This window comes from Amaranthus tricolor, chromosome 2, assembly GCF_026212465.1.
Source record: "Amaranthus tricolor cultivar Red isolate AtriRed21 chromosome 2, ASM2621246v1, whole genome shotgun sequence".
In the NCBI taxonomy this organism is placed as follows: domain Eukaryota; kingdom Viridiplantae; phylum Streptophyta; class Magnoliopsida; order Caryophyllales; family Amaranthaceae; genus Amaranthus; species Amaranthus tricolor.
In genome coordinates this window covers 40,877,486-41,111,374 of record NC_080048.1, presented here as the reverse complement: position 1 = coordinate 41,111,374, position 233,889 = coordinate 40,877,486, and the positions used below count along the sequence as shown (strand labels likewise).

General features: G+C 34.0%; 20 protein-coding genes across 32 annotated transcripts in view; 10 read left to right on the top strand and 10 right to left on the bottom strand.

The window, feature by feature from the left end:
* Positions 1-25,364, top strand: part of LOC130806604 (uncharacterized) — a 26,872-nt gene extending 1,508 nt beyond the window's left edge. The window contains exons 4-25 of one of the 2 annotated variants that reach the window (XM_057671747.1): positions 55-149; positions 247-471; positions 4,078-4,174; positions 6,180-6,231; positions 11,035-11,165; positions 12,953-13,023; positions 13,165-13,359; positions 15,454-15,492; positions 15,805-15,912; positions 16,730-16,819; positions 17,186-17,261; positions 17,818-17,914; positions 18,025-18,094; positions 18,182-18,358; positions 18,444-18,566; positions 20,053-20,136; positions 20,466-20,650; positions 22,589-22,727; positions 22,817-22,876; positions 24,315-24,386; positions 24,708-24,859; positions 24,946-25,364. In XM_057671747.1, the coding sequence (XP_057527730.1) occupies positions 55-149; positions 247-471; positions 4,078-4,174; positions 6,180-6,231; positions 11,035-11,165; positions 12,953-13,023; positions 13,165-13,359; positions 15,454-15,492; positions 15,805-15,912; positions 16,730-16,819; positions 17,186-17,261; positions 17,818-17,914; positions 18,025-18,094; positions 18,182-18,358; positions 18,444-18,566; positions 20,053-20,136; positions 20,466-20,650; positions 22,589-22,727; positions 22,817-22,876; positions 24,315-24,386; positions 24,708-24,815 (2,294 nt within the window). In that variant the 3' untranslated portion in view covers positions 24,816-24,859; positions 24,946-25,364. Of the gene's footprint in view, positions 1-54; positions 150-246; positions 472-4,077; positions 4,175-6,179; positions 6,232-11,034; positions 11,166-12,952; positions 13,024-13,164; positions 13,360-15,453; positions 15,493-15,804; positions 15,913-16,729; positions 16,820-17,185; positions 17,262-17,817; positions 17,915-18,024; positions 18,095-18,181; positions 18,359-18,443; positions 18,567-20,052; positions 20,137-20,465; positions 20,651-22,588; positions 22,728-22,816; positions 22,877-24,314; positions 24,387-24,707 lie in introns of both variants that reach the window. The other variant, XM_057671746.1, reaches the window with a different exon arrangement.
* A 4,765-nt stretch (positions 25,365-30,129) lies between these two features.
* On the top strand, positions 30,130-37,032 carry LOC130806674 (uncharacterized). Its single transcript, XM_057671839.1, has 4 exons — positions 30,130-30,237; positions 31,319-31,413; positions 32,375-32,649; positions 35,903-37,032. Exons 1-4 carry the CDS (start codon positions 30,208-30,210, stop codon positions 36,715-36,717), a joined length of 1,215 nt encoding a protein of 404 aa, XP_057527822.1. The 5' UTR covers positions 30,130-30,207; the 3' UTR covers positions 36,718-37,032.
* A 1,472-nt stretch (positions 37,033-38,504) lies between these two features.
* On the top strand, positions 38,505-40,628 carry LOC130805967 (thioredoxin-like protein YLS8). Its single transcript, XM_057670830.1, has 2 exons — positions 38,505-38,684; positions 40,106-40,628. Exons 1-2 carry the CDS (start codon positions 38,565-38,567, stop codon positions 40,412-40,414), a joined length of 429 nt encoding a protein of 142 aa, XP_057526813.1. The 5' UTR covers positions 38,505-38,564; the 3' UTR covers positions 40,415-40,628.
* Positions 40,629-40,723: 95 nt separating this feature from the next.
* LOC130805965 (chaperone protein dnaJ C76, chloroplastic) lies at positions 40,724-42,848 on the bottom strand. The gene is made up of 4 exons (XM_057670828.1): positions 42,334-42,848; positions 41,971-42,227; positions 41,628-41,811; positions 40,724-41,523 (listed from the first exon to the last, which is right to left on the bottom strand). The coding sequence occupies exons 1-4, from the start codon at positions 42,691-42,693 to the stop codon at positions 40,900-40,902; spliced, it is 1,425 nt and encodes a 474-aa protein (XP_057526811.1). The 5' UTR covers positions 42,694-42,848; the 3' UTR covers positions 40,724-40,899.
* Positions 42,849-50,791: 7,943 nt separating this feature from the next.
* Positions 50,792-59,283, top strand: LOC130805825 (succinate--CoA ligase [ADP-forming] subunit alpha-1, mitochondrial). The gene is made up of 7 exons (XM_057670611.1): positions 50,792-51,182; positions 52,982-53,191; positions 54,380-54,550; positions 55,503-55,626; positions 57,028-57,089; positions 58,415-58,496; positions 58,838-59,283. The coding sequence occupies exons 1-7, from the start codon at positions 50,961-50,963 to the stop codon at positions 58,975-58,977; spliced, it is 1,011 nt and encodes a 336-aa protein (XP_057526594.1). The 5' UTR covers positions 50,792-50,960; the 3' UTR covers positions 58,978-59,283.
* Positions 59,284-60,204: 921 nt separating this feature from the next.
* LOC130806747 (phosphoribosylformylglycinamidine cyclo-ligase, chloroplastic) lies at positions 60,205-63,511 on the top strand. Its single transcript, XM_057671945.1, has 8 exons — positions 60,205-60,751; positions 61,786-61,880; positions 61,954-62,055; positions 62,197-62,256; positions 62,381-62,553; positions 62,698-62,800; positions 62,888-63,046; positions 63,214-63,511. The coding sequence occupies exons 1-8, from the start codon at positions 60,400-60,402 to the stop codon at positions 63,382-63,384; spliced, it is 1,215 nt and encodes a 404-aa protein (XP_057527928.1). The 5' UTR covers positions 60,205-60,399; the 3' UTR covers positions 63,385-63,511.
* A 2,653-nt stretch (positions 63,512-66,164) lies between these two features.
* On the bottom strand, positions 66,165-71,975 carry LOC130806308 (uncharacterized). The gene is made up of 7 exons (XM_057671327.1): positions 71,663-71,975; positions 70,744-70,774; positions 70,506-70,524; positions 69,323-69,420; positions 67,229-67,327; positions 66,780-66,952; positions 66,165-66,509 (listed from the first exon to the last, which is right to left on the bottom strand). Exons 1-7 carry the CDS (start codon positions 71,828-71,830, stop codon positions 66,423-66,425), a joined length of 675 nt encoding a protein of 224 aa, XP_057527310.1. The 5' UTR covers positions 71,831-71,975; the 3' UTR covers positions 66,165-66,422.
* Positions 71,976-73,024: 1,049 nt separating this feature from the next.
* LOC130806701 (ATP-dependent Clp protease proteolytic subunit 2, mitochondrial) lies at positions 73,025-77,916 on the bottom strand. Its single transcript, XM_057671878.1, has 3 exons — positions 77,505-77,916; positions 76,008-76,452; positions 73,025-73,362 (listed from the first exon to the last, which is right to left on the bottom strand). The coding sequence occupies exons 1-2, from the start codon at positions 77,809-77,811 to the stop codon at positions 76,022-76,024; spliced, it is 738 nt and encodes a 245-aa protein (XP_057527861.1). The 5' UTR covers positions 77,812-77,916; the 3' UTR covers positions 73,025-73,362; positions 76,008-76,021.
* Positions 77,917-81,646: 3,730 nt separating this feature from the next.
* LOC130806708 (ENHANCER OF AG-4 protein 2) lies at positions 81,647-98,500 on the top strand. Of its 7 annotated transcripts, none has more exons than XR_009040362.1 (13): positions 81,647-82,070; positions 83,252-83,328; positions 86,818-88,587; positions 88,676-89,189; positions 89,457-89,565; positions 89,828-89,940; positions 90,017-90,204; positions 92,145-92,877; positions 92,958-93,399; positions 94,343-94,429; positions 94,526-94,628; positions 96,772-96,952; positions 97,130-98,500. XR_009040362.1 is itself a non-coding variant. In XM_057671895.1 (12 exons), the coding sequence occupies exons 1-11, from the start codon at positions 81,960-81,962 to the stop codon at positions 94,594-94,596; spliced, it is 4,149 nt and encodes a 1,382-aa protein (XP_057527878.1). In that variant the 5' UTR covers positions 81,647-81,959; the 3' UTR covers positions 94,597-94,628; positions 96,772-98,500. The 7 variants fall into 7 exon arrangements, 3 of the variants coding, with proteins under 3 accessions (XP_057527878.1, XP_057527876.1, XP_057527877.1); XR_009040360.1 differs by having other exon boundaries at positions 97,123-98,500; XR_009040361.1 differs by having other exon boundaries at positions 97,117-98,500.
* A 187-nt stretch (positions 98,501-98,687) lies between these two features.
* LOC130806709 (uncharacterized) lies at positions 98,688-104,412 on the bottom strand. Its single transcript, XM_057671896.1, has 3 exons — positions 103,579-104,412; positions 102,374-102,504; positions 98,688-99,894 (listed from the first exon to the last, which is right to left on the bottom strand). Exons 1-3 carry the CDS (start codon positions 103,873-103,875, stop codon positions 99,138-99,140), a joined length of 1,185 nt encoding a protein of 394 aa, XP_057527879.1. The 5' UTR covers positions 103,876-104,412; the 3' UTR covers positions 98,688-99,137.
* A 7,757-nt stretch (positions 104,413-112,169) lies between these two features.
* On the top strand, positions 112,170-122,249 carry LOC130805851 (photosystem II stability/assembly factor HCF136, chloroplastic). Its single transcript, XM_057670651.1, has 9 exons — positions 112,170-112,637; positions 114,810-115,045; positions 115,492-115,622; positions 116,237-116,369; positions 117,061-117,183; positions 118,128-118,202; positions 120,950-121,065; positions 121,514-121,601; positions 121,987-122,249. The coding sequence occupies exons 1-8, from the start codon at positions 112,289-112,291 to the stop codon at positions 121,578-121,580; spliced, it is 1,230 nt and encodes a 409-aa protein (XP_057526634.1). The 5' UTR covers positions 112,170-112,288; the 3' UTR covers positions 121,581-121,601; positions 121,987-122,249.
* Positions 122,250-126,434: 4,185 nt separating this feature from the next.
* On the top strand, positions 126,435-132,637 carry LOC130806214 (nucleolin 1-like). Its single transcript, XM_057671210.1, has 15 exons — positions 126,435-126,592; positions 126,675-126,717; positions 126,808-126,977; positions 127,423-127,518; positions 127,618-127,698; positions 127,907-128,014; positions 128,100-128,207; positions 128,603-128,659; positions 129,051-129,142; positions 129,222-129,339; positions 129,871-129,959; positions 130,070-130,151; positions 130,255-130,346; positions 131,477-131,794; positions 132,380-132,637. Exons 1-14 carry the CDS (start codon positions 126,560-126,562, stop codon positions 131,769-131,771), a joined length of 1,464 nt encoding a protein of 487 aa, XP_057527193.1. The 5' UTR covers positions 126,435-126,559; the 3' UTR covers positions 131,772-131,794; positions 132,380-132,637.
* Positions 132,638-132,950: 313 nt separating this feature from the next.
* On the bottom strand, positions 132,951-135,080 carry LOC130806215 (uncharacterized). Its single transcript, XM_057671211.1, has 3 exons — positions 134,859-135,080; positions 134,042-134,242; positions 132,951-133,341 (listed from the first exon to the last, which is right to left on the bottom strand). The coding sequence occupies exons 1-3, from the start codon at positions 134,929-134,931 to the stop codon at positions 133,160-133,162; spliced, it is 456 nt and encodes a 151-aa protein (XP_057527194.1). The 5' UTR covers positions 134,932-135,080; the 3' UTR covers positions 132,951-133,159.
* A 3,414-nt stretch (positions 135,081-138,494) lies between these two features.
* Positions 138,495-186,481, top strand: LOC130806128 (MAP3K epsilon protein kinase 1-like). Of its 3 annotated transcripts, none has more exons than XM_057671073.1 (25): positions 138,495-138,735; positions 141,510-141,644; positions 149,011-149,031; positions 149,631-149,704; positions 149,802-149,892; positions 149,967-150,050; positions 152,161-152,262; positions 152,922-153,053; positions 153,758-153,829; positions 156,817-156,920; positions 157,476-157,560; positions 157,992-158,390; positions 159,539-159,859; positions 159,936-159,980; positions 160,538-160,717; positions 160,814-160,897; positions 162,340-162,431; positions 166,970-167,053; positions 169,598-169,926; positions 170,009-170,419; positions 172,254-172,639; positions 172,799-172,933; positions 173,558-173,964; positions 184,941-185,055; positions 186,094-186,481. In XM_057671073.1, the coding sequence occupies exons 1-25, from the start codon at positions 138,676-138,678 to the stop codon at positions 186,274-186,276; spliced, it is 4,131 nt and encodes a 1,376-aa protein (XP_057527056.1). In that variant the 5' UTR covers positions 138,495-138,675; the 3' UTR covers positions 186,277-186,481. The 3 variants fall into 3 exon arrangements, with proteins under 3 accessions (XP_057527056.1, XP_057527057.1, XP_057527058.1); XM_057671074.1 differs by having other exon boundaries at positions 138,504-138,735; positions 158,184-158,390; XM_057671075.1 differs by lacking the exons at positions 173,558-173,964; positions 184,941-185,055; positions 186,094-186,481 and having other exon boundaries at positions 138,504-138,735; positions 172,720-172,854.
* A 504-nt stretch (positions 186,482-186,985) lies between these two features.
* Positions 186,986-192,407, bottom strand: LOC130806131 (monooxygenase 1-like). Its single transcript, XM_057671080.1, has 6 exons — positions 191,692-192,407; positions 189,637-189,807; positions 189,494-189,544; positions 189,144-189,312; positions 188,360-188,588; positions 186,986-188,035 (listed from the first exon to the last, which is right to left on the bottom strand). Coding segments are annotated over exons 2-6 (882 nt in total). The 5' UTR covers positions 189,639-189,807; positions 191,692-192,407; the 3' UTR covers positions 186,986-187,604.
* Positions 192,408-192,519: 112 nt separating this feature from the next.
* On the bottom strand, positions 192,520-197,945 carry LOC130806130 (monooxygenase 1-like). Its single transcript, XM_057671079.1, has 6 exons — positions 197,235-197,945; positions 195,180-195,350; positions 195,037-195,087; positions 194,687-194,855; positions 193,903-194,131; positions 192,520-193,578 (listed from the first exon to the last, which is right to left on the bottom strand). Coding segments are annotated over exons 2-6 (984 nt in total). The 5' UTR covers positions 195,182-195,350; positions 197,235-197,945; the 3' UTR covers positions 192,520-193,045.
* A 117-nt stretch (positions 197,946-198,062) lies between these two features.
* On the bottom strand, positions 198,063-207,340 carry LOC130806129 (monooxygenase 1-like). Of its 2 annotated transcripts, XM_057671076.1 has the most exons (9): positions 207,122-207,340; positions 206,456-206,602; positions 206,287-206,337; positions 205,771-205,939; positions 204,987-205,215; positions 204,126-204,662; positions 200,750-200,893; positions 200,580-200,630; positions 200,329-200,398 (listed from the first exon to the last, which is right to left on the bottom strand). In XM_057671076.1, exons 1-6 carry the CDS (start codon positions 207,190-207,192, stop codon positions 204,130-204,132), a joined length of 1,200 nt encoding a protein of 399 aa, XP_057527059.1. In that variant the 5' UTR covers positions 207,193-207,340; the 3' UTR covers positions 200,329-200,398; positions 200,580-200,630; positions 200,750-200,893; positions 204,126-204,129. The 2 variants fall into 2 exon arrangements, with proteins under 2 accessions (XP_057527061.1, XP_057527059.1); XM_057671078.1 differs by lacking the exons at positions 204,126-204,662; positions 204,987-205,215; positions 205,771-205,939; ... (1 more) ...; positions 206,456-206,602; positions 207,122-207,340 and adding exons at positions 198,063-199,121; positions 199,446-199,674; positions 202,776-203,486 and having other exon boundaries at positions 200,230-200,398; positions 200,723-200,893.
* A 1,497-nt stretch (positions 207,341-208,837) lies between these two features.
* On the bottom strand, positions 208,838-215,050 carry LOC130806647 (anamorsin homolog). Of its 2 annotated transcripts, none has more exons than XM_057671805.1 (8): positions 214,790-215,050; positions 214,058-214,192; positions 213,475-213,641; positions 213,260-213,361; positions 209,945-210,101; positions 209,727-209,863; positions 209,480-209,554; positions 208,838-209,219 (listed from the first exon to the last, which is right to left on the bottom strand). In XM_057671805.1, exons 2-8 carry the CDS (start codon positions 214,185-214,187, stop codon positions 209,181-209,183), a joined length of 807 nt encoding a protein of 268 aa, XP_057527788.1. In that variant the 5' UTR covers positions 214,188-214,192; positions 214,790-215,050; the 3' UTR covers positions 208,838-209,180. The 2 variants fall into 2 exon arrangements, with proteins under 2 accessions (XP_057527788.1, XP_057527787.1); XM_057671804.1 differs by lacking the exon at positions 214,790-215,050 and adding an exon at positions 214,488-214,702.
* A 10,411-nt stretch (positions 215,051-225,461) lies between these two features.
* On the top strand, positions 225,462-229,421 carry LOC130805834 (protein IWS1 homolog 1-like). The gene is made up of 11 exons (XM_057670621.1): positions 225,462-225,685; positions 225,791-226,265; positions 226,953-227,069; positions 227,348-227,568; positions 227,662-227,791; positions 227,882-227,944; positions 228,034-228,111; positions 228,484-228,572; positions 228,690-228,755; positions 228,854-229,007; positions 229,174-229,421. Exons 1-11 carry the CDS (start codon positions 225,666-225,668, stop codon positions 229,270-229,272), a joined length of 1,512 nt encoding a protein of 503 aa, XP_057526604.1. The 5' UTR covers positions 225,462-225,665; the 3' UTR covers positions 229,273-229,421.
* Positions 229,422-229,533: 112 nt separating this feature from the next.
* LOC130805835 (large ribosomal RNA subunit accumulation protein YCED homolog 1, chloroplastic) lies at positions 229,534-233,055 on the bottom strand. Of its 2 annotated transcripts, none has more exons than XM_057670623.1 (3): positions 232,850-233,055; positions 231,029-231,718; positions 229,534-230,322 (listed from the first exon to the last, which is right to left on the bottom strand). In XM_057670623.1, exons 2-3 carry the CDS (start codon positions 231,589-231,591, stop codon positions 229,911-229,913), a joined length of 975 nt encoding a protein of 324 aa, XP_057526606.1. In that variant the 5' UTR covers positions 231,592-231,718; positions 232,850-233,055; the 3' UTR covers positions 229,534-229,910. The 2 variants fall into 2 exon arrangements, with proteins under 2 accessions (XP_057526606.1, XP_057526607.1); XM_057670624.1 differs by having other exon boundaries at positions 231,029-231,682.
* Positions 233,056-233,889: the final 834 nt, after the last annotated feature.

Sequence of the window (233,889 nt, the reverse complement as noted above, 5' to 3'; positions counted from 1 at the left end):
TTTTCTGCATTCCTTAAAATTTTCTTTTAAGTGCTGTCTTGTTCATATTTTTAGGCACGGAACTCTATCGAGAGAGATTGGTTAGAGCACTTGCTCGTGAATTAAAAGTTCCCCTATTAGTTCTTGACAGCAGTGTTCTTGCTCCTTATGTAAGTTCTTAGTTAACTAATGATCTTCTGTGGGCAGGATAACCTTAATGTAGTGGTTGGTATAATCCAGCTTTGTTTCTGATGTGTCCTGGTGCAGGACTTTGGAGATGACGGTGTGTCTGAAAATGATTCAGATGATGAGCATGAAGATTCTGGTGAAGAAGAGGGCACTTCCAAATCAGAAGATGAGGATGAAAATGAGGAGTGGGCTAGCAATGTTGACACAAAATCAGATGCTTCCGAGGATGAGGAAACTGATGTGCAATCTACAGCAGAAGCCCTTATGAAGCTTATACCATTCAATCTTGAGGAGTTTGAGAAGGTATTGTCTGTTTCCAAGTCCATAAATTTTCATGTGATGTTATTCATTGATGATTATTAGAAATGCACCATAAGCTTAATTTTTTAAACTTTTTTCCGTCCCATTTGACAACCAGCTTTTGGGAATATATCTTTACAATGTTCATGAAACTTAAGAAAGGAATTTGGGCTTAAGTTTGTATCATATTGAAACTTATTGAAGTTAGTAATACCTATAATTGTGCGAACATTTAAAATTTCTCTCTCGAAGATTTAGCATTTTCGAACATGGATATTAAGGTTTAATTTAAATGTCATTTCTAGCTAATGTCATTTAAATTAGAGCTACCATTGGCTTGTTTATAATATTCTTTGTCATCACTTGCTCTGGATGTTCATACACTTGTGAGTTGTTTATTGAAACAGATGAAATACAAGGAATCATATAACTTATATGTCTTTATACATTAGTATTCAATGTAGCTTGGATGTTGTGAATTTTATAAACTAATGTTAACACTTTCTCAATTATGAGAATAAACAAACACTTCTTCTTCTCCTCTTTACATTGATTTTTCCCTTTATGTGTTTTTTTTCTCTTCATCTATTTCACAAGTACTCCCCCCTTCATTTTTTTCACAAGCTTTAATGGTGAAAGTAAGAATAAAAACTGTGTTTATGAAACTGCCGTACCCTTGTGCAATCTACCGTATCGAGTACGTATCCGGCACAGGTATCAGTAGCGACAATACCGGACACCGGTGAGCCGGCGAAAACGGAGAGTCTGAGTAACTTAGCTTTTTACCAATGATTGACATTGAATAGCATTTTCATTGTCAGCTATAACATTCCCAATGCCATTAAGGAGCTCTCAACTAAATTGAGATTTTGAGGGTCTGATGTAAGTAGTGATAAGACTAACAATAGGTTTTTATTACGATTGACCCTTGGTAGCAAACGTCATGTGCAACTTCATATGAATTAGAAGTGTTCATGATTTAATGAACTGTTCTATTATAGTCTATTTTGATGTAAAATTATGGAGTTATAAATCTTTGGCGCCATCAGAAAACGGACATCCATTGCCCACAATTTAATACAAATGTTGTTGTAATTAGGATCATATATCTCTTGTCAGCATTAGTTTGAAGGACAGGTCCTTTAATAGAATATATGATAGACTGTTGAACATATATGTTTTTATATAATAGATTGAATATGAGAGTTTTTAAATTCTTTTTAAGTTTGAACGTTGGAGGAACAACATCTATTTTTCAAGCCTTTATCTAAGTACGTCTAAAATAATAGACTAAACATAATGTTTATCAATACTGTCCTTCATTTCTTATAATATATTCTCTATTTTGAATCAACCATGATGTCAACACTAAGTTCAATTTGCATAATAGAAAATTCTAATAAAACATTGTATTAAATTCTGATTGCCGTGTGACATATCCTTCTTTTTGAGGTTAATACTTTATTAAAGTACTAAAGTGAACTTACTAAATACAAAGTGGTAGTTCATGATATTTATTAATTGAAGCTAGACATTGCAAATTGAGAATCATTGAAAAATCTTCTAAACTATGAACTTGTAATGCAGGAAGAATGTACGAATAGAATTCTCTAAATGTTATACTGTTCACTTGTTTAATTTCCATGATTTTCAAAAGCAACAACAATACTTGGGTTATGATATACATGGAATGTAGATATGTGTTTCTCTGATGTTGGAGTTGGGTGCATGTTCTACTGAAATGCAATTACATCAACATTGCTAAATATCAAAATGTAGGACTTTGAGAAAGTGATCATTGTAAGAAAATGTAGGTAGCTAACATGTGTATGTGAAGATGGATGGGTGTAAACTACATACACTAAAGGATATAATTCATAACAAAGATGTATGACAGAGCTTTGGCGTCACAATCACAGATATTGGAAAAACATTGAGAGAAAATTGTGTATCTTTGTTTTGTCATGTGAAAAAGCGATCAAAAAATGCACCAGCCACAAGGTTGGGTTTTGAGAAGCTTAAAAGAGGAAAACGTACAACGAAGATGAACAAGATAGTAGAATAGAAAAGTGATATGAAAAATTGAGACGTATAGGAGCATATGACTATAGTTAGGGATGAATGTAAAAGAAGAATATATATAGATGATCATTGGAATTGATTTTGTTTGTTATAGATTAGTATTAGATATTATTGGTATTTGTTCGAATGACCCCTAAGCTAACAGTTTTCCAGTTCTCATGCTGATTTGTATTGCTTTTGGGATTAAGGCTTTGACGTTGTCGTTGTTATAAAAAAGTCATATTCTCAAGACAATATAGGTGCTTGTGATCCGCTTTACATTTCTACCTTTTTAGTATTGTATTGAGTAGCTGCTAGCTGTCTTTGTTTTCTTACACTCTACTCTTATCAACACATTTCTTTTGAAGACTTGGGGAAGGATAAAGGCGTATTCATAGGAAAAAGAGATCAGATTTAAGGCTCCATGGCAAGGAAGAAATTTCATTCCATTGCTTTTACTGCAGTGTTACTTTTCTTTTTGCCCTTATGTTTGATCTTATATGTGATCTAGGACCATCTCCTTTGCAACGTTAGAGTTTGCTAATTTTGTTTGGTTTGAGTTGGAGTCTTGTACATTTGGGTATAGGAAAGAAGGAATTTTTGGAGGATTTTTAAGCATTCTTACATGTACAAATCTTTTTTTTTTCCTTTTACCATCTTCCTTTTGTAATCTAAGGCTTAATAAAAGGTTGAAGCCTTTGTGTGGATCACTGATTTGGGCATCAACAGTGGTAGCATTTTGGCTTAAAGTACGTTTGGTTGTATATTATGTGAGCTGGATATTAACTCGCGATCTTCTCTTGTATTATATTGGGTTGCTTTTGGCTTTGAAACTTTGGATTTCTGAGATTAAGGCCGAGTTTTTTTGCTCGTAAAAATACCTTTAAATACATATCTTGTAGAGAAGTATCTTTTATTTTATTTTATTTTATTTTCTTAAGTACTTTTTGTCTTTTTTATTTAACTTTTTGGTAAAATCTGTATATAGAAAGGGTGCCTTTTATGTTTTTTTTTTTTTTTTTTTTTTTTTTTTTACCTAATTTTATAGCTTTGCAATGACTGAAACTTTATTTTTCATCAGAATCCAATGGAAAGGTACATTTAAAAATGACAAGCATAGAAGGTAATTTTTACATAAGGAAGTATAAACAATACTTTGTTTTGAAAAAAAATTGTGTTAAAAGAAAGTACTTTTTGACAAATAAATCATAACATCTCTAGTTTCCTTTTAATCTCATAATATTCACGGAATATGGGTAAGGTAGCAGGGGACATTCGAAGGATTTTTTTAGGTACTTTCTCCATTGGGTTTGTAGCTAGAAAGAAATGACAAATAATTGTAATGATGTTTATTTTGTTTTATTTTTTATTTATTTATTTTCAAATGGAGACACGTTGACATTCCAACAAATCTGAGTCAGTTGACAACCAATGCTGCTTCCAATTGAAATCTGATTTTAATGTTGTCCTTGTTAGATTTTTCATAGATAGTGGCATATCTTAAAAAACGTCATTATTTTATTAGCTATTTATTCTATGACTTTTCAGAGAGTATCTGGAGAATGTGAAAGTTCTTCCGAAACCAGCAATTCTGAGCCTGTTGACAATCAGACTGCTGATGCATCACAACGACCTTTGAGGAAAGGTATTCAATTGTAATTTTTGTAGTTTTTTTTCTTCAATAGTCTTGTATTTCTGCTCTCAGATTGTTGAACTCAACAGAATATGATTTTTATAGAGGGTTTTAGTCAGATGTTGAGCGTATAATGTTTTGATTGAGTCGACTGTAAGCATTAATACCATCTGGGGTTCATGTGGTGTTTTTAAATCATTGGGAATTGGAATGTTCATTATCCATATCCTTTTATATTAGACAATTTCACACATTTTCGTAATGTATGGACTATAAAAATACCATATGCATCTTGCACTCAATGATCTGAGTCTGGAATAAGTGTAAATGTTTTGGGTGTAGACTGTGGAGCTTGTTTTTTTTGGAGCATTATTAATGATGATATCCCTTTGGAGTAGCTTAAGACAGGCCTTTATCTTTCTTTGCCTTTTTAGGTTTTTCTGTATATTTAGAATGCTCGAGTCATACATCCTTGTATTCTTCTTTTTTAGTTGCAAGACCTTGACTTTCACACTTGCCAAAGCACAGCTTCACCAAGACTGCCGCCCTGGGATGTCTGTCCAAATTGTCAAGAAAAATGCGACCCAAATCGCTCAAGGTGTCATCCCAGCAACATACCCAAATAGCTTTAACGATTTCCTGCCTTGATAATTGAAAATGTCTTCTTAAGAACAGATTTTCAAAGCACCAAAATCAATTTCATCTCGTTTTTATTATTAAGTTTATTTTATATACATAATCTATTCCTTATCAGTCGTTCTTTAAGTCAAGTGTTCCGTGTTCTCGTTCCCACTCTCGTACTAAACGGATTACGTTTAGGGTAATTATGTTTTAATCATCTTTCATTGGCAATTTCGAAAAGTTGGATCAACAACAACTACAACAATGACAAAACCTTAATCCCAAAAGATTGGGGTTGCCCACATATAGTCCTACATGAATTATCTTTCTTCATTCATTTTCAATTTTCTACCCTCTCAACGTGTAAATCTAAATCCTTCATAATCCTTTTCCACGCCAAATCTACAGGTTATTTTCGGTCTTCCTCGCTTAATATGGATTTTTTAAATATATATTCATCGAGATGAGTCTAGCAACAGTCATACTTAAGCGTAACACGCTACCTAATAACTTAGTAAAATTATGGTTGGAGTAAGGTATTGGAAAAGTGCGATGCTCAAAGTCTGATTCATAAAAATGATTAAGTTAGTTTGTGAATATTGTGGTTTTATTTTCCTTTTTATTTTAACACTCCTAGTCCTATTGCGTTTCCTAATTGGGTCTGTTCACCGCAAGTGTCCCGCTCTCCTATTTAGGAAGCTTTTTGTGGTTCACATTTGTTTGAGCACGATAAGATTCCCCAACTTAAATCTCTATCCATTAAACTTATATTTCTAAAAGTTTATACAAAAGTAAAGAGCATGTGTGTTGATATGGATGGAGTAACATTGTGGGTCTTACATATGAGATAATTTTATTTTGTAAGATTTGGCGATTTGTGTTTATTTGTTTTTTTGGGAGCTGTAAGGGCTGGAATGATTTGTAGAACATTGTTCCATGTTTCCTTTTGAAATTTCTGTGTGGGAGGTTTTTGTAGAATGTCTTTTGGGGTTGACATGATTGATTAGCTACTTATCCATTTATTATCTTATGAGGTCTTCTATTTTATTTCTTCTTGTACTACCTTTTCCTTTACCACTGGCGAACTTTTTTCAATCTGTTGATGAAAAATATCGATAGATCAATACAGAGATGTAGAACTGACCGCTGTTATCCTTTTTGGTTGATTAGTATTTTAACTGACCTGTCTTGAATTGTAGGCTGTTGGCTGGATGGGTGAATTTCATGTATTATTGTACAACATTGTATTTTTTGGTGGCTTTTAGTTAGGGAATCGTGTGTCACATAGTTCATGGACGAACATGTAATGGCAATTTTCTGCTATTCTGACCTTTTAGCTATTGGATTGCTTTTGAGTTTACATGTATAATCAGTGATCTGTTTTGTTTACGCACAGGTGACCGTATCAAGTACATTGGGCCGTCGGTGCAAGTTGAAGCGGATAACAGGTCAAAATCTGTTTTCTTTCATGATTCGTGTTGAAAGGAATATTCTATGTTGTTTCATATCATTACTTTTATCATCGTAGAGCTACCTTCAGATATAATCTTGATCATTGCTTCGGCATTAGTACTGTTCTGAAAGGGTGGCACTGTGGTAGGGGCTATTAAGTTTCTGCTTTGGATCTATGCATGCATGGATAGTTGGATTCATATTTCTTTTCTTAATGGGGACTAAGAAAATAATGCTTGTTCTGCAGGTCTTTTCGTTGTATTGTATAGATTTCTCTTTTTGTATCTGTAGAAAGATTTAGTGCTTGTCCTGGTACTTAACTTTTTTGTTTTCAAGTGTTCGATTTTGTATCCTATAGTGCAAAAATACGGCAATGGTCACGGTTGTGGAAATTGACATTGTTTTCGTCAAATAAATATCGCTTGGCATGACCTAAAACACAGTCTCTTTTACACCTTTATGATGTGGGTAATACCAGCTCTATTAATTTGGAAACCTTTACGATACGAATGATACAGTGGCGGAGAGAAAGGGGTGTCACGGTAGTCAAGTGACATTACTAAATTTTGGAAAACAAATAGTAGAAGTATTAAAGTGTAAGTGCGCTGAGTTGGTTGAGTAGTTATCTTTTAACCATTTGGTCTGTGGTTCAAGCCCCAACAAGTACCTTTATTTTTTTCTTTCTCCCTTACTTTATTCACACTACTTTTACTCTACGAAATCCGAAGAAACAATTAACCCATTTTTCCATTCACCTATTTTCATCCTTTCAAGTGACATCACTTATTTTTTTTAAGATCCGCCCCTGGAATGATATGATATGAAGCGATCATGTTTTTGCATTACGGTGTTGCCTGGTTCATCTTTTGGGATCAAAGTTTTCATACTATTATTGTTGATGTCAGTTTTATGTGAAAAAAGGGGGTACCTTTTTTTGTTGAAGAAGAATGCAAGATTACATTTATTTCATATTTTGAGGGTCAGAAGCTAATAGGGTGTCAATTCAAACTCATCCCAAAAATGCATATTGGGCTGGATTTCATATGTTATTGATAGTATGTTGCATGTTTTCTTTTTGCTATCAATAGATACTACATAGCTGCATGTGGTAGCAGAAGAAAAGCACCAATATTGTTTTGGATTGGTAGTAATAATATTGAAAAATATGTAGTAGTGGAGGAAGAGGATGTATATTTTTCCTTTTTCATTTCTTCTGTTGAGAAACCTTTAACAGTATCTACTTCTACCAAGAATATTGCGCTCTGGTAATCATTGATAATGTACAATGCATCTCATGAGATTATCTGGCAAAATTCCAAGATATGGGACAATGAATGCTTGTATTGTTATTTGTAGCAAGTGGTTGGTAAGTTGCCATAATGTGTAGGGATAACCTGAAAATACACGACTTCCTCTTATCTACAATAAAAATTACTTTAGCTACTTAAAAAAGTATTAAGAATTTGTTTGGTCCAGTTGAAGTTGCATTCATAATTAAAAATGATTTTTTATATTGCATTGATGATATCAAATAACTTAAGCTACTTTGATATTGTACATTAGTATTTATATGTTGCAGAGTACATACATATCTGAGCGTGAATAATCTGTGATTTCTGTTATTTTGAATCATTATTGTCCCGCTTTCATCGTTGTATGTGTGTGTTGTTGATGGTGGGGAAAGGTATATATACATTTGCTAGCCTCTACATTTGAGCAATTTTTTTAATGGTTCTTTGGGCATTACATGTTAGGCCTATAATTGAGTATCCTTTTCTAGTGGAACACATATGCTCTTGTTAAGTTGGTAATGTGTTGATTAATTATATGAAATATGAAAATGAAAGTGCTTTGTGCTTGTGCTGCCTCTTTGATAGTCTCTCCATTTGTTTTATCATTGTCTTAAAGATCAATGTTTATGTTTCTGTCTTCAGTTTATAGTGTCTGTAAATATATTGCTTGGCCTGACTATACAGATGTTTTGTAAATATATTGAGGTGGATAACTTCACATTTATGCTTGCAGCTCTGTTTCTAAAACATTAAAACCAAATGAGTAATATTTATTATCTTGCTTTATTGTGTGGTGTGCTCCAACTCATTGTGTTTTGTAAAAGAAAATGGTTGTAAATCTATGTGATTGCGAAATACTAGATTCAGTTCCTATGGTGTAGATTGGTTTTAGTGTTAATTTGTTTTTAAGTCTAAGAATTGAGCTATCATTCTGGAAGTTTCTGGGTTAGATAAGGACAGAAGTGGTTGCTTGTTAAATGGGTAAGTCAAGGTCAATTTATGGTCTCAAGTAATTTGATGATTTGAGGCTTAATCAGAGTAGAAGTGTGCATCCAAAGATGAATTGTTGTGATCTAGAGAAGATAGCAAGATTTAAAGCTGTTCTGTAAGGCTTGTACATGGAGGACATATAAGCAGCTTAAGGGTGTGGACCATGTTGTTTTTAGAGAGCAAGATACTATCGTTGAGTATATTTCCTTATAATTTGGACTTTGGGGTTCGGAGCACACTAATAGAGTGAGGTTATCCGTTATCTTTTGTATGAAGTCAAATAAGTTTCTACCTTGATGGTGTTAATGGAGGCATTCTACCAAGTTTGTTGGGATGTCATTTAGTATAGCCTTTTTAAGTATATCTAGACCTTCTTGTCATTGTGACTTTGACTTTATCCCTAGACTAGGAGTTTATCTCTTTTAGCTTCAATACCAGAATTAGAGTAGGTTAAGCCAATTGAAGTCAGGCTGTCAGGGATTATTGATAATATGAATTAGGCTAAAGGTATAGCTAATTTTTTTGCCGATAGACCAAGTTGGTTCTTCCCAGCACAATGGCTTTGATCCATAGTGTTTTTCATAGACTTACAAATCACGGCTGTTGTGATTTTGGTTTTTATAATGTTTTTGATACTTAAGAGATGGGAGGGAGCCGTTTTGTTAATTTTCCTTTAAGTTGGAGGCTGGGAACGCGTATGTTAGGGTGTCTGTGAGTTTCCCAAGTGATACTGGAGAGGTTTGGGCAGAGGTGGGGATGTTTGGAGGTGTTTAATTTTTAAGCTAATTGATGGCCGCCTTTCCAGATTACTTGTGGCTATCTGTGTTATTGGAAAGGGATATCTAATGACAGAGGTGCTTGGGGGCTTGAAAATGAATTCCCTTTTCGAGCTGGTTTAGGGGCTCAAATTTCACTTTGCCAGTGCTTATATCCTTTTTTCATTAGCTGCAATCATCTCAGATCAACAGAGGAGTTGGAAAGCAATCCATCTTCTATTGATTTTGAATTCCCCTGTTGCTTTTTTTGACTCCACTAAATAGTACAAATATAGAAGAAATAGCTTACTGCCTAGTGCATGGCTGATGTTTAGCATGCAACGCATTGTCCTGGTCTTAATGTGATTGTGTGTATTTTGGTGCTTGATGTATTGAATCTTGAGTACATGGTAGATTTGAGTAGGAATTCAGGTTTTGTTGATGGTTTGGTTGTCTGTAAGGAGCGGTAGGTTCGAGAAGAGGATTTAAATTTTACTGATAGTGTCTTAACTCTCACCTATGTTTTCTGTTACGTCCTGTTGATTCAAGACTACTATATTTCTTTTTTTTTTTTGAGTTATTGAATCGTAAGATTTACTTTTGTGTCAGCAAGGTTTGTGTTGACCTGATTGTTTTGGATTTTTTTTCTGCTTAAGATTTTTGCTATACATAGTTTACTCCATCTTACCTTGGCTTCCGCTTGGTAATTGAAGTGTTACCTAATTCGTATGTTTGCCTTTTAAATCTGCAATGCTCTTAAAAAGGGCAAATAATGAACCAAAATCGATTCACTTGTTGCAGTTCAAAATACGTAGGGGTTTTGGCATCTTTCCCAGCTTGTGTTACTACATCATTGGCATGGATTTGTTTGACTGAAATAGTTGTTTTGCCTGCACTTGCATAAAAGTGGACCTTTGGTCTTTGATGTTTCCACACTTTCAGTTCCATTAATAAAGTTTCTTATTTGAAAAAAACAATAAAAAGGTCCTGATTTGAACATGTATGTGTCACATCCCTTTCTCACTTTAGCGATAATTCTTTAAGGATTATTATGCCCTCGTCTTGAATGGCATCCTATGGTGATCCATATTTAAACATGAATGTCGAAGGCATGGTATTTGCACTGTGCTTAACCTGGATTGTAAGAGTAATAGACTGTGCACTTACATAGCTCCTATGAATGGTTTTTCTCATTCTAATTAGAATATCAAATGCTTGTGGATGTTTCTGTACCACTGGCATCAGTCAATGAAGTGTAAGAGGTGCATGGCTAACTCAAAGATATATTGCTGCTTTACATTAGAAATTTCACTTCTATTAAGACTGAAGAGATGTTTAAAAAGATAAGATGTGTTATTTCTGTAGTATGCCTATTGGACTTAGGATTCCATGTCCTTGAGTTCAGGTTTTACTAGCATAATTGCGCTTGATATGTTTAATTGGACTGTAGGCTTTGGGTACTTTGTTTCTTTGTGCATGACTTTATTATAGTCTGATGTTCTCATGCCATCTAATAGCTTCATGACCACAGAGCAATCGTTTGCTAATTTTTAGTTGTTCCAGTTGGTAGTGCCTTGCAATCATGTTGCTCGTTAAACCATGTTAGCATGTTCTATTTGTTTTTTTTCTTTTTTATGTATTTTATTTACCTTTGTGCGAGTGGTGGAGGGGGAGAGGGTTGGGCTTTACTAGTTTGTTTGTGTTTAGAGCATTTCTATAAAAACAAATCTATTATTGTAACTGAATTGGACATTTTATACAGAGAGATACCAACTGGGCAGCGTGGTGAAGTTTATGAGGTTGAGAAAGGACGTGTAGCTGTCATTTTAGACAAGGGGGAAAAGGATGATAGTACAGAGCAAGATGCAAAACCTCCCATATACTGGATTCAAGGTACGCTGATCCTTAATCCTCCGCTTCAGTATAATTGTGTAGTCCATTGCTTGTAGAAGAATCATCCTAACTTCCAATAAAAATGCTGAGAAAGAAGATTATGTTGTTTCTGTGGACTTTCATATTTTAAACAGAAAAATTTCAGGAACAGACGGACTTTGCATGTACTCTGATTTGGTTCTTTCTGGAACTCTTCGTTGGACTCAAGCCTTTTGATTGTTATTTTGATTATTTTTTGAAACTTGGAATCAGAATCTGGATGGACTCTAGTAACAACAATTCACTTTTTTAATGCTGGACTTCTTTGGAGGAATATATGGCTCTCTGTGTTAAATTCTAAAATAGATTATCTTATGTTATTCTTCTATCGGGTGAAGAATCAATCCGCAGAAGAATAGTATAGAGGAGAATTGGCTCGTTGCTGTAAAGTTTGCTATGTTCAATATTATTAGTGTCAAAAAAAATGTAGAATTACACTCCGTGGTGTATAGAGTTTTATGGAAAGTCACTGTATCTGATCAGATTTTTTGAAAAAAGGTGCTGAAGTTGTGTAGTAGAGAGAGAGAGAGGGAGGGAGGGAAGAGTGAGGGAGGGAGCATGCTCGTGTATATCTCAACCTTTGACAAGTCTTTCGCAAATTGGTGGCTTTTGGTTTCATGCTTTATTAGAGGTCCTCTGATTGTTGTTACTTAAAAGAGTTGTTCCCTAAAAGAGATGTTATATTATGTTTGACAATTTATTGTGGTAGTCAGGTACCATATTTTGGGGTCGTATCTTGTGTATGAACCATGAGAGAATGGTGTGCCACTAGGTCCAAGTGTGTGTTTTCCAACAAGAATGTCAAAACCTAAATTCCAACATGTGGGGTCGGCTATATGAACCAAATCAACTCAACATAAGAAATCATTTGTAACAAAGATTATGATTTGTTTGTCGTACTTGATGGTAATCTACAAGTAAGAAAATTAAATGCAATGGTTATCCACGTAATTCTCCTCCTCCATCTTTTTTTTATGCCTTTGATACTACAATTTACATATTTTTTTTTCTATTCTGATTTGTTGGCCTCTCCAATAACTCCTTGTCTTCTACACGACAAAAATGTTAATTTTAAGTTTTTTTATAACATCTACTAACTCTTAAGTACTTTCATGAAAGAGTTCTAACATTCCAACATGTTAATCTTAGGTTGGATCCAATTATTTCCCTTAGTCTTTTATATCTAAAACCTAATAATTTTTGGTCATTTGATACCACATTCGGGAGATGTAGCGCATTGTTTGTGAGTGCCAATTCAGCAACCCTTGCGACCACTACACCTGACCTGAGTCTAGGAGATTAAGTGTTAAACCCTTGCTCATTTGACACGATATTTGAGCAATGTAGTACCCTGCTGTTGTTTGACGACCTAGAAATCCTTGCATACTTATCACTACATCCGAGCTAGTATAACGCGTCGCTGAGTAGGGTACATTCCTACATTAGTTTGAATTCGGCTCATGGCATTTGATGTGATGATATTTTACGCTAGTTGTGACTAAAACCCTGCCTTGGCATGAGCCACTTGACATTAGGGTAATGGCAATGTTTCATGCTCCTGTTGTATACTTGTATCATATTTACATTACGATTGTTGTCTCTTTTCTTTCTCTTATGCCTTTTTCTTTTCTCTTGTATACATGGGAATATGATATTATTATTTTAGTAACTCGTTTTTTAAAAAATTGTTGATTGCACAGTGTATCTCTGATCTTAAATATTTATACTCCCTTTTGCTTTTCGTGTAGTAAAGGATATTGAGTGTGATCATGATGCTCAGGCTGAGGACTGTTACATTGCCGTGGAAGCTTTGTGTAAAGTATGTTATGGTTTTTGGACTAGGATCTATTTTCGTATGATAAAATATGTTCTTGAAAATGTTTTATGACATTACTTTCTGAGGTTCTTAATCTGTAGCATGGCCCTTCATTTAGTCTGATTTTCCTTAATGTCTTTCCAGGTTTTACAGTCACAGCAACCTCTCATTGTGTACTTTCCAGATTCCTCATTGTGGTTATCACGTGCAGCTCCAAAATCCAACCGTGCAGAGTTTGTTAGCAAGGTTGGAGAAATGTTTGACCAATTATCAGGTCCATTGGTCTTAATTTCTGGGCAAAACAAAGTTGAAACTGGTTCAAAGGAGAAGGAGAGTTTTGTAAGTCTCTTATCCACTGGTTCAATATTGATATTGGCATGTATGTATTGTTGGATTTAGTCATAAGAACGAGAACCTTCGGTTTATAATCAACTGATATGTCTACAAGTGTTTGTGAGATCTGTGATGAAATTGAGCCTATGGCAAGTAATGGGACTTGCCCCACATTCGTTCGTTGTGTAGTTAAACTAATGAGGGGTTGATAGATCAATGGGTCCCCCCCCCCCAAGTCTTCTGGTTACTGTTTGATATATAGCAATGGCATCAGATGTAGGGGGCCAACCCAGATGCTGACGTACAAAATGGTGGTCTGGGTTAAACCACCTGCGACCCAAGTGGCTGTGCCCAACAAGGACAGTGGGATTCATGGGGTGTTGATTGCAATAGATTTGAGCTCATGGCATTTTATGGGACTTGTCAATGTTGGTTGTGAGACAAACTAATTTGATGTTTAAAGATCAAATAGACTCTCTCACCTAATAGGTTAGTCTTTTTGGATGAACTTTCCCATTTCATCTATAACAATCTCACATGTGAAGCAATGTTGTCCTAATGTATGGTATATTCATCATTTTATATAACATAATGATGACAAGCTACTCTGAATTCCACCAATGATCTTAATTCCATAAGAGATGGTTGTGTAAAGTAAACTATGTTGAAGCCGGATTGTACTATTTCCTTCATTTTATGTGAGTTCAAAACATGGCCAGCTTGACATTAGTGTTCTTGTGAGCTAGGACCTATGTTTATGATTAGAATCAAGCCTTAACATAGATTCTGAAAGTGGTACAGTTAGGAATATCTATTGTAATTACTCCGTGTATGTGGGGGTGAGAGTAACATATTGAGTTATGGTTAGATTTAGAGTTGGAGCGGGAACATTTCAAGACTGTACTTCCATAATCTTGCTTGGACGCTAAAATTATCTTTTATTGTGTCCTCAAGCTGTTATTAATCAGATCACAGAGCTGTTGGAAATGTGAAATTTTTTTTATCCTGGAGGATGCTGGATGATTTTCTAGGTTGCTTGCTTGTGAGTTGTTCTTTGGATGGCTTGAAAATGAACTCCTCTTTTGAGCTGAGTTTGGGGGCTCAAATTTCACTCTGAAAGTGCTTATATCCTTTTTCTTTAGCTGCAATCTTCTCAGATCAACAGACGAGTTTGGCAGTTATACATCCTCTATTGATTTTGAAATCCTTTGTTGCTTTTTGACTCTACTAGATAGTATAAATGTAGAAACAATAGCTTACTGCCTAGTGCATGGCATTCAAACGAGTTGTCCGGGTCCTGGGGTTAGGGCCTTAATGGCTTGCTGCTGAAATAGTGAGTTACATAACACGGGTGGGACATGAGCCGTTCAAACATCTACCTAATTGGGTACCCTGGTTTTCGGATGCTGGGTGCCAGGTGCCAGGTGCCTGATTATGAGCACCCCTAATTGTATGACTATGTTAGTGTCTCCACTAATAAAAGATAATACAATGATGTCTATCAATATAGGAAAAATGTCCAGAAATCTTTCATTGATTTCTTTACGATAATCTCAACTTTTGATTAACTATAATTAATCCCAACTTAATGTCACCTACCCAAAAATGTTGTTGCCCAAGAGATCATTGGTTTTTGTAGGTTAATTACCACAAAAAATAAAAAATATTCAAATTTAAAAGGTAAAGAAAAACAATTCAAAAAAAATGATCTGTTTTTTATATATATATATTTGGAATTTCGTTCTAGTTTGATTTTATTTTTTCTTCTTTTTTTTTCAAAATGACTAGTGAAACAAAGTCATAGGTTACGAACTTACATGGGCGCACTCTTAGCAAACAACACTTAATGTTGGGTTTGTTGTTTGAAAATTAGTGAAAGGTTTGATTATTCTGGACAAATGTTTCATCCGTTTATGTTTGATTGTTTGTATAAACTTGTGATGACTTCAATTGATAGGATCTATTGCTTAAGTTATTGTATGAATGTGCTGAAGTTCCACTTTGACTTATTAGAATCTTTAATCCCCAACAGATCTTTTGTAGTATACATGTGGAATTTATCATTGCTTACTAAAATGATCTATCTTTGTTATTTGACAGAAAATGGTACTCCCAAATTTTGGACGCCTTGCCAAGCTGGTAATACTTCACAATCTATTTTCATGGTTAATAATACCACATTATAGTAGAGTCAGAACTGTATACATATAGTACATTTAAAGTTAAAAATACCACAGTATAGTAAAATTAGAATTGTAGGCTTATTTTAAAATTATTCATTTGTTTCATGCTCCTTATTATTTGTTTAATAAATTACCTAGAAGCGTTTTATGAATGTATGTTTCAATGTTTCTGGATTGCTGCTGTTAATAATGTAGAATTATTATCCTTTTTAATCATTGATGGTTTCTCCTTTAACTGCTCATTTTTTTTCTTTCTTTTGTTTGCCAGCCTCTTACATTAAGAAGACTGACAGAAGGTTTTAAAGCAACTAAGAGATCTGACGAAACAGATTTAAATAAGCTTTTTACTAATGTAGTGTGCATACATCCTCCAAAGGTAAGTTCATTAGGCTGTATATGGAAATGTTTTGCATTGTGGCCAGAATGTTGTGTCTTCGTTTCCTTCTTTATAATTTTCAAAGTTTTCCTTTAAATATTTGCAATCCTTTGCTGTGCGATAAATAAAAAATGTGTAGAACTTGAATGAATGGATTACGATAGTGTCTTTTCTTTAGTCATGAAGGCTCTCATTGTATAAGTCATTTTTGGTAGTTATTTCTGCAATGAATTGTCTTTTATCCCCCTGTCTACTCTCAAACATAAGCAAAGTTTAGTTCTGGCTAAATTTAATTAGATTAGATATTAGATGCAAAGCTTGCCAAATTTTAATTTATGATTCAAATCCAAAAGTTTTGGTGTACACTTTTCAACATATGTTCGTGTTCTTTTTTTATGCAAAAATTAAATGCTATAAATAGATTGTAGTGACAAGTATTTATGGCATGTGCTCTACATTCTCTTGTAAGTGGATTTTGATTGTATAAATATATAATGGTTTATAACGAATGTTATGGTGTGATCTAAAAAACAAATGCTATATTGTGTGCAATGTAGGGTTGAACATTGTTTAAAAACATCTTTATGTAAAATTGGAACTGAGTGGCCTTAATTAAATTCCATACCTTGGCGTTGTTCATATCATCTTTTGCCGTTATCTCAGTCCTCTACCTCTAGAATTTATTTTGAAGAAACATAGGAATTTTTTTCCGCATTTATCTGTTCACAAGCTTAAATTCTTCATTGCTTGTATCGTAAAGGTCTTGAAGATTTGTTTTCTATTGTTTTGAATCTCTTCACTCCACTGTTGCTATCAGGAGGAAGAGCAACTTGTTACTTTCAATAAACAGCTTGAAGAAGATCGTAGAATAGTAATCTCACGCAGCAATCTGAATGAACTTCACAAGGTATAGGAAAACTTGTGTAACTTATGTTTTTTGATATTAAAATAGCGTCTCAGGCTCTCAGAAAATCAGGTGTAAGGCTGCATTTTGTGGACCTGTTGGCCTGACGTACTCTAGTCATTGTTGTTTTGAGCTAGTAGTTAACTCTATATGTTTGCATATTCCTTCTTCAACTGCGCTTTGATATAAGTTTATGTGTAACACCATTAAGAGGAGAGAAATTTTGCAGAGCTTAATCTCAAGCTGATACTGGCATTAGTTTAAGCTCTGAGCTGCAGAACATTATTGTCAATGGACTTCTCGCATATATGCATCTAAAGTGACCAAGCTGTTCAAGTTTTTTTTCCTCATTTTCATCGTGTACTGCAGGTCCTTGAAGAGCATGAACTGGCTTGTTTAGAGTTACTGCAGGTTGACACAGATGGTGTGGTCCTGACAAAACAAAGTAAGAACGCACAAGTATTTAGTATTGGTATATTAGTGCTGGTCTCTGCATCCTGAGTTTTCCTTGCTCACTTAGGCTACAAATTGTCTAAAATAATTGCACGATAAAAAAGCTATGGCTTTCTCTTATGACTTTGCAAAACATTCTTCTTCAAATTACCAGGATTTTTAGAGAGGAAGAGAGATCATATGTATAAATCTAGTACTTGGTACAGGGGTGGTCTTTTTAGAGCATCATATATCTTGTTCATTTTTGCTTCCACAAGATTGATTTGATTGTGCTTTTTAGCCTTCCCTATGGCCCACATCAGAAGTTCCCTAATCTTTGTCTTTTTTTTTTTTTTTTTTTTTTTTTTTTTTTTTTTTCCCTAAAAACATGCATTCATGCAGAGTACATACACACATTTCTAAACAAATAACGAGTCACACATGCAAGAAAAATACCTGTTTTAAAGATTTCTCTATCTTTTCTATTCCGACTGTCCAGTAATGTGTTGTTATTTTATTTTGAACTCTGTTGCTTTTTGACCAATTGCTTCCTCTACTTAATGTAACAGAGGCTGAAAAAGTTGTTGGTTGGGCCAAAAATCATTACTTGGCTTCATGTGTTCTTCCCTCTATTAGAGGGGATAGACTCAACCTACCTTATGATAGGTATGTATTATGTAAGGTGTCGTTTATGCATATTAGTTGATCATTCTGATATGGTCACTTCAAGTGCTTTTGTCTAACTTTCCTTTTTCTTGTCTTTATTATTCGGTAAGCCTGGAGGTTGCAATTTCGAGGTTAAAGGAGCAGGAAACGTTAACAAAAAAGCCTTCACAAAAGTTGAAGGTATGTTTTTGTCTTATGTGTTTTTAACAATTCTCCCTGTTTTCTTTGATGTGTATCTTCTTATATGTTAATTTTATAATCTGACAGAATCTTGCAAAGGATGAGTACGAGAATAACTTTGTTTCCGCTGTAGTTCCTTCTGGAGAAATCGGTGTCCGGTTTGACGATGTTGGTGCTCTTGAAGATGTGAAGAAGACATTAAATGAACTGGTTATTCTTCCAATGAGAAGGCCAGAGCTTTTCTCTCATGGCAATTTGCTTCGGGTACTAGTTTTTGACGGATAGGCATTGATCTTATTTAATGATTAAATGTGTTATATATTTGTTGATACACTTAAGTTGTTATCAGCCTTGCAAAGGGATTTTGCTTTTTGGGCCCCCTGGAACTGGAAAAACTCTTCTTGCCAAAGCGCTTGCAACTGAGGCAGGAGCGAATTTTATTAGCATTACTGGTTCGAATCTGACTTCAAAGGTATGAACAGCTCATTCATGAGAACTAGAATATTGTATGCTTGAGTTTTACCTGCTTCATATTCATGTTACCTTGAGTAATTTTCTTGATCTGCATGTTTTCAGCCTCTATCTTTTTCTTTATCTTGCTCGTCAGTTTTATTCTACTTCGTTCTTCCCTCTCCCAGTATAAGGTTATGTTTCCTCTGATATGAAAAGATACATAAAAATTAGAATGCAATAAGAGGAGGCATTCCCAAAACGGCCACAAACTAAGGATAAGGAGCATAAATCAAACCTTAAATAAAAAAATTATTATACAAACCACCACATCATGCTGGTGGGTGATTTGAAAATTTTGAGCTCCCTATATAAATTATAAACTTTCAAGTCTTCTCTTACAGGATAATTAAGGTTCCACCCACCTTGTCAAGAAGGTTGTTTGCTCTATCATTAATGATCAAACTCATTACTACCAACTTGCAGGAGTTGGTCTGTTGAGTTATATACTGGGGATGGTCGCTCTAGTCAATTGCTGATCACCATTGGCCTCATCACTATCCTCATTGTCTATATCATCTCTTTTGATTATAGGCTCATCACTATTTTGTGGTCAATTGCATCATTGAAAGCACCTCAGAACCCTAGAGTATCTAGCTATGAATGTGAGGAATATTCAGGTAGTTAGTTAATTACTAAAATCACCCGCTAATTGAAAGCTGAATGTGATTGGAAATCTTTATAAAACACTTGCCAACGTCTTGGTCTCTACCTCGAGCTAGGTGTTCCACAAAAGTGCCACAAAACATGGCCTCTTGACTCCCTGATCTTATTGTTTGTCACTACAACGGAGGCTACCTACTTAAAATCGACCAGGAGGTTGGATTGTATGGGTAGGTCGTAGGATCATATCGTTGGATCAAACGATCCTACAAATTGACTTAAATATGCATCTTTCCATCATCTTTTCTTTTAAGATCTTTTCAAGACCCATTTGAAGCACATATTTGACACAAATTTGTGTACCGTGGATTATCTTGGTAGGTGGCAGTGGCGCAGTGCCCTTAAATATGGACATGCAAGTCCTTCTTTGCATGCTCATGAAAAAGCAGGGACGAAAGGGGTGGTTTTAGGCATTTTATACTAGGCCTGTGCTGTGAGTGGCTACCGTTTACCTTATAGCATACATATATATCGCTTGATAGAGTGCTTGCTATGGACACTTTGATGTATAAAAATTCATGAACTGCATGCTGGAAGCTTGGAAACTAAAAATATAATTGATATTAGGTCGTGCTTTTTAGGGGAAATTTTATTTTCATTTTCATAAGTATTTCATCTCATCCTTGATGTTGTGCTTTCTAGAAAAGTATGCACGGTGTCTTTGCTTGTGCGGTTTGAGAGTGTTTGCTTTTGTTTAACTCATATCCAAATTGGAAGTAATTTTTCATTTTCTGTTTATAGTGCTGATTCTGTTTGCATATTTATTTTTTCTTCTTTTATGGCAGTGGTTTGGAGATGCTGAAAAGCTGACAAAGGCTCTTTTTTCTTTTGCTAGTAAACTGGCACCAGTCATTATATTTGTTGATGAGGTAAAATGTTAAGTTCTTGATGATTTTCAGTGCTCCGTATGACTCTACTCTTAAATAAACAGAGTGTTAATATCTTTTGAGGATAATTGTGGGCCAAACTGGAAGTCTAGTTTTTAAAGTTCCTTGACAAAAGCTTATTTTCTCTTCCATCGTCTCAGAATCATTATGGCTGTGTATTAGCTGTTTGAAATGTAGGTTATGGTGGTGAGAGTTTTGAATGACTGAAAATGTTACAGGGACAAATTACTTAAGGGTGTTGCTTTCTGCTTGCAGTTGGCTTTGGGACCTGTGTTCTGTGTAATTATGAGGCCTCTTTTGCTTGGTTGTAGGTTGACAGTTTGCTTGGTGCTCGTGGTGGTGCCGTGGAACATGAGGCAACTAGAAGAATGCGTAATGAATTTATGGCAGCCTGGGATGGGTTAAGGACAAAGGATAGCCAAAGAATCTTAATCCTTGGTGCAACAAATCGCCCATTTGACCTGGATGATGCTGTTATTCGTCGTCTGCCAAGACGGTAAGATCATTATTATGCTCATAAGTCTGACTTGGCTGCTTTCTTGGCTTACAAAATCGACGCCCTTAATTTTTTTAACATCTCTATGCTTGAGGCTGCAAGGTCATTTTTTGCTGTGGGATTTGCATGTGACTTAATCTTGTTTCCCTGGAGGTTGAAAAGCATGTCGTTTTGCAATGCTGATATGAAAGATCAAATTGTGTCCAATGTCTATTCAATGTGTATCATATATATTACTCCCTCCTATTGACCTTTATTTTTCCATTTACTTTTTTGATACTATACATCAATCACTCTTAATTGTATTATCATAAATCTATAATTTATTATATAGTCAAGTAAGATCTTGTTTGATTTGTTTCAAAGTAAATTTTATTATATCAACTTTTTATAATTTTCAATCATACACAATTAGAGATACGTAGGACTAAAATAGTGCATTGGATACAACGTTAAAAGTAAATGAGACAATCATAGTGAATAAGAGGGAGTAATTATTATAGAAACTTTATGTTAATCTAGGACTCTCGAATTATTAGATATTTTCTCTTTTATATCCTAACCTGTGTTGTTTTCATGTATGTAATTTGTTATTTGAGTGCCAGCAGTTTATTGATCCTTCGCAAACAACAAAGTTTGGGGAAAGGTTTAGAAGAAAATTCCCAATACTAACACAATTGAAGAAAATAGGAAAATTTGCCCAGAGTAATCCCCACTCCCACCTTTAACCATTTTCTAAAATAAGGCCATGTATTGATTTATCCTTAATAACGAACTTTGGGTGTGTCTGCTCATAAATAACCTATAAACTTAGGTAATTTACCTTCTAAAAAAGGAAGATTTAAAGAAAACTGGAAAAAAACGAAAAAAAAAGTTGAAATAAAACCCGCCTTTGTGGATTTGACCATTAATTTTCCCTAATGATCAAGTGTATACCGGAGGGCGGTGTTTATTGGTGGCCAAGTGCCTTCTTAGTATGCTGAGGAGGTGATGTGGGAGACAATGTAGACACTTGTGGTAATGCCGCGAAGCAGTGTGTTGGCTAAGTAGCTGATAACTATAAGTATTAGAACACAGTATTGAAGAAGTCAAAGGCTTAACATCAATACGTCAGTGGTTATGTGGGAGACAATATTAGACATTGAGCATTGTAGTTAGTAAGTTTTAGAACACAGTGATAGACCTTTAGTTGGACAATGCCTTCACATGTGGGAAGAGCTTAGAAGAATGGTGAAAGACTGGTGTGCTAAGTTTCACATTGCTAAAGAGCTTATAAACAAGATGATTGGACTACAGCTCAGGTTAAGCTATCATCCTGCTTTTCACAAAAGAACAAGAAACTAAAGATGGCAAATAATAAACCACATGAAAGAAAATCAAAGTAACATTTGAGCTTAAATGTGAATGATTACAAGAGTAACATAAGTAGTGTACAAAATCTAGTTTTTCACCATAATTGAAGCAGAAAAACTCTTGAATCAAAAGAGGAAACAAACATATAGACAAATTATATTGGAAAATTTGGTGCAATATTCAATAGTGAACATTTTTGTACATAATGACCAAAAAGAAAGTTGCAAACTAGAATCAATAATACATACATAAAATGATGAAATGCAATAAGAAGAATGCAAACACATACTTCATGTTGACCACATTATTAGATGAAACCATGATAATAGATTATTAAATTATCAATAATAATAATAATAATAATAATAATAATAATAACAATAATTGAATATTGATCTAGCAGTTTATTTGGTTTCTTTGGAATTGTCAGTTTTATACATCTGCTTCTGTGTTAGCCATTTGATGGCGTTGGGGTAATTGAATGGTGATTTTTTTGTAAAGATTTGTTAGCTTAGAAGGATGCTACGGAGAGTATTCTATTCAATTTGGTCACTATAGGATCATGATATTATGACTTCTGTACAGGATATATGTAGACTTGCCAGATGTAGAAAATCGAATGAAAATTTTGAAAATATTTCTTGCTCAAGAGAACCTTGAGCCAAATTTTCGATTTGATGAGCTAGCAAATGTGACAGAAGGATATTCTGGAAGTGATTTGAAGGTATGTTAACTTTGCTTGATATCATGTTCTGAGACTGCCATCATCCTACATATTGTGAGCCTCTAATGAAATCCTCCTCTGTTCCATAGAACCTTTGCATTGCTGCAGCTTATAGACCTGTCCAGGAACTTTTGGAAGAAGAGAATAAGGTATTGTCAATTACTGATTTTTAATGGCAATAACGTAACTTAGGGGCGTTTGTGTGTGTTTGGATATGGGGTATGCATTAAGAAGTAAAGCTTCTTTTTACTTATTATGTTACTGAGCTTTATTCCAGGGCCCAGGTATGAAGTAGTTATCTTGGTCTGTAATTTAATCTTACAAATATTCCTGGAGATTGCCAGTCTTGGATGCTTGTGCTTCCATGAACTAAGAGCCAGCTCATTGGTTAACTACATTAGGTGGTTGATTGTGTTTTCTGCCTATTTGGCATCATAATATAACTATTATGGGAAGCTATATATGCCCGTTTAACGTGAAACGTAGTGCAAAAATGCGGTATGGAACACGTTGATATGGTAACTTGGGTGATGTGGTGTCATACTGCCATAAATCGACAAAAACCCTGAAATATTTCTGGAAGCGGACTGAACTGAAACCCAGATTTTTTGTGTTATGGTGAAAATCTTTATTTTATTTTTATCAACTGAACTTTTTGGTCTTTTATCGAGTGTTTTCTGAACTTAGCTAAGTTCTAAATTGGACCAGGGTAGCTCTTCTCTGTATTTAATGGCTTATAGCTGGACTTATTTTCCTTCTCTGAACTTCTTTGCCACTTTGAAATTACATGAGCTGATGAGCAATACTTTCCTGAAACCTTGTTTTTGTTTGAAAAGCACAATGCCTAATCGTTTTAATAATTTTTGCTTTAGTCAAATTGCAATTGTCAAAAATTATAAGAATAAATCAAATGTCTTGTTTTTTTTTTTTGGGATTATGAACTCATTATCAATCAGCAATGGGTGTCAGGTTGTGATCTATGTTATACCTTGGCTATCTAGAGCGGAATTGCAAGAATCAAATGCAGCAAATGAAACAGAAAGTAATAAGATTAGTAGAAAGAAAAGAGAGAATAGAGAGAATAGAATGCTTGTCTTATGTAATTAGGGCAGTGTATCCCCTAAGTTCTTAGAGTGACCCAGTAACTCCCATTGTGTATTATTACACTCAGATTGTACTACAAGCATAAAAATGATCTATTCACTATTACAGCATATATAGTAGTGTACTTCTTCTAGGAGCCTCCATACAGCTTAGCACCAAAAACAGAAAGATTGCCATACCGAATTTGCCATACTCCTTACTGCTTCGTTCCTCTTCTAGAATACACATGTATAATGTTGAGTTTGTGTGGGCCGTGATCCATCACAATCTACAAAACCTTAGTTATATTGTGATTTTGTTTTCGAATTGGATGACAGCTTGTTTTCAATCTCTGTATCGACTTCTTGACTGTTTATAATTTTTTCTTTGAAAAAAAGCAAAACAAAAACAGAGGGACCTTGTGTGGCTTTCTTAGGGTTTGCTTGTTCTCATATGTGCTCATTTATATACCTTTTTTATGTGTTTGTTTGCTTGTCCTGACAGGCTGGTAAGAATGATACATCATCTATACTACGACCACTTGGTTTGGATGATTTTGTTCAGTCGAAGTCTAAGGTATGTTTACCTCTGCTTTTCAGCGTTGTGGGAAAGGGCTTTTTGGTTTCTTCGAGTCGGATTTTAAACATTGTTTTGCTTTGTGGAATGCCGCATATATGGGGGAATTCTTGTTGGTGTCCTATTCTGTACTTGTGGATGGAGTGCTATTTAGCTTTATAAACATAATCTGTTGATGTATTGGCGTAATTTTGGTGGCGTTAAACGATTTTCTTGAACCTTTTGATGGATTTGTACGCGTAACATAACTGTCGACTGTCATTGGAATCGGGTAAAATTCCTATCCGAATTTGTCATCACATGCCATCTATGATTTTTCAGGTAGGACCTTCAGTTGCCTATGATGCAGCCAGCATGAATGAGCTTCGAAAGTGGAATGAACAGTATGGGGAAGGTGGAAGCCGGAAAAAGTCACCATTTGGTTTCTAATAAAGCTTTAAAACAATTGCAGTGGAATGAACAGTATAGATCAGGTGGAAGCCCTTGTTGACCTTTTTGGAGACGAATTTACAGCAGCCCTGTGATTTTGAAAATTGATTAACATGCATCAATCTCGTAGATGTGAAAGGGCAGAGAAGGATTTCAAGAATACGTTGTGCAAAAGATGACCAGGATTTCTGTGCCCTCTAAACAAGACAAGCCTGAGCGTTTCTCCTCGTCTGGAGAGCATGCTATTTGATTTACGGGCAAAACGTTTGACATAAGCCTTGTAACTTAGAAATAGGTTTAATTAAAATTTCAGTTCAGTTTTACAGAAAAGGAGAAAAAAAGGAACGTCTATTGTTAAGGGGTTGAGATTTAAAAGGCGGTTTACTCGTGTGTTGAGGGCAGGAGGTGTCTTGAAGGGATGTTGCACACAGGCATTACTCTATGTATATCTTATAAGTCTTGATGCTTGTAATATTTTTTGATCCTTTATAATGTGTATTCTTCTTGAAACAATACTTGTGTTATGTAACGGAAACATGGAAATATCTTCATGATGTGTAGCTGGTAGGTGTATCCTTCGTTAGCCCATAATTGGATGAAAATTAGTGAGAATAGGGTCGGTTTTGAGTGATAGATTGTTAGTTCATTGCTACGTGTGTTATCTGTGGCAACTATATATTAGCATTTTTTTAAGAGTATGAAAAATATAAATAAATAAATTCTACAAAATTATATCAATATCTATTTTAAATTATGTTAAATATAGTTGTATGTATTGGTTATAGTTCCGATGAATATACTGGGTACGATGATGATGTGCGTAAGTACTTAGTAATATCCTATTATTTTATGCTAACCCAGAAGTCATATTTGTTCTAAAAAATTCAATAGGCCGTCCGTGTTCATGTTGGACATGGAAAAAGGCATGCAAGATCTATGGCTTGGGCATGTACAATTCCTTCATTGTCTTGTGTTCTATACTTGTATTGAAAGTGTAGTGATCTTCGTCCTTTTTGATCAATTTGCCGTGTTGTCACAATTTATAATTAATAGCTCCAATTATAAATCCATAGATGATAATTTAATCCCTTATGGTCACTTGAGGTTAGGTCCAAGGAGAGGGGGTCAGGGTAATGTAAGCAGGATCTAAAACTAAGAGTGGGGATTTGGAACACAGGTACCTTAGAAGCCAAGTCTTTGGAGATGGCCAATTAGCTTTCTAAATATAGGATTCATGTAGCATGTGTTCAAGAGACTAGGTGGAAGGGACAAAAAACAAAAGGTATAAAGGGATATAAGTCGTGGTATGCAGGTTTAGACGGCAGACGTAACGGGTTTGGCATCCTAGTACCTAATGATATCCTAAAGTAATTGGTTGAAGTAAGGAGGTGTAATGACAGGATTATGCTAGTTAGGATAGTGGTGGGGGAAGAGATCATATCCATTGTCAATACATACGGGCCCCAAGTTGGGCTCGATGAGCAGGTAAAGTGCGAGTTCTGGGATAACCTATGATAGCTCATGAGAACTATCTCGGAAGATGAGAAAGTTTTCATAGGAGGAGACTTTAACGGATATGTAAGCAGAGATTCAGGCTACTATAACTTGGTACATGGAGGGTTTGGTTTGGGGGCAAAGAATGAGAGTGGGGAGAATTCGCTGGAGTTTGCGCTAACAAAAAAATTGGTTATAGCAAATTCGATCTTTACAAAAGAAAGATGAGCATTTGATCACATATAAAAACGGCGGGCACGCAACCCAATTTGACTATTTCTTAATGTGCAAGGGAGATCGGGCCTCATGCTTGCATTGTAAGGTGGTGTTGGGTACAAAGACGCCCACCCAACACAGGCTTTTAGTACTGGTTTTCAGGATGAGGAAGAAAATCGTAGAGAAAAAGGTCGAGTCCAGGGGAAAGATCATGTGGGGGAGACTCAAAGGGAATATGGTCACAACCCTGTCAAGCAAGATAAGTTTATTGGGCTTCCCAAGCCAGTTAGAGGATACGAATGAAATGTGGGTAAACATGGCAAAAACCATTAGAAAAGTGGCAAAAGAGACATTGGAGGTGTCGTCGAGTAAACCAAAAATGTTCAAAGAGTCGTGGTGGTGGAAAGATGAGGTGGAAAAGAAGATAAAAGATAAAAACAAGAGATTTAAGGAACTTATGACATGCACGGAAGAGGAGGATATGATAGAAAAGAGAGTGAGCTATAAAGTAGCAAAGCGGACGGCAAAGAAAGGGGTAACGGAGGCAAAAAACCGTGGTTATGAGGACTTGTATCAGCAGTTTGATACCAAACAGAAGGATAAGCAAATTTTTAAGTTGGCAAGGACTAGGCCCAAGCAGCAGCAAGACTTAGAGGCAGTGAAATACATCAAGGATGAGAGAGGACGAGTTCTCCTGAGACAAGAGGACATCAAAACCAAATGACTCTAGTATTTCTCTTAGCTATTGAATGAGTCTAGGGGGCCAAAGGAGGCGGATAATCAAATTTCTAACGTCTAAAGACAACTGGAATATGGGTTAACGAGGGATATTAGCACAGAAGAGGTAGGAGAAGCGCTCAAAAAGATAGGAAGAACAAAGGCAGTTGGGCAAGATAACATCCCGATTGAGGTGTGGAGGGGTTTAGGAAAAGAGGGCATTCGTTAGCTGACTAATCTCTTTAATATTATTTTGAAGACACATAAGATGCCAGAAGAATGGAGGAATAGCACACTAATACTTCTATTTAAAAACAAAAGTGATGCGCAAGTATGCGGGAACTATAGTGGTATCAAACTTCTAAGCCATACAATGAAATTGTGGGAAAGAGTGATAGAGAGGTGAATTAGACAGGAAACGGTGATTAGAGAGAACCAATTTGGTTTTATGTCAAGAAGGTCAAGCATTGAGACAATTCATTTTTTGAGGAGACTGATAGAGAAATATAGGGAGCAAAAGAAAGATCTGCATATGGTGTTCATTGACTTGGAGAAAGCGTATGATAGCATACCACGATGTGTCATCTGGGATAGTCTCAAGGCTAGAGGTATTTTCTCATTGTACATTGAGGCTATACGGGATATGTATGACAGAGTTTCGACTAGGGATAGGAGTCGAGGGTAAGAGGAGTCGAGGAAGACCCAGGAAAACTTGGGATGAGCAAATAAAAGTTGACTTGTATGAGTTAAACCTCTCTGAGGGCCTGACTAGGGATGGGAGTAGTTGGAGGCACCATATCCATGTGTTTAGACTACTGATGTTCTCTTAGATTAGCTTTTGGTGTTCTTGCCCTCCTGCTTATCTAGTTTCTTTTATTATTAGTTTTTTTTTTGTTTTCTTTTATTTTGTAGTTGGTTATACTTATTTATTTTATTTATAGGCATTTGATTTATCTTTCCTGTATAGTTACGTCTCTTTATCTTTCTCGAGTCGGGGAACTCCTTTGGCCGCGTTCTCCTTTATGGGTATGAGTTGCCGCCGTCCTTCCCTCCCTAGGCCCTGTCCATAGTTTTTCTATAAGTAGGATACATTGGATAAGATGATGATGATGATAATCTAATCCCTTGTATTTGAAAAAAAAAATTATTTAAGGATTATTATTATTATTATTATTATTATTATTATTATTATTATTATTATTATTATTATTATTATTATTATTACCCAAACCACTGTAATTCTAACTCCTTTAAACATATCCTGTTCTCCTCCAACTTGCTAATTTATTTGAAAAATGAATGTGTGAAATAGATAGTTGAGTAGTTGAGTTAATGTATTAAATAACGTAGTTAATTCATGGTGAAAGCGTAAAGTTAAAGGTGAGTTAAGGTATAAACTGGCAAAATTAGGTCAAAATGTACGGATCCGGTCATGTGGCCTGAACACTGTCAACATTCAATATTTGGTGACACTAATTCGCAAAAAAAAAAAAATTACGATTATAATTCGCAAAACACTCAAACTTTATGACAGTTATTTGCAATTTTCTCTAACCTCAAAACAAACAATGAAAGCTAAGGTTTTTTTTTGAGCGGAAAAGGAAAGAGAAGGATCAGAGAGGACCCAGCCTCATAATCTATAAATTAAAACATCGGATATTTCATGATATACCACTGAGTTTCTTCGAAATTCACCATATACCACACAAAATGTTTTAGTTCACCATATAACATTGAGTTTTTGTCCGTTAGCACAAAATACCATTAATGACAACTGCCATTAGTGTGCCGTTTGTGGTAAATTATTAATTCACCATATACCATTATTATTTTTTTTTGCGTCAAATTCCATTTTTTTAACAATATAGCCGTTGGAATTGTGATAAACAAAATAAGTGTCATACAAATCAAATAGTTAACATTTTGTTCAAAAACAACTTGACACTAAATACTGTTCACCAAAAAAATACCAATATAAACAATGTTTCTGATCAATTTTTTAACTACAATACCATACAATTGTCTTCCAAATTTCAGTGTCTTTTCTTCTCCACACGCCTTCAAAACACTACATATAGTATGTTCATTCAGAAAATATCTGTTGACCAGCATTCGTGATAGTAGTGAGAGTGCTTTCTCACTGTAACCCTGTTGCGAGCAAGAAGTGATCATCATAGTCCAAGCAACTATATCCCGCTTGTTTATCCTATTAAAGATTCGCAAAGCACTTTGAAATTGTATTGCTCCATCTACCTTTGATAATACAAGCATAAACTTGCTTGCCTAGCTCATAATTTAGCCTCTTTCCACACAAAATCAACATACACACGCACATACATCGTCCCATTTTCTTCAATACCCGACTTCATACTCTTAAAAAACTAAATTCCAAATACCCATTTTGCATTGCAGTCCAAAAAGCAACACTTCGTTCAAAGATTTCATCAAACACCTTACGGGCTTCCTCTAACTTTCCAAATCTCAAATACCCATTAATCAAATTATTATCTACAAACACATATACTTTCATTTCACTCTTCAAAATGAAATCATGTACCACCTTAATTTCTTTCGATTTAGAATGTGATTGAAGGCAAGAAATCAACCAAAATGGATCACGCTCAACCCCATCACAGACTCGTGTTCCGAAAATTTAGCAACTGAGTTTTCAGCTATCGTCAGATTTGACGCAAAAAAAAAAAAGAATGGTATATTAGTGAATTAATAATTTACCACAAACGGCAGTTGTCATTTATGGTATTTTGTGCTAACGGACGAAAACTCAATAATATATAATAAATTAAAACATTTCGTGTAATATATGGTGAACTTCGAAGAAACTCAGTGATATTAAAATATTAATAAAAGTAGGTTAACTCGGTTAAACAGAGTGGAGGTCTAACATGGTCAAGAGTCAAGAGTAGAGACTGGAGAGTCGAGGCCCCCAAAACAGCGCATTCTAAAAATGGCGTTTTTGTTTCGGAAATTTCAAGAGGTTCGTTGTCCTTTCATTTTCATTTACCCTTTTTGATGAATCTATTCCAGTTTGTGTCTGTGAAATTTCCTTTTATTTCATGTTTTGGCTGCCAAATAGTTATTCAGATTCTATCCAATGAAACTTTCTATAGTTTTTTTACATTTTTAATGTGATTTTATGAGGATCGATTTCAAATCATGTTGTGGCTTATGATTACGATTAGAATTCCTCCTTTCACTTCCGATTTCCATATTTAGATTTTGGTTTACCCTAAAACAAATTAATTTTAAGGTTTATGTATTGCTGGCAGAAATTTATTTGTGTCAGAAAGTATATTTTTTTAATTGTTAGCTATTCTACAACTACATTCCATTACAAATTGGTATTAAGTGGGTTTCACCTAGGCGGGGTTTGGGGGTTATATGTATGAAACGATACCTATTTCTATTTAACAATCAGGAGAAGAGACTGTTTCCGTAAGAGATGCCTCCCAGGAGCCCAACCCATGCCAGTTTATAAATTTACATAAAAAAATTCAATAACTCCTGCTGCAATTTCGAAAATTCATGTGCGCCTACCAAAAAACGTTTGGTATTCTTATACCCACGTTCATGGCAACCTCGAAAATGAACAAACTCTTGTTCATTTTCGAGGTTGCTATAAACATGGATATGAGAATACCAAACGGTTTTTAGTATACGCGCATGAATTTTCGAAATTGCAGCAGCAATTATTGAATTTTGTTTCATAAATTGGCATGGGCTGGGCTCCTAGGAGGCGTCTCTTATAGGGACGGTAACTCAGGAGACTTCCTGATTTCTATTTGTGATAGCAAGGATATTGTCTCTTATTTACTCTTGTAGCAATTAGCAAATATCATTGCAACTTCACATAAATAAATAAATAAATAAATAAATAAGAAGTGTATATGATTTAATGAGTTATTTTAATATAATTAATTAATCTGAAACCCAAAGAAATATACTCTGGCTCCATTGGAGTAAAACAAATTGCTAGATACTCTAGTGTAATTTATATGGTTTTTATGCATTATTGCTTTCTTGATTATGCAATGATATTTGATAATTTTAATTTCCAGGCAGTAAAAACTCTTGCTAAAAGTCCTACATTTTCAAAGAACCCAAGAGATCTCCAATTTGAGGCTGACATAAACCGCCTTTTCCTCTTTACGAGGTTTGTCTGATTGTTTGAGGTCTTCTATTTGCGCAATGTAATTTGGTTGCTTTTCTGTCTGTTTATCTATATTTTTGTTTTCATTGATAATTACTACTAAGGATGAAGTAAGTTTACTGATTTCTTTCTGTTTATCGACATTTCTGTCTGTTTCATCTTTCAAAGGCGTTACTCTTGTGATTAACTACGTTGTACTTTTCTTTCTGGTCAGTGTCAAAGGAATGGTCTGGATATATCAAATATGGCTATTATATTTAATTATTGGGTGATATAAAAGTTGTTCCATGTCATTTAAGCGGGTGTTTAGGTGAGCATATTGTATTTTGTCTCACCCAACGAAGATGGAGGCAAAAAAAGATTTTTTGGTTGGCTTAAACTAGAACTAGGTATACTTAGTCCTTCGTTAGGCTTGCGGAGCTCTTTCCATGTGATACTCTATCTGTATTGTCGTTGAAAACAATGTCTTCTCACATTTTGCAATAGAGCTTTTTTCCATATCTAGCTTCCCATCCCCGCTTGCCAGGAAAATTTCAATGGTACTTATTATGTCTATGGTGTTAAAATTTATGCTAGCTTCATGGTGAAGGATCCATGATGCAATCTTATTATATCTATGTTGTTAATATTACTCTATGTTTGAAAGCCAAGATCATCAGCAAAGAAGAAACAGTGGCTTCAATCCATGAAGGTATCAGACTATTAGTGACTTGTCTGAAATGCGTGCTATGTTGGCTTGTCACGTAAGCGATTGAATTAATTAGTGGTGTATTGTCATCTTTTTGTAGACTTTTAGTATTCCCATGATTAGGTTTGTTTATGTGGAAGTATTGTGGTTATGTGTATACTATAGTAGTAGTACTCTTCATGGTTTGGGTTTTATGTATGTACTTCTACAAGGTACATCCTCTATTTAAGGAAAATGTATTAGATGATGCACTCATGAATGGTTTTCTAATTGCAGCTATAATCGTTTAGGAAGCAATGCTGATGATGCTGATGCGGAGGAAATTATTGACATGGCTAGCAAAGCTTCCTTGTCTGACCAACAAAAGCAAGTTCAAGAGAATATTCATTCTCAAATCAAAACTTTCTGCATGCTTATGGACGACATTCTTCTTGCAAACAAAACAATTGAAGAACAAGCTGATTTCGCTGCACAAATGATTAAGGATTCACGGCAGAGTGGACTGGTTTTTGCTCTTGGTTGTGCTGCCAGCTCTCCCAGTAGTCAATCTGGTATTTTTCTTCAAATCTTGAATTCAAGCTGCTCTTAATGAAGAAACATGTTGTTTTAGTTATCATCCTAGGAATATTGCATTAAAGCAATTGTTTAATAGCATTTCAATTCCTGTTTTTGCTCTTGTTTTTTGATTAAAAAAATTCAAGTGTTTTTTTGTTCTTGCAACTACTCTGATTGTTGGAGCCATCTTTGACCGTGTCAAGGAACTGAGAGTGGGGGGAGGGGGATTGGGACCTATAAAATATTGGAAAAATTACCGTGATTAATATGAACTTTAATTGATTTCCCTACAATAATACGAACTTTTGATTAACCTTAAATAATACCAACTTTGGGGTATGTTTTCCCATAGCATCCAAATTCACATGCAACCTGTAAAACAGGTGATTCTACCCTAGAAAAAGATAATTTTATTCAAAGAAAAATAATTCTAACTCCCCTCTTTAATCTCCACTCGTGAACCAACCCCTCCCTTGCGACGACGCCCCCCACCCAACGAGGCTCAGCACCCCATATCTGCTACACCAATTTAATAGTGGTGGTCAATTTTGATGGTCGAATTTGGTGGTGGAAAGGTAGATTAAAGATTATGCTGGTTTGAATTTGGGATGGTTATGGTGATGGTTCACATTTGGGGTGGGTGGTTATGGTGGTTGTTTGTGGAGATCGCGTTAGGGGAAGGGAGGTGAGGGAGGCCGCACAGTGCGCTGTTTATGGGAGGCCGAATGGTGGTGGTGGAGTGGAGGGAAGGGTTTGATGGTGGTTGAGAATAGAGGGGGATGGGGGGCTTCGCAAAGGATGGGGGAGTTGGTTTTTGGTGGTGGATTTTGATGAAGATGATGGTGGCTGGAAGTGGGTGGGGAATGGGAGTGACAGTGAGTGGGAAACGGTGGTAGTTGTGGCCTGTGGTGGATTGGGGCTGGAGGTTGGGTTGGGGATAGGGAAGGGGTACGGTGAGCATTAGGAATTCATGTTCTTTACTTATTTTTTTCCCTTTTTTTTTGTACTTTTTATTTTATTTTTTGTATTTCCTTTTTTTTGGGCAATAGGTTAAGGATGCTCTAGGAAAATTCATATTAAAGTTGGTATTATTCAGGGTTGATCGAAAGTTCGTATTATTGTAGGAAAATCAGTAAAAAGTTCCTATTATTCACAGTAATTTTTCCTAAAATATTTCAGTTCTTATTATATCTATATTTATGATTTCCAAAAGACATTTGTTGGTAATTCGAATGCCATGGATATAGAGTGAAAATGAGTTATGTATGTTCGAGTTTGTAGGAGCATTGTACCAAGAGAGAGGGACATGCGCAATCATAGCAAGTTAGCAACGACTTGAAGAGAGAAAATAAGGAGGTTGGTGAGAAAAGGAAACAAAGTTTATGGAAATGAAACAAATAGGCAAACCCCTTCTGAGCTAACCTGCTAACCTGCTACTTGTAGTTCCACATGGGAAACCGTTGTTGCATTTTGGTTTGTATAGTTGTGGTAAAGCTGATTCTTCTTATGACAAGGGTACGGCGAGATTTTTGAAATGTCCGAGTAACAAAAAAAAAAGAGTGAGATGCAGATGGTATGTGCCAACAAGGGAGGAGTGGAGGTTGTGGATACTTGAATATATCATAGCTTATGGACCCAAAGTGGTTTATGAAGTTCTAAGAGGGGAGGGGTTGGGGCCTTGGAGGATCAGGATTAAACAAACTGAGGAAGGAACATGGGGAAAGAGATTTCGAGAATTCACCAAAGACAGGAACTAAGAGTACTCTCTGCTTCCGCCCTTCAACATAATAGCTTCTAATCTACTAACAAATTGTAGCTCACAAATTGAACTTTTAGAAATAAAGAAGAATTGACAAAATCCTGAAGGCTTTCTTGCTAAGAATTGCATACATTCTAGTTTCCTTTTATGTTTTGTACTTGCTACTTAAGAATATCCTCCTCTCTGGGCATGCTTGGAGTGGGGGAAATCAATAAAGGGGCTATAGGAGTTTAAGCTTGTGACAGGGTAGAGGTAATGGTGGGCCAGTGATTGTTTTTATGTGGTGAAGTGAGGGATGGAAGAGGGAGAGAAAATATCAGATTCGTTCCTCACTACTTTTTGAATTTTCGCTCATTTAAGCATTGCATTCTGAATTGTAAATGTCAATCTTCCATTTTGTGCCTTAGTTACTCCCTTGTATGTTGTATTTCAAGATTTATTTAATGATCTAATTTTTTATTTTAAAAAAATTATGTATTCTTTTTAACCCTGTTGTTCTTCCTCTTGCCTATAACTTCCCTCCCTCTGCGCCAAAGCTTCCCTCCCTTCTTTCCCTCTCTCCCTGCCCCCTGAAGATGATTTTACTGTAAGTAGACATTTAAGATATTAAAAGTAGGCATTAAGGATACGGTAAGTAAGCATTAAAGACAATGCAAGTAGGCATTAAAAATAAGGTAAGTAGACATTAATCTTTAATGGGCTAGCTTGAGATACGTCTCTCAAGAGACTAGCTGTTTACTTAAATGATAATTGCTCAATGGAATTACCTAACATGATTCTTTCTACCAGACAAATTAACAAAATGTCGAGGCTGTATAGTTGATTGTAGGTATGCTCATGTTCGTAGTTGAATTCAGAAAAGAAAATGAGAGAATGATGTAAACCCCTCTGTGAAACTTAATAGTAGGATAGCATTGATTCCAGTTATCAATTCTTGTGAACCAATAAATTTTACATATGATGTGATTGAAATTTTGATGCTCTCTTCTTGTTCATTTGTCTAGATAAAATTACAGACTGAGGAACTAGGTTTAGTTTTATACTTGTATCTGTTCTGCACTTAGCTTTTGACCCCGTTTGGTCCGGAAACGCTTAAGGTGAATACTGCCGGTGTCACCATCTTCTTCTGGATAAACCTGATGTGTTTTCTATGGGCTTTTGTGGAATATACAGATTTTTTTCGGTGTCATTGTTTGCTTATGTGGTGAATATCTTGTTCAAAGAAATCGATTCTTGCGGTTTTTCCCTTCATATATTGTTTCTTCAAATACGTCAGACTAGTCTACTTAGATTTTTTTGCCCATTGTTTACATAGAAATTATTTACTTTGGCAGCCAATTATAATCTCCTTCCTCTGATATACTTGTTTGGTTGGCGATGTTTTCTGAGTATAGGGGTTGCTTTTCCGCTTTCATTTTATCGGATGAATGTCAAACTATTCTACAACGCCTTTTTAAAGTTAATTAGTTACTGGATCATTTTCAGTGCAGCTGTACCCGATACAAAACCGTTAAGGTTGGCTGAAGTTAGTCAGGCCATCAAGGATCATCTAGGCTATTCACTTGCTATTCGACCTTCTCAAATCCCGCACAAGGATGCTGGCCAAGGACTGTTCCTGGAAGGCAAAGCTGAGGTTGGTTCTGTGATTGCAATTTATCCTGGTGTAGTATACTCCCCAGCATTCTACCGTTATATTCCAGGATACCCTAGAGTAGATGCACAAAATTCTTATCTGATCACGAGATATGATGGTTCAGTGATAAATGCACAGCCTTGGGGTGTTGGAAATGATATCCGTGAATTTTGGGACGGAACGAGCTCTCCTCAAGCTGCAAACTTCCCTAAACAAAGTGCTGAAACAGGTTCTGATCGGATGTGGAAAATGCTGAGCACGCGTCTGAATAGCCCCAGGAGTGGGATGCGTGGTGAGATTTTGGAGCGGCGCAATCCCCTGGCCTTTGCTCATTTTGCGAACCATCCACCAAAAGGTGAGATCCCTAATGTCATGGTTTGCCCATATGATTTTGTGCTAGATGAGAAAGATATGAGAGCATACATTCCGAATATTACATTTGGAAGTGAAGAGGGGGTAAAGATGAGAAGGTTCGGTAGTTTTTGGTTCAAGACAGGAAGTTCTGTTCACGGTACATCTGATTCTCCCATTCTTAAATCGCTTGTACTTGTGGCCAACCGGTCAATACACAATGAAGAGATCCTCCTGAATTACAGGTTAAGCAACTTAAAGCGTCGACCATCTTGGTACACTCCAGTTGACGAAGAAGAGGATCGAAGGAGATGGGGTTGATTCGCATACAATATCCGCTATAACATTCAGAACAATGAGAGACAGGTGCATTTGTCATTTGTTTAACAGCTATAGAAACCTCCTAAGATTATTTTTGCTTTGGGAATATTATTGATGAGGTCAATAGATACCAATAAGAGTTTTGCATTCGGCATTTTCCAATATAGTAGTTAGCTTGTGATTTCAATAGCAGTGTTACGAATCGATGTTGATTTCTACCTTTCTGATTTTGATGTGAAACGCTTGATAAACCTGACCGTGTTGCTTTTGTTCTTTCCAAGCCAATGAATTGATACAATCCATGTTTTGATCTTTTGTTTTTCGACTCTTTGATAATTTATGTCCATGTTTGGACTTGATGAACTGAAAGATTTCAACTACACAACTTCATAACATTGCTTAATAAATTAGTTCACAACTTAAAGATTTCTATTGCTAAGCCTATTTATACTGTATTACCCACCAATTACTAACAAATCTCAACAGTTTTAGAAAATTTAAAATGTATAAGACAATTTATCAAAAAAATGAACAAAATAGTATAAGTTTCAATTTTATTTTAAAAATAAGTGTGAAAATTCCAAACCTGAGGTTTATGGCTGTAACTGCGAACAGATTAAAAAAAACAAAATAGCTGTTTGCAGTTACTAACTGCGAACAGCTATTTGACCTGTTTTTGTGGAGCATGTTGTTCGCAGTTACTAATTACGAACAACTATTTTTTCTTTTTTGACCTAACTACGAACAGCCTCAAACCACAAGTTTGGGAATTTCACGCTTACTTTTGAAATAAAGTTGTAACTTATACTATTTTGTTCATTTTTTTGATAAATTATCTTATACATTTCAAATTTTCACAATTTTATATACTCTTTTAAAACTGGCCTCATCCAACTCTAAGTGCAAAATATTTCATTTTTTTCCCCTTTTTAACAATGCTCTAAGAATTTGTGGTTACTTAAAATGCATAACCAAGAAAAAATAACTAACGAAGATGCTGACATTCATCTTACTATGAACCTTAATAATATAACTTTGTACAACTTACATTTATTACGATTACACCTAAACATTGAAGCATAGAACAGTAACTGACTTGAATATAATACTTCTATTGAGTTGTGTGGAACTTTGCATTGCACTATCTTTTATTGAATCTAATACTCTTATTTCTTTTTCACATTTATTAATATACTAATTCAATTCTAAATTATTTTAATTATGCATAATTTAAAATTACAAAAACTTCATTTAAATAAATTTTATACAAAATCAAAATTAATCAAGATCTCACTTAATTATTTTTAACTTATATAAATAAATTAAAACTAAAATATAAACTGTAATCAATAAACAGAAACAAAAATAAATAAAGCTATTAGAGGGGACAAAAAAGTAGCAAACTCCAAAGCCAAAACTCATAGCCCATTGGAGTAAGTCATAGCCCAAAGCTCATAGCAATATACAATTAATTTGTCTCGTTTTTTTATTTTATTCCGTCCTAATTAATTTACTCACTAATCTAATTTTTTTATATTTATGCCAAAAAATAATGAGGCTAAATAAATAAGACAGAAAATGTTGAAAATACTTAGAAATTTCTTACACTAATAAAATAATAGATTATCCACTTACATATGATAGTTAATCAATTATCTTTCTACAATCATATGATTTTGAAAAGAGTGAATCTAAAATACTAATTACTGGTGGGTTTGTCGGTTAGAGGCCATGGGTGCCCCTATCGGGTAATTATAGAACAGTATATATATGCCCTACATATTGGAGGTAATTTATACGAATACGAGAGGTGAGCAAATAAGAGAAAGGCAAAGGGAAAGGGAAAGATGTCGTATCTGCTACCACACTTGCATTCTGGATGGGCTGTCGACCAGGCCATTCTCGCTGAAGAAGAACGGCTCGTCATCATTCGCTTCGGCCATGACTGGGATGAAACTTGTATGCAGGTCTCTTTCTGCTTTCCTCTTTTTCCACTTAACCCTAAATTTTCTTCCTTCTTGCTTTTAATTCCGTCTTTTAGAATGATTCATTATTTCTATGCCTTTTATATTTCTGGTATCTGTATTATTATTATTATTATTATTATTATTATTATTATTATTATTATTATTATTATTATTCTTTGTGCCTTAATTTTGATTAACTGATTTGCGTGTAGTGTTAGGTCTCTGTTTTTCCCTCTTTCTAACAAACCCTAATTTTTTATTATCCGTGAAACCAATTAGGATGATTAACTATTTGTATGCTTTATTTACTTTTTGTTACGTTATTATTGTTGTTTGATTCTTTGCACCTTAAAAGTGTATCTGATCAAAGTTCCTTTGTTGCTTGTTTTGTCTTTTAATTTTTGAATCTTTTTGCATACACACTTCCAATTTATCTGGAGTTTGTTGGGTTTTTTTTCATGGGGATTAGCGTTAGAATTATGAGTATATTTTCAATGTACTTTTCCGCGTCTCAAAACATTATACCATAACATAAACATTTGACTTGGAGTTTTTTTTCTGCTTTTCTCTTCCCTGGATAATTTGACATCTCTGGCTGGTTATCGAGTGGAAATGATGGTGAATTACTGATGAATGTTCTAGTGAAATTCATGCTCTTGTCATTGATGAAGTGTTGTTTAGCCATTATTGACGTTTGATGCTTTTGATTTAGCTTTGTGGAAGCTACACCGTACAGAGTTCTTAGATTCAACGTCATATAAGCTGGTCAACTGTCTTTATAGGCGATAAACATAAAATAACCTAACTATTTGTAAGCCCTACCCAAAACATTGCTTGAAGATTTTTCAGATTGAAGTCGGGCACAAGGCACATAATATGTTTTTTCAGGGGCCGAAGAGCATTAAATTCTATGCCGTCTTCTGGTTTCTGATTTTCTATTCTTGGTATATATTTAAAACGAATAATTGACTCAGGAAATCCCTGAATTAATGTAACGGATTTGTTGGCATACACGAATAAAATATGTGAGAATGTCCTTTGGGTTTTCAGTTAATCCATTACTGTGCTAATATTTACATTTGATTAATATGGAGACTGAATCTTAAAAAATACTTTGTAATTCAGGTTTAAGACTTTATAGTAAGTAATAACCTAAATTAATTATTGGAATTTAGGAAATGAGTATCTAGTCTATTGTTAGTTTCTAGCTTTGTGATGAGCATCCTTACGTCCATAACCTAGTAATTGGGCTATTTTGTCTTTTGGAGCTCGTCAAAGTTCATTGCATCTGTCTCTATCTCTCCACCTCTCTCTCTCTATCCTCCTCTCTCCAAATGTTTGAACTCTGCAATGCAAGGATATTCATAGGCGTTAGGGATCAATCTGTTTTGTTTAATTTATGCCCTTTATCTTTTTTTCAGATGGATGAAGTGTTGGCTTCAGTAGCAGAGACAATAAAGAACTTTGCTGTGATATATCTCGTAGATATAACAGAGGTGCCTGATTTCAACACTATGTATGAGCTGTATGACCCATCCACAATTATGTTCTTTTTCAGGAACAAGCATATTATGATTGATCTTGGCACTGGAAACAACAATAAGATCAACTGGGCCCTCAAAGACAAGCAGGAGTTCATCGACATTGTTGAGACCGTCTATCGTGGTGCACGGAAGGGTAGGGGTCTTGTGATTGCACCAAAGGACTACTCCACAAAGTACCGTTATTAATTCTTGGTGCATGATACTTCTGGTGGAAACTTGTCACAACTCACAGGTGCTGTATTGAACTCGATAGAGTCTGGGTCCTCTCCTTGGTGATGTTCGGAATTGATTTATGTTGATAATAAATGTATGTACTGTTGTTACTGTCGCCTGAATCACCAGACGATTATGCTTTCTGTCTTGATGTTTTATGAAAAACTGTTGTCATTTTGTTCTCAAACGCGTCAATTAAGTCTAATGTGTTACAGCATGAGTATGTTTGTGCTTTTGCACCCTTCATCCTGGAGAAGGTGCAGAAACTTTTGTTATGCATGATTACAGTCCAACACGATCTTCACAATAGTAAGTTTGAACAGGTAATTACATTGTAGATCATACAAGCTTCATGCAACATCGATTATATGTACCCTAAGTATATAATTTCTTTACAAATGTACTGTTCCTTCTAAATTCAGGAGGTAAAACATGGACAGAGGAAATTCTCATTACATTTAATCCCTCCTTCCCACTCTCTCCACTACCTGTATGATGTATAGTCCAATAAGATACCAAGTTATTCCAGCTAGTGTAACCTGTAAATTGGAACTGTTTACGATCTGTAGTGCGAAAGAACCACCTATATGCCCTTCCAACCCTCCAACTGCTTCTCCTGCTCCATTTAATCCTACGGTAATTGCGGCAACAATACCCATCCCTATTGGAATGCTTGATAAAACGCGATTACTTTGTTTATTGTTGTCTTTCATGTATGTTTTGTCTTGATTATTCTTGAAGGCATTCTCAGAAGAGAGTGGACTTTGTCTTGTCTTGTGAGAATAAGACATATCTGTTTTTGATGGAAGTACAGGGGTTGATGGGGCCCAGTATTCGTCCCTTGATGTTGCTTGAGGGAGGAGTTTTCCATTTGCTCGAGTCTTTAACAAACCATGTTTGCGAGCGGCTGTTGCTGCATCTCTGAGCTTTTCAATATCAGGATCTTGGGTTATGTTATTTCTTCTTGGTATCAAGGTGGAGGAAGAAGTGTCAGATGGGGGTGTTTGCCAGTACAACCAATTTGAGATCGATCTAATGGTTTGTATTGCTGTTACCCTTGCATTTCTTTGGAGTTCTGAGTACTGGACATTAGATTGTATGTGTCAATAAACCAGACAATTCACAATAAAAGTAAATTCTATTTAGTTTCCATATATAAATTTGAAGTGTAACTGTTGGGAAAAACCTTAGAATCTTGATGTGATTTTCGGATTACTGCTTCTTCCATTTGCTTGTGGAAAACTTTAAGTTCAGAGAAAACATCGAAAGATCGTGCACCAGCTGTGTTATTTGCTCCTATCCTGACCCTCCCTCGTGGCTGCTTCGACATGAGAAATTCCAGTGCTGCAAGATCTGATCTTTCCACTATCCTGATGGCCACTCAGTTATTCAGTGAATAGTCCAGAAAACGGAATATTAGTTAGACTTAAATGACTTAAGAAAGTCTAAATAAACATGATCATGGTAGTTTAGCACTAGAAAGAGCAACAGAATCTACAGAAAAGTTAATAGAGTGAGACGGTTATTACGAGATGCAACTGATGGGACAAGTATCTATGGAGGCTTGAATTTTGTCTTCAGGATCAGCCCACTGAGCCACAACACGAGCCCTTCCGTAGGCAGACTCAATAGCAAACGTTTTATCAGCAAACAATGCGCATTTTAAGCAGCCAACACATCTGACTTCATCAACAAATATAGCCCTCTGCTCAGTTTCTGGTCCTTGCCATACTGAGTACATTGGCCTGCCTGTGTATCCTTTCAATTCCGTGAGCTTGGCTTGTTCCTATTTAAACAATAAAAACTTTGTTTTAAATGCATATATGATAGTGACGCAGAGTTGATTAACTCACATGTCGGAATCCCTCCCTCGCTCAAAAACTAATACTAACCTTATCATAAACATAGCGCGAAATGGGATCAGAAAGAACAGCATAAGCTTCATTAAGGACAATGGCCATGTCATGCCCTGCTATACCAGCAATATCAGGATGACACCTTTTCTGCAATGATCTGTAAGCCTTCTTAATCTCTCTTTGATTGCTGCTACTGTCTATTCCCAGAAGATCATACAGATCGTAGTCTGTTATTGAGCTTGATGTCGATGATGACGAAGCAGCCTTGCATATGTGTTGGTGACGATGTTTAAAGTGATGGCGAGAGAAGTGAGATAAGGTTTTTGGAAATTCATTTCTCTGCCTTTTAAGTATGATTGGTGTGTTTATAGTCGTAGCAAAGATTGTAGAAGCCATTCTTGTGGGTGTGATTTTGCAGTTTGATGGCTTGTGTTTATGGAGAAAAGGATGAAGATAAGATAATTTTTGACTAAAAGGGATAATTCTAAGATATTTTGGCTCAAGGGTGGGTGCCCAATTATTACACGACTTCCCTATGCACTTTGATAATGATTCTATTTGTTTCCTACCTCCTACTTCCTATTCCCCTATTTTAACAATTTAGTTATCTTACCCTTTTCATAGACTTGTAATAACTTATCAATTAAAAAAGAAATGTCATTGTTTTTTTACTCCAAAATTACCTTTTTATACTTACTATATTGGTTTGCATCATTTTTGAGCAAATTTTTTTTATACTAAAAGTCGTAAGAGAATAAAAAATATATAAGAGTAGATGTAACGCCATTTTCAATTTGTCAACCAAAATAAAATTTATAGTAAATAAAATTAAATTAAACAAAGGTCCTCCATCAACTATTATTTATTCTCTAGCTTAGAGTTAATATCACTTTACTTGAGCAAGGTTTAAGTTTTGATTATCACGTCGATTTTTTCTCAACCTATCTTATAATTTAAAAGAACATCATCTATCAATTTTTAACTAAATATACAAAATTACTAGAAGTGTTATTTTTTCAGATTTGCTACATATGTCTTTTATATTTTTCAAAAAATTTATTTGTTCTTGCATCCTCTTATCTATTTTGAATCACATATTCAAGTTACTTCTTCATTCATTTTCTGATTTATGGTCTTCACACATCAATCTAATCTAATATAGCAAACCAAACGAGATAAATACTTTTTACAAAAATAGCCAAAATATTTAATTATTGCCAATCTATTAAAAGGTACGGAGAATATAAAGTGAAAAATAGTATAAGAGATAAACTTATATCGATTTATCTTCTATTTCATTATATATCTAGTATTAAAAGAACTTGCACATATATATAGTGCAAGATATTAAGAGAAAACAAATGTGTTACTATTACAAAGGATAGTAACACACAACACAATGCATTCATGAGTTGTTACATCAATCACAACACTCCCCCTTGAATGCATTATATATATGTGGAAATTTTATTATGACATTCATAATCCTAAAATTGTCTCATTAAAAACCTTTATTAGGAAAAACCCAGTGGGAAAAAAAAACTTGATCAAAGGAAAAAAGAGTACAGTGAGCATATTTCTTCCCCTGAAATTAACATATGTCTCGAAATCGGCACATTCCAATCTTGCGTACCAAATACTCGAATCGCTTCGACGGGAGTGACTTTGTGAATAAATCAGCGGGGTTTTCACAGGATTGAATTTCTTGGACTTTTATCTTTTTATCTTTCTGCAGATCATGTGTAAAGAATAATTTTGGTGACAAGTGTTTTGTTCCGTCTTCCCTGATGTATCCTTCTCTGACTTGGTTGATACATGCATCATTATCTTCATAAATTGTAGTTGGTGCCCTAGTTGTATCGTTTAAGCCACAATCTTTTTGGAGTTGGCTGATCATGGATCTCAACCATACACACTCTCGGCTGGCTTCATATAAAGCTATAAGTTTTGCATGATTTGAGGATGTAGTCGTTAGAGTTTGTTTTGTTGATTTCCAAGATATTACGGTTCCTGCATATGTAAATACATATCCAGTTTGTGACTTGGCCATATGTGGATCAGATAGATATCCTGTATCAGCATATCCAGTGAATATGGCATCATTTCCTGACTGGAAAAATAATCTAAGGTCTATAGTTCCCTTTAGATATCGAAATAGATGTTTTACCCCATTCCAATGTCTTTTTGTTGGTGCATTGTTATACCTAGCTAATAAATTTACTAGAAAATGCTATATCAGGTCTTGTATTATTTATGGCACTTCCGGGCCTAAAATTTCTTTGTCTTGTTCTTGTGGACGGAATGGGTCATCCTTTATGTTTAGTAATCGTATCACCATTGGGGAACTTAGTGAATGAGCCTTGTCCATATAAAATCATTTCAAAACTTTCTCAGTATAATTGCTCTAATGGACAAATATTTCACTTTTCAAATGTTCAATTTGTAGTCCAAGACAGAATTTAGTTTTTCCTAAATCTTTCATCTCAAATTCCCTTATCAAATATTTAGCTGTTATTTCAATTTCTCTTGGAGTTCCAATCAGATTTAAGTCATCTACATACACAGCAATTATTATGAAACCAAATTGAGATCGGTTAATGAATACACATGGGCTAATTTGGTTGTTTTTGAATCCTGCTTTCATAAGGTATTCACTCAAACGATTATACCACATTCGCCCAGATTGCTTTAATCCATACAATGATTTCTTTAATTTTATAGAAAACATTTCTATAGGTACATTCTTTATTGGTAAGTTTAGTCCTTCAGGGACCTTCATATAGATGCATGTGTCGAGTGACCCATATAAATACACAGTTACGACATCCATCAATCTCATGTGTAGGCATTGAGAAATTATTAAACTTACCAATAATCTGAGTATGGTTGCATCAACTACTGGGGAATATGTTTCTTCATAATCAATTCCTGGCATTTGAGAAAAACCTTGAGCTACAAGTCTTGCCTTATATCTAATAATATCATTTTTCTCATTTTTTTTTTCTTACAAATACCCATTTGAAGCCTACGGGTTTTATGCCTTTTGAAGTTTGTAAAATTTGACCAAAAACTTCTCTTTTTTCTAATGATTTTAATTTTGCCTCAATTGTTTCTTTCCATCTTGGCCAATCAGGTCTTTTTCTGCATTCATTTATCGATATTGGCTCAAGATCATTTTCATCATTTATTATATCAATAGCTACGGAATAAGCAAGGGATTCATTTGAAATGACTCTTTTTCGATTCCATTCTTTCTTGGAGAAAATATGATTTATTGAGGTTTCATAGTTTTCATGTTTTTCATTATCGGAAATGTCTTGATTTTCTCTTTTATTTTCATTTTCATTTTGAGTATCATTTGGTGCACCTTCATGTTTTCTCAATTTTCTTGGTTTTAAATATTTTGAACCAAGTGGCTTTTCACGCTTTCTTTGCACAACAATTTCATCACTTTTTGCCTTTTTATCAGGAATTTCTATTCGAGCAGGAGTATTTACTGCTGGTATATGTGATTTTGTAACTCTCTTAGTATCTGTGAATGCATCAAGTAATTGGTTAGCAACATTTTGAAGATGAACAATTCGTTGTATTTCTTGTTCACATGATTTTGTTTTTGGGTCTAAATATTCTAAATGTGTTGCTTTCCAAATAAGTTCCATATTTCTTTTCTGTACGTCCACATTCTCTCCCCCTAAGGATGGGAATATTGTCTTATTAAAGTGACAATCAGCAAATCTAGCTTGAAATTGATCACCAGTTAATGGTTCAAGATACCGAATGATTGATAGAGATTCAAAACTGACATATATTCCCATTCTTCTTTGTGGACCCATTTTTGTACGTTGAGGGGGAGCAATGGGCACATATACAGCGTATCCAAAAATTTTTCAAATGGGAAATATTTGGTTCATGATCAGTTACTAATTGTATTGGCGAATATTTATGATAGGCTGTAGGTCTTAGCCTAATCAATGATGCTACATGTAATATTGCATAAACCCCAAGCTGATGATGATAATTTTGATTTCATTAGAAGTGGTCTTGCGATTAATTGCAATCTCTTAATTAAGGATTCAGCAATACCATTTTGTGTGTGAACATGTGGCACAAGGTGTTCCATTTTAATTCCAATTGACATGCAATAATCATTAAAAGTTTGAGATGTGAATTCGCCGGCATTGTCCAATCTAATACATTTTATTGTATAATCAGGAAAATGATTTTTCAATTGGATGATTTGTGCAAGTAGTTTTGCAAATGCATTGTTTCTACTTGATAGAAGGCTTACATGTGACCATCTTGTGGAAGTGTCTATTAAAACCATGAAGTACCTAAAAGGTCCACATGGTGGATTAATTGGCCCACATATATCTTCTTGAATTCTTTCAAGAAATATAGAAGATTCAGTAACAATCTTATTTACTGATGATCTAGTAATAAATTTTTCAAGAGAACAAGAGGTGCATAAGAGCTCATTTGACTAGGGAATCTTAATATTTCTTAGTGGATGCCCGACTGAATTTTCTATTCTTTTATACATCATCCCAGTGCCATGATGACCTAAGCGGCCATGCCATAAAGTGAACAGTTCCTTATTGTCTAGTCTTATCACATTTATTTCAATCGAGCGTATATGAGTGAGATACAACCCCGATGAATATGTTGGCATCCTTTCAAGGATAATTTTCGTTCCATTACTTTTTGTTGTAAGGCATAAGAATTCTTTTTCATTTATGGTTTTGGTTTCCATATGGTAACCATTTTGTCGTATTGCCTTGAAACTGATAAGATTTCTTCGAGATTTACTCGAGTATAGTGCATCATTTATTATTAATTTTGTCCCCATAGGGAGTATGATGCATGCTTTTCCAGTGCCTTCGATTAATTTTGTTGTTCCTGATATGGTAATGACATTTGCCTCAAGTAATTTTTGGTTTTAAAATATTCTCGATTTTTCAATATCGTATGTGCTGCTCCACTGTCCAGGAGGCAATGAAATGTTGATCCACTTACTGACATTTCCTTTTCTAAGACAAGAGAAGAAAGAAAAAAAAATTATATTATTAATATAAAGCCAGAATACTCAATACAAAAACATAAGTAGAGAATTACAACTTATCAAATGAAATAAGTTAGATAAACAGAAAATGCATCTAGTCATATCAAAAGATGTAATTATCTTCTTTTTGGGGATCAAGTCTGTAGAGGTTCACATCCTCATTAAAGAAATCGGAGACATCTAAGGTGGGCCAGATGTACTTGCTTCATTTACAAAATTTTCTTCTGCCCCTTTTGCTTTGTTTTTCTGGGAAGCTTGATATAAATGCAGTAAATGTTTGGCGGTACGGCAAGTTCGCCCCCCAATGTCCAGTCATGCCACATCTATTACATGTGCTTTTGTGTTTCTGGACTTGTTTAAAATTATCATTTCGGGGGTAAATATATTTCTTTCATAAATGTGGCTACGTCCGCGGCCACGACTAAGTCCATGACCACGACCACGACCACGACTATAGAAATTTCCTTGTTCAAAAGTATTCATGCGGCTCTTTTCGTGATATTTTCCACGACCTCTGCCTCTTATGAAATATTTCCCACGACCTCGATGGCGCACATTCCTTTCAATCATATTTGTCTCACTAAAGGGCATAGTCTCCACAGGTCTCCTATTGTGATTTTTCAATAATAGTTCATTATTTTGTTCTGCAATAAGAAGTGTTTTCAGCAATTCATGATATTTCTTGAAATGTCTTTCACGATATTGTTGTTGTAGCAAAATGCTATTTACGTGAAAGGTTGATAATGTTTTTTCTATCATTTCTTCATCTGTTATTGTTTGTCCATAATAGATTAATTTTGATTTTATCAGATGAAGGGCTGAATTATAATCACTAATTGATTTGAAATCTTGAAATCTTAACTCTCGCCATTCATCGATGGCCTTTGGGAGAAGTACACTTTTATTATGGCCAAATCTTTCATTTAGCTCTTTCCAAAGTAATTTTGGGTCCTCATAATTGGTGTATTCATGTTTGAGACTATAGGGTAAATGATGTCTCAAAATTGATGCAGCTTTTGCCTTATCTTCCTCAATTTTAATGGGATCTCTTTCAATACCCTTTCCTTTGTCGGCGGGATTAAGTTTAATTATTGTGTATAATAAATTTTTTCCTTTTAGATATAATTTGACATCTGAGGCCTATTGTATAAATTGTAACCTGTTAATTCCAGGGCATTGAATTCTCTCTTTTTGAGATCAGTCATTATTTTCTACAATTGAGAAAATGACAAGGTTATTTAATGATATTGTGTATCATTAGAGATATTAAAGCATATTAGTATTATCTCCTCCTGATTTAATATCTCAAATATAATAAGCACAATATAATCATAAATAAAAATAAAATAGATAGTATTAATAGATGATAAAATAGAATACAAATTGCTAAACAAATACAAGATTTATAATTTATTTTTGGATAATCAGGTAGAGCATTAGCGCTACGAGTAATACAATTAAACCCATAATGATAAGAAATGCTTCTAGTATTTTACTTATATTGTCGGCAGTATAGAACTTATTTTGTTTATGTCTTCGCAGTTGGTTTGAACCACTATTAGCTGGGTTGGTAGTAACAGATATACAATTTTCTTCAAGGATAAAGTATAGAACGGTGTTAGTAACACCTTGAATAATAATATTAATATCGTTTGATTGTTGGTCCATATTGTGGCTAAAAAAATGTTAAAATGTTTTGAAAAAAAAAAATTACCTTCTTGGATTTTCAAGAGCGAAAATTAGTGCTGATAACGTATTAAAAGGTAGCGAGAATATAAAGAGAAAAGTAGTATAAGTGATAAACTTATATCGATTTATCTTCTATTTCATTATCTATTTAGTATTAAAAGAACTTGCACATATATATAGTGCAAGATATTAAGAGAAAACAAATGTGTGCCTATTACAAAGGATAGTAACACACAACTCAATGTATTCATGAGTTGTTGATACAATTACGAATAACATACAATCCAAGACAAAACAAGAAGAGCATCATTGTATCAAAGCACTTGCTAAGCCTACTGAGCCTACTGAACTTACTGAGTTTTGCTTAAAGATTAAGGAAGATCACTTTCAAGCTGAACTAATCATGAACATGGAAGCATGGCAAGATCAAGAAGAAGCAAAGGGAAGCCTTCCATTCCAACAAACATCAGACAGAACAGAAGGCTGATTCAAAGCATACAAACAACAGAACAAGCGGAGCATCGAACTGTCTGCCAGCCCACCTTACGAGCCATGGAGGACCTAGCCTGGAGCATAAATGAGCGTGGAAATTCAGAGGAAGGCATCTTTAGACATGAAATAAGAAGCCAAGACTCAAAGATAATGCGGAGTCACAGAGTCCACAAGAACAGCTGTAAGGTCATGTGCTCGTCACTTTCTGGAAAAAGGCTGATTAGTTGTAAATAAGCCCATTTTATGTTTCTGTTTTAAAACCTTGTATTACACGCGCGTTAATAATTAGGCACGGGGTTAGTTATGTTTATTAAACACCCTAAGCTAGCCGTTAGAGTCTTATATAAAGGGACACCCTCATTGTATCATGAGATTCAGATTTGGTTAATAAACTTTCTTCAAGTAATTGTGTGCAATTACAATCCTGAGTGTTGTCTTTGTGAGTGAATCAAAGAGGGTATTCAGTTGTTTCCACGAGAATTAAGAGAGTGAATCTTAATTTGAGTGTGAGGAAGAGGCCAGTGGCTGAGTGAAGATCATTTGTTTCTATCCACGACATAGAACCATTCCGAGAAATTGTTCTAGTCACCTTCTGTTTTCATACAAAACAGAAGGCTTGTAAGTGTGTTTCATTGTGTCAAGTTCATTCTTGGCATAGTTCTTGGAAGGATTAATCGGGTTCTTGGACCAATCATCACCATATTCGCATCAGTTGTTACATCAATCACAACACAATCCTTTTATTGCTTAGCCTGTTATTATTAGTTCAGAGAGAGTATAAAAATAGCTGACCGTATGCTCAATACAGCTTGTGTCAAGTGACCGTGAACGGTCCAAAAAAAAGCAGAAAATATTACGTGAGACATTCACCATACATGAGTAGAATAGTCCAACTAAAACAATATTAATAGTATATGAACTTTTTATTTTGAGATTGTCTTAACTAAGAAACAGTTTCTCACAAAACAAAAATTCTTGTGAGAGATGATCTTTTTGAGACATCATCTTTGATTGGGCCAGCCCATTATATATTTTTTAAAAGCATTAAGGATAAAGTAAGTTAACAGATATTAAAAATAGGTATTAAGAATATGATAAATAAGCATTAAGAATAATGTAACTAAGTATTAAGAATATGATAAGTATTAATCTTTAATGAATTGACTTAAAATACATATTTTAAAGAAAAGGTCTATAGCTACTCACGAAATAACTCATGAAAAAGACATCCAAATGGCAGGGTCTGGTTACAGCCCATTAAATACGAACGAACCCGAATGTGATCGAAACTGAAAATTCTCCTCTGACCGCACTCCATTTTTCTCTCCTTATATTTTGCACAAAAATTTTCAACCATTTCTTCTATTTTTAAACAAAATTTCTCATACCAGAAGCCCCAAATACCTAATTTCAATATTCAACGATGGCTAAACAAGCCAGCAAACTCTTAGCTACCTTGTCTTCCAAAATCCCATCGTCTCAATTATCAACTTTTTCGTCTACTCGTCAAATTCGCCATTTTGGTTCCTCTGTCAGTAAACCTGCGGTTTTCGTTGATAAGCATACTCGCGTCATCTGTCAAGGTATTACTGGTAAAAATGGTACCTTCCACACTGAACAAGCTATTGAATATGGTACAAACATGGTACGCGTTTTCCTAACTTTGATTTGTATCGTTTTTACGATTTCTATGTTTGTCTTGCCCAAATTTTCTAGGTTTTATGTATGTTTTCTAGATCTGAATATTTTTATTAGAATTTCTTTATTTTGGAAACGTGATTTAAGTAAGATGGATTTTTTTTGTCGTTGTTCTGAATTATAATCGCTCAAAATTTCGATTTTTAGGTTTCGTTGTTGTTAGTTTGGTTATTAGGGTTAATTTGTGAAAATGGAGGTGTGTTTAAGTTGAAATGGTGATTTGTGTTAGGGATTAGAAGACATTTCTAATGATTGTATGACGGCAACATAGATGTGATCTAGAACTCAATAGTTAATTGATGAGTAAGAAGTGCATTCGGAAGAGGAATTATACATACATAATCTTTATTGAAACTTTAACTTATGATAGGCACAAGCGCACAATTCACTCTTTATAAAAAGGAAAAGAAAAAGAACATAAATAGTATAGGTTCTATACTTTCATCACATTTTACTCAAAAAGATTGGATTTTGTATTTTATAAGTTTTTTTTTTCTATAGTAGCTGTGAATACTCCTATATGATTGCTCGTAGTTGGAAGAGGTTGTTGATATTATTTTTTTGCTGTTCATGGAATGCTCAGTTGTGTTGATGTTATTCATTTTTGCCTATCGTAGAGTATAATTTCAGAACGAAGAATTATACTGAAATTAAGATATAAGAAAGACAAGCTTAGATCCGTCGGTCCCTGAAAGAAAGCTGTTCTTGGCATTTGGTTGTGGTGAATGTGGCAGGTTCCTGGGGGGTGTGTGTGTTGAGATTGATTGGGTGTTGGCCGGTTTGAGTTCTCCTTGCAGAAATCTTATGGAATCAGCTTTGAAAGTCATGACTTAGAGGCCAAAGTTTTCGGTCATTTATCCTTCATTTGAACGTTCTAATTCCATTCACAATATAGAAAATAGAAAGCTAAGCCTATCAGCATAAGATGAAAGGAGTATTACAGCCCCTTATTTCTAGTACTAGTGGAACCTATAAGCGAGATGTATATGTAGCTTACTCTTGTCAAGGGAAAGAGGTTATCAGAACCAGGGAATGAAATTACATTTGTAATGAACATTTGTAAACCATTTGCTGTCACTGTCTTTATGTGTGTGTGTGTATGTGTGTTGTGTTACCTCATTTATTAGCCCCCTCTGAATTGAGAATTGGATGAAGGAAAAGTTTCAGTGTCACTTTGTGGGTCAATTTTAGGACATTTTTGGTGAATCAAGATTTCATGCAGCTAATTAAGTATCACTGTGTAGGCCTACTATCATTCAAATGCAATCAAGACCTACCTGATGGGTTTCTTACAAATCTTGTTAGATCACTCCTACTATAGTGCCAGATTTTACTGAGCATGTGAACTTGGTTTCACTAACTTTTCCAAGTTTATTTTTGTTAATATTTACTATCCTTGTACTGTTCTGAGTTTCAATTGTTCACATATAATCAAAATTGGATCAAAGTTGATTTGTGATAGAGAATAGGAGTAATGTTAATAAGTTTTTACATGGAGGATCTACAACTTAGCTAAGTTTTGTTTTATTATAGTTGGTTTGATCTTATGTTTTTGTTCTTGGCCACCACAGTGTAATTTCTAACTTGGTTTTAAGTGCTTACATTGTCTGAATTTTTAATGGCACAACTCATTGCTGATTTGCACTGTTAATTAATTGTACCTCAACATTACTTGCTTTTTCATACATATCAATGGAACACCCTTAACCAATGAAATTTTCCTATTTGTTTTCTTATTGGTATCAGGTTGGTGGTGTGACGCCAAAGAAAGGAGGTACTGAGCATTTAGGGCTACCTGTTTTCAACACTGTTGCTGAAGCAAAGGCTGAAACTAAGGCCAATGCCTCAGTGATCTATGTCCCTCCACCCTTTGCTGCAAGAGCAATCATGGAAGGACTTGAAGCTGAATTGGATCTAATTGTCTGCATTACCGAAGGAATCCCTCAACATGACATGGTAAGCCATTTCTAACAAACAAAAACTACTTGTTTTATTGTATTAGAACATAATTATTGGCGAGGAGCCTAACTAATAAAATAGAATTCTATTTCTTCATCTGGGGTCCACACCAATGCACCAAGTTCTCCAAGTATTTGTGGTACATTGAAAAGTTGGAAAAAAAAGAAGCATTGGTAGCCAACTTGTCGTAGGGAAAATGAGGTGGAAAGATATTATGCTTTCGAGAATTTGTTATTGTCTTTGTTGGTTAGCAAGTTCCTTTTTCTAGGAAAGGTCTTAGGTTTGATTTTTACCTAGTCTTCCCATTGCATTAGCTTACTCTGTAATCAAAAAAGATATGATACTTTAGAAAGAGAGAAATATGGTGTGCATGTGAAAAATATCTTGAATTATTTTAAGTATGATGTGAGAGAGAATTATGTGTGTATGTGAAGGATAGGAAAAATATGGTACTTTTAGAAAGTTTCATTGATGTGGGTTGTGAAAAAACAATTCGGGAAGTTATGTTGTAAAGTCAGTGGCTTGTGAGGTGCATGAAAGGGAAAATGAGGTGGAAGGAGGAAGGAAGAGAAGTTTGGGAAATATCAAAAGAGGTCACTAATGCAATTGCTCTCAAATTTTCCATTGCTTATTTTAGTCACGATTTAGGCATTTATCTTATTTGGCTTCCTATCAATAGCTATCTTGAAACTGTTTTGTTGCATAACATTGCCCATGTGGACTCTGTTGTATGTACCTTGATAGGCTTGCCTATCCATTATGTCCCTTGAGCTTAACAGCTTAATTCTGGTTTTCTACTGAAATACCCAGAAGTAAACTATACTTGTAACTTTATTGTGATAATTTTGCTGGAAAATGGGATGTCTCCCAACTTTTCCATCATTTTCTTTTATTTTTCAGTTTTTGAAGCACTTTTTGTTTTTCCTATATGCACTTTCTAGTGTGCTGTTCTGCTGTTTTGATACCGTTTGATTATCTCTGTAATCTGTATTACCTTAACATGCAGAAATAAGTTATGTCTATCTTTTTTGTTGGGTTTTTTTTTTCTTAAAAGTTATTATCAGTTTACTTCTGGATAAACCTCTTGATGTGTGTTTTATTGCGTCAATGCAAGACGGTCACATTTTATGGGATACTCTCCAATCTTGCTTTTCCAATAGCTGTTTATGGTATCTTTTATTCCAGGTTCGTGTTAAAGCTGCCCTTAACACACAATCTAAAACTAGGCTAATCGGTCCAAATTGCCCTGGCATCATCAAACCTGGAGAATGCAAGATAGGCATCATGCCGGGCTATATTCACAAACCAGGTCGTGTCGGAATTGTTTCTCGCTCTGGCACATTGACATATGAAGCGGTAAGGGGAGAAAACTTGTTTGGTATTCAATTTTCACAAATTTTCATTTAAGACGGTCTCATTGTGAGATAGTCCTAAATTGGGCTAAATAGCCTAATTAAATTAATTAGAACATCAACTTTTGTACTTAAAATACTCACTTTAAATTGTTAAATGTTTAACACGTCATTTTGAATTCAAAATTGACTTTGTGGATATTAAAACTCTTTTTTTTTTTTTTTTTGCATTTTTTTGTGTTTGGTTTCATGTATAGACTTGTCTCACCGTGAGACGTTCTTATATAAGTGTTGCTCTTTAATTTTTGTAATGGCTAACTTGTGTATTGCTTTCAGCTTGTTGCAAAATTGGTTCTTAGAGTACTTCAAGTTCTCTTTGAGTGAAACTTATCAAGATTACAAATATTATTTCTGTTTTTTCTTCTATATAAGACAGCTGCATTGTTCCATAACATCAAGAGTATTTTTTTTGAGTGCTTTTTTGTGGTGCTAAACAAGATGAGGTTTTTGAGCATAGAATAAAAATAAGGCCGTATCGCATCGCATCGGCCGCGTTGTGAAGATTTTCAAAATAAACGAACTGATTTTACCGCGTTGTAAAGGTGTAAAAAAAACCGCGTTTTGGGCTGCATCAAGGGATATCTTATGGTTTCAACCGATATTTAGGCGATATGATAACCGCATCACTCTCGTTACCGCATCAGCGTTCTGTTATCCCAATCGCGACCGTTGCCACATTTTTACACTATGTTCTTGAGGTTTCACTGGTTTTCAATAGTAATTATGTGGCTATTTTTTGCACCGTTTCTATTGATGTTTGCACTAGTTAGTTATTGGAAGCCTTTTCCTGGGCTAGAGCCACAGCATTTAGGGGGTGTAATTTTGGTATTTTGGTGAAGTAGGGATTTGAAATCAATTAGTTAACTTTCTTACACTTTTTTGGTGTTATGATATAGGTATTTCAAACAACTGCTGTTGGCCTCGGGCAATCCACCGTTGTAGGAATTGGTGGGGACCCTTTCAATGGGACAAATTTTGTTGATTGCATTGAGAAGTTCATTGCTGATCCACAGACAGAAGGTGGGCAGTACTTTAATTCTTTTGCTGTACTATTGTGTCATTTATGTTTGTTGTTTTTGTCCATCGATTGCTAGCAGGGACATTGTGGCATTTCCATCATATTATGAAGCAGGGGTGGAATAAATTCATTTCATTTGTAGAATCATTGCAAAAGAACCAGTATTATATGGTTTCTTCCTTAGAATAGACATTGACCCATCTAAAAGGGAAAAGAGATGTTAGAATTTTTCACATAAAATTGGTTGCGTTATAATGTACTCCCTTTGTTCCCCTCATTTGATACATATACTATTTTAATTCATCCCGCATGTTTTACAACATTACCTCTTTTGGGCATGACTCCACCTACAATACTCCACTAATTAAACCCTATAATCACTGCATTAAAGACATGACCCTACCTACAATACCTTATTGAAATACCCACTTTCTTCCTTTTCCTTGGTTTGTGTGCTAGCAAACTTAGGAGCACAGAGGAGTATGATTAAGACTTGTTAAGTTTTGGACACTTTTATGTGCCTTGTGTCAGATTGAGCTAGTTAGTGAAAAGTTTCCTTGTTTTTTTTGTCCAAAATGGTGTCAGTTGTATATGTTCATGTCCTATTATAAGTGTCAACACTGATGATTGAGGTAGAAAGAATGGTCCGAGCAGCATAATGCAATCTTGATTCATCTGAAAACTACGTCTAGCTGAATCTTATTTTGTGCTTGTTTCTTCACGGCAGAGAAAAATTTTCAAGTCTTCATACGTTATACTTATGGATGTAACATTTTAGCACCAGGGCAGTATGTAACAACAGTAATCCATTGATGGGTGGCACTCCACATGCGTCTAATATAACGGGACTATCCCATTTTTCAGGTTTGCACAGAATACAGCATGTCATACAACAATGTCACCTTTATTGGACTATTTTGAAATCTTATGAACTTCCACTTTCCTTTATGAACTCTGGCCTATATGTGGTGAGAAGGATCACTCTCCATATATACATTTGCCCTCTAATTTCAGATATCCTATAAGCATGCCAGTGCCATACGCCTATACTCGAAATGAGACTGGGGATATAGTTTTTGCTTGTTTAATTTGTGTATTCAGTGAGCCTCCTGGTCGAAATGAAATGAGATATCTGTAGTTAGCATTTATGTTTTGTGACACATTCAGTGTATTATATTCACTGAAATTCCAGTTCCACAACTATATTAAGACTTATGGCGTGCCTATAAAATTGCATTTATATGGTAGCCCGTACTAGAAACCATGATCTTTGTAGTTTTCTTGGATTGCATATGCTTATGTTTCTTGCCAACTTTAACACAGGTTTTATAGTGTTTGATGATGTAGGAGATACTGTTTCAATAGGGGACATTGCTTATTTTTTCTTGCCAATTTCACTGCAGGTATTATTCTTATTGGTGAAATTGGAGGTACAGCTGAAGAGGATGCTGCTGCTGTCATCAAGGTAAGCCAGCATGTATTATTTTTTAGAAAGACCCATGAAAAATAAATCTTCTCCTTGGGATTTTCTGACTTTGTATGCAGTGCTACTTGAGCCCGATTCTAAATACTGAATAGTAAAATCAGTGGCAGATCTTGGGTCCATAAGTTAGATGAGACTAAAGTGTTTATTTTTAAAAAATTTTAGAGGGGTTATTTTACTCTTAATCACTAGGCCGCATTTTTATTGTAATAGTAAACAACATTTTGCTTTTATATATTGACCTAAAAAGCTTTAGGGGTCCAAGCCTCGTTCATCCTTAGTAAAGGTCTGCCATTGAGTAAAATGAACTTGCAAAGTTTGATAATCGTTTGGTCACCATTTGAAGTGAAGGATAAAATGTTGATCAGTGTTGTCGGATTAAATAGACCAATTTAGTTTAATATATTGACTGGAATTGAGAATTATGTTATTCAACGAGATGCAAATTGGTTGCTGCCATCTTATCACTTAGGCCATGTGTTGATCTAGTCTTTAGCATGCAAACTTTTTCCTTCCCTACGTTAAATATCTTTGAAACATGACTTGTTCTAGAATAAAGATGGTGTCTTGGATGAATGTTAACATGGAAAGTTTAAGCTAGTAAATTTATATTAGTGAATATGTTTTCACGTCTCATTTTTTTCATTAAGGTTGGGGAGAAGGGATTTTATTAAGACACTAATCTCTTATATTGGTGAAAATTAGATTTAAATTGACTTGTTGACACTAAAAATATCTGTGATATTACGAAATATAATGCTTATGAGATGGATTTGTTCAAATGTAAAAGTGTATTGTTTTTAGTCGGTTGTTGCAATAGTTAACTGGTGATTATTTGCCTGGATTCAAGTTGAAGCCACCGTAACTGTTTGTTCAAGGTCTCTTAGTTTCTCTGTGACGCTGTTCCTTGCTTATGCTATGTTTGAACTTGACTAAGGAAACCTTTAGTTGTGAATTAAATTGCCCGTCATTTGAAGACTGAGGACTTTGGTTTTAGTGTGAAATTTATGAAATTACATGGGTTGTTTTTAGGGTTTTTTATTCATAGTCTATGGCAATTCAAACTCAATGAAGAATTTACTGGTATGAAATTTTGTAACACTAAAATCTGTGCTATTTAGTGTAGTATATAAGGACAGTTTGTTGCAACTCACAACACTGTCTCTTTTTGCTTCTATTCATTCAATTGAGGAAAATCATCTAATTTTATTTTTTGGGGGTCAAGCAATAAAGAAGTGTCTTTGTTATCAGTTTATGTGTATTCTGGCTGCCTTTGCATCTCTCACTGAGTTGTTTGAATATAACAGGAAAGTAAAACTACCAAACCCGTGGTTTCTTTCATTGCTGGACTGACAGCACCACCTGGCCGGCGCATGGGTCATGCTGGAGGTAAAGCATTATGATGTCAATTTTTAGATTGTTGTCCAACTTTATCTTTCTGCAGCTCTGCTGGTTGCTAATTTATACTGTTCACATGATGATCTTGCTTATTGTTGCTTCAGATGTTCAGCTCTGTAATCTCAAACGTGATTTACCTCTTGGTACCATGATATTCTTATAATACTACCCTTTGGAGTTTGGGACCCTCAGCCAAATAATCTTTGGCTACTCTTTTATAGAATTTTGGTTTATATGGTGCACGTTTTTGTACTTCTCTGCTGTATGCACAAAGCTAGTATGGTTATTGAATTGCAAATGTTGATTATTTGCAACTTTTTTCTACCTTTCAGCCATTGTCTCGGGTGGGAAAGGCACAGCGCAGGACAAAATCAAGACTCTCAGAGAAGCTGGTGCCACCGTGGTGGAGTCTCCAGCCAAGATGGGTACAACAATGCTCGAAGTCTTTAAACAGAGGGGTCTTCTCAGTTAGGTTGAAGTAAATCCGATGCTCTTTCTTTGGTTTTCTCTTCATATTACAGTGTGGCATAATAGATTGTGATGTGAATTGTGGAAGTCTTTTCCAGCATCACTTGTTGAAGGACGGGCAAGATTTTGATTCTGTATGAATATATTTTTGCCTCTATTTCCATTGAATTTCAGTGCGGGGGCAATCATCCATTGAGATCAAATGTAATTTGGAAATGTCAAGTTTTGTTAGACGTCGAGTGAATTTGAAATCGATGCCTTTAATGTTTACATTAAATTAATAAAATTTGAGCTAAGAATACCTTCTCGATGTGCTGCTCTTTTAAATTTGGCATTGGTGTCTGAAGTATTTGTGTAAGCAGCCAAACTATCTTGAATAGAATTATATAGCAAGCAGCTTTTGGAATTTGGCAAATCCGGAATGTCAATGGTTTTCTCAAGGGATCACTACTTTGTGGAGAAAGTATTTTGGAAAGACCTTTGATTGTCTCATTTGTAATGACGATCCGAGTTTATATCTTTTGTTATTTGCATGTCATGATTATCTGCCTCAGTTTCAAGGTCTGTGTACTGTGTACGGCCTGCTACTAGCATACTGCATGCACCAACTATCACCAAACATTTTTTAACACTAATTAATTAATTATAAATAAAAATAGCCAACTAAATATTGTTTCAAATTCGAATCCCTTTTAAAACCCTGTAAAACCTCAATTCAATTAGAATGCTTGAAAGCCTTTACTATTAATGGAAAAATAAGAAAATTTAACATTAACTAACATAACTAAACTCCAGTGTATATATAATAACTCATAGGTAAATTTATTTTCTTTTTTACAAAAAGTAATATGAACAAATATATCTAAATTTACAACTCAAAAAAAATATATATATCTAAATTTATGCTAATCAAGTAGAACTGTAGAAGTATCATTTTCATGGTCAAAGTGGTGGGTTTCTACAAAGAAATGAAATTTATAGTTTATATAATACACCTTTCTATTTATTTTAAATATCTCATTTGCCTCTACGTTTTTTAATACATTAATTTAATTTTCATGTCTTCAATGATATGTACAAAAAAATTATTTAAAATTAATATTAATAAAATATAGAATCAAACAAAAATAAAATACAAATACAAATTGATAAATAGTTATCATCAAATTCAAATCAAAAGTGATAAATTAAAATTTTTTTTTAAATAAAATCGTCTCACCGTGACCTTATACTTAGGTTAAATAGCTAAAAAATAAAAACTTTCACCTTACATTTTTTAACGTCTTCTCTATTTAAATACAATTACTCCTACTAAAAGTCTAAAACCCTAAACCCTCTTTGCTTCCCTCTCCTTCCTTCAATTCCATTCCAATCCACCCTTTTAGGGTTATTCCACTTTCCTTCAATTTCAAGCATTTCTTCAATCATGAATTCAAGCATCAATGTCAAAGCAGAGTCCGTTCACACCACAATGTTCACTTCAACAAAACGATTGTCTCAAGTTTCCTGCAACTCAAATATTTGCTGTAAAAATAAAATACCCAATTCGTTTTTTGCCCCAAAAAGCCTTTCTTTATCTCCATTTACTCTTAAAAACCTGGAATTGAAAAGGGTTTGTGAAAATAGGCAGGTTCTTGCATTGGCAAGTAGTGGGAATGAGAGTGATGGCTTCACTTACAAGGATGCGGGGGTCGATATTGATGCTGGGTCTGAGCTTGTTAAAAGAATTGCTAAGATGGCACCTGGAATTGGTGGCTTTGGAGGATTGTATCCTTTTGGTATACTTATTGTCCCCTTTATTTGATTCTCCTAAGGGGCTATTTGGTTGGGCGAAAACATTTTCGTACATATGATAATTAATTTTCCCTAGTTGGTTTGATGGAGAACTCTTAGGGAGATGCAGGTTTTGGGGATGGAAGGGAGGAGGGAAATTGGGTTCTTTCATTTTTTGAGGAAAATGTTAAAAAGTGATGGAAAGCTTTTCTCCAATCTTAATTCTCTTATCAAATCAAACATTGGAAAAGTAGGTAAACTAGTTCTATAGGAAAAATGTTTTTCCCGCTAACCAAACTCCACCTAAGTTGGCCTTATCTTGCTAATTGTTTGAAATATACTAGTATGTAAGATTTTTTGTTCCTATTTTATACCGAAAATGTGATATTGATTTTGAAAATAGGTGGTAGTTTTTGATTTTTATGTGCAATTTGATTGAAATATAGTACTTCTACTACTTTAAAGTGAATGACTTATGTGATTTGATGGATGAGGAGTCTGGAGAGAGTGACTAGATATATGAGATATGTCTCTTTTCTTGATGTATTCTTTAAGGAAAGATTTGAAGTGAAGGCCCAAATGGAAACGGGTATTTAAATTTGAAGGAAGTATAGTTAAAATGGGGTCACTCATAACATCAATGTAGTGCTTGTTTGCGACTTCCAAATATTTGGCTACAAGGTATTAGGAGACAGGAGCAAGTTCATGTTATTTTGTTGGTTCCTCTATTAGCATCCTCAAAGAAGTTTATGCTTCACTGTTGCATTATATAGTTTATGAATGATTCAATCAACATTGAATTGATAATGTCTCGTTAATTTTCTCAAGTTTGTGGCTTGGATATAATAATTGCTTTTCTGTAATGTCTCCAAGACCCGCTTGCTTCAATTTTGCTTAGATTGGATGCTTCACAGTTAGCTTAGATTAGATGGTGTCTGCTATTGGAGTCTACATTTATTGGAGTCTGCTATTGTTTGAAACTTTGACTTATGCATCTTTTCTAGTGTTAAACTTCTTCATTGTTTTCATACTTTTGTAGGAGATTCATATCTTGTTGCTGGTACTGATGGTGTTGGTACCAAGTTGAAACTTGCATTTGAAACTGGAATACATGAAACTATTGGAATTGATTTGGTAACATTTGATTTTGATATCTAATCATTATTTATTTTTATTCAGGTTGGCCTCTTACTATCGTTTTTTCCAGGTTGCAATGAGTGTTAATGACATCGTTACTTCCGGAGCAAAACCCTTGTTTTTCCTAGATTATTTTGCTACAAGCCGCCTTGATGTTGACCTTGCTGAGAGGGTACACTTTGCAGCACATTTTTTTCTTTCCTTATAATATAATCTTATCGTCTCATTTGGTGCAAATTTTAGGTCCTGACTCCTGTCAATGAGTTATTTTCTGATTCAGAAAAACATAATACAAATATTTTTCTGAATTCAGGTAATCAGAGGAATTGTTGATGGTTGCCAACAATCTGATTGTGTTCTTTTGGGTGGAGAGGTAATTCAGATCTGTGTGCATTAAGTGTTGATGTTGCAACTTTTAAATAATATAATTTCCGTTCTTGTTTTTGAAGGGGTAGCTTTTATAACTGTTGGTTGATGTACAAATTTTTGTCTTTAAGACTGCAGAGATGCCTGGTTTTTATGCGGATGGTGAATATGATCTTAGTGGATTTGCTGTGGGAAGTGTGAAAAAGGACTTGGTCATTGATGGGAAGAATATTGAAGCTGGAGACGTACTCATTGGTCTTCCGTCTAGCGGAGTCCATTCGAATGGTTTTTCTCTAGTGAGGAGGTTAGCAATTGATTGATTTATATTTGTTAAAACCGGGTAATGACCCAAATGGCAATGCAACGAGTCTTAGACTGTGAGGTGTTGTTGAGCATAATTGGATGGAAGAAAACTTACTCACACATTTGACAAATACACGTGTTGTAGGGTTTTGGCACATAGCAATTGCTCTCTGACGGACAAAATTCCTGGCGAGACAATTACCATGGGTGAAGCCTTGATGGCACCGACAGTCATATATGTTAAGCAGGTGATTTTTTCCCTCCATTTATTGAACACTATCTAGATGGATTGATATTCTTTGTCTTGCTTAAGTTGCTTGTTTTTCTGTGTGAAGGTGCTTGATTTGATCAGCAAGGGAGGAGTAAAGGGGATAGCCCACATAACTGGTGGTGGGTTCACCGATAATATACCAAGAATTTTCCCAAAGGGTCTTGGCGCTGTCATTAATATAGATTCTTGGCCCGTTCTCCCCGTGTTTAAATGGCTCCAAGAGGTAAGAGTTAAATGCTTCCATTGTCTTATTGAGATCTCTATTTGTTTCTCGGATGGGTTTGAATTTCTAAAACCTGATATATCTGTTGACTTTTGGTTGTTGCATTCCATGCTTGGAAGTAGACACAAAATCAGACTTATATGACCTACTTGTGCTTGTGGTGGTAGGTGGGAAGAATAAATGACAGTGAGATGAGGCGGACGTTTAACATGGGAATCGGGATGGTGGTCGTTTTAAGTCCTGAAGCAGCCAAAAGCATAGTTGGTAATGCAAATGGAGCAAGTCCAGTATATCGCATCGGTGAGGTGGTGAGCGGTGAAGGGGTCAGCTATCGATGAGAGATGTGGATTGTTTCACATTAAGACCTCGATGTATCTTTAAAATTGTTAATAATATGCTAAAACTGATGCAGCGCTTCTTTGCTGTGGTCTGAAGATCTATAGACTAGGAAAACAAAATGTTAAACTTGTTTTCCTTTTGAAGGTGGTGAATTTATTGCCATTTAGCTTGGTTGCTGACTAATTTTGATAAATATTAATTGATTACCTTTTTGTATTTTATTTTAATTAGTACTCCTTATTGTCATTAATACAGGACTTTTTTTTTTCTTAATCCCCTTCTCTTCTCTTGTGGGAAACATACAGATAACAAATGCTAAGCTGGTGAGATAGTAAAGATTACATTATCTTTTTCTATTGGGATTGGGAGGGGTTATATTAGATGAATACAACCTTATATTTGTTAGAACAAGTAGTATAAGGAGGTATCATTATAAAATTCTGAACTCTTTTCTCAAGTGCATTATTTTGACTTTTTTTTTGACTATCATGAATGTTTATCTTTAGTAACAATGAGTATACCTAATCTTAAGCTCGAACATAAAGAAGCTTATTTTAGAAATTAAATATCCGAAGTTTATTTTGGGAATTTCTTTTATAATTAGCTTATTCTTTGCAATGCTTCAATACTCAATACTAGAGAGCATGGCAACATAGTATACAGACTTAGAAGATGAAAGTTCAAACAAACATCTTCTTAAGTTGACGGCCCGTTTGATAAGTGGTATTAAATGGTGGTAATGAGAATGAAACTAGTGTAAATTTGGTTGAAATTCCTTGCTACCTTGATGGTCATGCTTGTGCAATTTCAATCATCTCATTTTCTTCATATATTTCATTCCAATGTATTACCATCTAGGGAGGTGGTATTAGGTGGTAACGGAAATTTGTGAACAAAAGAACTTTTTGTGATTAAAGTTTTATCACCATGGAAATGACAATGAAATTTTACATTATAAATCATTTTCATTACCACCACTTAGTTTCACTAACCAAATGGGCCGTAAGTATCATAAATAAATAACTAATTAGTTTATCTATTATCTATTAGAACTTAAGAGTACTATTACTACAATATCTACTAGTTTTTCTGTTAAGTTAGTTGTCTAATAAATTTTTTAACTAAATTCTGCTTTTTTTAAGATAGATACATAATAATGATAAAAGTTATGAATAATTAATGAATAAGAATGCCCATCATGAATGTTTGCAGAAAAGAAGCATGTCTCAAAATATGCTCAATTTTTTAAAATTTCTATTTTTTTCTAATAAGCTGAAAGAAGTAGATCTGTAAAAAAATAGTTTCTTTAAAGATTTTATATTTAACAATACGCTTATATATATATATATATATAGTTGGCTTTCTTTGTTAGTTTTTCTTTACATACCCAAAAAATTAAATAGATATGTACAAGGTTGAAGAATATTTGTGGGATAAGATTTGCATTTACATTAGGGAAATAATAATCGTGTTTACACCTGTGATACACGGACACGCCACTGAACAGGCGTGTCGCGTGTCGGACACGTGTCGGACACGGACACGCGAAAATCCGTATCCGACACGCCAAATGAAGTGTTCAATATTTTAATATTTTTTCGGACACGCGGACACGGCAAGAGTCAAGGACACGTTTTTTTAAAAAAAAAATAAATAAAAAAATTTGAAATTCTGAACTTCAGAATAGTGATACACTGTCACTGATACTCGAATCAAGCAAGCTTTCTCTCTCTACAAATTGTTTTAATTTTCTCTCTATAAAAATTATTTTTTATTTAGTTTATTATACGGGTATTTTTTATGGAAATTAAATAATACCCAGAAAACAAAAATTGAAAATCGAAAATAGAAATGGATGGGATTGTAAGAGGCTTTGTTTGTGGTAGACTAATAAATGAGGGTATTGAATACAAATAGTGGTTGGACTTTAAAGCAAGTTTTAATTTGAGGAAGAGAATAGAGAGTTCAAAAGATGACATCTAAATATCTTTTATTTTTCCATTTGGAATTTTTGTAGAAAATATGGAATAATAATAACAAATTGTCAATAATAAACTAATTTTTTTTGATCCGTTGACTATTTTGTATGACTATTTTTAAATACTCATGTTGTTTATTTGGTACTTATTTGCATTTTATATGAGTTTTATGTTTTTAAAGTGTTTATTTACAAATATCAAATGAAAGATTGTAAAATTATCTTTAATTTGATATATTTATTATATTACCATTTTCGTGTCCCCGTGTCCGCCATTTTTAAGTTGGCGTTTTCCCGTACCCGTGTCGTGTCCGTTTTAGTGCAACCTAGGTTTACACCGACATAAATAAAAGCATATTTGAAAAATAGACTTAAATTAAGTCTAATCAACTAGTCCACTCAATTGTCAACCATGTTTCACTTAATTTCATGGATGCAAGCATCTTGTATAGTCAAATACCTTGACAGAAAAACACAACCTCACCTAATCTTCATTATCGACTTTTGAATTTATTACTACGTCATATATTATAACAGCAAGAATGCTCACTTATCCGATCAATCGTTCGTATTTCAACTGCTCTCGTCTTCTTATTATGATCTTTTTTTAAAGTATAATATTTTTATCCATATAAGAGCATTGATCTAATAATTATTTAATAAAATTTGTCTTTTAAATATAAGGGCATATATAGATCATATAATATCTCAATAATGAATTTTTATTTTTACTACTTACCGTTAATTTTATGAGTCATATTTTATTAAATGTCCCCACTGCCATAAAAATATAGAAACATAAAACACTAGAAGAATGAGACTTTTGAATGTATTTCGACACAAACGGAGGAAATTTGATATGCGATTTCAAACCATATCTTTTCATGGCACCCCTACTATGTAAGTACTTTATGGTTCGGTTCTTTAGTCAGGTTAATAATAGAAATCGATCCACTTAATAATAACCTCATGCTTATTCCAAGAATAATGTAGATGAACACAAATAATAAATACAAAGTGAGTTTCTGCCACAAGTCTCCGTATCAGTTACCATGTCTATCAAGCCCTTCCATTCCACTCCAGGTAGAATTCTTCCAAGAATTCTTCCATAAACTTGTGCCTTTTCTCTGCCCTCTTCCGTCCAGCCTAAACATAAACACACAGGACTTATTTGAATGTCATAAAAAGTGCAATACAAGCAAGCACGACATTTGAGGAATTGAACGTGTTTAAATGGAAATAACACCAAACGTTGTCCACTCAATCACAAGACGACAGACACAAAAAAAAAAAAAAAAAACGCAATAAATGAATGAATAACCACAGAAAGAACCACAAAAATGACTCCGAACTAATAGTAGGAAAATATCTAGACTAGAGTTCTGAAGCCACAACTAATAAGTCACACATTCTAACCTGTGTTTTCATCAAATCCTTGAGTTTCAAAAGCTTCTCATGGAAATGATTTATTGTAGTCTGTTTATCTTTATTCATGTACTCTTCTTTTGACATTGCAAACCGTGGCTTTATGGCAGGATCATGCAGAACCCTGCTCCGACTTCCCCCAAATGTGAAGCAGCGTGCAACACCTGAAATTAAAGAAATAAGTAAAGCTTAACTACAACATATACTCGACCAAACCTAAGCACTGCATCACATTGAGCTGTAGTAGAAACTACTGAGCTATTGATGCTGTATGAAAAGTTCTCTCATATCATTGTCTGATCGTGTATTGTCCCAGTCAATAATCATGAAAGTTCATTAATTAAAGAGCTTCAAGCTGTCCACTACGCAAGAATTACAACAGTTCATTACATGAAACTATAAGTTCGTCATGTTATAAAATGTGTAATTTAGGGAAATACCAATGGCACCAATAGCGTCAAGTCGATCCGCATCTTGCACTACCCCATACTCCAGAGAGCATTCCTGATCTCTGACTCCTGAAAGCTCCTCTTTGAATCCTGCACAGATCTCCGTGAAAAAAAAATCAGTACTTTTTGAGTTTAGATGCCTCAGTTTCAAAGATACTCCAATCTCTTTCTTGTGCATCTTACACAAATACATAAAAGGAAAAATTCTTTGGTTTGAAAGTTCATGGGATGGGGTGGAGAAAAGTAATGGAATGAAACAAATCAATCAGAGATCAGATGTCAACAGGTAAAAATTAGGGAGCCAAACTTCATTGCAGAAGATGATTGTAACAAAATCAAGAAAGCATCCAACCAAATCTACATGAATGACCTCTCAATGTCGTACATCGGTGGGAAACAACCAACCATCTGTCACCAATGAGAAAGACTAATTTCAAAGGGAATAGAAGAATTCGACCTCTCAATCCTCAAAATCCTAAGAGCACATTTATATGCAAGGAATCACTTCACATTAAAGTCTACAACCAGTCAAGATAGTCAACTATCTCAAGGACCGGACTTCCGCATGTAATTCTAGGGTTGCACAAAAACACTACATCAATGTGTAATTGGTGATGGTAAGGCCGTGATGAACATTAGAAAGAACTTCTGGCATCTGCAAACAGCATAACATTCAGAGCCATTCTACCAGCCGCTCAGATAAGTCAGGTTACTCTTTAGTCCAAAATGAAATAGTGGAACAAGTGAAGCATAGAGTTTTTCCCACCCTCCCACTCCCTCCCCATCATGCCCCTACAGCTATCAATGTGTGGCCGTGTGCTGACCTCAGAGAGCGTCATCTCAATGGCTCAACCATAATAAGGTTGTTTTAATACCCTGGTTTCTCAAAGCTAGGTCTCATATCTCCATATTCTACAACCAACATTGCACCTGATAGAATCTAAATTATAACTTCGAAACGCAGCAGCCCCAACTTTTAATTTATTGAGGGAAAGTCTTTCAGTAAAAAGATGATAGCAGTAAAAATTGTTAATGATTAAATAAAGAATCAGGATGAGGATCCATAGAAATCGTGCTACCACCATTAAAATGTTTTGGCTTGTTCGCATAAGATATTAACGAACTCATCCAACAAAAGAAACTCATTTTTTTTTCAAAATATTATATATCTGATCACTCTCCAATCAGAAGAGGTATCTTTAAGAACCAAAGACCACACAATCAACAAAGGAGGCTCCACTAATATCAGATGGATAACAATAATAATAATAATTATAATATGAATCTATGAACCAAGGTTTAATCATATAGCCACACCAAGGGAGGAGAGGCCACTCTTCAACAATAAGCAGCATCTTTTTTAACCAAACAACAGACCAAGGAACTGCAGTTCACATTGGAGGATGCTACTTTGACCCAAGGTTGAACCATATAGTCAGCACAAAGTAAATGCAAAGATATTTTGTGGTCTCTTTCTCTAAAGTATAAAGAGTGATTAAAACATTCAATCTACAAGAACAAAAATATATTATTTCAGAATTAACAACATTAAATTGCAGGACTAACAGCTTTATCTCCTTTAGAAACCAAGAAAAAAAATCTCATGATTTGGTCAACCATAATACTACTATATGTGTGTGTTTTCGCACTGATTTGTGTTTTCATGCTCATGAGTGTTTAAAAGTGTAAAGATCTTTACTAAATGGAGGAAGTATTGTAGTATACACAAGTGTGAGTATAACCCTACAGAATACTCTGGGGAATAAAAATTACTAGAAGCAGCTCTGCCTTAGCATAAAGTCCTAATAAGAAATTATCATGAGGGAAATACTAAGTCCAAAAACGAAACAATCAAGAGGGAACATAATTATATTACTCTGTTAATTAGTTGTAAGCTGCCATAAAGTGGTCATTGAGAATTCTTATTTAGATAATTTTTCAAGATTTATTGAAACTTTAAAAAAGAATTAAAAAGGGATTCGCAATTTTAAAGGGGACAGTAGCAACTAATTTGCATCCTAGAGTAAAACACTGGTGTTAAATCTAACTATCTATATTCTAAGTTACAGCAGAAAATCAGCATACCCATTTGTTTTATGATATCCAATATCTTCATTGCTTTGGTCTCCTCTATGCCTTCCTGTTCAAGAAACTGTTCAGCTACCTTTTCCTCCGCAGGATCTCTGCATTTATAAGGCTCAAAAATGACTACAGGAAAAATAATGATAACCATAGAGAGAAAATGCATGGGCAAACTTATCCTTCAATTTTTAAAGGTTTCTGATAGATAAATGATAAACACTGCTGCTAGTAGAAGCAGGAGGTTTTGTTATATTCAGGTCCGCAATTGGATTTACTTTGTCGGCCTTATTTACTTGAAGTCCCTTTACTAAACCTCTATTATTATAGATGGCACACCCCTCGCTGAAGTAAGGCACAACCTTTGGAAAGTAGGTTTCTCGGTAAAACGGTTTAAATTTGTAAAATTAAGCAGCTATAAGTTCCATCTGTGCATCAGAGGCTTAAGCGACCCTCACTGAAAAGTGAAAATGCTCAGGCCTTTTTAAGTGCACGGGCAGCTGCAACATGGGATGTGATCATTCAAAACCGTGTATGAGCTGGCTTAAAGCATCTCCGATGCATAGTTTTCCCAAAAGTTTGCTCTCCATTTTTCCTTCACTCTAGTAAATTCCATTTCACTCCATCTTATCCACAATGCTAGCAAGCCCAAAAATTCCCTCTCCTTCTTGTCTGTGCTACATAAAGTCTTAGTCAATTTAAGTAATTTTTTATCAATATCTGGGAGTATTGTTTAGTTAAAAATATTGTTACATACATATTTTTGGACCAACAACAGCCTTAAAATAATAATTTCATCAAAAAAAATTATTATTGAGAGTTAAGAGTATTACTCAATTAATTTAGTGTAAAATACATATTTTGTTACAACACCTTTCACCTCGACAAGAGATTTTCTAATGACAAAGCCATGAACAACTATCTTAAAATTAAACTCTATATAGGGGGAATATAAAATTTGAGGACAGTAACAGGGATGCTGAGTTGAGTATTCCAACGATTTTGCAAAATTTCCACGTACTAATTCCACAACAACCAAGCTAACATCATATCAATAAAGAGAAACTTTTAACAAGTTGCAACAATGTCAGGAAAGTATGAAATAAAGCAAAAAAGAGCTAATCACTCGTGACTAGAATCGATAAAAAGAAAATTTTCACAAAAAAGATATGTAGACCAATTAACTGACCTCGCATATTTGTAGTCTCCTGAAATGGATCATACAAAGAAATTCATTAGTAATGTTAAAGAAAAGGAATCATAAAAAAATATTTTGGCAAATTTTTTTTCATTTTTTCACATCTGCAATTGGGACCGTGTACTTGTAAGTTAGTTTGTTAAAATATTGAAAACTATCATACTCGTTCTGACAATAAACAGTAGACTTCAAGTACGAAAGGGTTAAATTTAATGTATGGAAGCATTACCTATATCATGTAAAAGGGCAGCAAGTTCCACCTACAAGGATACAGGTAACTTACAAGTCAATAGCATGACGAAAGTGCTGCAGATAAACCAATACTCTCTACTGGTGCTTATACCATTGAAGTTTTCACACTGTCCTCACTCTCTGGTCTGAATACATCAACGAAAACAAAGCTAGAACCTTAATCCAGAAAACATTGGGGGGTCGGCTATATGAAGCAACCAATCTCAATGGTCATCCACATAAATTTCCTTTTCCACTCATCTCTAATTTGTAAACTAGATACAAAATACAAACAAATTACTATATATTAAAAAAAGAAACAAACGCAACATCTTTGATCAAGTCACTTTCATGTAAACGTAAACTAAGCAATTTACTTCAAATAGTAAACAATTTGTGCACAATTCATTACAGGCGAAACCAAAACTTTAGATGAGGGTAGGGAAAATATTTCCATATCAACATTACAAAAAAAATTTCGTAGGTGAGTCATGAATGGTTCAAATTTTGCCATAAGTTTAGGACATTTTAGCAACAACACCAGTACTTAGATATAGAGTTCAAATAATTTATTAGCCAAATACTCCATATGTTCAACATTTTTATTGATTTTTTAGAGCGGATCGCCCTTCGTCCACCAATAGCTCCGGCTCTCTACACAAGGCAAGAATCAATCCACGACATACGCACAATGTGATAAATGGTAGTACTAATACACATCACTCATCAGTAACAATATACCATTTTTATATAGACAATATAGTAAAAAACAATCAACAATTTCAAACCCTTGAATAATTTTGAGCAAATTTTGTATTATTACGGACAAGAATAGCTAAATTTGAGCATAAAGAATGAACTCAAATTGTTTGATGAAAACAAAAACAATGAATTGAAAAAAACGGAAAGATTATTACAATTAGCATGGAATCAGGTGAAGAAGAGAGGCCTTCCTCAGCAGCAATAGAGAGAGCTAGATCACGAACACGATAAACATGAGCAGCATCATGAGAAGCATCGTTGCCTTTCATGGATTCTTCAACTAGCTTCTCTGCTCTTCTCACTACGTCTCTCCTACCCTCCATCGCCACCTTTTTTCCCTGCTTTCAGTCCCTGTACTGTCAATAAAGCCAAAAGCTAATAATTCACATTTGTCCAAAAGGTGGAGTTTTGAGTTGATCAGTTTCATTCCAATCTTCCTTAAATCACACGTTCTTTGTTAACACCGTCTCAATACCAATCAACGAAATCATACAAAAATACAAATACAAATACAAATAAAATTCTAATTCTAAATTAAAATTATCATAAATTAAAATAAATATAATTAAAAATTATCATAATTTAAAGCAAATTAAAACTCTAATTTATAAACAATCAATACCTAAATAAAATTAATTTTATCATAATTTAAAGCAAATTAAAATTAAACCCAAATAAAATTACACTCAAATTTCAATATTTTACGAAATATAAGTATGGGAAATTGGATTATAGGGTTGTGGACTATCGGCAACAATGATGCAGTGGCAGTGATAGTGTCGGCAGTAGTGGCGGTGGGCAGGCCACAGGCAAGCGACAAGACGGCCACAATGGTAGTTGAGAATTAAGGAAACTAAGTGAGATCGGGAGGAAGAAGAGTCCAAAATGGGACAATTAAGGAAACTAATAGTCATTTATTTCCTTAATTTATTAGTCATTAGTTGTAATTGTGTCTTTTAAAGTAGTATTAATTGTTTTAAAGTTAGAAATCGTGACTCGCTACTGTAGCATAGTGGTATGGAAGTGAGATTAATTATTCATATTTGGCAATAGGTTATGAGGTCAAAGTCTTAGTACTATTTTTTTGAATTTTTTTTTACGGGGTCGCATATGCAACTTCATCACCTTAACTAGGTCCACCACTTAACGAGTTAAATATATTTTAAAAGTTATCTTATAAAAATTATCAATATAACACATGCTTTAAAGATATTAACTCAAAATACAAAATTTAACTATAAATGTAATAAATAATGATGTAAAAACTGAAAAACCTAACAAAATGTGTCAAAGCAATGCGCTTTAACCTGATTTTCAAAGTATTTTGAGTCAATCATTTTTAAAATATGGGTCAACATTTTTGAACTAAGACATATCAATTTAATCATGCTAATTGTATTATCACGAATTACCTTAACCTATATCTAGTTGAGCACTATTTATTGATATTGATAATGAAATATCGTATAGATAAACATATTAGAAATCACATGGCTAAGAGTTTAAAGAAGTAAAGGTGCCTTTAATTTCAACTTCCATAAATAAAGGCACTAATGGCGGTTAGATCACCGCAAAGAAAAATATATTTCAATTGCAGCATAACATCAAATGACCAAATTTAAACATACAAAGCTGAAACAGTTCGATCGAGAAATAAAAATCTATTGTCATTTTTCAAGGATCACTCGAATCCAACTTTTTTGTGGACGCTGCATAAGTCTCAAATCAGCAAAAAATCAGCGGGAACTTCTCTCTAGTCTCCAAACATCGACATACATCTTCCAAAATCCATAGTAATTTTCGACAATTATTGATCTACTATCTTATAAGAAACTCCTGTTCCAGGATCGACCGTCTGCGAAGAGAAATAAAAACCATAAACAACATGTTACGCGCTCAAAAAATTTGGCTAGTATGAAGAATGATCCTTTACCAAAAGGGTTGATCGAAAAATGCATATTATGGACATTTCATTTTTGATGATTCCAAATACCAAATCTAGGTGTTACAGATATGCCAATCTCATAGAAAGTTCTACAATCACATGAATTACGTTATGTAATTAAATGGAAAGAGCGTTCAAAGTAAGAAACGACCGTATCTTTCTTGGCTAGCTTATCTACAAGTCAAAACATAGACTCCATTTCTAAGATGGCACTTCAAAAAAAATTCCAACCAGTGAAAACCGAGTGGGTGAACTATGTTGCTGCCGTTCTTATGAAATTCCTTGGTAAGGTTGTGGACATTCAACCCTACCATTAAACAACACTATTTCATGGAATCTTTACAGAATTCTTATAAAATCTTTGGCCAGAATGTGTACAATTCTTATAAACTCATAGCACCACTGAATAACTGCGTCCACAGTTCACACGCTCGAAGAAGATTAAGAAAAACAAAAACATAAAAATGGAAAAAATGAACAAAGCTACTTCCATATTTTAATTAACAAGTCCCTACACTGTACCCGGATATATATGACCATCTTAGTATCTTTTTCTATTGAATATTATAAAAATCAGGGGCACCCATCAGTTTATGACCTAGTTATTGAACCTTCATTTATAATGTTGTAAAACAATTGTGCCGATTGAGGAATATGAGGGAGCTTGTAGTGACTATCATTCTCTTCCTCTACTCTAAGAAGTCCCCATCCCCAAATACCTTTAAAACACAAGGAAAAGGCTCCAATGCTCTCAAATCTGAGATTTGAACTTAACAGGGTAAAAGCATGTAAAAACACCACGTCAAGCAAGTATAACAGTATATGGGGGCCTAGAGGCACGTTAAAATTTAGAGGTTATTAATTTTGCGCCTCTGTAGTTATTGGTCTTAGGCTTAGCCACTTCAACAACATCACCTCATCAATACGGATCACAGGTAAGCAGATCAAGAAGGATATGATCCAATGCTATCAAGAAGTAAAATGTACTTGCAGTTTAAAAGTATATTGCAAAAGTCTAATCAGTGGTCAAGTAAGCAGCATAGAGGACCACCAATTTCCAAGCACTACACTAGCAATGTTAATCACACTGTGTAACAACCTATCTCATTATAAGTACGAGTATACAATAATAAGTAGAATGGAGTTCAAGGGATTTGTGCGCCAATGAGTCGTACTCCCAGACGTGACCGCTCTCTGTCTGGTCAGGTAGAGTACATAATAGTATGCCAGTCTATTAACCCTCATCAGAAACTACCAGAGAATCTACTCTGCCCATGCACTCACAAGGAGTGCTAATATCATTGGATCAAAAAAATAAGTCAGATAAGAACATTTGAGATATTTTGAGAAAGATAACAAGGGAAAGTTCACATCTATTGGTCATCTTCTCATATTAATGCAAACTTCTTCTTAGATTAAACCAAACTATATGGGGATCCTTCTCATATTACTCTACACTCTAAAGTGATTTACCCCGTTATCATTAGGTTCATTAGCAATATTTTTAAAAAAAGTGAATCTCTTCTCTCCTCCGGAGTCACCCTCACCCTATCAATTCCACTACCAGAGAAGAAAATCGCTAATTCTACCATCCACCATTAAGAATGGCGAACTTTATCTTCCATGTCTTTCCTCTCTCTCCTCTTCACAAAACATGTTACCAATATTATAGCCCTAATGCTAAATCAATAGAGAAATGCTACATCAGTTACTCCCAAAGTCCAAATTGTTTGCATAACATTACAACTAGAGAAAATAACTTCAACCCTAAATCAAACCCAACAAATCCTACAAAGAAGGTTCTCTTCAAAAACTTTTGCTTTGATGAACTTTAAATTAGTACCTAGCCTCTTTCAAAATCGGATCGTCAAAATTCTCCAACGTCACATCAAACGTAATGAAATTCAACCCAATCGAGTGAAACAACTCATTTGCGTATTGCCAAATCATCTAGCCAATTTATTGGGTATTGGTTCGGTTAGTGTGGAGAGAGATTGAGATGATATTATAAAAACTATTAAAGATATGAGGAGGAAAGACCGGGTATGGGGGAAACATAAGTTTTAATGAAATGAGACTATTACGAGGAGGGTAACCGTAAAGTAGTAGATATTAGTTAGGTTATTATGTTAAATTGGAGTAGGGATTAATATGAGAAGTGAACCAATAGTTATATTCATCTTATTGATTCTAACTAGTTTGAATTAGATAAAACGGTGAGAATCCGCCAATATTTAATCAAAAAAAAGATCATTAAGAAAACCAAGTTGAAATAATAGTCGGGATGCAAAACAAGGGAAACCATGGTATGTATAAGCTGGTAAACGAGCACCAACTCCACATGCATTTTTGGTCCTTCCATAGAGAATGATACCACAAATAAATCGAAAAAACCATGAACTATCGATAAACCTGATTATAATGCACGGCTATTTAAATTATTAAACAAAAAAATAAATCAGCAGCAAAAAGATAGGAGGCCAAATATAGTCCACTTCAAAAAAATATCAATAAACAGTCATTGATAAACACCAATAGTTGTGTATGACACACACCTCAATTATGAATCCTAGTTTGAACCTTTGGCTTTGTCTTTGTCTTTGTCTTGAACCCCAACAGCATCACTAACCAAAGCAATTGGCCTCTGATCAATGACTTCATCAATAATCCCAAACTCTTTTGCTTCTTCAGGTGTCATAAAGTAATCTCTATCCATGTTCTTCTGAATAACATCAATAGGCTGCCCTGTATGCTTACAATACAATGCATTCAGTGAATCCCATACGCGAACAATCTGTTTTGTGTGAATAGTCAAATCCTTTGCTTGCCCGCTATAACCACCAGATGGTTGATGAATCATAACTGTTGCATTTGGGAGGGCTTTCCTTTCACCCTTGGCGCCAGCAGCCAAAAGGAGTGAAGCCATTGATGCAGCTTGTCCTAAACATATTGTGTGGATTGGAGAGCGGATGTACTGCATTGTATCATAAATTGCAAGACCTGTATTTATAAGATCTTGTCACACCACCAATACATGTGGACGACCACAATAACTAATCTACGGGTTTTGTAGCCGACCCAGTGTTTTGGGATTAACTTTTAGACATTGTCGTGTCGTATGTCACACCATTAGCGTCAATCAGCACATCAGTCAAAAAAACATGAAAACATATGACCACTATTTCTAGAAGAGCAAGTATCTAGACCCTAGGGAGATATTAGGCAACTCTATCAAGAAGGTCAAGAATATGCGATAAACCTACCTCAAATCCATGTCCCCTCTCTACAGAGTACAGTCAAGACACCCAACAGAATCCCACTCTACACTACATTTTTCCAGTGAATAACAGCATAACATATCTTGATTCCACAAAATTCAAACAGGAAACCTTTGGTAACAGAAGGGGAAATAGAAAATAGAAATCCCATATATTTGCATTAGAATTGAACCCAATGCTAGAAATTGAATCGACCCAACCAAACTCAAACCTCACTATAACCATAACAATACAATTTACAACATTGATACATTCTTGTAAAACAAATGACTAACATAGAATCAAATGTCACAGACTAAAAAGAAGACGCAAATTACATATACAGAAAAGATAATCCCCCAAAAAAAGTAAGCAGTTCTACTAAATATAGACCAGACGAACAATGAGTACTAAAAAATAATTAATTAACATAGACCCAACTCATGAAAAGCAAACATACTGTAAAGAACTACACACAGAAATTAGCAAAATAGACCAAAATACACTGAATTTTCATATTATATTTCAGAAATAACAAATACCCACCTCAAAATAACAAATTTCTCCATAACTAAGACCGAAATTAAATCTAAATGAAGCATATTTACGCAAGAACTTCACATAAAATTTGCTAAACATACTAAAATACACTAAATTTCATATTATATGTCGAAACTAACAAATACCCACCTCATAAAAAAACGAATACCACCAAAAACAATAACTAAAATGAATGAAAATAAGAATCAGGATGAAAAAAAAAAAAAAAAAAAAAAAAAAAAAAAAAAAACTAACCAGCAGTAACAGCGCCACCGGGGGAATTAAGGTACATATGAATAGGCTTGGAAGGGTTTTCAGATTCAAGAAAAAGAAGCTGAGCAACCACAACATGGGCAGTATCATCAGCAATTGGGCCATTGATACAGATGATACGTTCCTTAAGAAGACGAGAGAAGATGTCATAAGCTCTTTCTCCTCGAGATGAGTGCTCAATTACCATGGGAATTAAGCTGTATGAACGATTAATTTGAGAGGTAAACAACCCATTTGAGGTTGAAGGTGAATACAAAAATTTGGCTTTGTTAATGGCGGTTCTTAACATGTTTGGATGTGAATTGAATCGGTTGTTGAAGTTGGAGAAATCTTGAATGGGGATTGGGGAAGAATGGTAAGGGTAGGGCTTTAGTTTAGATGTGTAAATAGGAAAATAGAGTGGTGTTTTTAAATTATAAAAACACAAAAATAATTTTTGTTCCATTAAAAAATTATTTTATCTCTAATAGATCATGATATACTAATATGGATTAGTTTTAGCCAAGCATGTTCGTATTTTAGGTGAATTGATCAGCCAATAACAATTTAGTAAAAATCACTGTCGAAAAATAAAAGGTACAAAGACAGTATTATATAGTTAATAGAAATTTGAAGTTGACTAACTCCACATAAAATAATAAAGTAGTACTTCATATGATAGGGCCACGAAGGCAATAAGGCATCCGTTCCATAGAGGAATCAATTATGAATGTGAGTTCTGTTGAATTTATGTTGTGTTGTTGTATATGGCTTTTTTTTTACGTTGTAATTTAATATATTTTTATTATATCTTTTTTGTAAGGTTATATATATAGCTAAATGAAGTATTGTTATGTGCCGTTATTGAGATTTAATAGTAGCTGCCAAATTGTAGTTATGTTAAACTATGTCAATATTTGTTATATCTTTATGATCACGCTAAGTAACTTATTATCACTTTCTTTTAGCATTGTTTTCTTTAAATGTAAATTTAAACTTAATGAATGACAAATAAACTATAGGAATGAAGATATATAATAAATGATTTTAGCCCAAACACACATCAACAACTAGAACGTTACCCTCCTCCAAAGAAACAATTATTGAAAATATGAGTAAAAGTTTGGTTATGGTTTGATCTTTTTTAAAACAAGAATAACGATTATTATTTTTCAAAACTTAAGTCCAACCCACATAAAATCAATATCTAAATCAAACTGAAACTAAATTTAAGGAAAAATAAAATTTAAATTGCAAACATTATTAGCAAATCAAAGTTTTAAAATCACATTACTATTCATAGTACTAGATACTAGCAAACAAAAAGTCAATTAAGTATCAATTTCATCTAAACTACGAGATTAAAATCACTAATAACAATACCGATTTTATCCAAACTTGGGTTACTCAATATATTTAGTTATTATAAAATGCGTGAAATTTTTAGTATAAAGATATATAAAAATATAATTTTCAAGTATATAAAAAATAAACATAATATATACTAAAGATGAAGTAATAATGTTAAGATATAGTGATACGAAATTTTTTATTTCTATAATAAACTTAAATTGTTTGTAGATGACCTTAAACATGATGAATAAAATTGTCTTATAAGTTAAATATAGTCAATTTATTGTTTCGTCCAATACGTATAAATTTATTTTGAATAGAACTTGTTGATTTCGTCCTTTCCTAACTTTACGCTGTAGCTATGATTGAATTCTCCATAAATCTCACCTATTACTTATGTTAAGTAAATATTAACAAATGCATGACTCATGTTAATTTTTAACCTTATTTATATGATTATGTCATTCTTGCATTGCAACAAAAATTATAGATGGTTAGTTTTATAAAAATATTCAAATAATTTACTTTAAAAATGGTAAATTCACGATATGTAATAAATTTATATTAATAACTTAGTTACTATAGCTAAATCTAATCCATAACCATTTAGCTTATTTTGTTTTGAAAATAATACTCAATTACTTGATTTAATTAATTTTTGGATGGCTAAAAATGATATTTTGATTAAATTTTTTTACGCTGTAAGTTAATATTACCCAATAAAATCCATCTATCTAATGAGGCTCTTTAAAGATAACACATGTTCAGTCTTTTTATTATATATTGTAATTGTAATTGTAATTGTAATATTGTATGATATATATATATATATATATATATATATATATATATATATATATATATATATATATATATATATATATAATATATATATATATATATATATATATATATATATATATATATATATATATATATATATATATATATATTGTGTGTGTGGGGGGTGGTCAAGTTCAAGTGAGAACCAAATTTATATGAGAACCGTCAGAACCAATCTCTCCGAAAGGTGTTATTTTATGACAAAAAAATGTTACTTATATTTTTAAAAAAATCTGGTACTTGTGATGTTACTTTAAAAAAATATAATTATAAATACAAAGTAACAAGTTTTTTCGAAAAGTAACAACTTTTTATATTAAAAGTAATACTTTATTGTGAGTTTTTTTTTCAGAATTTTTTCTTAAAGTAATATTTTTTTGCTTAAAAGTATCATTTTTTTTTTCAAAAGAAAAGTAACACTTTTTTACCTAAAGTAACACATTTTTAGTAAAAAAGTAACACTTTTATGCCAGCCTAATTTGTTCTCACGATACTTATATAAGGATGGTTCTCAGTAGAACTTAAATATATATATATATATATATATATATATATATATATATATATATATATATATATATATATATATATATTTATATATATATATATTTATATACTCCCTCTGTTTGATCTTCCACATTATTATAACGGGTAGTTTCAAAAGTTCTTCCACTTTAGAATATTTTCTATATTTAAAAAGTTTTTATCCCACTTTTACCCCTTAAAACCCCCCTTTTCTTTTATTTATAATTATTTTCTCTCTTATACTTTCAATACAATCATTACTTCACAGTTCACACTACTATTTAATTAAAATAATACCCACTACTACCCCATACTTCCAATACAATCATTACTTCACACTACTATTTAATTAAAATAATACCCACTACAACCTAAAGATTCTATCTTCCTTAATATGTTAAAAACCTACAGTGAAAGATAAAAAAAGAACGGAGGGAGTATATATATATATATATATATATATATATATATATATATATATATATATATATATATATATATATATATATATATATATATATATATATATATATTATCAGATAAAGTTTTATTTTATATATTAGAATAAGACTATATGGTTATTTAAATAAAACTAACACAAAATTTTGTGTGAGACGGTCTGTCTAAGAGATTTATCTTTATATGGGTTACATAGCCAAACAATTATTGGCATACTAGGATAGAAACTCATGCAGTGCATGAATTTTTAATTACGTTAATATTTTAATGAAATTTTCGATTGCAAACCATACTTTATATTTTTCCTAAAATTCAAAATTGTAATTGTAGTAGTCTAATAATATAAATGACTGATTTTAATGATCAATTAATTGAATTTTTGTCATTTTATTTTTTAATAACAATTGATGGAAAAAGGGGCTATGATATACTTCAAGTAATTTCCTAATTTGTTGTATAATTTTATACACAGTGTAATTTTGCAGTATGATTTTTCTAAATTGTGTAATTTCAATTACACTGCATAAATGTAATTTATTCTGTAGTATAATTTTTTACGCGGTGTAATTTCATAATTTTATCAGACAATATATAATGTCTACACAGTACATTATATATTTCTCATTATAATTTTTTAAACAGTGCATTTATATACAAATATATAATTGGAATAATTGTGATTTATTGCATCCATTAATATATGAGTTTTTCCGAAAATATAAATTTGTAAATATGGTAAGTAAAAAAAAATATAAATTAGTTAAATTCCATTAGTACTACTAATGAAAAAAAGACATAACATGCTCATAATCAAATTTTCTTTTTGCCATTATAAAGTAAAATTAATAAAATGTATGATGAACTCTTTGTTTTAAGGTCGTCTAACTAAAAGACAGTATCTTGCAAGAATAACTCAAAAACTAAATGGAGATTTGAAATATCTAACCTTATTTTCAGAAACAAAATTCAGTAATAAACCAATCCGGCAATCCCTAACGAATTTACCATAGTAGCATCATCAAATCTTCTCCCACTCTCTTTTCTCACCGTCTCTATTCTGAATTCTCCCCAAATCCAAACGCAAGCAATCCCTTTCTCTCTCATCTGACGCCATTAAAATCCCTCTTTTTTCCTTCATCAAGCTCGAATCTCCTGATTGTTCGTTTTTTTATTTTCATTTTTAGGGTTTTTTTTCGTGCATTTAAAATAGGGGTGTAAAATTGGTGACAATTGAAGTATTATTTTGTGAATTAGGGTTTTCGTATTTTGATAATTGACATGGCTCCTGCGCGTAAGAAGGGAGCCCATAAAACGAAGAGTGGTAGTAAGTTACAATTAGGCGATCTCGTTCTTGCTAAGGTCAAGGGTTTTCCTGCTTGGCCTGCTAAGGTTTTGTTTTCTCATTCTTTATTTTTTGAAAATTTTTCGTTTATGTTTGTATGATTCTAGAATTGATTACTTGAATGTAGTTACAAATTGTTGTTTGTTCTTGTGATCCTTCTTAGCTACATTGTACTTGTCTTATTTTTGATTTCACTTTATTTTTAATTGGAACATTTAAATAGATTATCTGACGATGACGAGACAAGTTTTTATTTTGTATTTTAAGAGATCAATTTTAACGAGGTAGTTTGTTTTTATTAAAAAGAAGGGATGTAATACAGAGTAGATTGGACTTGTGTGATTACTAATAATTCGAGTTGCTAGAAGTTGATCATTTTTGTTGATTGGGAGTAGTGGACGAGGTTGAATTGCAGTGAACGCTGATGGGTGCTTTATGGAGAGTTGAATTTTTTGAAGGCTGTTCATGCTAGTTCTTTATCGAATATTATATCCGTTTAGTTATTAGCTAGTGAATCCTATTCCGTAATAGGTAATCTTCACTTTGGTGGGAAATAGTGTCAAATGGTTTTGAAAGAACCGTTGTCATACTGAGTTATTCTGGAGCACTTATCATGTTCTAGTCTCTAAGTAATAATATTATTGAGATACCTAGGAGTATTATTTTCCCTAATGTAGTTGCTACGGCTTTTCAAGTAAAGGGGCAAGTTCCATTTATAAGGCATAACGCTATTGGATAAAAGAGTACGAGACCTTTTTACGAAGGTTCAATATTTTACAAATTACTATATGCCCTGTTTATAAAATGAAAGTGGGTTTTGCATCATAGTGCGATAACACGATTTCAGTCATGGAACGACATTTGCAGCAAATGCTGATAGTTTCATGATTATCGTGACCTATTTTCCTGTCGCAATACTGTGTTGCATGTGATATCTCACACTAAGGTTTATTTGTATGATTATTGAATCTTTTTAGCTTATTGCCTTATGAAGTATTTGGTTGCAATCACTTTTAAGATTTCTACTCTGAATTGCTTAGGACATTGCTATCTGTCATTCAATATGGTTTTGTTTCTTTGTATTGATGTAATTGATTCATCATCAGGTGTGTCCTTTTTTGTTGGGGTGGGGTGATTCTTTTTCATGCAGCACAACTGTTGGTTGAATTAATTTTCTTTTTTCAAATTATGTGTATTTTAAGGATATTTTACTGGTTTTAATTTTCAGGTCAGCAGACCCGAAGATTGCCAACGAGCTCCTGATCCAAAAAAGTATTTTGTACAGTTTTTCGGCACCAAAGAAATGTAAGTCGTATCATCAGCTAAAGTCTTATTTTGTCTTCTTACCTTCTTTCTGCTCCTTCACGATAAACGTTTGTAAATGACAGCTTAATGTGTGACTGAAATTTACTCTGATCTGATATCTAAGTAGACAAACTGGAACCCGATATTATGAACATCATAATACAGCAATAAATCCTTATGTGTGCGTTTGTAACCCTTTATGGTCTTAAAAGTTAAAACATATGCTGATGCGGAGATAGTTGCCGCTTTTGCTTATGACATTAATGTACTATGTAGGTAGTCTGTTGCGACATTTTTAAAAGGAAATGAACTACTTGTGTTGTGACAATAAGGAGAACTTGTTTTGCTATGCAGGAGGAAGTTAGTTGTGATTTGGATGTTTATTGGTGTTTGATTGGATTTGACGACTTATCTTTTTCTTGCATGGCTAGTTTCCAGATCAAATTTCCCATATAAATTAAGATGAACCTGCTTTTGAAGTTTGAACATGGAGATCAAATAAAATCTAAAATTCTGGGTGATAGTGTTTTATTTTTCCATTATATTGGTGGACCTGCTCATCATGTAAGCATACTAGTGTGCTTTAGATGATATCTAATTTTCTATGCATAATTACATTTTTTTTTCATTTCCATCCCTTTATTATTTTACTGCTATATTTCTTTTTGGTTTGCTTTAACATGGTTATTAAATTTCACCCATCTTTTTTTACATGTCTGAAATGTGCATTAAATTTTTTTTTACTGTTGATCACAATAATTCAAAATCATGGGCTGTTTTGCATTAATGCATACCTTGGAAGTGACCAATAACATATGGAGATCTTTTTATGATGTTGTTGAGAATCCATCATCAGTTTGTAATGTAATACTTTTTTAACTTTATGTTTCCATTCTTTTGAAGTGTAAAATGTAACCATGTAAGCACTTCAATATTTGTAGTTAGCGTCTAGGTACGTGGTCAGTAGTTGGTAGTACCTTGGCCATTTGTAGATGTGGAAGCAAATGAGAGAAATTTGCATTGAAAACTACAACAAGACCAAAATTCTTAAGATGAGAACTTAATAGGATTTGAAATTAAAATTAGAGCAAAAGGCGTCAATTGATTCCTTATTTTTGAGCATCAAATCAAAAGCCTTAAAATCTAGAGATCTCATTTGCAAGTTAGGTAGCAACTGAAGAACACTTGCACAAATGTTGTTTAGCTATCTAGACAATATAGTGGTTACTATCATTATTCTCTCTCTCCAATCTCTCATTTTTTTTTTCTTAATTTCTTCGCTTTTTCATGGTCAACCATGATCCATTTGCTTTCCCTTTTCTACTTCAACTTGTAGAGTGAGCTATGTGTGTGGGGCCCTTCTCTCTACCTCTAAATTGACTTTAGTGGGTGAATAGGCCAAATTTCCCTTGTGCATCAATTGAATTATCTTTTCTTTGTTTCGTTCATAGCATTACTAACTTTGGGTCTTGGGATAATGATTTGTTTAATTATGAAGTAGTAGATTTTAGGGATGACAATGGGTTGAATTCGAATCAGACTATGCACACTTAAACTTTTCTCCGAATGAAAGTCTGGTTTTTTTTTTTTTCACTATTACCTTCGACTCATGTTCTAATTTTTTGTCGTCCGAATTTTCTTCAACTTGTACTCTCGTACCTTAGGCGGAATTGGATTATGAAATTTTTTTTCGAGAAGCAAATTCGTTTAACAATACACGAACTTGCAACAATAATGTTTTTCGCATAAACTATGATATGCCTAAATTATATGTAACATATAAAGTTTGACCAATTCAACTTAATAACTCGAATATGTTATGATTGACCAAATTTTTACTCACTAAAAGCAAACTCACATTATTGTCTTTTGAATGGGCACATCAAAGTAATAACAATGTTGGAGCCTTGGTGAAAATTCTCCAATGTAAGGTCCAATAATTCTACCACCAATGTTGAACATAAACAACAATTAAAATATGCTCATTTATGTTTTTTTCAATCCTAATAAATATAGATTTGTCTTGAATAAACTATAAATGTAAGTATTTGAACAAATTTGGAGTCAAATGTCGGATTGTAGCCGGTTTAGAGTCATTAATTTTGGATCAAGTCAGACTAGGGTTAGATTCGGTTTGAATTGCCATCCCTGTTAGATGCTTTGTTCATTCCTTGAGAAAGTAAATTTTATTAACACTTGAATTTGGGGCATTTATATTGAAATTATGTCGAATGGTTGTAAAAGTAAAAGTTTAGAGACTAGAGGCATACCCCTTAGCCTTGTACTTTGTAACACTATGATTGTCCAAGTCGACAATGTGTATCCGTGGAGTTTGTAGGTAGTCCCCCGAATCCTTCCTGGTGCATTTTTCCTTAAGTCTCCCACACCCTAAAACGACTTTCACTGAATGTAACCAATTATGTGGAGTTCCAAGCAAATAAACTTGTTTGATAAACATGCATCTTGTTGATACATTTAGTATTATCAACTTTTAAAGCTCGTGCATTTCTAATCTAAACTCGTGGTGGAATACCCTTTGCCTTCAAGATTCTACCTTGGTGCTTCTTGTAATCTTTCAAGCTATGTGTTTAGAATAGTGTAACATAATTCACTAGCTAATTCGCTTTTTGAATTCGTGATTCGCTCAAATTTGCCCAAAAATAGCCCAAAACCGACCTTAATTTCTTTTTAAGATTCGCGATTCCCGAGGAGATTAACGAATCATGTGACATTGTTTTAGAATTCTTTGAAGTTTGTAGTTATGTTGAGTGAGTTTTCAATTGGTGTACAATCTTAAAGACTCAAGTCATTGAATCGAAGATATTCCATGAGTACCTTTATTTCAGTTTGTAATGTCTTAACATGTAAGAGCGACTTTCCCTAGCCTTTTAAGTTTAGGAAGCTATTGAAGTTAACTGTTAATGGGATCTAGTAAGGCTGTAACAGGAGTAGAGAGAGATTTTGGTGCATTAATTTATAAAAAATATCCCTGTAGGTACATCACACGTGCTTGTTATAATTTATGGAAGGTGCTCTAAGTATTTTCTTTACTAGTTTTACATAAACATATTATGGCTAATGTTGTTAACAATCTAGAATCATGTTGATGGCATCTGAAAGAATTATTTTCCAAAATTTTGTGATTTTTTGTGGATTGAAGGACTCTTTCCTCAATACTTATGACTTTGTTCAGGTGAATGGATTTATATTTGCTTATTGGCACCGGAGTAATGGAATGTTGTATAGACTTTTTTGGCATGTTTTTCATGGCTTTTATGGCCCAAATGGATTCCAGAGCAGCTGTCTGTTGTATTTTAGAATTTTTTGTGTTATTTTATTTTTTTTTTAATCTTTTTATGGTTTTTTTATGACCAGTTTGTTAAGCGCTTTTTCGTACTTGGTATGTTGATTGCATAATCATCATATTGTAGATTGTAGGGTGCATAATCTGTTTCTAAGGTGCTTGTATATTTTTGTCCATGTTTATAGAGCTTTTGTTGCTCCGCCAGACGTGCAAGCATTTACGAGTGAGTCAAAAAGCAAACTACTGTCCAAGTGTAAAGGGAAAACCGTCAAATATTTTTCTCTAGCTGTAAAGGAAATTTGTGAAGCATTTGAAGATCTTAAAAAAAGTGATAGTAATGGTCTTGGTGATGAAGCTGCAACTCTTGGACATGATTCTTTTCCTGTTGAAGAAGGGAATGTAAATGTTTCCTACATTGAGTCAAGAAAAAAACCTAGAACTGAAGAAATATGTGGCAGTGATTCTGTTCAAGATCACCTCCATGGATTGGGTCTCTGTTCTAGTGTGGAAGATTTTCCAACAGAAGCATTAGGTCATTGTTCAATTGTTTCTTCCTCTATGAAGGAAGAACCTTTTTTAGTTGAGGACAAGGCTGATACAGTTGCCCGTCGCGAGCGGATTGAGTCATCAAGAACCTCAAGCTCAAGCCCATATAGTGGTCATTCTGAGGTTAAAAGGGTTACTGGTCATCATGGAGATGTTAAAAAGGATGGAGCTTCTAGTAACTTTAAGCTTTCTGGTATTGGGAACAATATCTTGGCCAATGGACTCAGATCACCGGAATTTATTTCTGGAACTAAGATAAAAACCGAGGGTGTTACTCGCCATACTGATGGTAAGAAATCTAGCATGTTTGTTAAAGATCGGGTATCCGGGAAACTAAAAGGTGGTGGACATTTGAAGCGGTTGTCTTCAGATGTAAACAAGCTGGAGTCTAGTTCTAGCATGAAGGCCTCCCAAAGCCTTCTCAAAGACCAGAAGCTTTTAGATGTTGGTAAAGGTTCCCTGCACGGTGGTACTGCCGCCAAGGAAAGTGGAGAAGGGGAGTATTCTAAACGTAAAACTCGAGACTCTGGCCAGAAACAGTTGCCACCTGCTAAAAAGGCGAAGCTTGCTCACAAAATAGGTGATTCTCTGAAGGGATCTAACTTCAAGGTTGAGAAAAGGGGTATGGAGCCTGAGATTGTTGGTGACAAAGCTAATCTACCGGCCGGAAAGGGTCATCATCGAGCATTTGAGGCAACATCCAATGCAAACATTTCATCCGAAAATCAAAGTAATGGACTGAGAACTCTTAAAAGTGATGGTCCTAAGAAAAGAAGAGCTGTTTGTTTGTATAATGAGGATGACGATGATGATGAGCCCAAGACACCAGTTCATGGAAGGTCTTTGTCTGCCTCGAAAGCTTCTTCATCTGAAGTTGTTTCTGTTTCTGTGAAGAAGACTGATCAGAATCACAATTCTTCTAGTTTTGCTGGAGAAAATCTAAATATTGCAAGTAAAGATGGAACTGACTCTCATAAGGATTGTCCTCCATCTAAAGTAGTGGGTGAGTCTTCTATACCTGCCACTCTGCTGCTGAAGGTGGACAATTCTACAAAAGGTCAAGTTTTTCACAGCCCTGGAAAAGAAGAATCAGACAAGAAGTTGTTGAAGGAGGCTAAGATGGATTTGGTTTCCCCCGCAAAGTCTCCCTCAATAGTTTCTGCTGCTGCTGCTAAAAGGATGGTTGAACAACAAAAGCTTAATAGACTTCCCATTAAGGCAACCAATTTGAATTCTTTTAGTAAGGCTCAAAATGTGCCCGATAAAGAATTAAACAATTCCCAGAAGAGTAGGTTGGCTGTGTCTGGAGAGAGGATGAAAGTTAATTCTAAATCTTCTACTAGGTTGAATGGTATGACTTCTTCCCTTGATAACCTGAAGAATCATGATCCTGCTCTGGCTGATGGAAGGTGTGTGTTCTTTAGACTTCCTGGATTTGATATCTGTCAGTAGTTTTCTCTTATTCTGTTTTTCATTGTTTCTTCTGGGCGGTGATAGGTTGGACGAGGCTAAGGATAGATCTAGCTCTTTGGTGGATTCGAAAGCCGTAGATGCTGCAATGTCCATGAAACATCTAATTGCACAGGCTAAAAGACGACAGGCTAATATGCAAAATGCTCCTCTGGGTAATGGAAATTCTATTACGGCACCTACTCCCAATGTTCATGGAAAGAGTCCAAGTCCACTGCCTACAGGCCATGATTCATCTGGTATGGGCAATGTAACTGAGCATGAGGCTGAGGGAGTACACCCACGTGGATCTGTTGCTTCCCCATCTGTGAATGTTCGTCCGTTGGCATCTAATAATCAATCAGACTTGGAAAATGTTGATGATAAAAGACCTGGATCTGGGAACTACGGTGCCGGAAGCACACTCAGTGGCGGCACTGAAGCAGCAGTTGCTCGTGATGCTTTTGAAGGAATGATAGAGACATTGTCCAGGACCAAGGAAAGTATTGGACGTGCTACTCGTCTTGCTATAGATTGTGCTAAGTATGGAATTGCTAACGAGGTTCGTAATAGTGCTCTATTATTGTCTGTATGTTATTAGCTCATATGTAATAAGTGTACAATGGAGACTCGCTGCAAGGAACTAATCTGGAAATCTATGGTTGTCTAATTTCTTTATTCCTTTTCTTTTTTCTTTGTGGTCAAATTTAGGGGCGTTACTGGTGCATCCCTTAATTTTGTTAGCACGGAATCTACTGCCTGATAATTGTGTTATTACTGTTGTCTTGCTGATTTATCGTGTGACTGACTCAATTTCGAAATTTGCTAGGTTGTGGAACTACTCATTCATAAGTTGGAGAGTGAGTCAAACTTCCATAGGAGAGTGGATCTGTTTTTTTTGGTAGACTCCATCACCCAATGTTCACATAGTCAAAAAGGTAATTTAAATTGAGCTGAGTAACTGAACTAATAGCTGTGATAGGTTGTAGGGATGTGTCTTGAAAATGTTTTTCATTGGGAATTGGGGGTATTAGGCATAATTTTTAGTTATATTGTCTTTTTTCTTTTTTTTTTCTTTTTTTTTCTTTTTTTTTTTTTTTTTGTAAAATTCATCACCAATTTTTTGCTAATCACACAAAGGAAAAAATTTTCATGCATAATATGACTTGATATAGGTTTTGATCTCTGTTTTTGATTCAGGCATTGCTGGTGCCTCATATATCCCTATTGTCCAATCAGCACTGCCCCGCCTTTTAAGTGCTGCTGCCCCAGCTGGGTCAAGTGCTCGGGAGAATCGTCGGCAATGCTTGAAGGTACACACGAGTAGATTTCGCTTCGGTTGCTCATCTTTTATCTGTAGGCAACCTTATGGATCTTCTGACGCTTCAGGTCTTGCGTCTGTGGCTCGAGAGAAAAATTCTGCCGGAGTCGGTTCTTCGTCGTTTCATGGATGACATTGGTGGTTCAAGTGATGATATGACTGGTGGTTTTACCTTTAGGCGCCCATCTAGAGCTGAACGGTCAGTGGATGACCCAATTAGAGAAATGGAGGGTATGCTTGTTGATGAATATGGAAGGTCTGTCTTTTTTCTCTTCCTCCCTACTTCCCTCCCTCTGCGTCTCCCATTATTGCTCGTGGCAGTAAAGCATATATATTTGGTTATTAATCAATTTATATGTTAGATATTTATTAGTTCTTCTCATCTAATTGCTAAATTTATAAGATGTTTTGTTCTTTTCAGGCACTTGGATTTTTTTTTCCTGATTTGCTGATTTTTTAGATGTTCAAATTGTCTTTTTCTTTTATGGAGTAGACTAGAATTAGGTCAATTTGTAAAAATTAGGTGATGATTTTCTGTCTCAAGGGTTTCTAATAAATAAGCAGAATCTTATTTAATTTTCAAATAATGGGTAATAATATTAATGCGCTTAGCGGGGCCTTGAACGTGTGGAATCCTTTAGTTTGGTTGTATACTTGTACCACAAAGTGAAATTATGTGCTGAGTGCTGACATTTAGTCAAATGGGATTAAGCTCGTTAGTAAATTTGTATTCTGTGTTGCTTCTTTGATGATATCTACAAGATTTGGTCATCAATCACTTAGGAGGATTTTAGGGTGGGAAGGACATGATAGCTTATTGTTTGAAGGCTTTAGTTGGAATTGGCCTTTTCTTCTTATAGTACCAGAATTAGGTTAGAGTGATACTTGGTTGTTTGATCTGCTGGTTGACCCTTCATGCCCTGATGAACTTTCATTGAATAACATGGACTATGTCACCCTTGTCTCCACAAAATGTCCAGCAAACCCATGTCAACTCATACCATCAATGCAATTGCTGTATACAATTGATTTGAAAAACTTGATTGCATCTTTGCTCATGTGATCTTTTCTTGTAAATGTCTGAATTTTTCATCCTTTTAATTTATGCAAGCGTCGATTTCTACAAAGTATGCCTTTCTTTCAAACTGTTTTTTCTTTATTAAGGTGTTCTTGATTATAGTGCAAACATTGTTGGCCTACTTTGGTCGAATTACTCATTCATTGGGTCCAGTGCAAATAGGATCAACCTGCCAAGTTTGTTTGGCGGCATGTCAACCTCCATCTTTCCCCTCTAAAATATAGAAAAACAAAAGTGAAAAAAATTTGTGCCTTCTTAGTTATTCTTATTACATAATGTCCCATACCACATGGTATGGAAACACATAAGAACTTTTCAATGAAAATGAATTTGAGATGTTTGTTTTACATTATCTTGATGGAACAAGGTGTAAATGTGCACACTGGTCACTGGAGTAAAAGAAATAATAGATCCTGGAATTTGACTTTTAAATTTTATATGGCTTTATCTTATATTTCCTTTGCTTCATGTCCCAGAGTATTTTTGTCATGAAAATTAGCCAGTAATTTCAGTCGAACAGAACTCGACAATTATTGTCAGTCAGCTTGCCCAAATATCTTCGCGCTTCTATTGTTCAAAAGTTTATAGAGGCCATATCACCAGTGGTGGGAGCTCTCCCATTCCCTCCAGAATCTCACTTGCAGGAAGTTGGAAGATAAAGATGTGGCCTCATATACACATAATTTTGACTTAATAATCTCGAGAAATTGGCCTTTATTTTTGATTTATCCTCTTGCTAATTTCATATGCACTAAATCAAACCTATCTCTTTGTAGATGCAACTTTCATTCCTGCAAGTCTCAATACATGGAACACGTACCAAGCTTGAGTTACGTAGTGTATGTGTTGAAATTTGAAAAATTGAGAATTTTACCTGCTTGATTTTAGTGTGCGTTTGAGTTATGTAGTGTATGTTTTGTTGAATAGTGTATGATAACAAGTTTGAGTTATTTAGTGTATGTTTTATTGAATTATGTATGTTTGTGATCTTCTTGTTGCTCCCTCTGTTTCTTTTGTCCTTTCACCAAAAATCTCTTACAGAATTGGTCAAAGTCAAACAAAAATTTGTGGAGGTTTTTTGTTACATTATGTTAAGATCTTTTGTTACAATCTATTAGGTTTAATCATGAGCTTTCAAAATACTATGCTGGTGCTGACATATGGATGTTCTTGGCTGTGCACAGCAATGCAACTTTCAGTTTGCCTGGTTTTTTGTCTGCTCATGGATTTGCTGATGATGACGACGAAGATGAAGAGGATGTTCCTAGTGTTTCTTTTAAAGAATCTGATGTGACTGCATTGCAATCGTCAAATAATTTATTTGGGCTTGAAAATGGAAACAATACTCCAAATGATAGGCACCATCACATCTTGGAGGAGGTGGATGGTGAGCTTGAGATGGAAGATGTTTCTGGGCATCTAAAAGATGGAGCTCTGTCCCCCATTGGTTCATCAAAGAATGATAAACAAGAAATGTTGTTGAATGCTGAGTTGGAGTGTGCAATTATTGATGTAGCTGAGTCTCCACCACTGGTGGGTTCACCACCTTTGCCTCTTGAATCTCCACCTCCCCTTCCTCCCTTACCTTCATCACCTCCCCCTCCTCCTCCTCCTCCTCCACCTCCTGTATCTCCTTCCCCTCCTCCACCCCCACCACCACCACCAATGTTGCCATCAGGCCCATTACAGCCTCATCCACCTACTCTACTTTCATCAGGGCCCACACAGGTTGCTAATGTACAACCTCTGCTTCCTCCACAACCTTCAGTGGCTCCTCAAGTGTTACTCCAGCCTCCATCGGTAGCTCATCCTGTACAGGCGCCTTTGCCTCCTGATTACAGTGTAACAACCGTAAGTACTTTTCGACTTTCTGTCCTTATATTGTCTGTGATGCTTTATGTGTTAATGTGTTTTGCACTTTCTTGGTGCAGAGTAACCACCGTTCACACATTGCTTGCAACTCCTCTCAACAAGTGCCTTGTTTTCCGGCTGGGACATCTGGTTCACATGACACGCCTGGATACATGTCTATGTATGCAGGACCTCAAGTTGGCCAGACCAACCAGCAGTTTCAGCAGTCAACATTTTTGCCGAGAGCTTTTCCACCAGTGACAGTGCCTCAACCTCCTTCAGGCCATTTTTCTTATAATACACCCACAGTTCAGCAGAAAATGCCCCAACCCCGGCTACATCAGCCGCCTCCTGCTGCCCCTTCGCATCCATACCCATCAGCTTCTCACTCCGAAGGTTTGAGACGATTTGGTGATGAAACATGGAGGTCAGTTTCTGCTGAATACAAGGCGGACAGTCAGCAGCCATGGATAAATGGTGGGAGAAGGCCGCCTTGCCCACCAACAAATTTTATTGGGGAAGGTATCTAAATTGAAACACCCATATATCGTCCGTATTGCAAATTATTTTTTATTTTATAAGATGTGGTGTCACTTTTACATTCTCTGTTACTAAATGCAAGACTCAAGAGTGTAAGACAATATTGAACATTGTTGATTGTTTCCGGAGATTTCTGTTCTCATTCACTCCTTGTCTATGAATTAAAGTTGTAGTTTGATGTTATTTTATTTTTTGCTTCTTTTGCTAGGTTTTTCCTGATTTTAGTTTTTGTTCTTGGGTTTATTCTTTGACCTACGAGACTTTTGATTATATGCTGATTTATCTGGCTATTTAGTTGTAAGATCTGAAAACTGGAGATAATTTCATCACTGAAAAGTATACCGCAGGATATTTGTGCTGGAGGGTTTTTTTTTCTCATAGTTGTAAAAGCTTTGCCATGTGGTGAGCAACCTAAGAAGAGAGCTTTTGACTGATGATATCTAGACTTCTAGTAGGCTAGGCTTGCTGTTTTTCTCCTTTGAAATTTTGTTGAAGGTGAAATCTGTAAGTTACATCCTCAGACTTGTGCTTTTGATTTTCTTCTGCTGCTACTAAATGAACACTTTGGTGTTTGTAGCACATCTTCTGTTTCCTTCATACGTTTAATGACCTTATGGGTGCATGTTTTATAGATGTGTTGTTACCCTAGGGGGCTTGGAGTAATATTCCCATTATATAAGTGATATTTATCCCCAACATTTTACATCTGTCATACTGCAAATACTGCTGGTTACCTTTGCTGTATGCCATCATATCTGTTTTAGCTGATGTCACTTAACTTATCATTCTAAGTTTTTGTAGTGTTGGTGTTTCGCTAAGTTTTCAATGTTTTTGCTTTTTCGAAATTTGAGTTTTTCTTTTGTTTGTTTTTTATGTCAATTGTTCGCTGCGTTCAAGCAACCTTTAATAAATATAGTTATCTCAGGATATTTTCGACCTGAATTGGGACTAGCAGATAGCATGGGATACCAAGTTTCTGCTCCAAATCCTCCTCTGGCGGGTTCAACATCAGGTTTTTTTCATAGTATATTTGTTGTGAACTTGTGAAGCTGTTAATGCTGATAGATTTTTTATTTGAAGGATCAATCTTAGTGTACATTTTCTTCAGGTCATGTCGTTAATCAGATGCTGCCTTCCAGGCCAGATATGCCGTCCCTTAACTATTGGAGGCCTGTGTAGAAATTAGATTGAAGTCAAGTTGTTGTATTCAAGTAAGATTCATGGATCATACTGAAGACTAGATTCCCTGGCTGCTTTTTTATTTTGAAGTTGAAACATTTATTTGTTTCGTTAGAACTGTCATATAGAAATTTAGTATACACATTGACTCTAGCCTCTGTGAAGGACACTTTTGTCTCATGTTCTGATCAGACTCTTAGAAGCAACATTTTCAAATATTTCACACATATCCTTTAAGCTTTTGCAAGTTTTCTTATTATTCTCAGATGACTTTTCCCAATTATCCATATCTCAGTGATTTGTATCCGAGTAATTTTGCTCTTGAGGAAGGAAAGGGAGGGAAATGAAGGGAAGGAAAACAACAACAAAAAAATGCTAAATCCTTAATCCCAAAGTATGGGGTTTGCTAAGATGGGGAGAGAAAAAGAAGAAATTTTCTTTTGTTTGAATTGTAGACAAGATGTGGTAAGGAGAGGAGGTGATTTTTAGGGAGTTCTATTTGGAACTTCTATCATATATGCCCCTAGAAAAATGATATATTTGATATTTCATGACCTGCAATAATTGTACCACCATTAGCACTGTTTGTTGCTTCATTTTTGAGGATGAGGGAGAGAATGTAATGAAAAGAACGAGGAAAAATGGGATGAGAGCGTAAGTGATCAGAAGAACAAATGTGAGAAAGAAATAACCAGAATGACAGTGGAGAGAGAACAGGCGAAGGAATTTCATTACGAAGGGAGAACATCAAATTTCTGAAAGCTACCAAATTTTCCTTTATCTTCCTACCCTTTTGGACAGATATATGTTAACTTGTGTTGAATTGAATCCATATCTCTCCACTACATTTCCCTCATCCAATTTTGTTATCCAAATAAGGGATTTGTCACTCCTCTCTTTCTCGTTTCTTCTTTTCCTCCATCCAAACTTGGTGCAAGAGCAAAATTAGTCTTCTGTGGAAAAAGTATCATGCTATTCCATTTTTACGTCTGTTGCACAAATATCTACTGCATTTTTACTCTGGAATGTGTAGTAGTGTAGTGCACGAGATGTACCTACCTGCTTTGAACTACCTTTTCCCATGAAGTGGATGTGGATGTTCGAATAACAATAATCACAATTCTACACCTTGCAGGTGTTCATATCTTCTGGGTTTCCAGTATTACATAGCTGTGAGTTATTATGATGATGGAAATGGCGTTTGATCCTTGCACTCTTGCACCCTTGCCCTCCTTGCTCAAAACTTTTCCATCATTGACAATTGACATCCATATCCTCGCACCGAAAGTTTTTACTCACATATTGCACACATTCTGCTGGATTTTTAGTACTTCTATGCAAGGTGAAGTCTAAGAAGGGGTTATTTACACTGTTTGGATGGAGGGAAAGGAAGGGATGAATTTATTGGGATGAAATATCTTTTGCTTGGATAACAAGTGGGGAGAGGAAGGGATTTGGAGGGATATGGATAATCATGAGTGTATTATTTGGGAGAGGTAGGAAAACTCTATATTGTTGGGTTGGTAAATTGACAAAGCTATATCCCTTACAAGTTACATGCGTATTCTTTTTAACTATTCTTGAAGTCATGTAAACATCACCTTGAAGAATGTATATAATGCGCATGTTCAAGTAATGAAAAAATGAGGAAGGCTCATAATTTTCCTTACCTAATCTTTCAACTTTGGAATGGTTCCTTTTACTAGAAATAACAGGACATAAATCCTTTCTAGGCCCCTAGCTCCATTCCTTTCCTTCTTAACTCAATTTCTATCTAAATGAGGGATATATTTTTTTCTTTCCGTTCCGGTATTATTTCCGATCAATAAATATTTTTGTTCCCCTCCCGTTCCCTCCTACGCATCCTTTCCCTCTTAAATTGCTATCCAAACAAAGTGCAAGTTGTTATAGGGATGGCAGCAGGCTTCATATGCTTCTTCTGTGTTTGGCTTCCTTTTTCTAGTAAATGAATGGCTACAAGAACTAACTTTTCTTGGTTTACTTTTTGTTTGATTAATATGTGGTATTATAATCCACATCCCAAACATGAACGATAATTGAGGTTGTGTCTTCAAGAATTTCTTCCTTAATTTTGTGACAAAATGAATCAATGACTACCAATGTTTTAGACTTAATTGTTATTAAGCTTATTTGTCTTCTCTTTTCTTGTAACAGTGCCTTGGACTGCGAAGATTGAACATAGATGTCTTTTTGTATGAGTTTCCAATTGATTTGGCATTCACGGAGATCTGTGTGTTCTGTTTGTGTCTCAAATCTCAATGAGAATATTTGGATATTCCGATGAACAACTTAAAGTATATTTGCCTGAGAAATCGACTTCTGCAGACCTTACAATGTAAGCCGATGCTTCCTGCTCAGCTATTAACTGTGTTTGCTACATCTTGTAATTAAAACTTGGAAATTTTACATAATGAAAAAACAAGAGATGCATCGAAAAAGATTAATAAATTTTGTTTTTTACTTGTTTGAGCATAATTGTTTCCTTAAACAATATCAAAGGTTTAGTTTGCAGATTGCCCGTAGCACAATGCCAAAAAAGAAAGTGATGCTGCCTGTACTAACTACTAAGGGTGTTAAATCTGCGTTGATGTAAATTGAACTCTTTCTTAAGGCATGTAAATAAATTAGTCAAAAGTCAGCAATTATGAAACCAATTAAACGTCCAGAGCAACACCAATGCAGATTGTACTGGGTATGACCATTTTAATTTTCTTTTCTTTTCTTTTCGTATATTATAATAATTATTTATTTTCATAATATAGGGGAAGGTAGATATGGAATTACACATTACATTCTTGATCTATTATAATTTTCAACTTATTTATATTAAATGATGGAAATTATAATGCGTTTATTGTAATTTTTAGCTTGGAAAAGTATTTAATAATAATAATAATAATAATAATAATAATAATAATGATTTTTGGTTTTACTGTAACTAAATTTTGTGTTGATAAAATTTATTCTTATTTATTATTTGTTGGGAGATTAGTATTAGGCGGTAATGAAACTTGTAATGAACATCATGTTTGAGGATAAAAGAATTATTATTAGAGTCTAGAGATGTCATGGGCTTGTATGAGTATCACATGAGGCACAACACGACATGTCACATGAAGTTTTGAGTCACGGGTGTGTTGCAGACATGATTTTTGGTATTGGACACGGTCAGATGTGAGGCGCGATGAACGATTCGCGTTTTGGCATGAAGGCACTATCAACATGAATTTCGGTAAATTAAATGTTTTAATATTTTTTATCTCAATATTTCTTGGCTCTTTTTTATAAACTATCAACTTTTATGTTTTTTATTATTGATATTGATTGATGATTGATAAATAGAATGAGTATCAACTTTAATGTTTCGGATTATTGATATAAATTTATTAATAGAATAAGGTATTTTCAGAATGTTTTATCTTATTAATCAATTCAAGTATGCAAAATTGATTTTTCTAACTTTATTATAGTTGAGCAATAAACAATACTAAAATAAAATTACTTATTCGTTCCTAGTTAATTATTTTGAATTATTTATTCACTTAGTAAATAAATTTTTGTAAAAGAAATAATGTTTATAAAAGGCACAAGGCATGACGAGCCAACAAGACAAGTCACTTTTATGATGCCCTTTAACTTGATACAACCATCTTGAGAATTGAATTTTACTTCAATTAGTACTGTCTACTTTAGACAAGATTTTGAGATTAATTCTCGTCTAGTCATCCATTTTTCCCAGCCTATAGCTCTACACTATAATCCAAAACTGTAGCCGCTCATGCATGGTCAACAATCAACTAGGTATTGCTCATATCGCACCTTTATTTATATTTATTATTTTAGAAATAACACATCACATTTCCTAAAAATTCATACTAAATTCAATTCCCTTTTTTTTGAATTGATACCAAAGGCACTTCTTATTACAACTATTTTTATAATCGATTACAAAACAATCTCAAAAGTACAATTTAGCAGTGTTTCCAACTATTTGCATCATACATACTCCACTAATATATCATTAACAACTGCCGAAATATTACACATCTAACAAACATGAGATGAAGTGATTAAACGGATAACCAGTGTAAATCATATTTTATAAGTAATCTGCTTCTACAAGATCTAGGGTTTCACAATATGCCTAAGGGAAACGAATAATACATGGGAATAAATTATATGCTATGACCAAAAGTCGATCCGGGCTTAAATATACAAATTTCTGTGAACTGCATTGTAAAAGGAACTTTGATGAAAAATTCTAAAGATGAGGGCAAAAAATGCTTCACAATTGGATCATACTGTATTGAAGATTTTACAGCGAAAGAATTTCATGTACTCGGGAATTTCATGTACTCGGCTTGCAGCTTGTACGTCTATCACCCAGACCACGACACAGCATGTTATCGATAAGACCTATTTCTTTCCTGCTCTTCTAAATAATTGTTTATATATATACGGAACGTCGATTTGTTTAGAACAAGAAATATAAGTGATTGCAGACGTCGTTCACTCACCATCTAGTCCAGAGCTGCTTTGGATTTTCGACCAGTGATTGGTTTTGTTAGGCCGTCAAAAATTGGTTTTGCAAGGGCGGCTTGTAGATCTGGCGTCAAGGACCATTTCGCTGCTGACCATATGGATGAAGTACTATTATTGCCTTCTTGGTCTTGTAAACTTGATGTGCTGGACGACTTCTTTACTCCAGATGAACTGTCAACTGCGGTAGAATCTCCCAAACTTAACGGAAATCCGTTAGTTCCATTGACTTCGACCTCAGAAGCCAAATTTGTTCTACTGGATGCTTTTGTTCTTAAAGCTAATCCTTTGCCAGTGATTGCAGAAAACCAACCACCACTCCCATTCTCTTCCTTCATCAATTTTTCTGGAGTGCGAGAGAAATCAGCTTCTGACTTCTGACGTCTCTTGTTTAGGTTTTCAATCCATTTAGCAGCATCGTCCAATTCATTATCCAGTTCCTCCTCCGCTGTCTTAAACCCATTAGCAACGCTTCTGGACTTCCTATGTTGACTAAGAGGCGCATTCATTAGTGATGATATAGAATATTCTTCATCTTTGATGTAATTCGAAGTGCCTTTGCTGTAGAGTGCCATTTCAAAGCCTTCAGAGCCGTTTCTCTGTTCAGTAAGCCCATAGTAACCCCGTAAAGAACTCATCGCAGGTGAGATGCGTTCTGTTGTAATTTTCAATGATTGGAATGATTCCAGAATATCAGTGTGGGCACGACGAATTGGAGTCTGCTCAGAGCAGCTTGGTCTGTAAAAAGGTTCAAAGATGAAAGATAAGTCAATCTTAAAAACTAGAACTTCATGGCAAAACACATTGAAATTATTCATGTTTCAGTAACAGCAACACAAATAAAACATCTTACTCACATAGTAAACAAATAAAGGGTATTCATTCAACCTCCCTCACCATTTATAAATATATCCAAATTAACGAACAGAGGACTTCCACAAGATCTTTCATCTGCATGCAACAATTATCAGACAATTTCTCGCCACCATGTAACAATATTAGTATTCTAATGTTCCTCGAAGTATCTTGGAAGCAGAAATAGCGCAGTTCCCCACTAGAGATACAATATTGCAAGGAGGAAGTAGGGAAAAAATAACCTCAACAAGGTTAATTATTAAAAAATTGAATCAATCTCAGGAAGATTTTCAAAAAAGCTTGATCATATGATAGAACCCAACTTCTTACAGCCTACATGAAAAGCTATTCAGCCATATATTGTGCCACTTGCATATGCTCATTTTCAACTATATGTCCTAGAAGCTAGCCTGAGTAAATCTTATCAACTGTATCTATACCAAAGGAACAAACTCAGGGGATCCTGGTGTTTAAAGACGATCCTTGCAAGTCACAGGTAAATATATCCTTGGTTCAACAGTGAGAAGCAAGACTTTAGAAGCACAGGTACCCGGTGATGCAACAATACAATTCAATTCAATAAAGTCTATCTAGTTGACTTCCCACAAGTCACTGCAGCTAAAACTCCAGCCTCAGCATCACCAGAGGAAAAAATTCAGTTGGTGTTCTGTAATTTGCTGTATAGTTCTTTGTAAGCATAGTGATTGCTGATGCCTTGTGGTTAGATTTTTCAATGTAAATCTTCATAGAAATAGATACTATGGACTAGAGTTATATGAATATCTGCTATTGTACTTGCTGGGGACAGTCAGATCTCTCTGAAAAATACATATGACATAGTATAAAAAGATATTGGTCTTTAAGTAAATTTATTTTCTTCCTACTTGAAGATCTTATGCCAATAGCATCAAAACCTAAATTATCTTGGCAAACTGTTTACCAAACCTATAAAGGTCTATCATCCCTATCCCAAATGATTAAGACTCTACACTACAGCAAGATTAAAAGTAGTATAATCTACACATGACAGATTAAGGAATTAACCTATTACCCTAGCCCACAATTACTTTCATTCAAAAGTACTTGAAGACATCAGTCAAGCCCAAAACAAAAAGAAGTGGCATTTATCACTAACTGTCGGATCTTCCCATTGTCATGCAAATCCCCCCAGCGTAAGATCCAAGTATTCAACTGAAAAGGTGTTTCATATGGGATAATCAGATGCAGAGGGGGGAATAAGAGAACTACTCATTTGAATAGGCAATCTACGCAATTCCAATGCATACTTCATATAATACAAGCAACTAGGTCAGTCAAATTCTCACAACTCCTAGAAACATAAATTTTCTTCAATGAATAGCTAGCTGAAACACCTGAAGTCAAAAAAATCAACTACGAAAAATGTCTGCAATCAATATAGCTCCATACATTACCCTTCTACTGCCAGCACCACTCAATACTAAGTCTCATCTCCCAATACAGAAATACATAATCAAGGCCAAATACTTCTTTTCACAATCAAGTGTAAACCAATAACCTCCCTAATGAAAAATATCGACGGCAAACTTCTATAGTTTGTTATTGCAGTATTGCACACATCAGGTGAAGTGTAAGAGAGGATTAATAAAGATTTCCACATTAGAGAACAGCTAGAATCGACAGTGCATATGAGGTCGTTATAAACACAGAATTTTCCTGTAGCAAAGCACGAGTAGAAAGATATACAGGGTCCTCTTCAGCCTTCTCAATTCCAAACAATACACATTGCATAGGTCTGAAGCATATGTTCCCCTAAACAATACACATTGCACAGATGTAAAGCATACATTCCTCCAATATGCTTAAAACTATTTCTAGGAAAGCTTGCATTGAAGGTAATATTTTTGTCCACAGACAGGTGACAAAGTTACTCATACATAAGTTTCTTACCGCTCTAGTATGACTCAAAGCAGCATGAAATGTAGAACTTGACCATAAGACCTACACATGAAGTTCCTCAATGCCAAAAGCAACAATATTCTTTAATAATTTAATCATGAAAAAGACAAGAGATAAACAACATCTAAGCCTTAATCCCAACATATTAGGGTCGACATGAAAAAAAAAGAGTCTAGGGAAAAAAAGCAGTACACAGCAGGTGAGTGGAAGACGGAGAAGTGGAGCTTTACGCCAACCCCAGCCCCAACCCCAGCCTAAGGTAAAACCTACAAGTACCAGAAACATATGCTCTTTCTAACATCTAAAAAGAAAGTGAGGCGATAACACCCATGTCGAGGAAAGTGGAACATATACGGAAGACCAGGGAGCAAATATGATATGCGTGAAAAGATATACCAAAAGAGTACGAATTAAAGTAAAATACCCTGCGCTGCTGTGTCCATTTGATAAGCAAGGTGAAGGAGGATGTCTTCCAGGGAGTGGAATACGAAGCGTCTTGAGAGCAAACATTTGGAGATCCGTCACCAAGCCATTTAACTTTTTGATGTCAGCAACCTAATTCAAAGAAAAGCCAGTACTTAAAGGAATGATATCAAACTATTCATAATCTTGATTCTTGACACTATTGGCATGGCATGGAACTTCAAAACACACCAGCATACATAATTCAAAGTTTCCAGCACACTAAATAATGTAGTTTGGGGTAACACAAGTCAAAGGCGAGCTCACCAACTCAAAATATGACATCAATATTAAAGGTCCATCAAGTCTCACTCGCCTCCAAACTCAAATTTTCAAAGTTCAATCTAGTAAACTCAAACTTTGGTAACTAAGTTCAATTATCTTAATATTCTCGTAAGTGTTGTGCAAAACTTTACACTTGTTAACAACTTTAAATCTATGATATGCATTTGAAGCCTATAGATTCAAGCTCTCCGCTCAAGAAAATCTCAAACTCTAGAAGCATTAACACACAATACACCAATAAAATGGAATGCACCATATATTTGCTCCACCAAACCAAACATTAATACCATTATACTAATATAGAAAAATCATACATTCAAGTGTCATGTACGGCAACCACACTAATTTTTTATGCATAAATTAGAAGGTCGTATGGGTAATTGATAATTGATAACCAAAATGATTAAGTAATTATTCTTTTAAAAGCTAAAATGTATGAGCAATAGAATATTTCGACACAAGTGAAGTATCAAATATGTTTTACACTTACACTTAACAAATAAGTGTATTGCAACATATAAAAACAACTGTATTGCAAAATTTTAATTTATTAAAGAAATTATTCAAGCTAGTAGCTTATATATTTCTCAGAACAAATCAAAGCTATCACCTATCGCCCTAAAACAGCACAAGACTTGCAGATCCCTACTTATTCAAATTATCATATTACACGCAACAAATGGATTTCCCTACAACTTCAGCTTCACAATATTGATCAATCAAACTAAAATTACTTTATGACATCAAGCATATCACTTCACATATACTAATAACATAAAAAAAAATCGGATAAATAGATAACATAACAACAATTTGAAAAAAAAAAAAAAACCACTTAAAAATTAAAAAATCTAGAAAGTTCCAAAGAATATTCCATGATACCTCAACACCGTATCTGATAGCAACACCAGCAAGAGTATCCATTTTAGTTACATGATGTTCAATATAACGTGAAGGAGAAGATGGAGATGGTGGCGATGAATTCGTCGTCGTCGACGATGAGGAACAAACTGGAAACAATTTTGTTGTAGACTCCAAAATTGGTCCATCATCTTCAGAACCCAATTTATTGTAAATCAAAGCATTTCCATTTCCATTACCATTACCATTACCATTACCATTCACAAAAAAGCCATATCCATTACCGTTCACATTTTCCCTCCTCCTACCAAATTCCATCACCTGATCCAACCACACCTACTCTCCTTAATTTCTTTTTCACCAAATACAATATTTTCTGATCTTCATCAATTAATCACATAAATTAAACAAACACGTATACGTCAGCTTCCAATAAATAACTCAATCAAAATTTCCTGAATCAGCAACAAATTGATGTCGATCGGAGTGACATTTTACAGAAAAACAGAAGCTAAAATTGTAGATTATATGAAAGAAACCCTAAGTGAATAATATTGGGATGAATAATTGAAATTTGATTCACCGACGATAGGAATGAAAGCGGACAATTTGTGTGTAAAATTGGGGAAAAATGGAAGAGAGAGAAAGGTAGATCTGAAGGAGAGAGAAAGCGAGGGTAACGCTTGGAAATGTGTTTGTTTAGGCATTAGGGAATAGTGGTGGAATTTCTCGTCACTCCTAATTCCTAAACTTCTTTACTTTACGACAACTTCAAATATGAAAACTATCGTTCTTTGTTAGACTTCCATTTTCCAATTTCTTTTTCATTTATATTTTGCCCAAAATTATTCTTTGATTTATTATTATTATTATTATTATTATTATTATTATTATTATTATTGTTATTAAACTAATTATTTGAAAAAAGTAATTATTAAGTAAAACAAATATAAAGACTTCAAATCAATCAACTATTTAGTTTAAAGGAACAAAATAAAAAGAAAATAACATAAAGAACTTTAAGCAATAAAATAAACAATAGAGTTGTAATTAGATTATTGAGCTTAATAGTTATGATTATCACATGAAAAAGAAACTTGCACAACTCATTTTCTTGTACATGTGCTCCTTTAGCATCATAATGTACTCCTAATTCCTTATTTTTCAACCTTTTTATTTCAACAATAATAAATCTTAAAATTTATTATGAAGAGTTAGCTATAAATTTGGGTGGACTAATATTGCCAATAAAAGACTTGAATAATTAGGTGGACTAATGAAAGTGATTTCACACGTGTCGGTCGATCTAACGTAGGTTTGTCAAATTGATTATTGCTATTATAAAACAAGTTGTTTTGTATAAAAAAATAAAGCAAAATCAAATTATATAAAAAAAATCAAATAATTATTTATGATTTTAATTTTTAATTTTTATTGTTTTAAAATTATCTGCATACAAATATTAAAAATTAAAATATTATTATTTGGTATATACTATTTATAGTTTGCGAGAAAAATAACCTCTGGAAATGAATATTGTTGTTACTCAAAGGGATGTGACTTAGAAAGTTTCTCTAGAGCTCTAGCGCTCAAGTTGAATGGGGAAGGTCTAAAGAGGTAAAATCACATCTTTTTTTACCAATTAAGTAATAGAAAAATTATTGTGAATAATATAAATTTTACTTAATTTTCTATAATAATATACCAATGTTTATTGACTATTGAATAAAATTAATTTTTTGTTTATAGTACATCTTTTGACAATAATTTAAGGTAAATTAGTAGTTAAACAAAAGTTGATATTATTCTAGTAAATACCCTAAGTTAGTATTATTTATGGTTAACTAAAAGTTAATATTATAGTTGGAGAATTAGCAAAAGTTTGTATTTTTTAGTGTATATATGCATATATCAAAGATTGACCAAAATGATATTTTTAGTGTATATGCATATATTAAAGATTGACCAAAATGATATTTTTAGTGAATTGATGTTAACATCGTGGTACTCAATATATACTTCTTATGAAAGTTATGATCAAAATACGAGGAATAAAAAAATGACATATCGTATTTTAATCAAAAAAGTTAAGAAAAATACGGTTAAAAAATATTTAACTTGATAAAAAAAAACTGTAAAAATTAAAATTAATGATGTGAGTTGAAGTAAACATCACTTTTATTTAAAAAAATATTAAATTTCTACTATTTACTTTCTTTCGGTTCACCCTCTGATCTTAAGAAAGAGCGGTATAAAAAGAGGTATAGGGCCACCACCGACAGCATATATGATGCACATTTTAATTGTATGGCTGTACGTATTTTGTGGTGTTTGGGCTGTTTGGCGTTCCTGGGTCACATGTATTTTAATTTCCATAGCCGACAATTCTAAGGCCCATTTATCATGCTATGGTATTTTCATTTCAGCAATATGAAGCTATCTCACCATAAAACAAGTCAATATAATTATCTTATTAATATAATCATTAATTCTTAAATGAAACGGTCTCACGATGAGACCATTTTTATTGAGCTGACTCAATATATATTTTTGGTCTTAAAATAATCATTTATAACGTTAAAGTGATCACTTATAATTTTAATATAATTACTTTTTATATAGTCTTAGAATTATTATTTATAACCTTAAAATGATTACTTATAATCTAAAAGTAATCAATTGAAGAAATGAGCTATTATATAGAACCGTCTCATGGTGAGACGATCTCATACAAGACGAGCTGTAACATAAAAGATATTAAAAAAACAATAAGTGAATTCACACTTGTACAGAAAGCTATGTTTTGAAAATATTTTGGGCTTACCCAATTGAAGTCGTCTTATGGTGAAACGGTCTCAATATAGAAATAGTGATTTTCATCACTTTTCGTCTTAGTTGAGTATCTTCTTGAGAATAGAATCTTATTTCAATTGGAATGAATTTTTCTCAGGTAAAATTTTATATTTATGTTTAATACTTACTTAATTTTTGATTCGCTTAGCCTACCCTATAATAATTAAAATAAAGATGTAACATCTTAATAAATTTTTTTCTCTTTTCTATTTAATAAATTTAGAGAGTTTGTGTCTTTAACTATTAACCACTACTATATTGTTGAACCATAATGTGTTTTGCCTAATTTAATATCACAAATTTTTGTAGCAATTGATGTATATAAAAGTTAAATAGCTTAAATAATATAAAAATATTAGAATATAAATTTCTTATTATATTATCGTTTCGCTTAAAAATAGTCTCTCATAAAAATAATTTATTTTTGATTTATAGCATCATTTTGTATGAGAAGAATAGGAATGGCAACTACATTCATCAATCGTGTGGAGTTTTATGAATTTTTGAAAAAGCTGAGCGAAAAAAAAAATGAATTGAATAACCGAAAAATCAAACTATTTCAATAATTGAGCGTGAAACTCCCAGATCTAAGGTTTGGGGCTGTTCGCAGTTATTAACTGCGAACAGGTGAAAAAAGACAAAATAGCTGTTCGCAGTTACTAACTGCGAACAGCAAAAAGACAAAATAGCTGTTCACAGTTACTAACTGCGAACAGCTATTTTGTCTTTTTTTACCTGTTCGCAGTTACTAACTACGAACAGCCCCAAACCTTAGGTCTGGGAGCTTCACTCTCAGTTTTTGAAATAATTTGATTTTTCGGTTATTCAATTCATTTTTCTTTTTTTTTCGCTCAGCTTTTTCAAAAATTCGAGTTTTATTATGTTCGTTAAACTTAGAATAATATTAATTGAAATAAATATAATTTAAATTGGCCGCATTCACAAAATACAATGTCTAGTAAAGTAGTAATGTTATGAGTTCGATTAGTTCTATCCCACTTTTAAAACTTTCCTTTGTTCATTATATAATGCTAAAGTCAATCAAAATCAACAAAAGCATGCTAAAGTCAATCAAAATCAACAAAAGCATCCGAAAATGAGTTCAAATGACGTATTTCAAACTCTAATATCACAAAGATCAAGGGTATGAAATCTTGTAATGAATAAATTACATTTTCAATGAAAACAATATTTGTAAGAGAAAATAATACAATTAAATGACACAATGATTTTAAAGAACTCTTTGGAGGCGTGTAGTATCTTGCTTATATTATCACAAAGGAGTTTAAAGAACTCTCAAATTGGAGAATTACAATAAAGAAGAGATTAGGCTATATGTTTAGGCTTAGAGATTTTTGTGGATGATTTTACAATGGCACGTGAGACCTCTATTTATAGAGGATTATACTTTTAATGAGACTTTACACCCCTAATTTTTATAAATATAAAATAATAAATATAATAAGACTTAAATAATATCTCATAGTAGCAGAAGGTAAAAATTGGGTGTCCGCTCAGATAGTGTAATGCGTCAAAACAACATTCAAAACTAATATAGTTTTTAAATAAATAAAGGTTCTAACACTAATTTATCTAAATACACTTATAACGTATAATCTACATCACCCAATCCTCATGCATTAAACACGTCAAAGAACTTATCATTACCCCTGCAAAACAAAAACACAAAACATAAGCCACAACTCAGTAAATAGTTACTCTAACGTGTCAAACTGTCTATACTTGAAAACGTTTGACTTTAAAATAATATTTGAAAGCCACAAAATCTTAAAATACTTTTATATTTTGTAAAAATAAAAATATACTCATATAATATAAAACACTTGAATTGTCACACTTTAAAATTTATTCACAATATACATTTATATAATGTCACAAAAACAACACATCCCCTTTCATAGACTCCTCTCAAAAGGCACCTTAGACAGGTAATTTGCCTTTGGCAATATAAACACATGTCACATTTAGGTGCACCATAGGTTGACATAAAGAAATTAATAATGCGGAATAATAAAGTAACGATTAGAGTTTTGGATTTTGAATATTTAGTTTTTATTGACTGATAATGAGAGACTAAGCCCATATTTATACAAGAGTACTAGCACTAATCTTGAAAACAAATAAAGACAACATAATAAAGATCAATTACAAATATCCTCTAAATATATATTTTCCTACGTGACTTAGCAAAAACATTTATATCAGATCATTTAAATACAAAACCAAACAAATTTACATTATATATTTGTATAAAGTATAATACACTCTATATAATCCAATGAAATTCTTGTTTATTAATGTAGTGCAAAAATCCTTTTGTCAAACATTAATATAAAGTATTATATAGCAAAGGAGTGAGTGAGAATCAATTAATATTAAAAACATCTATTAAATTAAAAAATCCTTTTGTCAAACATTTATGAAGAGGATAATGAATCAATGGAATTCCATGACAAGGCTATATTATATATATATATATATATATATATATATATATATATATATATATATATATATATATATATATATATATATATATATATATATATATATATATATATATATATATATATATATATATATATATATATATATATATATATATATATATATATATATCAAACAACAATCTCATAATCACCATAAATGTTTAGTGAAACATGAAGGGTTCCTAAAATATAATATTAAAAAAAGAAGATGAAATGTGATCAGCCATCTTCACATAGATGAAGAGAATATGAAAAGTTTAAACAATTTAAATGGCTTCTATAATATTATAATTATTGGCTAATATATTATTATGTATTAGTATTACTTTTTTAATTATTTTAATTACAACTTTGGCTAATTAGCTTCTAATGATCGAAATTATAATGTTACCCATAATCAATATCAAACTATTATCGTAAATAATTTTGTCATAGTTCAAGATATTCATAGTGAATACTTACCAATATATATATACATATTGATCACATATGCTTAATATTAAGGATTTAAATAGCTATAAGACATAATATATTAATTATAATAATAATAACAATATATAAAGGATTTAAATAGCTATAAGACATAATATATTAATTATAATAATAATAACAATATATAACAATAACAACAACAAGAACGGCGACGACGACAACAATAATAATAATAATAATAATAATAATAATAATAATTTACTTTAAAATAACGGGGTATTACAATTAAGACTAAGAATAAATAGCATATTAAAACAGCCACAAGTGAATTTGAACGTTCAAGACAAGCATCTTTTGCCTTCTGACTTAGCGCTCGTTTGAGCCTTCATGGAGCTCGTTCGAACAGCTCCTTAACTGACCTTTTGTTTGCTTCTGTCCTTGGTGCTCGTTCGAGCACTCTTTTTCCTCAACATTCTGTTTCAATTGAAGGCTAGTTTGGCCATCACCTTATGATTTTTTTTACTCAGCTTTATATTATTTTCCAAAATTAGTTTCAACTCAAATTATATTTTATTTTGTTAAATCATTTTCAAACTTAATCGCTTCATGGGATGAAGTTGAAATTACTCAATTTCCTGATTTTGGTAGTTTTTCTCTTGTTTTTCTTGCATTCTTATGTTGCAGGTTATTGATTGCGTGGGAATCGTGGAGTGAGGATCACCTAGAAACATAGCTTTTATTAGAGTCGTATTTCAGTTTAAATTTTACCTTAAGTTGTTTAAATTTTATATGGACATAGATTGCGTTTTAGTCTTTTCTTATGTTGTAAGACCCTTTGTTGGATTTAAAGTTATTAAGTTATTTCTTAGTCGTTAAGCCTTATATTTATTTTATTAGAAATAGATGTGGCGGTAACACCCCCATGAGTAGGTTTTAGCTCATGTTTTTCATTAAAGATGTTTTCAAAAGTTCGACATATTCTGAGGGTGTTACACCTTATGCATTTAATCGAGCATTGTTGATAACATCTTTAGACTCTTGCACTACCTCATTAAGTTCATCATTCATCATGCTCAATAACACCTATGTTTAAGTCTTTGCTTCAATGTCTTTCATTACTTCATGCATTGACTCACACTCTTAAACACCACATTAACACAAATCAATCAACCAACTTAAGTACACATTAAGTGACTAACTTAAACACCCAAAAGATTCAACTTCTATGCACTCATACTAATGCATAGTCTTGAATGGTGCACTCAAGTCACCAATAACTCTAACAACATCCTTAAAGGCTACAAGGCCACATGTCTCTTTCACCTATACTCAGGTCCAAACACACATGTAGCGGTGTCCATTCAATTCATTCGATTGATTTCGGTTTATATGTTTTGAAGGGTTAAAAATAGGGTTTTGTGTCCATATTGGTTTTTACATACTAGTAAATTTATTTTTAAGTTGGGTCAAATCGAATTCAATAACATGGTCAGGTGAAAATTAGATCATTGAAATTATTTTGAACAATGTACACCCATGTAAATCCATCAAAACTACGAGGTGACAATTCAAAATGAAATTTTGCTTAGTTGCTTAGATCTAAAAACAGAGCCCGATTCGAACATGAGGAAAAAAAGTCTGATTTTGTTACAGTTTTAATACTTCAACTTATGAGTCTAAGTCGAATCACAGTCAAATCATGTTCATTCTAGTTTATTATAGACAAATTTTATATTTGAAAGAACTGATATAAATATACAAATTTGTATATTTTCACTTGGTTGTAACATGTTAAAATTTTAATGTGCCGGTTCAAAACACATCATTATCATGAGTTTTTTTTTTTTTTTTTGTTACTATATAGTGAAGTATTGGATTTATTAAGTTTATTTGGTTGAACTATATATTTATTTGTTCCGTATAATTGGGACAATCCCCAATTATTAAAGAAAATCATTATTGTTGAGACTTTGTGAATTGTATATTGTTAAACGACTTTTCTTTTGAAAAACTTAGAAAAAAGTCTTGATCCAACTCTGAGTCAGAGCAAAGATAGAGGACGAAAAATACGAGTCCAAGTCGATGGAGGTAAAAAAAGTTCGACTTATATTTGAAACAAGTTGAAAGTGTATATAATATAATTTGAGTCCGACTCATTGTCATCCCTATAATCACCTTGTCATTAAAGTACTCTAAAATTACTTTTTTATAAAATATAATTGTAATACACCCGAATATCTCCCTTCCTTCACGATTCTGGTTTCGTGTAAGGGTTCCAGCCCCTTACACGAAACCAGAATCGTGAAGGAAGGGAGGAAATTCGAGTGTTACAATAATAGCTATTAATTATTTATTTATAGTCTTTATATTATTATAAACAATTTACTTCAATCATTATATTTTATTAAAAATATAAAAAACTTAATAATAAAAGTACGCAACCAAATTTTCTTAAAAAAATATATTAATATTTATATATACTAGTTATCGGAGTTTCCATAATAACAATATAATATAAAGTACCATACATTAAAAAATTGTTAATAATAAATTAACATTTGGTTGATCTGCTGAAAATAAATAAACTCACATATTATTTATTTTGAAATAAATTCACCTATTATCTATTTTGAAATAAACTCACATAATAAATCTATCTATTTGCTTAAAATAAAGCTTCTTTGTGATCAAACAAGTTAGAATAAATAATAATTGAATTTATTTTTAATGATTATACCAAATAAGTATTTTTTTGAAAATAATCGATATGAAGTATTAATTTAACAATTATTCTAAAAAAGAATGAACGTTATCCAATCAAATCCAGAACCCCGCGAAATACTAAACAGAACCAAGGAGATAAGAGAAACAAAACGAACACCAGAAAGCCAGTTTGTGACTATAATCAGGAGAGAGAAAACTCGTACTATCCTCCAATGGCGTCCACAACCCCCGCCACAACCACCAAGCTCTTCCACAGCCTCTCCTCTTCTTCTTCGTCTTCTCATTATCGTCGCTTTGCTCTTTCTACTCAACCTCAACCTCAACCTCAAAAACGTCGATACATCTCTCCAAGAGCTTGTTCATCGCCGCAATCGCAACCACGAAGAGACTTCTTAGTGCAATCTACTGCTGCTGTTGCTGCTTTTTCGATTTCTTTGCCTCTTTCTACACTTCCGGCGAAATCTGAGGATTTGCTTGCTGAATGGGAGCGTGTTTATCTTCCTATTGATCCTGGTGTTGTTCTTCTTGATATTTCTTTTGTTCCTGATGATCTTAGTCACGGTATATTTTCATTTTGTTTAGGTCTTATTCGTTCTTGTGATTTTCGATTGATTCTGAATTGTGAATTAATTTAATACTTAGGAATTGCATTAATTGATTTTTAGGTATTGAGAAATGATGTTAACTTTGCTGCAACTGAATTCAAAATGTGATTGGACAACTTGTAATCTAATGTGTTTCTATGATTTTCTATTTGATTTTGTGTTGGATATTTAGAGCAAGCTCGGACATTTTTCATGTACTTTGTATATAGAGTGACAAATGAGTTTTAAAACTCAATGTCCAAAGTGTTACCGAACATACTAAGCAAGTTCTAACGAATCAAGCAAAATAGAGCTCATAAAGCTTGCACTCATTTGAGCACAATCATGCTCGTTCAAGCACATTGATTTTCATAGTACATAAACTTTTCTTAAGCTATTGTATGTGCTCGTTCGAGCACCTCCATAAAATTGTGTATTTTTGTGGAATTTGTTAGAGTATATAACATATCTTCGGGCCTCAACCTTAAACTTTTGGTTGAGTTGGCTACTTAACATGGTATCAGAAGCGAACGTGACAAAAGGTCACTGGTTCGAATCTCAACCACCCATCAAATTCAAGTAAAATATTTTGCACTAGGTATGAGAAGGGCCTAAGTTGCATTCACGCTTCTAGCCCAAAGGGCTCTCGTGTGAGGGGGCGTGTTAAAAAGTATATAGCATATCCTGAGGCCTCAATCATTAGCTTAAGTTTTTAATTGAGTTGTGCGTGTTAAGAGTGAAATACTGATAGTTATATTGGTTATAATAATGAATCGGATGAAGGCATGCAAACTATTATATGAATAGTGGAAGTTGCATGAAGATACAAATACATACATTCTACTCTTCATTCTCTAGAATTTATGAAATTTTTGCTCTTTCTCTTCTCAGTTGTACATTCAAAGAACTTTATAAACTCTTTTATTGATTTTTAATTTAATAATCTTCTTGAATACATAATCATTTAGTCTACTCATTTTGTTCTTAGTGTGTTAGTGTGGTTATTTGTATCTCATTTTAAATTTTATCCAACATTTTCAAGTACCGTTGTGGGAGAAATATCACAAAAGGAAAGTATTCATACGCCCACAACTAGTTATTAAGTTTCCGAGCGACGTAATTGTTGAAACCAAATCTTCACACTGTTCTTCAACTTGGTGATAAAACAAGCAAGGATCTTATTGTCATTCATTCAATGGAATACAAATATATCTCTTGTAATTTATATTGTTTATCTATGCTATTATTTCTATTTTTTGAACTGTGAAGAAATTTGTTACTTAGTATTTGCATGAGTTGATTATTAGGTATTGAGAAATGCTGTCAACTTTAATGCAAGTGAGTTCAGTTTGTTACTTGAGAGAATGAATTTGTAATTTGTTGCTGTGATTTTTTATTTGATTTTGAATTGTGAATAAATTGTTATCAAGTAATTGCGTCAGTTGATTTTAGATATTGAGAAATAATGTTAACTTTTCTGCAACTGAGTACAATTTGGATTTGGGAGCACAAATTTCAAATTTTAAACGAGCAGAATCTTGTTTATGTTTTTATATGTAATGTTGTGAAGGAAGTTTCGCCCAAATAGAATCTATGTTTTTCATCATGAATTCAATGCCAGAAATCTTAATGAAAATTTATGAGTAAAAAGAAATGCTAGAGCATGATAGGATAAATGTTTTTACATGTATTTCTATTTCGAAGATCAAAGTGAATTCCAGGTTTGGGAGATAAGGTTCTTGTTATGCTTAGTTAAGGCATTGAGGTTCTTTTCTCCTGATTTTTGTTTATCATTTATTTGTGATTTATCATTTTCCGTATACCACTTTGAAACAAAAATTCTTTTTAAGGGTTGTTTTCCTTATTACATTTTTTATCAGAAAAATGGAAAAAAGAAAGTACAAACTCAAAATCAATTCAAGAACTAAAATACATTGCCTCTAAAGACTCATGCTAGAAAATACTAGGCATTTGTGAGCTGATTTCGAGACGATTTATCTTTTTTTTTTCGGAATAAATTTTTTAAATTGCAATTGCATCATTTGAATCAATAAGTAAAAATGTGATAAAACTTAAGTTGAATACTATATTTACTATATAAAAAGAGTATTTCAGTCGCAGGAAAGCTTAAGGAGTGTTTGGTTTGTAGGATTTCTGTTAGGGACAAGACAAACTATTTTAGAGACAAAAGATGGAGGACAGACTTGGGTCCCGCGTTCTATACAATCAGCTGAAGAAGAGGATTTTAATTACAGATTCAATTCTATAAGTTTCAGAGGAAAGGAAGGTTGGATAGTGGGTAAACCTGCTATTCTGTTGTATACTAATGATGCTGGTGAAAACTGGAAAAGAATACCCTTGAGCTCTCAGCTTCCTGGAGATATGGTAAGCTATTTGTGTTATTAGAGCCAATAATAAATCGTCAATCAACATTGCTAAATAATTTTTCATGTAATTAATCATTTTATGCAAAAGTGATCATTACTTGAATTTGCTGGAATCTGGATAGTAATTTGGTGAAACTATGATTTGAAGGTTTTTGATCATCCCTTATTAATAATTCTCAGGAATTTGATTGCTAGATCTTATCTTCTTGCATTAAAATTTTGCTTTTGCAGCAGCCATGGTTTTGCTGGAAGTTATTCGTCAACTTAAAAAATGCATAAGGTTTGATGGGCTTCGAGGAGAGTTTACTACTTGATGATCATGCTTGATTATTTTGATTTGTTACCATATTAGGATATTTCTTATCCTATATAGTATCTATTGCTTAACCTGCAATTGTAGCTTTCTATTATTGTGAAATACTTAAGAGTAGTTTGTCTTTTCAGGTATATATCAAAGCAACCGGAGAAAACAGCGCAGAGATGGTAACTGATGAGGGAGCAATATACACTACTTCAAATGGAGGTTACAACTGGAAGGCTGCTGTACAGGAGACTGTCTCAGCTACTCTTAACAGGTGATTTATTCCAAAATCTTGTATACTTTTTTTGTTACTTAATGTTGCTGTTTATTGCAACCTTGTCAGGATTCATAAAAATTTAGAAGAGATGTAAGGCAAATGCCATGTTTGAATTGGAGATGATGAACTTAGACTGTATTAAAGTCAAACTAAGGGAACTGTAAGTGAGTAGAGTTGATAGTCAGGGAGCAGAATGGTGGTAAAGAGGGACAAGGTGTGCTCATATAAAGACTTTGCGAGATACATAAAGTATTAACCTCGTTAAGGGAACAGTAGTTAAATCCTATCGAGACTCGCACCCCCAACTGGAACTCTAGGAATAATAGTCTTCTTCCCCTTCTTGTTACATTGTCATTACCCTACCCCCTTCAGAATATCATCTATTCACCTTTATTTTCTTTGCAACCACCTATATTCACGACATCTAATTAGCTACCCCAATACATTTATGCCATCAGGGTTAAGGTTTTTTAGCTAGCCCTAGATGTCATGTATCTATTGACACATGGAATCCCTATAGTGTGTTATATCTATATGATTGTACTTAAACATCTGCTTGTTTGGACAATACACAATGTTGATCCACTTACAGTGCTTCATTGCTTTTGCAGAACAGTCTCAAGCGGTATAAGTGGTGCAAGTTACTACACAGGTACCTTCAACACTGTGAACCGTTCCCCAGATGGGCGTTATGTTGCTGTTTCAAGCCGTGGAAACTTTTTTTTAACTTGGGAACCAGGCCAGGTGGATTTCTCTATGTCCTCTTGCAAAAGCTGTATAGTTGAGTGAATTGATGCTGAAATTAAGGTTGCATTTTACTGTTCTTTGTAAATAATTTCATGAAGTATGAAGCTAAGTTTGACATTAGGTGTTGGGAATCGGGAGATATATGCTAGAAATCAAAGCAAGATCTGTAGATAGTATGAAATATCATGTTCAATGGCCCTCCACATAAGAAATATTATAAGGCTTGAACGTTATGAAAATATAGATAAAGATTGATCTTTTGTTGAAGTAGATAGCAATCAATTTTCCAGTTTGTAAATTTTTTCCAGGCATGAATGAAGCTATATAGGAATGAATAGGAGGGAGCCTTGGTCCTTTCAGCCTTTAGGCTTGCTTTTATCTAGTTTGTATTTTGTCATGAACTTCACCATTAAGAGCAATCATGTTGGTCATATCATTTGGGCTGCTCTTCAAGTTTTAATGTTAAATATTAAATTTTCTATTTTGATTGATAAGCATTTGCAGAACAATATGCATTCCTTCCATTGGTTTGTTCCCCATGGGGGAATTTTATTTTTCATTCTTACAAAAGTTATCACAACGTGATGATAGTTTTTGTCATTCTTTTGACAAATTTTGTATAAATCTGGTTTGATTACCAAGTGTTGTTAACCCTATTGAATTATTGATTGATTTGAATTATTTGCAGCCTTACTGGCAGCCGCATAACCGAGCAATTGCCAGAAGAATTCAGAACATGGGTTGGAGAGCTGATGGTGGTCTATGGCTGCTTGTTCGTGGTGGTGGGCTGTATCTAAGTAAAGGCAATGGGGTCTGTGCTAATATCCTTTTCATTAACTTTTTCTTGTGTAGTCATAATATATCATTGTTGGACACTGTTCTGGATATCTTAGTTGGAGTTCTGAAGAGGAATTACGTAATTTCAGTATATTTACTGGAGATGCGATTTCTCTTTGTGTCTGCGTGCTCATTTTTTTTTTTTTTCATAATTTCCTTCTTTTTAAGTATTCAGGAATTATCCTTGTCTGTGCATAGATTACTCCATTGCCCCTTTGAGTTTGACACTCTTATCTCACAAAGCTCTCACATCGATTTTTGAAGTGCGTCAAACTCAAAAGGACGGAGGGAGTATTAAATGACCAAAAATGCAAAACTTTAAAGTAAAGAAAGGAGAGAGAATGCATTATTTTGTCAAAGCATAAATTCTGAGGTTGTTAGCATGTTAACATTAAATCTACTGTCGTACCTGAAACATTACATATTGTAGCTTAGTTACTTATCTGATTGGTAATAGTTCTTCCACGATCTGTTTCTTATTGGCTATTTCAATTCTGTCTTGATGAAACCTCATGTGGATTGGTGGCAGTGGGTATTTTGGGTCTTGGTTGTTTCATGTTCTTCATTTCCTCTTTCCAACTTTCTATATAAAGTTTTGGACATTTCACCTAGTGACTGGAAAGTAAGGACTTTTTTTAACATACACATTATTCTTTAGAGGATTGGCAATAAAATTCCGACTTCATATATATTGAATTAGTAGTAGTTAGCAGCTGATTGTTAAGTATTTGGTGGCACGTTTATGTGGCTATAATAACATCGAACAGGATGGTATATGTGAACTTCGACTCATTTTAACTTGAATATATTTTTATTTATTTCAACCATCAATGATGCTACACTTAGGAGTTGAGACTTCTTCGAGGTTTTTTCTGCAGCCTTTCATATTAAATTAATGGATATCATTTTGTAACTCAGATATCAGAGGACTTTGAGGAAGTGCCCGTACAAAGTCGTGGTTTTGGCATTCTTGACATTGGGTATCGCTCACAGGTACTTTTTGATGATTTGTTTCGTAATGGTGATGTCACTCAAATCTTATATGTTTTTTTAGAGATGATGCGTAACACACTATTGCATATTTATCTTTTTCTTTTTATTGGTCAATGGAGGTTCATTGCTGTAGCTGTAATGCATGTGTACTTTTTCGAGTGTGAAACTCTGAAGTCTGAAACCTGAAGTTGCTTTAGAATGATAATTATCTTATATCTGCTTCATCAAAGATGCATCACACATTCTGTAGCAGCCAAATTCTTGCTATGAACAGTTCCCATTGTATAAGTGAAGTTGTTGTTTAGCTGCATTAATGTGCTGTACGTCTGTACCTGTAAATGACGTCAAGATAGGAAGTCGTTGATTATGTGCTATAGGTATTAATTTTTAGTGACATCTATAATATCATGGGTGATAGGGGAGAATTCTTTGGGGACTTATGAAGATTCGACATCTTAGCTGCAGTAATTGGAGATCCTGACCTTTTAATCCCTTTGTAAATGAAAATTTTCTTGAGTATGTATGGCTTTACTTTCACTCATAGCTGGGGAAGTACACGTAACCCAATCTTGGGTGCAGTTGTGGAACCACTTTTGTGGCTAACATGGTTGTCACAGCTTAATGTCATGGAGCCTCTAGGCTTGAGAACTATTACAATGTTGCTGTGATGAGGTAATATGGGATAGATACAAATGATGAATCATAAAGACCGGCTGGATTGTATCTTTCTCCACCCATCCCTTTGAAGCCTTGATCCATAGCATCCTTCTTATGGGTTTCCTCTTAGGAGTTGTGAACATCTAGACACTAAAATTACCAGAGGGTTGTGGTTCACCAAGGTTTCAGAATAACATCCTTGAAATTTCCTTTCAAACAATTGAAAAAAAATAGACCACGAGGGATCCCTGCTTAAGTCATACAATTTGGTTCATCACAGACATCCGAATCAATAATCATGTTGGTTCTATATATGATGGCTGATTTGGGGAGGTGATCAGGACTCAGAAATTAGATTTGACTATTTGTGAATCTCTTATTAGTATTAGGGTAAATTGTTGGTAATAAACCAACCTTTGCTTGATCCACTAAAAATAAACCCACCTATTATTTATTTTTAAATGAATCCATCTATTAAGTATATTTATTAAAAATAAACTCAGCTATTGTTTATAAACATTTTCAAAGCTTCTTTGTAAGTCAAGAATAAGGAATAAACAATAGTTGAGTTTATTTTCAGCAAATATACCGAATAGGTGGATCTATTTAAAAAGAAGCAATAGTTGGGTTTATTTTCAGCAGATCGAGCAAAGATTGGTTTAAATTTCCCTATTTTAGTATTATACTCCCTCTGTTTTCATATGTTTTTCTCAAATAAAATTTATGAATTTTAATGTTAAACTTTGACTATGATTTCTCATCGATCTATATGAAAAAACATGATCTTGATAGATTCGTCTCATTTTATTTTTTTAAATATCAACGTTTTAGAATTTTTAAAAACTCACAATTTAAATTATTCGACTTCTAAATTTGTGTTAGGATCTGCGGAAAAAGTAAATGGGAAGAAGAAATGAAAACAGAGGGAGTAGCATTTTTTGTTTGTATCTATATTTTATGTTCTCTTATAGCTAATCAAGGAGAATGCTCATGTTTTGGTCAAGTGGCTCTTGGAAATCTTTTCGGTGTTTAGATGAGACATTTGGATGGAAAGTGAGGGATCTATTGTCTCTTCTTTTGGATATGGAATGGGTAAGGGAAAGGAGGGAAATTTCAGAAATCCACTTTCTTTCCTCTTTCAATAAACCAAACTTCTTGATTGTTAGTTTGATAATGTAAGAAAATTTATGACCATTTCTCCCTCCTTTCTGTCCCTCCTTATTCCCCTTCATGATTTCAAGCCAAGAAATTTACAGGAGTGTTTTAAAATTTTGTTTTCATTGGCGTTAAATTGACATGGTAAATAGATGCGTGTGTGGGTGTTTTAATGAAAAAATTGAAATAGCTACTTGAGAGGGTTAATTTGGTGCTTATAATACTCCTAGAAGAATGCTGCTATTTTTGAAGCAATTTATTCTCTGACCTTTTCCTCTGAGAAGTTTAGGCTGTTTTATTTTGGACATCAACCGAATGCCTCCACTGCAGCACAGCCTATGCAGGTTCCTGCCTTTGGATTGCTTTATTTCCATGTGATTCTTTGTGTGATACACAATGACTGCTATTTCTCAATAATGAAAAGTGTTGACAGTTAAATCTTCTCCAAAGCCTAATTCCAATAAATGAGTCAGTTGTTACTCTTGGATGTGAGAACCGCTGACGTTTAATTAAATCCAGCATTATCCAAAAGCCGCATCCAAGCATATCGAATCTTTTACTCCATTGGAAAGGATCCACCGTTCAATCACGCAAAGTAAAAAATTGCAAACTTGCATGTTCTTTGTGTCGCTGATAAAAAGAGTCAAGTTTTCCTGTTTTTCTTAAACCATCATTACAATTATATTATTGTTCAGTGATTTCTTTCCAGCATTTGGCCATTTTATTTTTTCCCTGCTAGGGTAAGGAGTTGGTAAAAATGAGCAGAAGAGTATGCTTATTTACTTGTCGAGACAGAATGTGATTTTGTAATGTTATAAAGTTATAACTTTATTGACAATTGGAAATCTGGAATGTCGTTTAAAGACTCGTCCCCCCCTAATTGAGTAATGTTTGTTTACTCTTGTATTTGATGATCTAAACTATCTGAAATGTAGGATGAAGCTTGGGCAGCCGGAGGAAGTGGGATATTATTGAGAACCACAAATGGTGGCAAGAGCTGGACACGAGACAAAGCAGCTGATAACATAGCCGCAAATCTTTATTCTGTAAAGTAAGTGTACTTTTTAAAGATTCTTATGGTAAATTCTGAACACCCCATCCAATGATCTAGCTCTCATCCTTTGGTCATTCAAGTAAAATACTATCATTTTTTTTGGTTTGAGTTTCAATTTCTAGAGAACACAACCGTACATCACATTATCTTACATCTCATTTTCTCCAGACGTGAGTTTTAATTTCTTACTCGCCTCGATCCGTGCCCTCCCTTAGTCTTCTCCCTCCTCAAAACCCCGCCTTACGCTCTGACTCATTCCTCAAAACATTAAATTAACATTTGGGAAGGATAAATACAAAGTGAAGGGAAACAGTGGAACAACACAAGGCAATTTTAATTAATCTCAATAAGTTTATTTTCTTTTTTAGATTTTATGTTGTAGACTGATTTGCTTCCATTTTCTGTATAAATCGTCTGAAGGATAAAGGCACTTTGTTGTTTACAGGTTTATTGATGAGAAGAAGGGATTTGTGCTTGGAAATGATGGGGTTTTGCTTAGATACCTTGGATGAAGATGATATTATATGCACATGGTAATCATGTTGTTACTTCTCAACTTTCATATAAATATACATCTAATTTTCTAGTTAACTCAATTGTGCAACTCATTGACAAACCAAACAAATCATTTATTGTGTTACGGGAAGTTCTCATAAGATTCAACTTCTCACTAGACATGCTTGCCGGGGTCTGGCCACAGACGACCCTCAATTTTTGATATTTGAAGTTTTATGAATTATAGTTTGGTTTTTTGGCTCATCCTTACTTTTGGGGGCATTGCATCGCCCAAGTTTAATACGAGAAAAAAATGATCCATATTCAGCTGTCTATTAGATTTTCGGCGAAGCACATTCGTCAAAACAGCTCCTATAGTATCTTCTAAGTTCTAACCATTATACTCATTCTATCTTCACGCAGGTCCCTCAACAATTCCGATCTTGTTTTGTGTGTCGATACCCTTACAATTGTGCCCAGGGAAGCTAAGAAGATTCATTCATTCTCTAATAATATGGTAATTATAACAGGCCTTTTATTTTGTATTAAATTGTTATACATACTGTTCTTGTTGGAAAACCACTCTCTTTTCCTGCAAGGATTAGAATGACTAATCGGAACGGATTAGCATGATTGGTTTTGTAAATTCTTGAGAAATCTTCATCAATATTTTTAGTTTGAGCCTAGATTTGATGATGTTTGGGCAACCGGAGTAGACTATAATGTATTTTATGTATACATATTTGTCATCTTTTGTTGAAGGGAAAATCTTATGCGCATTTTATACAACATAGAGAACTGAGAGGGTTAAAAGTACGAAAATCCTTGTAAAAACTTAGAGATTGTTTTATGATTGAAAAACCAAAGAACTTCATAATCTTTGGCTTCATAAAGCAACAGTTCAGAGAAAAAAAAACAAGATTAGTATAAAGCAAGGTTGCAATAGTTTCGTAAAGCAAGTGCATACCTTTAAACCAAATGCAAATCCAATGAACATTGTTAACATTGATCAACCAAATAGTGTCACTTCCAATAGCCCTAATCATGAATTGAAAATTTGAAACAAATAAGTATTTTTAACAAAAGAAATAAAAAAAATTGAGCTTCGGCTAAACTTAATTTCAAAAATTTCAAAAATAAGCGTCTTTATGTTCGAGTCTGAGGTATGTTCGCAGTTACTAATAGCGAATAAAAAAATTGGTCAAAATTGTTGATTGTGAACAAAAAAAGACAATGTTATAACGTTAAATAGGACAAAAAAAAGTCATGTTTGTTTAACTGCGAACAAACATGACACTTTTTTTGTCCCATTTAATATTATGACATTGTCTCTCTTTTGTTCGCAGTGAAACAATTTTGAATTTTTTTGACCAATTTTTTGTTCGCTGTTAGTAACTGCAAACATACCTGACCTTAGGCTCGGACATAGAGACGCTTATTTTTAAAATTAAATTTATCCAAGACTTAATTTTTTTTTTGTTTTTTTTTGTTAAAATTACTTATTTGTTTCACATTTTCTCATAAATTCTAACAACAGAGATTATCCAAATTAACATCAACATTATATTAAATTGCCCAATATATTTTGTTGTAATGTCATGGATTCGAGAGGATAGTTGTTTCACAATGAGATGGATTATATAATAAAAGTCTATTTCTTTAATTAATTACTTTGATTTTATATTTAATTATTTTAATAGACTAAATATACATAAATCATTTCAACATAAATAGTTTTGCCATGATTCCGTCTCACTTAAAAATTTGTATTTTAATTTTGTTTACATAATCACTCAAACAACTACCAATATGTACTATAGTCGAGTTATTTATGTAACGTACCATATGGAATTATGCGAATTTTTGAAGTTGTTAAGCAAAAAAAAATTAATTAAATAAATTAAGATTCAAACTATTTTCAAAAGTAAGCGTGAAAATCCCAAATTTATGGTTTGGAGTTGTTCGCAGTTAGTAACTGCGAAGTGCGAACAGGTCAAAAAAGATAAAATAGCTGTTCGCAGTTACTAACTGCGAACAGCTATTTTGACTTGTTTTTGTGCAGCATGGTATTCGCAGTACTAACTGCGAACAGGTCAAAACATGACAAATAGTTCGCAGTTAGTAACTGCGAACAACTATTTTGTCTTTTTTGACTTGTTTGCAGTTACTAACTGCAAACAGCTCCAAACCATAGGTTTGGGATTTTCACGCTTACTTTTGAAAATAGTTTGAATCTTAGTTTATTTAATTAATTTTTTTTTTTTGCTTAACAACTTAAAAAATTCGAATTATGCACCAACAACCGTTGAAATGTTGATTGATAAAAAGTAAATAAAAATAATTGAAAAGTTTTGGGAAAAATTGAATAAAATATAAATATTTTCTAAAGTTTATAAAACAAGCTTCGAAAAATTATAATTTTCAAAATAAACGTCTTTATTTTTGAATCTAAGATCAAGTTCGTTCGCTGTCACCAACAACGAACAAATGAAACAAAATTTACCACAACTTTGTTGGCAGTTGAAGCAAATAAAAGAGAGACAATACAAATTTTTTGTTATTTTTAGTCCTTTTAAAACATTATGACATTATTAGTAACAATGAACAAAGTTGTGGTAAATTTTTTTCTCTTATTTGCTATTAGTAACAGCGAACAAACCCGACCGTAGGCTTAAACACGAAGACGTTTATTTTGTTTTTAAAATTTTTGAAAGCTTATTTTGGAATTATTTTTAAAAAAGTTTATTTTATTCGATATTTCAAAGTTTGGTCGATTTGGTGAACACAACAGTTGAGTCCATCGACTTAGCTCAATTGATATTTGAATATTCCAATTTCAAAAATATTCCTAGAATAAGTTTCAGAAAATTTTAATTTTCAAAATAAGCCTCTCTATGTCAAAGCTAAGGTCATATATTTGTTAGTTGTTATTTTATTTATAGTGAACAATGAAGCTGGTAAAAAAGTTAAAGCCCTTTGTTCGCTGTTACTAACGGCGAACAAAAAGAAAACAATATCATCATTACAGGAAAATAAATCATACCAATTGTCGGTTCGCTGTTATAAACAACGAACTAATATGTTAGTTTTTTTGTACATTTAAAAACTATGACATTGTCTTGCTTTTTGTTCGGTGTTAGTAACAACGAACAAAGTTGTGGTGATTTATTCTTTTGTCTTTTAACATGTTCTTCTTTTGTTCGATGTTATTAACAGCGAACAAACTCTAACCTTAAACTCGGATACGGAGCCATTTATTTTGGGAATTAAAATTTTTCGAAGTCTATTTTGAGAATTAAAAAAAAAAACTCATTCAATTTTTGTCGATATTTAAACCCAAAAAGGAAGGCCTTAACACACAAACAGATAGTACACAATAATATAAAAGACGGTCTAAGCCGTGCGATTAGCTCAAACCCTTTTAATTTTTAAATTTTTAAAAATTCTAACATGTCAATATCAGTACTTAAAAATTCAATTTTAAAACTTAAAAGAACAATTTAATGACTAAAAAGGTCGGCTTTAAAGTTTTTAACACCATTTATAAAGGTTTTTGTCATCCAACTTTAAAGTTGAAATATGAATTTTGTATTGAAATTGGTCTTGTAAGTTGTAAGTCTTCAATGCTTAAAATATCAACTCTAAAGCCTTAAAATTAATTTTTTAAGTCTTAAAAATGATCTTTTAAATTTGAGAATTGCGCTCACCCAATAAAATACGTGTCACATATCAGATAGTCTCACCCAAAATTTTGTAATTTAACAATATGGAGGTAGCAAACTCACCCGTAATTGAAAAACAAATATTTTGAGAAATTGAATAAGAGTCCAACATTTGTTATGAGTAGAAAAAAAATATTATATTTAGAACCCAAGTATACAAGTTTTAATATGTTCAAACCAAATTAAAACTTTTAAGAGATTAGAGCTTGTACACATAGTGTCATAGTCTAAGTATGATGCAACATAATCTCATTCAAAACCCCTCAAACTCAAATTTACTTTTCTTTAAAATAATTTTTATCCTTTTAAGTGTAGGACTCTCTTCAAGAAAAAAAAATAGAATCTGATATTATATACTGTACAAATTATTATATGAGATAATTTCACTATGAAAAACGTTATATTTATAAGTTAAATAGTTTAATTTATATCGATTTGTAAAAATATAAGCTTTTTATTTTAATATTGTCTTAGTGAGAGATAATATATCACACAAGAGTAGTTGTATTAAGGGGTGTTCAATTTATTAGAATATAAGCTGCTAATTATATGCTAATTGTATGCTATTATGATAATTGTATGTACAAATTCTTGTATAAGACGCTCTCACCAAGAAAGTGGCGGATGTAGCATGTAGTCACGGGGTCAATTGACATTAGTTACATTTTAAATAAAATCAAGTAGTAAATGTAAAATGTACACTAGATGAAGTAGTTAGTATATTGTCTTTCACATGGGTAACCAAAATTCAAAACCCATGAATTGTGTTTTACATAATTGTTTTTAATTATTGAAATCACTTGTTTTTTTCAAGGATCGCATGAGATAGACTTATATATAAGTTAAATAACTCAACTAATATAAATTATTATCATATAAATTTATTGTTTTGAGTTTGTTTCACCGAAAACGATTTAGAATAGAATTTAAGCCTATTTTTTAGTATTCAATTCAAATTCATGATATACTTCCTCTATTCAATAATATTTGTTATTAATAGTGATATTTTTCCACATAACATATTACAATCAGTAGCAAGTCTTATCTAACGTTGGAAGTAAGAGCTAAAAGACAATAACCCATCATCCAAAACTCCTAAACGTAACTTCCTCAGTTCCTCTCTTTAAGCTAAGCCCTCAGTCTTCACTATAAAGTCATCTCACTCTTATTTTCTTCATTTCCAATATTTTTTTCCAGCCGTAAAACCCTTCTTACATTAGGGTTCTGCTGTTTTTCCCTTTTTCCTCCCCTTAAACCCTAATTCTTTGGCTGCCATGGGCAAGTCTAAAAAGAAATCTACGCCCAAAGTTCGTCTTTTTATTTCATCTATTTTTTGATATTTTATGCCTTTTGATTTCATGTCACTGATTAATACCTTTTAATATGTAGGTCGATTCTGCTCCATTGGCAGTTGTTAATTCTGAAAACAAAGGTTTATAATCTTGCTTTTTTGAAGTTATTATTTTTTGAAATTGTGTGGTTTAATTGAGAAATGTGAAATTTAATATTTTTTGTGGTTTAGTCAAAAGAAATGGTGAAGATGAAATTGCGAAAGCAGTAAGTGCAAAGAAGCAGAAGATTGAGAGAGACGAAACTGTTGTAGCTAAACAAAAGGCGGAGGAAAATAAGCCTAAGAAAGTTGAAAGTAATTGTGAATCTAAGGATGATTCTTCCTCAGAAGATGAATCTAAGGTCAAATATTTGATCTATACATTGTATTTAGAATTACACAGTTATTCATTTCTAGTTTCTTGGTTAAAAAGATCGTAATATGATTGTTTTTGGTGAATATTTTGCAATTATAATTGTGTTTTATGTATATTGACATTATTCTGAATTTAAGATATTTGTTGAAATCTAATGTGTGTTTTAGTGAATTTATGAGCAGTTCATATTTATAATTACATTATTTTGTATTTCATAGGTATTTAGGTTTTAGTTGTGTTGCTTGATTTAAATGCTTGATGGTAATTGTGCCTAGCGTTGCTAAACAGTGTTGTTTGATTGTTGTCCAATTGCTTTTAATTGCTTATTTTTCTGTTATTTTGTTTATTTGTCCTTGACATTTATTTTGGAGCTGCTTGATTGGCGATTGTATTTAGTTTATAGTTTGCTGATGGTATATATGTTATGGTAGGCTGCTGTGGACCAAACTAAACCACTGAAGGAAGCCCCTGTTGTGGTTGAGGAGACCAAGAAGGATAACAGCTCTGATGCTTCTGATGTTAGTGATGTAAGTTGATTAACTTTCCAGAGCGAACATTTTTTTATTTGATCAACATTTTACGTTGAGCTATTGCTTAGTCGTTTTGATGCTTTTTTCTTGTTACAGGATGAGCCAAAGAAGCAACCTGATGTGGCTTTGAAAAATGGCTCCAAAAAAGATTCGTCTAGTGACGATATTTCTGATGAGGTAAGTGCTACTGTTTGTGGCATTATGGTTGCGTACCAGTTATGCATTACTGTAGTTGACTTTGAATTCGGTGGTATATATATACACACATGGGGACTACACTTTTATTTTGGGTACTGAAACCAATTGGTGTATTTGAAAAGGGGGAAAGTTGGTGTATGTGTAATTTGTCTGTATTAATGCTGTGCATTTGCATGTGCATTAACAGACCAAGGTTGCTGCTAAGCCTGCTGCAGAAGTGGAGCAGGAGGATAGCAGTGGTGATGAAGAAAGCTCTGAGGAAGATGAAGAGCCTCCCAAGGCAAATCAGGCAACGGTATTTTGTTGTCATCCGTTCGATTGCGTTCATTTTGAATAGTTATCTCTTGTGTGTTTATAACGATTTTCTGTTGTGCTATCAGCCAGTAGCTGCCAACAAGAAATACAGCGGCACAGATAATTCTTCTGATGAAGAGAGTGGTGATGAGGAGGAAAGTGATGATGAGAAACAACCAAAGACTCCAAAGAAGGTTATTGTTTGTTCATTTTATGTTATTTTTATGGTTCATGAAATTTCAGTCTTAGTACTAGTAGACTCTTTTTAAGGGTTTTACATAAAAGCATTTTGGTTGCTATTCCTGACTAGTATTCAGTTCTTTTAGTTATAGCTGATGGTTACAATTTTTTTTTTGAGCCATAAAATCTTGTAATCCAGCAATTAAACACATTTGGAGTTAAACTTATGTCTTTATAGGCTGAATGTTATGTTTGAAATTTGTTGATACTCGCAAGCGCGATCAAAAATCAAGATGTGTATTGTTACCCTTTTTATCTATCAGTAATTGAGCCATTCTTGGATTCAATTTTTTCTTGCGTTTTGAAACTGGAGATTAACTTCTGAAAAACTCTTCAAATTTGTTTTCAGAATACAGATGTAGAAATGGTTGATGCTCAAGAAACCAAGAAATCTGCATTGAAAACTGTATGTACTTTAATCAGAAGCTGAATAATCATGCTACTTTCTTTCCTTAAATTCACTTCCTTCAATCATGCTGATTTTCTCCTTTTCATTAAGCGCTGTTTATAAAATTAGTAACCCCACTTGCTGCCTTGTTGGGTACAATGTGGGCTTATGTTAAACAAGCAGCTGTGATGTAAATATGCTAAGCTGATGATGTCATATGTTAAATTGTTTTGGTTTATGTGCCTGACTTCATATGTTGAAACTTAGATTTTTGTATTGTAATTCTCTATACATTCAACATAGTGTTGTGAATATACACATAGTTTAATCTTTTTAGGTGTTGGTTGGGTTACCTGTGTGTTTAGAGACGTTAAAACTGTAATTTTTATCATGCTTATTTTACTTGCAGCCCGAAACTCCTGCTATTCAACAAAATCAAAATACAGGAGCAAAGACGCTGTTTGCTGGGAATTTATCTTTCGATGTTCAAGAATCTGATGTGTATGTATTCTTGTTTTCCCACTAGAGGTGATGTGAGATCATAAAGACTGCATTCTCAAATTTTTTTATATGATTTCAGGAAGGAATTTTTCAAGGATGCAGGAGAGATTGCAGAAATCAGATTTGCGTCAGATGCTGGTGGTAGATTTAAGGGATTTGGCCATATCGAATTTGCTACTGCAGAAGGTGCTCAGAAGGTGAGCCTTCATGAACTTGCAATTGATCAACTGTTGAGTACCAAAAAAATGTCTTACTTTGTATTGCATGGCTGTCATTTAGTATTGTGATTTGTGAATTGTGATTGCTACTCTCCAATTCACATCAATTGCCTTACTTTTAAAGATGAGATACACTGGAGTCTTTTGCATTTTTATCATACCAACAAAACTTGGATTTGGTTATCATTGGTTTTTATTTTTGTTATAGAAACTACTATAATTAAATGTGTTTGGTGATTTCTGTTTCCTTAATATGTGTGACTTCATGTGTAGATAAAGATATGTGTTTCATGCATTCTTCAAGGAAAGAATTATTAAATCATATAATGACTGGTATTTTAATTATTTATATACTTTAGAATTGCTTTTCTCTTATAGTGAACTCTGTTCATTTAAATTTAAGTTTATTCCTATTGTTCAACAGGTTCTCAAAAACCTGTAAAAGTTTTCCTGTTGCATTCTACATTGAGAACCATATTTATGCCGTTAATTTTGATTGTCTATATACAGGCCCTAGATTTAAATGGTCAGCATTTATTAAATCGTCCTGTAAAACTTGACCTAGCTCGGGAGAGAGGTGCAAAGACTCCTAACACCAGGTTTGTAGCCAAGAATGAAGTCTTTTCTTATGGCTTGATGTTTTTCTTACAATTCATCTTTTTCCCTGGAAAAATTAAAGGCGACTGTTTTTGATTTGCTTGTGATACAGAGAAAATTCATTTCAGAAGAGTGGGGGCCAGAATTTAACGATATTTGTCAAGGGATTTGATACTTCAGCTGATGAGGATGATGTATTTCTTTTGCCTATTGACAGATGAATCTATTAGTTTATTAAATATAGTAGTTTGTAAGTCAATTCCTTTGATTTGATATTGTGTTTCAATGCACCTGCAGATGAGGAATTCCTTGAAACAGCACTTTGCCTCTTGTGGAGAGATGACAAGGGTGTCTATCCCTCCTGATCGTGAAAATAATTGTCTGAAAGGGTTCGTATATTATGATTCTTGCTTTTTCAACTGTTATAACTGAGATCATTCTTTGTTAGAAACCGGTAATTGTGGTTTGTGTGAACGGAGCAGATTCTATTCAATACCCCTTGCCAGCCTCCTCACGTATACGGTCCTCCTATATCTGGTTGGATATACATGTTAGACTAGTCAAAAGTTTAACATTTTGTCTTAATCTTTCTTTTTGGGGTTTCTGTTATAGAAATTGAAGCATATCTGCATAGAAGATTCTTGGCATTGTCTTTCATGCTTTTTAGCTTTTTGCTGGTGTTGTTTAAAGTTTTGAAACTTGATGGCTTTATATCGAATTTGCTCTATTGCTCTGTAATGAAGGAAGGGAGTATTCCAGAATATATTATAGATTAGACAGAAAGAAAGAAGTGAAGGAATGCTTGTATATTGTGATAATAGAAGAGCAGTGTGCCCAGCCTCAACTCTGATTGGTTGAGTAACTTCCAAGGTGCTATACACCGATTTCTGAAAATATAAGCAAAATAAGATAACATCCTCAACCCTCTATTTATTTACATCATCTGTTATTCAAATTACTCTAACAGAATGCTAATAAAAGTGACTCAAACTACCCAGCTGTATAACAAATTCCTCCTTTCACAACAACTTTGATACCTATTCTAGAACAAGCTGATAACCAACTTAATTCCTTCTCTTCCTCCTATTGTAAGTAAGTTGTAAGGCTGGCCTTGCTGCCTGGCTGCTACTTGGGCTGGGCCTTTATCCTTCATGGAAGTCATTACATGCTTTTCATCTGTTCTTTGTTTTCAGCTTATGTAATTGGCGATAGTTTCTAATGGGTTACCTTCATAAATCATTTGTTGAAGTTAGGGCATTTGAGTTTTTTGTTGAAGTTTTCTCAATTAGCCTGGCTGAGTATTCTTGTTGGCATGTTTCATTTTTCTTTTCCCGTCACTTGTCTGTGCACCACATTGCTTGAACTGTTCTACTCATTGTATTGCATATATCTAGTTGGCTTTCTTGAACCCAGAACTATGCTTGCTTGGCCAAAGTCTTTTGCGACAGAATATCATTGTGGCTTCTATTGTCTTCTATATATGTACATCCTTATTTATGTCTCTTCATATGCTCTGCAGTATTGCCCACATAGATTTTGTGGACGGTGACGGGTTCAACAAAGCACTTGAGCTTGATGGATCTGATCTTGGAGGTTCTTACTTGACTGTGCAAGAGGGCAAGCCAAGAGAAAGCGGTGGAAGAGGTGGTGGTGGTAGGTTTGGAGATAGACGTGGTGGTGGTGGTAGCAGGTTTGGAGATAGACGTGGTGGTGGTGGCAGGTTTGGAGATAGACATGGTGGTGGTAGATTTGGCCGTGGAGGCGGGGGCAGAGGTGGTCGAGGCAGAGGAGGGCGCGGTACATGGTACACCTAACAGGTTTACTGCAACTGTACCAGGTGAGTTTATCCAATCAATATTAACATCATTCTTGAAAATTTTCTTTTTCTATTGTTATAGTCTCACATTGAACATCTCCTTTAGATTTTAGGCTTGAAGTAGCTTTTCCATCAACAATTGCTACCAACTTTAACTTGACTCGGTCATCTCTTTATCATATCTACCATTCCTTCCGGCTCCTGCTGAACCCAAATCTGAAACGTTCCTCAAGCCAAAGATTGTAAGCGGCCTGTAATCTAAAGTAGCCTATTCCCTTCATTGCGTTGTCTAGGGCTGTACGACCAACACGATATTCCATTACCCCTAGCCTAGGTGGGGTTAGAGGTCAAACTCATGCAACCTTATCATCCTAATAACAATAGGTTGTCTTTCGATTGATCCTCAATAGCATATATCGTAACAAGTGCACATAATTTTATTGGCAACAAAAATAATATTTCCCAATAACCTTTCTATTTTCTGTTGCAACTTCCTTTACCCATTTTTCCATAACCGATAACCGATCAATGAATTTAGAAAAACATCAATACATCTCGACATTTGGTATGTATTTTCTGAAAAATTTACTCCCTTTGTCAATGCAGGAAGGAAGACTACCTTTGGTGATGATTAGTAAACTATGCAAATGGCATGATATCTGTTCCATTCTTTTTAAAATATTTTGCGAAGTTTATGCTCAATTTTTTTGGGCAAAAATTTTGTTCCTAAGACAAAAAGTTTTGCTGAGTAGTTTTGTTTAATTGAAATAGAGGGATGTAATTGTTCTTTGATATTTTTTATGATATCTGTCAAATCTAGAATACAGAAAAAAATGGAATGGACAGGATTTATCTCCACTGATATTTCTTATTATTATTCTTATATTTTATAAAGCGGGATTTGAAGGTTAGATATATGTAATTCTCTTTGGAAAAAGAAGAGAATTTTTTCAGTGAAACTTTTATATTGCAAACATAGTTTATTATAATTTGAAATACAAAACAATGAAACTCCACTCCACACAAAAAATTTATCTGGATTTCATTAATTATGTAAATGTAACTGCGTTGAGCTTATTTTATTGCCTTCTAATTCCCTTAAAATTTGTATTTCATATGAATTGCTTGTTTGCATTGTTTTGGTTGAGAATATTTAAGGACGTATGGAAAATTAAAATTCAAGTTGAAATTCCTAATTCCTAAAATAGTGTAGAAATTTCATTAATACCAAAATATAATGGACTATAAGTCTACATAAAATGGAATACCACATGTATAATATATTTGCATATTTTTTTTTTAAAAAAAAAAATAATATAACTTCAAGATGAATGTAAGGATGAGCACAAAATTAAGTACTACAATACTAAGACCTTGCTTCATTCTCTAAAAAAAAATCTCTTGGTTTTGGGTTTTTCTTGCTGAATTCACTAATTCTTTTAATTCCTTGACAATAGCACTAATATTTGATGATTGCAATTCCAACTCCAATTCTTTCCCTAGGGTTAATTCAATTCCCAATGTCAATTTTGGACTTAGACCTTTTGGCAATTTTCCAAGTATTGGAGCTGCAAAAATATAGTAATTTATTTTATTAGTTAATTAAATAAATTACGTCAATATTACATGTCGAAGCATTTACAAAATAATATTGAAAATTTATACCAAAACTAAATAATCATGTACAGTAATTGTTCTTGATAATTATTATTTATTTTTCATAAAATTATAAGATTCTAATTTATACAGAGTATTTATATTTATTTCTAAATTCATTAAGCTACGAAAATTAAAATTCCAACTATAATGTCATTAAAATCTATGTTATACACATTCTAGTTGCTATTAATTGAGCAATTTGTTCTTTTCTTAAAATAGTCACATTTTATTACAAAAGAACTCTTTATTATCCATCTCATTAAAATCGCACTGTAAATTTATACACAACAATATTATTTCAGTTTGATACTCCTGCTTATTAGACTTACTATATGGTTAATTTTTGATATATTATGGTAAGAAATTTTGTGAGAAAACTTTTCATAAAATTCAGTTTTTGTATTTAAATCACTTCATTAATTTAACAAAAATAAATAAAATCAATAGTTGAGTATTCTTTTTTTCAAGACAAAATCACAAAAATGAAGAAGCTCTATCAAGAATTGTAAGTTAGCTTTTATTTTCATGCTTGTAATTAAATTTTGATTTTTAACTATCCTCACAATAAAAATTTAGCACTATCACAATCATGTTAGCTTAAGTTCTTACCATTAAATAAAGCAGTTATATCTGGTTGATGAACAATTTCTGATTTTCTACCAGCAGAACTCACCAATTCTTCAACACTCTCAGAAATTTCATTATAATTTTGTGAATGCATATCAATCTCCAACTCTATTTTTAGTGTTATTCCAAATTCCACTTCCCAACCTGGTGGCCCACCTTTTGGCATCTTCCCAATTACTGAACCTGCAATAAATAAATAAATATTATCATAACTTAGATTCATAGTTGGGAGACACTTAACCGCGACAACAGTAATGAATTGTTATTGATTTTCAAAGTCAAATATTATATATTGTTAAGATTAAGATTTTAATGTCAACGTTTACTTTTATGAAGACTCTTGTCTCTTAAAAGAGATAATTTCAAATAAGAATGACCATATTTTTATTTTCTTTTTAATTTGTATTAATTAAACTATTTAATTTATATATCTAATGTATTTCATAGAGAGATCATCTCTCACAAGTCACAACAATTTGTGATAAAAGTTTAATTACGAGAGAAATGCCACTTAGCAAAAGTAAGTAAAACTGAAAAAAAAATCATCTTTATTAGAGTACCAGTGTATTTTGCTTATAGAAAATTATGATTAAAGTGTGGGTAGGAAAAAATGCGGCAACCTATACCTATAAAAAAATATGCGGCTCAAGTTTATTAAATTAGTATGATAAAGTATTCATGTCCCTAACACATTTATACTCTATATTTAATCTCTCATTTTTAAACAACTAACTACTTTAAACTAAAAATAGACATAAGAGCAATTAGAAAATAATAAAGAGGGATATACATTACTAACCTGGTTTATTTAGGAAGAGCAATACCAAAATTAGCATTGTACAAAGGTTATGGAAAATCCTCTGCATTTGCATATTTGCTTAGAAATGAGGTAAACCTTAATCAATTGAAGCTAATCCACTATATTAAACTTCATAAGCAACTAAAATAAATAAAATCTATGAAAACTATGATAATATTATTTTTTTTTAGAAGGGAAAATTTTTTAATTACAAAAGTAGAAAAAGCGTAGCCTAGCATATTTGTTTTTATAACAACATTTTGATGGGCAACTGGGGTACTTTTTTCAGAAATTTCTCAAGGATAAGACAACAAATATCAATGAAATTTAACTTTGAAGAAATTTCTGGCCAACTATTAGGAAATTTCCTCTTTGCAAATTATAGTTTATTCGTTTTATGTCTTACAAATTACAATATTGCTCTTGCTTATCGGTTCATGTTCTTAATCTTTGTCTTTTATCTTTTTAATTTACTTTTTTTTCTCCGACTTAATTTTTCTTTCTACTAATTTCCACCAAAAACGATATAGTGCTAAATAGTAATCGTCACCTCTATTACAAGACTTTAATACTCTGTAATTAAATATCTCTTTTCATAAGAGATTGTCACACTTTCTTTTTAATCTGTCTTTTTAACTTTGTTACAATTTCTTTTTATAGAAATATCAAATATCCCTAGTCCTCACTACTTTGTTTTATTTTCATGTGCATAATTTAACTCTCACGCACACAGTTCTAAGTGACTTAAAGTAGATATTGAGTTGGTTTTGAAAGTTCAACATAATTGATATACTTGGATTCTATGATAGACGATTTTGGCCTGATAATATTATTGATTTAACTAAAAGGTCATGCTTGTATGAAAGTAAATATTTATGGAAGAAATAAAAATTAAATTTAAAAAAATAAGGTTATTAGAGCAAAATCATAGATAATGTATATGAATTTGAATAAATATGTTAATCACAACAATATGAATCTCAATCATTTGTATGATTTGACCATCATCTTCTTTATCATATACTCTCCTTTATTCTAATCAAATATCTCCTTTGTTTTTTGACATTATTCATGAATTGCTCTTGTTTTGTATTTTATTTTCAATCTATAAGTTAACATATCAAAGAAGTATGACTTGAGCTTATTTATTCTGGTCATTATGTAGAAGAATTTTGGACTCTAAAACTAGGTGTAACAAGTTTTGGGTATACTTCCATAGTTCCATTGATAAAAAGTTTCACAAATTCTTGTGAGAGGCGGTCGCTTTGACCATCTCTAATTAGGCCGCCTGCCTATTATATATTATTTATAATATTTTAAGTAGGCATTAAGAATGATGTAAGTGGACATTTAAGATATTGAAAGTAGGCATTAAGGATATAGTAAGTAAGCATTAATGATAGTGTAAATAGACATTAATCTTTAATGGGCCGGGCCTGAAATACGGCTCTTAAAGAGACGGTCTCTCAAGAGACTAGCTGAAAGAGCTTTGATGATGGAAGGGGATCAAACCTTGGTGATCAAGACATGTGTCATGTGTGGTACTATGGCACAATTCTAGAGTTATTTGAAAGCAAGAAAGGACCAAATGAACGTGTGGGAGAACGAGCAGATGAGTTGCTCGAATGAGCAGGCATGATATGTTGCCTTCTGCCTAGATCTAATCTATGTTATCGCATTTTGAGATAACCTTACTCTTTGTTGTAAATGTGACTTTAATTTTATTAATCAAACATATAAAATAAAGTTACATAAACTTAGTAGGTTACAAAACATATGACAAGTTCAAACCTTTGCTTAACATACACCAAATGTGAACTTCATCATCGGGAATCACCATATATCAAACCTAGTAACAAGAAGATTTTGTATGTGACTTGATATTAATTATAGGCGAGATGATCTTTTCTAAAATATCATTTCCTTCCTACTACGGTGCTTGGGAATATAAACCGGAAATATATGATGAGATACAAAGAATTACACTAAATTCCTAGCACACGGAATTTAAAACGATGTAAGGAAAACTTAAATGGAAGAAGATACGAAAAATTACAATCGAGGATTGCAAGTTCTCTATGTAAAGTGCTAGAGAAAAAAAAGAAAATAGTAATTCCATGTATAAAATAACCACACAAGCATTCTATATTTATAAAATAGCTTACACCTTTTCACGAAGTAACATGTTACTCAATGAAACACAAGATTGATTCACGAACTAATGTCATCTTTCAACCAAACCATCCCAATATATCTGGTTAATATAACCATATTTAACCGTTGGTAGTTACATTAAAACTAACAAAACGGATAAACTAACTTTGCAAAGAAACTTGCAAAACAGAGTGAAACTCGCGGGGCCACGAGTTAGGTCGTTGGCCGCAACCTGCTGCTTCCACAAAATAGTAGCTTTTCCTTCCTTTCTCGCGATCCGCGAGTTGTTTCACGATCCGCGAGTTGTTTCACGATCCGTGAATACTACTTTTTTGCTAAAAACAAAAACTTTGCAACCTTGAGATATTCTCAAATTAATTTATTTAAATTAATTATTTAATTTAATTAATTATAATTTTCGATGACCATTATACGCTCTAAATGACAACACTCTTGCCTATTATTCTACAACATTATACCTTGTATATTGTAGAGCCATACTAAGAGTTTAAACCTTTCGTATCCTCTCTTATCATGTCATAATTCTCTACTATATGCTTATTTTTTCACAAAAACTCGTGTGCTTCATTGTTGTATTGAGCTTTAGCCCTTTTTTCCTTTGAACATATAATGGAATACACTAGTTTGGGATGATGGATATAGCCTCATTGACGATGAATCACCTCACACCTATGTGTTATTGTTTGCATTAGTTTTTCATGCCTAAAATCATTTTCTGACATGCTAATAGTCTTGTTTTATTAGTACTCCTTCAAGCCATAATCAACCTTTTCTGGGGCGCCCTAGGCTACGGATTCTCCGTTCGTTAGAACTCCCTATAACACATAGTCAATTCTAGTAGTGCATTATTTATTGAATTTTTAATTAAAAAATATTTATTTGAAAACCGGCGCGGTTGCACATAATGTGCGACTATACTTGGGAACAATCATATGTTTTGTACGAGTGCACCTAGGTACAATCGCTCATTTTGTAAGTCTTTACTTTTTTTAAATTGTTTTTATAAAATTTATCGGAAATCAATCGACAAAAATTTAAAATTGTATCTATAGCATTTATGAAAAATCATATGAGTTGTGTTTATGTTGAACAAGCGTTGAATTTGATAAATATATAAATATAAGTTTATTGGGAGAAGGGCAAAATTGAGAATTTTTTATAAAAAGATAAACATGTATCGACAAATAAGAAACATATACCTCCTCCGTTCCACTATACTTTCTACATTTGATTTTTTACGCAATTCAATACATTATTTTTGATTATTATATATTGAACCATATACATCTAAAAATTATAAAATATATTATGAAAGTATGCATTATACGATTCAAAAAAGATCCCACTTGACTATATATTTTCTTACACATTAGCCGCAAATATAAAATAAGTTTGAACAATGAATAATGTTATTAAAATTTTTTTGATATATATATATTTTTGCGTGATTACGAGATGGCTGAGGCAAGTGATAACATATCGAGAGAAAAAACATTCGCGGTTTGTTTACTTCGACAATTTTTACTCCCATTTAGGAGTACTAGCGGCATTTTTTCCCGGTGATCAATTTCTATCGCCAGCAAATGTAATCGTAAAATTTCATCGTCAATTCTTCTTCAGAATTTGAGAAAAAAAAGTTGCAATGTCTCGTTTAGTGGCTTCTTCTCATTTACACAAATCCAAAACTCTCGACAACAAATATGTAAGCAAATCTTCCTTAGTTTCGCTTGATTTTTGAATTTTTCTAGGGTTCAATGATTCATTGTTTATCAAATTTTTTTTTTCTAATTTCAGTAATTAGGGTTAGGGTTATTTGCTGATTAAATTAGTTATTTATTGATTATGACTTATATAACTAAGTTTGTTCATAACTTTTTTTGTGTTAACTTTTGTATGTGGAAGAAAGCTATCTCGATTATTTATAGGCCCGTGTAGTTTCATATGTTTGAGGCTTATCAAATAATAAAACAAATCCGCATTTTCGATATTTACATATGTGGAAGAAAGATATTTCGATATTTTCGATAGTAAAGTCCATCCTTCCTCTCACCCAACTTCCTCGAGTGAAGGTTTTGGATAACACAAATATTATGAGAAAATTGGATAAAACAATTCAAGTCATCATTGAGTTGTGAAACACAGATTAGACTACAATTTAATTTAGGAACATAAAGAACATTATAAAGAGTAATAGTTGCTGTCAAATAAACTGTTCCTTTGTGAGTGGCAAGTACCTTTTGCCCATCTAACCCATGGGGTAAGAATCAATCTGTTGTAAATTCTATAAACTTTTTAAATGTCCTGTGACATGATGTGAACACCCCTGTATTATAAGCCAAGAAAGACTAGTCTTATCATGGAGACGCAAAGTGGAATTAGAATTGTTACTAATAGGGTAAGAACTTCGAAGAGATGTCTATTGATCAGTAGTTAGTAAATTTTGGAAGTGGCATCCCCTCGTTGAGATGCGGTGTGATTGATTTAATTAGCAGAGAAAGGCTCCTCACAGCTAGCAGTATCCTGAGATGAAGAGGCAATAAGTTGCTTTTTATATTTATTTTTGGAGTTGGGTTTCCAGTCGGGTAAATCGTGCAATAAGAAAATCCATCATTGTTGTGCCCTTTCAGTGGGTGCAACATAGACTGGAATGATCAAGTTTATAACATTCTAGCCCATGGACAACAAAGCCAACCATGACCTTGAGTGGTGTTGCGAACACGTTCCTTTTGAATAACGTGTTGTAATGCTCGATTCAATGATGGAAAGGATCTCGTGACAACAAAGTTGAGCGATGATTTCCATAATACTTACTATGAAGCCTAAGTTAGAACTGATTCAATTGATTGTCGTCTTGTTGTTTTTCATGTGCTTGTCCTATATTGCACTTATAGTGTCCATGAGTACATGATATTATAGGTTCATGAGGATCCAACTCATCCCATAACACACAACTTGCTGTAATAGACATTAAGAACCAAAGTTTTGATTTGTTCACATTTTTTTAGTTCAAGTTTTAATTGATGTATGCGAGGGCCATTGATTATAGAAAAACGTTCATGTAAATCATCACAAAGGATTTTTGCATTTTCATATTTAGAAAGCATGGATAATACCTTAAAATGGATTGTATTGGTTATCCATAAGACAATCATACATTGACTTGTGGTCCAATGTTCCTTGGTATACGCTAAATCAAAAAATTGATAGTCCATGTCAAGAAACTTGAATTTGCAGTGCAAAGTGAGTGCAACAATAATGGCATACGACTAGTCATCGAAGTTGTCAAGTTTTTAACGTACCAAAGTAATATAATCTCCAGATTTATCTTGAGGACCGAGGAAGAGGGGAGAATTTGGTGAAATTGTGAAAGGAGGTGGTGTTGTCTCACCATCAACCATGGTAATGTAGAAGAAGAAAAGATAAAAAAAAATGGTTAAGAAAAATCGCAATCTGCTCGATACCATGAATGAGTAAGAAGAGAACATTGGAATAGAAGAGAAACGTATTTTTGTGTGTTTCTTTAGCCTTCTTTAGTTGATTATATACAAGGATGAGATTCTATCATATCCCACAAAATATGCCTAAATATATTATTTCAAGATATTTACCTATAATAAGGCTAAATACAAGGAAAGGATATATCTCTAAAGATAACAATATATTCTTGAAGATAGTTAACGTAACAATATTTTTTTGATTTACTTTAGCAATTTGAGCATCAGTCAAGTGATTGTGGCAGGTGAGCAATTTTGTTTAGCATTATGAACAAAAATATGAGCTGTAGTCTGTGAATTTCATGTGTTGTGTGGTGTGCTTACCTTCTTTTGCGTAGCTTGCTTGGTTTTTGTGTTTAGTCATGACTACTAGTAAGTTTCCTATTTATTCCTCGTATATGTTATATGCGGATTTACTTATTTGCCTTATCCAATTGCAAGACTATTTTAGCTTCAGGCTTAGTGTTTGATTATTGATACAACAAGTGCTTGCGACCTTTAGGCTTTTAGAGCTTACTTTTCAATCACTTATTGCTCTATACTATACTTTTCTTTTCTTACAGACAAAGAATAAACTTTAATATTTAGGTTTAAGCTCACTACAATAATGACAAAGCCTTAATTGTAACAATATGGCTTGACCATGGTGCAAAATATGACTTGATCGTAAGGTAAATATTTTTGAGCTTAGACGGATATAATTATGACACCATCCACATTTGCAACAAAAGCAAACCACATTTTCACTATGGATCGACTACGTGAACCAAAACAATTAACGTGATATTATATGATAATATGATTAGTGTTCAATATTTCTTTGGATTCCTTGTTATGAAAAATTGTTTTTCACGTTGAATACGAATATGTTTTTTATTGAAGGATGAGTGATCGTCAATATTTTTTTAATGAATTGTCGGCCAATCTTTTCATTTGTTTTATTTTATTTGTGTAAAAAATATCTCTTTGAAACCGTTTGTAGATGCTTGGAGATGAAATTGGGAAAGGAGCTTATGGTCGAGTATACAAGGGTTTGGACTTGGAGAATGGAGATTTCGTCGCAATTAAACAGGTTTCGTTGGAGAATATTGGTCAGGAGAGCCTCAACATTATCATGGTTAGTTTCTAGTTCTTGCATATGTGCTTTTCCATATTTCCCGTCTTCTTTTTTTTAACTTAAAATGGTGACATCTGGATACAAATGTGATATCCTTGTACCCAGATCATTGTTGCAAACAATTATCATTCCTTGATTATTTTGGATAGCTGAAATAAAATCTAGCCTGCTTCGGAAGTCTTATTGTGTTGCGATTCATTTTTCTGATATGCCTCTCACTAAAGCAAAACCGTGGCTCACACACCAAAGCAGGTCTAAAACTAACAAAGTAGCATTGGGTGACGTGGCAGAATAGAGGGTGTTGGAACAACAAAATAGGATTCTATTATGACAATCTGTTATAAGAACAAATATTCCATTTCTATTCTGTTATAGCATATATTAGAATAAGAGAAATGAATTTGTTAGATCTTTCTAGATCTTCTATGAGCTGGCATAGCAGCCAATCTAACTATATATATAGGGTGATATTCAATAGCTAAGTATGCTAAGAATTCCGTAAGAATACCTTAGAGGTAGGAGTAGCTATGCTCGAAAACAGTAGCTGTAATATGTTCTTCTTTTCTTTCTTCTAATACATACTTCTCTCTCTTCTACTTTCTTTCTGTTTTACATTTCTAGTCATAGCAAATCTGGTATCGGAGCTTTTTCATCCAGCCATGGTAAACACCACAAATACCCAGCGAATTGAAACCCTTGAAACTGAAATATCAAAAATCCCACCGTCATTAACTCAGAATTAGAAAAAATCCGTTCTGAGATTTCACAAAATCACCAAAAAAATGAAACTCTATTAGCCCAATTAAACCAAATGACCCAAACCTTACAAAAAATCTGTGAGAAATTAGCTGGAGAAGAACCCTCAAATTCCCGTAGCCAAAGCCTTCCCATCATCCCAAATGACCAAATCGAACCCTTACAACCTTTAACCACGACTGAGTTGACAGAAAAAGGAGGGTGGAAATTGAAACAATTAGATTTACCCGCCTTCGATGGAGACAACCCCAATGGCTAGATATATCAAGCTGAGAGGTACTTTACCTTTTACAAGCTCACTGAGACCGAAATTATGGAGTCGGCGGTTCTAAGCTTACAGCGCGACGCCTTGTTATGGTTCCATTGGGAACATCAACAACAACCTATCACTCGTTGGGAGGAACTTAAAACCCTCCTACTGGAGCGGTTCAGACTTATGGAAGAAGGAACTCTCCACAAGCAATGGATGACGCTTTAACAAACAGGAATGGTGGCCGAGTATCAACGGGATTTCGTTGAGCATGCAACTCCTTTGGGGAAGATTGATGAGCCCTTTTCTTTGGGTTCATTTGTAAAGGGGTTAAAAGAAGATGTGAGAAGAGAACTCAGAGTTCATGGCCCTATTACTCTTACGGAGGCAATGTCGTGGTCTTTGAGGATAGACCAAAAGCTTCATCCAGAAGCGTATAAAAGCAAGGGACCCACTAAGGACTATTTTGTCCAAAGATAAATTCATTACCCCACCCAAACCCACTTTCATATTCACCCTCCAAATACTTCAATACATCCCGTGAATCAACACTTTACCCCCAAATCAGCCACCCTAACCTTCGACAACTAACCCCACAAAATATACCTCGTCGGACTCCCTTCAATCCAAATCAACCCAATCACCATCCCCAACGACCCCGAGTCACCCTAACCCATCGTGAAATGCTCGACAAAAGGGCTAAGGGCTTGGCTTCACTTGTAACGAGAAGTGGTCACCTAATCATGCATGTTCCAGAAAAGAGCTCAGTGTGTTGGTGGTGTCGGATGGCGGAGATGATGAGTCGATTGATATCGTGGAGGGTATGGAATCGAAAACAGTGGTGGAGGAAGGTCCCTTGGTTGACATTTCATTAAGTTTGGTGGTGGGCCTTACAAACCCCAAAACCATGAAGTTGAAAGGGACTATTGAGGGAGTTGAGGTTATTTTAATGATTGATCCTGGAGCAACAAACAACTTTATCTCACTCAACACAGTGACCAAACTGAACCTCCCATATTCTTCACATGTTAAGTTTGGTGTCACTTTGGGGAATGGAGAAAGAATTTAGGGGGAAGGAGAGTGTAAACAATTGGAGGTCAGAACACAAGGTTTGAGTATCATTGAAGATTTTTTGATTCTGGAATTGGGTAATTTTGATGTCATTATGGGCTTGCAATGGCTAGAGCGGTTAGGAGAAATTACCACCAACTGGAAAGAGCAACTAATGCGCTTTTACCGGAATAAGGAGTTAGTGGAGTTAAGGGGAGACCCTTCATTGGGGGTCACTCAGATATCTCTGATGGCGATGGAGCGAATATCAAGGAAGGAAAAACAGGGCATGATCATTGAGGTGAACCAAATTACTACCCTACCCACAGAAACCCACACTGAACCCCCCCTCCTATCTACGACCCATCCTACAAAAATTCCAAGCCATATTCTCTGAGCCCACCTCTCTACCACCATACCGTACACATGACCACACCATAGTTCTTAAAGGAGTTAACCCTGTGAGTGTGAGACCGTTTAGGTATCCCCAAACACAAAAAAATGAGATCGAAAAGATGGTACGGGATATGCTCAAAGCCCAAATAAAACGACCCTCAACAAGCCCTTTCTCGAGCCCGGTCATTCTAGTCAAAAAGAAAGACGGCTCGTGGTGAATTTTGTGTCGATTACAGGGTCTTGAACAAGGTGACGGTATCGGACAAATACCTGATTCCAAACATTGATGAACTGCTGGATGAACTTCATGGAGCACAGGTTTTCTCAAAACTAGACCTGAAATTTGGTTATCACCAGATCAGAATACGAGAGCAGGATGTTGCAAAAACAGCTTTCCGGACTCACGAAGGGTACTACAAATTCTTAGTAATGCCCTTCAGTTTCACTAATGCTCCAACGACATTTCAAGCTCTCATGAATGATGTATTCAGACCCTACCTTTGTCAGTTTGTGCTTGTTTTCTTTGACGACATACTTGTTTACAGCAAGTCGGTCACTGATCATAAATTTCATCTCGCTGCTGTATTGGAAACTGTAATCGTATTTAGCTTGAAAAAGGATTGATAGACTACTCATATCAATAAGGTGCATCTTCTTTTCTAGGGAGCCCATTTGCTAAGAATTTCACAGTTAAGCGTGCTTGGTGGGCAGCAATCTTAGGATGGGTGACCTCCTGAGAAGTTTTCCCGGGTGTGCACGAGTGAGGCCAAAGCGCGCTGGAAAGACTTGTGTTGGTTTGTGGGGCTAGTCTACAGTGTCCATGAGTAGTCACTAGCGGTCCGAGGGGCCGGGGTGTAATAGAAACTCTTCAAACTCCTTCACTGTTGGTGAATAGGAGTAAATGTGAGTTTGGCGTTTCACAAGTTGCTTATTTAGGGCATATCATCACGGGCACTGGAGTGAAGATGGACTTGGATAAGGTTGAGGCAATGCTATCCTGGCCAGAATCTACTGGTTTATAAGAGTTGTGGGGCTTTTTGGGCCTCACGAGTTACTATTGTAAGTTCATTCGGAATTATGCTAACATAGCTAAGCCCTTGACCGATCAACTCAGGAAAGACTCTTTCGGGTGGAATGCTGCAGCCTTCACAACCTTCAATAACCTCAAAAAGGCTATGACAGCAGCTCCCGTTCTTTCTTTACCCGATTTCACTAAAATGTTTTTTATTGAGACTGATGCTTCTAATTGTGGTCTTGGTGCTGTTTTAATCCAGGAAAACATCCAGTGGCCTTCTTTTGTAAAGCTTTGGGCAAAAGAGCAAGTTTGAAACCGATCTACGAGAAAGAACTAATGGCCATTGTTTTCGCCATTTTAAAATGGCGCCATTACTTGCTTGGGCGAAAATTCATGGTGCGTATTGACTAGAGCAACCTCAAGTTCTTGTTAGAACAGCGGGAAGTGGGAACGGAGTACCAAAAATGTTTGACTAAAATTATGGGGTATGACTTTGACATACTCTAATCCCGGAGTCACCAATAAAGCTGCTGATGCTTTATCCAGGCGGGAACCTACCTCTGTTTTATTGGGCACCATATGTAGTTACAATGTTGTGAATCGGGAGACAGTGAATACCTTGGTGGACCAGGATCCTTTTTTAAGTTCCATTAAATAGCGGGTTATGCAAGGAGAAATAGTACTTCAAGGTTTTTCAGTTGAGGGTGGTAAATTATTTTACAAAGGGAGATTTGTGTTGCTTAAATCCGCCCCATTTACCCATACCCTACTAAAACACTATCATGATTCACCCACCGGGGGTTATTCGGGAGAGCACAAAACCTATCACCGCCTTGCACAGGATTGGTTCTGGGAGGGTATGAAAAAACAAGTAGTGGAGTATGTCAAGTCTTGTGAGGTATGTCAGAGACAAAAATCCTCCTCCTCCCTCTTACCCGCAGGTTTGTTCCAACCCCTTCTCATCCCTAACCAAGTATAGGAACATGTGTCTATGGATTTCGTTGAAGGGTTACCCAAAGCCCGTGGCAAGGATACCGTATTAGTGGTTGTTGATAGGCTCACTAAGTATGCCCACTTTATTGCCCTTAAACATCCTTTCACTGCCCCATTAGTTGCTGAGGAGTTTATTAAAGAGGTTGTTAGACTTCACGGATTTCCCTCGTCCATCCTCTTCGATAGGGATAAGGTCTTCATGAGTCATTTTTGGCGCGAACTCTTTCGTCTCCACATGACGGATCTTCACCGGAGCACCGCCGATCACCCTCAGACTGATTGACAAACTGAGGTGGTAAACAAAACCTTAGAAACATATTTGCGCTGCTACATCAATGGACACCCGAAGTCATGGCCTTCTTGACTCCATTTGGTTGAGTTTAGTTACAACACTTCTTCTGTTCTCCACATGCCTCTACTAAAATATCTCCTTTTCAGGCTTTATATGGGCGTAGCCCTCCTCATCTTTGCCGTGTCAGTCATGGTTCCACTACCGTTGGCAGTGTAGAGGAACTTTTACAGGAGAGAGATGCTCAGTTGGATGAACTCAAATTTCTGTTGGTGCGTGCTCAGCAAATTATGAAGGCTAATGAGGATAAGCATAGGCGAAATGTGACTTTTGCTGTTGGTGATATGGTATTCTTGAAGCTGCAGCCCTATAGGCAGAAATCCCTTGCTCGTACGTATAATGAAAAACTTGATCCATGTTTCTATGGTCCATATCCAATTAAGCGACTCTTGGGGAAGGCTGCTTATGAATTACTTCTGCCTGCGTCCTGCCGCCTCCATCCCGTCTTTCATGTATCTCAGTTGAAGTTAGATAAGGGTCCCTACACTCCCACTACTCTTTCTGATCATATCACTGAGACTTTGGAATTGGTGGCCACTCCTGCTACTGTGCTCAATACTCGTTACAACGCAGCTGGCACACGGGAAGTTCTGATTCAGTGGACAAGGTGTGTCTTCATACCGGGGGTATTGCTATGCCTCTCACTAAAGAAAAACCGTGGCTCACATACCAAAGGAGGTCTAAAACTAACAAAGGAGCATTTGGTGACGTGGCAGAATAGAGGGTGCTGGAACAACAAAATAGCATTCTGTTATGACAATCTGTTATAAGAACAAATATTCCATTTCTATTTCTGTTATAGCATATATTAGAATAAGAGAAATGAATTTGTTAGATCTTCTAGATCTTCTATGAGCTGGCATAGCAGCCAATCTAACTCTATATATATGGTAATATTCAATAGCTAAGTATGCTAAGAATTCTGTAAGAATACCTTGAAGTAGGAGCAGCTGTGCTCGAAAACAGTAGCTGTAATACGTTCTTCTTTTCTTTCTTCTAATACATACTTCTCTCTCTTCTTCTACTTTCTTTCTGTTTTACATTTCCGGTCATAGCATTTTCCTGTTCCATAATATGATGGAACTGCTATTGTGAATATGATGATACATTATGGCACCTCTCTCTGTTCCTTACTTCCTTCTTTCAGTCTTTTTTAATACTTGTTTGGGTGTACATTCCTGTTTTGCAGATTAGATATAGTTTTAGTTATCAAAACGCTAAGAAAATTTGTATTGGCATCAGGAACATTTCAATAGAATTAACATATTTTCAGTATTAGAAAGGGATATATGAATGCAAGTAATCACAATTAACATAGAGTTAAACATTTCTTTTCATATTGCATTTTTTAAGATCTCACTATGACATCTGGTCTGGATTGTTATGTTATGGCTATAGCAATTATAATAAATTACTTCTTTAGCCGTTATAATGTGTCATTACTAATTAAGGCCGGTATGTTGTGTAGTACTGTTGGCTGTTGTCTAAGAGAACCTTGAATTCATAAATTTTGCTTTGTAAAATTTGAAGTATCTTATCTTTAAAAAGTAAGAATACATGATTTGGATAAGCACATTTTGAGCCATAATGTGAATGCTTTAAAGCTCTACATGTTTAGTGTAGTGGAAAACTTTCAATATGTCGATACATGCTATGATCACCTTAAGGCGTGATGTTGTGCTCCTGCAACGCGACTTGTGTGACATTGTTATTTGTGATTGTTTCTCCAACTTGGATAAGAGTGTCTTTTTTTGGACAATGAGTGCAACTCGATGTATTCTAGTCAATACGTATGTTGATGGAATGATAAGAGTTTGTTGTAGGTTTAGGCATTAATTATACTTTTATTCACTTGTGAGAATGTTGGATGAGCTGACTCAAGGATTATTGTTGATACATGTACTTTTCATCCCCCTTTTAACTATAAAATCCTAGCTCATCACCATGTATAAGTTGATATCATCAAGCCTCAAGGAGTGAAAAACCATTTTGTTATTATTTGATGGTGAAGTTTATGCCTTGTTACGTCATAAACTCATAAGTGTGTGATGCAAGAGTGATTTTTCACTTGTTTAAGAGTTAATGATTAGAAGTTATCAGAATATTGCTTTAAGAGTATAGTTAAAATGATGAGATGTAGTGTTGATATTAACACTATTCTCTTAGAGCCATATTTGGTGCATTATGAATCATCTTCTATTATGAGAATTTTTTCTACTGGATTATGGATGAGTATTTTGACTTTTAAAGGATTTTGGTAAATTGTTGTATTCAACCGGTCACTGATCATGATGGCACGGGCAAGCACATTAGAGAAAAATAATAGAGGTGCAATATTTAGCATTGATTCGCAAGTGTAAATTGTTGTTCCCTTGTTTCCTTTTGAGTAGATTGATTTTATATTAGTTTCTGTTTGTGGTTTGATTCCCATTTAACTTTCAATATAGAACACACTTCTCTACTTTTACTCATCAAATCATGTTATCTTTGAAATACTTACATGTGGCTTGTTTTTTCGAATTCTGCTTTGCTTGGCATGTGGAATGCAAATTGACAGCAAGAAATCGATCTTCTCAAGGTAATTGCTTTCTCTCTAAAATTCTCGAGTTTTCTGCACTCTGCATGCCTTATATCTGTCTTATACTTGAAAAGGTTTTATAGAACATAAGTTGACTACAATTTCTTTTGTATCATTGTTGAGATCACTTCTGCTTTACTTAAAGGTGTAGTTTGAGTTGGTGGGTATAATTAGTTTACAAGTGCTGTATGTTAAGTGAAGCTGAAATATCATCATAACTTTGAAATTAGTGCTATAAAACTAGCCAGAACTGTTTTTTTTTCACCAACAGTGTTGATGGTTTTACACAAGAGTCAAGGTCACTTTTTCAGTATACTTCATGGACTTTACAGGTAAAGGTTGTAGCAGACTGATGCTGATGTACATTATTATATGCCTAGTGTATGAATGGCTCACTAGTTGTGTTGTTTGAGTGAATTAACACTAATGCATGCAACCATGCACAAATGTATCACTGCTCTTCCCAAGAGACACATTAGCTTTTGATCAAAATTCCTATAGGTTTGTAACTAATGCTGCTGCTTTCATCTGAACTGATAATTGATACACCCATGTGTTCTGGATCATGTATGCATTTTCTGAAGTTGTTTGTTTTGCAGAATCTTAATCACAAAAATATTGTAAAATATCTTGGATCCCTCAAGACAAAGAGTCACCTTCATATCATACTTGAGTAAGTGATAGCTTTTCAACCTTGATTGACAGAGTGCGGACAATCTGTGCATCTATGTAAACCTCTTATTTCTAGTTGCCAAATCCTGTTTTCACAGATATGTGGAGAATGGATCACTTGCAAATATTATTAAGCCAAACAATTTTGGGCCATTTCCCGAACAACTAGTTGCTCATTACATTGCTCAGGTCTGCCTTTTATTCTGCCATTTGGTTTCTTGAATTTTTCTTGTGCTGATTCTTGTAGCATATACCTCTGGTAGGTTTTACAAGGCCTTGTTTACCTTCATGAACAAGGAGTTATTCATTGTGACATCAAGGGTGCCAATATTTTAATAACTAAAGAGGTACGTTTGTTTGTATTTCAATCAATTGCTGCAGTTATGCAGTTGTCTCGAATGCAAAAGTTGTATCTTCGGTCCATGACATGTTGGTTATTATTTATATGGTTTTATGGGAATGCAGTTCTTGACTTAAACAGCCTCCTATTTTGCCATTAGTAAAGAAAAATAATGCAGAGTTCTGAACTGTATTTATCACTACATAATACATGTCTAAGATTCTTATACTAATCTTTTAGCTTTAACTCTGGTTGTCTTTGATTTTCTGATGATCTTTGTCTTTTACCTATGGAGTTAAAGATAACAATTGAGCCTTAGAAACTTATTTGATGCGCTTTCTGGCTCCTAGGCTTGTTTCATATCACATATGTTATGTGATATGCTTTCGATTGTTCTTCTGGATTGGTGTTACTGTTGATTGTGATTGTTGATTATCAAGACAAGATTGTAAATGTGGTGAATTTGCGTCTTGAGAGGATTTTTTGTTTAAGCAAAACAATCTTGACTATGTGATATTCTGTATTGACATGGGACTGTGAAGACTTATCGAAGTTAGAGGCATAGTCCAACTATTGTTTATATCACTATCTTAATTTTTTAATGCGCACCTCACTTTGCGTCTCATGCACCTGAAGCTAAACGCCTTAACTAGGTGAGGCAAAGGCCACTACAAGAAGCGTGCGTCTTGATGCCCCTCGTTGCGTTTCACGCTTTGTATGCCCAGTGTGCCTCCTCATTTGGCTGCGTGTTTAACTTAGGTTTGTTTGTTTTAGTATGAAATAAAACTTAATTCAAATTCACTTGAGTATGAAGTTCGAGAAAGCGTAAAGAGCTGGAAAAGCTGGTGCATTGTCACATGATTCACTAATCTTAATGCTGATCTTGAATCGAAAAAGCAAATTATGGTTGGTTTTAGGCTGTTTTAGGGTCATGTTGAGCAAATCACAAATCCAGTGGACGAACATGTTACGCTGAGCAGGTGAAGTAGCAAATAACTTTGGGTATTCTTTATATTCTCATTATAATAGTAATGTGCTAGAGTAGCGTCCACAATGATATTAATGTTTTTAAGCTTGTTGCTATTATAATATGAATGCTATGTTGTTTTAAGTACAATATATGCTTTAAAATGGATTTAAAGCATTTTAGTGAAAAAAGTGCACTTCGCCCCTTTCACCTTGGGCTTTGAGCCTAAGCTCTAAGGTGCATTTGGGTCTTGTGTTTTTTAAAATTAAGATGACGGTGTCACAACCTTGTCATAAAGGTTCTTTGGACCGGAATGCAAGCCACGACAATTGCAAAAGCTATCCGCACTGCATGCGAGAGTCTTTTCGAGAACACTACTGTTACCGGAACCGCATTTTTACACCGGTGTCAGAGGTTTGGGGAAGGGCGGAAGGATGTTTTGAAGTCGTAGGCTTCTTCCATAGTGTGTGACTAGGAGAAGGGGGGGGGGGGGGGGAGGGGAGAGGGGGGAGTTGGGTTGGGTAGTCCTTTCCTGGATAGAATCAGCGGGGTACTTCAGAAGCAGCGATTGGAAAGCCTCATGGCTATTGACAATTTTGAATCACAGATTACATTACCCTGTGCTAGACTTGTTATCCTGCAAAAGCCCCATGAATTGGAACGTTCAGTTAATCATAATATTAATTTTCGGTTCTCAAATTTATGTTTTTTATTCTTAGATTGCGGAAGTTAATGATTATCGGGCTAATTTTAGAGTAGTTGGCAGTTTGATGTACCAGATTGGTCTCTGGGACATTGTTTGGTTTTGATTATGAACATAAAATCCATGGGGTTTGAGATGGATTTTCCATTGTTTTGCCACATTTTGCTCAAAGAGTTAATTAGTTATCTCCATATTGCAATTGAAATGTAAACTGTATCCCTCAAAAATATATGCCTGCGACTAGGAAGGAAAAGCTAATGGTTTTGAGTAAATTTAGCAAATATGGATTAAGTTTATGTAATATCCATTTACTATAGGCGCTTTTCTTTTTATTTTTTTGCATTTTCCTTTTTTTGTTTTTGTTGTTTTCTTGGGGATGTTACAAGCATAATCATTCCATAATATCAGTTTTTTTTTTTTTTTTTTTTTTTTTTTTTTTTTTTTCAGGGATTGGTCAAACTTGCTGATTTTGGGGTGGCCACTAAGCTAACCGAGGCAGATGTCAATACTCAATCTGTTGTAGGAACGCCATACTGGATAGCTCCCGAGGTATTTTTGTAGTATGATGTTGTGGTCTCTGTAACACATCTGTTTGTGCTAGTGAAATTAGTAGAGAGAGATTTAGAGAGAGAGAGAGAGTGAGATAGCGAGGGAGGGGGTGTAAATTGTCTTTATTCAATATTCGAACTTGTGTTGTACTGCTGAAATGCGGAAAAATTTGTTGTAATGTAAAAACTCGTGAAAAGAGAGAAAGAGTGAGGGAGGGAGAGTAAATTGTTTTAGTTCAATATTCTGAATTTTGCTGTATTTTTGGTATATGCTGCACAGTAAACATTTTAGAGAGAGGGTGACTGAGAGTAAATATTTTTTGCTCAATATTCTTGCTTTTTCTGTTGTGCGGCTGAGAGAGAGAGAGGGGGAGACGGAAAGGAGATGATGAGAGAGTGAGAGACTCAGATGCTAGGTTTTCCGACTATTCTGTGAATAGCTTCATGCTTGGCATTATGCTGCTTTACAATTTTGTTTGATTCGCAGCATAGTTTTATACTTGGCTTTATACAGTATTCCAATTTTTCTTTAATTTGTATATTTTATGTTTGCTATTTGCTGTATTACTTGCTGTATATGTATCATGTGGTTAAGCTGCATATTCTTTGAGGTGAATGTATTGGGAGTTGCATGAATCTTAAGGCTGTATTACTTTTCAGGTAATTGAATTGTCAGGAGTTTGTGCTGCATCAGACATTTGGAGTGTTGGTTGTACAGTTATTGAACTTCTCACGTGTGTACCACCTTATTACGACCTGCTGCCTATGACTGCTCTGTTCCGTATTGTTCAGGTCTTGTTATCTGTACTCGGCTGTTGTAATTGCAGTCATGTTTTTTTGTTGTATCCAGGAAGCTTTTCTGTCAGTAATTAACATTTGTGTGGTCTCTTATGTTGTTCGTTTTCTCAGTTTTCTTTTAAAATCCTTATCAACTGTCAAAATATTCTTTTAAGTTGTACAGTTGTACTTGATCAAAAATTTTTGTTCCCCTCTTTTGTTTTAACTTGAGAGGGTGGTGCATCAAAACCAGTTCACTTGTTAAAACATATTTTCTTTGCCTTTTTCATCTCTTTTAGTTGTTAAATGTATGACTTATTCTCTTCTTAGTCCAGAGGTAATATTATTGTAAGGACTAAGGAAGCAATATAAAGTTTGGCTTGATTGTCAAGTCAAACTATTTAGGGGATTGAGGGAATCTCGTAAAATATTATCCAAATGTTAGTAGATAGATGATGCCATATTGACCTCCTTCCTTATCTTTGCATAGCTGTAATTTTATATAATGTTTATTCAAATAACACGTGTTACGTCTCACTACATAAAGTCAGAAGCAGAATGGCTCACTGATAGTTTCTACATTTCATTATCTAAAAGGACACTTCGATAAGCCTATTAATTGGTCCATTGGACATAACCAGCTATGCATCTCATTATTTTAGTTTTTAAGAGATTTTTAACCTTCTGGTGCTTTAAAAAGTTCTTTATCTTAATTTCAGGATGAACATCCTCCAATTCCAGATGGTTTATCTGCTGATATGACAGATTTTTTGCGATTATGTTTTAAGAAGGTGAAAGCTTTTATATCTAATGGTTGTTTTGCCGTAGAATTGGTTACATTTGACTTAGTATAATTTAATTGAATGCTTCCTTATATGTTACAATGACAGGATTGTTTTAGCTATTATATGAGTGTAATTGCATGGTTTTCACACAAGAAAATGCTAAAAGAGAATATTGCCTTGCAAAAGGAGATCCTTTATATTTTTTTCTGGTGGATATTCTGACAAGTGATAAGCTTCTTTTTTTTTTCTTTCTAATTGCACTTCGTTTTAGAAAAAAACCACCTTAAGAGATGCCAAGTTTGCCTTTTATTTCTTTTGTTTATTGCAGTAAGAGGGATCGTTTGATGATACGCTCTTATCCTGGTTCAATTTGAAACAACCACTTTGTTAATACAAGGTTAATGTTCGATACATCCCATATTCCTACCCCTCTACGGTGGGAGCCCTTTTGGTGACATTGGGGATGATGGAATGTTGTATGTTGTTGTTACTTAATTTTAAAAACTAAGGTTCAAAAGTTAAACTAAGGTTCAAAAGTTGGGATGAACTTTTGTTTGAGTTACGACTTTGGGGAAGCTTAATACTTCTTGTAATCTGCAAGCTCGAAGATCACATAAGATTTACTCCTTGTGTACCTTATGTCTTGTAGTTTTGGTAGTGCAGATATATTGAAACATTTAGTTTTGCATATGCATTAGGATTTGTAGGATTATTCCCTTTTAAATTTGTGTTCATCTTTTTACTCATTATATGGAGGTTGGAATGCAGAAAAGGATGTGACTAATTTTGGTGTGGGATAGTTATTTCCGCTATGTGGGTGCTTTCACTGAAGAAGAATGATGGTAAATTTTCCTTGGTTGGTATGTGGAAGCTAGTGATGTGTTAAAGTGCCGACTATTACCCACATGTGAGTTGTCCCACATCGGAGAAAGAAATAAAGGATTTGCCACTTTATAAACTTGAGGAGTAACTCTTACTACTACCAATTGGTTTTAGTAGTGAACCTCCTTTGGGTTTGTATGTGGATTACCTCTTCACCACCTTATTTGGGTTGCCCATACTAATTTTTTAAATTCTAACATGGTATCAGAGCCCTATTTGTTGTTGGGCCGTTATGACTTATCTTACCACTGGTTAAGGGGCCTTAAACTGCCCAATAAGGTTTGTTACTTTTCCAGTGTGCTAAAATTCTAAGGACAATCACATGTGAGAGTGAGTGTTGAAGTGCACATTATCACTCACATGTGAGTTGTCTCACATCAGAAAAGGAGGATAGGATACTTTATAAACTTAGGAGTAACTCTTACTATCAATTGGTTTTGGTAGTGAACCTCCTTCATGTTTGTACGTAGGTTACCTCTTCTCCTCTTTATTTGAGTTGCCCAAACTCATTTTCTAAATTCTAATGTGGTGCATTATGTTTCTCTTTGGGCTCATTCTCTGATGGATTTTCTCACTATGCCCCCTTTTCACAAAATAACACTCTATTGTTGAACAATGAGCTACAGTAACATTATGAAGGAAAAATGTTTGTTTTTCCGTTATGTTGAGAACTTATCATTTTACCCCTGTCTTCTTCCTCCTCCATTCTTCTTCTTCTTCTTCCTCTTCATCCTTAAACCATGTCTTCAAATTTCTCCTCCATTGAAATACAGGAAGTGCATCAATAAAAGCTTGGTCTAATCCTGAGTCATGAAGGTGGAAAAAGTTGCTGCAATTGTCTTTGAAATGCATCAGAATTTGAAATGTTATCTGGGTATCTATTAGATTGAGAAAAAGATGAGGAAGATCTTTATTTTGTGAAGAATCTAACTAACAAATGAAGAAGACCAGAATAAAGAAAATTACAGCCAATACAATTATAATAAACAAAATAGGAGGACTAATTTTTCCACTTGAAGAAGATGATGATGTTTGTGGGGTTGTGTCCCTTTGAAACAAATCATGGTTAATTGAAGATGATGATGATGATTGAATAAATGACATAATTTAGCAAATTAAGCTCACCTAAAGATGAGATTTTTCCTTAATTGAGTGAAATCACACCATAATCTCCTAGATTTGAGGTTTTGTCGATAACCCATCTTTTAAAAACTGATTTTTCACATAACCTAGATCAAATTTCAAGAACCCAACTTCTTTAGCACAATAACAAGAAATCACATAAACAAACAACACAATCAAATGGTTCTTTTAAACCCACAATTTCCTTGTATTGAAATACAGGAAGTGCATCAATAAAAGCTTGGGGTCTATTTGAAGACATGGTTAAGGATGAAGAGGAAGAAGAAGAATGAAGGAGGAAGAAGACAAGGCCAAAATAATAATTTCTCAACATAACGGAAAAACAAACGTTTTTTACTTCATAATTTTACTGTAGCTCATTGTTCAACAGTACGAGTGCTATTTTGTGGAATTTTTTTTTAAGAATTGTGACCACTGGCCTTTTTCAATTGTTGGTGCCTACTATATAGAATATCCTTAAAGTTTTATATGGTGAGAATTTGTTAAAAACCTTTTGGTAATGAAATGGAAGTCTCTAATAAGATACTTGTATGGTCTTATTTCAAATGAATATTACTGAAGTTGAAATAAGATATTTCATATCTTGTGATTTGGCATATAATGGTATTAGCCTTTTTTTAAATTGAGATTTGTGTTTCACTTTTGAAAGAAAAAATGAAACAAAAAGCTGCTACTTGCAGGATTCATGACTGATCTAGTATGGGTAAGGAGATGATATGTGTGATTGTACTTGGGGAGATTTCATGATTACCATATTTGTCATCCGTAAGCATGACCATCCAACAACTTAATTTGCAGTTTTTGGAGAGAGAACATGTGATAGGAGACCTTTTTAAGTGTTGGTATAATTCTTAAAAAATTTGACGAGAGATTCTTATTATTGGAGGAAATGACGTGGCTGTGGAAAGAGATTAATAAAATAAGAAATGCCCACTAATGCTAGCCTAACTGGAAGCTGTTTATTTTAGGATGCCAGACAGAGGCCTGATGCCAATATGCTGCTTTCTCATCCCTGGATTCAAAATTACAGGCGTATTTTACAGCCATCTCTTCCTTCTAGTGATGCAATAAGGTACTGCTTCTGCTTCCAGTATTTTCCTGCTTGCTAAGTGCTTTGCATCTGTGTTTTGAATACTATCGCAATTAAAAAAAATATATAAAAGGAAAGTTGTGTTTGGTTTGGAAAGTTGTATCTTGTCTTTCATTTAGCTCTTTATCTTCATGTATATACATTGGATGGTTTTTTGCTTTTGTCTTTGAAGAAGGCAAGTGATAGTTTTTGTTCAAGATTCGTTTTTGGTGCAATAGACTTTTTCAAATAAAGTTGAAGTTGCTTAGAAAAATCAGTTAAAAGCTATTAATATTCAACAACCTTTGTACACTTTTCAAATAAAATTGAAGTTGCTTAGTATTAAGGTGGCTCTTTATCAAATAGTATGCTATCAGGTTGCATGCTGCATTCATGACTTTGTACACTAGTCTAGATGTTCCATGTTTTTGTAGTTCCTGATTACATCTGAAGCCCAAATGTTTAAGTTCAGCTGCTCAATCACCGTATGATTGGAATTGAAACTTTCAGTTTTAGGGTTTTTTGGGCACAACAGTATTAATAACTGTATTCTTGCAGGAACATAGGGGAAGATGTTTTGATAGAAGCAGAATTGTCTACTGGAGATGAAAATGGTGGAGTGGAAAGCCAATCTGTAGGTGAAGTAAGTTTTGTTGCCTCTAATCAAGCTATGTCAAAGTTAGAGAAGGGAAAATATGTATATAGCAAAGAGTTGCTTGTTTTTATATTTCTATGCAACTTCATGTTGTTCTTGTCTACCTTTAAAAGGTCCGTCATATTTTTGCAAACCAGAAGGATGCCTTCTTAAGTTTATACATCTTCTATTGCCAAATTTAGGAATATTAAATTACCTTTGAATCATTAATTTGTTTTGTCGTGGAAAATGATATTAGTTGAAAATGAGAAGTGGTTGAGTTAGTTGACAGTGGTCAACTCTCTGTGTTTAATCCTGAAAGTTGTGCAGTTACACTCCTTGGCTTCTACTCATTCTGCTCTAAATATTCACCAGAGCAGCACACATTCTCTTTGCATCCATTTTTCTTCTTGTTTGAGCAGGTCTTTCTGGAATGGCAGGTAGCCAGAAGAGAGACATTACTGCCGAATGATGATGATGCCAGTAAGGCTGACAATGACTTAGGGCATAATTGTAATCTTTCTGAGGAAAGGGCTGGATATTCTGGAGATTTGCTGGCAGACCAAGCTACAACGCTAGCTATTCACGAGAAACCTCCTGCTGAATCATCCTTTTTTATGCTTTCTTCTCAGACGCAAGGTTCTAGATCAGGGAAGCTTAGTGAGCAAGAGCATAAGAGTGAACATGAAGAAGTGTTGGCAAATGGCGACCTGGCATCACCCAAATCTAAGAGAAAGGATGCTCTATCTGGAACAGGTGATGGAAAAGAGGATGCTGTACATAAAATGAATAATTTATTCAGTTTTGGAACAAGAAATCAAGACAAGAATCTTCTGAAGGTGAGGTTGTTTGCCTTTTCTTCGTATTCCTATCCTGCTTGCTTACCCCGATAATTGTTGATTCATGTACAGTTAATATTTTGTTGAAGTCTGAGCCTTGGGAATGACTGCATATTTTTAGGCTGCCATCTTATTTGGCTTCATAGGATGGCGAGTCCCTGTTCTTCCTCCAGAGATTATTTCAATAGTCGTTTATCCCTGTGTACAAGTTCTGTACTTGTGTACCAAATCTTACCTGAGTCATTGTAAGTAGCTTGTCGTACAAGTTCTGTACCCAATCATACTGAAGTAATTGTAGGTAGCTTTCCGTACTTCCTTTTACCGTCCCTGTGTTCCAATATTCTCTATATCAGTAATTGGTGTGGGTGGCTGGGTGCAGAGAATAAGGTCATAAATCGAAAATATATCAACAGTTGAACTTTTAACCAGAAATAGAAGTAAATGACTTCTTTTAGTTTGTAGTGCTAGCAATATACCATCATTGCTGTGTTCCTTAACAACTTGGCATAAGTTATATTTATCTCATTATCAATGGAGACTAAATTTAGATTTCAAAACCCTATGAAATTGTTATTTTGACTCTGTTGGTGAACCTTTATTCATTGTATTTTGCGAGACATGTTTTGAGATTCTTTTGTGATGTAACTTTCATAAGAGTATTGTATTTTGTTTATTGTTGGTGGACTCATCATATTCAGTGGTCCATTAATCTTTTTTGTTGATCAGCCTATATTTGAAGAACCATATACTATTTTCTTTTTAAATGAAGGCTGTGTAGTGCAAAAATACGATTTTGGTTACTGTCGTGGTAACGATCACGAAACGGATTTCACGACCGATACGTATGATTTTGCAGTCAATGCGGCCTATATTTTGGTTGCAGTAAACTAAAAAACCTTTAACAATACAGCCGTGATATGGTGATGCGGCCTTGTTTGCACTATAGTGTGGAACCAACATATAAGTTCTCGAATTGAGAATGTTCTCAAAATTCAGAACTACTGCAAGGGTGGGGTTCCATAGTTGCATTTTTTTCTTAAGTACCTCTAATTGGAACCCATTGGAGATGCATTTACCATTCTTGCTGAGTGGTCCATTATTTGTATTATTTAGAATCTACAAATTGTTGATTATGCTCCATTTATAAGGTTGCAAAAAAGGAAATGGGAAATGAGCTAAGTAAATTCAGTGACTCGCCTGGGGATGCATGTTTAGAGGATTTATTTCGTCCACTGAATAAAAACACGGAAGACCGCTCAGTTGATACTTCTGCTTCTACTTCCGCGTCTTGTGCTAACCCAAGGAATGCTGCACCCATGTCTGGTGAGAATGGCTTGGCGGCAATGTTAAGGGCTGCTATTGCCAAAAAACAGATGGAGATCGAAGCGGGGCAGACAAATGGAGGTAACTTACTCCGTATCATGATACGTGCATTGAAGGAAGATGTGATTGATATAGACAGCAGTCTGGTATGCTTGAAAGATATGTTTTTTCTGTCTTTATTTGCTAGGTTGCATCTGACACTCTTTGAATAATGGTTTTCAGGTTTTCAATGACAACATGCCTGGAGAAAACCTTTTTCCACTTCAAGTATGTAATATGTGTGATTCATTTAAATGTTTTCTTTCATTTTACTTGGTGTTCAATTTACTCCGAGTTGTGTTAGGCAATTCCACATTGTTGTCCAATGTCTTTTACGTTGACGTGGACTGAAATTTACCCCATGGCCCATACTGACCTTTTTAACTCAGTTGAACTGACAACTCTAAATTGTGTAATATTATACTTGTGAGAGCATCTTATAGTGTTTCTGGAACTGAGTTAGTCATGTTACTTTGTGGAGTACATCTTCGATCACAGTCTGATCTTGCTGAAAACTTCGTTTAGTATATGAATTTCTGAACAATGCTTTTCTAATAATGATGTTAATTTGAAAGACCCATTTGTCAGGTGTTTTATGGTATTAGTTTAAACAATATTATATATACTGTATAAATGATCTATCTAATGTGCAGAAGGGCTCTTCCAACGTGAAACAATTTATTTGTACAACCGTGAACATTTTTGTCTGTCTTATCTTGTGTTTTCGTTCAGTTCTGCTGTTGTCTTTTTAGGTGCTTGCAATTATTAATATCTTGTTTTTGTAGGCTGTTGAGTACAGCAGGTTAGTTTCATTATTAAGGCCTGAGGAACCAGAGGATGTGATTGTTAATGCATGCCAGAAGCTTATTCCCTTCTTTAATCAGCGTTGTGAGCAGAAAATTGTTTTTGTCCAGCAGCATGGGCTACTTCCTCTTATGGAGTTGCTTGAAGTTCCCAGACCTCGCGTATGCAACTTTTCTATTCTCATCTTTATAGTTGTTTACTTTTCAAGTTGATATCATCTATTGAACTTCTAATATAAACTTCATGCATGACTGCAGGTTATATGCTCTGTCCTCCAATTAATTAATACGATAATTAAGGATAACACCGATTTCCAGGAAAATGCTTGTCATGTTGGCCTGGTGAGTTTCTCCTTGTGTTGGAGCACGGTACTTCAATCCTCAGTAGACATTTGTAACTTGATACGGGAGACCATTGACCAAGCAAGGTGTACATTGTTCTAGCTAAAAGGCTTGTGCCTCAGATCTTATATGCATACATTTTATTTCTTTCAGTTATGAGATGGCAATTTAGCCTGTTTTGGGTTGGTTGGTCATAAAACGTTTGAGGTGACAACTTTTGTGAAATTTTTCATTATTGAACTTCTGTTTTCATGATATTGTCCCCTTTATTGTGAATTGCTATATGTTAATCAGTGTAACATAATTCGCTAGCTAATTGTCATTTGAATTCGTAATTCTATCAAAATGGCTCAAAAATAGACCAAAACCGACCATAGTTTGCTTTTTTCAATTCACAACTTGTGAGGAAATTAGCGAATTATGTGATACTTATTAATGAGTTTTCTCATTACTACTACTAACGTTGCTACTACTATTGTTTCGTCATGCTTCGAAGACATGAAATGAAGAAATCACTTTTTGGGCATATTTTCCATTCCTGTGCTTTTCGTAAAAAAAGCGAGTATGATATGAGCTTCTGGTTTGGTTTTGCAAGTATTTTAATTGATTTTCTTCTTCAGACCTATGAAAAGCCATGCTGAAACTGTGGTGAACCAGACACGGCAACAGAAAATTGAAGATAGGAATCAGAGAAGAGTAGAGAAGAAAAGAAGAAGAATTTAGACAGTAGGGACAGAGAAGAAGTACAGAGAGAATTTAGAGGAGGGAATGATTGAGAGTATATTCATTGATTTCCTAACCAATTATTACATAATGATATTTATAAGTTAAACAAACAGTCATAACAACCTGCTGCTCATTCTTAGTTGTTTACAAATATTCCTTTTCTAGAATACCCTCAAGTAAATTCTGTTACATCATTCATCCCCCCTTAGTATTCATTGCCACCTCACCCTTTTTACCTCTTCTATGATAGACCAACGTACCCCTGGGTTGATTACCCGGCATTACAGAAACATGTGATAATTTTCAAGCTCAGAAGAACATAACTGACTCTGTTTTTAACCTGCTAAGTGCTATCAGAGATTCTGGATGGGGCAAGTGCGCAGAACAATCTGTCTTCTGACCTTCTGTCTTTTATTAGTTGGGTGGACGGGTTCGGTTTATGTGGCTGGAAATTTGACCAATTTAAGAGTTTGGACCAACTACAAAAGTGCTACGTTTATTATATAACAACTAAAAGACCTGTCACTCTTAATGCCCAGAAAACTACAGAGCTAATAATATATGAGATTGAAATCATGCTGAGGTTTTGAAGTGATTTGTTTCTTTATGGGGTTGATTTCCGTATCTTGGATTCCTTTGTTTTTGAAATTGTGTTTTTTTTGTAAAACCATGCTTGGTTGTGGCACAATTTTGTTTACCTTCTTTTGATATTGTAGATCCCTGTCGTGATGGGTTTTGCTGTTCCTGATCGTTCTCGGGAAGTTCGCATGGAAGCAGCATATTTCCTGCAGCAGCTTTGCCAATCCAGGTGGCATTTTCTAAACTTGATATATTTGTATTTTTTTCAAAATAATTCTTTTCAAAAAAGAAACAAATATGAAAAAAGAATTGAAGTCCTCTCTGTACCAATGAAAAAAATATTTGATGATTTTGGCCGAGTAGACTTGTCATTAAGGAAGCAAGGTAGACAATGTCAACCACAACACATTACATCTCCATATGCTCTTTTGGCCACAATTAAAGAATAGTGCCACAATACATTATCTCTCAACATGTTCCATTCCCCACAATAAGAGATTACCGATGCATATTGATGTCCATAGACGCGCCACCTTCAAAACTTTCAAATGTTCATGAACAGATGTGTGTTTATTAAGTATGACGCAATTGTTGTCATTTGTTGTCTTTAGCCACTTCATAACTTTCAAATTGGATTTTCACAATTGTGCATATTCTAGAATATTTGATGGGGCTCCAATTGTAAAGAATGATGCTAAATAGTAATTCAAGTTTCTAGAACATATATTGAAAATAAATCTTATAGAAGACTTTTTAGTATTACCATTCAAAAAGGGTCAATATTCGAATAACTTATAATGGCTGCTACTCCATGTTTTTAAAATCATAGTTTACATAATGGACTTTTGTGGAATGGTACGCTCCAATTCCGTTATAAAGTGGATGTTTTGTAACAGAATAACCTTATTTTTTATTCATGGTCCATGCAACATCATGTGATGAAATTCCATTGTATACCAAGATCTCTAATCCTTTCCAATAAATGTTGCTGCGGGTACTTCTAGGAAGAGTTGTATCTAGTAATGGGCATGTTTTGGGTACCAAATGCCTTGTATACATATTTGACATGTCTTGTGAGTGTTTTTTTGTTTCTTTTTTCTAATATTACTTTTGGCTAATTAGAAATTTATTTGATGATAAATATACTGAATTTTAGTTTTCTTTGAAAAACACACGTTTAAATTTATTTTGAATCATCTGGTGAATATATTTGGTTATTCAGAATTAGTATGAATGTTATATATTTTTTTGGGTCCTTTTCCATGCTAGTACCATGGCAGAATCTGCATCTACCTCCATTTTCCATGCCACCTATCTTTTTTGGAAGAAAACACATGCATGTAACTAGGGTGCTTTTTGGATAGTTTATCTTGCTCAAATGTCATTAGTGCAGATCCTGGCGGAGAAGCCGTACACTCAAAATGTCTAATTTCTTGGGAACCTCTTTCTGAACCTTTCCTTCCTTCCTACTCCTACCATGCCCAACTAAATTATATATCAAAAGACATTTCTATCCATTTCAGTACATTGCATGTTGACACAAGTACATAATGAACTCTACAGTGTTTAGGTGATATCATTTTTGTTATATTACAAATAAGTTCTTGAATGCTTTAGAATAGTACGAGCGGAAGAATGTAGGATTCTTTTATGGATCTTTTGTCTTATAAAGGCCTTTTCTCTTGCTTGTTTGTCGTTATTCTACAATTTTTTTTACAAAAATAGTACATCGAAGCTATTCATCATATGCAACAACAAATGGTTTCCTTCTCTGGTGAAGTAAAGAATTTAAACATGATTATTATTGATTTGGAGAAGGTTTGACGATTGACAAAGTATCAAGGATATACTTTGGTTAATTATGGAAAAAAAAGGTATGCCATGTAATAATATATAAGTATAGTCGAAGGTATGTATAGGGAAATACAAACCAGTGTCAGGACAAACCAATGTAAAGAGTAAGGACACATGGTGCATGTACACTAATTTAAGTAACTAGACCTATTTAGGGAGAGTTTCATGGTGCATGCGTTTGCTTTTTTTTTTTTTTTTTTTATTAGTGGACACAACTAGAGATGAGATCAATGATAAGCTAGAGATGTGGATGTGTGCGTTAAAGACAAAACAATTTAAATTAAGTCGAAGTAAGACAATATATGGAATATCTTTTTGGAGTTCAGTCAAGTCTGATGCAAAAAGCTCTTTCCAATTGAGTGTTTCAACTTTAAAGTTTGATGAGATCAATTGATTAAAATGCAAAGCATAAGGTTTGGTATGTATGGATGAAATAAATAGAAAGTTGTGACCATATGGGTTAAAAATATTAGACGTCGAAAAGAGATCATGGTATGTAATTGAGGTACATAGATGCGCTTGTATTTGAAGGATTCTATTGAAAATAAGACGTGCAATGGGTCTTTGAGTCTTATATGCTAAGAAGTGAGAGGAGATCAATTACGTAGGTTTGTCACGTGAAAAAAACTAGAAAATATTTAAGGGTAGAAGATGGAGATGATGTGAATAACTAGAGTGAAGAATGACAAAGAATTAATTTTTACAAGAGCTGACGTTAATATACATGAATTTATGAAGTAGAAAATTTGTGGATCGAATTCAGGTTTTTAGTTATAGTGTAGTATTAGAGATAGGAAAAATTACCGTCAATAATACAAACTTTCAAATTTTCCCCTCCAATAATACCAATTATTGACGAACTAGGAATAATATGAACTTAAAGGTGTGTTTTCTTGTAATATTCATAACTTGTTGACAACCTAGAATAGTAGGTCATTTTGCCTAATAGAAAAAGGAAAATTTAAAATAAAAAACAACCCTTCATTGTCCTACCCTTCCCTTACATCGGTGGCTCCACCACCCTCACCCCCACCCGTGCGTGCGCGGCTCCTCCTACCCTTCCACCACCCCCTTTTCCACCCTCACCCCTTCCTTTACCCACTACCAAACATCCATTGTCAACGTCAACACCCACCAGTACCACCACCGTAGCCACCTACCCTTCTACACCAATTTAACGTTGACGCAGGCAACCACATCTCCTTCCCAATGAACCCGGCCAACGAGTCCAGAGCCCTCTCCCCTATGAACAAGTTGGTCAAACATTACCCAATTGATACAACTGTTATATTCATCATAGGAGGTCTAATTAATACCATATTTCACAAAATATGTCATTAATTTTAACTTGGATGGTATGGTGAAGATGATTATGGTGAAGATGCTATGGATGTTATTTGGAAAGAATCTCTGAAGTTTGATTCCCTAAAAATGAAGAAATTAAAATTTGATTTTATTATTTATCATTATATTGATATAGATATTTCATCCTTTGACTCCATTTCCTCAAAATAATTGAACATATTAGATTAAAATTAGGGATTTACAATTAAAAAGATTACCAAAATCAATATTTGTGTTAATCACCTGTAATTCACACATTTCTTTTAAAACCCAACCAAAACTCATAGTAAAGAAAAGGATAAACGACTCATCTTTAAATTTCCCCTTTGTGATATCCCAACAACATAGAACCGAACCTGTGAACTTCTTGCTATTATTTCTTTTGATTTCTTTCAACTAGTAAATGACATTTTGATTCCTTAATACAATATATGCAAATGGCGTCACATTCTGAAGGCAAATGACATTGACATTTTGCTTCAAGGTTGTAAGATTGTTTTGAAGTGAAATTTTCAACTCATGTCATTCCATAATTGATTTTTGAATTATTGATTTTTGGTAATCTTTTCAATTGTAAATCACAGGATTCTCTTAAAACCCAACCAAAACAAAAACTACAGTAAAGAAAGGGATTTACAACATAGACTTTTCCCTTATTATATTTTTAATTTTTTTTCTTTTGATAACGTAACTTGTTTAACAGGTTTTAGGTCATTTTGCTTACCATAGGAAAACACCCTCATTAGTTGGTATTATTCATGGTTAATTAATAGTTGGTATTATTATAAGGAAAAAGTTGAAAGGTTGTATTATTGACGGTAATTTTAAGTATAAGAGTGGAATAACTTACGTACTTTTTGTTAGCATCGATCTCTGATGTTGATTTGATTTGATTCATGTACCTGACCCATATGGTTAGGATATAGGTTTTGGCATTGTTGTATTTATGAGCACTTTCGAATTCAAATTTCCTTGGGATGTTTCACGTTTGTTTTGTAGGCTAGGGGTTATTTGTTCTTTTATAAGACTTACAATCAACTTTTGCAAATTTAGAATCAATTATAGAATCTTCCTTCATTTTTTATTCGCATATTGAAATCATTTTTCCATCATATATCAGTACTCGGACTGTAAATATCTTCAATTATCGAAGAGTAACAATTATAAAAAGTTGATATTATGTAACTAGGCATCCAGAAGAATCTAATAAGTTTTCACTTGATATTTATTTTTCTATTATGCATTAGTAATTAATTGAGGTTAAACTTTATTTGTAAATAGTATAAAAGGTCAACACGGTTATAGTAAAAATATACGGAGGGGGTATATTTACCTATTTTACCTTGGTATGGTCAGATAGACTAATGATAGCTCTAGCTTTTTGTTCAGAAGGTGAGTAAAGGTTACTCTAGTGAAAAATATGTAATAGCAGAGTTCTGCTTATACAGATTGTGATTGCTGATTCTTAATTTCTTTTTGTTGATGTGAAATTTTTAACTTTGTTTAATTGTTTTTGCTAGTGTAGAGCAGTATCTTTTGTCTTTTAATCTGTTGATTTTCTCTGTGCAGCTCTTTGACCTTGCAAATGTTCATTGCTTGCCGTGGAATACCAGTTCTAGTGGGCTTTCTGGAGGCTGATTATGCCAAATACAGGTGGATGTTCACCAGTCATCTATTTATTTTTTGTTTGAATCTTGCCACATTCTCGTCTGAGATTTTGAATTTATGGATATTGATTAATCATTGGAAAGTTTGATGATAGCTTTCTTAATTGGGTTCTTAGTTCCAAGTAGAGTAGGAAATTAGAATCAAACTCTTACATGTGAATATATGTGATGATCTTCATATTAGACTAGGCATATAACGTAAGACCTTGATGAAAACCTGTTAATTAGACGATGGCTTGTGGTTTATCCATTGGCATTTGGTTTGAGTAAAACATCGATGCCAAAGAAAAAATAAAGAAAATCAATGCCTGCTTTGAAGTTGGTATTTTTGTTATGTGTAGAGGAAAGCATTGTATACTATTTTTATTCACTAATTAGTAAAAAGCAGTAGTAGAAGTAGAGCATGTGGGCCCCCTCGAGGCTCCAGCGGTCCAGTACAGTCCATTGGAAAAGAAAGTTTAGAACACACTTACTTTATATCTCCCGTCTGTGCTCTGCAAGTCCTAAAGACTTCATATCTATTTTCTTAATGATTGATCAATTTTCTGAATAATATGATTCAAAGAATATCAGAGCAAACTGATTTCTGAAGAATTTTCTTAGTAAAACTTGTTTTGGATACATGCTTTAACAATTTACTATTTTACTGTATAATTTGGTGAGCAAGTGCATCTCCCCTGTCATATCAATTATAAAGCATTCAAACTAGGAATTGTGAATTGTCTCTTGTGTTACACGAGGTTCAAGTTTATTTGACATAAATTTAAATGGAATTTGTATATTTTATAACACTTCCCTTTTTAGCTTTGTGTTGTTCCAATGTTTATCTTCTTTTCATGTTTTTAGTGCTGGTCCTATTTGTCGTGCATTCAAGCAGAAAAAAGGATGAAGTCTATGTAAGATAGTGAGTCACTATGATAATCGAACAAAAAGAAACAATGTCATTTGGAAGATGAGAAACAAAAATAATCCATGCAAATCCTTTTTAAAACATACTATCTCTTTCTTAAGTGTTAAATCTTAGTAGATGTTTAACTACTGAAATGAAAAAAAAAAAGATGACGCGGTTTGCTTGGATACCCTACTTAGCGCTGAAGCATCTGCAGGGCTACAGATTGACAAAACTGCAGATTACAATTAACAATGAGCCTGAGGTCTGAAAGCTTTATTCTCTATCCTAAGTTTTCAAAAGTGCGCTTCTCTTTACAGTATGGAGGACGATATGGTGATAGGGGCGATATTTTGCAGTTTGCACTATGTAGTAGTCAGCAGAAATATTAGGAAAATATTTTATGTTGGGTAAGAAATATTTACAATTCAAACTCCATAAACTAAAATAAATTCCTATTATTTCGGTTGACTATCCTAATTTTTTGGTTGACTAATACTATGCTTTTGCCTTTTGTGCTTTTCATTTATTTTTGGGATAGAACACTTTAAAATCTGATGTATAAGAATAAAAAAAGAACATGGAAAAGAAGGATTTTCTTGAATCTTAAATTTAGTTGACTTGTCTTTCTATGCCTCCATCTTTCTTGTGGATTCTTCATTTTTTTTTCCTCCTAGGTTCTCCATCATTTTTTTCTTTTCCTCATGGTTCACTGATAGCTTCGTCAATTGTTTGGTTTCTTCTTTCTTTTTGTTTTTTCTTTCAATTTTCCTTTACTTCAATTTTCTGTTTGCTTCTTTCTATTGTTTTTTTCTTTTAATTTCCTCCTTTTTCTTCTTTCAATTTTTGTCTTCGTTGATTTTATGTCTTCTTTTTCTTGATTCTTCATATTTCTTCGCTTTCTCTGGCACTTCATCTTTTTCCTCTTCTTATCTTCTTTGATAACTATGTTATTACTTTTAGACAGAAAACAATTGGGCATAATTCTTTAGAATATGGGTTTAGGTATCCGTTTCTGCCATTTTGAGCTATATTAATGGCTTAGAGCAATGACACTGAATGTTTTTAAATCTTTTATGCAATTATTATATGCAATCATATTGTTTTATGTTTTAAATATGCTTTTAAATTGGTTTACAAACTTTTGAGACAAAAAGCACACCTCATGTACGATAAACTAAGGCTCTATCTCCAAATGATCTTCGTTTAACCTATTGTTTCCTAATTTTTTTATTTTTATTTTCTAAAGATGACTCATTATCTTCTTTATCCAGCTTCCCCTTTCTGTCTGCTCATTGTTTGTTTCCCCTTTTCCCTTTCTATTTTATCTTTCATGAGATACCTGTTATATAGGAGAAATAAATGAAGGGTCTTTTCTAGTAGTATTTTTTTTTTAGTTTGTCACAGAACAACATACTGGAATATGACAAAGCACCCCATGTGGGATAGGACATAGGACACAATTTCTTAAGGTTCTTGCACATCTCTTGTTTTCTTAAGATATTAAAAGCAGTGGGTTGAAGATTTTTGCTTTGCTAAATTACGTTTATACTAGAATTGTTTCATTATCTTCGTTTTTATCTTGTTATCGTTGGATTTCCAATCAAAGTGTTCTGCTTTATCTGAAGAATTTCTCTACAGGGAAATGGTTCATCTAGCTATCAATGGCATGTGGCAGGTTCTCAAACTTCAGAGATCAACACCAAGAAATGACTTCTGCCGGATTGCTGCCAAAAATGGAATGTTACTTAGGCTTATCAATACGCTTCATAGCTTGAATGAAGCAACTCGACTTGCTTCCATATCTGGTGATAATGGATTAGCTGTAGATGGTTCAGTTCAACGACCGCATTCAGGTCAACATGACCCGCACCATCCAGTTTTTACTTCTAGTGAAGTGACTCATACTGGATTGGAACAGGTTGATCTTAGAGGCAGACACAGTGCAACTGAACATTCCTCATCTACAGGTATGTGACAGAATATGTTTTACATTCTCTCAAAAGCAACTGGAACATCAAAATATCAACCTGAATTCTTTTATTTTTTCAGTTAATGCGGATAAACCTCAGTCAAGTCGTGCAACTGTTGAATCCTCAACTTCTAGATCGACTGACGCTACTGATAAACATGTTAATGTGGTTAAGGAGGCCACTCGATTTGAACTGGATCTAAGACAGCAGCGGGTTGCTGGTTCTTCCAGTAGAACTTCAACAGATCGGTCCCCTAAATTAGAAGGTGGTTCAAATGGACATCCTTATGCTGCTTTTTCTCAACCAGAACATGTCCGTCCTCTTCTTAGCTTGCTTGAAAAGGAACCTCCTTCTCGATTTATCGCGGGTCAGTTAGATTTGTATCAGTTATCAGGCATTGAGAGACATGAAAGCATAGTGCCTTTGTTGCATGCATCTAATGAAAAGAAGGCATATGGTGATTTTGATTTTCAGTTGGAGGAATTCACAGGTACTCTATCTTTTCCTCCTCCACAAAATGTGCATGTTAGTTTGTGTACTCGTAGGATGAAATTATCTATTACTTCTTAAGCTGTGAAGAAACCAGGCTCATAACTTATGACATCAGATTGATCTGTTTGGGTTTATGTAGTCAACCAATATTGTTGGAATAAGGCTTTGGCTTTATTGTGACTAAAGGTGCAATAAATCAGGCTGCTGTCTATTCAGAAATGTTCAAGTTTGGATTGAATTAAGGTCCTGTCATATCCCATATTGAATCATTGTATTTAGTTTGGGTTAAATTTCACTCAATTCGTCCTATTGTTTATTTTATTAATAAAAGCAACCTATTTAAATCCGTAATTTCTGGTTTGGGTTAAAGTGTAGAAATGTAAGTTAGCTGATATTTGATACAGCACTACAGCTCGGCGTTTGGTTGGGTTTTTTTGGGGTCTAGTAATCCTGTTCTGACTAGTTTTGCCTCTATATCCTCAAGTGATAGTGAGTAAAATGCTGTGTAATTCCACACTGTGGCTGAAGGATCAAGTCGATTCTCAAGCACTGTTAAACTTTAGTAGTCTTCTGTTTTTGAGATGTCAAATTTATTATGTACAAAGTACAGGTGATCTATTAGATTCTTTCTTTTTGCTAAATAAATGTCATTCCTTGTCTTAAAAAGTATGTTCATTGCCAAAGGAGCCAACAATTCAAAATTCTTTGGTTTTGCATTATAACTGACTATAATAAAATAGCTTTTCAATTCCTTTGAATTTTGATATATGTCAAGTTAATGATATGTTATTTGATTTTGGGGGTTTTGCTGTGTTGTTGCTTGTCTTGGAAAAGGTAATGTTGAATTTTGTGATTTAGCACAGTTGGTAGGATGAAGATTATGTAATCCTTGTATGTTTAACACCTTGAGTTTGGACATCAAAGCTGACAATCATTTGCTTGATATGTATTTTTTTGTTGTATGTGGTTTTGTTACTTTTTGGTATTTGCCATTCTTGTTTAGCATTATTCTTCCGTCCTAAAGTAGAATTTTCTCTATCTTTTTTGCTTCCACTTTGCCAATATGACCATTACGACAAGTTACAACTCAAAGCTTTCACATTTAGCTGTTGTAGAGTTTATATTGATTAAACCTTAAAATAGCATGTTGGACCTGCACCTTCCTCTCTTGGTTACTGGAAAATGCAATATTTTTTTGATTAAGAAAATTTTTTATTAATGAAGAAATATGTTATACATTAATGGGATGAGGAAAGCAAAAATAGACTACAATATCACATTCCAATTACTTCAAGATGTATATAGCATGTCTAATCTAAGGATAAGAGCCATCAAACACCTTTGTTGGGAGATTGATCTTCTGGAATTGACTAGTTTTGCTTTTGCCACCAGCCACTTACTGATAGTAGAAGTGACTTTTATGGTGTTATTTGCAGTGTTAACCAGTACAGGCCATAGGTAGGCTTCTCTCTTGTTTCCCAATCCCATTTTAAGAGTCTAAATTGCATAGCTAGGGTAATGGCCATTTTTCACTTTGAAGTTTGAACCTTGTTGTGATTTTTTTTTTCTTTTTGAAGCTTCGAATTTAAGAATGGAAGAAGGAATCGTGTAGAAAGAGTATAGTTCGTAAGTATTGTCCGAGTTGAGTTGCCTTGGTAAATTTGTGCTTTGTTGCTCCATGAAGCCAGATATTATGCAATGTTGTTTAATAATGTTGTCTGTAATAGTTATTTCTTTCAACATTTTAGCCTTTTACTCATGCATTGTATTGGTACGAATTGGCCTTTGGCTCATGCACTATATTTGTATGAATCAAATTATTTTTTATGCAGAGGTCTCAGGACGTGGTAGGGAAAATGGAAATGAAACCCCGAGAAAATCAAATACAACTGCAATTAAGATGCCGCTTACATCAGTATCTTCTAATGATGGAGCTGCTTCTACGTTTGGTCTTGCATCGCAGAGGGCATCTGGTGTACTCTCAGGTTCAGGTGTTTTGAATGCGAGGCCTGAGAGTGCAGCATCATCTGGTTTACTCTCTCATATGGTGTCTACAACGAATGCTGATGTCTCTAAGGAGTATCTTGAGAAGGTGGCAGAGCTCCTTCTTGAGTTTTCCCAAGCAGACTCCATAGTGAAGTCATACATGTGTAATCCAAGCTTGCTTACTCGACTTTTCCATATGTTTAACCGGGTCGAACCCCCTACCCTTTTGAAGGTAGGTGTTTCCACTATTATATTGCTTTGTGAATATTGTTCTTCTACAGTAACTATAATGTTCTCACCATTCTGCTCCAGCTTTTTGGATCTTGCAATTTGCGATTGGATTCCCGATGAAAGATTCACAGTTTTTAGCTGTTTCCTTTTACTGATGCAGCTACTGAAGTGTATCAACCATTTATCCACTGATCCCAACTGTCTGGAGAATCTTCAGAGGGCGGAAGCCATCAAGCATCTTATCCCGAACCTGGTGCTGAAGGAAGGACCTTTTATTTCCCAAATTCATCATGAGGTAGTCGTATTTTTCTCTCTTTGTCTCCATAAATTAACTATATTGGTATGATTGACAAGTGTATTGGTCATTTTGATGTGTTTGGTTCGTGCAATGAATCTATGGAAGTTTGATCATTTTTCTGTCTTTTATTATTGGAGATAATGGAGATCTTAAGTTGTTACATGTGATAAGCAAAGTTTGCATTTACTTAAAACTTTTTTTTATTTTTTTTATTTTTTTTTTTGCATCTAGCCTGGCTTCTCTGATTGATTCAACAAATATCACATTGCCAATAAGAAAATGTTTAGTCATCTGAATAAAACCTTTTCAGACATGCTTATCTTGTTCTTTTTTAGTGCAACAATTTCAGGTTTATCAACATATGTTTTAGTTTGGATAAGGGATGCAGTTTTAAATTTTTGAGCAGATGGTGATATAATGCAAGTGACAAATGTTTGTTTTTTTAGTTGGTGTTCTTTTATGAGGAAATGATGAGTTCCCGTCACCTTCTCATTAATTAAGTTTGAAAGAAACCTGTGACATTTGATCCTGCTGATCTTGAACTTTTACTGCATTTTGCCACCCCATTAATGTTTATGCTTCTTGTAAACCCTATTGCTGATTTGACTCATTTCTCTGTAGGTCCTCAATGCTCTGTTTAATCTCTGCAAAATAAATAAGAGAAGGCAGGAGCAAGCTGCTGAAAATGGAATTATCCCACACTTGATGAATTTCATCTTGTTGGAGTCTCCTTTGAAACAGTATGCATTAACTTTGTTGTGTGATATCGCGCATGCCTCACGTAATTCGAGAGAACAACTAAGGGCTCATGGTGGATTGGATGTATATTTAAACCTACTTGATGATGAGCTTTGGTCCGTGACAGCCCTAGATTCTATTGCAGTTTGCTTGGCACATGACAACGACAATAGGAAAGTTGAACAAGCTCTATTGAAGAGGGATGCAGTTCAGAAGTTGGTCAAATTTTTCCAAAACTGCCCAGAACAACATTTTGTTCACATCTTGGAGCCTTTTTTGAAAATAATTACGTAAGCTCGTCTTCCTAATTTTTGTTATTTTTTCGTCAACTGTGAGCAGGTTGCATCTTAGCCTTGGCTCAGAACTTCCCAAGTATATCCCACACTCTGTATAGGTCCTATCAGGATATTTAGGGTGATAAGACCTCCTTACTCTAGCCAAATTGCTCATATTAAATATGGTGTGTCTATCAAGACATACAAAGGGGCTCTTTGAGCTCTTTATGTGGCCATTTATTTTTTTCTAGGGCATGTGGTTACCCAATAAGAATTCCTTTATGTCATGTTTGGGAACAATGATTTCATTTGGAAATTTGGAATTTGCTCAAATTTATTGTTTGGCAAATCAAAAAATTTCAAATTTGGATTTGAATCCAATTCCATCATCGTTTTAAAGTAGTTAAAGTTAAGAATTTGAGAATGACTACCCAAACCTTGTCATTCTCAAATTCTTCATTTATGATTTCATAATTGAAATTCATAATTTGAAATGAAATACTTGTTTCCAAAAACTAAATCATTAAATCCCCACATTGCCATGAAAAATTTTGGAAACACCCAAATGCATGAATTATAACCTTAGAAAAAAATTCTTGGTCCGGTTCGTTCAACAAACCATTTCCTACTCTTTAATGGTCGTATTAGGATATTTGTGGTGATAAAATCTTCTTACTCTAGTCAAATTGCTCACATATAAAATTAGGTTTGTCAATTTAGACATAAAAAGGGGCTCTTTGAGCTCATTATGTGGCCTTCTTGATTTATAGTATTCTAGGGAAAGTAATGACCCAATGGCAAATCCTATATTGCATTATAACATTGCCGTAACATTTTTAGAAACACCCCCAAAGCATGACTTATAACCTTTAAAATGTGGCCCTAAGGACCTATCTCAAGTTCTGACTCAATATTCTCCGATATTTCTTACACTTTATAGGACCTAATAGGATTAAAGAGGTGTTAAAAGCCACCTTTATAGGTCCTATAACTTTTTCCAAACACTTAATAGTTAATAGGTTCAATTAGGATATTTGGGTTGATAAAACCTCTGTGTCAGGATTTTTTGGGTGATAACTTTTCCACTCTATGAAAAGAACTCTTTACTCATCATGTGGCCTTCTTAGTATCATTTATAGTTTAGGATTTTTTATATTGCATTCTCACATTACATAATATTTTCTAAAACACCCCGAAATCGTGACTAGCTAACCATGCAGTATGCTAGAATGTCTCGATTCTCGAGACCCGCTTTAGAAATCTCCAAAACTTCTCCCACACTTTTTAGAGGTTCTTTTAGGATATTTGGGGGGATAAACCAATGTTGCACGAAACGAAATTCGATACGATATGAGAAACGGAAACGGAAACGAGAAACAATAATTAATAACTTTCGGAAACGTAGGACCGACATTTTCGATGCAGTTCTGCGGTGGAAATTTTACATAGGAAAGGAGACAAGGAAATAAATCTAAAGTTATACTTCGAGAAAGTTTAGAGCTGAGATATTATTTATTCAAGATAATTAATTGCAAGGGTTTTGCGAATAAATGGTGTGAATGGAAGAAAGGTTGCCTAGATTCCTTGTGGTTCTCCGTAGTGGTGAATGGTCGTTCTAGGGATTGGTTCAACACTAGTAGAGGTTTGAGAGAGGAGATTGTCTCTCTCCATTGTTATTTAGTCTAGTTGTGGATGTCTGTAGTTGATTGATCTCTCGTGGATTGTCTCAAATGTGAATTATATAGCCTTTGAAATGAGGTACTTGTGGACTGTCAAAATGCCTCTCTAACAATCTCCAATACCTTTCCCATATTCTTTAGAGGTTCTTTCTTATTATTGGGGTGCTAAAACTCTGCAATGTAGCCAAATTGCTCAAATATACAATAAAGTCTGTCTACTAGGACATAGAATGAAAATCTTTAAGCTCATCAAGCGATCTTTTTGGTGTTATTTTTAGTTTTCTAGGGCATGAGATGACCCATTAAGGATTCCTATACAACATTCTCACATTGCCACAAAATTACCCCAAAAGCATGATTTAAGCTTTAAAGTGGGGTTCTAAGGTCTTGTATTTGGCCTGGCTCAATACTTTCCATTAACTTTTTAACGCTCTTTATAGGTCCTATAAAGATAATTAGGATACTCAAGGTGATAACTTTTCCCAATATGAAATGAGCTTATTGAACTTATTATGTGGCCTACATGGTGTCATTGATAGTTCTATGGGGCATAAAAAGTTTTAGGGCATATGATGCCGCACTGAGGATTCCTATACTGCATTCTCTCATTGCCACAAAAATTTTCCAAAACACTCTAAAAAACGTGATTCGTAGGCTTTAAAATGGGTTTCATAAGACCTATTTCGACTCATAACTTTTTCCACTCTTTGTAGGTCCTTCAAGGATTTAGGGTTATAAAATCTCATTATCACGATATTTTGTGTGATAAAACCTCCTAATCATGATATTCGGGGCGACAACTTTTCCCACTATGAAACGAGCTCATTGTACTAAGTATGTATCTTGGTGTCATTTATAGTTTTCTGAGGCATGTGGTAACCCAATTAAGATTCCTATATTGCATTTTCACATTGCTAAAAAAGTTTTTGAAAACCTCCAAAACGTGAACAATAGCCTTTGAAATTGGGTACTCGGGGACCGTCTCAATTCTTGGCTCATAAATTCTCAAAACATTTCCCACATTGTTTAGAGCTTATTTCTTAATGTTTGACGTGCCAAAAACTCTTCAGTGTAAATAAATTGCTTAAATTTATAATAAAGTATGTCTATTTGGGCATAGAATAGAGCTCTTTGATCTCATCATATGATCTTTTTGGTATTATTTTTAGTTTTCTAGGGCACGGGATGCCACATCAAGGATTCCTATACTGCATTCGCACTTTGCCACAGAAAAAATTTCAAGCTATCAAGAAAGCGAGATTTATAAGTTTTAAAATCGGGTTTTTAGGTCCTTTTTCGGACCTAGCTCATTATTCTCCATTCCTTTTTTACACACTTTATTAGTCTTATCAAAATGATATAGGTGATAAACATGCTTATCTGGGTATTTAGGGTAATAAAACCTCCTTATTAGGATATTTAGGATGATGACTTTTCGCACACTATGAAAAGGGCTCTATGAACTCATTATTCGGCCTCCTTTGTGTCAATTATAGTTTTCTAGGACACGTGATGAACCAATTAGGATTCCTATAGTGCGATCTCACATTGCATAAAAAGTCTCAAAACACCCCAAAAGCGTGACTTATAGCCTTCTAAATAGGGTACTCGGGACTATCTTGGGTCCCAGTTCCGAATTCTCCAAAACTTTTCACACACTCTTTAGAGGTTTTTTTGGGATATTTGGGATTGCAAAACCTCGTATTTGTAGACAAATTATTCACAAATAATTTTTTTTTTCTGTTTACTAAGACTTAGAATAGAGCTCTTTGAGCTCATCTTATGGCCTTTCTATGTCATTTTATGTTTTTTAGGGGATACATGAACCAATTAGGATTCCTATAGTGCGATCTCACATTGCATAAAAAAGTCTCAAAACACCCCAAAAGCGTGACTTATAGCCTTCTAAATAGGGTACTCGGGACTATCTTAGGTCCCAGTTCCGAATTCTCCAAAACTTTTCACACACTCTTTAGAGGTTTATTTGGGATATTTGGGATTGCAAAACCTCGTATTTGTAAACAATTTATTCACAAATCAATTTTTTTTTCTGTTTACTAAGACATAGAATAGAGCTCTTTGAGCTCATCTTATGGCCTTTCTATGTCATTTTATGTTTTTTAGGGGATACGACGTCCCACTGAGGATTCCTGTACTACATTTTCACGTTGCTACAAAAATTTTCTAAAACACTCAAAAAGCGTGATTCGTAGGCTTTGAACTACGTTTTTGATGACCTATTGTGACTCTGAATCCTCCATAATTTTTTCCACGCTCTTTATAGGTACTTTAAGGATTTAGGGTGATAAAATCTTATTATCACGATATTTTGTGTGATAAAACCTCCTAATCATGATATTCAGGGTGACAACTTTTCCCACTATGAAACGAGCTCATTGTACTAAGTATGTGTCCTTCTTGGTGTCATTTATAGTTTTCTAACGCACGTGGTAACTAAATCACGATTCCTATGTTGCATCCTCACATTGCAAAAAAACTTTTCCAAAACACCCTGAAAACGTGAATTATACCTTTGAAATTGGGTACTCGGGGACTGACTCAATGTCTGGCTCGAAAATTCTCAAAACATTTCCCACTCTATCTAGAGCTTATTTCTTAATATTTGACAGGCTATATACTCTTCAGTGTAAACAAATTGCTCACATTTTTGTTAAAGTACGTCTACTTGGACATCTAATAAAGCTCTTTGAGCTCATCATTTATCTTTTTGGTATTATTTTTAGTTTTCTAGGGCATGGGATGCCACATGAAGGAATCCTATACTGCATTCGTACTTTGCCACAGAAAAAATTTCAAGCTACCAAGAAAGTGAGATTTATAACTTCTAAAATCGGGTTTTCATGTCCTTTTTCGAAGCTAGCTCATATTTCTCCATTCCTTTTTAACACTTATAGGTCCTATCAAGATAATATGGTCGATAAAACATCCTTATCTAGGTATTTGGGGTAATAAATCCTTCTTATTAGGATATTTAGGATGATGACTTTTCGCACACTATGAAAAGGGCTCTATGAGCTCATTTTTCGGCCTCCTTTGTGTCAATTATAGTTTTCTAGGACACGTGATGAACCAATTAGGATTCCTATAGTGCGATCTCATATTGCATAAAAAAGTTTCAAAACACCCCTAAAGCGTGACTTATAGCCTTCTAAATAGGGTATTCGGGACTATCTTGGGTCCCAGTTCCGAATTCTCCAAAACTTTTCACACTCTTTAGAGGTTTTTTTGGGATATTTGGGATTGCAAAACCTCGTATTTGTAGACATATTATTCACAAATAATTTTTTTTTTCTGTTTACTGAGACATAGAATAGAGCTCTTTGAGCTCATCTTATGGCCTTTCTATGTCATTTTATGTTTTTAGGGGATACGACGCCCCACTGAGGATTCCTGTACTACATTTTCACGTTGCTACAAAAATTTTCTAAAACACTCAAAAAGCGTGATTCGTAGGCTTTGAACTGCGTTTTTCATGACCTATTGTGATTCTGAATCCTCCATAATTTTTTCCACGCTCTTTATAGGTACTTTAAGGATTTAGGGTGATAAAATCTTATTATCACGATATTTTGTGTGATAAAACCTTCTAATCAGGATATTCTGGGTGACAACTTTTCCCACTATGAAACGAGCTCATTATACTAAGTATGTGTCCTTCTTGGTGTCATTTATAGTTTTCTAAGGCACGTGGTAACCAAATCACGATTCCTATATTGCATCCTCACATTGCAAAAAAAAGTTTCCAAAACACCCTGAAAACGTGAATAATAGCCTTTGAAATTGGGTACTCGGGGACTGACTCGATGTCTGGCTCGAAAATTCTCAAAACATTTCCCACTCTATCTAGAGCTTATTTCTTAATATTTGACAGGCTAAAAACTCTTCAGTGTAAACAAATTGCTCACATTTATGTTAAATTACGTCTACTTGGACATAGAATAAAGCTCTTTGAGCTCATCATTGATCTTTTTGGTATTATTTTTAGTTTTCTAGGGCATGGGATGCCACATCAAGGAATCCTATACTGCATTCGTACTTTGCCACAGAAAAAATTTCAAGCTACCAAGAAAGTGAGATTTATAACTTTTAAAATCGGGTTTTCATGTCCTTTTTCGAACCTAGCTCCTATTTCTCCATTCCTTTTTAACACTTATTGGTCCTATCAAGATGATATGGTCGATAAAACATCCTTATCTAGGTATTTGGGGTAATAAATCCTTCTTATTAGGATATTTAGGATAAATACTTTTCGCACACTATGAAAAGGGCTCTTTGAACTCATTATTCGGCCTCCTTTGTGTCAATTATAGTTTTCTAGGACACGTGATGAACCAATTAGGATTCCTATAGTGCGATCTCACATTGCATAAAAAAGTCTCGAAACACCCGAAAAGCGTGACTTATAGCCTTCTAAATGGGGTACTCGGGACTATCTTGGGTCCCTGTTTCGAATTCTCCAAAACTTTTCACACACTCTTTAGAGGCTTTTTTGGGATATTTGGCATTGGAAAACCTCGTATTTGTAGACAAATTATTCACAAATAATTTTTTTTTTCTGTTTACTAAGACATAGAATGGAGCTCTTTGAGCTCATCTTATGGCCTTTTTATGTCATTTTATGTTTTTTAGGGGATACGACGCCCCACTGAGGATTCCTGTACTACATTTTCACGTTGCTACAAAAATTTTCTAAAACACTCAAAAAGCGTTATTTGTTGGCTTTGAAATGTGTTTTTCATGACCTATTGTGACTCTGAATCCTCCATAATTTTTTCCACGCTCTTTATAGGTACTTTAAGGATTTAGGGTGATAAAATCTTATTATCACGATATTTTGTGTGATAAAACCTCCTAATCATGATATTCAGGGTGACAACTTTTCCCACTATGAAATGAGCTCATTGTACTAAGTAGGTGCCCTTCTTGGTGTCATTTATAGTTTTCTAAGGCACGTGGTAACCCAATTACGATTCCTATATTGCATCCTCACATTGCAAAAAAAAGTTTCCAAAACACCCTGAAAACGTGAATAATAGGCTTTGAAATTGGGTACTCGGGGACCGACTCGATGTCTGGCTCGAAAATTCTCAAAACATTTCCCACTCTATCTAGAGCTTATTTCTTAATATTTGACAGGCTAAAAACTCTTCAGTGTAAACAAATTGCTCACATTTATGTTTAAGTACGTCTACTTGGACATAGAATAAAGCTCTTTGAGCTCATCATTGATCTTTTTGGTATTATTTTTAGTTTTCTAGGGCATGGGATGCCACATCAAGGAATCCTATACTGCATTCGTACTTTGCCACAGAAAAAATTTCAAGCTACCAAGAAAGTGAGATTTATAACTTTTAAAATCGCGTTTTCGTGTCCTTTTTCGCACCTAGCTCATATTTCTCCATTCCTTTTTAACACTTATAGGTCCTATCAAGATGATATGGTCGATAAAACATCCTTATCTAGGTATTTGGGGTAATAAATCCTTCTTATTAGGATATTTAGGATGATGACTTTTCGCACCCTATGAAAAGGGCTCTATGAACTCATTATTCGGCCTCCTTTGTGTCAATTATAGTTTTCTAGTTTTCTAGGGCATGGGATGCCACATCAAGGAATCCTATACTGCATTCGTACTTTGCCACAGAAAAAATTTCAAGCTACCAAGAAAGTGAGATTTATAACTTTTAAAATCGCGTTTTCGTGTCCTTTTTCGAACCTAGCTCATATTTCTCCATTCCTTTTTAACACTTATAGGTCCTATCAAGATGATATGGTCGATAAAACATCCTTATCTAGGTATTTGGGGTAATAAATCCTTCTTATTAGGATATTTAGGATGATGACTTTTCGCACCCTATGAAAAGGGCTCTATGAACTCATTTTTCGGCCTCCTTTGTGTCAATTATAGTTTTCTAGGACACGTGATGAACCAATTAGGATTCCTATAGTGCGATCTCACATTGCATAAAAAAGTCTCAAAACACCCCAAAAGCGTGATTTGTAGCCTTCTAAATAGGGTACTCGGGACTATCTTGTGTCCCAATTCCGAATTCTCCAAAACTTTTCACACACTCTTTAGAGGCTTTTTTGGGATATTTGGGATTGCAAAACCTCGTATTTGTAGACAAATTATTCACAAATAATTTTTTTTTTCTGTTTACTAAGACATAGAATGGAGCTCTTTGAGCTCATCTTATGGCCTTTCTATGTCATTTTATGTTTTTTAGGGGATACGACGCCCCACTGAGGATTCCTGTACTACATTTTCACGTTGCTACAAAAATTTTCTAAAGCACTCAAAAGGAGTGATTCGTAGGCTTTGAAATGCGTTTTTCATGACCTATTGTGACTCTGAATCCTCCATAATTTTTTCCACGCTCTTTATAGGTACTTTAAGGATTTAGGGTGATAAAATCTTATTATCACGATATTTTGTGTGATAAAACCTCCTAATCATGATATTCAGGGTGACAACTTTTCCCACTATGAAATGAGCTCATTGTACTAAGTAGGTGCCCTTCTTGGTGTCATTTATAGTTTTCTAAGGCACGTGGTAACCCAATTACGATTCCTATATTGCATCCTCACATTGCAAAAAAAAGTTTCCAAAACACCCTGAAAACGTGAATAATAGCCTTTGAAATTGGGTACTCGGGGACTGACTCGATGTCTGGCTCGAAAATTCTCAAAACATTTCCCACTCTATCTAGAGCTTATTTCTTAATATTTGACAGGCTAAAAACTCTTCAGTGTAAACAAATTGCTCACATTTATGTTTAAGTACGTCTACTTGGACATAGAATAAAGCTCTTTGAGCTCATCATTGATCTTTTTGGTATTATTTTTAGTTTTCTAGGGCATGGGATGCCACATCAAGGAATCCTATACTGCATTCGTACTTTGCCACAGAAAAAATTTCAAGCTACCAAGAAAGTGAGATTTATAACTTTTAAAATCGCGTTTTCGTGTCCTTTTTCGAACCTAGCTCATATTTCTCCATTCCTTTTTAACACTTATAGGTCCTATCAAGATGATATGGTCGATAAAACATCCTTATCTAGGTATTTGGGGTAATAAATCCTTCTTATTAGGATATTTAGGATAAATACTTTTCGCACCCTATGAAAAGGGCTCTATGAACTCATTTTTCGGCCTCCTTTGTGTCAATTATAGTTTTCTAGGACACGTGTTTAACCAATTAGGATTCCTATAGTGCGATCTCACATTGCATAAAAAAGTCTCAAAACACCCCAAAAGCGTGACTTGTAGCCTTCTAAATAGGGTACTCGGGACTATCTTGGGTCCCAATTCCGAATTCTCCAAAACTTTTCACACACTCTTTAGAGGCTTTTTTGGGATATTTGGGATTGCAAAACCTCGTATTTTTAGACAAATTATTCACAAATAATTTTTTTTTTCTGTTTACTAAGACATAGAATGGAGCTCTTTGAGCTCATCTTATGGCCTTTCTATGTCATTTTATGTTTTTTAGGGGATACGACGCCCCACTGAGGATTCCTGTACTACATTTTCACGTTGCTACAAAAATTTTCTAAAGCACTCAAAAGGCGTGATTCGTAGGCTTTGAAATGCGTTTTTCATGACCTATTGTGACTCTGAATCCTCCATAATTTTTTCCACGCTCTTTATAGGTACTTTAAGGATTTAGGGTGATAAAATCTTATTATCACGATATTTTGTGTGATAAAACCTCCTAATCATGATATTCAGGGTGACAACTTTTCCCACTATGAAATGAGCTCATTGTACTAAGTATGTGTCCTTCTTGGTGTCATTTATAGTTTTCTAAGGCACGTGGTAACCCAATTACGATTCCTATATTGCATCCTCACATTGGAAAAAAAAAGTTTCCAAAACACCCTGAAAACGTGAATAATAGCCTTTGAAATTGGGTACTCGGGGACTGACTCGATGTCTGGCTCGAAAATTCTCAAAACATTTCCCACTCTATCTAGAGCTTATTTCTTAATATTTGACAGGCTAAAAACTCTTCAGTGTAAACAAATTGCTCACATTTATGTTTAAGTACGTCTACTTGGACATAGAATAAAGCTCTTTGAGCTCATCATTGATCTTTTTGGTATTATTTTTAGTTTTCTAGGGCATGGGATGCCACATCAAGGATTCCTATACTGCATTCGTACTTTGCCACAGAAAAAATTTCAAGCTACCAAGAAAGTGAGATTTATAACTTTTAAAATCGGGTTTTCATGTCCTTTTTCGAACCTAGCTCATATTTCTCCATTCCTTTTTAACACTTATAGGTCCTATCAAGATGATATGGTCGATAAAACATCCTTATCTAGGTATTTGGGGTAATAAATCCTTCTTATTAGGATATTTAGGATAAATACTTTTCGCACACTATGAAAAGGGCTCTATGAACTCATTACTCGGCCTCCTTTGTGTCAATTATAGTTTTCTAGGACACGTGATGAACCAATTAGGATTCCTATAGTGCGATCTCACATTGCATAAAAAAGTCTCAAAACACCCCAAAAGCGTGACTTATAGCCTTCTAAATAGGGTACTCGGGACTATCTTGGGTCCCAGTTCCGAATTCTCCAAAACTTTTTACACACTCTTTAGAGGTTCTCAGGACATTTGGGATTTTAAAATCTCGTAAGTGTAGACAAATTATTCACATATAAATTTTTTTCTAGTCTACTAAAACAATGAATGGTTTTCTTTGAGCTCATTATATGGCCTTTTTGTGTCATTTTTTGCTTTTTAGCCTCTCATATTACTGATACGGGACTCAATCCTTTTGCCTTCTAATTGGATCATAATGTTCCATCATGCTCCACAATATATGTGTCCTAGCAGGCAAACACTATACTGCATTCTAATTGATGGTTGAAAAGTGTGGGTGATTAACTGTGATTCCAATTGCTGGTCTTTTGGGACTTGGGAGTACGCCCAGCTTTGAAATTTTGAGCCCTATAGCTAACTTGGAGACAGATATTCTATAATTCTTTATAACCCCAAATGCCTGCCACAGGATTAGCTGGTGATTGGCCCTTTCTTATGCTGGTTTATTGAAGTTTAGGTTACTATGACATGGTAATAAATATTTGACACGTTATCTTTCGAGTACAGTTTGAATTTGGGTCATTTTTTGTAGTTTTCCTAGTTTATGCATAATCGATGAGAACTAAGTGTATGTCAAGTTCTCATATTAGATGACACCTGGCAGTTACTGCGCTTATATTTGCAAGCATCCTGGTGTCCTGCAGTGTTCTGGAACTGTCATAATATTTCTAAATGCAGGAAATCACCCCGGATAAACACAACATTAGCTGTCAATGGCTTGACACCATTGCTTGTTGCAAAGCTAGATCACCAGGATGCTATAGCTCGTTTAAATTTGCTCAAGATAATCAAGGTGGGATTCGTGACCATTCAATTTTTACTTTGTGTTGCATATCTGGATTCTTCATTTGATTTTGGAAAAATCTGATTTTTTTATTATTTTTATTGGCGGTTAACACTTTATTTCTTGATTTAAAAAAGTATGGTATGCTTATGTTTAAAGCTGCTTTGAGAGAAACAATGAAGTGCTTGGTTTGCTATTCTCCTGCTTTATTAATTTCCCAGTAAATGTAGGTATTTCAGTGTTCTTCTTGGTGGCATGCCTACCTTTTTTTGTTGATTATCATTAGGATTCAAATTAGCAATTACATTATTTGTTGAGAAGCTGCAAGTCCCGTAACTCACTGCCTTAAATTCTATGGTGACCATATTATGTCTACTTCAGTCACGATTTCTTGTTCTCGTGGAATTCTGGTATCATATAGTTCCATCAGTTCGGAGTTTAATGCTTTAAAATTGAAAATATGGAGTGCATATGAATTATGAAAGGATCTCCTGAAATTTGAAGCAAAATTTTGATAAATTATACTGTACCGTAAAAATCCAAGGTCTTTGTGTTCTTACAGAAGTATATTCCATTTTCAACTATCAGCGACCTCTTGTGTTCTCTTCAACTTCATTGAAAGAGTCATCATCCATGACTTTTAGATTATGGTAAAATCAAATTAAAACGCACGCATTATTATTGATTGTGAAATGGATCGTAGGTCAGTAGGGACTTCTCAATTATTACTGGGGTTTGGTTTTGTGCTTCTACATTCTGATACCATTCGGTATCAGGCAATCGTGCTTCTGATGATGATGCTTTTTGTATACATGATAAAAACTATTTTGGCTTATCTGTTGATGCGTTATTAAGTATTCATAAATTTGGACTATGGTTGAATTGATGCCAAAGATCTATAGATGTGCATTTGCACGGGATTTATGTCTGCGAACTCTAATTTTAGGAGAATGTTGCTGCTGTATTTTTGCTGTGCATCAAGATTCAAGATGATGGGGTTTATATATTTAATTTCTCTGACTTATACATGTTTACATTATTGTGCAGGCTGTTTATGAGCATCATCCCCGACCAAAACAATTGATCGTGAAAAATGATCTTCCCCAGAAGCTCCAAAATTTGATCGAGGAGCGAAGAGATGGGCAGAGATCGGGTGGCGGTGGCCAAGTCTTGGTTAAGCAGATGGCTACTTCATTACTTAAGGCACTCCATATTAACACAGTTTTGTAAATTAGTTATCTATAGCTATCTTTCTTTAACCTTTATATTCACTTTTTTAGGTTATTTGTGTAATTATCACTGGGCTTGTTGAGTTCTCTGATCAAGTGTCAAATATGTGAAAATCGAAAGATGTTCTGTGGATTTCTTCCAAAAATATCTGAATTCACATCTGTTACCAAATTTATATCCCCTTCTTTTAGGGTTTTTATCCCAATTCCACAACAATCCCATTCTTTTATAAGTAAGGTTGTGTACCTCCATTTAGGGATGGGCATGGGTTAGATATGGGTCGGGTCTAGCTAGATCAGATCCATACTCTATTCTTTATTGGGCTCAAACTTAGATCTTGACACTATTTTTTATTGGATTTAGACCCGAATCCATAGGGTTTAAAAATTTTGGACTAAAACCTAAGATTTGGATCTAGGTCCAAAAAAAAAATTTCCTTCAAATTTTTTTTAAAAGATATATTATATAATTTTCGTTCATTTGTATAAAATATTTTAACATTTCAACTAATAAGAATCTTCTAATAGTTTATACTAATTGAGGGGAATATATGAAATTTTTCAAACATTTATTTTCTCATGACGAAATATTCATCAAGCTTTTGATTTTTAAATTGTAGATACAAGTTTACAATGATTACATTTCAAATTAAGTAAACTGAAACGTTTTAAATAATGTAATAATCTAAAATATAACAAAATTTCAAATCAAGTAATTGAATACATATAATAACAAATACATAATTTCCTAAATTCATAGGATCAAAAAATATGTGAATTTTAAGAAAATTTGAATAAAATAAGATTATTTAACAAATTAATTCCAAAAATAAGCTCCGTGAAATTTTAATTCTCAAAATAAACGTCAATACATCCAAACCTAGGCTTGGTATAAGTCGCTGTTAGTAACAGCGAAAGAACAAAAAAAATAACAGTCATATATCGCTGTTATAAACAGCGAAATTAAAAATAAAAATTTTTTTTTAAGTCGCTGTTACTAACAGCGACTTCATGAATTTTAAGTTTTCAGTTCTCAGTTACTTCTTCATTTCAACCTACGAGATTTAGAAGTTGATCAGTTAACCTTAAAGTCGTTGTTACTAACAACGACTTAAGGAGTTAATAGTCAACTCCCTAAGTCGCTGTTAGTAACGACTTATGACTTTAAATTTTTTTTTTTTTTTTTTTGTCATTTGCTGTTAGTAACAGCGACTTACTCCAAGACTAGATTTGGATGTACGAACGCTTATTTTGAAAATTAAGTTTTCACGAAGCTTATTTTTAGAATTAAGTTGTTAAATAATCTTATTTTATTCAAATTTTCTGAATTTAAACACTTCCAAAAAGATATCTTCTTAGATAAGATAAGAGGAATACTCGCCGCCTTCTTTCATTCAAATATTCATCCAGAGCTTCCATAACCTTCTGTCCAGACAATTCCATTATACTCCCCCTCACATTAGCATCAGATATCTTCTTAGATAAACATCTAGCCAAAACAACTGCATCTTCCAAAGCTGCAGACCCGCCCTGCCCAAGGAAAGGACCCATCACATGCCAAGCGTCCCCCGCTACTGTTATACTCTCCCTTCGGAAGTTTCCAGAAAGTAAATTCCATGGGGCACGATATCTCAATCGTGTGAATGATAATGTGCTTAAGTCGCTCTTCTCTATCATATCCACTATGTCCCTCGAGAAACCAGCTATTAGACTTAAGGTCCTCTGTCTTATGGACGCCGGATCCTTTTGCATCTCACCATCTGCTCAAGACAGATCAAATTCTTTTTTATATCAAATTGGTTAACAAGATCAAATGTAATTATGTATCACATCAATCAAACCGGTGAAACACATATTTTCTATTGGAACATATAGTCCCCTCATTTCTTTTGGAGTGTCTCATTCACCTTATCCATAGGACTAATTATGCAAAATTAATTTAAAAAAATTATATTGAGACGAATCAGAACGTATGTATTATGAATAAAATACAAACTAAGAGTGTGATGAATAATGCAACGAAGCAAATAAGCCTCAAAGTCATACTTGAAGCACAATCCAAAAGTAAATAGTTGGTGTTTTACCTCCTTGATTCCAATGAAGAACAACAAACCAGTAAACCGTCTTTTCATCAATTGGAATTCTTCCGATTAAAATCTTTTCCTTTCTTAGTCTCAAAAATTCAGGAGCATATTTAAGTCCATTTGGATAAACAGTTAGGCCTCTAACTGCGCTTCGGGAGAATAACCGTGTAGGCTTTAAGCCAATGTAATTAGAAATAACTGAATTTGATCCGTCACAGCCAATTAACACCTGATTATCCAGTGTAAAATTATGTTAACTTAAACAAGTTCATACATGGAGAAAATAGTATGATTCAAAGAAACACAGTGACAATCAACATCTTGGAATATCAATTTTATACGAAAACCTCATATCACTTTTGAAGTATTCCTATTCATTACTAGAAAATTCATGTAGATACGCGCATGTGGCAATTGATTTTGTACTATAAACAAACAAAACCTTGCAAAATCAAGACCAAAAAAGGGTATTCAATTTTGTGGGTGAAGCAAAGTTGTTGAACTTCGTTTAAACTTCTTGCGAGTGAAGCAAGAAATGAATGTGCAAATCTGCGAGTAAATCAACAAGACAATGGGTTTTCAAGCAAAGTTGTATGAGAGCCCAATCACTCTTACAAATAAGAGTTACGATTCTATTTTCGGGCGCTAATCCACTTGAATATAAAGTACTTTTCTAGTGTGAGAGTAACACAATAATAATCCCAACTGCAATTTCAAACCCAAAATAATAAAATTATGTATCTCTAGCACACATAAGAGCATTATAATTAGGCAATTGAATTACCTTAGCCTTGATTGAGTTCCCATCGTGAAGTTGAAGAACTGAATATGAGCTCGATCTTTCCATATTAACAGACATAACTTGGTAACCATAACGTATAGTCTCCGGTGGTAACACATTGGCTAAGGCTTCAATTAAATCGCTTCGTCTTAAGCAACGAGCCTCTCCATCACTGTGAAAATGCTTTAAAATTTTAGGAATCTTTCTACCCTTTACCGTTAACCAAGCATTTATGTAAGACCCAATCAATCACATAATCATAGAAGATAAAGTAGCATCTTTGTTCCTTCGATTACATCCCTCCTCATAGTAAGACCCAATCAATCACATAATGACAGATTTATAACGATTACCTCAATGGAGTTTCTCGTACAATATTCTTGTCAGCCCAAACATCAACTGCCCTGTAAGATTAAGGATGTCAGACAAATAAAAAGCTTGGAAGTAAAAAGGAAGATATAATATATTATCACAATTGTTGTCTAAGCTAACTTACATTCAAAAAGAGAAATCTAATCGTCACCTTTGAAATTGAATAGCAGTTGATCGAAGGGTAGAATCGATACCAAGCTGGTGAAGAGCACGCCAGCCATTTGGAAAAACGCCACTAGCAGCTTCTGTTGCTCACAATCTATCAGACCTCTCCAACACACACTCAATACGTATCCTACATACCGTAAAACACTAAATTCTTCAGAAACAAAATTTAACTTTTCATTACCATTCAATTTTTCAATCTTATCAAGCTTCTTCAAAGCATCAGAACTTTTTTAGTTCTTTGATTGACTAAATACTACACAAAAAAGGTAGTAAATTTCATCAATCAAAACACTAATTATAATGAAATACCAAGGTAAACCAAATGAACGTGCCTATATACTATACAATCAAACAATGAAATGAATTGACAAGAATCAACCAATTGTTGAATCACACCAGGTGATCGATCAAATGAGTAAAATCTAGAAATTAAACAAACAGTTAAATGAATTGACAAGAATCAAACAAGTATTACTAGATAAATCAACTTTTTCGCAACAAAGATATAAGATTGTGTACATCTGATCTCCTTATTTCACCCCGCTTATTGCAGGAGCCATTTTAATAGAAGGGAATGGGGGTTATGGAACTATGGTAATTTAAGCTACAAATACACTAAAAAATACAACTCAAGTGAAAGCAACCTGTGAAGAACAAGAGCAGTAGCTAAGCCACAAATTCCTCCACCTATAATCACTATATCTATTACTTCCATTGCTCCAATCATCTCTTCTCTCTTTCTTTCTTTTTCTCTCTTCTTACAAGTTATACGACCCTATGATATCTGGGTAAATCATGAAGTACCATAAAAAATACACTAAAAATGTGGCTTATAATTAATACTCCCAACTAGCTAATATCTGCAATATTCAAATACCCAGATGTTTTAAAAAGTACCATAAAAAAATGTCACCCATGATGTAATCAACATTACCATTATCTATTTTGCCCAGCATCTTCATCAATCAACAAACCCATTCTCTGACCCAGATGGCCAAATAGATAAATATATATAGATGGGATAAGTTTTTCGAAGAAATGACTAAAGATTTAGGCTTTTTGATGAATTAATAAAGAATCTGGCCATTTTATGTATGCTTATCCGTTTACTTCAGAATAATTTAAGAACTAATTACTAAACAAACATGGGAAAAAGAAACAGTAGATAATAAAATTAACTAAACATTGCATAACAAATATAGGTTAAATCTTTGAGAAAAGGGCATGAAAATATAATGAAAATGGAAATTTAAACAGGAGGAAATGCAGAGACAAGCGTTGAAGATTTACTAAATCAAAATTATCCTTGTTTGAGAATGTTAACCCAGTCGTTAAATACTTTTCCTATCAATCATCATTCACCATTATGAATTATAATACGGTTCGATTCTGTCATAACATACGGAATGTATTAATTCCTTTTTTTTCTTGCATCTCAACATTTGTTAACCAAGCCAAACACCGTTGTGGACGAAATAACGCTACCAGGAAAATATATATATATATATATGCATCTCGATTTGGTATCGAGTTTTTGAAGACTTAATAGCTAAATGATCTTCAGGATTTTATCAATTTTACAAGGTTGTGTAGATTGTTTATCATAAGTTTTTATCCTAGTTGTTGTAATAGGTTGTTCATTCTTGTTACATCTTTATTTTGTTTAGTGCTTGTTCTCTCTTCAAGTGTATAAAACATATATAACAAAAATCATTACAATGCGCTGATGTGGAACAAATGTCACCCTCAAAGGCAAAGCAAAATACACAAATTGTAATTCATAATCTAAAATCGCAGTAACAACAGCAAAAATGAACAGATTTCAGTACTCCTAGTCACATTAAATTAAGTTTCCAGAAATTGCGAACCAAGACAAGCATTACTTATTTAAAATTATGTAAAAATGACGAACACATAGCAAGTTACATTGAAATTGAGAGAATAAAAATTCAACAGCTTTAAAATCATTCAATCATTCAAAAAGGTAACGAGAATTCGCAGAAATAAAAACCTGAGAGGAACGACGGAGGAAAACGGCAAAATAAGGCAAGGAAGGCGAAGGTGAGAGTTGAGAGATGAGCGCGAAGAGCCGAAAAAACGCCATAGTTGTATAATGAAAAAGTCTGCGTTTTATCTCCGGCGGCTTGAGTAATCGCCTCAAATGTGACGTCTCATTGACGCTGCCGGAGTGTCAGGAATGACGACGGAATCGGAGCAATGGATCAACACCATTCACAGAGAAGAGATATGCCCATTTATAGAGACTATAGAATAGGTCAGCCGGCAGGGTGGGTTTATACTTCTTATAGTTGCTTTGTTGTGTCGGGGAATCGGGGTGATGTTTTGGCGGTAAGATATCGAAATTTTGAATTCAATAAGCGAAAAAATAAAAAACATTAACAAAATAATTTAAGTTTCAAATTTATTCCAAAATTAAGCGTGAAATTCTTAAACCTGAGGTTTGAGGCTGTTCGCAATTACTAACTGCAAACAGGTCAAGAAAGACAAAATAGTTGTTCACAGTTATTTACTACGAACAGTTATTTTGACTTGTTTTTGTGCAGCATGCTGTTCGCAGTTAGTAACTGCAAACAGCTATTTTGTCTTTTTTGACCTGTTCGCAGTTAGTCCCCAAACCTCAGATTTAGGAAGTTCACGCTTACTTTTGAAATAAGTTTGAAACTTAGATTATTTTGTTAATTTTTTTTATTTTTTCACTTATTGATTTCAAATTTTCTAAAATATCTCATTAGTGGATTTTTGATTAACTGGATATCTTCCAGAAATATCATCTAAATTCACATTTGTTACCAGAGTTATTTCCCCTTCTTTTAGGGTTTTTATCCTAATTCTACAACAATCCCATTCTTTTTTGAGTAAGGTTGTAAAAAAATAAAAAATATAGTTTCGGGTAAACTTAATTCTAAAAATATACGTTTTTATGTCCGATCCTAAGGTTAGGTATGTTCGCATTTATTAACTGCGAACAAAAAAATGGTCAAAAATTGTCAAAATTGTTTGTTCGCAATAAGTAACTGCGAACAAAAAAAAGACAATGTCATAACGTTTGAAGGGACGGAAAAGTGGAAATCATGTTTGTTCACAGTTACCAACTGCGAACAATAATGTTTTTGTTTTTTTCGTCCCTTTCACCATTTCGCTATCACCGTTACCACATATCGTAGTTATAATTACCGCATAAATTTCATTACCGCATATCACCATTTCGCTATCACGATCATGACTGTTAACAAAATTTTGCACTATGGTTTTCTCAAAAGAACGTACATCCAACATGAAATTCAGAAACTTCAATTCTGACTACACCAAAATTACACGGCTTCAAGAAAACAAGACTCACCAACTCAGAGTTCACCACAATCATACTGAATGTGTTTCAACGAATCTCGAAAGAAAACGGTGATCATAATGATGCACAGAAATCTCAACGGAAAAGAGGTATCGTCTACTAACAGTAAACCTCGAAGGTATGTAAACAAAGATAAGAGGAATACTCGTCGCCTTCTTTCATTCAAATATTCATCCAAAGCTTCCATAACCTTCTGTCCAGACAATTCCATTATACTCCCCCTCACATTAGCATCAGATATCTTCTTAGATAAACATCTAGCCAAAACAACTGCATCTTCCAAAGCTGCAGACCCGCCCTGCCCAAGGAAAGGACCCATCACATGCCAAGCGTCCCCCGCTACTGTTATACTCTCCCTTCGGAAGTTTCCAGAAAGTAAATTCCATGGGGCACGATATCTCAATCGTGTGAATGATAATGTGCTTAAGTCGCTCTTCTCTATCATATCCACTATGTCCCTCGAGAAACCAGCTATTAGACTTAAGGTCCTCTGTCTTATGGACGCCGGATCCTTTTGCATCTCACCATCTGCTCAAGACAGATCAAATTCTTTTTTATATCAAATTGGTTAACAAGATCAAATGTAATTATGTATCACATCAATCAAACCGGTGAAACACATATTTTCTATTGGAACATATAGTCCCCTCATTTCTTTTGGAGTGTCTCATTCACCTTATCCATAGGACTAATTATGCAAAATTAATTTAAAAAAATTATATTGAGACGAATCAGAACGTATGTATTATGAATAAAATACAAACTAAGAGTGTGATGAATAATGCAACGAAGCAAATAAGCCTCAAAGTCATACTTGAAGCACAATCCAAAAGTAAATAGTTGGTGTTTTACCTCCTTGATTCCAATGAAGAACAACAAACCAGTAAACCGTCTTTTCATCAATTGGAATTCTTCCGATTAAAATCTTTTCCTTTCTTAGTCTCAAAAATTCAGGAGCATATTTAAGTCCATTTGGATAAACAGTTAGGCCTCTAACTGCGCTTCGGGAGAATAACCGTGTAGGCTTTAAGCCAATGTAATTAGAAATAACTGAATTTGATCCGTCACAGCCAATTAACACCTGATTATCCAGTGTAAAATTATGTTAACTTAAACAAGTTCATACATGGAGAAAATAGTATGATTCAAAGAAACACAGTGACAATCAACATCTTGGAATATCAATTTTATACGAAAACCTCATATCACTTTTGAAGTATTCCTATTCATTACTAGAAAATTCATGTAGATACGCGCATGTGGCAATTGATTTTGTACTATAAACAAACAAAACCTTGCAAAATCAAGACCAAAAAAGGGTATTCAATTTTGTGGGTGAAGCAAAGTTGTTGAACTTCGTTTAAACTTCTTGCGAGTGAAGCAAGAAATGAATGTGCAAATCTGCGAGTAAATCAACAAGACAATGGGTTTTCAAGCAAAGTTGTATGAGAGCCCAATCACTCTTACAAATAAGAGTTACGATTCTATTTTCGGGCGCTAATCCACTTGAATATAAAGTACTTTTCTAGTGTGAGAGTAACACAATAATAATCCCAACTGCAATTTCAAACCCAAAATAATAAAACTATGTATCTCTAGCACACATAAGAGCATTATAATTAGGCAATTGAATTACCTTAGCCTTGATTGAGTTCCCATCGTGAAGTTGAAGAACTGAATATGAGCTCGATCTTTCCATATTAACAGACATAACTTGGTAACCATAACGTATAGTCTCCGGTGGTAACACATTGGCTAAGGCTTCAATTAAATCGCTTCGTCTTAAGCAACGAGCCTCTCCATCACTGTGAAAATGCTTTAAAATTTTAGGAATCTTTCTACCCTTTACCGTTAACCAAGCATTTATGTAAGACCCAATCAATCACATAATCATAGAAGATAAAGTAGCATCTTTGTTCCTTCGATTACATCCCTCCTCATAGTAAGACCCAATCAATCACATAATGACAGATTTATAACGATTACCTCAATGGAGTTTCTCGTACAATATTCTTGTCAGCCCAAACATCAACTGCCCTGTAAGATTAAGGATGTCAGACAAATAAAAAGCTTGGAAGTAAAAAGGAAGATATAATATATTATCACAATTGTTGTCTAAGCTAACTTACATTCAAAAAGAGAAATCTAATCGTCACCTTTGAAATTGAATAGCAGTTGATCGAAGGGTAGAATCGATACCAAGCTGGTGAAGAGCACGCCAGCCATTTGGAAAAACGCCACTAGCAGCTTCTGTTGCTCACAATCTATCAGACCTCTCCAACACACACTCAATACGTATCCTACATACCGTAAAACACTAAATTCTTCAGAAACAAAATTTAACTTTTCATTACCATTCAATTTTTCAATCTTATCAAGCTTCTTCAAAGCATCAGAACTTTTTTAGTTCTTTGATTGACTAAATACTACACAAAAAAGGTAGTAAATTTCATCAATCAAAACACTAATTATAATGAAATACCAAGGTAAACCAAATGAACGTGCCTATATACTATACAATCAAACAATGAAATGAATTGACAAGAATCAACCAATTGTTGAATCACACCAGGTGATCGATCAAATGAGTAAAATCTAGAAATTAAACAAACAGTTAAATGAATTGACAAGAATCAAACAAGTATTACTAGATAAATCAACTTTTTCGCAACAAAGATATAAGATTGTGTACATCTGATCTCCTTATTTCACCCCGCTTATTGCAGGAGCCATTTTAATAGAAGGGAATGGGGGTTATGGAACTATGGTAATTTAAGCTACAAATACACTAAAAAATACAACTCAAGTGAAAGCAACCTGTGAAGAACAAGAGCAGTAGCTAAGCCACAAATTCCTCCACCTATAATCACTATATCTATTACTTCCATTGCTCCAATCATCTCTTCTCTCTTTCTTTCTTTTTCTCTCTTCTTACAAGTTATACGACCCTATGATATCTGGGTAAATCATGAAGTACCATAAAAAATACACTAAAAATGTGGCTTATAATTAATACTCCCAACTAGCTAATATCTGCAATATTCAAATACCCAGATGTTTTAAAAAGTACCATAAAAAAATGTCACCCATGATGTAATCAACATTACCATTATCTATTTTGCCCAGCATCTTCATCAATCAACAAACCCATTCTCTGACCCAGATGGCCAAATAGATAAATATATATAGATGGGATAAGTTTTTCGAAGAAATGACTAAAGATTTAGGCTTTTTGATGAATTAATAAAGAATCTGGCCATTTTATGTATGCTTATCCGTTTACTTCAGAATAATTTAAGAACTAATTACTAAACAAACATGGGAAAAAGAAACAGTAGATAATAAAATTAACTAAACATTGCATAACAAATATAGGTTAAATCTTTGAGAAAAGGGCATGAAAATATAATGAAAATGGAAATTTAAACAGGAGGAAATGCAGAGACAAGCGTTGAAGATTTACTAAATCAAAATTATCCTTGTTTGAGAATGTTAACCCAGTCGTTAAATACTTTTCCTATCAATCATCATTCACCATTATGAATTATAATACGGTTCGATTCTGTCATAACATACGGAATGTATTAATTCCTTTTTTTTCTTGCATCTCAACATTTGTTAACCAAGCCAAACACCGTTGTGGACGAAATAACGCTACCAGGAAAATATATATATATATATATGCATCTCGATTTGGTATCGAGTTTTTGAAGACTTAATAGCTAAATGATCTTCAGGATTTTATCAATTTTACAAGGTTGTGTAGATTGTTTATCATAAGTTTTTATCCTAGTTGTTGTAATAGGTTGTTCATTCTTGTTACATCTTTATTTTGTTTAGTGCTTGTTCTCTCTTCAAGTGTATAAAACATATATAACAAAAATCATTACAATGCGCTGATGTGGAACAAATGTCACCCTCAAAGGCAAAGCAAAATACACAAATTGTAATTCATAATCTAAAATCGCAGTAACAACAGCAAAAATGAACAGATTTCAGTACTCCTAGTCACATTAAATTAAGTTTCCAGAAATTGCGAACCAAGACAAGCATTACTTATTTAAAATTATGTAAAAATGACGAACACATAGCAAGTTACATTGAAATTGAGAGAATAAAAATTCAACAGCTTTAAAATCATTCAATCATTCAAAAAGGTAACGAGAATTCGCAGAAATAAAAACCTGAGAGGAACGACGGAGGAAAACGGCAAAATAAGGCAAGGAAGGCGAAGGTGAGAGTTGAGAGATGAGCGCGAAGAGCCGAAAAAACGCCATAGTTGTATAATGAAAAAGTCTGCGTTTTATCTCCGGCGGCTTGAGTAATCGCCTCAAATGTGACGTCTCATTGACGCTGCCGGAGTGTCAGGAATGACGACGGAATCGGAGCAATGGATCAACACCATTCACAGAGAAGAGATATGCCCATTTATAGAGACTATAGAATAGGTCAGCCGGCAGGGTGGGTTTATACTTCTTATAGTTGCTTTGTTGTGTCGGGGAATCGGGGTGATGTTTTGGCGGTAAGATATCGAAATTTTGAATTCAATAAGCGAAAAAATAAAAAACATTAACAAAATAATTTAAGTTTCAAATTTATTCCAAAATTAAGCGTGAAATTCTTAAACCTGAGGTTTGAGGCTGTTCGCAATTACTAACTGCAAACAGGTCAAGAAAGACAAAATAGTTGTTCACAGTTATTTACTACGAACAGTTATTTTGACTTGTTTTTGTGCAGCATGCTGTTCGCAGTTAGTAACTGCAAACAGCTATTTTGTCTTTTTTGACCTGTTCGCAGTTAGTCCCCAAACCTCAGATTTAGGAAGTTCACGCTTACTTTTGAAATAAGTTTGAAACTTAGATTATTTTGTTAATTTTTTTTATTTTTTCACTTATTGATTTCAAATTTTCTAAAATATCTCATTAGTGGATTTTTGATTAACTGGATATCTTCCAGAAATATCATCTAAATTCACATTTGTTACCAGAGTTATTTCCCCTTCTTTTAGGGTTTTTATCCTAATTCTACAACAATCCCATTCTTTTTTGAGTAAGGTTGTAAAAAAATAAAAAATATAGTTTCGGGTAAACTTAATTCTAAAAATATACGTTTTTATGTCCGATCCTAAGGTTAGGTATGTTCGCATTTATTAACTGCGAACAAAAAAATGGTCAAAAATTGTCAAAATTGTTTGTTCGCAATAAGTAACTGCGAACAAAAAAAAGACAATGTCATAACGTTTGAAGGGACGGAAAAGTGGAAATCATGTTTGTTCACAGTTACCAACTGCGAACAATAATGTTTTTGTTTTTTTCGTCCCTTTCACCATTTCGCTATCACCGTTACCACATATCGTAGTTATAATTACCGCATAAATTTCATTACCGCATATCACCATTTCGCTATCACGATCATGACTGTTAACAAAATTTTGCACTATGGTTTTCTCAAAAGAACGTACATCCAACATGAAATTCAGAAACTTCAATTCTGACTACACCAAAATTACACGGCTTCAAGAAAACAAGACTCACCAACTCAGAGTTCACCACAATCATACTGAATGTGTTTCAACGAATCTCGAAAGAAAACGGTGATCATAATGATGCACAGAAATCTCAACGGAAAAGAGGTATCGTCTACTAACAGTAAACCTCGAAGGTATGTAAACAAAGATAAGAGGAATACTCGTCGCCTTCTTTCATTCAAATATTCATCCAAAGCTTCCATAACCTTCTGTCCAGACAATTCCATTATACTCCCCCTCACATTAGCATCAGATATCTTCTTAGATAAACATCTAGCCAAAACAACTGCATCTTCCAAAGCTGCAGACCCGCCCTGCCCAAGGAAAGGACCCATCACATGCCAAGCGTCCCCCGCTACTGTTATACTCTCCCTTCGGAAGTTTCCAGAAAGTAAATTCCATGGGGCACGATATCTCAATCGTGTGAATGATAATGTGCTTAAGTCGCTCTTCTCTATCATATCCACTATGTCCCTCGAGAAACCAGCTATTAGACTTAAGGTCCTCTGTCTTATGGACGCCGGATCCTTTTGCATCTCACCATCTGCTCAAGACAGATCAAATTCTTTTTTATATCAAATTGGTTAACAAGATCAAATGTAATTATGTATCACATCAATCAAACCGGTGAAACACATATTTTCTATTGGAACATATAGTCCCCTCATTTCTTTTGGAGTGTCTCATTCACCTTATCCATAGGACTAATTATGCAAAATTAATTTAAAAAAATTATATTGAGACGAATCAGAACGTATGTATTATGAATAAAATACAAACTAAGAGTGTGATGAATAATGCAACGAAGCAAATAAGCCTCAAAGTCATACTTGAAGCACAATCCAAAAGTAAATAGTTGGTGTTTTACCTCCTTGATTCCAATGAAGAACAACAAACCAGTAAACCGTCTTTTCATCAATTGGAATTCTTCCGATTAAAATCTTTTCCTTTCTTAGTCTCAAAAATTCAGGAGCATATTTAAGTCCATTTGGATAAACAGTTAGGCCTCTAACTGCGCTTCGGGAGAATAACCGTGTAGGCTTTAAGCCAATGTAATTAGAAATAACTGAATTTGATCCGTCACAGCCAATTAACACCTGATTATCCAGTGTAAAATTATGTTAACTTAAACAAGTTCATACATGGAGAAAATAGTATGATTCAAAGAAACACAGTGACAATCAACATCTTGGAATATCAATTTTATACGAAAACCTCATATCACTTTTGAAGTATTCCTATTCATTACTAGAAAATTCATGTAGATACGCGCATGTGGCAATTGATTTTGTACTATAAACAAACAAAACCTTGCAAAATCAAGACCAAAAAAGGGTATTCAATTTTGTGGGTGAAGCAAAGTTGTTGAACTTCGTTTAAACTTCTTGCGAGTGAAGCAAGAAATGAATGTGCAAATCTGCGAGTAAATCAACAAGACAATGGGTTTTCAAGCAAAGTTGTATGAGAGCCCAATCACTCTTACAAATAAGAGTTACGATTCTATTTTCGGGCGCTAATCCACTTGAATATAAAGTACTTTTCTAGTGTGAGAGTAACACAATAATAATCCCAACTGCAATTTCAAACCCAAAATAATAAAACTATGTATCTCTAGCACACATAAGAGCATTATAATTAGGCAATTGAATTACCTTAGCCTTGATTGAGTTCCCATCGTGAAGTTGAAGAACTGAATATGAGCTCGATCTTTCCATATTAACAGACATAACTTGGTAACCATAACGTATAGTCTCCGGTGGTAACACATTGGCTAAGGCTTCAATTAAATCGCTTCGTCTTAAGCAACGAGCCTCTCCATCACTGTGAAAATGCTTTAAAATTTTAGGAATCTTTCTACCCTTTACCGTTAACCAAGCATTTATGTAAGACCCAATCAATCACATAATCATAGAAGATAAAGTAGCATCTTTGTTCCTTCGATTACATCCCTCCTCATAGTAAGACCCAATCAATCACATAATGACAGATTTATAACGATTACCTCAATGGAGTTTCTCGTACAATATTCTTGTCAGCCCAAACATCAACTGCCCTGTAAGATTAAGGATGTCAGACAAATAAAAAGCTTGGAAGTAAAAAGGAAGATATAATATATTATCACAATTGTTGTCTAAGCTAACTTACATTCAAAAAGAGAAATCTAATCGTCACCTTTGAAATTGAATAGCAGTTGATCGAAGGGTAGAATCGATACCAAGCTGGTGAAGAGCACGCCAGCCATTTGGAAAAACGCCACTAGCAGCTTCTGTTGCTCACAATCTATCAGACCTCTCCAACACACACTCAATACGTATCCTACATACCGTAAAACACTAAATTCTTCAGAAACAAAATTTAACTTTTCATTACCATTCAATTTTTCAATCTTATCAAGCTTCTTCAAAGCATCAGAACTTTTTTAGTTCTTTGATTGACTAAATACTACACAAAAAAGGTAGTAAATTTCATCAATCAAAACACTAATTATAATGAAATACCAAGGTAAACCAAATGAACGTGCCTATATACTATACAATCAAACAATGAAATGAATTGACAAGAATCAACCAATTGTTGAATCACACCAGGTGATCGATCAAATGAGTAAAATCTAGAAATTAAACAAACAGTTAAATGAATTGACAAGAATCAAACAAGTATTACTAGATAAATCAACTTTTTCGCAACAAAGATATAAGATTGTGTACATCTGATCTCCTTATTTCACCCCGCTTATTGCAGGAGCCATTTTAATAGAAGGGAATGGGGGTTATGGAACTATGGTAATTTAAGCTACAAATACACTAAAAAATACAACTCAAGTGAAAGCAACCTGTGAAGAACAAGAGCAGTAGCTAAGCCACAAATTCCTCCACCTATAATCACTATATCTATTACTTCCATTGCTCCAATCATCTCTTCTCTCTTTCTTTCTTTTTCTCTCTTCTTACAAGTTATACGACCCTATGATATCTGGGTAAATCATGAAGTACCATAAAAAATACACTAAAAATGTGGCTTATAATTAATACTCCCAACTAGCTAATATCTGCAATATTCAAATACCCAGATGTTTTAAAAAGTACCATAAAAAAATGTCACCCATGATGTAATCAACATTACCATTATCTATTTTGCCCAGCATCTTCATCAATCAACAAACCCATTCTCTGACCCAGATGGCCAAATAGATAAATATATATAGATGGGATAAGTTTTTCGAAGAAATGACTAAAGATTTAGGCTTTTTGATGAATTAATAAAGAATCTGGCCATTTTATGTATGCTTATCCGTTTACTTCAGAATAATTTAAGAACTAATTACTAAACAAACATGGGAAAAAGAAACAGTAGATAATAAAATTAACTAAACATTGCATAACAAATATAGGTTAAATCTTTGAGAAAAGGGCATGAAAATATAATGAAAATGGAAATTTAAACAGGAGGAAATGCAGAGACAAGCGTTGAAGATTTACTAAATCAAAATTATCCTTGTTTGAGAATGTTAACCCAGTCGTTAAATACTTTTCCTATCAATCATCATTCACCATTATGAATTATAATACGGTTCGATTCTGTCATAACATACGGAATGTATTAATTCCTTTTTTTTCTTGCATCTCAACATTTGTTAACCAAGCCAAACACCGTTGTGGACGAAATAACGCTACCAGGAAAATATATATATATATATGCATCTCGATTTGGTATCGAGTTTTTGAAGACTTAATAGCTAAATGATCTTCAGGATTTTATCAATTTTACAAGGTTGTGTAGATTGTTTATCATAAGTTTTTATCCTAGTTGTTGTAATAGGTTGTTCATTCTTGTTACATCTTTATTTTGTTTAGTGCTTGTTCTCTCTTCAAGTGTATAAAACATATATAACAAAAATCATTACAATGCGCTGATGTGGAACAAATGTCACCCTCAAAGGCAAAGCAAAATACACAAATTGTAATTCATAATCTAAAATCGCAGTAACAACAGCAAAAATGAACAGATTTCAGTACTCCTAGTCACATTAAATTAAGTTTCCAGAAATTGCGAACCAAGACAAGCATTACTTATTTAAAATTATGTAAAAATGACGAACACATAGCAAGTTACATTGAAATTGAGAGAATAAAAATTCAACAGCTTTAAAATCATTCAATCATTCAAAAAGGTAACGAGAATTCGCAGAAATAAAAACCTGAGAGGAACGACGGAGGAAAACGGCAAAATAAGGCAAGGAAGGCGAAGGTGAGAGTTGAGAGATGAGCGCGAAGAGCCGAAAAAACGCCATAGTTGTATAATGAAAAAGTCTGCGTTTTATCTCCGGCGGCTTGAGTAATCGCCTCAAATGTGACGTCTCATTGACGCTGCCGGAGTGTCAGGAATGACGACGGAATCGGAGCAATGGATCAACACCATTCACAGAGAAGAGATATGCCCATTTATAGAGACTATAGAATAGGTCAGCCGGCAGGGTGGGTTTATACTTCTTATAGTTGCTTTGTTGTGTCGGGGAATCGGGGTGATGTTTTGGCGGTAAGATATCGAAATTTTGAATTCAATAAGCGAAAAAATAAAAAACATTAACAAAATAATTTAAGTTTCAAATTTATTCCAAAATTAAGCGTGAAATTCTTAAACCTGAGGTTTGAGGCTGTTCGCAATTACTAACTGCAAACAGGTCAAGAAAGACAAAATAGTTGTTCACAGTTATTTACTACGAACAGTTATTTTGACTTGTTTTTGTGCAGCATGCTGTTCGCAGTTAGTAACTGCAAACAGCTATTTTGTCTTTTTTGACCTGTTCGCAGTTAGTCCCCAAACCTCAGATTTAGGAAGTTCACGCTTACTTTTGAAATAAGTTTGAAACTTAGATTATTTTGTTAATTTTTTTTATTTTTTCACTTATTGATTTCAAATTTTCTAAAATATCTCATTAGTGGATTTTTGATTAACTGGATATCTTCCAGAAATATCATCTAAATTCACATTTGTTACCAGAGTTATTTCCCCTTCTTTTAGGGTTTTTATCCTAATTCTACAACAATCCCATTCTTTTTTGAGTAAGGTTGTAAAAAAATAAAAAATATAGTTTCGGGTAAACTTAATTCTAAAAATATACGTTTTTATGTCCGATCCTAAGGTTAGGTATGTTCGCATTTATTAACTGCGAACAAAAAAATGGTCAAAAATTGTCAAAATTGTTTGTTCGCAATAAGTAACTGCGAACAAAAAAAAGACAATGTCATAACGTTTGAAGGGACGGAAAAGTGGAAATCATGTTTGTTCACAGTTACCAACTGCGAACAATAATGTTTTTGTTTTTTTCGTCCCTTTCACCATTTCGCTATCACCGTTACCACATATCGTAGTTATAATTACCGCATAAATTTCATTACCGCATATCACCATTTCGCTATCACGATCATGACTGTTAACAAAATTTTGCACTATGGTTTTCTCAAAAGAACGTACATCCAACATGAAATTCAGAAACTTCAATTCTGACTACACCAAAATTACACGGCTTCAAGAAAACAAGACTCACCAACTCAGAGTTCACCACAATCATACTGAATGTGTTTCAACGAATCTCGAAAGAAAACGGTGATCATAATGATGCACAGAAATCTCAACGGAAAAGAGGTATCGTCTACTAACAGTAAACCTCGAAGGTATGTAAACAAAGATAAGAGGAATACTCGTCGCCTTCTTTCATTCAAATATTCATCCAAAGCTTCCATAACCTTCTGTCCAGACAATTCCATTATACTCCCCCTCACATTAGCATCAGATATCTTCTTAGATAAACATCTAGCCAAAACAACTGCATCTTCCAAAGCTGCAGACCCGCCCTGCCCAAGGAAAGGACCCATCACATGCCAAGCGTCCCCCGCTACTGTTATACTCTCCCTTCGGAAGTTTCCAGAAAGTAAATTCCATGGGGCACGATATCTCAATCGTGTGAATGATAATGTGCTTAAGTCGCTCTTCTCTATCATATCCACTATGTCCCTCGAGAAACCAGCTATTAGACTTAAGGTCCTCTGTCTTATGGACGCCGGATCCTTTTGCATCTCACCATCTGCTCAAGACAGATCAAATTCTTTTTTATATCAAATTGGTTAACAAGATCAAATGTAATTATGTATCACATCAATCAAACCGGTGAAACACATATTTTCTATTGGAACATATAGTCCCCTCATTTCTTTTGGAGTGTCTCATTCACCTTATCCATAGGACTAATTATGCAAAATTAATTTAAAAAAATTATATTGAGACGAATCAGAACGTATGTATTATGAATAAAATACAAACTAAGAGTGTGATGAATAATGCAACGAAGCAAATAAGCCTCAAAGTCATACTTGAAGCACAATCCAAAAGTAAATAGTTGGTGTTTTACCTCCTTGATTCCAATGAAGAACAACAAACCAGTAAACCGTCTTTTCATCAATTGGAATTCTTCCGATTAAAATCTTTTCCTTTCTTAGTCTCAAAAATTCAGGAGCATATTTAAGTCCATTTGGATAAACAGTTAGGCCTCTAACTGCGCTTCGGGAGAATAACCGTGTAGGCTTTAAGCCAATGTAATTAGAAATAACTGAATTTGATCCGTCACAGCCAATTAACACCTGATTATCCAGTGTAAAATTATGTTAACTTAAACAAGTTCATACATGGAGAAAATAGTATGATTCAAAGAAACACAGTGACAATCAACATCTTGGAATATCAATTTTATACGAAAACCTCATATCACTTTTGAAGTATTCCTATTCATTACTAGAAAATTCATGTAGATACGCGCATGTGGCAATTGATTTTGTACTATAAACAAACAAAACCTTGCAAAATCAAGACCAAAAAAGGGTATTCAATTTTGTGGGTGAAGCAAAGTTGTTGAACTTCGTTTAAACTTCTTGCGAGTGAAGCAAGAAATGAATGTGCAAATCTGCGAGTAAATCAACAAGACAATGGGTTTTCAAGCAAAGTTGTATGAGAGCCCAATCACTCTTACAAATAAGAGTTACGATTCTATTTTCGGGCGCTAATCCACTTGAATATAAAGTACTTTTCTAGTGTGAGAGTAACACAATAATAATCCCAACTGCAATTTCAAACCCAAAATAATAAAATTATGTATCTCTAGCACACATAAGAGCATTATAATTAGGCAATTGAATTACCTTAGCCTTGATTGAGTTCCCATCGTGAAGTTGAAGAACTGAATATGAGCTTGATCTTTCCATATTAACCGACATAACTTGGTAACCATAACGTATAGTCTCCGGTGGTAACGCATTGGCTAAGGCTTCAATTAAATCGCTTCTTCTTAAGCAACGAGCCTCTCCATCACTGTGAAAATGCTTTAAAATTTTAGGAATCTTTCTACCCTTCACCGTTAACCAAGCATTTATGTATTTTGCTACTATATCATCTTCTTTAATCGCAAAAATTCAAAAAAAAAAATCATTATCACCTCAATTTCGTTTGATTTCCATCAAATAACTCATAGTACAACATAGCATAAATTGAGCAAACAAAACAGAATCTCCGAGAAGTTAAAACCATTCAAAGAGAAGAAATCACAAAAACTATGGCAATAATCATAGAAGATAATGTAGCATCCCTGTTCCTTCGATTACATCCTTCATCGTAGTAAGACCCAATCAATCACATAATGACAGATTTATAACGATTACCTCAATGGAGTTTCTCGTACAATATTTTTGTCAGCCCAAACATCAACTGCCCTGTAAGATTAAGGATGTCAGACAAATAAAAAGCTTGGAAGTAAAAGGAAGATATAATATATTATCAAAATTGTTGTCCAAGCTAATTTACATTCAAAAAGAGAAATCTGATCGTCACCTTTGAAATTGAATAGCAGTTAATCGAAGGGTAGAATCGATACCAAGCTGGTGAAGAGCACGCCAGCCATTTGGGAATACGCCAATAGCAGCTCCGGTTGCTCGCAATCTATCAGACCTCTCCAACACCACACTCTTAATACCTTTCCTACATATCATAAAAACACTAAATTCTTCAGAAACAAAATTTAACTTTTCATTACCATTCAATTTTTCACTCTTATCAAGCTTCTTCAAAGCATCAGAACTTTTTTAGTTCTTTTATTGACTTAAATACTACACAAAAAAGGTAGTAAATTTCATCAATCAAAACACTAACTATAATGAAATACCAAGGTAAACCAAATGAACGTGCCTAAATACTATACAATCAAACAATGAAATGAATTGACAAGAATCAACCAATTGTTGAATCACGCCACGTGATCGATCAAATGAGTAAAATCTAGAAATTAAACAAACAGTTAAATGAATTGACAAGAATCAAACAAGTATTACTAGATAAATCAACTTTTTTGTAACAAAGATATAAGATTGTGTACATCTGATCTCCTTATTTCACCCCGCCTATGCAGGAGCCATTTTAATAGAAGGGAACGGGGGTTATGGAAATATGGTAATTTAAGCTACAAATACACTAAAAAAATACAACTCAAGTGAAAGCAACCTGTGAAGAGCAAGAGCAGTAGCTAAGCCACAAATTCCTCCACCTACAATCACTATATCTATTACTTCCATTGCTGCAATCACCTCTTCTCTCTTTCTTTCTTTTTCTCTCTTCTTACAAGTTATAGGACCCTATGATATCTGGGTAAATCATGAAGTACCATAAAAAATACACTAAAATGTGGGTTATAATTAATACTCCCAACTAACTAATATCTGCAATATTCAAATACCCAGATGTTTTAAAAAGTACCATAAAAAACGTCACCCATGATGTAATCAACATTAACATTATCTATTTTGCCCAGAATCTTCATCAATCAACAAACCCATTCTCTGACCCAGATGGCCAGATAGATAAATATATATAGATACGATAACTTATTCGAAGAAATGAATTAAGATTTAGGCTTTTTGATGAATTAATAAAGAATCTGGCCAATTTATGTATGCTTATCCGTTTACTTCAGAATAATTTAAGAACTAATAACTAAACAAACATGGGAAAAAGAAACAGTAGATAATAAAATTAACTAAACATTGCATAACAAATGTAGGTTAAATCTTTGAGAAAAGGGCATGAAAATATATGAAAAAGGAAATTTAAACAGGAGGAAATGCAGAGACAAGCGTTGAAGGTTTACTAAATCAAAATTGTGCTTGTTTGAGAATGATAACCCAGTCGTTAAATGCTTTTCCTATCAATCATCATTCACCATTATGAATTATAATACGGTTCGATTCTCTCATAACGTACAGAATGTATTAATTCCTTTTTTTTTCTTGCATCTCAACATGTTGTAGCCAACCCCAAATTGAAAAAATAGTGCTTGTTTCGTAGGTCAACAATGAGTATGACAGTGTGAGTACGCAATCTTGTTCTACACTCTTTCAACAATGTATATTTGATAAGTAGTGGAGTATAATAAAATGTTTTTACACATTTCCTCGCATAACAATTCAATATAATCATCCCATTTATTTAATTTTTAATATATCTTATTATATATATAATTAAAAATCATAAAAATTAATATTTATTAATTCTATGTTAAAAGAAATTAAATAAAATTTCACTTAACTATGTTTTTAGACAGAACAATATCCTAAACTCTATAATCAATTTGTTACATATTAGGCTTGAATGTTGAAATTTTGATTTTACAACAAATTTAAGAAGTTATGCGTGAGAAATAAAGTTTGTTATTTTGAAAGGCATGTGTGTATCAAAATATTTTGTTTTTATTCCATTTTTCAATTTTTTAACAAAAGACGTTGGGCTGGGCTGCTTGTGAGAGTCATCTCTCACGGAGACGCTTTCTCACAAGACTTGTTTATAAAAAAGACAATTACTCTTGTGAGAGACTAAGACAATCTCAAAATAAGGAACTCATATTCTCATGATTTATATTAGTTCGACATTTAACTTATACATAGGGCACATCTCTCAATAAGATCGCCTCATACAACAATTTGTGATGAAATAATCTATTAACCATAACTAACAAATTACAAACTATGGACCAAGAAAATTTTTAAATTTCTAAGAAAAAATAATTTATCAAAACATGATTTCAAATTGCAATGAATAATATGAATCTGGAATGAAGATAATCAATTTGATCGTTGTGGTTAAAATCTATTACAGAAATTTGACCACATTCTCCATAGGGCAGCCCTCATCTCTTCTTCGATCTCAAGTTATGAAACAAAGATAAGGAACCGAGAACAAAGATAATAAATTCATATCAATCTATTATACGCCATTGGATAGACCTCATACGATAAATGTCCTATCACTTGTTTCGTTTCTTACATTCCACGACAAAAAGTCCGAGCTCCCAAAAAGGGGTAGAGAACATATATCAAAGGCCAAAATTGCATAACAGGATCAACCAGCTGAAATCTGACGTATGAAATGAACTTTAAAGGAAATAAAATGTGTTCTTCCAGGAAAACCAATTACATTCTACATAAAACGTAGATGGCGATCTTCTCACTATGGAGGCATGCATGGATGGCGTTCACAAAAAAGCAGCAGCACTCTATGTTGCTCCGGTCTATATATCTGCTGCAAGAAAATTATCCGACAACAAAACCTGCAACATCAACATATCCAGTACAACTGTGTTACATCACAGGTCTATGCATTTTATACAAAAATAGTTGATCATAATAGTGTGCAAAACGCCCTAAATAACAGGAATTCAATCTTTTGTACTCTCTGCCTTAGCAAATCCAAGTGCTCATGTATATAGAGTAATGCTTATGCAGAATGCTAAAATTACAATGACAATAAAGCAGTGAATAACAAAATCTAGCTTAGTAAAGCACTAACAACAGGAAGATAGAGGTGCACCTTTTCTCCTAGTTTAAATGGAGGAAGACCTTTGTATGGGCATGTACTGCACCTAAACGCATCCCCCAGTCCACACTGCAATCATATAAGGAACTCGTTAAGAGTGACTTTCAAACATAGACAACAAATAACATGCAAAACAGAAAATACGGGCAATTAACATCTAGAAAACCTAAACCCTGAGTACAGCCTTCCATTGTTTCCGCCATAATAAAACAAAGTAAATAAAACAGTTTTTTACACATACACTGCCACATGCAGACTGAGGATTATCCAGCTGTTCCATCGTTAATCCAAGTTTTTCAACTTTCTGCTCTTCTTCAGCCCTTCCACACGTACAATTCTTGCAGGCTTTCCTTGTGCTTCCGACTTCACAATCCCCAACTGCCAAGAATTTGAATCAAGATCCAGAAATATTAGAAGGGAATAAAATGAAAGGAACATTATAGTATTCCAGACTCTTACCAATAGGCACTTGTGGTTTCTTTAAGTCTTCCTCGGTTAACAGAGAATCCTCATCAATAAGATCCACATCATCATCAATTTGAACCTTTGGTAAACGTTTTGACGCTTTGAGAGAAAAAGAAGATCCAATTTTCCAAGATGGCTTCTTGGCTTTAACCTATTGAGTGGAAAATATATAAATCACCATATTAAATTCTAAATTGGTGTCAGCAGTAAGCAAAACAATAGGTCTTATTTCAAATAACCTCATTTTGTGGTTCCTATCTTTTTCTGATATAACTACTTTGATCTATCAAAAATGGAATTACTAACCAAGCCCAAGATTATTGAAAATCAAAAGCCACTGCAAAATCCAAAAATTCAAATCCAACTTCCTAGAAAGCGGAAAGACATGAACCAAAAATAGATAAAAACTTGAAACCTTAGCGACCAAAAGGAACTTTACACTATTACGTACATACTCTCCCTCATCAAATTTCAAAATCCGACTGTTTTTGTCAATGTCATCAATTTCTACCATATTAATCATTAATTCTCCAATAAGAACTAAACACACCGTCTACCATAGGATCTTATTTAGATTTTTCCATGTATGCTTTCATAATATCGACTTAAAAGTTTACCAGTACTTGTACACAGATATAGACGGTCAGAGGTGTTTCATGGAGAAAATGCAGTGATTAATCAACAATTGGGACTTGAGAGAAATACAGGTAGTAGACATTGAACAGAAAAGAAAGCAGCTGAAGCTGTAATAGGGATAGGAATTTTTAATCAAAGGCTGAACTGCAGCAGCTTGGATCATTATAAGACATTAAAATAGCAAAATTCTCCCGCAAACATTTCAAAGTCCAAATAGCATCAAAGAGACCAAGAGATACAATAGAATAGCTACAAATCAAGTTTTACAAATTTTGGAAGCGAGCTAAACTTGCATCTACAGGTCTGGTTTGAAAAATCAGAACCTTGACATTTGCTATCGATAAAGATATGTTGCAAGGACTTTGAAGGAAAACAGAACTAGTAGCAAAACAGCAGCAGATTTACAGCTTCAGCAAGCAATCAGGAACTGATCGTGCAGAATATTACAAAAGGGAAGGTGCTCATGATCTTTCAGGACTCTAAAGTGATGGCAGTCAATATGCAATAAATTTCTAAATCAAAATAGTCAGATAAAACTACCTAAATTGACAGTTCTATAGCAGGTTTAAACTTTAACTTTTGATGTTCTGAAAGTACACAGCTTGCTGACTGCTGTAATGAGACTTTAGCAATACTGAGCTAGTAACTTGTCTGTCATCAAGAGAAAGCTAACGGTGATGAGATAGAATTATCGCCAAGCATGAAACAAACAACTACCACCATCTGCCTTTATGTACAGCTTTTCAGCTATAAATATGATGCAAATTACATGTTTCCTTCTTTTCTCTGTATTTTTAAAACACTATCCTTAGTATACAGGGTCTCAATTCTAATTAGCTTCTTGCCAACAAGACATAAGGGAACTAAATACTCTCAGATAGTCTCCAGGTGTCACAACTCACTGAAAGGATTAAGGAAGATCACATCCTGATTCTATTCAACATACAACTTTCAAGCTCTTTCATTTAGGTAAAATTCCGATTTACAATATATCAAATTCCTCATAATTCAATAATGCATAGTCTTCTGCGAGAATACTACACAAAATTATGATTAAATTCTACCCCCCACTAAAAAAAACTACCATGAAACAGCAAATTACAAATGAGGGCCCAAAAGAGTCCTACTAAGTTATCAGAGTATGTATTTGTCCATCAAAGGAAAAGTGGAGAATTAAGTTGATCATTAGGGAACCTTAAAAGAGCCTTTCACAAGCAATGACTTCAAAAAGATAGTATATACATCGATCCACCATAAGATACTAGTTTTTGTTCTCAATTCCTAAAATTTAAGAAACAGTTGTGACTTTAAATTTTGAAAACAACTTAACACAGCCAAGACAAATGTGATCTTTTGTTACTTACGATCTCTTATATTTATTTCTTTTGATCATGTGGGCTTTGGCATTGTTGTTGTTATGTGGAAGGGAGGAAGCTTACAAAATCAACTCAAGGTAGCATTGCACCTTATTTGTTTTAAAAAGCTCGCCTAGCGTCTTAGTGAGATTTTTTTGTCTTAAGCGCTGAGGCAAGCACCCATCAAGTATGTTTTTTATCCTTTTTTATTCTCCTCTCTCATCTTTTGTGTCCCTTCTTTTTATGCATTTACTTTTTAGGGTCTTTCATATATTTAGGGGTGCCCCCACTTAAAAGCTAGCGTCTTCGTCTAGATCTTCGTAAACCTTAACATTTAAGAGTGCCTTGCGCCTTTTAAAACTAAGCTCCACTCTAGCCATGCATGTTAAAAGCTTTTAGAGAAAAAAAGAGCTAAGGATAATGACTCTTAGTCACTTATTCAAATGTTAGCAAAAATTTTATGTTGCTTATGCAAAATTCACACAATTGAAGGGTATCAACATTGTGAAACCTCAAACGCAGTCATGTATTGTAGTAGCTATTGTTATTTTAAAACACAAATATTTGCCTACTTGAATATACCCTTCGTTCTATGAGAAGAAAGTTGACGAGTATATATCAACTCGACATAGCTCTTGAAACACGAGAAACGTTGAGGGAACTTGAATCAAATGATTTTCACAAGAAGCTCTATAACACCTCATTCCAAGCTTCCAACCTAGGGTTAGAGAAAGGGGATCCAAAATAATCTCAATGAAGCTTGCTTTACAAATAGTTATTTATGTCTAATCTTATAAGGACTTCACATTCACTTAGAAGAACAAAAATTCTTATCATGATACTCCAATAAATAACTACCATAACGAAAATGTAGACAAGTTAGAGGTAGAAATAAACACAAAGGTAAACCTTATATTACTTTGAGTCTTCATCTTGCTTTACACTCCGACAATGATATGGAATCCTTACACGACACTTCAGTTGTCAAACCAATAGTCCTACCATCTTAAAACGTTTTATAACAAAAGAAAATGCAAATATGGATAAGAAAGCATCACGTGCTATGTGCTCAAAAGGACATATGAACGTTCACAAAAAAGTAGCAATAACGTTATGCTGACATGTGAACACAAGTGTTTATATGTTAAGAGCTCATACAAGGTCTTCAAAAGTTGGGGAATATGTTTCGTAAATATTCAGGACCGTGTCTCCATGTCTAATTTTTTAGCTATGGTATGTCCCACGCTCCGACACTTGAGTATGTACCCAAACTAGACACTAACACTCGTGTAACAGTAACATAAATTAAGCCACATACTTGTATAGATTGAACTCCTGATAACGCGTCTAATTGTTGGGGGATGACTTCTGGTTCCAAGAATCCTGCAACAAGTATCTTCCGCTCTAGAGAAGAAATAATCTGTCAATCAACAATAAGATCACAGTGTCAAACTGATGAGTGGAAGCAATTAAAGTCACAACTCCAAAACTACCACCATCCACATAAAATCAAGCAATCACAAACTAAATGACCTGATCTGAAGGTAGATCGGCACCAAGTTCAGTCAAATGAATAAGAATTTTTCCATCTGGTTTCATAATTCTAAACATTTCAGCTAGAAGTGGTGCAGAAGGAAAGTCACGTGCTTTAGAGACACCAATTACAATATCCAAGGATGACGGGTCCAAAGGCAGTGTACCTGAAAATTCAGAACATCAATAACCCAAAATTACATCTAAGGATGCTGTCTCAGCAAACCTATTACTAGCAAGGGACCCGGTTGATCAAGTCAAGACACAAAAAAATTTCTGCTACAACTAATCCGCTGACCATTTTATAAGTTCAAAGAATATGTATGATGTATCTTGATATGATTTGCAAATTAATATTCCTATATGCTATGAACAAACAATTTTTCTCACTATAACCCATTTCTAATATATACTTGAGTTGTATTGATGAATTTCACATTTCAATGGAATTATTATTAGTGATAAAATATTAATCCCATACATGAGGTCGACCGCATAAAACAAAACAAATCAAAGTATGATATGTTATGTAACAATTATATATGAATTCTTTACTCCTAATACAAATGTAGAAGAAAATTACTCGAATTTGAAGCCAAAGTCATGATCAAAGCATTATCCAACTCATCTCCTGCAAACTTGAGCACATTCTTTGAACTCAATAAAATACTAAGTGGCAAGATTACTTCATCAGTAAGCGCCAAAACCACCATAGTTCCTGAAAAATTAAAACCCACATAAAAATTGATCATATTCTTCGTTTAATCATGAATTCAAAATAACAAAAAAGTGGTGGTGAGCAAGTATATACAATGAATTAGGAGTTCAAATTTAATTTAAATTTACAGGGAGAATAGAATGAGTTTCCTGATAAAAAATGAATGTCAAACAAAATTGATTCATCGTCTTCACTTGATCATGAAGATCAAAAGAAAATAAAAATGAAATATAAGTGTAAATTTAAGGGTTTAATTCTGATTAATTTAACACTAGAAAAAACGAGAGAAGATTACCGGAATGGTTGAAAGGGTAAATTGAGTTGAGATTGAAAATTGAGGTAGTTGGCAAAAACCCTAATCGGTATACGAGATTTCTCCTTCAGTTTTTCTCTTACGATTTTTCTATGTAAATAGTAGAAAATTTATTGTTTATACGCTCCGACTTTCATAAATAGATGCTTTTTTATAATAGGAAAATTTACCATCAATAATCTGATGTATTGGTTCATTTAACTTAACCTGTTGGCAAAATTTAAAATGAATTTCCTTTTTTATTTTTTAATTAAACCTTAATAAAACAAATTTTCTAAGCTCACCTCCCCATTTACTGTCTTCCTTATCTCATTTCAATCTTCATTAACAAAAGACAAAGTCCTCCATTAAAGCCAAAGACAAAGCTTTCTTAACATCACTAATGATAAGTTTAGTCAATTCATTTAAATGAGGGTATTGATGATGATGATGATAGCAATTGAACTTCTACATTTCGATGTCTGTCTGTACATCTTTCACTGTTTTTTTAAAGGATAAATCATTTTTGCTAAATTAAGCTTCTACTCTTTAGGGATACAGTGATAGTATCATATCATCAACATTCACCACTCAACATATAACTATACCATTTTTTGTCTACAAATACCTTTCACCACTCTTAAACGACTATGTTCTTGTGCTTGCAAATTTTATCTATTATAAATAATTGTGGAGAGCGGTGTGTTGGGTTCGATGGATACTTAAAGCGGAATTTCAGAAAACACTTCCCTAACATCTATCTCAGGATCATAAACATAATCAGACATATGAATCATTTAAAAAGGATTAGTCTATATTACCTTTGTAGCGTGAAATCCACGAAATTAACGCGATAAGATAATATGGAGACCCTCAAACGTTGCTCCTCTATTCAGTCTACCAGAATCAATTGAATACCAACATTTGCTAGAACGGAAGAGTATTGTTTCTCTTGCTTTACTGGTTTTTCAATAACTGTGTATGAGAATTGTATATGGTGAGAGTTTAAATAAACATATTTATAATACTCACACCCATCATCCCATTATCCCCACTTCTCCACTACTAGCATTATATCCTCATATAATACTAGTAACCTAGGTCAAAAAAAAACCGATTCTTTTGTTAACCTAATTGGATCGCAAGCCCATACTCCTAATGGGCCCGAGTCATTTATCGTTCAATTGATTCTTTTGTAAGACCTTAAAGGATTAATTATATTAGTTGTGGTCCAATTATTATTGGCCCACCAATTATATTTATTCTCTAGCAAGCAAATATAATTACTAATAATAATTAACTTTATTATCTTCATAAATATCCTATATATTTATATTTAGTAATTGTCGGAAATGTCTACGGACATATTCCTTCAATCTCCCACTTGTCCGAAGACAATTGCACAATTATAAATTCCTTAAGTCACTTAATGTGAAATTTGACAACACAGTCTTATTTCTCAAATTATGTTTCTTGATCTCTGAGTTCGAATTGTTCAACTAAGGATTAACCATTTAATCTTATTCCGCATGGCCATGCAATTTTCAATTCTCGCTCATCAAGAGGCCTACACACCAATCCTATCACATAGGAGGACTTATTCATTCTTGTATGACCATAACTCCCACTCAATTCTTAGCCCACCTGATCACTGCCTTTATAGCCTCCTTTTACAGCACGACGTTTAACAGCGTCAAGGTTTAACTAATTATTTCGTAGTGATTAAGACATACTCATGTCTAAGGAATCCACTAAATATAAGGATTCGATTCTGCCCTTTCGAATCAGATTAGGTCAAGTCTCAATGCATCAGGTATGCATCCATGTAATCGATTAAACATCTCTATGTTTCCATAGCCCATGGAACCGAGCTATCAATTAATTACATGCTAATCTTTAATAAACCACTTATGTCCAATTTAGTGATTTAGATTAGGGACATTATACAAATTGTGATTTCAGTTCACTTATAGGGTTCCATTATCGAAACGTTTCCGATAATCCTATTGAAAACACAAATTACATAGACATATTATTTAATACTAAACCAAGCAATTAAATAAGAAACGAACTATTTATATTATTGATAAACATTCCAAACATATGGTAAACGTAATTCTTTATAATTGTAAACATGAAGTAAACAACCTAAAGACATTCTCCTATATGCTTAAGCCGCATGGACCTAGTATGACACTCATGCTTCGGCTGAGGGAGTGGTTTAGTCAACGGATTTGCTATGTTATCCGTGGTATCAACTCTACTTATTATTACATCCTGTCTTCCAACAATTTCTCGAATAAGATGGAATTTTCTTTCAACATGTTTAGATTTTTGGTGAGATCTAGGTTCCTTGGATTGAGCAATAGCACCTTCGTTATCACAATACAACTTGATGCCATTCTCAATGCTAGGAACTACACCCAGTTCACTAATGAACTTTTTAATCCAAACAGCCTCTTTTGCTGCTTCAGCTGCTGCTATGGCTGCTGTTGTAGAATCTGCAACTGAACTCTGCTTGGAGCTCTTCCAGCTCACAGCTCCTCCATTCAGACAAAATATGAAACCAGATTGGGATCGGAAGTCATCTTTGTCAGTTTGGAAGCTCGCATCAGTGTATCCAGTGACAAACAACTCATTAGCTCCGCCATATACCAGAAATTTATCCTTTGTCCTTCTTAAGTACTTGAGGATATTTTTCGCTGCTATCCGGTGTGCATCTCCTGGATTGGACTGGTATCTGCTGCACATACTCAAAGCGAATGCAACATCTGGTCGAGTACATATCATAGCGTACATGATTGATCCTATTGCAGAAGCATAAGGAACATTACTCATACGCTTGAACTCTTCTGAACTCGATGGGCACATAGTCTTGCAAAGTTTAATGCCATGTTGCATAGGAATAAACCCTCTTTTGGAGCTTTCCATTTTGAACTTTGAGAGAATCTTATCTATGTAAGTCTCTTAATTTAGTCCAATAAGTCTCCTCGATCTATCCCTATAGATCTTTATTCCCAGTATGTACTCAGCCTCTCCCAGGTCTTTCATGGAGAAATGACTTTTAAGCCATTGCTTGACCGACTCAAGTATGTTTTTGTCATTCCCAATGAGGAGTATGTCATCTACATACAGGACCAGAAAAGTGATATTACTCCCACTTAACTTCTTGTATACACAAGATTCCTCTTCATTTCTGAGAAAGCCAAACTCTTTGACTGCCTCATCAAATCTAAGGTTCCAACTCCTTAATGCTTGCTTCAATCCATAAATGGATCTCTTAAGCTTGCATACCTTCCTTGGATTTTTCGGATCTTCAAAACCTTGTGGTTGTGTCATGTACACATCCTCTTTTAAGAACCCATTCAAAAAGGCAGTTTTGACATCCATTTGCCATATTTCAAAGTCATGAAAGGCAGCTATCGCAAGGATTATCCTAATGGATTTTAGCATGGCTACTGGAGAAAAAGTTTCATCATAGTCTATACCATGAATTTGTTTGAACCCTTTTGCTACCAACCTTGCTTTGAAAACACTAATGTTTTCATCCTTGTCTGTTTTCAGTTTGAAAATCCATTTGCATCCAATGGGTTTTACCCCATCAGGCAAATCAACCAAGTCCCAAACTTGATTTTCAGACATGGAATCCATTTCAGATTTCATGGCTTCAAGCCATTTTTCGGAGTCAGGACTCTCCAAAGCATCTTTGTGACTAGTAGGCTCTTCTGATTCTAACATGGTTATTTCAGAGTTTTCTGTCAAAAGGAAATCAATATATCTTCTTGACGGAATTATTGTCCTACTAGACTTACGTAGGGGAACAACAAGAGAAGTTTCTGCCTCATTAGGTAGAGTGACTTCGCGTGGATTTTCTCCACTTGGGGCGGTAGGAGGTAAGTGCGTTGAATGCATTTCCTCCTAGGCATTAGCATGCTGGGGCGCCTCTGATGAGGTGTTAACCTTATCCATTTGTTGCTCTTCCCGAACTTCTTCGAGATATACATTACTCCCACTTGTTTTTCTAGAAATAAATTCCTGTTCTAGAAAAACACCATTGCGAGCAACAAATACTTTGTTTTCGCTTTGGTTGTAGAAGTTTTATCCCTTTGTCTTTTTTGGGTAACCCACAAAAAGACATTTGTCAGATTTAGGTGCTAGTTTATCAGATATTAAACGTTTTACATAAGCTTCGCAACCCCAAATCCTTAGAAAAGACAACTTCAGAACTTTTCCCGTCCACATCTCATATGGTGTCTTTTCCATTGCTTTGGTAGGTGCTCTATTAAGTGTGAATGCAGCTGTATCCAATGCAAATCCCCAAAATGAAATAGGAAGATCAGCAAGACTCATCACTGATCGAACCATATCTAATAGAGTTCGATTCCTCCTCTCAGAGACGCCATTTAATTGTGGTGTTCCTGGTGGAGTCAATTGTGAGAGTATGCCTCGATTTTTCAAATGATCATCAAACTCGTGAGACAAGTATTCACCACCACGATCGGATCGTAATGCTTTTATTTTCTTCCCAAGTTGGTTCTCTACTTCATTTTGAAATTCCTTGAACTTTTCAAAGGACTCCGACTTATGTCTCATGAGGTAAACATATCCATATCTGCTTACATCATCAGTAAAGGTTATAAAGTAGCTGTAACCACCCCGAGCCATGGTGCTCATAGGTCCACATACATCAGTATGTATGAGAGCTAAGAGGTCATTGGCCCTTTCACTTGTACCTGTGAAAGGTGACTTTGTCATTTTTCCCATCAAACAAAACTCGCAAACACCAAATGATTCAAAATCAAATAATTTTAGAATTCCATCTTTATGAAGTTTCTCTATGCTTTTTGAACTTATGTGGCCTAATCGACAATGCCATAGGTAAGTGGGATTTGAATCATTTGTTTTACGTTTCTTGCTGTCTATGTTATAGATGTGAGTTTCTAAGTCTAGCACATATAACCCATTTAATAATTTAGCTGAAACATAGAACATATCATTTAAATATGCAGAACAACAATTATTATTAATAGTAAATGAAAAACCTTCCGTGTCCAAAACCGGAATTGAAATAATGTTCTTGGTGATGGCAGGAACATAATAACAATTATTTAGTTCTAAAATTAAACCAGAGGGTAATGTTAAAATATAAACTCCAACAACTAAAGCAGCAACTCTTGCTCCATTTCCAACTCGGAGATCCACCTCACCTTTGCTTAAGCTTCTACTTCTTTTTAGACCCTGCACATTACTAGTAATGTGAGACCCACAAGCAGTATCAAATACCCAAGAAGCCGAAGTCGCTAAATTAATTTCAATAACATATATACCTGAAGATAAAGCACCAGACTTTTTTTCTTCTAGATAGACGGGGCAGTTCCTCTTCCAATGGCCAATCTTGTGGCAGTGGTAGCACTCATGTAGTGCTGCTACTTTAGCCTTTGGAGTAGCCTTTGGTCTGGGAGAGGCATTAGTGGTAACTACCTTACCATTGCCATTCCATTTAGGAACCCCTTTCTTCTTGAACTTTTTATTCTTTCTGACCATGAGCACATCTTTCAGTGCGGGTTCAGAAGGTAAGCTCCTTTCAGCCTGAATAAGCATACCATGCAATTCTGGCAAGGTTGCTTCCCCTCCTTGCATGTAAAAATTTAATCTGAAAGCATCAAAAGTTTCTGGCAAGGATCTGATCACAATATCAGTGGCCAGCTCTTTGGGATAAGGAAAACCCAACTTTTCCATGACTTGAAAATGCCCTATTAAGGCGAACACATGGGGTCCGACGGGTTTTCCCTTGCCCAGTTTGCATTCCAAAAGTTTACAATTAGCTTCAAATCTCTCTAATCGAGCATTCTTTTCGAACATTGTTCTAAGTTGCTGGATTATTGTGTAGGCATCAAGATTGTTAAAACGTTTTTGAAAATCATGTTCCATGCAAGCAAGCATCAGACATGTTACTTGCACAGAATTGGCCTCGAGATTTTGCCTAGCTCTTTTCTCTGCAACTGTTGCAGTTTCTGGCAGGGGTTCAGGGAGTGGAGTGTCAAGAACACTTTCCCTTCCTTCAGCTCTGAGAACAATTCTCACAGCCATTTCCCATTCAAGGAAGTTGTTTGCATTCAATTTGTCTTTTTCCAAGACACAGCGCAAGTTAAAAGCAGGAGTGTTGTTGTTAGTTGAACCAGACATGATTTCTACAACAATGTAATAAAGTAAAATTAATAGTCTATCAATAAGCAGTAATTAAACAAGTTTAATAATTTATTCAAAATTTTAAAATCCCCTTTTGAATAAATAACAACTAAGATCCTCTCCCACTACAGTTAAACGGACTTTGGCCTTGCCTTTAACTATAGTAGTTAAGGTAAGTAAACGTTTTACTAATTATAACTAATTATAATTCTTAGTAGATAGATTGATAATACTTGTTCAATCCTATCTCTTAGTTTCAAAATTCAAAACTTTGTTTTTGATGATTTTGTTGAGTGAAACCAAACATGAACCTGTAAATTTTCAAAAAAAATTTACCCCATATCCCAAGAATTATGAGCAATACCTCGCTTTGGCAGAATGTATTATTCATTATCAAAGGCTTATAGGTGTTGTTTGGAAAAACAATAAAACTCAATATTATTTATGGGGATTCAAGTTAATTAACATGGTTAATATTAAGTGAACACATAGCATATTTAACCAATACATTAACTTATGCAAGCAAAGACCAAAATAAAATAAACGCTCAAAGCAAATAAAAGCATAAATAAAAGATGATCTAGTATGGCCCCTAAAAAAAAATTTCATGAAGCTTCCATGAATCTCCATTGATCACCTTCCTTGAAACTCCTTTCATTTGTGATTACATACTTTGAATAATAAAAAAAAATTAACGATGCGCAGATCGTATTTAATTACATTCAAAACAAACGATTCGCAGATCGTATATACTTACATTCAAAACAAACGATTCGCAGATCGTATATACTTACATTCAAAACAAACGATTCGCAGATCGTATATACTTTCCTAATTTTATATATAAATTTTGTTTTGGGCCATACTAGTCATCACATGTCAAAATAATATCAAATATTATAAACAGCTTTAACTATACAATATATCAAACTAAATGGTCATAACAATTAGCATATAAAATATTCTTATGTTGAGTCAAACTTAACTAATTTAAGTGAGACTATTTTAAGAGCAAATAATATATATAGATATATATATATATATATATATATATATATATATATATATATATATATATATATATATATATATATATATATATATATATATATTTTATGTTTAGTCAAACTTAACTAGTTTAAGTAAGACTATTTAAAGGAAAAAAAAACACTTTAATCTAATTAAGGCTCATTAAAAGATATTTGCACATGAAATTCAAAAAAAATAAAAGGTAGGTGGTCACCTTCATTGGGTCACCTTCACTTTACTTTCATGCTACAGGAAGAAATAATACAGAGCCTTGAAAGGAGCCACGCAGCCGCCAGCAACCCGCCTCCCTCCGGCCATTATAGCCACCTAGACAGCCCGTGGCCTACGCTTCATCTCTGGTTATTGTTCTTTTTTTTTTTTTTTGATGTATTCGAACAAATTCGAATTGATATACCATTTTTGTGCATGAATTGCTTTAAATTTCAGGAAAAACAAGTTTTTCGCATTTAAATCTCAATCCAATTGTACAAATTTTGTGTTTTAACAATTAAAATTGAATTGGGGAAAAAATTAGGGTATAAGCATTTTCGATCCAAAACACTTGAATACCATTACGAGAAACACAATAACAATGAACAAATTTTGTGTTTCATTTCATTGTTTGGATTTCGTGAATAATCAAATCCCCAAGACAATTAACACAAAATATCGAATTTTCATAAAAAAACTAATTTTTTTTTTTTTTTTGATGAATTCGAACAAATTCGAATTGATATACAATATTTGGCATATATTTGGCATGAATGGCTTCAAATATCAGGAAAAACAAGTTTTTTGCATTTATTTTTCAATCTAATTGAAATTGAATATTATGAATAACTTCCAAACAGTTAACATAAAAAAAACTGATTTTCATGCAAAAAAAAAAAAAAAAAAAAAAAAAAAAAAAAACGATTGTATATTGTTCCAGAGAAATATAGATCATATGAATATTATGAATTAGGCTTAACTGATACCACTGTTGGGACTCATCAGATGCTTAAAGCGGAATTTCAGGAAACACTTCCCTAACATCTATCTCAGAATCATAAACATAATCAGACATATGAATCATATAAAAGGATTAGTCTATATTACCTTTGTAACGTGAAATCCACGAAATTAACGCGATAAGATAATATGGAGACCCTCAAACGTTGCTCCTCTATTCAGTCTACCAGAATCAATTGAATACCAACGTTTGCTAGAACGGAAGAGTATTGTTTCTCTTGCTTTTACTGGTTTTTCAATAACTGTGTATGAGAATTGTATATGGTGTCGGAAATGTCTACGGACATATTCCTTCACGGTGCGGCGATAGGGAAGGAGGAGTATACGGTGGTGACTAAACATGAAGGGTTTGCAGGGAAAGCGAAGGGGAAAGGGGAGGAGAGGAGGTGATTTTCCTTTAAATTTTACTTTTATTTTTTTAGTATTTTTATTATTTATTTGTATTTTTCCTTTTATTTTTAAAGAGTTAAGCTATGAGCAACAACATTCTTATTCTTGGTTGAGTGATTCAAAAATTGAGATTATTTTCGGTTAAGTGATTCAAAAATTGAGACTATTCTTAGTTAAGTGATTCAAAAATTGAGATTATTCATTGTTAATTAATAGATGAGATTATTGTAATAAAATGAGGAAAAGATTGGATTATTGAAAGTAATTTTTCCTTTATAATATAAATTTGACTTTTCTATATAGAAATTTGTTTGATTAAAATTGTCATGTATTTGATTGATATTTACGTAGATGTCGGATGATATTTTTATTATTGAATTAGTACGTTCCTTTCAAAAAAAACTCTCAATATTACTTCGAAATATAGCTGTTTAAAACAAACCATATGACTCGATATTTACCTGATCTTGAAATTAAACCTCATTTAACCTAACTTCAAAATTGATTTAAAATAATATAAAAATCAATACGAACGCAAGACTCAACTTAAAATAGACCTAAAACATGTAACCCACCGACTTGAATATACACCTCTACTATCCATTCACTTAATCAACAATTAAAAATTCTAGTCTACTTTTCTATGCTTTAATGCTTGAATTGAAAAGCAATGTCTAATACATATACATTTATTATGGTAGGGGAGTTTGGGAGTTGTTCAACAACTTGGATGTCGAATTTATCCATCGTCTTTTCTTGATTTTATACTTATTTTCTTTGTCTTTTATAATGACTTAAAATCTTTATTGTTTGAAGTGCGTCTTTGTTATTTAGATAAAACATTTTTTTTAGTGTCTACATTAACAGTTTGTTGTGTTTCGTATTTCAGCCTTTTGACTGATGTTCATATATTTAAAAGAATCTACTCATAACATTGTAGACTTTACTGATCTCTCTAGACTCTGATTATTCCATGAATTGGCTTTTCATATTTAGTGTTCAATAATACTAGTAATGGTTGCATTATATTGTTCTTGTTATGTTATCTAATTTATTTCCATATATATCATTTTTTAGAAGTTGAAATTCAATATTTGTGAGGCGAATATTGTTTGCAGCATTTAGTGACCAATGTTTGCTACCTTTTGAAAATTTTTTATGCTTCACCTGATTTGTCGCAATAGTTTCAATATTTGTATAGTCTATTAAAAAATATAATTTCAGTTTATAACTAAATTTAAATTAATTTAATGCATTAGTGTGAAGTCAACGAAAGTAGAAAATTGTAGTCACTTAGTGATTAAAGGATGATTGAAAGAAATATCTTTAGATTTTGGTGGGATTAAATGTAATTTTTTTGGGAAAATTTTCAATTTTTTTTTTGGAAAGATTCCATAAATTTTGGGTGGAAAGCTCTAATTTATTTAGAAAAACTTATGTAATGTAATGTTATTATATTTGTATATCTATGAATTTTAGTTTTAAATTTAATGTGAAATAAATGAGTTAATCTTGTGATAACGTCTCTCAACGAGACGATCTTATAATAAGGAGTTTATTTGTATATCTATTCAATTCATGTACATACAAAAATTTATTTTTTTGGAAATAAATTTGGATTAATGTTAAATTCAAATTCAAATTATTTAAAAAATTAAAATGTTGTAATAGGAAAATGAATTTTTGGAGGGATAACAATTTAAAATTTAATCTTTTTCATCTCATTTATTTTGGCATCATTTACTATTATAATACTCCGTCTCATTCATTTTACGCCATATTTTATTGTTTGAAATGATTTATTACTTTCTTTTAATCTCATCATATTATTTTTTTAGAAAAAAATTACCTATAATAGTCAAATATTTTCGTGATTTTTCTACAATAATCTCAACTTTTGATTATGAATAATCAAAACTTTTAAAGATATTAGAAAATCATTATATAAAGTGATACTAATTATTGTAGAAAAATTGTAAAAAAGTTGAATTATTGAAAGTATCTTCATTATAAAAATTGATATTAATGTAGAAAAATAATAAAAGAGTTGGATTATCATAAGTTTTTTTTAGGGTAATGATATTTACAGCTCTTAGGATTGTACATAAAAATTAATAAATTCTCTTTATTATCAATAATTTTAAACTTTTAAGAGAATCTGGTCTAAAAAATAGAAAACAATTAATATTTTATATAATAATTTTAACTTTTAAAGAAAGAATAAATAGTAAAATAACAAAGTATAATTAAATATTTATATTTTTAAAGCAAAAATAATATTAAATTATATAAATTAAATATAAAATTCTTTCTTCTATACCACCATTAGACGTTGTATTTATCATTTTCTGTTTTTTTATTACAATAAATATTCACATTATTTCAAGCTATCAACCCACACCTCCTTTTAAAAGGAGGGAGTAGTCAATTACTCTACCAAGAATGCCAACCCAATTCTTCCAATTTGCATCGATTTTATTATACTGAGTAATTATTTTTTTCCTTTCTTCTCATTCTTCAATTTAATTTTTTCCTCACAATTTTGTCTTCAATTCATCATCAATGGCGTACGAAGACGACCCGTAAGTTTCTATCTATAACTTCTTTATCAATTTACGTTTTTCTTGAATTAGGGTTTTCCGTATAAAAAAGTTAGGGTTTTCGAAGAATTTCATTTTTTTTCTCAGATATCGCGATGAAGATGGAGAGGCATTGATGAATTATGACGAAATCGGATCTGATGAAGATCAGCAACAACAATTACCACAAACTGACTATCTTCAAGACTTCGATGATGACGGCGTAGAAGAGAATTGGAGCCATGAACCGAAAACCAAAACTCGAAAGAGATTAGTTAAGAAAGGTGATGATGTTCATGTTACTTCTGTTCCTTCTGAATTCAATGACTTCGATGATGGTGATGTCGGTGAACCTGAGTATGAGGAGGAGGAAGAGCCTATGTCGGTTTCAAAGAAAAGGAAGGATAAAGGGATAATGAAGGAAGGAGGAGAGAAGAGGAGGAAAGAGAAGAAGTTGAGGAAAGATAAATTCAGCAATGATGAGCGTAAATCGAACTTGAAGAGGAGGAGAGGCGGTGGCAACGAGCGTGATCCTGATGAGAAGGAGATGTGGGATACTGTTCTTGGTGGTGGTGGTTCCGAGGTATAAGTTTTTGCTACTAATATTACTGTGAGATATTGATGTTTTCTTGCTGGTTACAAAGTCATTGTTTTGCCCTAGTTAGTGTTAATAATAGTTATCGATTTTCAAATCAATATCAGGACACACGAATAGTAGTTACAAGACTTAATCTGTAATCAACCAAGATTCTTTTGATTTATTCTGGTTAATTGAGCTTATTCTATCAACTGTGAAAGATTTATAGTATGTGAAGGAATATATACTCTTGAAGAACACTGCTTAAGATGTTTACTTTGATAATGTGATATGAACAGATTTTTTTTGAGGAAGGTTTTGCCTTTGCTAGTTCCTAGTTGTTTGTTGGTAATGTGGTTAATTGACTAGTGTTGGGTATACTTTACCTTTCTAATGTGGGATGATGAAAGTTTTTAGGTTGGATTGTTGTGCTATACATCAGCTTGTACCGTTGTAGGCTCTTGAGCACGAGTTTGATTTGTACTTTGCTAATTTTGTTAAAGAGAAGTTATATCAAAGGTTAATGTTTGCTAATTTGGTTATGAAAAAAGAAGAGGCTGGTTACTTAATGTTAATGTTTATTTTGAATATTAATTTTTATTCTCTTCTCTTAAGTTTCTTTGGTAGAATTTTTAGTTGAGTTCGTCTAAATTATAATTGACTTATCAACTTTCTTTGGTGTGTGTTTAACAGGATGATCAAGAAGGGGTGAAGACATTGGATGATGATAACTTTATAGATGACAGTGGTTTGGACCCTGCTGACCGATACACTAGTGACCGTGAGGGATCTCCAAGCCGTTTTGCTCAGGTACACTCTTGAACTGTGAAGTAATGTTTCATCTATCATGTTTGGTGTTTTCTGCAAAATTCAGCCTGTTTAAATTTATCTATAATATGAACTTCTAATGAATTGGCCAACTGGGTTCTATGGCGTGCTATGGAATTAATCTTACCAATATCTTTTTTTCTCTATTCTAAAATACCTTTGGCTTGATATTTTATCATTCTATATGATATGTACAATGTAGACAGTAGCTAGAGAAAATGGTGTAGGTGTTTATTTATAAGTATTTGATTGTATTGCAGGCAGAGGAGGGTGAGGAAGATGATGAAATTAAGGATCTTTTTAAGCCAGGCAGGAAGAAGAAGAAAAATGAAAGAAGTGCTGCAGAGATTGCTGAGTTGGTGGAGACACTAATGGCTGAGCTTGAAGTTGTAGCCGAAGAAGATGCTGTTCTCAATACACAGGGGAAACCAGCCATTAATAAACTGAGGAAGCTGCCACTTCTTACTGAAGCTCTTTCCAAGTATGTCCATCGCCACTTCCCCGCTTTGTAACTTGTTTTCATCATCTCAGGACTGGAATGATGTCTTTTTTGCTGTTGTTGATGCTAATGCAGGAAACAACTTCAACATGAGTTTCTTGACCATGGAGTTCTGACATTATTAAAAAATTGGCTTGAGCCACTTCCTGATGGAAGTTTGCCCAATATCAATATACGTGAAGCAATATTGAGGATTTTGACCGATGTAATGCAACTAATTATTTTTCATGCTTTAATTTATGGTTCCTGGTTCAAGCTTGGTGTTGTTTCTCACTTGGATATATTTACAATGTAGTTTCCTATTGATTTAGACCAATATGATAGAAAAGAACAACTGAAGAAGAGTGGACTTGGAAAGGTTTGTTGCTGAAATTTGATGCTTTGACTCTGATGTTGTTTTGTATTATGAAGACTTGCTAAAGGATTATATTTGATGGGTCTATGCAGGTCATTATGTTTTTGTCAAGATCAGATGAAGAGACAACATCAAATAGGAAGCTTGCTAAGGATTTAGTTGATAAATGGGTAGGTTGATTGCATTTTTTTAACACTCAAAATCTATACACTGAACTATTACCTCCTACTAGTATCACTCCCAACAGGCAACAGATGATAGTATGAAATTAGGGATTGTGTTAGCAAATTGGAGTTCTCTTGGTGCTTTCTTTTACGTTTAGTTACGTATGCCATCATAGTGATGTAAGCTGCTGCTAGTTGGGCTAGTGATGACGAATAGTCGAATACGTATTCCATTCCAGTTGAGGAGGAACTTTGTGATTTATGTAGAGTGCCTTTTAAAGTGATTCATGAACATGTTTGTTATTGCATGTTGATTTTTAGTTCTAATTTTGTTATGTATTAAGATTTCTTTCGTTACCGTGTATTCAATTTATGCAGAGTCGTCCCATTTTTAATAAGAGTACGAGGTTTGAGGATATGAAACACGTTGAGGAGGAAAGGATTTACAGGCGACCACCCGTGAAGAAGTATGTTCATTAGAAGTTTTTCATCAATAGTTCAATAACCTTTTCCTTCTCTTCTTAATTTATCTTACTGGCTTCTGTCTTTGTTACCAATTTATTTATGTAAATGGTTTTATACAGAGCCACACACAAAGCTTCAGGGATGGAATCTAAAGATGATGATCTAGATCTGAGTAAATCTTCATCGTGAGTTCATCTAACTTTCTAATTTCTTTGTCGTTTTCCTTTATTCTTTACTTTGTCTTATTATATTCTTATGCTGCGTCTCAAAATCTGGTTTTTAGGGGGCGGGAGTCTGGCGCATCTGCTTCTAGGCTTCATGCATCTAGACCAGAAGCAACTGTCATGGACTTTACCATTCGTCCTCAATCCAAGATTGACCCTGATGAGATAAGAGCCCGGGCCAAACAACAGCATCAGGATGAACGCCGTATGAAGGTAGGTTATATGTAGAATTACATATGGGAATTCCCATGCATAATGTCTCTAAAATCTAAATGAGGGTCTATATTTGCTTGCTCAAATTCTTTTCTTAGACTGGTGTTCAGAGTCATATTTCGCTTGCTTTTAAGTTCCTCAAATTTTGATCAAAATGTATTGGCAGATGAACAAGAAGATGCAGCAACTGAAAGCGATGAAAAAGAAGAAGCTTCAAGCTTCGCAAGTCAGTGTTGAGGGTCGGGGAATGGTGAAGTATTTTTGATCAGCGGCTGAGCCACCTTCTTGTAAGGGTAGCAAATGCTACCCCTGTTTTAAGAGGAGAATTATTTTTTCAATTTTATTGAAATTTTGTAATTCGTTTTTGCATAAATGGATTAGTTCTTTGCCATTTAGGCTTCTAAGTTTTGTCCATCTGGTTTTTACTACCGTTACTCCCTTTGAAATAATACCATTTACATTTTTATATATTTAAGTCAAATGGTGTAATTTTATAGGGACACGAGTATTATTTTCCCGATCAATAAGTTAAAAGTGGTATTGTTATTGCCATTTGATAAAATCAAGACATCAATCTTAGTTTGACCTTTCTCAAACTCTAAATTTTATAATATGCTAAGTGCTTAAAATGAAGCATATTGCAATTAAGAGTTAAAATTGTATTAATACTTTCTAATTCTTCAAAAAATAAGAGCTAATTTACAAGTATACACTTTGGATCAGTATTTCAAAGTTCTAGCTTGTATTCCAACAAATGCGTCTGAGAATTAGGTCTTGTTCAGTTGTGGACCAAGTATCATTTTTCAGCAAAGGTTTTGAATTCAATTCTGATATAGCTCTTCTCTTCCGTTAGCCTACCTTGTAAACCAAACAATAAATGCTCATAATTACACCGAGAGATAATCATTTATGTTGTATGTGCTTACGTAATTCCCCAAGCGGTCCATTACCAACATCTTTTATCTCCTGTTTGCTACACTTGCAAACACTAGTATTCAGATTACTACCGCAGTTCAGACACAGGCCTTTGCATTTGGGATCACATACAGCATTAATGGTTATTTCTAGATGTATCATATCTCGAATGTGTTTGGATATGTCAATTTCTTTATCCTCTAAGGGGAAATGAAGCCTATCCTCCAAATCAATAGATGCATCATCGTTATCTTCTTCCTCAGCTGTTCCGGCTAAACTCCTCAAGTTTTCTTCCCCAAAAATGAATCCCAAGTTTATGACGTCGGGTTCTTCCCCTGGTTCCTCGGTTAACAGTAGTGCGAAGTTCGAGAATACACTCTCAGTTGCAGGGTCACCACACCTTTAAAGGAAACAGGATTAAATCTAGGATAAGAGTTCAAATGCCAAACAGATGAATGCCTTTGAATTTTTTCGGTCCAGATAACATACCCAACTCATATCCAATGGGTACATGACTAGTATATAAAGTTAGGGAAAATACATTTTTGGTTGAAAATAAAGTGTCCAAGTTTTGAGGATCCGACATGGATCATCATCATCATAATATCCCATATATGCCGCTCGTAGAGGCTATGATCAATTGATCATAGTCGGAAAAGGATTTATGACGGCAGCATTCAGACCATGCCCTTATCAAAAGAGATAAGAAGATTGCGGTCAGTGAGACTCTCAGCTTAAAAAGGATCCGACGTGGGTCATGATCTAGAGAAAGTTGAATCACGGTAGATCATACTCTTATCAAAAAAGATAAGGAGGTTGTGGCCAATGCGACTCTTGGCTCGAGAAGGATCAGACACGAGTCATCATTATCATACCCAGTATATCCAGCATGTAGAAGCTATGATCATGGTCTGGAGAAGTTTGAATGACGGCACACCATAACCATACCCTTATCAAAAGAAATAAAGAGGTTGTAACCAGTGAAATTCCCAATTTTAGAAGGATCGATTCCTTGTGACCATGGTTATAAACTAGCAACAGCAACAGACGGGAAACACAACACAATTTACAACAAACAAAAACAAAAAGATAGATGAATCAAGTACCTGTTACAAGCAAGAGATAGAACAGTTCTGATGATGCCATCAAGCCTTAATTTATGTTTTCTTCTGGTAATATCAACAGAGACAAGTACCGGGGTCCCATTCGTATAATCCTTCACATCTTTAGTCACACGTAATCCCATGGCGGCAGCCCTAGATCTGGATAATTCTGAAGAAATCTTGCCTAAACCAAGCCTTTCTAAAGTAGTGCAGTATTCTAAGTGAGTGATTGACGGGTTTCGTCTATAGACAATCGCCCCTTCCCATGGACATCCCTCATCTTCCTCATCACCCCAATCAAAATCAATTGTGATCTCCTCCTCATCGGCCGATAATACCTCACCATTATCAATTTTCATAGCATTTGTTGCAACAGAGGCATTGAAGAAATGGAAAGCCTTTACAGAACAAGTATTTGTAAAAGCACTAATAGGCTTCTTGCATTTGTATGGTAAATGGGTTGATAAAGTAGAACAAACTTGTGGTTCTGCTACAAACCCTGATTTTGGGCGACTACTGCGGATGCGAATGGGATTTGTGCAGGGCAAAGAGTAAACAAGAGACATCGTTTCCCACTATTTGTTAAGCTACCGAGTATAGTATGCTCGAATTCTTTGAGGCCAGTGATTATGAGAAAGTAATCTATTTATGAGAGACCTAATAAAAGATCAAGATGAGGCAGTCAGTTCGTACCTGCATAAATTTGAAAATGTTCAAACTATAAGGTCTTCAACATAGACCATACTATTCGATATTTACCTGACCTTGTAACCGAATTCGATTTTAACCGACTTCATGAATTTAAAATTATGTAAAAAACAATGTGGACACTAGACACAAGACACGATTTTAAACCGACCCAAAAGATTTAATCAAATATCAACCAAGCGACCTGAATGAAGACCTCTAAGTCTTCAAATCAAACTATGAAAAACTCAGGTAAACTCATAACTCCTATTAAGGTATGATCATGAGGCGGGTCTGAAAGTTTTGGACCCATATCGATTCACATCACTAACGCTCACCAATCTGAAACCCCCAATAGGAAGATAACACTCATTCTTCTCATCACCTTTAACAAAATTTGAAAATGTTCGTCTCAATGGAAACACCAGGCACCAGCGACTCATTTACCCTCATCGCCAATCAGCAATCATAATTTTTTGGCATTGTAATTTTCTGTTAAACTTATATGCACTTTCATGCCAAATTTAAGATTATAAAAATGGGAATCCAAGTATCCCAACTACCAACATTCAACAAGTTTACAAAATTTTAAGTTTGTAGTAAATCAGCATTAGCAATCAGCAGCCATTCAAGCACTTTCATACAAAAATGGAGGCAGTTGATAGATCTTATACTACTACCATTTAAAAAGCTTCACTCATCATACCAATTTGATTTGACAATAAACAAAACAAAAACAAGGGGCAAATATTCGAATTTCATACCAAAAATGGATATTGACGAAGCCAATAACGGAAATTGAAGAAAATTATTCAAATTAGGGTTTTGAATAAGAAAGAGGAAGAAGAGAGATGAGATTTGAGAATTGAGTGAGACAATGAAGCGTGAATTTCAAGGTAAAATGAAGAAAACCCAGATGAAATTCTTAACAAAATAACATCTATAATTCAAAGAAACAACAGAACATACAATAACAATAAACAACAGTGCCCCTTAATAGTTAATACTTAATACCCATCTCAATTCTCAATAGAAATTAATCAGAAATGAAGGAATTGAAATTCAGATGAAATTGAAAACCTTAAAGCAGTAAATAAGAATTAAAGAATGACTAGAAAATCTGTTAATTTGTAGTACCTCAACGACTTTCTGAAGGCTGGAACTGGAACAGAAGAAGACTTTCTTCAAGAATTATGATGGAGGAGTAATGGAGTATGCGTAATTTGTTGCCCAGTTGAAGTACATCAATCTCATAAACAGTCTATGCTCCTTTATCTTAATTCTAAGGCCTACACTGGGAATTTCGGAGGGTCTAAGTCATGGTTAAATTTACATGCAGCTCGTATCGTGTGAGATCGTCTCATGTGACGGATCTATATAATACTCTCGCCTATTCATTTTAGGTGTTCTATTTATTTTTGGGACACTATTTATCTATCACTTTTAAATTATATTTTATTATTAATCTATAAGTTAAAACATAGTCATGTGGGATCTTGTTTAATTTGTTTTAATGTAAAGTTTATTAATATCAACTTTTTATAATTTTTAATTATGCATAATTAGATATATTTATTTTAAGATAAAAATTAATCGTTTTAAGATTACAAGTAATTATTCTAAGACTATAAAAAATAATTATATTAAAAGTATAAGTCATCACTTTAACGTTATAAGTGATCATTTTAAGATAAAAAATGTATATTGGGTCATTCCGATAGAGATGATGAGACCGTCTCATTTAAGAATTAGTGTTTTACATTGTAGGTTGATGGAAAGGTGATGAGCCCTAAATCAAATTTAGAATTTCTATGAAGATTGAAGTTTGTTTTGGTACAAGGTAGACAAATGGAAAAAAATAATTAAATAATAATTAAATTTAGAAATTTCTTTGAAAGATGGTACTTGCTCTTTAATTGAGTTAAGACTTAATTTTCAAAAGTTTTGGTCTAATTTTACTTAGCTTATAATGTTTGGGTATTCTAGGGTTGGAGTTGGTTTTGAAGGGTCTCTAGTTGGGTTTACCACTCTTAATTTTGTTTGACATGAAGTGAAGTGTGAGTATGTTCAATTTTGTAATCTTGTTAAATTGTATATTTGAATTTCAGTCCATTTAGAATGAGACTGTCAAATTGAATTTGAATATTTTGGTTTTATTTTTAAACCAATATTCCAAA

What these genes read in the sequence shown, in the direction of transcription:
- LOC130806674 (XM_057671839.1), top strand. Translation starts at nt 30,208, where the DNA reads ATGGCGTTTTTGTTTCGGAAATTTCAAGAG. An exon ending in TGTTTCGGAAATTTCAAGAG is followed by an intron (nt 30,238 to 31,318) that starts GTTCGTTGTCCT and finishes TTTAATTTCCAG; the next exon opens with GCAGTAAAAACTCTTGCTAA. An exon ending in CTCTCCCAGTAGTCAATCTG is followed by an intron (nt 32,650 to 35,902) that starts GTATTTTTCTTC and finishes TTTTCAGTGCAG; the next exon opens with CTGTACCCGATACAAAACCG.
- LOC130805967 (XM_057670830.1), top strand. Translation starts at nt 38,565, where the DNA reads ATGTCGTATCTGCTACCACACTTGCATTCTGGATGGGCTGTCGACCAG. An exon ending in GGGATGAAACTTGTATGCAG is followed by an intron (nt 38,685 to 40,105) that starts GTCTCTTTCTGC and finishes TCTTTTTTTCAG; the next exon opens with ATGGATGAAGTGTTGGCTTC.
- LOC130805965 (XM_057670828.1), bottom strand. Translation starts at nt 42,693, where the DNA reads ATGGCTTCTACAATCTTTGCTACGACTATAAACACACCAATCATACTT. An exon ending in CGCGCTATGTTTATGATAAG is followed by an intron (nt 42,228 to 42,333) that starts GTTAGTATTAGT and finishes TTGTTTAAATAG; the next exon opens with GAACAAGCCAAGCTCACGGA. An exon ending in TGTCCCATCAGTTGCATCTC is followed by an intron (nt 41,812 to 41,970) that starts GTAATAACCGTC and finishes AGTGGCCATCAG; the next exon opens with GATAGTGGAAAGATCAGATC.
- LOC130805825 (XM_057670611.1), top strand. Translation starts at nt 50,961, where the DNA reads ATGGCTAAACAAGCCAGCAAACTCTTAGCTACCTTGTCTTCCAAAATC. An exon ending in TTGAATATGGTACAAACATG is followed by an intron (nt 51,183 to 52,981) that starts GTACGCGTTTTC and finishes TATTGGTATCAG; the next exon opens with GTTGGTGGTGTGACGCCAAA. An exon ending in GCGCATGGGTCATGCTGGAG is followed by an intron (nt 58,497 to 58,837) that starts GTAAAGCATTAT and finishes TCTACCTTTCAG; the next exon opens with CCATTGTCTCGGGTGGGAAA.
- LOC130806747 (XM_057671945.1), top strand. Translation starts at nt 60,400, where the DNA reads ATGAATTCAAGCATCAATGTCAAAGCAGAGTCCGTTCACACCACAATG. An exon ending in TGGAGGATTGTATCCTTTTG is followed by an intron (nt 60,752 to 61,785) that starts GTATACTTATTG and finishes ATACTTTTGTAG; the next exon opens with GAGATTCATATCTTGTTGCT. An exon ending in CAGTCATATATGTTAAGCAG is followed by an intron (nt 62,801 to 62,887) that starts GTGATTTTTTCC and finishes TTCTGTGTGAAG; the next exon opens with GTGCTTGATTTGATCAGCAA.
- LOC130806308 (XM_057671327.1), bottom strand. Translation starts at nt 71,830, where the DNA reads ATGGAGGGTAGGAGAGACGTAGTGAGAAGAGCAGAGAAGCTAGTTGAA. An exon ending in CACCTGATTCCATGCTAATT is followed by an intron (nt 70,775 to 71,662) that starts GTAATAATCTTT and finishes GTATCCTTGTAG; the next exon opens with GTGGAACTTGCTGCCCTTTT. An exon ending in AGGATTTGATGAAAACACAG is followed by an intron (nt 66,510 to 66,779) that starts GTTAGAATGTGT and finishes GTTTATGTTTAG; the next exon opens with GCTGGACGGAAGAGGGCAGA.
- LOC130806701 (XM_057671878.1), bottom strand. Translation starts at nt 77,811, where the DNA reads ATGTTAAGAACCGCCATTAACAAAGCCAAATTTTTGTATTCACCTTCA. An exon ending in CGGTGGCGCTGTTACTGCTG is followed by an intron (nt 76,453 to 77,504) that starts GTTAGTTTTTTT and finishes TTATAAATACAG; the next exon opens with GTCTTGCAATTTATGATACA.
- LOC130806708 (XM_057671893.1), top strand. Translation starts at nt 81,960, where the DNA reads ATGGCTCCTGCGCGTAAGAAGGGAGCCCATAAAACGAAGAGTGGTAGT. An exon ending in AGTATGGAATTGCTAACGAG is followed by an intron (nt 89,190 to 89,456) that starts GTTCGTAATAGT and finishes GAAATTTGCTAG; the next exon opens with GTTGTGGAACTACTCATTCA. An exon ending in AACAAATTTTATTGGGGAAG is followed by an intron (nt 93,400 to 94,342) that starts GTATCTAAATTG and finishes TAGTTATCTCAG; the next exon opens with GATATTTTCGACCTGAATTG.
- LOC130806709 (XM_057671896.1), bottom strand. Translation starts at nt 103,875, where the DNA reads ATGGAATTTGGTAGGAGGAGGGAAAATGTGAACGGTAATGGATATGGC. An exon ending in CTATCAGATACGGTGTTGAG is followed by an intron (nt 102,505 to 103,578) that starts GTATCATGGAAT and finishes TCTTTGAATTAG; the next exon opens with GTTGCTGACATCAAAAAGTT. An exon ending in AATGGACACAGCAGCGCAGG is followed by an intron (nt 99,895 to 102,373) that starts GTATTTTACTTT and finishes ACCTTTTTACAG; the next exon opens with ACCAAGCTGCTCTGAGCAGA.
- LOC130805851 (XM_057670651.1), top strand. Translation starts at nt 112,289, where the DNA reads ATGGCGTCCACAACCCCCGCCACAACCACCAAGCTCTTCCACAGCCTC. An exon ending in TCCTGATGATCTTAGTCACG is followed by an intron (nt 112,638 to 114,809) that starts GTATATTTTCAT and finishes TTTGGTTTGTAG; the next exon opens with GATTTCTGTTAGGGACAAGA. An exon ending in ATCTAAGTAAAGGCAATGGG is followed by an intron (nt 117,184 to 118,127) that starts GTCTGTGCTAAT and finishes TTTGTAACTCAG; the next exon opens with ATATCAGAGGACTTTGAGGA.
- LOC130806214 (XM_057671210.1), top strand. Translation starts at nt 126,560, where the DNA reads ATGGGCAAGTCTAAAAAGAAATCTACGCCCAAA. An exon ending in AGAAATCTGCATTGAAAACT is followed by an intron (nt 128,660 to 129,050) that starts GTATGTACTTTA and finishes TTTTACTTGCAG; the next exon opens with CCCGAAACTCCTGCTATTCA. An exon ending in CTGCAGAAGGTGCTCAGAAG is followed by an intron (nt 129,340 to 129,870) that starts GTGAGCCTTCAT and finishes GTCTATATACAG; the next exon opens with GCCCTAGATTTAAATGGTCA.
- LOC130806215 (XM_057671211.1), bottom strand. Translation starts at nt 134,931, where the DNA reads ATGCAAATGCAGAGGATTTTCCATAACCTTTGTACAATGCTAATTTTG. An exon ending in GCTCTTCCTAAATAAACCAG is followed by an intron (nt 134,243 to 134,858) that starts GTTAGTAATGTA and finishes TATTTATTGCAG; the next exon opens with GTTCAGTAATTGGGAAGATG. An exon ending in TATAACTGCTTTATTTAATG is followed by an intron (nt 133,342 to 134,041) that starts GTAAGAACTTAA and finishes ATATTTTTGCAG; the next exon opens with CTCCAATACTTGGAAAATTG.
- LOC130806128 (XM_057671073.1), top strand. Translation starts at nt 138,676, where the DNA reads ATGTCTCGTTTAGTGGCTTCTTCTCATTTACACAAATCCAAAACTCTC. An exon ending in CTCTGTTCCGTATTGTTCAG is followed by an intron (nt 153,054 to 153,757) that starts GTCTTGTTATCT and finishes TCTTAATTTCAG; the next exon opens with GATGAACATCCTCCAATTCC. An exon ending in CAGCAGCTTTGCCAATCCAG is followed by an intron (nt 162,432 to 166,969) that starts GTGGCATTTTCT and finishes TTCTCTGTGCAG; the next exon opens with CTCTTTGACCTTGCAAATGT.
- LOC130806131 (XM_057671080.1), bottom strand. An exon ending in GTACGAGAAACTCCATTGAG is followed by an intron (nt 189,313 to 189,493) that starts GTAATCGTTATA and finishes GCATTTTCACAG; the next exon opens with TGATGGAGAGGCTCGTTGCT. An exon ending in TCTTCATTGGAATCAAGGAG is followed by an intron (nt 188,036 to 188,359) that starts GTAAAACACCAA and finishes TGTCTTGAGCAG; the next exon opens with ATGGTGAGATGCAAAAGGAT.
- LOC130806130 (XM_057671079.1), bottom strand. An exon ending in GTACGAGAAACTCCATTGAG is followed by an intron (nt 194,856 to 195,036) that starts GTAATCGTTATA and finishes GCATTTTCACAG; the next exon opens with TGATGGAGAGGCTCGTTGCT. An exon ending in TCTTCATTGGAATCAAGGAG is followed by an intron (nt 193,579 to 193,902) that starts GTAAAACACCAA and finishes TGTCTTGAGCAG; the next exon opens with ATGGTGAGATGCAAAAGGAT.
- LOC130806129 (XM_057671076.1), bottom strand. Translation starts at nt 207,192, where the DNA reads ATGGAAGTAATAGATATAGTGATTGTAGGTGGAGGAATTTGTGGCTTA. An exon ending in GGAACTCAATCAAGGCTAAG is followed by an intron (nt 205,216 to 205,770) that starts GTAATTCAATTG and finishes CTGGATAATCAG; the next exon opens with GTGTTAATTGGCTGTGACGG. An exon ending in TCTTCATTGGAATCAAGGAG is followed by an intron (nt 204,663 to 204,986) that starts GTAAAACACCAA and finishes TGTCTTGAGCAG; the next exon opens with ATGGTGAGATGCAAAAGGAT.
- LOC130806647 (XM_057671805.1), bottom strand. Translation starts at nt 214,187, where the DNA reads ATGGTGGTTTTGGCGCTTACTGATGAAGTAATCTTGCCACTTAGTATT. An exon ending in CAGGAGTTCAATCTATACAA is followed by an intron (nt 210,102 to 213,259) that starts GTATGTGGCTTA and finishes TCCACTCAATAG; the next exon opens with GTTAAAGCCAAGAAGCCATC. An exon ending in CTCAGTCTGCATGTGGCAGT is followed by an intron (nt 209,555 to 209,726) that starts GTATGTGTAAAA and finishes ATATGATTGCAG; the next exon opens with TGTGGACTGGGGGATGCGTT.
- LOC130805834 (XM_057670621.1), top strand. Translation starts at nt 225,666, where the DNA reads ATGGCGTACGAAGACGACCC. An exon ending in CTTACTGAAGCTCTTTCCAA is followed by an intron (nt 227,569 to 227,661) that starts GTATGTCCATCG and finishes ATGCTAATGCAG; the next exon opens with GAAACAACTTCAACATGAGT. An exon ending in TATTGAGGATTTTGACCGAT is followed by an intron (nt 227,792 to 227,881) that starts GTAATGCAACTA and finishes TTTACAATGTAG; the next exon opens with TTTCCTATTGATTTAGACCA.
- LOC130805835 (XM_057670623.1), bottom strand. Translation starts at nt 231,591, where the DNA reads ATGTCTCTTGTTTACTCTTTGCCCTGCACAAATCCCATTCGCATCCGC. An exon ending in CTATCTCTTGCTTGTAACAG is followed by an intron (nt 230,323 to 231,028) that starts GTACTTGATTCA and finishes TTTCCTTTAAAG; the next exon opens with GTGTGGTGACCCTGCAACTG.